This window comes from Carettochelys insculpta, chromosome 23 (assembly GCF_033958435.1).
Source record: "Carettochelys insculpta isolate YL-2023 chromosome 23, ASM3395843v1, whole genome shotgun sequence".
Classification (NCBI taxonomy): domain Eukaryota; kingdom Metazoa; phylum Chordata; order Testudines; family Carettochelyidae; genus Carettochelys; species Carettochelys insculpta.
This window is the reverse complement of record NC_134159.1, coordinates 2,195,562-2,461,928: the sequence shown is the minus strand read 5'-3', so window position 1 is coordinate 2,461,928 and position 266,367 is coordinate 2,195,562. Positions and strand designations below refer to the sequence as shown.

Genomic DNA, 266,367 nt, shown 5'->3' with positions numbered 1-266,367 from the left:
AGGTGAGCAGGTGCAGGTGAGCCCTCTGGCATACGGATGTGAGCAGATTGCTAATGAGTGTTTGCAGGAGCGTTAAACATTTCCAGCCCCAGGGACCGTGCAGGAAGAGCTCCCAGCCAGGGGAGGGTCATGCCAGCCATGGGGCATGCACTGCATGGAGAGGGGCTCTCAGCTCCTTCTCTCCTCTTTTGGGCCAGGACTGAGTCAGCCCAAGCCCCACAATGCTGTTGGGTTCCCTTCTGGAAGCCCCTCCCTCCCTGCTGCCTCTCTGGCTATGTCTGTGATCCCTTCGGCCCAGCCGTTCCCAGGGACAAACGGTGGCTGAAGTGCAAGTCAAATGACCCGTGCCTGGCTGAAAGGCCAGCAGGAGCCTGGTGCTTGATGGAACCAGTCACCCTGACACCTTCTCCAGCTCACTGCACTTGCTGCTGTGGGAACATGGTTGCTCTTTCACTGACTTTTTCCATATGGCCTTGAAGCTCAGCCCTGGCAGGAGACCTTGGCCAGCTGTGGGACCTGCTGGGAGAATGCCTGTTCCAGCTGCTGAGGAAGCACCCAATGGAGATTGCTCCCAAGAGTGGCAGTGTTACTGCGAGGAAAGCCTGGGTGGGACCTCCTCTAATTGCTGGGGTCTCCTGGCTGGTTCCTCCCAGTTTATGCCGGGCCATGTCCCCCCCCTTCCCTCCTCCCTCTTGTTCTGATGTGTTTGTTTCCTAGGCCATTGTGAAGATGGTGCAAGGCCCCTGGATGAGGGGGTCCTTAGGGCAGGGGCATAGACAGTGTGTGACTGGGGGATGAGAGACCAGCTGGGCGTGCTACATGAGTCACAGTGATTAAATGTGTCCCATTTAATTAACATGAGAAAAATTACATTCTGCTCCACAAGCCGTGCTTCCTTTAAGTATTCATGCAATTCCCGCAATTTGGGGTGCCAACCCTGCCACTGCCCAGCTGTCTACACCCACGCAGGGCCTGGAGCATGTTAACTCCAGCCTGAGGGCTCCCCTGGCAGTGCTGCTGGCACAGCAGTGACATCAGCTGATGATGAACTAGGCCCTCAGGTGCAGGTTTCTCCTGGGGGTCTCAGCTGTTCCGTATCCCTAATCTTTTGAGTTGTCTGTCTCCTTATCCTCTCCCAGCCATTAAATCTTTTCTGACAAGGGATGAGCTGCACACACTATTCAGGGTGTGGGCATATTGTAGATTTATAGAGAGGCAATCTGGAATTCTGTGTCTTATTCGCTAGCCCTTTCTCAATGAGTCCCACCATTCTGGTTGCTTTTTTGACAGCTGCTGTACCTTGAGTGGCTGTTTTCAGAGAACTGTCCACAAGGACTCCAATTTCTCTTTCTGGACTAGTGACAGCTAATGTAGACCCCCGTCATTTTATACAAGGACCTGAGGTTGTTTTCTAACGCGTTACTTTGCATTTACCAGCCTTGAATTTCATCTGCCCTTGTATTACCCGATTCACCTCATTTTGTGAGAGCCTTTGGAAGTTCTTCGCAGTCTGCTTTGGACTTAACTAGCTTGAGTCGTTTTGCATCACCTGCAAGTTTTGCCACCTCACGTTTTAGCCCTTTCTCCACATCAATTATGAATATGTTGAATCAGACTGGTCCCAGTGCAGACCTCTGGGTGAAAGACCAATTTCTCTTTCCATGCTGAAAACCGACCCCTTCTTGCTGCCCTTTGTTTCCTATTTTAACCAGTTACCGATTCATGAGAGCGCCTTCCCTCTTGTGCTATGACCCGCCCCCACCATTGGGGACCAGCCAGCAAATCCACAGATGAGCTCGGTTTTGGCCGCATCTTGGATATGAAGGCCACCAGACCGGGGGTGGGAGAGGGGGGGTCCGTCTTCTGAACAGCACCAACCCACAGCCAGCAAGGAGTGAATGTTTGCAGAGCGGCAGCTCCACAGGCACAGCTCACCTTTCTGCTACATGAGTTAGTGTTCTTGGCCTCAGCACCCACTGTGCAATCCTCCTCCCGGCCACTTCCTCCAGCTGCATTCTGGCACAAAAGCCTCCAGCTCCCAAGGTGTGCACTCACAACCCCTCTCCTGGGCCTGTCCTTTCCCAGCAGCCCTGATGGGCAGAAGCAGGAAGCCAGCAGGAAATGTGTGGTGAGCGCCAGTTTCTGCTGGGCAAACAGAGTGATGGTAACTTGTCCAGACACCTCCTGCCTCAGTCTTGCTGCGTGCTCCAAAGTCTTTAATCTCCTGTAATGGCCTGGAAGCCAGCCTGCCAGCTCCCCAGCAGGGGCCCTGTAAGCTTGGGCAGTACAAGTGGCCAGCTGGCTGGCAGGCAGGCAGGGGGAGCGTAGACCAAGGTGGGGATTAGCTGCAGCTTTCTGGAGTGGAATTAGCCTAGATGGGGTCACGGGGAGGGAAAGGCCAGTGGCTGCCCCCACACTGCTGCTAGCAGTGGCCCTACAGGCAATGTATCAGACTTACACACTGGTCTCTGACAGCATCAGGTTATTACTTCAGGATGTGCGAACACCTGTAATGCAGAGAGGAGAGAGGCCCTGTGGGAGCCAGGGTTAAACTGAAACCATCCGCCCCAACCAAAACCCCACCCCCAGGCAGCACAGTGTGGGAGAGTCTAGAAATTGCCACCTCTGGGGAACACAGAGGAGGGGAAGAGCCCAAAAGTTGAAGCCTGGGGAAATGTAGGGTGTCCATGGAAGATCGCAGTGCTCCAGCCGGCACCGTTTGCAAGTCCCCAGGAGTGGAGTACATTGGCAAATGCTGCCCCTAAATGAGGGGGCATTGGCTAGAGGGATCTGCTGTCCTCTGCCCAGAGTTCAGCGCCTGCAGCTACCCTTCCGAATGCCTGACCATGCCCTGTGTGGCAGGTCTCCCTGGCTCCCTGCATACGAAGAACCCACTGCCGTGTGCTTGCTCAGTGCTCTATACTTCCTTAGCCCCAGTCTCTGGGCGTGGAGCCCAGGACCTTCTCCTGTAGTTGTTGGAAATCCACCTTCTCCCAAACACCCTGCAGCCCACCCACTCGCTGGCAGGGAGAGCCCATGGAGGCTGGATCAGAGATGGGAGCAACAAGGGCAATGGAGAATCACTGAGAGGTGCCCTCACAGTCGGAGGCAGCAGATAAGGCCAGTGAAATTCTGGGCCTCAACGCCGGCACAGGGCGGCAATAGCCTCTCTCCCTGGAGTAGAGTGACTGGACTGCCCAGTTGGAAAGGGCGCTGCCAGCTGCAGTCAGCACCACGGAGCACTCTGGTAGGGGTCTCATTGGCAGCCCAGGGGCGCTCAGGCATGCCCCCTTCCTGCCCTGGCTCCAGGCAGCTCCCCGCCTCCATCCCCACCCCAAGTACTGGCTCCCTCCTCCCACTGGCTGCAAACCACAGCAGTGGAGGTGGTGCCTGTGGGCGCAAAGGCAACATACCCAGCCTCCCAGGCCACCCATCTGCCTACAGCCGGCAGGGACCCGGCTGCCACTTGCTCGGAGATGCAGTGAGAGCCATCAGAACCCTGAACCCCAACCCCCTGGCTGAGCCCGAGCCATGTCCTGTACCCCACACCCCTCATCTCCAGCCCCACCCGAGAGATGAGTCATCACCCGCTCCCACACCCTAACCCCACCCCAGCCTGGTGAAAGTGAGTGAGAGAGATGGAGGGAGATGCAGCGAGGCCTTGGAAAGGATTGGGATGTGGGGGGCGCAGAGCAGGGGAGTGTGGTTTTGTGTGATTCATACATTGGTGACCCCACTGGAATCCCGTGTTCAGCTCTGCTCAGCGCATTGCAGAACGATACGGATAAACGGGACAGAATTCAGAAAGAACCAACAACAGCGTTCCAGGGCCTGGCCAGACAAGTGAGAGGTCTGAAAGAGTATCAATTGCCCTAAATAACAGCGAGGGGTCTCAGGACAGGCTGCACACATGTGAAGGGGTTTAACACAAGTGACAGAAAGGTGCTCTGCATTAGTTATTTGCATTTCGGTAGCACTGTGACCATGTGCCCTATGCAAATACATAACAGTCCCTACCCCAAGGTATAAGTAGGAGTAAGGCAATGGGATTAAGGATGGGTTTAGGCTGAGTGTGGAGAACTCCCCGGCACTGAGATTTCTTGCTGTCTTTGGCCTTCTATAATGATCCAGGCACCAAAGCAAAGCATTCGAGAGCAGCTGGAAAAGCCCACAGGCAGCACTGAAAAACCACCAGCTAAATAACCCAAAGAGCCAGAAGCCCACAAATTGCACCGTCTCGCCACAATTTGTTGCGTGTTTGACATTATAGCCACGACTACACTAGCCTCTTCCTTTCGAAAGGGGCATGGTAATGAGCAAGGTCGGAAGATGCTAATGAGGTGCTGCAATGAATATGCAGCACCTCATTAGCATAATGGCGGCCGTGATGATTCAAAAGCGCTGCTCTTGAATCGTGGGCAGCCTGTGTAGACGGGGGCCTTTTGAGAGGACCCCCCCAGTCTTCGAAAGCCCCTTATTCCTATTTGGTTTGAGGAACAAGGGGCTTTTGAAGCCTGGGGGGTCCTTTCGACAGGCCCCGCCTCTACACAGGCTGCGCACAATTCAAAAGCAGCCCTTTTGAATCGTCACAGCTGCCATTGTGCTAATGAGGTGCTGCATATTCATGGCAGCGTCTCATTAGCATCTTCCGACCTCGCTCAGTACCACATCCCTTCAGAAAGGAAGAGGCTCATGTAGATGTAGCCTATGTGTAGTTTCTTTTTATCTTTGTTTTTCAGACCTGGTCAGCATTAGGGGGAGACAGTTACGTTTCCTTTAAACAAATAACAGCATTTTGGTCAAAGGGCAGTGAACTGAGGAACTGTCCATTTCAGCCTCAGTTTTTTAGCTTTTTGTCCAAATCCAGAAAGTGAACACTCTTCAGTTCTCAGCAACCAACAAGTGCTGCTGCAAACTCCAAAAAGACGGCTGCAGAAAGACGGCCATGCAGATGGCACTGAAAACTTTTCCATTTTTTTACCAAATTTTTGCAGGCAGGGAAAATAATTTCCTAAGGAATAGTAGTTTTTGAGCAGTGGGAGGAAATACCCCTTCCGCTTTTTCCTGTGCTGGATTTAATTTTCAATGCCGCCGCTAAAAGGGAAGAAAGTCTGCAAGAGATTGTCTCAGACTGACTGTGATCAGCCACAGGACAGGCCTGGCCTGACTCATATTTACTTTCCCCTACAAGTTAATGGGGTAGTTTCTAAGACAATCCCCTTTTTAATTAGTCACCGCTGAGGTTCTAGCACCTTTCCAGCATGTAAGCTGGAGGGAGAGCCAGGTCACCCTTACAAAGCCAAGCTGGTACCTGTCAGCATGAAAGGGAAAGAGTGCTCTTACTTTCCAGTGTATTTCTCTGGCCTCGGCTGAAGTTCATTTGTCTAGAGAACAAAACAATCAAAAACATGGTGTGTCAATGACTGTTTTGTTTACAAATGTGGTGCACCCAGATTCCATCCCAAATGCCACACTTCACCCACAGAGCCAGCCTCAGCACAAAGCAGCTCTTGGACACAAGCAAACGAGAGGCCAAGGTTAAAGTCATTAACATTCATCTCAGGCTCTCCTGCCATTGGCTGTGTCCGTGCTTCCAAGGGAGAGGAATTCCTGGAGCACTGGGGGTTCAACCCTTTCAAATTCCTGTGAGGACTCAATGACACCAGGTCATTTCTGGAACAGAAACACTGGGGGCCTGATTTCAACCTTCAGCTGCTGTAATTCCCTGGGGCTTCCACCAGAGTTAGGAGTACTTAGAGCTACAGAAATATGGGCCTTGATTCTAACTTCTCTTACACTGCTGAGCAGAGTTCCCGCTATTTTTTTCTGTCCATGGGTGGAGTAAATGTCGTTGTGTGTTCCACCAAGGCATGTGCGCATGCGCACCGCCAGAGAAACACACGCTGCCGGCTGTGGGTGCTCGGCTAACCAGCTGGTGGCTCCTGAATCTCTGCTGGGCGGCTGCCCATGGGCTCGGCTTACAGGGAACACTCCTGATGTGATGCCCTTGATTTCAATGGAGTTCTTCCTGGTTTATGTGAGGGTGAGCTCAGAATTAAGATCCAGCCTCTCCTGGCTTATCACCACTCCTCACATCCCTTTCAGCAGGATCTTTGCCATAGGGACTTGTCACAACATAAACTGCATCCGAGGTCCATTAGTGAGAGTTGTACCCTGCTGAGGCAAGGGTTGAGTTGCTCTGGGCACATGAAGCCCCACTCCTGGGCTCCTGCAGGGCATGATCCTCGCAGAGGCAGAGCTCAGAAGAGTCTCAGCTCCATCTGTGCAGGCAAAGCGGGGGGAGATGCAGCCACCTACAGAGAAGCTGCTGAAGCTCTCCAAGGTGAGGGCCAGGTCCTACGGTCAAGTGACCACAGGCCATGCAGCCATGGGGGTCAAGAATGAAGAACCAAGAACCATCATAGACAGAGAGAGACCCTCTGGGGTGTGGCTTGAGATGAGGAACATCAGACCCTCTCTGCTCCCAGTCTGTCTTGGGATCCCCCTTGGAGAGCTCTGGTGGTGAGCTCTCCAAAGAGGACCCCAAGACAGACTGGGAACAGCAGAGGCTGTGAACCTGGGCTAGGATGTGGCCCAGGAAGCAGGAATGGGACACCCGCCTCCCGTGCTGCACATTTTGAATTATTGTTTCTTTGGGCCCTTGGTTGGAATATGGTGGAGTAGGGACAGCCTGGTTTCGCCTGGCCACCAACTTCCACCATTGGCCAGCACTACTACTGACTCCCACCCCAAGGTGAGGCACCCACTAATTCCTGCCATTAGGCAAAACAGCTGCTAAATCCCATCACTAGGCAAGATGGCCACTACCTCTCGCCACTGGATGAGTCAGTCCAGAGTGCTGCCACTAGGCAGCACTGTTTGCATTTTGTACCCAATACCAGACAGGCAGGCCACCTTCTCTGGGGGCTGTGTAAGTCTGGTCCTTACTTCCATTGACAGACAGTCTTGGTCCAGGCCCCTGCACAGTCAGCCGAGGGTGCAGGAGAAAGGCCCCGGCCACTGCACATCATCCTGGGCAAGATGGCTGACACACACCCCTGAAACCACTTCCATGGGATTGCAGTAAGATGAGGACCCATCAGGGATCTCTCTGCTGCCTTGGGACACTTTGACTGGCAGAACTTCTGGCCCCTGGCCCTCGCTGCTGGACTGCAGCAGTGACAGATGCTCCTCCAGATGTTGTTCTGGCAGATGCAGGACTTCCGGGAGCAGCCACAGGTTCTCCTGAGCCCCCTTCCTCACGGATTTCTGCAGCCAGGCCTTACTCATCCTGCAGGGCACCTGGCAGGTCAGGGGGTGGCTCTGGGCCTTTGGAGGGGCTGCAGCCAGACACCCCCCAGCCAGGCCCCGGGGCAGCTGCCCCTTTCACTCTCCCCGTTGGGCACTGCCAATGGTGGGGGAGCGCAAAGGGGGAGCCACGTTGAAGCACTGGCCTGGGAAGGTTTTAGGGAGGGTCCTTAAAGTGCTGCTGCAGCGCTTAAAGTCAGCTGTATATGAGCCAGTACCGGCAGCCGGTTCTTACCGGAACGCTGTGCCGGTCGCATGACCCACGTTCATCTCTGTCTGTAGCGAGTCTGTGTACGAGCAGCTCGACGCCAAGGCCGCGGCCATCCTGGGCCAGCTCCCCTGCCCTAGCGCTGGCCCTGCTACTGGGGGCTCAGCCTGTTTTCTCCGACAGAGGGGTTTGTAACCCAGCCCCAAGCCGGGCAGATCCCTGGGGCTCCCCGGCTCCTGGCTGTTGAGCCTCGGGGGCTCATGTCCACCTCCTTTGCTGCCGAAGTGCCCCCAGCGGTCAGGAGAGCTCCTTCCCGCCCTGTCACCGTGGGCTTCCTGGCCTCCCCACCGCCCCAGCTGCAGGGGCTCCTGCTGTCCGTTCGGGGCCCAGAGGCAGCCCTGCCCTGCAGTGGGGGGAAGGGGCAGAGCCAGGAGGGCTTGTGGGGGGGGGTCCCCCAGTGGCTGGGGTGGGAAGGAGGCTCTGCCCTGCTAGCCACTGGTACCAGGCAGCAGGGCCTGGGGAGTGCCGGTCAGCAACCCGCTGGTGGCCAGTGCCCGGGCCCCAGCCCACCTTGCCCCAGTCCCAGGGGGCGGGCACGTCGCCCGCCCGCCCCCAGGGGCGCCCCCCGCTCGGCGGCTGGCTCGGGGCGGGGCAGGGCCGGCTCCTGCCCCCGGGGCGGACCCCTGGCACCTCCGCGGCTGCCCGCAGCCTGGGGCCGGGCAGGGAGCTGCAGCCGCCCGCCATGGCCAGCGCGGGGCTGCAGCTGCTGGGCTATTTCCTGGCGCTGGGCGGCTGGGTCGGGGCCATCTGCAGCGCGGCGCTGCCGCAGTGGAAGCAGAGCTCGTACGCGGGGGACGCCATCATCACGGCCGTGGGGCTCTACGAGGGGCTGTGGATGAGCTGCGCCGCGCAGAGCACCGGCCAGGTGCAATGCAAGATGCACGACTCGCTGCTCTCGCTGGACGGTGCGTCCGCCGCGGGGGGGGCGGGATCTGGGGCACGGGGGGTCGGGAGCTGGGGGCTGCGGGGAGGATGGGGCGGGCAGCGGGATCTGGGGATGGGGCACGGGGGGCCGGGAGCTGGGGGCTGCAGGGGGGATGGGGCGGGCAGCGGGATCTGGGGATGGGGCACGCGGGGGTGGGAGCTGGGGGCTGCAGGGGGGATGGGGTGGGTGGCAGGGGCTGGGGTACGGGGGGCGGGAGCTGGGGGCTGCGGGGAGGATGGGGCAGGCAGCGGGATCTGGGGCTGGGGCACGGGGGGGCGGGAGCTGGGGGCTGCAGGGGGGATGGGGTGGGTGGCAGGGGCTGGGGTACGGGGGGCGGGAGCTGGGGGCTGCGGGGAGGATGGGGCGGGCGGCAGGGGCTGGGGTACGGGGGGCGGGAGCTGGGGGCTGCGGGGAGGAGGGCGGGAGCTGGGGGCTGCAGGGGGGATGGGGTGGGTGGCAGGAGCTGGGGTTGGGGCACCGGAGGGCGGGAGCTGGGGGCTGCGGGGAGGATGGGGCGGGCAGCGGGATCTGGGGCTGGGGCACGGGGGGCGGGAGCTGGGGGCTGCGGGGGGGATGGGGTGGGTGGCAGGAGCTGGGGGCTGCGGGGGGGTGGGGCAGGAGGCTGGGGATGGGGCACAGGGGGCAGGAGCTGGGGGCTGCGGGGAGGAGGGAGGGAGCTGGGGGCTGCAGGGGGGATGGGGTGGGTGGCAGGGGCTGGGGCATGGGGGGCAGAAGCTAGGGGCAGTGGGGAGAATGGGGCGGGCAGCGGGATCTGGGGCTGGGGGCTGCGGGGAGAAGGGCAGGAGCTGGGGGCTGCAGGGGGGATGGGGTGGGTGGCAGGAGCTGGGGCTGGGGCACGGGGGGGCAGAAGCTAGGGGCTGCGGGGAGGATGAGGCGGGCAGCGGGATCTGGGGCTGGGGGCTGTGGGGAGGAGGGCGGGAGCTGGGGGCTGCAGGGGGGATGGGGTGGGTGGCAGGAGCTGGGGCTGGGGCACGGGGGGGCAGGAGCTGGGGGGGGTGGGGCAGGCGGCAGGAGCTGGGGCTGGGGGAGGGGGGGATGGGGCGGATGGCTGGGGCACAGGGGGGTGGGGACTGCAGGGGGGTTGGGGCAGGTGGTGGGGGCTGGGGCATGGGGGGGCGGGAGCTGGGGGCTATGGGGGGGGATGGGACGGGTGGTTGGGGCTGGGGCACAGGGAGTCAGGAGCTGGGGATGGGCATAGGGGAGCAGGAGCTGGGGGCTGCGGGGGGATGGAGCTGGGGGCAGGAGCTGGGGTGTAGGCAGCGGGCTGAGGGGTGCCCTGGGCAGGCGCAGCCCAAGCTCTGCGTCTGGCCACTCCGGCTGGCCCTGGCTGTGGCCCCAGGGGGCGGGCAGCCGTGGCCGGTGGCTGAGCTTGGCCCACGCAAGGCGCCGCCTGGGGGCTCTGCAGGCGCCAGTGCGGCTGGCGGGTGGGGGTGTGGGGCCCTTCCTGGGCTGGGACCAGGGCCCTCCCGCTCCTGCCCGGGGGAGCAGCCTGCAAACAGGGGAAGGAGGATGGGCCCGGCCAGATAACAGGGGGCAGGGCTGTTACCCCAGCGCGCACATGGGCCACGGAGGCGCCAGCCGAAAGGTATTTAGGTACCTCTGGTGGGAGTTAGGCGCCTAAGCACCTCTGAGGGCCTGACGCTCCCGGACTCACTGAAGAGCCAGCCGGGCGCCTGTGGCACAGCCAGGAGCAGAGCCTGAGCCCCAGCGGGAGCCTTTACCGCCAGACCAGCCTCCCTGCCTTGGTGCTGCTGGGGTCCACGCTGGCATTTGAAGGCAGGTGCTGTGTGCGCACTGGGCTCTCTTGTTGGGGTGAGGAGAAGGAGACGGGGGTGCTGGCCAGGAGAGGGGGAAAGGTCCCGTGCCAGCTCGGATGGAGGCGATGCACCAAAAAGCCCATCTGGCCACTTTCGAAGGGTGTTTGTTGCTCTGTCTCGCACAACTGTGTCAATAGTCTCCCCGGTCCCCAAGCCCCACCACACCCCAAATCTTTGCCCTTGGCACACGGGCCCCACTGAGCTTGGGAGCCAGACCTTCCCTTTAACTTGCACTCCCAGGAAAAATCTTGGGGCAAATGGACGGAAACTCCAAATATGGCCCAGATCAGCCCAAAGACCTGGGATCCCCATGCCCAGCCTCACTGTGGAGGCTGTTCTGTCTTACCCCTTCCTTTTTCTTCTCTACACTGTACCTCCGGCACAGGCTGCATTGAGAGCTCAGTCCTCAGCCTCCTGCGGCTGGTCTGCGCTAGGAACTGACTGGCCTAGGGCTAACTCGTGTCTATGCCGAAGTGCTCTCAGCACAGCTGTGCCACTGCTGCTCTAAGTGTATGCAAGTCCCCAGAGTGCCAGGAAGGCGGTGATATGCCTGGAGCTATTTTTGCTCTGGGGGGAGTTAATTACATGGTTACAGCCCTGCAAACAATTACCCTTTACTCTTTTCAAAGCATCTTTTGATTCATTCAAAACGTCCCTGCCTTGTTAATGCCACTGAGCTCTCATAAACAGGAGCATCCCTCACAGCGCCTTGGCCCCCGTCCGACACAGGCATCTCTTGCACTGAACGCTCCAGGTGTCCTCAAACTCTGCTCACATATTCCTTGGCGCACAGGGCTCCATCCCCCTCTGCCCTTCTCCATTTCCGCACTGAGAGTTCCTTTGATGGTCCCAAAGAGCAGCTACTGGGGAGGAGCCTGGGAAGTCCAGCTCCCTGGTCCCCTCCCTTCTGGTCACTGTCAGCCACTCTTTTGCCTTAGCAAGATAGGGTACGTCTCTGATCCCCCCAGGCTCTTAGCAGAGCGACAGCACTGCAGGAATCTGCTGCAGAGAGAGACGCTTCAGAAGAATGGACAGCTCCATATGGGCCACAGCAGTCACTTACGAGGGGATGGTCTGACCCATCACAGAAGCCAGCAGGAACGGAAACAAGCTAGTTGTTTAAAGGAGAAGAGTTGAAACTAATTGTTCCTGAGTCCCTAACACAAGCCTGGCTCAAAACTCCACAGCAAATCTTGCCTGTGGTAGCTGCTGGAGAGCTGAAGCCAGCTAGGAAAGGAGATTAGTTCAGATTGCTAGGAAGGGGGCTCCAAGGTCTTTCCATGTCCAGATAACACACATCCTGTTCCTGGGAGCTCATTCCTTCCTCTGCAGAATGCTTGTGTGAGATTCAGCATCCAAGCCTGTTACCAGGCCCCAGCAGAAGGGAAAGGCATGAGAAGAGGCCGTCTGCTGTTGGGAGCCACCTGAGTGCTCAGCCATCTGTAGGTCCAGGGAAGGTGGAGTTCACTGTGCAACTGAACAAGGCCATCGCTTCATAAGGTGGGAAACCAAAGCCCCCAAGTGCTGGGGTTTCTCCGCTCGTACAGAGGTTCTCTGATCTTTCACTTTTGCCCTGGTGAGGGATTTGTCCACCTTGCTTTTGAGCTGTGTGATAGGAGGCCACACGCCTTGTTTTTCACAGGCACCCAGTAACGTTATAAAGGCTGATGTCAGTACAGTCCCTCACTGAGCTCTGGCAAATGGGGCAGAGAAAAGAGGAAGCGGCTGCTCTAAGAATTGCCCTCGAGCAGCTCCACTCACACCAGCCCTCTCAGAAGAGCAGAGTTCTAGAAGAACTTCTAGGCTTAGTGCAGCAGCAACCAAGACTTTGGGTCCCCACCTTGCATGCCCATGTTCAGCACTGTGTCAGGTGTCCAACACAGCATCCAAGTTCCAAATCCCGCAGAGGGAGCCCTGGGCTCGCAGCTCTGTGCTGATCTGCTCGGTGCTGCCGTTCTTTGTATATGTTACATTAAAGGCTTATGCTTGCCCCTTTCCCCTCCCCTACACATAGAAAATGAGCCTGCAACCAACAAGCAAGCAAGCAGCAGATGGGAGTCATTCATGCCTAGGACAGAGCTCAGTCAATGCCCTGGTGTTTTTGCTAGTGCTTTGGTGACCTGGATGTAGATGTGAACCTCGGGGATGGGTTACCTAAGGAGGTGGTGGGGTCTCCATCCCTAGAGGTTTTGGAGTCCCAGCTTGACAAAGTCCTGGCCGGGATGACTTAGTTGGGGTTGGTCCTGCTTTAGGCAGGGGGCTGGACTCAATGATCTCCTGTGGTCCCTTCCAGCCGTAGGAGTCTGTGATTCTAGAGCGGAGTTTTCCTGGAGTCAAAGATGTTGTCCTCTAACAAAATCCTTGTGTTTCTCAATCACAAAATGTGAGCAGCAATTTTCTTGCGAACTTGGCCAGTTACGACCATTCTCCATGCCCCAAACGGCTGCCCTTCTTTTTGTCTTAAGCCATTTCGTGTCCGTCTTTCCTGAAGTCACATGTGGGTATAACATAGTTGGAAGAATTTTCACCTTCCTGTTTTAGCCTTAACGAACGCAGCCCAGCAGTTCCTTTCACACATCCATTGGTTCTTGGTTTTATCTCCTGTTTCGCGTGACACGTGGGCAGCTTGTGATGACCCTTTATCCCCTTCTGTCCATCTGACTCAGGTTTTAAAATCCCACTCAGGTGTTAAAACCACAGGGACTTGGGTGAGACTCTGGGTATGGAACAAAGCCAGACCTAGAGCTGTGAGGGCCATTGTCCCAGTGCTCTTGCTGCACCCTGCAGGGCTGCAGCGTTTTCTGCTCCTGAAGACTTCGGCAGCTCTTTGCTCCCTGCACCTAAAGCCCTTGGGAATGAGGCGGGCAAGAGAGAGGCTGGCGATGGCAGGGCTATGGTCACACAGCACCATGGTTGCAGCCTGAGGCTTCATTCTGCCCCAGTTGAGCTTTGCAGAGCGCTTGGGCTTCAGCCTCGTAAACCAGGTTAAAGTGACTAGGAAATGGGGTCCCGATCCTGTAATTAGTGCAGACAGTCTCACTCTGTTGGTGGGTGTGTTGGGTCACTGCAAGCTCCTAGTCAAAGGCGACAGGTGGAGGGGTCCAAGGGGTGCATCAGTCACCTGCCCCCCACCCAGCCCAGAGAAATGCTGGAACAAGTCCCCTCCTGGCCCCTGCTCTGCCCCCTTACCGCCCTTGCGCCACCCCTGCCCCGCCCCTGCTCTGCCCCACCTCTCCCCTGGGCCGAGGCAGCCCACGAGCTAGCAAAGCCGAGGGCCAGCGTTGGCAGCAGGAGTGGTCAGCAGGCATCAGTGCCCTGCCCGCACGCTCTCCAGCAGCAGGGAGGAGGAAGCACAGCAGGGCGGCCCCAGCTCCAGTCATCCTGCTCCACTTCCAGCGCTGACCTTCCGCCTCCTCTGGAGCAGCACGGCAGGAGAGCAGGATGGGCTGAGGCTGCTTTCCCCTCCCCACTGCTGGGGGGTGAGGGGGCACTGCAGACCCCTGCTGCCTTGTCCTCCCGCCTGCTGCTGGCCAGCCTCTCCTGCTTTGGGGGTGCACATGACCCTTGTGGCCTCCCACGCGTCACCCCTAATCTAGTAACCAACTCACACTCCAGACATCCCATCTACCTGGGGCAGGAGGAACTCGCTGGCCACACTGACTTCCTGCTGCCTGGAGCAGGGCAGCGCAAGCAACGGGCTGCCCAGGAAATGGAAGGAGATCATTCGTTGGGCAAGTTGTCCTCCTCCTCCCCCAGGAGGACTCCAAGAGGGCCACCCAAGATATGTCCATATGAGAAAACAGAATGGGAACCCCCTCCGAAAACCCTCTGGAGACACAGGGCTGGGAGGGTCAGGCGGAGCAGAATGTAACCAGTGAACATTGCACTGAAAACAACACCAGCTGTGAATGAAGTCAGCTAACGTGTCCTTAGAAGGGTGGGGGATTTGATCAGCATATTAGGAGAAACAAGTCAGCCCATGCCCCATGGGACAGCCAGGTCGGGAGGCTGTGCACCCTCCATGACTCCTGCTTGGACGCGTAGCCAGAACTGTGCTGTGGTGAATGATGGGGGTGTCTCTGCAAGAGCATAACTGGGGGCTGTGCTCCATCTCTAGGCCAGGAGAGAGAGAGCTGCATCTGGTCGCAATGCTGGCGGCTAACTCCCACCGCCCAGAGCCTCCAAAGGCTCCATCTTGGGTGGGAACTGGTGAGTCAGGGGCTGGGTTCTGGGCACCAAGAGCAGCATGGCCGGTAAGGAAGAGGATCCTGGTGTTTGTGGAGTGACCTAGTTGATGAAAACATCTCCAGGATGGGCCACTGTGTCATCACTGACGCAGCAAGGCTCTCAGTGACCAATCAGGAACCAACAAGTGCTGAGAGGGTGTCTCTTTAGACACCACAAGGCAATGTTGTGGCCATGGGGAGCAACTGCTTGGCACCTGCTACATTGCACACAAAACACTACAAGGACATGGGTGGTAAAGAACTGGGGTCACTGTCATTCCCTGGTGCCCTGGTCTTGTTGACCGGTGATGCCCCTTCTTTTCTCTGGCTCTGGTTCTTTGCATGGTTAATCTGCTCTACAACACCAGTGACTTCACTTTATTTGTTTTTGCAGTTCACCTCCAGACCTCCCGGGCGCTCATGGTGGTTTCTCTCCTCCTGGGCTTTGTAGGGGTCATTGTCAGTGTGGTGGGGATGAAATGTACCAGAGTGGGGGATGAGCACCCTGTTATCAAAAGCCGGATTGCTGTGGCTGGTGGCATCCTCTTCCTCGTAGCAGGTAAGCCAAGTCTGGGGCACCCTATGCCCACAACCTTCCACCATCTGAGGAGAGTCTGAACTTGTCTGCTGTGATATGGATTAGCACAAACACAGAGCAGTGCATGGAGCATGCCTCATGGATGGACAGATAGTCCCAAAGCCAATGTGAGTTACTTCTCTAAGGAGAGAAAATCAGTCCTGTTGCACCTTAAAGACTAATGCGTTCATTTGTTAGGTGATGAGTTTTTTGGATAAGACCCACTTTTTCAGGTCAGAGAGTACAAGCTCATCCAGAGGTTAATAAACTGTTTTCATCTGCTCTTAGCAGGTGTTCTGCAGGTAGACCTGCCCTGGGCAGAGTTGGATATATCTGCATGGCCTCAGTGCTCTGAAACCTGCTTAGCCACCCCACCCAAGTGGCACTTGGGCTTCCCCAGGGCTGTTCCCCCCGTTCCCCCGTCTCTGTAAGGATACAGAATGGGAGTGGTGGACGAAATAGCCTGTCCCCTCTTTATTTTGGCCACTGATTGGCTCTTGTGTCTAATACATTGATTTTGGTTCATTGTTCCAGATGTTCTTCTCTGCACAGTGCTTGGGTTATATCTGGAGGCCCTTTTTGTTTGGACTAATTTGGTCTCTGTATGGTTTTCCTTCACCTGTTTATAACATTCTTTATTGAACACAACTTCTTAATTTTTTCCCAGCAACATTTGTTATCACCGGTTGTGGTAACATCTGAGGAACCTACATAGACTTCTTACAGCTGAACTCACAATTTGGGTAAATGTGTAGGCCCATTTATCAGAATAGAATATCGGAACTGGACAGATCCCTCTCCTGCCCTATCTGATGGTAGCCGCTCCCCCTCATGGTTTATATATCCATGGGTCATGTTACCCGCTTAGTGCCACTGCTTCCCAGGACACAAACCCCCAGCTGTATAAGAGTGACCTACATTCTTGTTTCCTAGAGGTGCACATTTTGCCTTTGGCTGTGTCAGATGATGTTGTTTAACTGTACCCAGTTTACAATCAGCTTGGTCTGTCTCAATGACCCTCTTGGTCATTATTAACCGACCCACCAAGCTTACTGTCATCAATAAATCTCATTTTTAATTCCACATCATTGATAACGACAGTGGGTAACCTTGGGCCAAGATCAGGCCCTGGTGGAATCTCCCAAGATGATTCCTCATTAACAATATCAGCGAAGGTCTAGGTGTTCTCTGCATAACTATTCTGCCATGCCTCGAGAGTCCAAATCTGCGTTCAGCCCTTCTCTGAACCCAGTCTGGAAAAGAGTCACTGTTCTTCCCACATCATAAAGCCCAAAAGTCTCCTTTTTCTGGTCTGGGAGCTACTTTGTTTGTAGCCATTTCACAACAGGAAAGAGACCTAATTTGACTGATTTGCACCTTTTATTTATTCCTGCTTCAAAGGGATCCTCTCTTTAACGTAGTGGCCCAAATTCAGGTCCCAGTTCCACATAGAGTAACTCAGCTGATTTCAATTCAGAAAGAACTAGGTGCTGTCATGGAGGATGGGTCCATCAATGGTAGGTGACCCCACAGCCTGGCGGAGCAAGGCTCCCCCACATCCACACCCTTCCACCTGGGGCCCTGCCCTGCCTGCCTACACTCCCCCCCGATCCTCCACACAATGGAGCTTCTGGCCCCCAGCCCATGGAGCTCTGGGGAGCCAACGGCACAGCTGCAGACATCCCCAGAGTTCCAAGGAGCCGGCAAGTGGTGTGGCTGCCTGGCCCCCAGCCTGCTTTCCCCAGCCACCCACAAGAGCAGGATGGGGGAAGGAGCCTGGGGGCCTGTCATACAGCATGGGCAGCACCAGGCAAGGCAGTCTGGGAAGGGATTGCCTTCGCCCACCTACAATACCCGCAGCCCATGTGGGCAGGGATGACGTCCCTAGTCTCTGTTGGCCAGAAGCTCGGAATGGGCGACAGGGGACCGATCACTTGATAATTGCCTGGTCTGTTTACTCCCTCTGGGGCACCTGGTATTGGCCACTGTTGGAAGACAGGATCCTGGGCTAGATGGACCTTTGGTCTGACCCCTGTGGCTGTTCGTGTGTTCTTAGTCATGTTTGCAAACAGAAACTGTGCTTGGCCATGTCACCTGAACTAGCTGTCACTACTGTCTGGCCAGCTGCCTCTTCCAATCTTCTTCCTTGGTTGTAAGCAACCTGGTGACCTCTTAGCCCTCCATAGGAAAGTTTCATCCTTCCTCATATTACGTGTCTAATGGTGGGGCTGCAAATCAGCTCTCACTGCAATACCAAAGGCGTGAAGGAAACCACTGTGGTCGTTCTGTGTCGTGTTCGTCCATAGACGAGCCCCAGGAGTGCGGTTCGCTGTTGCCAGTGGAGCTCGTTAGCTACAGAGGACTCGACTACGAAAGGGCTCAAAGAGCTTGTGAAAGCAAATGATTTGTTAAGTGATTATTTTCAGTTGGGGGGAAACATCTCTGCAAGGCCCCCAGGAGCTGATTCTTTGGTTGTTGTGTGTTCCTAGGTCTGTGCACCTTGACGGCTGTTTCGTGGTATGCAACACAGGTGACCTTTGAATTCTTCAACCCCAGCACTCCTGTTAATGCCCGGTAAGAACCTCTTAATAACGGGGTTGCTTAAGGGGTAGCTGTTTCCTTGTGTTTTAGCTCATTAGTGCATTGTGACAAAGGCACCAGCTGTGGGCATGGTATCCCTGCACTCGGTGCAACCACTCCTCCCTAGCCTTCGTAAAGAAACGGTGCACACAGCCTTACCCCTGCATTGCCCTGTCCCCTCCTGCCAGGGCCAACATGTGGGTCACAGAACTCTATTCTCTCCTGTGGGGCTATTGCCCTTTGGCTCATGCCCCAGCAGTACCCCTATGTCCCTGTACGTTGTCCAGGAGACTCCATCACTCCATCACTAGCCTGCCAGCAGCAACCTCCTGCCACTGCCAACCAATGTTCCCTCTCGCTTTTCCATCCATGTGCAGAATAAATTTTGTCACATGCACCACCAGCAGAAACACCGGCTGCCAGCTGTGGGCGCTCTGCTAATCAGCTGGATGGCATTTGAATCTCTCCTGCGTGGCCACCCAAGCCCTCAGCTTACAGGGAACACTGGTGCTAATGCCTCAGTTCTCTCTTGAGCAGCCCCCACATCCCTCTCTCCATCACCTGCAGGATCCGTGTTCTGCTGCTGTTTCCCTGGAGGGGTTAACTGCAGTTCCCCAGACAGGATCTTTGTTGCTGGTTTCTGCAGCATCTCCATCTATGCCCTCACTGGGCTTCGTGGCTCTCCCAGATCTATTCTCAGCTGCGAGTTTCCTTACTTTGCCACCTGGGTCCCTGTCTGTGCTCTCAACACACCTCCCTCCTGGGTAGCCATACAGCCAGGGCCCAGGCAGGTCCCTTCTTCCTCAAACTGCTCAGCATTGACAACATACCTCGATGTTGAATAAGCCCAGTTCCCTCCCCCGACCTCCCGACATTATTGAACTCAGTCCAGCCGAGACCCGCTGCGTTCCAGCCGAGCGCTGTCTCTGGCCTTTCTTCCTCTCCTCAGTGCCCAGCACTCCCTTGGGCTCCAGGGATGGAATTGTTTCTCCCCACGGAGACAGAGAGCCGTGTTGCATGCGTGTGCCTGTGTGGGACATGGATGTCACAAATGTGTTGGTGTCTGGGCTTGGGGCCCCGTTCCCTCACGGCCCCCAGCGGAGGGGTGGAGCACCCATCTCTCCACGTCCTCCTGTGTTTCTACCAGCTCTTCTCTCTCTTGCTGTAGGTACGAATTTGGTTCTGCCCTGTTTGTGGGCTGGGCGTCTGCCAGCCTGATGATGTTGGGAGGGTCCTTCCTGTGCTGCTCCTGCCCCACCGAGGAGAAGAGAGAACAGCAGTACTACAGGCAGTCACAGCCTTCAACAGCTAGGGAGTATGTCTGAACCCCACTCCCCACCCACCGCCCAACGCTTGCCTTCCTTCACCAGCCTGAGCTAGAGACCGGGGTGTTCCCGAGAGACACTGGCCTTGGGTGGGCCTTCCCGTGGAACTCAGACTCCTGTGAGACACACACTTCTCCCCGGGCGGCTCAATAGCCTGAGGGCAGCTCCGTTTGCAGTGCCAGCCTCCAAAACGTTCTTCTCGGCAGAGCTCTTGCTTCAGCCATCGCCAGGTTCTTCCCCTGCTAGTTTAGTCTGTGCTCACCTCCCAGCCAGGCTTGTCACCAAGCCATCATTGCATGGCCTCAGCTGCATTGGCCAGCCAAACAGGTGGAACACTGACAGGTAGAAGCGGCCAGACTGGGGACCAGCCTCCTGGCTGTGACTGAGGCCAGAGCCTGACACTTCAGAGGAATGTCCAAACCCCATCCTTCCTCCTGGGGAAAGTGTTTTCCCAGTTCCTAGCAGATACAGGTTGATTTTTCCCAGACACACTTTTACCGTAACTGGTGTAAATGCAGCTGTTAGCTACATGAGTGTCTGTGTTTAAAAATCCAAAAAAGTTCTCATTCTCCTCAAACCCTTGTACCATTGAGCTCCACCGGTTGGTTTTGCTTTGTGGGAAATCAAGTCTAACGTCTTAGTTTTAATGTTATTGTATTTCAATTTCCCTGCATCTCCCCTGGCTCTTGTGTTTCGGAGAGGGCAGATAGGGAGGTCTGGCTGCTGTTCTCTGGGCCAGTTATCACTCAAGATACTTTTACCAGATCATCTCTCTTTTACCGCCTCATCCTTCCAGGCCTCTGAAGGGCTTGTTGCTCTTCTTTTCTTTCTCATCTCTGTTCTTGAGATGACCTGGCTGATCCTGGGTACACTGTTGCAGGAGATCCCACCACTGGTGGTTATACTGGCATAATTATAGTATAGCAGTAGTGTCTCCTAACCTAAGGTTGTGCCTTCATACAACCCTGTTCACTGGCACCTGCATTTCTGAAACTTTTACCTTGTCCACCAGAAATTTAGCAATTGGAGCACCCAGAGAGTTAGGAATAATCCACTGGCAATTACAGCCAAATCGTTGTGGTTTAAGTCTAAGACAATGTCTAGTTAACAACGATTTGTTGACAGAAGTTTCTGTTGCAAAATATCATCTGACAAAACTTCTGTCAACAGATTGCCAAGTGGATCACAAGAGCAATCCGCTCTGTTGACAGTGTGTGGCCAGACTGCCCAGCTGCTCTCGACAAAACGCCCAACTGGGAGCACAGCAGACAGGGCTGCCCAGTGTTCCGGAAACCCTGTTTGTTGACAGAGGACCCCCCAGAATATCCAGGCTGCCTTTCTGTCGACTGAATCTGCTGACAGAGGTGTTATGCCTCGTGGAGAGCTGGGTACGGCTGTCAACAAAAATGCTGCATTCTGTTGATTTACTGTTGACAAAACGCCTTGGGAATCTGAATGCTCCCTGGGTTTTGTCGACAAAACCCTCTAGTGTAGACAAGGCCTTAGAGCTGAGCTGCCTGAGGTTTAACAATGGAAATTTGGCCTGGGATTAGCCCTCAGGGAGAAGGAGTATCTGGCCTTGTCAGGCAGTAAAACAGGTTTTGATTTGGCTAAGTGAGCAAATGAAAACCAGGTTCTGAGCATATGCAATCCTTTGTTTACAAAGTGCGTAGCCCACGAATGGTGTAACCAACTGAGCTACATGCTCCAGATCAGACTTTCCAAAGGGGTTTACAGTCAACAACTCCCCATGAACAATGGAGGAGCCTGTCCCTCCAAAGGAGGATGCTGGAATGGTTCTGAAATCTTAGTCCAGTGACTACTCCAGGACAACATTTCACACTGTTCCAGAGACTTGGAGCCTGGCAAAACTAGCTGAGGAGGAGGAGGGTGAGTTCTGGAAGCCTGAGGTGCTCCTAAAATTTATGTGAGCACAGCTGCATGACAGAGCTTAGGGACTTGAAAAGCAAAGTGGCTGCAAAGTCTCCTGCATATTCTGAAATGTATCATTGGTAGTTGGCTTTGGAGTCACAATTGGAAAAGGAGTTGGAGGAGTTGTGGATACAACGGCAGGGGCTCTGCTCCAGCATATGTGAGGAGCACAGCTGAGCATGCCCCCTCCTCCTGCAAAACACCCCAGTTCTCCCTGTAGACCTGCAGGCAGGGCCCTCTTCCCACCATCATGGCACACGCAGGGTTCACAAGGACCAGCAGAAAGAATATGGAAGAAGTATTCTCAGCAGCTGGCAAGAGAAGACCCTGATCAAGCCAGCTAGAGTCTGGTAGTTTCAGAGAAGAATGTCAGTTTTCAGAGGGCCCCCAGCCAAACAGCTCAGGGTTATAGGACAAACACAAGTTTTTCACAGGTGTTTGGGGAGTGCAACTTTAAAGTCCTGGGGTTGGACACATGTCAGGAAAATGTCATGAAGGTTGCACAATTAAGTGAGCAAGTGCCAACTGCCTGTGTGACCTTAACTCTGCCCCCTCATGCATATACATTCATACATGTGTTAGCCATGTCTTTTCTGCATCCCTCAATATGCATCTAGCCCCTTATACTACTACGTACTAGTCTCTGCGTATGTGACACCCTCTATTTTAGCTGTAGTAAGTTGTGTAACAAAAGAGTAATATTGAAATTGTCCTAAAGCTGATAAATATTTAGGGTTAGACTGCATCACTGACTGTTTCAGTGGCTGTCCGTGGTATTAATACCTGAAATAGTTAATACAGTAATATGTTTAGCTCCTGGAAACACACACATATTTATGAGAACAACAAGAAGTTCTGTGGCACCTTACAGACTAACAAATGTTTTGGAGCATAAGCTTTCGTGGGCAAAGACCCGCTTCGTCAGATGCTGCCTAGTGAGAACTATATTGACAAGTTTCGAGTTGGTCAGCTACAGGTGTCCCTTCTGCACTGATTCTCACTCCCTACAGAAACAACATAACAATCTTTTTTAAAAAGTGCATCTAATGCTCTGGGAAAGTAACACTTGATCTTTCAGGATGGGTCACATGAAAAATACAACATTTACTTTGTTAAATAGACAGACAGGAAATCTTTTTGAAAATGCTGTGAAGGCACCTCAGGATGTCCATTCACCTGAGAAACAGCTTGTGAGATCCTGACCTAGGGCCCTATTCTGGAAGCCTTAGTCCCACTGGGTAGAATGTGCCTTGAGATAGTGCCATAGAGAGCAATGGGAGTTAAGTGACTAGTGGAATTTTCCAAGGTGCCTACCAGCATCTTTATGTACCTAAATACTTTTAAAAAGCTGGCCCTAAGTTAAAGAGGGCCAGTGCCTCCCTGTGCTGGGGCAGTCAACCAGCTCCCATGGAATTTTTTTACCCTTCGGGTGCCTACTTTGCAGTTTGAATGTGGTGTTTGTGACAGGATTTTGGGGAGCAGCCTGGGACTGTGGGAGCACTCTGCCCCCATAAGTCTCCAGCCTAAGCTGTCTGTCACACTGCTTTGCTATTGTGACAAGCAGCAAACCCCTCCAGATGCTGTGATCACTCAGCACAATGGCATGTGAAGCCCCACACCCAGCTGGATTAATGAGCGACTCAGGAAGCATTCGTGCAATTATGCAGAAAGGCGCGAGGCAAATCCCCCTAGCTCCTAGCTGTATGTCTCAGGGATGTACTGGCTTGCACTGCTCAAGCTGAGCAGTGCAAATGTATTCACTGGTTTGCCACTTCATCAATGGAAAGTGAACATACACCCACCTCTGTAAAACCTGAACAAATACCAAACACATCAGGCAAACTCACTGATAAAGATAATCCATAAAATGAAGTTAATTGACTACAAAAGATGGATTTTAAGTGACTATAAGCAACAGGCAAAAAGTCAGTTAGTTACCAAAAGAAAAGAAAATACAAACACGCCGTCTAAACCCTCAACCCCATTCAATGAAGCAACAATTAAATTAAGCAGTTTTTATCCCTCTACTGCATATTGCAGTCCTTAAAATTCGGGTTTATTCCTTAAACCTTGCTCAGCCTCCTTTGCTGGAGTCTTCAGTCTTCTCAGTGTCTTTGTTGCTTCAGCACAGGTGGGGGCAGGAGAAAGGTGACACATGGGGCCCCAGTGTTCCACTTTATACCCCCAGTCCCATGTGCTTAGAGAAGTCCAGGCATGTCTGGTGGGCACTCCTGAGGCTCCAGCAAGATTGAGCAATTCCCCAAGGATCAGCTTATATAGATAAGTCATTGAATTGTAGCTCCCTTGGTGGACAAGGGCTGTTGATGGTTGTTTGACAACCTGCTGGGACATTGGCTAGTTTCCTTACTGTTGTTTCTGAGAAGATAATATCTGGCTGATCCTGCAACTTACAGCATGTTTTAGTGACAACCCCATGCAGAACTTCCTAGGCACTAAAGATATTCAGATTTAGATAGAACTGTGGGTATCAGCCATTCAGAACCTTTCCCCTGATACCACATGCGGCCTGCTTCATAGTTCTATACAGATGAGGAATGTGGGGCTTACAGGGGTTCCCCCGAAGTATAGAGTGTCACAGTGTTCTCCACTGTCACTTCCTGCCCACCACTTTGCTAACCTCTGTAGTCCTTTGGGGTTATTTCTGCTTACATGGTTGTGTCTTCCGAGTTTAGTAGCATCTGCAAATAAAATTAATGTTCACACTCTTCTCCAGATCATGTTTGAAGTGACTATAGCCTCTAGATGCAGCCCTTCATATCATTCAATTCTCATTCTCCCTGGGTTGCAGCCTGTTCTTAGTTCACAGGAATGATTTTCTAAAATCTATGCAAAAGTCAAAGAAATTTTTTCTGGCTGAATTTTGTCAAACTACCAGGTGTTTTACTGACACCTGGCTGGTTCGGTGCACAGAAGATCAGTAGAGAAGACAGCGGGATGATCTTTCTGCCGTATTTGCTGTTTGTTTATTTTTTCCTACATAACTCTGCACTAACAGCCCTCTCTCTCTTTTGAATTTCAGACCCAATGTAAAAATGTCTTCTTCACCCATCAGGGGAGAGCAGTGTTTATAGTCTGTCTTCACCCATCAGGGGCGAGCAGTGGTTGTTTGTTTGAACCAAGCTTATTGTGTTGCCTTTTGCCTTAAAAAAATTCAGTGACACTACTACAGTAAAGATTTGAAAAGAAACCTGGGATACATTTTCAGAAAGATCTTTTTATACAAAGCGCACAGCTCCATGTGTAAGAATGTTTTTATTCTTTTAATTTAGAATTGTATTAACTTTTCTATGGTCCAACGTGTACTCAAGGGGAATTCCCCTCTTTGAATTTCAAATGTCTTTTGATTGTTTATACTAAAAATCCCAACTCTGAAGTTATTAAACTATTTTGGTTCTTTGCCGTCTTTCTAAACCCTCGTCTCTCTTTTCCTCTTAAACGTCTGCAGCTCCTTTTATGCGAAGGCCCAGAAAATGTTTGTAGCTAGGTTCTGTACCTCTCCGGTGATTTGCAAACCCGCCTGTGGCGTGATTTAAGGGAAAGGATTGCAGCCTAACCGTTCTTCTCGATTAGTTCCCTGCTCTGGGCTCTTCCAAGGCAGGCAGCTTGAGATTTTTAAAGGTCTTGTTAAGGCCTAAGTCCCATTTGCAGAAGTGACTCACCCACTCCGAAGCCTTAGGGACGAGCTGCTTTAAAATGAGTGGGTCAGTGCGCACTTTACCGCACAGTCGCAGGCTCCACTTGAACAGCACACAGCAAGCAAGCGACTGTGGACTCGCCTCCCAGCTACATGCTAACCTACCGTACATGCTCGCTACATGCTAACCTACCGTATAGGCAAGAGCTGAGCCTCACAGAAAGTCGCTGGGAGGTCCAAGCCTCAGTGATGTCACTTGTGCCTCAGAAATCCAATCCAGGACGCTGGCTTGTTATTAGCTGGTTATCAGAAGTGGAGGGAAAGCACAAAGCGAGACCGAAAATAAACACAGCAGGACACGTATTGTGGAAACGGCTGCAGCCAGCGCAGAGTTTGGTTGCAGAATACTGAGGTAATGCTGCACCTCAGCACAGCTCCCAGGCTGTCTCGGGCCCATGAGCTCAAGTCTCACTTAGCTAAGTGGTTGGTGGTAATTGGTCACAGCCCAAGGATTAGGGAATCTTACCCCCACCCACTCCTCCTTTACAGCAGAGGTACCAGGACCTGAGATCCTGCACGTTAACCCGACTGGAGCAGTTCATGCTAGAGCCCAGGGCTCTACCACACAGGAGACATCCCCCTTCCTGAGCCACGCTGCTGTCCAGAAAAGGGAAGTCTCCTTCATTTGGTCTCCTGTCGGTAAGAGCGGGCCTGGTGAACCACACAGCTGAATGGACCAGGCTCCGGTGACATGACCAGCTGGGTTTGTTTTACAGGACTGCCTGGTGGATATGACACCCGAGCTGCCCACTAGTTTCTATGCCTTTGGGACAGGGTACAAGAGCACCTTGCACTTCTTCAAAAGAAAAGCTTCCGCTGTATCCCAGGTCAGACACCAATTAGCCATGAGAACACGTGGTAAAATGGGCTCCCTGTGCTTTCCAGGCTCTGGCTATTTAATGCCACCCACACACTTTTACTGAGGGCCTTTTACATAAGAAGGGCCACACTGATTCAGGCCAATGCTCCACCCAGCCTCCCATCTCCTGACAATGGCCAATGCCAGGTGCCCCAGAGGGGATGAAGAGAACAGGCAATCAGCAAGTGATCCCACCCCTGTTTCCTACTCCCAGCTTCTGACAAACAGAGACCAGACTAGGGACACCATCCCTGCCCAGCCTGGCTAATAGCCAATGATGGGCTTGTCCTCCATGAACTTATCTAGTTCCTGTTTGAACCCTGTTAGAGCCTTGGCCTTCATACCACCCTTGGGCAAAGCATTCCACAGGTTGACTGTAGATTGTATGAAGAAATAAGTCCTTGTGTTTGCTTTAAACCAACTGCCTGTTAATCTCATTCGGTGGCCCCTAGTTCTTGTGTTCTGACAAAGAGTAAACAGCACTTTCTTATTTACTTTCTCCACACCAGTCATGATTCTGTAGACTTCCTTTATATTCCCACTTAGTCATCTCTTTTCTAGGGATGTAAAATCCCCATTAATTGGTTAACTGGCCAGGCTGGAGTGCCCTAAGTTGAAATGCACCGGGGTCCCGGCTGCTCCAGCCCAGCTGCAGCTATCCATGCCCACAGCACTGTCCTGGGCGGAGGGGCAGCAGCCCTGGTCCCTAGCACACATGGGCGGAGACACTGCAGCATGCAGAGCAGCTCCAGTTCCCAGCGTGCCATGGGGAGGAGTGCTCCAGCTCTGCCGAGCAGCACCTGTCCACAGCAGGGGAGCCACTTCAGTCAGACTAGAGCAGGAGGGAGGGACAGCTCAGTGGTTTGCACATTGGCCTGCAAAACTCAGGGTTGGAGTTCATGGCAGGGCCATTTAGGCATCTAGGGCAAGTCAATGTGACCAAAAAAAATATCTGGCAGGGAGGATGTTTGGAGTGCAGGGGACTGGACTCAATCCCTTCTAGATCTGTGAGATAGGAGTGGCCTGTTCAGTCACAGGCACCCTTGGCTGATGAAGAGAGGGACTGCTCTGGCCAGGCTGGAGTGACCCTGTTTAGCATCCCTTTAGGGTGAGGTTACCCATCAACATCCCCACTCTTTTCCAAGCTGACCAGCCCCAGTTTTACTGATCTCTCCTCCCACCAAAGCCATTCCATAATCCTAATAATTTTCGTTGTCCTTCTCTGTGTATTTTCCAACGCCAATATATCTTTTTTGCACTGGGGCTAGGTTGTGATAGCACGCTACCTGTGAGAAGTGGGTTACTTTCCACCCCGGTTATGGATGAACACAAAGGCTTGGCAGGTGGTTCCAATCCTCATGTTTCTCTAAGGATTTGAGAGTACAAACATACATGATGTTCCCTAACGGGACTCAAGTGTGAAAGACTCGGCTCCCCTCTGAAATATTTAAAAGTAAACAGGAGCTAAGAGTCCTTCCCCATGGGAGGAGAAGGACGGTACAGGTGACACACAGCTATAAAAAGGCCGGATGCTCAGGGCAAGGATTTGCTGTTTCTGCACCGTAACCAGGAGCAACAATGTTCTGGGAAAAAGTCCTTAGAATTCAAAAGAGCATTTGCTCCCCTGCTAAGGCATCGACATTTGTGTGTCACAGTCTGGGCCCGACCGGGTAATGCGACCCAGCCCCCTGTAAAGGAAAGTCTCACAGTCAAGTACAAAGTGGAATTACATGGGAGACTGGATGCCCCACGCTGGGGCACTGTCATTCTCCCCAGAATTGGAGTGTTGGAAAAATAGGAAGGTTTTAAGTGTAATTTAATCAATGAGTGTGGTGTGTGACGGCATGTCTGTTTCTTGACAGCAGGAAGATACCCCCACATGTGGTCATTCTTTAGCTCTGCTGCTCTTACAGTGACACACCCCTATGTGATAGAGCAAAGAATAGCCATCCCAGGGAGCGGGGTGGGAGGAGAGAGAAGAGTGAGCTAGCTTTTCAATCAGTGTGGCTGGGGCAGGTGTTGGTGGGGGGAGCCTCAGCGAAACAGTAGAGCCTGAGATGCATAAATGAAGTAAGTGCCCTACACCCATCACACACCTGCGTAGAAGGGAGACAAGAGCCAATGTCCTGCGGTGGCAGGGTTCTTGGTGGGGGGGCTGCCACCCCTTGCCCCCCACAAATGAGGTCTCTGTTCTAGGATACAGTGCTGTAGTGGGAGATCATGAGGCGGAGGAGTTTGGGATGATTACCTAGGACCAGTGTCGGGGGAGTAGGTTTAGGGAAAGATCTCACAAGAACGAGCAGGGTCAGGGGACCAATGTAGGGTTTATTTAGTTTGCAGAAGAGAAGGGTGATTTGGCATGAACATGGAGGCTAGGGCAGTTCGGGGTGATCTGTCCCCATGGGAACCATTTGGGGCAAAGGGAGATGGACCGCATGGGAAGACCTCTGGGCTAATAGCGGGAGGGCACAGAGAGGTGGCGGTGGTGTCAGGGGAGGGGCAGAGGATGGGGGACAGACACCACCAGGGAGAGCAGGAAGAGGTGCTGGAATCTGGATTTGTGCAGGCAGGAGAGACGGTGCGAGAGGTCAGTGGGAAGAGTGGGGCCAGCAGGAGCTGTCTGGGGGAGAAGGGAAAGCGAGCTGGCACTAGTGGGAGCGAGGAAGGCAGCACAGATCTGGGGTGGGAGCTGTAGACGGCTGCAGCTAGCCAGGTCCTGGCTTCAGGCTACTTCTACTGTGTTTAATTCTCATTGCCGCTCACTGACTTGGCACCGACCCTCAACTCAGCCCAACCCCTTTGTTCCTGGGACTCGCTCTTTTCCTAACTCCCTTAATTGGCCTGCCCACGCCAGAATGCTCACACCCTGTTTACTTACATTTTTCAGCCGGGTGGCTAAACAAGCCCTTAATAAGCCCAGGCTGCCTGCACAGAGTCGCTTCACATGCTGCGCATAGAACAAATCTCTTTTCAGTTGACTCAGAGTTTGGCTTGTGCCTGATTGGGTGTGATGGTTTGTGCTTTGCTAATTTAAACTGACTTTTGCTTCAAGATGGACCATAGGTTCAGCAGCCTGGCAAACACAACCCTAGCAGGCGACAGTACAGGTGCCTGCAATAGGAGGCAGTTTTGCTTTCCCTGATGGCTGCTAGTCACAAGTTTTTGACCAATCATCTGCCATCTCCAGGGGTGAGGTACATGTGCCTCTGGGCCATGCATCATTTGGCAGTTCCATTTGCAAAGTCAATCAGAGCCCCGAGAGCTCAGAGGCGCTAGAGACCAGATCCACTGGAGTTATTCAGTATTCAGTGAGCTCGGCCTCAGACGCTGGTTTGTGCAGGACAATAGGGTCAGTTTTAAAAGGGCTTCGCTCCCTTTGCCAGCTATGGACAGAATGTGGTGCAATCCAGTGTCATGCAGTGGTTCATGACTGTAGGTGCCAACGGTGGGCCAGACAGCCCAAGTGGGTGGCATGTTTTATGAGCAGATTTTAACAACCTAGTAACAAATGTGAACTCCCAAAGTACTTCAGCAATCTTCGTGGTAGCACGGGCACCTGAATGTCTTGCCACTCAGGCAAGCTGCATAAGGGATAAATGCTCAGTTACACCAAAGATCACAAAATATTCTGGTTGTGACCAGTCACTTACCCGAGATGAATTTGTATCTTAGACCACACACCAGAGACCATGCTGGTAGGCAAGCCTGCAGTAAACTAACTAAGGATTTATAAACTAGGAAAAAATGAGAATGTTATTTACAGGCTAAAGCAGGCACAATATTAGCGTAAGTGAGTTACAGTCTGTGGCTCCAAAAGGTGACAGGGATGCAGTGATCTGTCAGCCCTGAATGTTTTCAGGTCTCACCCAGATGGTTTTGTCTCTTAGCTCCAGTCCTTCTGAGAGTTGACACAGCAAACTCTTTCCTCTTGTGAGCGTCTTTCTATGACATTCCTCCAGAGTTCAAACCAATGAGCCAAGCATATCTGCACACAACTTCTTCATAAGTGGATGGGCCAATCAACAGAGCTTTTGTCTTACAAAGGCCCACCTTCTGAGGAAGTGGGTCTTACCCACAAAAGCTCATTACCTAATAAATGCATCAGTCTTTAAGGTGCTACAGGACTGCTTATCTGTGAAGCTACAGACTAACACAGCTATCCCTCTAAAACTAGTTTTGGCAGTCCTCTTAGGGACCGGAGGGTACCTGCTTCCTGACAGATATCACACGTTCAGAGCAGGCATTTTTACAATTATAAAGCAAAATTTCATATTAACTTATAGTGCAGGATACAGACACTACAAGTCAGAGTTATGCAGAAAGCAACTAACAAGCATTTTAGCATCAAGCCGCTAAACACATCCTTACGAGTCTAACACCTAGCTCCTGTAGGACTAACACACAGCAGAGCTGGGCTGATTTCCAGTTATGCATTTGTTAGTGTTCAGCTGATGCCTATAGCCTTGGCAAAAACTGGCTCCTTGTCCACCAGCATCACACTCTCCACTGCAAATCTGGTGTGGGAAGTGGTGTCACTAATGCCCTAGAGTCTTCCAAGTCTTGCTAAGGCATCAGCCACTACATTTTCTTTCCTCTTGTTATGGACTATTTCCACATCAAATTCCTGTTGAGCTAGTAGACTCTACCATAACGATAACACAAGAGCAGCTACACTTGGTCAGACCAAAGGTCCTTCTAGCCCAGTGGCCAATGCCAGGTGCCCCAGAACAGGTAATCAGCAGGTGATCTATGCCCTGTTGCATGTTCCAAGCATTGATTAATCCAAAAGGCCTAATCTTCAATTCATACAGGCAAGATTTTACCATAAAAGTGGATTTTTCTTGGTCACCAAAGTCTGAGGGAATTCGCCAATACCCGCCAATTAAGTCCAGAGTTCTTGTGAACTTTTCACCTTCCCAAGGGCAGAGGATATGGGTCAGGTCTGGGTAGGATTAAACCCCATAACCCCTTGCTTTTTTTCCTTTTTAGATACCACCACAACAGGAGACTCTCTGATGTAGTTATCACCCCTCTTTCCAGCATGCTTTCTACCGCCTGCTGAATTTGCTTTTGCACGTCTCCTTTAGCACAAGGTGCTCTGCTAGCAGGAAGGGACAAGGTGGCCCTGGAGTTTGAATGGTACGTGCAGTTCTGCCAGGAAAGCCTGGCCAATTGGAAAATATCCACAAGCAGGTGGTGTCAGCCCTCTTAAAGCAATGCAGATGGGTGAGATCGAGACCCACCTCATCTCATTGGTCTCCAGAGGTAGTTCTGCCTCACTCTCCGTGGGCACATCAATTAAAGAGGCAGTAGATGTTTGCTCATCAGCACAATGAAGCAGACTCGTTGTCATCTCCCGTGCCTGGCAAGCTTTCAACCACTGACATGTACAGACCTGGCCATCGGGCCTCTGTGCACTATAAGCAGCTTGGTTCATGTTTTCTGTCACCTCCAAAGCCCCTTCCCAATAATCCAGCCTTGTGTTTTGCCTCCCTGGAATCAGCTCTAGTACCAGATCACCAGTGCCAAACTGTCTTCCTTCAGCATGCCTCTTGTGGCCAGCCTTCCACCATTCTGGATTTTTTTCATAGTTCTGTTCCACCCTTCAGAGCTTACAAAATTGCCATAAAACAAGTGACACCCTCACCTACAAGCTGTTCTATCTCCTCAGTGCTAGCCACCTAAGGATCTTGTATTCTATCTAGGGGTCCCCTTATCTGCCTTCCATACAGGAGCTCAAAGGGGTGAAAGCCAGTTGATTCCTGAGGTACATTTCTGTATGTAAATCACTGCTAAGGGAATAACACACCTGGTCATTGTCTCGCTTGGCGACAAATTTACCCCACGGCTTCCAATATTCCATCATCTCTCTCCACTGGACTGGTTGTTTCTGGGTGATATAAGGCAGCTGTACCTTTGTGTACTGGGCCACAGTGACCATCTACTGGCCCTGGGGCTAGCCAAGAGACCAAGGCCTCAGGCATTGCTTATGTGTTCTACTCTGTCCAAGGCAAAAGCTAACATCCACAGGGTGAATGGGAACATGACGATGGATGCCTGGAAATCCACAGCCAAGCAAAAGAGAAAAACATCCCCATATGGCTCCTACGTCAGCTGTAGTGAATCAGTGGTGAAGTTCCCACAGAGCCCATAACCCTGGGAATACAGATTCCTGGATAAGGGATGGGACTGCTGGGAAGTCCTGAGAAAAGGGCCTCTCTCTTAGTGGATGAACTGCCACAAAAGTCTTTGCCCCTACATCAATGGGTTCTATGCAACTCTGCTGACCTGGCCCCGGAGCATGGAACTGATGGGCTGAGGGCCATCCTAAGAAGCTCAAAGCCGAAAACAGAGGCCTGGTTCAAGTCGTGGCTCAGCAAACAAGATATCTGACAGTGCCATCTAGCAGCAGCTCTGGCGTCTGGAACCTTTCCAAGAGTGCAAAATGGTGTGACTGTTAAAGGAATGATAATAATAGACTTAGCACTAGACAGAACATGGACATTTTAGTGCCATTCAGACAGCTCTGCTGGGAGCTTGTGCAGGACAAGACCAGCTGACAGATGAGCCACTCGTTAGTGGCTTCCCAGAGGCCAGCACTGGAACAGGCCTGCCTTTGATAAGGGCACCTCACCTTCTTCAATTTCCTAGACAGCAGCTCCCATTGGACTGGCTTAATAGGGGGTTCTTCAGCTTCTGGGCAATTCCAGAATATCAAAGACAAAGTTTCATTTTACATCAAACCATAAACTGACGAGTTTGAAATTTTTGGCTCATTGAAAAGTTTAAAAAGTCGAGTCAGGTTGCAATGAAACTCTTTGGTTTTCCCTAACCTGATTTTTTTCCATGGAGCTGCTAAACCTTTAGTTTTAGAGGCTAAGGACTGGCTGGCAGTGCGGTATTTTGGATGAGATCCAAACTGATTCTGACCTCATGAAGTGGCTGGCTCTTTGGGGACAGAAGAACATTTTGTGTACAGGAGCAGAGATTTTTAAACTCCTCACAGTACACCCAGACAGGTGGCTCTCTGACCTCTTTTTGAAAATCTCCAGTGAAGGCAGTTCCACACCCTCTCTGGGCACCTGTTCCATTGTCTAACTGTGCGTGCAGTCAGAAAGATTTCCTGAGATTTAAGATGTTTATGAGGCAGTTGTCTTTTCTGAGACCCTTTGCCTTGTTCAGAAATACCTGGCTTTTATCCTGGAGAGAGGAGGGATGCTCCTGGTTGCATGGGGTACTAGTCTAGGACTTGGAAGCCCAGCTGTCCACAGCTTGCTCTGTCTTGTGCAGGCTTAGCTGCCTGGTACCCCAACTGTAAATGGGGTAACAACATTTCCCAACCTTGCCGGGGGCTGTGAGGAAGATGCCCCAGCCACTCGGTTCATACAGTGAGGGGGCCAGACTAGCAGTGCAGAGAGAGAAGCATGGTCTTGTCTCCTTGTAGCCTGGACTGGTGCTTTAAGACACATGTTTTGGTTGTGAATCCATAGGGGAGCTTACAGCACTTCTCTGAGTCCCATGCTTCTTGACTGGGGATACTGGCACCTAATGACTTGGAGAAAGAGTCCCTGGATGATTCAGATCCTGGCTCTGGTCTCTCCTGGTGCAGGTCCTCCCTCAGGCTCACGTCCTTGTCTGATTCTCATAATGTGATGGCTGCAATAATACACCTAACATCTGCCAGGGATCCCCAAGAGGGAATATGCCTTTGCCGCATGGCCTGGGCTAGGCATGAAGTCAGACTGGCTGGTCATGATGGTGCCTCTGGTCTTAAAATCTCTGGCTTTGCAATGGAGAGGCCATTAACTCATACTGTTATAATCTTCATCCTTCCTCCACTCACATTGGCTCCTCTGACACTGGACGGGAATTCCCTCGGGGCTGCAGCCTTGTCTTTCTTCCTCTAGCACCAGATCTCACCAGCAAACACACATTGGGACACCAACAACTATTCAGTTACAGTTTTGGTGAAATGAAGAACTCCCTGATTTTAGCTCAGGGCTGAGAATCCCCCAGCAAGTAGGGTGGCTCCCCACCAGCCCCAGCTGGGCTCCTGCACACCTGGCACGGGGCACTGCACTTGATTCCTGCCCCGTTACCATTTTAATCACGAGGCTGCACATCACATCATACAACGCAAGGCACATCTGACACGACTTGGACAAAGTGAAAGTAGTCTCGCCTGGATGTTGGCTGTCAGCGCTGCCAGTCCCGGGGCAGGGCGGGGCGCTGCTTTCTCCAGACTCAGTCAGCTGATTCCAGGCCCCCCACTGACTTTTCTGGCTCAAACTCCTTTTACTTCTACAGCCTTGTGAAACAAACTCACATGCCCCAGCCCGAGAGGTCTCGCCAACCCTCCCCCCAGGGAACTACAGCGCTGAGCCTGGCTTGCACTCAGTAAAGGTAACCCTCTTAATTCCTCTTCACAACAAGGGGGAGCATTACCGCCAGTGGGTCTAGTCTGGACTAGCACTTCAGCTTCTTCCCTGACCCCTGCTTTGTCAGTTACTCTACGGCAATCCTGCCATTAGCCTAAGGTCTTTGCATTGCTTTCCATCACATTTGTGGGCTTGGGGCACGGGGCACAGTAGCTTTAAACTTGTGTTAAAGCTGGGAGTTAAAAGTGTGAATTAACTCCCAGCTTTCATAGTCAACCACAAAGCAAGCCAGCTCAGTCATAAGGGAGCCTGCTGAATTAACCTGATCTGCATGCAGTTTGTCTCCAGTGACAGTGAGTTGTTACATATTGGCTACGTCTACACGTGAAGCCTACATCGAAATAGCTTATTTCGATGTAGCAACATCGAAATAGGCTATTTCGATGAATAACGTCTACACGTCCTCCAGGGCTGGCAACGTCGATGTTCAACTTCGACGTTGCACGGCACCACATCGAAATAGGCGCTGCGAGGGAATGTCTACACGCCAAAGTAGCACACATCGAAATAAGGGTGCCAGGCACAGCTGCAGACAGGGTCACAGGGCGGACTCAACAGCAAGCCGCTCCCTTAAAGGGCCCCTCCCAGACACAGTTGCACTAAACAACACAAAATACACAGAGCTGACAGCTGGTTGCAGACCCTGTGCCTGCAGCATAGATCCCCAGCTGCTGCAGCAGCAGCCAGAAGCCCTGGGCTAAGGGCTGCTGCCCACGGTGACCATAGAGCCCCGCAGGGGCTGGAGAGAGAGCGTCTCTCAACCCCTCAGCTGATGGTCGCCATGGCGGACCCCGCTATTTCGAAGTTGCGGGACGCGCAACAACTACACGGTCCCTACTTCGACGTTGAACGTCGAAGTAGGGCTCTATTCCTATCCCCTCATGGGGTTAGAGACTTCGACTTCTCGCTGCCTAATGTCGAAGTTAACTTCGAAATAGCGCCCGGCACTTGTAGCCGTGACAGGCACTATTTCGAAGTTAGTGCCGCTACTTCGAAGTAGCGTGCACGTGTAGACACGGCTATTGTGTTATATACGCTGTAGTGGATGCTCTGGGAGAGAGATGACCCCATTGCAGATTACATTGTTATATCGATGTGTGAAAATTTTCTGCTCTTTGCTTGCTTCTGGAGTGAAGTGAGTCTGGAATTATCACCAGGGGATCAGATGAAGACATGCAATGAGCAGCCCCACTGGTTCTCAGGGGTACCACACTGACTTTGTGTCCAACAGTGTGCCCTTGCAGCCAAGAAGGCTAGTGACATATTGGGGTGCATTAGGAGGAGCATTTCCATCAGATCTAGAGAAGTTATTATTCCCCTCTATTCAACACTGGTTGGACCACATCTGGAGCATTGTGTCCAGTTCTGGGACTTCCAGTATAGAAAGGGTGTGGACACATTAGAGCGGGTCCAGAGGAGGACAACCAAAGTGATTACAGGGCTCAATCACATGACCCACAAGGAGATGCTGAGGGACGTGGCCATATTTAGTTTGCACAAGAGAAGAGTAAGGGGCGATTTGATAGCAGACTTCAACTTCCTGAAGGGAGGCTCCAAAGAACATGGAGAGAAACAGTTCTCACTAGTGACAGATGGTGGAACAAGGAGCAATAGTCTCAAGTTGCAGTGCGGGGAGGTCTATCTTGGATATCAGGAAAAACCTTTTCACTAGGAGGGTGGTAAAGCAGTGGAATGGGTTACCTAGAGAGAGGGTAGAATCTCCATCCCTAGAGGATTTTAAGGCCTGGCTTGACAAAGACCTGGCTGGGGTGATTTAGCTGAGGTTGGTCCTGCTTTGGGCCGGGGGCTGGACCTGATGACCTTCTGAGGTCTCTTCCAGCCCTAGGAGTCTATGATTTTATGAGTTATGCATTTTCATATTCATAAGCCAACTTTCGTAAAGCATGGTGTGGGTGGCGGAGGGAAATCACACACCATTCCTGGACTTTTTCTTTAAGGACCAGGCGATGCGGCAGTTAGTAAGGCAAATAGGATGTTAGGAATTATTAAAAAAGGGATCGATAATAAGACAAAAGATATCATACTTCCCCTATATAAAACTATGGTACGCCCACATCTCGAGTACTGCGTGCAGATGTGGTCTCCTCACCTCAAAAAAGATATATTGGCATTAGAAAAGGTTCAGAAAAGGGCGACTAAGATGATTAGGGGCTTGGAAAGGGTCCCATATGGGGAGAGGCTAGAGAGACTGGGACTTTTTAGTTTGGAAAAGAGGCGATTGAGGGGCGATATGATAGAGGTATATAAAATCATGAATGGTGTGGAGAAAGTGAATATAGAAAAATTATTTACCTTTTCCCATAATACAAGAACTAGGGGACACCAAATGAAATTGATGGGTAGTAGGTTCAAAACTAATAAAAGGAAATTTTTCTTCACACAGCGCACAGTCAACCTGTGGAACTCCTTGCCCGAGGAGGCTGTGAAGGCCAGGACTCTATTAGGGTTTAAAAAAGAGCTTGATAAATTTTTGCAGGTCAGGTCCATAAATGGCTATTAGCCAGGGATAAAGTATGGTGCCCTAGCCTTCATAACAAGGGCAGGAGATGGATGGCAGGAGATAAATCACTTGTCTTCTGTTCTCCTTCTCTGGGGCACCTGGCATTGGCCACCGTCGGCAGATGGGATGCTGGGCTTGATGGACCTTTGGTCTGACCCAGTATGGCCATTCTTATGTTCTTATGTTCTTATGTTCTTCCAGGTCCACTTTGACTGCTCCCCATGCACAGCGAGTGCTGCGCAGGGATCTCACAGTGACACCCTCATCCCCCTCCCTTTCCTGGTGCTAGTGGCCAAGGGCATGCTGGGAAATGTAATACTTTCCCTAATCCAAGACCAGCTCTCTAGGCAGGGAGCTGTCCAAGGAACTACAGCTCCCAGAGTGCCTTGCGTTCTCTCATCATACCCTGCAGGCTCCCCCTGCACAGCGCAGCAGGAAGGAAGGGCGAGAAACCGGACATGGATGGCATGCATTTGCTTCCTTCGCACTCCCCTGCACCTGGGCCTGAGAGGTCCCTTGCAGTACAGCTCTGGAAATAATGGGCCAATTGCTGGTCCTGTGGAAATCAAGAAGAATTTTGCTATTGATTATAGTTGAGCTAGGACATCATTCTCCATCTCTTGAGCTCATCACCATTTCTAAACAGAGTTAGCATCACTTGTGGGCAACTCAAATGGTGCCTGTTTGATTGGTGGGGAAAATAGTGCTGCCTGCTTTGGGGGAGACGGGGAATCAGGCTGTATAAAGAGTGCCAGGTTAGGGTGGGGATGTCCGCTGCTCCTCAGGGCAGATGTGCCAATATCAATCCACTGTGCTTTGGGGTCCTGCAGTGTTCCAGATGATAGAGATCTTCCAACTGATGGCTTTCTGCCTGGGTCTCTTCTTCACCCTCTTCCTGGTCATAGCCACCTGCACCGATTGCTGGATGGGTAATGCTGATGACAGCGTGGAGGTGAGCAGAAAAGCACAGCCGTTGGTTCAGCATTCGGTGCTGTGACTAAGGCAATGCTTCGGTTTAGGAAGTATCACCCAAGAGCATTTTGCTTTTTAGGCAGCATAGCCTGAACAGGGCCACACAATACCTGCAGGTTTTTATAGCCGTGTCTTACATGGCTATTGATCTAAACTTGTAAGCAGGAGCTGAAGGATCATGCCTAAGAGTCATGCAGTCTTATGCTGTGCTCCAGCTGGAGTGCTTTGTATCGTGATGATGCGATACACTTAGTGCACAAACTCATGGAAGCTGTAGTGGGTTTTCTCAGACTGCTTGGGTGGATTTATATCGGTGGTATAACCTGGAGCATGATTTGCTGGGATGACAGGTCTCAGCTGCGGGGAGGATGTAAGCAGAATATGAAGGAATGAGTCTCTCCCAGCGAGCTGGGATAGGGAGAGAGACTGGTGTGTCTAGGTAAGTACAGTTTGCTCCTGCTTTGCTTAGAGGCATTAGATGTACCACAGATGTGTTATTTTTCTCATTTTAATTAACTTAATTTGTACCCCAGCACCAGCTCCGTGTGCAGGAAAGGCAGGGAGAGCTGAAATATGGGTACCAGGGTTTGTAATTTTGTGGGACTACAGAAAAGTAGAACTGTGCTCAGGGCCGGTCCTACCTATTTGGTGCCTGCCGGGCGAAGGGGGATGTGCACTGGCCTGGGGGGTGGCGGGTGTGCCCTCTCAGCTGCTGCACCCACCCACTGGGCCCTGTGCACCCCTGGCCAACCGCGGTGTGCCCCAGACACTAGGTTGCTTGGCTGCAGTCCTGCCCCTCCCCCATCCCTGCATTGCAATCACCCACTGGGTCCATTTTGTCAGCCCCTTAAAATTGGTGGCCCCTGGCAACTGCCCAGCTCACCTGCCCCTAGAACTGGCTCTGACTACGCTAAATTCTTCCCAAGGGAAGGGCTACAATTAGCAGCAAGAACCTTGCTAAGCAGGTGCTCGGCTGTCACAGCTCTGTGAGAGAGAGGGGGTGAGGAAAGGTGATTGTGGTCAGGAGGTGATATGTCCTCCCCCACCTGGACTGGTTTGACCCATCCTCCCCCTTTCAAAGAACAGCACTAAATAGACATCACGAAGAGCCTCTTTCTTACGGTAATTGTGCAGGAGCCGTGTTTCTTACACCCAGTTTGCTGAGTGCAATCACTGGGAGCCAAACCCTCTTGAGACTGATGGGTAGCAGTCAGAGCAAGGAAGTGGATGGGAGCAGATGGTGACTGACAGCCGGCACGTGGTGGCCGAGATGCTTGATGAGCACCCAGCAGGGTGGCGAGGGAGGGTAGCGAGCAGATAGGGGGCAAGTGACCAGGGGAGTCAGATGCCCCTTTACCTCCCCATTCCCCAGGATGGGAGGTGAACTCTGCAGCTGCACCTCCGACTCTGGGTCTGCTCTGACTGTGAGCAGCAACCATGAGGGGAGCACAGAGAAGGGCTGGGCATGTGAAGGGAATATTCATATTCCTGGGCTTAAGAACCTAAGAGGAAAAGTACCTTGCCCAACCTACATGGGGTGGGACTTTTACTCCTAGTTGCTGTCACGAACCCTGTGTGTGGTGTCTTCTCAAATTAATGCCAAGTTACTTCCCTCCCTTTTATTAAAAGTTACTCTTCTGGGCTCAGACTCTGTGCTGGTGAGTAGGGAAGAGACCATTAGATAAAACTCTGACCTTCTGCCAAGCATAAGCCAGGGAATTTCACCCAATTTCCCAATGCTGACCCCAGGAATTTGTGTTGGCTAACGTGCGTCTCCCAGAAAAGCAGCCTGTCTTGATCTGAACACATCAAGCCATAGAAAAATCTACCACTTCCCTTGGTAGTGTGTGCCAGAAGCTAACCACCCTTGCTGCTAAACATTTGTGCCTTGCTTCTAACTTAAATTTGCCTGACTTTAACTTAGAATCACAGAATGATAGAATTGGAAGAGACCTTGAGAGGTCTTCAAGTCTAGTCTCCTGCCCTCAAAGCAGGACCAAGCACCATCTAGATCATCCCTGATAGACATTTATCTATCCTGCTCTTAAATATCTCCAAAGAAGGAGATTCTACAACCTCCCTAGGTAAGTTATTCCAGGGTTTAACCACCCTGATAGTTAGAAAGTTTTTCAGCCACTGAGTTCTGGAACATCTGTCTCTGCTAGATGTGGTAAGGACCCTCTTACCCAGGCCACTGCTTGGGTCAGTCTCTCACCCTTTCCCCCAGGAGCTGGAGCTTGCAGTGGGTCTCTGTGGTAGGGACCCCAGACACTACTCCTGGGACTCCCCCCTGCTGTTTCTGTGCTGCAGCTGGTATGACTTCTACTCTCTTGCTCTGTCTATCCCACACCTCTTCTCCCAATCTTTCCACACTGTCCAACTGTGGAGGTTTTTAAAGGCCTTCATCAAGCCAGCAGTGGAGCCAGCTGGTCCCAATCAGCCTGAGCCAGCTCCCTCCCAGCTGCTTCTAATCGCCCTCTGCTTCTATTTAGCAGGTCTTTCGCCCTTTGGGGCTGCCTTTCTCCCAGTCTGCAGGAGTCTTTTGGCTTGACTCTGCTGTCTAGAGCTCTTTTTCAGTCTGCATCAGAATCAGTTCCCTTTAATTTTGCTTAGACAGAACTCTCAGCCTAACAGTCAGATATTTCTTCAGGTATTTCAAATAATCATTGTCATGGCTCTGTTCTGCTCTATCTCCAGTTCTGTGCCTGGGAACTGCAGCAGGTTTACAGACTACTGCAGGTGGCTGGTGGCTCGTGTTTTGCTTTCTTGGTTCAGCCTTGCTACAAAAGATCATGGGATGCTATTTGCTTCAGTACCTCTGTCTCTCATTTCCTTCTTCCCTGCGAGGGCAGCCTGAAATGCCGGGGGCTCTGGAGGGAGTGTGTCACCAATGTGCAGGACAGCATCAGGACTTGTGACCAGTATGATTCCATTCTGGCAGCCCACCCATGTGAGTCCAGTTGGTACGCTGAGGGTGGGTGTCCAGGACAGGGGGACTTACAAAGGCAGGTGTTGCAATGCTAAGTAATAGAGAGGTGGCCGTGTTAGTCTGTATCTTTGAGAACAACAACAAGTCCTGTGGCACCTTATAGACTAACAGATATTTTGAAGCAGAAGCTTTCATGGGCAAAGACCCGCTTCAAAATAATTCACTGTGATTTGGAGTTTGCATCAAGCTACGTGGTTTGCTTCTTCCCACTGTCAGAACCAACACAACACAATTTTCCTTTTTTGTTCTTTAGAATCCTCTAGACTGGCCAGTCCTCTGCTCAGCAGTCACCTTTCGATGGTATGAAAAGCTTTGATTGTGTGTTACTCATGCTGGGCAATAAGAGGGTAAGGGATTATTTTGGGCTCCTTCAGTCTGGCCCTGCCGCAAATGCTCTATCTGCTGGAGGATTTAAATGACAGGGAATTAGCTCACTGGGGCAGCAGAGCTGGAGGTGAGCAGACCCCTCAGCTTCAGCAGCCTTGTGGGAAGCCTAAAAGCTCTGACACAGCTCCCCAAAGGGACCCTCCCTGAGGGAAGGAAGGACACATCCCAGAGACAATCAGCGTGGGAAATTGCCCCTTCTCCTCCATCAGTGGAGCCCCTCTTAACTCATTTTGGTTTGGATGTCCCCAAAACGGGAAAACCTTGGACTAAGCTCATCTGAGGGGAGGACAATAGGAAGTGGCCAGGGAGGACAGTTTTAAACCCAACTTCTGGTAGCTCAAAGGCCCTTGGATCAGAGCTCGGTGAAGGCCCAGGCTCCCCTCCCCACAAGCCCCTTGGCAGTTAGGCAGTGTAGCTGTAGCCATTAGGCCATGCTCCCCGGTCACACTAAGTGAAGACCATTACAGAGTAAGGTCAACACATATGAGCCGATCTCAGCCGGTGTCCATTGCCTTGCCCCCAGCAATACCATGCGGTGCTGACATCGGCAGAGCTTTGACAATTTATCCAGTGGAGGATCTGCCAAGGTAAGTTTCAGTAGATCTCAGCTGTTGTTATTATCCCATTTGCTGCAAGACAAAGGCTATCTCTAAACATGCAAGTGGTGCCAGTGGATACATCCGTGTCAACAGTGTGTGTTCTCCCTCGATTGCCACACACGCTGCATTGTAGGTATTTGCCTGCTGGATGCCCCATAGTTATAAGTGTGGTGGAAAGCAGAAGTAAAACTTCTGGCATTCTGACAGCTGTATCTTGTACAGACTCAGAGAATCACAGGGTTGGAAGAGACATCAGGAAGTCATCAGGGCCAACACCCTATGAAAAGCAAGCCCTATCCTAACTAAATCATCCCCTTCAGGACCTTGTAAAGCTGGGACATAAAAACCTGTAGGGATGGAGATTCCACCACTTCCCTAGGTAACACATTCTAGTGCTTCACCACCCGCCTGGTGAAATAGAAATCTAGACCTCTCACGCTGCAACTTGAGAGCACTGCTCCTCATTCTGTCATCTGTCACAACTGAAAACCTCTCTCCATCCTCTTTAAAACCCCGCTTCAGGTATCACAACAAGAAAGCAGTCCAGTAGCACTTTAAAGACGAACAAAATAATAGATTAGGTGATGAGCTTTCGTGGGACAGACCCACTTCTTCTGAAGAGCTGAAGAAGTGGATCTGTCCCACGAAAGCTCATCAACCTAACCAATTATTTTGTTTGTCTTTAAAGTGCTACTGGACTGCTTTTTTGTTTTGCTACTATATAGACTAGCACGGCTCCCTCTCTGTTACTATTCCCCTTCAGGTATTTGAGAGCTACTATCAAATCTCTCCCTCGCTCTTCTCTTCTGCAAACTAAATAGGCCTAAATCCCTCAACCTCTCCTCATTAGTCATAGCCACAGAGAGGGAGCTGTGCTAGTCTATCTTCACAAAACAACAAAGCAGCCAGGTAGCACTTTAAAGACCAACAAATTAATTTCACTTTCAGTATGATTTCCAGGTCTGAAGCAGTGGGTCTGCCCCATGAATGCTCATCACCTAATCAATTATTTTATTAAAATGCTACATGACGACTTTTTTGTCTCATAAGCCAGGTGCACCAGCCCACAGATCATTTTTGTTGCAACATGGTGAAGTCCCTGAAGCCATGAGATGGCGGATACTAGTAACACAACAGCACCCAGACGTGGCTCGTGCTGTAACATATATTTATTATTATTAATAGTACTGAATAGGAGCCTGAGTCATGGCCCAGCATCTCACAGTGGTAGACACTGTACAAATGACTAGAAAGACAGCCCCAGAGCTCACAGTCTAGGTGTAAGACAACAGAGGGACACAACACGGACATGATGAGACAGTTTTGGACAGCATGATGGCAATGATCTTCCCGTGTGTGACAACCCCCTCAGACAACGCACTGGGGACCTCCATGGCTAAGCTAAACAATTGCTGCTTGAGCTAAAGAGCTAAGATCCTGCTCCTGGGGGGTTTAACAGACTTGTTTCCTCTTTGGATTGGACCCACAGACAACCTCTAACAAACACTCATGGGGGGGGTTACAGTAGCACACGTTACCCATGCAATGCCCAACTGAGCGCGACAGAGAGTGCTGGGAGTCCGATCCATGCTGTCATGACTGTCATCTGCCCAGTTTTTGCTTTGTTCACTCTTTCCAGTGAAGATTGTGGTGACGCGAGCCCTGCTGATCCCAGCTGACCTTCTGGCGGGCTTGGCTCTGATTATGCTGCTCCTGCGTCTGGACTGTGTCAAGTTTCTCAAGGGAGTGCCCCATATCAAACTGAAGCTATGCTATGCGGCTGGCTTCACGCTGGGCCTTGGAAGTAAGTGTGTCAAAGCATCACTACCAAAACCGTGCGGTGAAATGGTGTTTGAGTGCCCTGCACCTCAGACGTGGTGCTGAGTGACCCTGCAACTGCGCAGCTGGAAGAATGCTGAGTGGGATAGGGTCAGGTCTTGGCGGGTGCTGTGGTGTGCCCTGGGCATGGACAGTGGGTGAAGCTGCTGCTTGGGGAGGCAAGCTCCCTGGCCTGTGGCCCTGCCCCTTCTAGGCTCTGCCCCTGCCCCACTGTCTCCCTCTTCTCTCCACTCGCCCCTTCCAGGCAAATCCTTGAAGCCAAATGTGGCAGATGACATTTGTGAGGAAAAAAATGCTCTTCTGAAATTTCTTTCTAAAGAAAATGGGTTTCACCTGTTTTTCACTAGTGAAATGACTTGGATTCATATGAATCAGATTGCAATCAGCTCCGCGTAGTTCTGCCAAACATTCCAATTACCATCCGGCTGGCTGAGCCCATTGGATTCTTTTTATTTCCTGTCTCGCCCTTATGGCTTTGGGGCTCACCTGAGAAGAGGTGACACATGCACCCTCCCACACACCTCTCTCCCACAGGGCAGGTTAGTGACTGCCCCAAGCCTCCCTGCTCAGCGCATTCTGCTTCTCCCACCCCCATGGCTGGCTGGCTCCCTGGGATGGACTCCTCTCTCTTGGTACCTGGTGCCAGAGCTTCCTGAGGCAACAAGGCGGCGGGGGGGTGACCCTGCAGGGTCACATGCCCCACTTCCAAGACTTCTGCCAGGGCACACACCAGAAGGGGGCCGGTTGCGGCCTTTTGGTGCTGTGTGGGAGGGATGGGCCACAGAGGAGGAGAGGGAAGGGATGGCCTAGTCTGCGGCTATGCAGAACACTTTTCTCCCTCTCCCTCCCCATCATGGCTCAAGCCAGCTCACCCCTTCCTGTTTGCACTACACTGAAAGGTACCAAACACCACCAGGCTGCTTTTCGCCGCTGACGTAACCAGCCCCCCTCCTGTCCCCTGGCTATAGCATGCACAGGAAGGGGTCAGCCCTTGTGCATCTGGGCCCTGGGAACTGGACTGCAGAAAGATCACTCAGCAAGGGAAGGTGCCTAGGGGACAGAGCAGGGAAAGAGGGTGCAGCCTGCAGGGTTGGGGCACAAACAGGCTGCAAATCTTTCCCACCCACACCCCTGCCACTCCAGAGCTGTACAGGGCTTTGCCAGATGCGAGGCTCAGCTCCTCCTGGCCAGCCTCTCAGGCCAAGACTCTTGAGCTGTCCCAGGGCACTGGCCCAGCCAGAGGCAGTGGGGGAGGAAGGGATCTGCACAGCACTCAGTGGGCTGTGCCCTGCTGTGGGGATACAGAGGAGCAGCAGGGCTGGGTTAGGTAAGGGGTGAAGCAGAGAGAGGCCAATGAGTGGGGCATGGTGTGAAGGGCCCATGGGTGATGTGTAAGCAGCCATTGCCTGGCAGTTTCCTGTGTTCACCACCCACTGCAGCTCACAGAGTGCAGCAGGTGCTGGCCAGACCTGGGCCAGGGGTTGAGGATGGACCAGCAGAGGAAATGTCTGGCCCTGCACACAGCAGCTTCGCCACTCCACCAGCCTTGACTCACCCACCCCTGTTGTCAGCCACTGCAGCCCCAGTGGGGGTGGCATCTGGTGAGCAGGATCCAACCAGCAGGACCTGCCAGGACCAGAGCTGGGCTGAGACATAAAATACAGGACAATTTGCCCCTTTTTAAGAAAAAGTGGGGACATCTGCAGGAGGCCTTAAATGCAGGCCTGTCCCTTTAGGAACAGGACAGCTGGTCACCCCGCCCAAGGAGCGTGGCAGGCGTGGTGCCATCAGGGGCATTCTGGGCTGGTGTTTCTGAGGTGATGCTGTGCTTCTGTGAGGTGTGCTTGGCATGCTCGGCTCCGTGTGGTATGTGGTGGACGTCTACACGGAGAGAGCCACTCTCATGTTGCACAACATGTTCCTGGGAATCCGCTACGACTTTGGCTGGTCATGCTGGCTGGGGATGGCCGGTTCGGCGGGCTGCTTCATGGTATCTGTTATGCTAACCTGCTGCCTTTATATCATCACAGGTCAGTAAACTACCGGGCTGCTTGGGACGAGCGGGCCTGTTGACATGGGCCAGAGGGGAGGCAACAGGGGTTTCATCCAGCCCTAATCTTCCATGAGTCTAAGACTAGACCTAGAGAAGGGATGTCTCCTCAAGTTGGTATTTATGCTCCAGGTTGGAAGTGTCAACACACATCCCTGAACGTCAGCCCTGAGGTCTTCAGGAAGTGTATCCTGCTCTGTCTCTATACAGCACTTGGGCCCTGAGGAGAGAATGGAGTGTAAATAATAATGAATCACTTGATTTCACTTCTTCTCTAAATAATCTTCCTCAGTTAAATTATTTGAAATCTTTTCTCTTTGTCAGATGTTGGACCCAGCAGAAGAGCTCCGAGGTCCGTCTACGCCTCTGGGAGAACTGACACTGGGAGGACGTATGTGATAAATTCCCGAGTGTAATTCAACAGCTCTGCCTGCAAGGGTATCAGCCTCCAGTCCCTCTCTGTGACTGCTGCTTCCCCTCCTCTTCGCAGCATGCATTCCTTTTCTCCTTTTGCTTTTGAAGTGAAGGCATCACGTTAGAGTCCAGCTTGTGACAGTAATGTAGACTAGGTGGGGCTGATGGGCAGAGGGCTGGATTAGGTGTGCTCCTGAGGTCTTCTTCCAACCCTAACCTATGATTCTGGAGGCTCTTTGACCTTGAGCAATCTCACTCAGTCTTCTTGAACCTTGGTGTGTTTTTAGGATAATTAATGAAAGTTGCTGTAGTGTTCTGCAAGTGTAGCGTAGCTATAAGGAGCTTTTAAGATACTACACACCAGAGGTTGGCATCATGTATGCAAGTTATAGACATGAATTGAAAATGGTGTCATGCTGGCATGATTAAAGACAGGCCAGACTGAGCATCTGCTTAATAAAGTCCCATCTTGAGCAGCATCAGTTCTGATTTGCTCTCACTGTGACACAAATATGCCATGGCATTGGCAGGAGAAACAGATTGGTCCCCTCCTGAGACAGGGCTGCCCTGATGCTGTGCTCACAAGCCACCAGAGACCTGCACAACTGTCAGTGGAGTATCTTCAGAATCAGGTCCCAAGTCTTCAGATTGCTGCTGGCAGAGCCAGGCCCCTTGTGCAAACTTAAAAGGGGAGGCTGGGTTATAAATTGCTTTGAATTCCACAAACAGCAGGTGCAGCTGAAGTCCTGACTGATACTGGCAGGGAGAAAACCAACCACAAATGGACAAGGAAGAGAAAAGGGACCTGCTCATTTCTGAAGCCACAAAGAACCCCGAGTGTTGACAGGGATGGTGCTGAAAGGGCCCCCTCACACCAGCATAGTTCCCATCCTTTGCCTCCTGCACATCTCCAGCCTTTGGCTGAACCATGAGCCATTCAGCTCTGCATGCTCCAGCCCTTTGCCCTCACCAAAGCCATGGGCTCAGTGGCTGGAATCTCCTCTGGTGGCCATGCATCCTTATCTGCCGGAAGTGACATAGCCCTTCAGCTTCCATCCTGCTCAGCCCTTTTCCTTCTTCCAGACAAATGCCAACCTGGCCTCTCGCTGAAGAGGCATCACTCACCATGCCCCGAGAGTCTTCCACCTTCTTGTTCTGATGCCTACCTGCCTCTCTTTCACCCTCCTTGATCTCCTCTCTTTGTCCTCAGTCACCCCACCCTCCCCATCACTGGTTCCCACAACCTCTCCATTCCTCGCCCTCACTTCTGCCCTCTCCTCCCAGAACATCTGCATCCTGGGCTCCAGGACAGCCAGCTGGATTTAAAAGGAAGAGGCAGCAGCGCAGAGACAAGATGGAGCTCATGCCTCTGAGCTATCCATGCCCATAATCTCTGAGTGGGTTCTTAATTTAGCAAAATTAATTCTCCCCTCCTGACCTTGCAGCTAATGAACAATTAGGACGACTCCTCTTCTGTTGGAATTTTAGCAATGAACGTGGAGATAAGGTCATGCCTAAAGGCCCAGACACCTGTCTTTTTCTTAAGGACCCAGAATCTCAGCATGGCTCTGTAAGATCATACCTGTAGGCTGGGATTTTCCATGTAGTCTAAAGGAGTTAGATGCATAAGCCCAGATCCTCAACACCTAAATATCTTTGATAATCTGGATACTGGCTGCCATTGAAAATTTTCTGTGATTGAAAATCCACCACAACTGTTCCAAGGTTAATAACCCTCACTGTTAAAAATAACAAGCTGCCCTTTAGCACTTTAATGACTAACAAGTAAGACTTTAACGTCCCTCAACATTCAATAAAGGACTTAAAAGGATTTTACAAGAAGATTCCAGAGAGAGATATCAGAATTGGAATTCATTTGCAAATTTGACACTTTTAAATTAGGCCTTAACAGGGATCTCAAGCAACCAAGGATAGGGTAGGTCCATTGATCAGTGAGGAGGGAGAAACAGTAACAGGAAACTTGGCAATGGCAGAGACACTTAATGACTTCTTTGTTTCAGTCTTCACCAAGAAGTCTGAAGATGGAATGCCTAACATAATGAATGCTAGTGGGAAAGTGGTAGGTTTAGAAAATAAAATAAAAAAAGAACAAGCTAAAAACCACTTAGAAAAGTTAGATGTCTGCATGTCACCAGGGCCTGATGAAATGCATTCTAGAACACTCAAGGAGCTGATAGAGGAGGTATCTGAGCCATTAGCTATTATCTTTGGAAAATCATGGGAGACAGGAGAGATTCCAGAAGACTGGAAAAAGGCAAATATACTGCCCATCTGTTAAAAGGGTTTAACTTCTCTGCCAGGAAAGATAATGGAACAAGTAAGTGAGGAAATCATCTGCAAACACTTGGAAGGTGGTAAGGTGATAGGGAACAGCCAGCATGAATTTCTGAAGAACAAGTCACGTCAAACCAATCTGATAGCTTTCTTTGATGGGATGATGAGCCTTGTGGATGAGGAAGAAGCAGTAGATGTAGTGTACCTAGGCTTTATCAAACCACTCTGATAGCTTTCTTTGATGGGATAACAAGCCTTGTGGATAAGGGAGAAGCACTAGATGTGGTGTACCTAGGCTTTAGTAAGGCATTTGATATGGTCTCGCAGAATATTCTTATCAATAAACAAGGCAAATACAACTTAGATGGGGCAAAGGTGGGTGCAAAACTGGCTGGATAACTGTACTCAGAGAGGAGTTATTAATGGTTCTCAATCCTGCTGGCAAGGTATAACAAGTGCAGTTCCGCAGTGGTCTGTTTTGGGACCAGTTCTGTTCAATATCTTCATCAACAATTTATCAACCTTGTTATCCCCACCCTTGCTCTGGCTTATTTATACCTGGCCCTGCAGATTTCCAAGACCAGCATCTGATGAAGTGAGTCTGTGCTCACGAAAGCTCATGCTCAAAACTTTTCTGTTAGTCTATAAGGTGCCACAGGACCCTTCGTTGCTATCAACGATTTAGATACTGGCATAGAAAGTACACTTAAGTCTGCAGCTGATACCAAGCTGGGAGGGGTTGCAACTGCTTTGGAGGATAGGGTCAAAATTCAAAATGGTCTGAGGTAAACTGGATGAAGTTTCATAAAGACAAATGCAAAGTGCTCCATTTAGGAAGGAACAATCAGTTTCACACATACAGAATGGGAAGTGACTGTCTAGGAAGGAGTATGGCAGAAAGGGATCTAGGGGTTATAGTGGACCACAAGTTAAATATGAGTCAACAGTGTGATGCTGTTGCGAAAAAAGCAAACATGATTCTGGGATGCATTAACAGGTGTGTTGTGAGCAAGACACGAGAAATCATTCTTCCGCTCTACTCTGCACTGGTTAGACCTCAGTTGGAGTATTGTGTCCAGTTCTGGGTGCCGCATATCAAGAAAGATGTGGAGAAATTGGAAAGGCTCCAGAAAAGAGCAACAAGAATGATCAAAGGTCTAGAGAACATGACTTATGAAGAAAGGCTGAAAGAACTGGGCTTGTTTAGTTTGTTAAAAAGAAGACTGAGGGGATACTTGGTTTTCAGGTATCTAAAAGGGTGTCATAAGGAGGAGGGAGAAATCTTGTTCTTCTTGGCCTCTGGGGATAGAACAAGAGGCAATGGGCTTAAACTGCAGCAAGAGAGGTTTAGGTTGGACATTAGGAAAAAGTTCCTAACTGTCAGGGTGATCAAACACTGGAATAAATTGCCTAAGGAGGCTGTGGAATCTCCATCTCTGGAGATATTTAAGAACAGGTTAGATAAATATTTATCAGGGATGGTCTAGACAGTACTTGGTCCTGCCATGAGGGCAGGGGGCTGGACTTGATGACCTCTCAAGGTCCCTTCCAATCCTAGCATTCTATGATCTTATGCATTACAAGGGCTTTTTCTCCATCTTTGATATTCACAGGAAAGACACACCTCCTACTTAACTTAGGCTACATTGACACTACGAGATAAATTCAAATTTATGGCAGTTAGCTCAATATTACCATGTGATCGTGTCCACTGTAAATACCATTAGCTCGATTTAGGGAGCACTAATATTGATATTACAGTATCGTCGGAACCTGCTGGGTGCAGCGTCAAGCCTGAATTCAAAAGTTCGATTAAAGGCTAGTGCGGAAGCACCACGTCTTAAAATCAAATTTATTAGCCTCCAGAGGTATCCACATAGCCCCTTCAGTGCTCTGCTCTGGCCGCTGCTCTCCAGGTGCGCTGGAATTAGATAACAGGACGACCGTGAATTTCAAATTGGGACCAGGAAGCCCAGGAAGCTATTAACGCTGTGAGTGCATCTACCCATTACAAATAGCTCCTGCATGGAGTCTGTGGTTCCGTCTCTACACTTGGTATTTTTTTCTGCGCTGCCTGACGCCAGCCGCTGCCCCACCACACCATGGGGCAGTGAGGCTGTTGAGAGGGTCATGATTGCATAAGAGGCTGAGAAACTTCACAGTGGTTTCCATTTGTGTGCGAACTCTCCTCCCTCCCCCATAGGCACCACGCAGTTGGGCTCTTTCCCACACTCAACCACATCACGTGGGTAGCCCCCAGCCCAATGAAATGACGTGCCTGCTGTTCGGTGCTGACCATGCTGCCAGGCAGCACCGTGTCATGGCTTGCACGTGGTTAGGGCTGCAAGGGCGGGAAAGAATTTCGGGGGCTTGCAGCTGCCGGGGAGAAGTATCCCCCAGTAGCTAAGATTTTCAGGGCCTTTCTGCTGCATGAGGGGACTATTCTACTGGCTCCTCACTGAAACCCCCGCAAGCCTCCTGCCCCAACAAGGAACTGGGGGGCTAGCTGCCCCTGGGGTGAAGTCTCCCCTGGCACCTAAGATTTTTGGGGTGTTGCTGCCATCCCCCATGTTGACAATTTCTGCGTAGTGAAGAGGGAAGACAAATTTTTTTCCTACCCTTTTCTATCCCCTTTCTTCTAACTTTGCACCCCTTCACCCAGGGAAGAGCGAGTGAGTGGAGGGCCAGGTGAGAATACAGATGAGGCACAGAAGCTGTATAAATGAACTGGGAACCCAAAACACTTATCCTCAGCAACTCTCTTTTTTCAAAAACTTCACTATCTACTCTTGCTTCATGCTTTTCACAGTCCCTGTGATATTTGCAGGGATCAGATGCACATAAGGGAGGCGAGACAGTCAGCGGATGGCCAGTTGGGAAGACACACACTTCCTGATTTTTATAAAATCCTTGATAATTCAGTTACAGAAGAAAGAGATTTCTGTTAACTTTGCCACCTTTATTGATGCCCTACTTTTCCTTCCTTCCGACCGGAAAAATGGACATTTGCTTACCACGGGAGGGGAATGAGGTCAATGCAATGTGGGAAAATGATGGCAAATACTAGTGAGCCTACCCAGAATGCTACAGGGATGAGAGAACTGTGGGAGACATTCCCACAATGCACTGCTGCAACAGTCAATGTTTGCCGACCGAGTGTGGCAGCAATAAGTCGACTTTTTGAGGAGCACATGGGGAGGTGAGGATGGTCAAATCAAATTTATAAACTCCAGCATTACAAAATCGATATTAATAATTTTGAATTTATCTCAAAGTGTAGACCTTGCCTTAATTTGCTTTTTTCTACTGGTCCTGTTTGTGACAGGTAACTCTTTATTTTCCATCCTTCCTTTGCCACCTCTCACTCCCTGCTGTATAAAACTTGAATTCTACTTGTCTGTTCCAATCTGAGGAAGTGGTTCTTACCCATGGAAGCTCATTACCTAATAAATAAATTTCTTACTCTTTAAAGTGCTACAGGACTGTCTGTTAGTTGTGAAGCTACAGAATGACACAGCTACCCTCTGAGACTGTTAAAAATATACACCTTATTTGCAGTCTGAATTTTGTCTAGCTTTAACGTCAAGCCATTGGGTTACGCTAGAATGTTCTCTGTTGCGGCACATGCTGAAGAATTCCAGCCTCAGGGCAGACTGTTCAAAAGCAGGGCAGAGCCCCCAGACTGGTGGTATGCTTTTGAATTAGATTTCACCAACCCAGTAACAAATGTAAATGGCTAAAGTATTACAATAATCTTATTGTAAAGTCACACACACTCCAGTCTATCTAGACACCCAGTATGTTCTCTTACACCACAGATGGCAAAATAGTCAGGTTGCATTCAGTCCCAAGAGACCAGTCCCTTACCTCAGATCCATTTGTACCTTAGATCTCCTACCAAAGATAACACCAGTAGCCACTCCTGCAAAACACTAAAAGTTTAATAACTAAGAAGAAATATGTTAGTTGCAGGTTACAAAAGGTCTCTCTCTCTCTCTCTCTCGCACACACACACACACACACACACACAGGGAAGAAAGATGGCAGAAAGCCTTTGAAAATAAAGTGTTAAGTTTTTTAGCCAGTAAGAGAAAGAAGAAGATGATCATCTACCAGGAAACCATGGGAGGTTTATGGAGAATCAAGTATAGTAAATGTGGCAAAATCCCAGCACCATCAGCGGGCAAGGCATGTAGTTAGGATGCTAGAAGACAGAGCACCCATGGTCTCATGGAAAGACAACCTTATGGTGTATGACTCCAAGGCTGACCATTAAGAAATGGGACAAAACTAAGCAAGACCTAAGTGATCTTGGTGTGAATGGCCATCCATGTGAAAAATACACCCTTGACAGAAAGAGCTGAGGTTAAATTCTGAGCACAGCCAAGGACCACTCTGGTTATAGAGCCAGGCTGCAGCAGCGCAATGCCTAGAAAAGACAGCTACGTGCTGTGCCCATGCTGACTGGCACCATGGATAGCCGTGTGGGATTCCATACATCCCTCAAGCTTTAGTTTTCTTTAGATGTGAATAAATTCCTTGTAGCCCAGATTTCTTTGCTGTGCCAGTCACATGACTCCAATATCACATCCCTGAGCCAGCAGGATTTACTCAAGTAATGTCTCCTAGTGCCTCTCCCTTCCTGGGCTCTGCTTGTCCTTCAGTGACGGTGCTTTGTCTGAGGCCCAAAGCACAGTCTTGGCTTGGGCTCTGGCAGCCTAAAAGGTGCAGTGAAGTCACATGAATTGCCATGATCGTTTTTTATTTGTGTGGCAGCAGCACCTGCAGGAGGGGGTAGGGGCAACAGAATTGCCAGACCCATGCGCAAGGTGTGGGAGGACGGCTCTGTGCTCCCAGAAGGGGTGGGGCCTGAGGCAGAAGGGGCAGGGCTCTGAGTGCTCCAGCAGCAATTTAAAAGGCCTGGGGCTCTGACTGCCACATTGCCACCATAGCAGTGGTTGCAGGTGGGAGCCCCATGCTCCTTTGACTCACTGGGCCCTGGGGCAGTTGGCCCCTTTGCACAGCCTCCTTCCTCCATCTGTGGTTCTGAGCACCCCCAGTGTGCTTGGCCTTGTCACAACACACAAAGCCTGATCCAAACCCATGGAAGCGAAGGGAAGTTGTTCCCATAGTTCAGTCCTTGCTGACCTGCGTGTAAATGATGCTATTAGTCATAGCGCTCCATGGTACATAGCTGGGAAGAGCTGCTGGGCCCCATGCGGTGAGAAACAGGACAGCAGTCAGCCTGAGCTGGATAATCCAAAGGACCTAAGGGAATTAAACACTCATTCCTTCAAGGGTCCATTGAAATTCCCGTCCTTTTTCAACACTTCATAGATGTCAAGGACAGAGGGATCATGCTGACTATCCGGCCTCACTTCCTGCATAGCACAGGCCAGGTAGCCTCAGCAGGGGAGCCTGCATCCAGCCCAACAACTTGTGCTCCAGCTAGGCTGTATCTTTAGGAGAGAAATCCGTTTTTTAATGTAAAGACTCCAAGTGAGAGAGACTTGACTATGTCCCTCAGGAATGGGAAACAGAACTCGAGTGTACAGAGCTTAGTGTCCTGGTTTCTGCAGTAAGGCTCCCCCCACCGCCCCCTGACCCAGAGGGGGAAGACCTACTCATCTGGCTTGCATGGGCTGAGTTAGGCAGGACTCGGTCCTCCTGCCAGATGTTGCAGTGCAGGGCAGGAAGCGTAAAAGGCAGAGCAGAGCCAGAGAAGGGCACTGATATGCCCGGCCTAGGACAAGGAGGCGCTGGTGGGCCGGGCAGTTGAGTACATGAATGAGGTTGGGGAGCTGGAGACCCCAGAGCCTGATCCAGAACTTGGGCAGGAAGTAGCCCAGGGACACCAGACTTTGGTTTCATGGTGTTGCGACTTAACGGCTGGTCAGCATGTTGCAGGAGGCTCTCCACCGGCCCAGTGGTGGGACAGGCTGCCACTGTAAGGACTCTGGCCTGGAACACAGTTGGAACAGTTTGGAACAAGGAAGATGAATGAAAACTGACAGTGCCTCCTTGAACTCTGCTCCCAACATGACCTCTGTGTAACCAATACCTTCTTCAACGTCAAACCCCAGCACAAAATTTCATGGCAACACCCAAGATGCCAACGCTCAGACCAGGCAAAGCTTGCCACAGCTTACGCACTGCCTATCACCTGTCCTCCAGGTTTAGACGTTAGTGGTGCTCAGGTATCAAAACCAGACCTGCAGTGAGGGTGTAAGTTAATCCTATCCTACCCCATAGAACTGGCAGGGACCTTCATTGACCATTGAGCCCAGACCCCTGCCCTCACAGCAGGGCCTATTGCCATCCCTGACAGATTTTTTTCTTTTTTTAAATCTATTTGCCCCAGATCCCTAAACAGCCCCCTCAAGGGCTGGGCTCACAACCCTAGGTTTAGCAGGCCCGTGCTCAAACCACAAAGCTATCTTTCCCTCCCCCTGTAGCTGAATTACTGCGCAGGTGGGTTTTTCCGGACATTTTCTTCTTCTTCTTCTTTTTGAGCCCCCCACCCTCTCTACAGGAGGGTTTTTAAAATAAGAGGCAGTGTCTGGGTTTCTTTGTGGAGTTGACATTGCGGCTTAAAAAGAGTTGTCTCCCCGCATCAGATCCCACCTCCCCAGCCCAGCCCTGCCCAGCCCAGCCCAGCAGGTAAGCAGAGCTGCCACGCACCTCTCAGCCAAGCCACCTGAAGAGCTCAGTAGATCTGTTATGGTCCCATAACTCCCAGTGTAGACAACCTCTAAGCACCTATCCCGTACAAACCAGCCACAGCTACACTGTGGCACTAGGGTTTAGTACAGCAATGCTGCCCCCAGAGCGTGGGAAGAAATGTGAAGAACAAATTAGCACCACCTGAGAACTGAAAACACTCCCGAGACTGCACAGCCCATAGAGGGCTTGAATGATGCCTCTTAAGACACTGAGATGGGCTCACGTGGAGCCAAGAGTTATAGGGCCAAAGTCAGAGATGACAAAAAACAGTGGTGAAAGTTCTGAGCTGGAGAGTGGTGGAAAGTAGCCAGCAAGAGAGTGTCAGAGGGTATACGATCAAATATGAGGGGCCTTATGACGTGTCAGTTGGCTGCGCTCCTGCGATCGTCCCACTTCCTGGCATGCTAGCTGCACCACTTGAAGCCGTCTAAGTGACATGGACTTACACGATCTCTTACCCCACTGCTGAGTTTGGCCCACAGCTGGGGAAACCCCGGGCTTGGTTCACTTCAATGCTTGTTTTGCCCTGGTTTCACGAGGGCTGGGATTTCACCATTGTCACGAAGCACTGTCAAAGTGCAGCCTTAGGACACAGCAGCACGCTGCCTGCAAGCAATGGGTGAGCTTTTCAAAAGCCTCCCTCACTGGCTCAGTGCTGCTTGGAGCGCCATCAATTTAATAACTCCCATTGATCCCTGCTGGGGCAGGGTGAAGCTTGAGCTTAGTGCTTTCAAATCCCACCCCAGGGCCCTGAGCCAATCAGGAGCAAACCTCAGACAGTGCCTGGATGCAGCCCTAAGAGTTACCAGCCTGAAGCCCTTTTGATGGGGGCAGACTTAGGACTATTTATACCAGGCTTGCTCTGAATAAAAGCATTGGTTTTACCTCCCAGGAGGAAAAGGGTCCTAGCAGCGAGGGAGAGTCGATACTTCTGATGGACCTGGTCACTGATCAGCTTGGTGCATTCCATTCCTGCGATTAAACAGGGCACCGCACCAAGGCACAGCATGCCAGTCACAATCACCAAAGCACGAGTAACCGCGAGGGCATCTGGAGAGACAAGAGAGACACAGTGTCTGAACCCTACAAACACCTCTTATGGCTGCTAGACAAATGCCATCATTATACCACTTTACGCCTATGCAGCACAAACATAGAGAATGCTGGGAGATCCAAGACAGCCCCATAACCAGGGCAGGGCATGCAGGGAACTCACCCTGGGCACAGCACAACAGGGGCACAGTTCCAGTGAGTTACAAGGCCCCATCCCTCTCTCTCCAGAGTATCTGTGCTGGCCTCTGCCCCAGACTGGGAGAGCAGCAGCAGTGTGAGACCAGGAAACCCAGCCCTGGACGTGAGGTGTAACCCCTCCTGGGGCAGGGGGCAGAGCCTTGCAGAGTGGGAGAGAGGGTTAACTCCTTTGCTCCCAGAAGCTGCCCATCCAGGCAGGGCCAGGGCAGGGGCTGGCTCATTATTTTATGATGAGTTTGCCAGGCTAAAAGCATATAAAGTAACTTTATAATAAGTAATTAGAATTATGTGTCATTTATTATATGTTCCTTTCTTCATATTATTGTTTGTTAAAAATCACATTTTATTTATGGATTGTTTATAATTATCTATGTAAAATATGTTCCTAATATTATCGAAAATATATTTTGGCTCCATTACTATACTAATTAATACTTTTGTGGCTTTTTCTTGACACACAGCTAAATAAATATTAGTAAACTAGAGACTTCTTTAATTTGGAGGAGAGCGGGCACATAGATATTTCTCCCTGCGCACAAAACTACCTAGTTACAGCTCTAATCTGAGTTATGCACTTCAGCCAAGCAGGAGCCAATGTGGCCAAAAAGCTTAGCCCAACCTTACCTTGAGGTTTTGGATATGGCCAGCAGTACCTCAGAGAACCTAAAATTGTGAGAGTGCAGGAATTCCTGCTGGTCTTGTGCAGATCCCAAGCCTGGGAATCCTGTGAGGCTGCACCCCTTAGAACAGGGGTCAGAAAGCTTTCCAAGGCAGAGTGCTGAAATTTGACCGTTAGACCTCTGGAGTGCCAGTGATACTTCTTAAAGTCACTAACAGTCCTACTTACAACAGCTTCATTAATAAATGAAGATGCAGAGCCTCACCATTTAAGTGGTGGCTGGTAGCATTAGTAGGTCTTTTGTTAATCCACAGGCGGCATGGTTTTGAGCAAGCTCCCCGCTGCATGGAGAAGACGGGCAGGGCTGAGCTCCCACCTTATGTGCCAATAAAAATTGGCTTGTGTGCCACTCTTGGCACCTGTACCGTGGATTGCTGGCCCCTGCCTTAGAGAAAAGCACTCACATGCTGACCTGGGTACGTCTTTAGTTCTAAATTAAGATGCTGGAGAAAAATTGGCTGACTTGCCCTGATTCACATGGTAACAACGCACCAAAGCGACCCCTTTACTCACCACAGTGCTCACTGAGGTAGGAGATGGGAATGTCGCAGGTCCAGATGTTGGCCATATTATCAAACACACACTTACTCCACAGCCCCCAGCACCTGGAGCTCAGCCCCACAGAAGGGGGGGAGTGCTTTGGCATCTTGCTGCAGGAAAAAAAAAGATTTATCCAAGGGTTAGGTGCCCTTTCTGCCCTACCCATTCATACCCATGAGAGGGAGGCGGTCTGACTGCTTTCCTGCTCCAGCATGGTGCTGCTGGTAAATATCTCAGGGGATATGGGGCTGCAATAGATGAGCAGTGGGTGAAGGGTGTGGAAAGAAACCACTTCTCAGAATGTATTCATCCTATACCTCCCAGGTGTTACTGCAACACACACAAACAATAAACAATCACTTGTAACATTAATGCCAAGGTAGGAAATTATGGCACCAAGCAGTGGGAGAGAAGTAAAGAGTCAAAGCCTCCTGTATAAAGGGGGCTGAAAACAGAGACTGAGGGATTCATGTACAGGCAGAGACTGAACGAACTCTCCCCTGCCGATGAAATGTGTGTAAAGACCTCAGGAGCAGATAGTATTTGCATAGACACACCTACTTTGTCTAGGGGGTCAGAAGGTGGATTTGCTTCACCAAAGGGATTAATTTTGTTGGTTGGGGTCTAAAATTAATTTTAAACTTGAATGCAAGGCTAGTAAAACATTGTCGTGTGTGACTAAAGGGTAGGAGAGCTGTACTTATGGCCTGAGTGGGAATCACGCCTTTACTAAGCAGGGAGCAATGATGTCAAACTCAAAAGGAAGACAGAGCACATGGGGAGGGGTGTAAGTGGTTGCTATGCTGGTGGATGGATTCATTTAAGAGGTAGGTATTGTTGGAATTTACTCATTTGGCGTTTAAAGACAGCGCTTGATCAGCGTTAGTGGAGGGTGTCTCTGCTCAGTGACTGCTAATGCTGAAATCACTTAAGAGCTGGTACACACGGTGACTTGTAGGCCTAGTATGGGAGCAGCGCTGGGGAAAGCTAATACAGAGGAAGCAACACTGTCCTATGGCCAGGAGAGGGGAGAATTACTGGGGCGGGGTGGGGCGAGGCGGGGCAGGGCAGTGGGCGGCAGCAGCTCAGGGAGTGGTCTCCCCTCACCCCCTGCACTCAGCATGTGGGTGGTGTGAGCAACAACCTGCTCTGTCTGACCGGCCGTGCCATGGCTGCCTGAGCCCTGCTTCTTATGGCAGTGGGAAGCTGCCTCCACTCCCTGCCACAGGTAATCCCCAGCCCCATTGGATGAGGAGGGGACAAGGGGGCAGGGTGGGGTATAAAGGGGTTCGGGGTCCCCGGGCACTGCGCCCTAACCACAGCCAGGAGTGACTCTCACTCAGCAGTAGAACAGGGCGATTATTAGTCAACAGAGGCACAGCGCAGTGCAGAGACCGTCATTCCCGCAGGCAGAGACCGTCATTCCCGCAGGCAGAGACCGTCATTCCCATCCGTCCTGGGGTGCGGAGGCCCAAGGGAAGCCCCCATCCGGGGTCTAGCCCCCTCCACACAGGCTAGCTGCCTTCCCACTCTCCCCCCCAGCTTCCAACCGCCACCTCAGATTCAAACCCAGCTGGGCTCCTCCCCACTCTTCCTTCAGGGACAGAGGTGTTACCTGCCAGCTCGGGTTACAGGCAGCAGGGGGTCATCCCCAGCTGGTGTGAGCTGGTTGACCAATTTCTCTCTCTCTCTCACACACACACGTGCACGCGCACACGCAGAGTGGGAAAGTGCAGGGCCTGCAGTGTGGGCGTGGGTTGCCCTGGGTCCCACACGTGGGGCACTGGCCAGGGGTTTGCTCCAGGCTGCTCCCTCATGGCGATGGCCAGGCTGATACCCACCACCAACACTGGAAATCAGGCTGGGCTCCCAGCTCTGGTCTCCCTGTTTGCTGCTGGGACTGGAGAAGCAGGCGCAGACAGCTGGTAGGCAGCTGCCTGCAGGGAGCCCTGTACTCTAAAGTAGCCCCACAAAAGCCTGTATTCCCCACTGTGTATTTCCTCCTGCAGCACCCGTAGGAAAGGGACTCGAGGGGCTGTAGATTGCAGGGAGCAGCAAGGCCAGAAGTGAGGCCATGGCACGGGGCTTGGACTGGGGAGGAGCTGGAAGCTGATGAACAGGGTGATTAGCTCTGAGAACAAGGAAGAGCATCACAGCAGAGGCCAAACGGTGGATGCTGGGGAGCTAAGTCCTGTTGCCTTGAGCTCAGCGGCAGCAGCATCATGAGCTCTGTGCCTTTGTTCTTGCACTGGCTCTGGGGAGTTGGACTAGACAAGCTAGTGGGTCATTGCCACCTCTGGCCGTTCTGAGGAGAGTCAGGCTGCCCTGAGGAGAACAGCAGGGCCCTGTGCAGAGGCCTTTGGCCAGACAGGGCCTGGCCTCATTAAAGTCAGCATGAGCTTTGCCATTTTTGAAGTCAATGGGAGATTCTGTGGGGGAAGTCCTGGTGACAGCTGGAGACACCCTCCTGGGGCAGCCTCCGGTGGTTACAGGGCTCAGGAATGTTGATTTTCTCAGAGAGTTTCCCTCAGAAGGGACAGACCAGCCTGTGACATTTCCCACCTCTAAAACTCCCTCAACAGTTTAACAAGCGTGAATGTCTCCAGCCACCTGCAGCTGCTTGCTTTCATCATGGTGGAAAGTTGTCATGGCAACTCTTCTTATTTTACAACCCGGCAAAGTGAGCCACCTCACGGCATTTCCTCAGCTAGTCAACAGCCTCCTCCATTTCCTCCAGCTGGCTCATCTGGGATCCAGCACATCACAGGGAGAATAAGTAGGAGGAGCTACAAGACAGTCCAGTTCCCATTTGGTTTCAATAGAAAAAACAAACAAGCAGTAAAGTAGCACTTTAAAGACTAACAAAATAATTTATTAGGTGATGAACTTTCGGGGGATAGACCCACTTCTTCAGATCAGAGCCAGACCAGAACAGACTCAATATTTAAGGCACAGAGAATCAAAAATAGTAATCAAGGTTGACAAATCAGAAAAATATTATCAAGGTGAGCAAATCAGAGAGCAGAAGGGTGCGGGTGGGGGGGGAAATCAAGAATTAAATTAAGCCAAGTTTCTAATTCTTGACTCCCCATCCCCACCCCTCTACTCTCTGATTTGCTCACCTTGACAATATTTTTCTGATTTGTCAACCTGAATTACTATTTTTGATTCTCTACACCTTATATATTGAGCCTATTCTGGTATGGCTCTGGTCTGAAGAAGTGGGTCTGTCCCACGAAAACTCATCTAATAAATTATTTGGTTAGTCTTTAAAGTGCTACTTTACTGCTTTTTTGTTTTGATAGAATACAGACTAGCATGGCTTTTCCTTGGTTTCAATAGGTGTCGGGTTCCTAATCTGTGCTGGTGCATTTGTAAATCCCTTAAGTGCCTAGCTGAGATTTGGGCACATTTCAAAAGTATTTCAGGGTCCTGAGTGTATTAAAGTCTCACTTTAAACAATGGCTGTCAGGTCAAGCTAGTCACAAACCAGAGAAGGCTAGTTGCACACAGGCCCCAATCTGCCAGGCATGCTCAGAGGGCAATTCCCAGGTCAGGAGGTGTGGGAAGAGACTTCCCTCATAGCTATTAGTGCAGTGCTTAGCATATTCACATGGGCTGGGGGAGATGCCAGCTAAGGTCCTCACCTTCCTGAAGGGGAGAAGGGATTTGAACAGGACTGGACCATCTCTCAGATGAGTGCTGGGATATTCCTGTGTCTCCCCTATTATCACTCCAGATACAGTCTTCCCCCACCTTACACGGGTAATTCGTTCCTGAAAAAACCCTCTTAGGGCAAATTCTCGTAAGTCGAAAACACAATTACCATTAATTTCAATGTGAAAAAATTTATGCATAACTGAGCCCCAAAATTTACACCCATTTATGCTAAAGCACCACCAAATCCCATTAAAATGAACACAATTATGTCAACAGTTAACATTAGTTATCATAACACAACCTAACAAGGCATTTTCCCTTCATTAATAACTCTGTAATATGGCTGTTTACCTGCTTTCAGGGGGGCTGTCCCAGGTGCAGAGACAGGGCTGTGACGGGAACGGAAATCGAAGACTGCCTGAGAGGGGGGCGCAAAGCTGGGTAGCTGTCCACAAGCTGCAGAAGTGGGGCCAGTGCAAGGGGGTGGGTAGGGCAGAGCAGGGCATGGGGAGGCAGCCTAGCCTGAGTGCAGCTTAGGTTAAGTGGGGAGGGGGCAGTGCCAGGGGCTGGCCATGCGGGGAGTTAGGCAGGCACAGGGGAACCCCGGCTGGTGAGAGGCGATGCCTCACTCATATGGGGCTCCGCAGCAGAGTGGCCCCGCTGGCGGCGGCTGAGGCGGCAGCAGCAGGCAAGCCAGGCACTAAATGGGACAGAACACCATAGAGGGCAAGCAGTGCCCGAGGCACAGCTGCTGAGGGTGGGCAGTGGCAGCCCCCTAGCGGCAGCAGCGGGGCTGGGATGGGCTGTGCACCCAGCATCCACGTCTCGCAGAGCGGTATGATCTACTGCCGGGACTCGGATGAGTCTACCTCCCCACACCGCACCACCGTCCCCCTGCATGGCCTCTTTGTCAAGACCGATGAGGCCAACTCCATCCCCTCGGTCCTCGCCTACCAGAGCCGCCAGCCTCCGCCCAGCCCCAGCCCTGGCCCGCGCTGCTAGGAGCGCAGGGAGCCCATGGCCGCCAGCTGGGCCGGGCCACGCTGCTGCTGCAGCGCCGAGGAGGAGACCCCGACCAGCCACAGCAGTATCAAGGTAAAGATGGGGGTGGGCTGAGGTGCCCGGTGGGGCGGCTCCACGGATGGGCGCTGTCCCCTCCTCTCCCGGCTCTGGAGGTGGGTGCCTGCTGTGGCTGGCCGGGAGCTCTGGGAAACCGCTGCCGGGTGCTGCGGAGAGATGTGCCAGGTGGGCAGCAGCTGCAGGCAGCCGTTGGCTGGAGCCATGGCCTTGCTCCAGCTGCAGGGTGGCCGTATCCCACTGAGGTGTGCGAAATCCAAATCAGTCCTTGTAAATGCAAAGAAATGTCTCATAAGCCGAAGTAGGGGTATTAAATGAAACTCCTTGTAAAGTTGAATTCTCGTAACCCGGACAGGCGTATCTCAGGGTATGACTAAATACTGAAAACGTGAATCCTGGCTCTCCTGGGTGAGTGCTCTAACCACAGGGCTACAGAGCCATTCTCATGCCCATGCTGCCTCTCATGTGTTCTCATTCTCTCTCTGTACCAACCGACTCCCCGTGAGACAGAGAGCAACTATGATGATGACCCTGTATGCCCAAAGGTTAGAGACTTTTCTCCTTCACCCTAGATCAATACAACTCCAGTCCAGGACACTAGAGTACCTTTACCACTAGTGTCATAGATGCATAAGGCCAGAGTAGAGCTGATACAAAGAAAATGGGGATTTGAAAATGTCCTCCTTTTTCTCCATAGAAAAAATGTAAATCTGGATCTGGTTATGTGACTCGTCTAACCTTCTGCAAAGCCCAGCCCAGAGAGCCTCACTCCTGTATCCTGCACTGCCTAGAACGAGCACCTAAGTGAGCGCAGCTCTTTAAGAAAAAAGAAAAAAAAACATAAATCTCAATTTAAAACTTGTATCAGCCGTTAAAAAAAGCATTTCCCAAAGCAGGTAACACTGATCCAAGCCCCTTCCCTCGGAGGGCAGCTGTTGCTGCCTTTCTCTGTTTGACAAAATACCTGCCCCAGAGCTCAAACCAAAGTGCCTTTGGCCATAGCCTGTCCAGGGAGAACAAACTTTTCTGAATGCCCCTGCTCCACTGTGGCTTCAGCCAATGTACCTTCTCTGGGCCAAACGCCAGGCTTCAGCACCACCCTTGGCCAGGGCCAGCACCAAACTTCTAAGACTGGGAGTGCTGTCACCAGTACTTTTTGCTCCTCCAGAATTAACTTGAACTTTTGTCACTTCTGACCCCTAACAAATCCTGCTCCTAGTTAGAAGCCCAAGACTTAGAACTCTTCCGAGCTGGTTCTTACCCACCAGCAATCTGTTCCAGCACACAGGCTGAAAAACAGAAGACCCAGCCCTCCTGTTGCCATCCCCAATAGACCCACTGCCATTTCTGGGGGGACAGTTTCCATCCTTGCTCTGCAGAAGCTATGCCTTAACAAATACCCACGCGTTTAGCCAGCTAAGGAGAAAGCTGAGCTGCAGTCCAGAGTGAGTGGTCTCTTGCTTGTCCTTACAGGCAGCTCACTAAAGTCCTTCCAAGTGGATACCAGAGCTCATGCAAATGTTATACCTGTCAGAGGCCCAAGGACTTACCTCCCTTCAATGTGCTTCAAAAGGGAGGCTGTGTTTGCAGTACTCACTAGTTAACATGCATTTATGCCCTGCTTTAAGAGTCCCTTGTTAGGGGCTTAGCCCTTTACCCTCCTCCTTCTCTGGTCCTTCTCACTTGAACAGAGACCAGCGGTATGCAATTCCAGAGATACAAACAATGTGATGATTACTGGGGTTAGATTCCAGCAAGAAGGAATCCAGCTTCCTTTCCTTTTTCCCACTTCCTTCCTGTTTGCCCCAATATATATACTACTAGTCTCAGGTACATCTTACCCAATCATACTACTGAAGTTAACTAACCAATCCTAACATATTATAATGTGATTCTCTAACCACTTATGTCCCACCATATTAACTGGTTTACTCTCAGAAAAATTAGTTATACAAGTGACAGAAACAATCATAGAACTCGACAGATAAACAATAGAGATGGGGAGTGGGTCCTTTCCAGGCAGAAGGCTATCAAACTAAGTTTCAGTGAGTGGTAGGGACTTTATCTTCCTTACGGCCTTAGACTACTGTAGTGCTGTGGTTATATTTGCCTAACATGCAAAAGGTTCCTGGTTCAAAATCAGCTAGAAACAGTGCTGCTACTAGATTGGAACTTACCTTAGGAGGTCTCAGATAGATAAACTGTGTTATACATTTCTGCTGCTTTGTTTTGTTGGAGTACAGATTAACATGGCTAGTTCTCTTTTATTATTGATCCTGTGTTAATATACCTACATTCTTAAAAGTACAGGCTTATACAGGGGGCCTGTATATCTATATCTTAATATCCTTCTTAAAAAGCAGACAAATACCATGATCTTCATTTTCCAGGGGACACAGCAAAGTTGATACAAGTACATCCACGGCGTCACACCACTCTCCCAATTCTCATTCTCTATAATTGAAACCTCAGCTCTGCTCAGGATTATCATTTTCAAACAAAAAGACCTAGAGTTACCATATTTGAATCGTCAAAACAGAGGACACCCGAGGGGGATTGTATCTGTATCAGTATCTACCAACTCACTATACAGTAAACCCTCAAAATGCACAATTTCGAGTTGCGCTTAACTCACTTTAATGCCTTAATTCAAAATCCTACTCCCCCTCAGGCCCATGCGGCCCCAGCTCAGCCCCCCAGCCCCACTCACCACCCATGCATGGCTCTGGCTGACCCCCCATCCCTGCACACGACTCTGGCTCCAGCTCACCACCCTCCCACCCCAGTTCAACCCCCCCACTTGCGGCTCTGGCTCAACCCCCCTGCCCCCCATCCACCCTGGTTCATCTCTCCCCCGCGCACAACCCCGGTTCCATCCTCCTGCCCTGGTTCAAACCCCACCGGTCCCGGTTCAAACCCTCTGTGTATGGTTACGATTTAAACTCCCTGCCCTGGTTCAAACCCCCACGCGCAATCCCAGTTCCATCCTCCCACCCTGGTTCAATCACCGTCCTGCGGCCCAGCTCACCACCTGAGCAGGGCTCTGGCTCACCACCCCGGTGCACGGCTCCAGCTCAACTCCATCTCCCCAACCCCTGCAGCCTTAGCCCACCCCAGGCTTAGCCTCCCTGCCCCCCCACCATGGCCTCAACCCACTGCCAGGCTTAACCCTCCCCAACTGCCCTCCCCAGCCCCAGGACTTACTCTCCAAAAGGAGCTCCAGGTGCTCCTGCTGCTCCCCAGCTGCAGAATGTGCATTCCACTGGGAAAAAAGCTGCACCCCTACTTACACGACATTCGAGTTACATGAGGGTGCGTGGGAAAGGAACCCTCATGTAAATCGAGGGTCTACAGCATATACTAAATCAGCAAAGTTCAAAACTGAAGTAAGTCATTGAGTGGAATGCAGGACTTGTTGGGCTATGCAAGCAGTCTATCGAGATAGTCATGATGGTCCCTCACTGGCCTTAAAATTTCTGCATCCACCAGAAGAGACACAGGACGCTACCCCTGGGGTGTGATGGGGCGATGGGTGGCACGGAACAGTCAAATAACAATCCTCACGATAGGGAACTGGGAGCAATTGCAGATGAGCCCGCGAGCTGGTGGGCTGGAGGAGGGCTGCAGCAACTAAGACTCTTTCAACCTTCAGCCAAGGTGAAAATAAGCGGGTGAGCCCTGGAGTGCAGCTCTGTCAAGACCTGGCTGAGCTGTGGCACAAGCCAGGAGGGAGCCAGTTAAAGAGCTGGCAGGGAGCTGGGTTGCAATAGGACAGGACCTGTAAGAAATGTTAAGTTGCTTTCACATCTGCCCATCACAAAGAAAACAAAGAGCGAGCGACAGTGTGCACAGGGGCACGTTCCCTTCAGAGTTAAAAAGTCAGAGAACAGACCCAAAAACAAAGGCATTTTTAATCTCATAGTTTTAAGCCAATCTCCTGGTTTTCTGCCACTGGCATTTAGAACACCTTGGGTGTTTGGTTCTACTGCTGCGCAGAGAGGCCCTGCAGCTGCCTCCCGCCAACCTTTACAGGTTAACATTTGTTTGAGCCGCACTGCAAGACTCTGGCTGCACTCTGCATGCTCCAAGCTGAAGAACAGATGAGGGTCTGCATTACGTAGCCCAGAACATGATGCAGCTTCATCTGGAGATTCGCCAGTAGACTGATGGGGCCCAACTGCAGGGCCCCCAAAAATCCACCACCTCAAGTCCCCACATCCTGACCTTGCTCCTCAGCAGAATCACTGGGGCATGCCCCAGCAACCCAATTGCAGCTGCGGCCCCAGGACTGGGGTAGCGTTCACTCCCCACAGCAGGCTCAGGGCTAGGAAAGCTCTCGCTCCCTGCTCAGGCCCCAGAGATATGGTGGACGGACAGAGTTTCTCCAGTCTTGAGGGTGGGGGTAGGAAAGAGCAAATGACCACAGTGAAGGGGTGGAACAGGTTGGGGCCATGGGGGATGGAGCTGCAGACATGAGGGATGGAATGAGGGTGCAGCTGCAGGTGGAAGGGGTGGACCAGGGCAAGGCCACCGGCAAGAGTGGATGGGCTTTAGCATAGGCAGAAGGGGTGGGGAGGGGCTCCCCATTTGCTGTAACCCAGGGCTCCACAAAACCCCAAGTGGCCTTGGATCATGGCAGCCATTCCCCCAGGGAGTGCCACTCAGAGATGTCAGGAGAGGAAGGATGAGCGTACTGGTCAATTTTCAGCTGAGCAGTGACTGAATACACAGCTAATGCAGGTGCTGACACTAGGGATGTTTGGGAGCAGAAGGGAGGAAGAACTCTTTCCCCATGAAAATTTCCATTTTGCCAGGTTCAAAACCAACCCTGTTTTGTAAAATATTCTGTGACATTTGCACTATTTTAAAAGAAAATATTTATGGAAGACTTGGGGCTCAATAAATAAAACTCATGTTTGAAATTGTTATTGAACTCTTTCACTTACAGAAACCTCAAAATGCTCAGTTCTGATTTCAATTAAAAGTGTCAATACAAATGTTGCAGAATCTTCTGCAAAAATGGGAAAATTTTAAAGATGTTATTTTTAAAGGGGCCATTGTTCATTGAACAGCCTTCTCATGCCAAAAATTTCTGCTCTCTGTAGCCACCATCCCTCCTCTTGTGAAAACTGACACGTAACTTGAAAGGTGTCATTTCTGACAGTACATTACTGTTGGATTAATTTATTAATTGGAAAAAAGGGAAAACATTTTTAACGGAAAAAGTAATTAACCATTTGAACAATTTATCTATGGTCATGGTGGATTCTCCAGCATTTATAATTTTAAAATCAGATTTGGCTATTTTTATAAAATATCTGCTCTAGAAATTATATTGTGGGTGTTCTCTGGCCTGTGCTGTACAGGAGGTCAAGGCAGATAATGACCATGGCATCTTCTGCCCTTGGAATCTGTGAATAATATAGCTAGAAAAAATGGTTCCAGAGTCAAAGGTCTGACTGTGACTCTGTAATCGTCCAACCTGAAGCAGTTGAATAGTAACAGAGAGGTATCTGAGTTTGCTGTTTTGTTTTGTTAGAGTACAGACTGTCATGTAGCACTTTAAAGACTAACAAAATAATTTAGTAGGTGATGAGCTTTCATGGGATGGACCCACCTCTTCAGATCTGAAGAAGTGAGTTTATCCCACAGAAGCTCATCACCTAGTAAATCATTTTGTTAGTCTTTAAAGTGCTCCATGACTGCTAACCTGAAGCAGTGTTAGCCAAAGGTCAGGGTTTGGTATGCAGAGACCTCACTGTTTAACTCATGGCAAATGCACAATTAAAAATCCTCAGCTCTTTATTAAAGATACAGGGGAAAAAGTAAAGCCAGTGAAAGCCCCTGAAATAGAAATTCATTATAACAATGTCCCTTGTCACTGTTCCCTTTAGTGAAGAGTTTTTAGAAAGAAACCCCTCCTGTTTGACGGTCTGCCAGATGGTCTGAAAGTCAGTAATGACTGTCCTTTTGGGAAGAGAGAAGTGAGTTGAGAGAGGCTGAAGTGAGCATTTGTTGCTGTCATCATTAAAGTCAAATCCCACTAGCTCGAAGACAAAACAAGATGAATCCATACAAAAGGGGAAAGGCGAGAACAGCAATGACAGAAAATGCAACTTCTGTCTCTGCTGTTCACTCTGCTTGTAAACTTGCTGCTGGAAAAAGAGTCTTAGCAACCATGCTGAGACCTGACAAATCTGTACCAGCACTGGTCTGTTCAGCGGGCTTTCTGGCCACAGTCGTACAGCAGTTTTGCAAAATCACAATCTTGGCCAGCTAAGCTGGTCTCTTACTAGACGGAAGAGGACAAGAAAGAAGAGGATACATTGAAGTAGGTGGGGATGGACACCTCACATTCTAGGTGGTATTTGGTATTTATATAGAGCTGACAGTCCTGGTTTCCTCTGTGTCCCTCTCTGTTGGCCAGGTCAAGACATGTCTTTCAATTATGGTGATTAAAGACCACAGCCCCAGGAAATGGTAAGAGTGATGTCTTCCACTTCTGTCATCTTTGCCAGTGGTTACATTTGTCTACCCTTGTCTTTTAAGGACCCCACAAGAGAGAGCTGGGCAGCCCAGCCCATCCTGTCAGTATTTTGTCCATCAGTTAGGTCTAATTTCTGACACAAATTTTGCTTCACTGATGTCTACTGAGCAGGATAAGGGAAGAAGTTTCATATGGGGGCAGATAATTCCATAACTACCCATTTTGGGGTCCTTTCACCTTCCTTTGAGGCAGCCTGAACTGGCCACAGTGGGTAGCAGGATACTGGACAGGCTGCGTCGCTGGTCTGATCTGATTCAGAGATTCTTACGTAAAATCAAGCCAGCAAAGCACCATGCCTCAGGAAATGAAGTCAGTGAATCCAGCAGCCAATAAAGAGCTTGTAGAGCCAAACTCTCCTCTGATTAAAGGTTCATCTGTAAAGAACAACACTGACTCCAAGTGGCTGCTCACTCTGGAAAATTTCAGAATCATAGAATCCTACGGCTGGACAAAACGCCAGGATATCGAACCCAGACCTCTGCCCAAAGCAGGAACAACCCCAACTAAATCATCCCAGCCAGGACTTTGTCAAGCCAGGACTTAAAGATCGCTAGGAAGGAAGATCCCACCACCTCTCTAGGCAACGCATTCCAATGCTTCACCACTTTCCTGGTGAAGTAGTTTTTCCCAATATCCAACCTACACATCTCCGTCTGTAACTTCAGACCATTACTCCTTGTTCTGCCATCAGTCACCACTAAGAACAGCCTCTCTCCATCCTCTTTGGAACACGCCTCCCCCAAAACTTCCCTCCTATGTTGTGCTTGACAGAGTGAGGTGTTCTCTCCAGTCTTGGTAATATGGCTACCTCTCTGATACTTGTCTCCAGTCTTGGCAATTGTTAAGCACAGTTTTACATTTTTAAAGCTAAGCAAAAATAATTCACCACAAGCACATATACTAGATAACATTTAGCAGACTTGGGAAGCTGGTAAGTAACAGCCCTTGGGATGCAAGTCTAAGGGAAAAAACAGTTCAGGAAAGCTGGCAGTTTTTCCAAAAGACATTATGAAGGGCACAAAAGCAAAGTATCCCATTGCGTAGGAAAGATAAGCAGTACAGTAAGAAAATACCCAGGCTTGATCAAGCATGCCTGTACAAATGCTGCTCCCCTTCCACCCTCTGCCCCCACTTGACCCCTAGCTTCCTCCCTGACCCAGCCAGGGATTACTGGGACAGGGGGCAGGGAGGAGGTGGCAGCAGTGTCCCAGTGGATCGCCTCCCCACTGCCTCCCTCACACGCCTCCAGCACTTACCATGGGGCTCTGCAGTTCATCCTCTGACTCTGCCGAGCCCTGCTGGGTAGCTGGCAGTCTCCCAGCTGCTCAGAAGGCCGGGAGACCAAGGCATTACTCCACGTGGCGAATGTTGTGGGTGGGAGGGAGGACGGGGGAGATGATCGGCTGCTGCTGCTGCCGCCGCCACCGCTGCTGTGTGCCCCTTGCCCCAGGGGATGGGGGTGTCCTTGGGCTGAGCGGGGGTTGGGGGCCTTTGGGCTGAGGGATTGTTGGGGCATCACCGGGGAAAGCTGTCTGAGCAGGGGCTCAATGAGCTCATAGAGGAGGTAGCTGAACCATTAGCTATCATCTGTGAGAAGTCACAGGTGTCTGGAGAGATTCCAAAGACCAGAAAAGGGCAAGTATAGCATCCATCCGTAGAAAGAGAAATAAGAACTACCCAGGAAACTACAGACCAGTCAGCTTAACTTCAGTGCCAGGAAAGATAATGGAGCAAATAATCAAGGAATTCACCTGTAATCATCTGGAACATAATATGGTGATAGGTAACAGCCAGCAGGGATTTGTAAAGAGTAAATCACGTCAAACCAACCTGACAGCTTTGATAGGATAACAAGGGAAGGATAAGGGGACAGGATAAGGCAGAAGTGATACACATGATATACCTAGAGTTTAGTGACCATCTTATCAATAAACTAGGAAAATGCAACCTAGATGGGGCTACTATAAGGTGGGTGCATAACTGGCTGATAACCGTTCCCAGCGGGTGGTTATTAATAATTCACCATCAAGCTGGAAGGGCATAACAAGTGGTGTTCCGCAGGGGTGTTTTGGGGCCAGTTCTATTCAATATCTTCATCAGCGAGTTAGATAATGGCATAGAGAGAACGTTTATCAAGTTGGCAGACGATGCCGAGCTGGGAGGGGTGGCGAGTGCCTTGGAGGACAGGAACAGAATTCAAAATGGTCTGCACAAACTGGAGAAACGGTCTGAGGTGAACAGGATGAAATTCAATAAGGACAAATGCAAAGTACTGCACTAGGGAAGGAACAATCAGTTTCACGTACACAAAGGGGGAAGTGACTGCCTAGGAAGGAGTCCAGCAGATAAGGATCTCGGGGTCATAGTGGACCACAAGCTAAATAAGACCCAACAATGTAATGCTGTTGCAAAAAAAAAGCAAGCATGATTCTGAAATGCATTAACAGGATCCCTCTTTGCCCTCCTCCCCAGGAAACTTATCTGAGCTACAGGTTGCCTTCTCAGGCCAGGCAGGGCCTGGGAAGGGGTGGGGAGGGGTGCACGATGGCAGCTGGATGTCCAGACAGCTCCACTGGGAGGAGGCTGGAGGCGGGAGCGAAGTGGGCAGCAAGCTGGTGCAGATGCACAGCCCAGGTGTGTGCATTGCCATTGGCCAGCTCACAGGCAGGGCTCTCCTGTCCCTCTTTGCTCCTGCTCTGCATGGGGAGAGGAGGCAGGGCTGAACACCTGCCGTGTGCCGCTGAAAAGTGGCTCCCCTGCCAAGAGCGGCACGCATGCCAGGGGTTGGCGAGTCCTGGTCGAGTTTGATCTACCTTTGTAAAGCCATGGTGTATTTTGTATCAAGTCCCATTTATCCCACTGTCCTCAACTATTTTCTTTCAAATGCATGTCAAGAACTTGCATGCAAGTCAGGTCAAACTTAAAGGCCTGTAGTTTCTCAGGTCACATTTTACCCCTTTCTTCAAAACAGGAACTTGAGACAAAGCCAAAAAGTGGGGTTAACAGCTTACAGCCAACTGACCAGCTTCAAGCTTTAGAGCTGCAGGGAGCAACTTCTGATCAATCAAGGGAATCAGCTTATGGGCTCCGAGGCATTTTGCTGCCATTGACCCTATGCAGGCATCGCCCTCTGCAGCTCCCAATGGCTGTGGAATACAAGCTTCAGAAACAACAGTTACCAGTTCTGTAACTGGTGTTCTTCGAGATGTGATGCTCATATCCATTCCAAAGGGGGTGTGCACTGGCACATGCCCAGTTGTTGGAAAGCTTTTGCCCTAGCCAGTAACCATCAGGTCAGAGCAGCACTCCCTGGAGCGGTGCCAATATAATGACCAATATATGCCCCGCCTGCCCTGCCCCCTACTCCATTCCTTCTTGCCAGCTACTTTGACAGTGGAGAAGGTGAGTGGGTTTTTAAAATGGACATAGCAACACATCTCAAAGAACACCAGTTACAGAACAGGTAACTGTTTTTTCTTCGAGTGAGTGCTCATGAGCATTCTTAACTGGGTGAATACAAGCAAAATGTCTAGAAGATGGGGTCAGAGCCCTGGAAGGAACGTAAGACAGCCATGCCCACTACAGTGTCCTCCCTAGCGTGCTGCATCACTGCAAAATGGGCCCTAAACATGTGAATTGAGGACCAAGCAGCCGCCCTGCAGATATCCTGGATAGGAACATGGGCTAAATACCTCGCAGAATATTCATGCGCTTTAGTAAAGTGAGCCCTGATCAGGGGAGAGGGAACCCCCACTAGCTTGTAGCATTCTCACCAACCAGGAGATCTGCTGGGAGGAGACTGGGAGGCCCTTCATTCTGTCCGCCACCACCACAAACAGCTGCTGTGTCTTCCTAAAGGGCTTGGTCCTGTCCATACAGAAGGCTAAAGCCCTTCAAACATCCAAGTTATGTGAGCTCTGTTCCCTAGGAGAGGTATGAGGTGTCAGGTGAAAAACTGGCAGAGAAATATCCTGGTTGACATGGAAAGCAGAGACCACCTTCGTAAGAACACTGCATGGAGTCTCCATCTGACCTTGCCCTTGTGGAACACTGGATAGAGTGGGTCTACTATCAGTGCCCTCAACTCAGATACTCACCTGGCCAAAGTAATGCTGTTTTGTAACTTAGAATCAGCAGGGAACAAGAAAAGAGTTCCCTGTTCTGTAACTGGTATTCAAGGGATGTTGCTCATGTCCATTCCAAATTGGGTGTGCACGGGCACACACCCAGTCACTGGAAGCTTTTTGCCCTAGTTGACAGCCATAGGGTTGGTGCAGCGTCCCCTGCAGTGGCACCAATATGGCAACCAATACATGCACCGCCTGACCCTCCCCCTGCTCAGTTCCTGCTTGCCAGCTACTCCAACAGAGGGGAAGGTGGGAGGGTTTTGGAATGCACAGGAACAACACATCTCAAAGAACACCAGTTACAGAACAGGTAACTGTCTTTTCTCCTTCAAGTGATTGCTCATGTCCATTCCAAGTTGGGTGAATACAAGCAGATGCCTAGGAGGTGGGGTCAGAGCCCCCAAACAGAATGCAGGACAGACCCACCCACTGTAGCATCTTCCCATGTGTGCTCCGTCAAAGCATAGTGTGCTGTAAATGGATGAACTGAGGACCAGGTGGCCGCCCTACAGATGTCCTGGATAGGCACCTGCACTCTCATGGAGTGTGCCCTAACCGGCAGGAACCCCTGCAAGCTTGTAACACTCCTTGATGCATGTCACTGTCCAGGAGGAAATCAGCTGGGAGGAGACTGGAAGGCCCTTCATCCTACAAGCAACTGCAACAAAGAGTTGCTGTGTTCTTCTAAAGGGCCTAGTCCTATCCATATAGGAGGCCAGTGCCCTTTTAACATCCAAGGTATGTAAAACATTGCTCCGTTGGGGAGGCATAGGGCTTTGGGGGAAAAAAATACTGGTGGGGAAATGTCTTGGTTAAGATGAAACGTGGAGACCACCTTAGGCAAAAACACAGGTGACATCTCAGTCTAACCTCATCCTCGTGAAACACTGTGTATGAGGGGTCCACTGAAAGTGCCCTCAACTCAGATGCCCTTCTGGCTGAGGTGATTGCCACGAGAAACACTGTTTTGTAACTCAAACAGCAGGGAGCAGGTAGCCAGTGGTTCAAAGGGGACCCCCATAACCTTGGCTAACACCAAATTGAGATCCCACTGGGGAAGTGGCACCTGAACCTGGGGTTTGATTCTTTATAAACCTTTCAGAAACCTTTTGATTACAGGGTCTGAGAACACAGATGTTCCATGACCCAGGTGAAAGGCTGAGATAGCATCTAAGTGCACCCTAACTGAGGAGAGGGACAAGCTCTCCTGTACCAGATCCCACAGGTAATCTAAAAATCAACAGAATGGGGGCGTGCGAGGGAGATAGCCCTCTGTGAGACACCCACACTGAAAACCTTTTTCACCTAGCCAAATAAGTCACCTTCGTGGAGGGTTTTCTACGATTCAACAATATTTCCTTTATGGGATCCGAACATGCCAGCTCCCAGTCCATCAGCCACCAGGCATCCATGTTGCGAGGTGCAGCGAGTGGAGATTGGGATGTTGCAGTCTTCCCTCTTGCTGCATCAGCAAGTCCAGCCAGATTGGCAATGTCATTGGCTTGTGGATTGACAGGCGCAGGAAGGTCGAGTAGCAGTGCTGACTGGCCCGTGCTGGTGTCACCAAGATGATCAGTGCCCTTTCTGATGGAATCTTGAGGAAGACCCTATGAACTAGCGTGATCGGAGGGAACACATACATCAGCCTGCCTGACCAGGTGACACTGAAGTTGTTTGCCCAGGACCCCAGGTTCTGACTGCAGTAGGAGCAAAACATCCCACATTTCACACTGAGATGGGAGGCAAACAGGTCCTCCTGTGATACCACACCTCTGGAAAATAAAATGAAGCACCTGTGGGTGAAGAAGCCACTCATGATCTGTAAAGGACCTGCTGATTTGGACTGCCAGTGAATTGTGCACACCAGGCAGGTAAAGGGCCTGCAGCACAATGCTGTGCTGTACACTGAAATCCCAGAGCATCATGGCCTCATGACACAGTGGAGAGGAGCGTGCACCTGTTTGTTTATATAGTACATTGCTGTCGTGTGGTCTGTACTGAGTGACACGCAACGTCCCACCAGATTGGCCTTGAAAGTCACACGTGCTACTCTGATGGCCCTGAGCTCCCTCACATACATGTGCAACTGAAGATCTGACACTCCAAAGAACCTGGGTTCATAGCTGACCCAGGTGCACTCCCCACCCCCGCTCTGAAGTGTCCATTACTAGGAAATGTGAGGGCTGCTGAGGGGAAAAGGGGACTCCTGTGAGGACAACCCTTCGGCCTACCACCAGTGCAGGGTCGACAAAGTCCACGTCAGCACCATAACCACCAAGTCTAAACTGTCTGTCTCTTAAAAGGCAATACGCCGATGACAGCCATTGGTGTAGAGGATGCATCATCAACCAGGCGTGCTGTACCACAAAGGTGCATGCTGCCATGCGACCCAACAAATGCCGGCAGCACCTGGCCATCGTGGTGGGAACTGCCAGGATGTTTCGGATGATGGCCCCCATGGACGTAAACCTGTCGTCCAGCCATGCCCCTACAAACTCTATTGACTGAGATGGGATCAACATCAACTTTGCCTCGTTCATCAAGAGACCGAGGCTTACAAAGGTTTGATGGATCAACTGTACATGTTGAATCACCTGCTCCCTGGAATGACCCTTGACTATCAAGTCATCCAGGTACGGAAACAGTTGTATCCCTTGCCTGCACAGGTGCACTGCTACTACGTAGGGGAGTGTGTTATAGCCCCCCACCCCTGGGGCATTGTGGGGGTGGTATCTTGCCCTGGGCACCCCTCAGAATGGCACTGGATGGTGGGGGGGGGGGGGGGGGGAGAAAGAGGAGGCTACAGTCCCAACTCCCCTGTAGCAATAAGAACTTTAAATACCTGGTCAGATTTCTCATGGCTTGTTATATAAGGACCATGAATAGGACACACAGCAGTACCAAGCAAAGACAAAAGAGCTGAAGCAGTCATATCAGAAGGCAATGGAGGCAAACTGCTGCTCTTATAACGAATAAGTCACCATCCTTGGAAGTGATCCCACCTACATCCTCAAGAGCCCAGTGGACACTTAGTGGGATGAGAGGCAGCAGATAGACTCAACCCGAAGGACAAAGTTTGGATGGGGAGGTGGGTTTGGAAGAAGAGAAGGAGCACACAGCAAGGTCTTCTGGTGGCACAGCATGTCTTTTCACTCCAGCGATGTCAAACCAGTTCCAGCAGTTCTCTGGCACACGAGAAACAATAGAGGGCCCTGGTAGTGATCTTTTTGAGTTGATGATGTTTGTAAGAGGTAGAGCTGTAATTTGATCTGCATTTTCTAGAAGCAGGTGAATGGATTGGAACATACAAGACTAGCATGTTTGTGTGCTCCACATTCCGCTGTACAGAAAACAGTGTGGTGCCATAAGATCTCTAGGCAACTTTCCTGGGGGCACTCTCAAATTCCCTGACAAATGTTCCTTGACAGAGTGGACATGGTCCTTCTCCCACTGTAGGAAACTTCCCCACACCAATCAGCAGTTCCTTGTGCAGGGGGAAAAGCAGCACACAGCCTGGGTCAGAAACAGTATGTGTGCAGGAGATGCACTCTTGCAGCCTTGCTTACCCTCAGGAGCGAGATATCTGTCTTGGTAATCCCTACATATGAAAAATGGTGGGAGAGTATATTGCCCCTTGTTTCCTGCACTGATACCATTAAAAAAGGCACACACTTCTCCCAACCCACTCCCATCTCCCAGAGCAAAAAAAAAAAAAACAAAACAAAAAAACAAAAAACTCACCCTATTCACGATGTTCACCACGATGTGTGCTTGCCAAAGGACAGTAAGAAAGGGACTCGTATACCAAGGGGATCGAGACCATGCTTGGAGAGGTGCTCCAATTCTCAGAGGCCAGAAGAAGAAAACACAGGCACTAGAAGGACACCCTAACAATTATATAAACAGGCAAGGCAGAAAGAGAGAGGAGTGCATTGTAAAGCACCAGAAGTGGATGAAGTAAACAAAGAAAGTTACTAATCATGCTCTAGGCAGAACAGATACTTTCCCCCTTCCTCCCCACATAGCACAGAACTTTTATATGCCCTCCCTAAACACCTCCCATTCAATATATACAATTTCTCACAGCATCTTGGTACACTGTTCACTCTGCCCCTTGGACAGCTTCCAAAATAACTGGAGTTGCACACAACTGAGAGCCAGCACTGCTCTAACCTCTTATCTCCCTTCCCATCAACATTAGTTGGTATTTAATTTAAAAAAAAAAAAAAACTGAAAGAAACCAATTTGCCTCCTACACAAGCCCTGGCTACACTAGCCCCCCATTTCAAAAGGGGGATGGTAATGAGTCACTTGGGCAGATGCTAATGAGGTGCTATGAATATGCAGCACCTCATTAGAACAGCTACCCTTATGCACGTTTCAAAAGTGCCACTTTCAAAACACACGCCACTGGTATAGACAGAGGCCTTTTGAAAAGATCCCCCTCAGATTTCAAAAGCCCCTTCTTCCCAAAACCAAATGGGAAGGGGCTTCTGAAATCAGGGGGTCCTTTTGAAGGCCCCTGTCAACACTGGCAGCGTGCTCTTCGAAAGCTGCACTTTCAAAACACGCATGGCCTCAGTTATGCTAATGAGGTGCTGCATATACATAGTAGCGCCTCATTAGCATCTGCCAAAGTAGCTCATTAGCATCCCCCTTTCGAAAGCGGGGGGCCTACTGTAGCCACAGCCATGGTGTCTGTTACTACTAGTAATACATAGTGGCAGCCTGGTCATTTGCTGACTGCCAATCCAAGTTAGGAATCCTTACAATTTTCAGGCAAGGAAGCAAGTTAAAGCAGGACAGAATGCCACTGGAAAGACATTACAGAGGCTCATTATCAAAATGTTATCTCAAAGCCTCCCAGGATTTGTATAGCTCCCTGGTGTACCCCTCTAATAGCCCTGGTATTTAACTGGTCAGCCTCAACAGCCCAGTGGTCCACTTCCACATTCTACCCCAGGGGAAACTTTTTACTCAAACTCACAAATACTATGGCAAGCACAGGAAACTGCTATGACCTTCCTCATTTAAGTCTAACCTGACATAAAACAGCACTAGCATGCATTTAATCTGCTAAAGACACATTCCATGACCATTCTTCACCTGCTCAGTATATTCTTGAAGCACTCATTGCTGCTGTGCTGTCTGTGTGGGGTTTCATGAGCCATGGGAGTAAGGGGTATATTGGGTCACTCTGGATCAGTGCAGGAACCTCACATCTCCCACTAGAATATTCCCGTCTGGAAAGAAAGCATGTGCTCGGAACTCTCTCTACTGGCCAGTACTCTTTAAGATGAATGCATCATTCACCCTTACAGATCACCCCAAACATTAATCTGCGTAAAATGCAGACGATAATCCACAAGAACCTGAAACAACAGAGCAGTACCCCCTTCTATTGATATACTTTGCCACAAAACGATCCACAACCAAAACTGGACCATGCATGCCATCTATTACCCTTTTGCAGCTAGGACATCCTATTGCTGCAAAATCATTTGCTATTTCATGCGCATTGCCAAGAGTCAGTCCTTCATAGCAGAATGTGGTAATTGGCTCTGCTCATTTGCATTAATGCAGCCCCAAAAGTTGATTGCTCAACTCCAAACTGCTTTGTGACTAACCATTAGCAGTCTGGAGTCACCAGTTTGCACACAGCAATAGCCATGTGCTTCTCCACCAAGGGGTCAGCTTCATTTGATGTCCTGGCTTCACAATTCCAGTACAGCCACTTGAACCATCTCTCCCTGCAGTGCAGTCACTGCTGGATCTGGGAAGGGTAGTGAATGGCTTTCCCCTACTCTTGGCCTGCTTGATTCAAGTTCTTGGAATGTGGTTTTCCACAACCAAGTGTTCTGTAGTCACTGCTCTTCATCCCAGACCTGCATGATAAATCTCATCACTCTGCTTGTTTCCCCAACCATAAAGCAAACAGTCTGTTGAAGTCAAATGCTCCATGAATGCCCAAAGTGAACTGTTTTCTTCCATGGCACACAGCAGGTCACACAATTCAGATTCCTGTTCAAATTCAGAGTTTGAGAAATGCCACATGACCACCTGCAATTTGTTCATAATGGTGACAGTAGTGAGCAGTGCAAGATCTATCCTTTCTGACAGATGGCAGGTGAATGGGAAACAGGACATACATATCGAAAATGCAGTCAGAAGTCCGTGGAATGTTGGGATGGAAAGAACATCATGGGATGTTGAGCCCACACCCATGATGCACTGCAATCCACTCTGCATTCCACAAGCTCCTAGCTGCAGGTGGTAAACAGATAACTGCCAGCAGTACACTGCCCTCTGTTGATGCTAGAGCTCCAAGAGTACATGCACTTTTACAGGAATGTAGTATAAACACGCACAAGTGATATAATTATATAGGTTTGATTGTTGATTTAACTTGCATTGACTAAGTAACAGAGAAGGCTGAAGTAATTTTTCATTTGTTCTTTCCTATTTTAGAGTCTGATTCTATCATTTTTGGTAGCATTCATTAAATTAAATGTTCAATTGCTATAAAAGTTGCTGGTGAAACACAAAAAGGGACATTTTGCACAGTAGGCTACTGGATACAATCAGGACTCCATATACTTCAGGATACAATGAACCCAAATCCTACAGCAGGAAACTAAACTTCTAAAAAAAATGTAAACTGTTATATTCTGAAACTAATACACATTCTAGTCTTGCCCAAGATAGCTTCCCCTCTACCCCTTTATACTGCTGCTAGCAACACTGGCTCAATTTCTTCCTCGCTACACACCATTCATGGAAACTACCTACTGAGAAGTATCTTTTGGAATAAGGGCAGGTCTAAGGTAACTTGGATGTTTACAGCAGCTGTGTTCCTCTACAGATGCAGAATATGAGGTGGTCCATCAGGCTTCAGTGGTTCAAGGCTGTACCCTGGTTTGCACTCTTGACAGAGAAGATGGATACAGACTACATGGAGTCACTAAAGGCTGGGAAATACTGAATGAACTATTCCAAGGATCTTTACTTGCCTGAACCTCACCTGCAACTTCACAGATTTAAAGAAGTACTTTCCAATCAATATGCTCAAGCAGCACACCCACCATTCCATATGCCAGAAAGCAGGAAGCTTTCACAACTCCCTGCCATGGCTGCTACGAACTTCTGAACGCAGAAACCTACACTGGTAATCAAGTTAACTTCACTTATGGAAAAACTGGAGAAATGATAGTGGTAGATAGACTGCAGTGGGGCAGGTTGCAGCTGGGTAGACAGAAGGGAAGAAAAACAGTCAAGTGGTTGGCTACAGAATGCCTAAAATACTTGTTTAGACTTTGGATGCAAAGATGTACTCACCTGGACAAGAGTTGAAGGTGCTTTTGAACAGACCTGACCACCTAGTAATCCAAAATGACAACAGTTGACTAACACCCTAAATACTATCTTGTACATCCAAAGCCCTTTTTAAGTATTTTAAAAGAAGCAGATACAAGCAGCTTACATTAACATTACAGGTTCCACCTTAAACTTTCAGTATGGGAAAAACAGAGCTTAAGACAAGCAAAGGCACAGCAATTCTTTAAGACCTTTATTAACAGATGCTTGCAATTTGACTTGAAAAAATCAGGTGTACATTTCATACAAATTAAAAATGAGGTTCTTAAAAATCTCAACTTGACCAGATATGAAACAATTTAAAAACCTTTAAAGGTGTATTGAGAAAAAACAGGCCTTTAAAAAACGTGTTTGTCGTTCCCAAAAGGAGACTTCTTAGGTAAAAATAATAAAAATCCCATGCTGCATAGATAATGCAGATAGTCTAGTTATCTGGTCAACAGCAAAAAGCAAGCACTTAAGGTCTTCAGTTCCAATTCTTTTGTTCATTTCTTATTGCTGGAATTTCATATTCTTCTCTTTATATTTCATATTCTTTTCTTCTTTGATGACTAAACTGGAAAAAAGGAAAAAATGTCAGATGTGTTGCAGGCTTGTGTTTCTGGTGCTAAAACCATTTACAGTATTAATTTAGCATGGATTCCTGGAACACTTATGAAAAGTGCACAAATGTGTTCACTTAACAATTTTCCCCAATCTTGATATTACAATATTGATAACATGAACACCAGACTCTCAGTCTTGCCTCTGTGAATCACAGGACCTCAAACAGTAACCCATGCACAAACTCCTGCACTTCCTGTTATCTCTTCTGGAGCATTAATACTTTACAGACTAATGACTAACTAGTGCCTATATCAATGGTCCCCAAACTGGGGGAGTGCTCCCTAAAGGGAACAAAGAAGCATTCAGATAGGGCATAGTGTGGCTCACAGGGTCACTCCAGAGGTGACAGGCAGGGAGGGAACCCCAATCAGACCTATCCACCCCAGATGCAGCTCTATCCAAACCCTGAGCACAGCCCCACTTCCACCCCCAGCATCCAAGCACAGTTCCCAGGGGAGTGCAATTAAATTACATTATGGGGGCAACGGGGAACGTGATTTTAAAAACCTGGGGACCACTGGTCTACACTATTTCACTGTAATTTTTGTCAACAGAATGATGAATGGAAGTTCACAGGATGGCAACTAAAGGTTGGTGCAGCAGAGGAAACAGTGGAAAGAACAGATGACAGACAAACACAGAAAAGCAGGTGTTGGGAGTCAGGAAAACAAAAGTCAGGAACAGTGACTGTCCTAGATATGAGCCTATTCCCATAACTTTTAGTTACTAAATAACAGCTATATTCCAATGTTCATTTTTAACTTCTCATGGTCAGTAAAAACATTCTTCTGACAAAACAAAAGCCTAAAGTGAATGCATTACTACAAGGACAGCAACACCAAACAATACTTGTTGCCTCCCTGCTTTTTGATGTGGTGCTTCTGCACACGCTGCCAAACAAGACATTGGCTTTTTGTTGGCATACCACGTTGCAAGACTTTGTTTCATTCGCTAGCAGTAGTCCTTTATCCAAAGTGAATCTTAAATCTGTCCACATCTCCCTAGCACCCTGGGTTATGCCTCGATCCTAGTTGCTTTTAGGAACTCCTCCATCTGGTGTTATATATAAGCTTAATGTACTGCTATTCTCTCCTCCAGTTGAGGACTAATACACATGCAATATCCCATTAAAAACATCTTCCTCAAGTCAGTACATTAATACTTAATGTGACCTTGTGGGAAACATTTCAGCCAGACCATCTGAAAGTGACTATATCAAGCCAGGTGAAATTAATTTTTCAGTTGAGCACCTAAAACACAAAATAAGCCCAACTTCATTCCATTCATCTATGTGTACATAAGTCTACCAAAAGTCAATCAAAAATGGGGCTCGGCTGAGGAAAAGTGGCCGGAGCCAAAATTGTCTTTCATAGGATTTGCAAACAATGCTGCTTTTCTGTGTAGATGTTATTTCAATATTTGTTTCATATAGTTATAAGGTAGGTGTATCTAAGATCTTGTTCACACTACAACCACTCCAGCAGCGATTCCTATTTGCAGCATAGACAAGCTCAACATCCATCACCAGACTAAAGCACTGAACATATCCAAGAACTGGCCTGTTCAGTACAAGACTAAAGTCCCATCTAGAAACCTTCTGCAGCTAAGGCCCCAACTAATTTATAGGTGTACTGTTCACAGAACTTGACCCTGCAAGCTACTCAAATCATACTGCCCAATGTGTCCATTTTCATTACATCCAATTTAATAACAAGAAATGTGCAAAAAAAGACATTATTACAGTATAATATCCTTAAAAGAAAATCAAAATACCCACCCGGATGATGGTAGAGATGGTAAGCCGGCATTTACTCAGCCCCGCCCTGCTCAGCCTCGGGAGCGGACGTGTTCTCAGCTGGTGGTTCGGCTGCCTTTGTCTCTTTGCCATCTTGTGGTTTAGGGTTCTCTGGGCGTCTGCGTCGGTAGTTGAAGTTACGACGGTACCGACGTTGAGGTGGCTGCTGACCTTGGGTCTCATCCCCTTGGTTCTCTTTATCTTCTTCATTTCCTTCCTCCCTAGGCTGTCTTTGACGAGGAGGACCCCTGAAAATCAAGCTAGGCTTTAAGGATGCAACATCTGACCATTGTGTTCTAGCACAGTCACAAAATTTCACAACACGACAAGCTGAACTGCAGCATACCTGCGAAATCGTGGTCTGTACCCCCGATACATATTCTGTCTGACTGGTCTGCCTTGTTCTCCTGCACCCTGGTTGTCAGCACCCTGAAATAATGTACATCAAGACAATTTAGCCAGCTACAAGTGCAACCCAAAACCAAGAGACCTCATGCTGGACTGTAAGAAGGCTTCAGGGGGATCCTCCAACTACGGCCAGAGTAAAGACTTGCTGGGGGCCAAAGACAGAAAGATGAAGCCCCAGTCATGTGGAGCTGAAGCCTGGAGATCTGAGCCCAGATATGCAGGGCTAAAACCAAAGCCTGAGCAACTTAGCTTTGAGGGAACCTCTGTGGCATGGGCCAGAGGCAACTGCCCTGCTTGTTACTTTCCAGCCCTGGCTACTGTATGCAGAAAGCCAGCTATGGCACAGGGAAGCAGGTGGAGGGGCAAAAAGTGAGCTGAGAACCCCTGAACTAAGTGACTTAAACCAATCAACCAGAAGTCAGGCACACAATCTTTGCTGGGTAAGAGCAAACTATCTGGTAAGCTCCAAAGAAGTCACAGAATCATAGAACAATAGAGCCGGAAGAGACCTAAAAAAGCCATTGAGTCCTGTCCCCTGCTCTAAGCAGGGCCAAACCCATCAGATCAGCCCAGCCAGTGCTTTGTCGAGCTGAGACTTAAACGCCTCCAGGGATGGAGGCTCCACTACTTCCTTGGGTAGACCATTCCAATGCTTCACCACCCTCCTAGTGAAAAAGTTTTTCCTAATGTTCAACCTGGACCTTTCCAACTGCAACTTGAGACCACTGTTCCATGTTCTGCCATCCTGACCACTGCGAACAGCCTCTCTCCAATAAGCTGAAGGCTGTTATCAAGTCCCCCCTCAGTCTTCTCTTCTGCAGACTAAACACTCCCAATTCCCTCAACCTTTCCTCATAAGTTATATGCTTATCCTGGGGCACACATTGTTTCGATAGTTACCTTTAATTTAAAAACCTGAAAAATAACTGACTCACATTTCATATGTAAATTACAGCATTTTTGAACTGCGTCTAACAAACAAGACTTCTATGTTTAGCTCATTGTATTGCTAAAGCTAAAGAAAGGAAACTTAACACTCTATATGTAGGCAGCGGGAACTCCCTACCTCCCCCAATCATTGTAAGTAAAACAGTACAATATTAAATGCTAGGCAAAAATTACCTCTACTATCTCTCCCTGCACAGGAGGGTTGGAATATTGTGGTCGACGCCCATAGGGTCGACGCATATAGTAAGGTGGGTACCGCCGCCTGCGGTAGGGACGGCGCTGTTGGCCTTGTCCGTCTGGCATGCTGTCTGATCCCTCATTCTTTTCCCCACTCTCGCTGTTCTGGTAATTTTGCTGGTAGTTGCGTGGAGGACCCCTACGACGTGGATACCGTCTATAATGGTTACGGTCTGCTGCGTATTTACTGCCTTGTACTGGAACGCCACCAGGACCTGTAACATTAGCTGCCTCTGCACCCTTAAAAACAGTGTAACAACATTAAATAATGATCACAAGCAAAAAAATGTCAGTTATGTCATGAGACTACAAATGTCAGTAAATCAGAATTCACTGAGCAGAGATGCACTGTAAAGCAAGAAAAAATATAAACTCCTTGGTATGTCACAATACCCATCTACTAGAAGAAGCGACCAAACATCAGCCCAAACTGCAAATCAGTTTCTCTCAGACTTACCATTAGAGAATATGCTCACCTTTTCACCTTCTACCACATCAAACTCCACAGTCTCTCCATCACCTACACTGCGAAGGTACTTCCTGGGGTTATTCTTCTTTATGGCGGTCTTGTAATAGAATATTCCAGAATGAGATTTAGAATTGCATCATACAGAGATTGCTTACAATTTATCAAAAGACTTCTTAGATTATGGATATACCTGAACATTCTGTTTTCCTTGGGAGAATGCATTTTCTTGAACTAAAAATGCAGCAATATGAGCACATAAACGAAGTTTCAACAGACATATGCTACACATTTTCCCCTATGAAATTTAATAAAAAGTGCTAGCCCAAAACTGCCACAAGTAGCATGTAAATTCACACACAGTGGCAACAAACCAGTGTACCTTCAAATGATGCAATGAGTACTTAAATTACTTGGAGGCTGATCTACAAGACAAACACCACAAGTCATTGACACTAGCTTATGAGGATTCCTGTACATTCTTTTAAGTATGCAAATTTAAGTACAGTAGAGATAATCAGTCTGCAGCTTGCAAGCCACATGCAGCTCTGAGGCATCACCTGCAGCTCTTTAAGGCTCCCTGCCAGCATACTGCAAACGGTAGGTTTGCAGTGCTCTACGAGTGAGGGAGTCTCCTGTTCCCCCACCTTCCGTAACAGCTCAGGAAAGACGGGCTATACTTAGTGCTTAATCTGCCTACTAAGACCAACAGAAAATATCATGAGCATGGTAATTTATAAAAAACCTCAGCAACTGGTAGCACTTTGTTGCATCTCCATGGGTTGGGTTGCATTCTAACCCCTCGACGAAGCACCCGAGGGAAGGGAAGGGATTTGCTCCAAATGTGTGTCGGAGCTCTTTGCTGAATCCATCTGGCTGCTAGTCTTATGTGAAATGCTTGGTTAGCAGCAACAAAGCATGGCAAACCACGGCATCTTCACAAAGAGTGCTTTTTCTCCTGAGCTGTTGGTTGTGCATCAAAACTAAGGTGTTAATAGAAGACATGAGCCTCATGCTTCATCTGCAGCATGCAATAAATGAGTTAAGGTTGTCATGAATGAGTATGGAAGGGGTTAATTGCTTCCTGAGGTAACTTGAGCCCAGGTGAGCCAATGGGAGTGAAGTGACTTTTCTTAACTGAGAACAATTGTATCATACAGGGCTTCTGTCTGCAGAGAAAAGATGTCTCCCAGGCAAATGAAATAAATATCAAATATTCTGGCCATCTCAAGATCAGCCACAGAAATGTAAGTAAGAGGGAAATGTATAGTTAGATGTGATCAGGTTATGGTTATTTTGAATTTGGTTGAACTGGCTACTGCTGTTTGCTTGCCACTCTTTTGTTCTTTGCTGTTTTTTGTTTGTTTTGTTCGACTTGAGATTGACTTCCCCCTGTAACTTTTAAACTGGCTCCCAGGGAAATATTTTGATCTCTGTGTGCAACCCATGATCTCTTTTCTCTTGTTTGGTGAATAAATCACTGTTTTTAATCAACTGATCTAATCCTGTGTCCTGAGAGTTTGTCTTAGACCAAAAGGTCATCTATTAAATTAGTTTTTTGTGTCTGAGCTCTCTCTGGAGGGAGGGTTAAGAGCTTATGGTGCTCCTGTGAAGATAATCCCAGATGGATCTTCCTGGGTTAAGTGGACTTTTGTTTTACCTGGGTGGTGGCAGCCTATCTGTGACCTTGGGAAATTTTCAAGTAAAGCCTGTGTATAGGCAAGAGGGATTTTAAGTTTTGCAGACCCCCACTTTCTGCACTCTGAGTGCCAGTGGGGAAGGAGCATTGACATAGGTAAATTTAGTTTTCAGTGTGTTGAAAATTTGAAAGTACTAGATTCTATTTATAGCTACATTAAATAATATTCTGCGTGTTTGGAGAAATGCTGCACAGGGCATACAGTAGTCATGTGGCTCTTTTGATTAACGATGGTTGCAAATGTGGTTCCCGAGTCACAATGTGATTACAACTGGTGCAGCAAATAGCTTGTTTATCCCCAGTACAATCAAAACAGGAAGCAGGATTTCCAGCAAGCTTTGTTACACTTAAAGGCCATACCCTGAAGAACTTAAAACAAAATGTAATGCAATCAAAAACTGAAAACCAAATCATAGCCAGGAATATTCTCAATAACTGCACATTCCTGTGATGCTTCTTGATCTATGTAAGAAAAAAAGTTTGCTTTACCCTTGGAATGTGTATTTAGGATTCCATAGTACTGCACTGTTCCCCACAAAACAGACTATTTACAAAAAAAGCATATTTAGATCAGTGGCCTATTGTCCCCACAAGAGGCACCGTGCACATGAAACTCCCCCTGAAGTCACTGGAACTAGAACTCATCACTTTTAAGGTCAGGCCAGTTATTTGCACAGCTATTTAAGTGTCCATCAGTTTGAAAATAGTTGTTGGAATATGAATTCTAAACACTTTATTGCAGCTGAGAATTCGCAATAGACAGTGAAGTTTCCACAGCAGAGTTTATTCTACTACAAACTAGATAAGAAGGTTTAAATAAGCGAATATAAAACCACATGGTGAATGCTACAAACAAAAGGACAACTACATGAGAAAAACTTAATTGCCTGATCCAATTTCAGTGCCAACTTTAAGGTACCCTAAAGATGAAGCAGTATTTGCCTCTTAAGTCACTTGTAGGCACAACAATATTGCAATCGTGCTTAAAAAGTTTAGTTTACACCCTGGCTAAAGAAGGGCTCAATCCTGTATTTCCGAGTAATATTTTAAAATAAAGATTAGGCTGCCTAAACTTGCAACACTACAGAAATAATCCTACAGCTTTTCAACAGACCATGCACCTACATACCGAAATGCCTCAAATTTTCTGGTGTTGACTTTTTTTTTAAATCTGAACTGGGGTCACCAAATGAAATGGGTAGAAAGTTTAAAGCTAACAAAAATGTTTTTCTTCACACAGCATGTAGTAGGCCCGTAGAAATCCTTGCCAGAGGAGGTTGTGAAGAACTAGATAAAATCATGGAGGTAAAATCCAGCTAAAAGTGCCTCATGATCTTTAACATATCTATGTTTCATATCTCTGCAAGGTAAGGAAATATGAACCCCATTTTTTCTCTACTATCTAGTTAGAAGTAATTAGAGATTGACATTGATTAAGGTTTATTTTTGGTTTATTTTGCCCATTTCCTTGCAATTTGCTTAAGTTTTACTATTTTCTTGAGTACTAGCAGTCTAGTATTGTTGCCCTTGGGCCTTCCCACTTGCCCTTGCTGGAGATGGTTGCAAAAAGAATACTAATATTCATTTGGAAGATTTCAGGCCATACTCAAACTGACCAAAACTTACTAGTTAATTTAAAAAAATAGAAGCATCACAATACACTTTCTGAAATTACAGGTTGAACCTCTCTATCTGGCACCCATCAGGTCCTGAAGGTGCCAGATGAGAATCTGCTCGACAATGGGAGCAGCTCTATTGTTCTATGAATCTTGTCTAGCAACATTACCAGCACTTCCACTGCTTATTGGACATTTAGAGGTAAATTACAGCTAAACACAGAACACAGAGCCAGGCCTGGTGGCTGTAAACAAACTTCATGGGACTGCACGAAACTTGGCCATTCCTATAAATGGCTGTTCCACAAATTAAACTCATGCCAGATTAGACATTGCCAGATAAAAGTTCCAGATTAGAGAGGTGCAATCTATACTTAAACAGGATGGATACTTCTGATGCCTATAATATTCACAAGCATCACTGCATTTTATTCTGGCTAACTGGCCACACAAAATAGCAAATAAACTCTAAATTGCATAAGTAAACTGAAGTGTTCTTGCGTGCATAAAGTATCATAATGCACCAGACCGCCCATCCCTTTTGTATAGATTCTTCTGATGACCTACCACCACATTCATAGAAAGGTGTGAACTCGCATGCTTGTTCATTATAGAACACCTCGCCCTTTGGGTAAGTTAATATTTAAACAGGTATGAATTGCTTATGCCGTGAGGGATTAAAGTCCATATTTGACTAAAACTTTTGAGATGGAAGTGCAAGCACTCATTCCTGAAAGTAGTCTTTAAATCCCACTAAGCTTTCACTCATACCTTGCAGCAGCAAGTTCCAAAGTTAAACATGACAGCTAAATTTGATGGTGTGTTCTGTTCATATTCTACCAACTATTTTCTTCTTTCCATGCTATGGATTTGCCTTTTATTACCTCATAGCCATGATGTCCAACATGCTAGCCACATGTGGCTATTTAGCAGGCTGAGTGGGGCTATTTGACTTGAACAATAAATATAGATTCAGAATAATGTAGCGATAGTGGCTAATGTTTCAGACCTGGTTGGACCCTTAGTTTCTAACCTATCACAGAATTTTACTTCTTATCCCATGGTTACTTAATGCCTATTCTGAAAATTCTCAGAAAAAAAGTTAGATTAAACTACACATTGTCATACAATGTAATTTTCAAGTTAAGTATAACATGTAAACATGAAACTGTCACAGCATGAAAAATATAAGTAACAATGGAAACTGTTTTGGAACTTCAACTATACGAATGTACTGCTTGGTACTAATGTAATAAAAATCCACAGCGTTATAGCAGAAGACTTTGGAGAACCAAGATATCTTCAAGAGAACACAGCATCTAATATGCTCCACCTTCCTTAAGCGAACGCTCAACTAGTACACTGTGGCAAGTTAGCATAGTAAGTTTTAGTTCTAACAGAGGTATTTTTGTGCAGGTGGTACTGCAGATAGCTCACCTGGTGTACGAACACATCTTCCTTGGTGTCATTCCTACAACACAAAATAAAATTCAGAGATTCAGAAAGGTGTGTAACAAAATGAACACACATTTTAGATTCACTAACATTTGGCTAGGAGCCAAAATGCTAATTCTGAAGTATTGCCAAGGACCACACTGGCTATCAGCATCAGTATGTGATACTCCTCCCTCTCCAACTGCTCCGCTAACTGCATTCTAGCATTCAAACTAAAAAGATATCAACCCAAGTGTCATATTTTAAACACCCACCCCACTTCAATATTCAGTAACAAAACAGTTGACAAGGAATATGTGGTTTGAGTGTTTGACAGCAGTAATTCATCAGGTTAGGCAGGGAGAAGCAGATTAACTGATAAAAGTCCCCTTAAAGATTTTTGAAAAAATGAAGTATTATAGAAGACATAGTAAGAGGGTGCTTTAAAATACCTGATAGTATAGCCTCAGAGTCAAAATATTACTTCTCTTCCCTTTACACTGGGAGTGTACACATTGCTCCCTATACCTCATGGCCTTTCACACAAAGCTTATCTCCCCTACCATTCCGTCATATGTAAGCGCTCACAATTTTTCCCTGTACTTCCTTTCTCGCCACCTCATAGTTCACTAGAGGTCTAACAGCTACATTTTTCTCCTCTCTCAGGTCCACAGGGGATGCAGGAGAAGTGGAGGGGAATTTTAAGTATGATAATGGTTCAAATCAGTTATTTCTAGTAGTACTTCCAATGTCCAGTGACTTTCTGAAGATTTTCGTGCTCTTTCCAACAAGCTCACAAGCCTCAAAAAATAGTGGAAAGAAGATGGTGACTGATCTTGTCACCTTAATAGAGGTTTACCTTTTAAAAAAATAAAAAGTAATTGAATTTATCAGTATTCCCAATCTTTCATGATTTTCACTGTCCACTAGCTCTCTCACAGGTTACATCAATACTGTCTTTCAAGGAGACCTGAATATACAGCATGCTGTGGACATATGTCGCACAGAAAAATCCATAAGCCATTTGGTATGGTGCAAAATGAATAGGTAGTATTAATGTAGAAAAGGCTCACTAGGCATTCAACTTAGTTTAGTTTTGCATATGCCACTCCACCCTCCATTGATTTCATTAGTTTTTATTAACAGTGAATTATAGTTCTAGTCTAGTGTTTCCCATTTATTGGGTCTTAAACCCTTTTAAGAATTTTGCAGTACCCCATTTCCAGGTTCTACCCACCTCAACCCCCAAACTGCCCCACATTTTCAGGCTCTACTACCCCATCCCACAAACCCATTCCCCAGCTCCAGGCTTAACTCCTCTAAGCCCAAAACCCATCCCCACACCTTAGCCCCTCTCAGCCGCCCCCCCCAACCCTTTTGAGTCCCAAACCCACCCCCTTACCCCCAAGCTTTACCCTCCCCATTCCAGAAACCTACTCCCCCACCCCCAGGCCTAACCCTTCAAAGCCCCCAACCCACGCCACCACCCCCAGGCTTAATCCCTCTCAGGCCCAAACCCTCACCCCTTCCCCAGGCTTAAGCTGCCTCAGCCACAAACCAGCCCTGTGGCACTGGCTGGAAAGCCTACATCAGGTGGCCACATGCACCCAACGGAAGGAAGGCTGCTGTGGAGGGGTTCCACTGGCGGGGTGAAAGAGGGGCTTTCTGTACCCCTCCCCCCACCCTGCTGCAGCTGAAATAATGTAATTAAATTCAGTTGGTTTAACACCTGGAACCTCTGCTGCCCTGCCAGCTGTTAAACCAATTAAATTTAGTTCCATTGTTTCAGCAGCAGCAGGGCAAGGCACTGCAAAGCAATTTTCTCACTGTACCCTTATTTTCACTTTGCGGAACTCCAAGGTTCTGCAGAATACCATTTGGGAAACACCACTCTAGTCAAAGCCTCTCCCTACACAGGGGCGTACGGCACTTCAGAAAACTTGGGAGGAGTTTCAGACGGAATCTAAAGTGGTTCAAAATAAGGGGAAGAGCTGATCAGTACAATTAAGTCAATATATCTGCAAAAACCTGTCAAACCAATATTCTGTGGGAAGGAGTTGCTTCATTTAGAGCTGAACAAATACTGCAATAAAGCCAGTTCATAGGCTGTTCTAAAAGCAAAGTCACTGGAAGAAGGGCTAGTCTTAATACATCTCATGTGACTTCATCTAGAACTGAAAATAAATGCGCTGGAAGGAATATAACAAGGTGTACGCTAATGTATCAATATTATGCAGCACCTCCATTAAGTCAAACACAGAATATACCATGTAAGGCCTCAGAAAAATTTGATTTGCTAAATGTAACCCTGTTTATATGCATGGATCATCTTTGTAGCTAAAGTTAGGAATTTTAGCTATCAAAACAAAAAAGCAGTCCAGTAGCACTTTAAAGACTAACAAAATAATTTATTATGCGATGAGCTTTCGTGGGACAGACCCACTTCTTCGGATCACAGCCATACCAGAACACACTCAATATATAAAGGCACAAAGAAACAAAAATAGTAATCGTAATAGTAACTTAGCTATGTGTTTGTACTGAGCATGTTGTGTACCAGGGTACCTTCCCCCCACCTCACTTCCCTCAGTAAGTGTACATTAGGGCAAGGGCATCAACTCTCACTATGGGCCATTAAAAAAAATTCACCCTGTTCAATACTCTCTTTCCCAACGGCTGCCTCCTATAATTCAGCAAACAACGTAAGTACATGTGAAAGATGTGGGATCTTTTACCAGTAACTTCTCATGCTCATGTGACCCTGAGCATCATATTGGACAAGTAATTTTCCATGCACCTGGGCCATTAGTTGCAAGCTAGAACATCACTGCTTTGCCTTCATTACTTTCTTCATATATCTGGACTGGATTTCTAACAAGAAAGCTTAAAAGAAAGAACTGAATGATCCATAATCTGTTTGTAAGAAGCCGGAGACTATTTTCAAGCTAGCGGAGCTACACCATGGCTATAACAGATGCTACTTCCTCCAGTCCCTTGGCATTCTCACTCACTGCCCCAGCTCTGCCACCCCATCTCATCCCACCCATCTCCACTGCCTCTCTTGAGCATGCCCGACCCCTGCTAATCCCTTTCCTTCCACAGCCTTCTGCATGCCACAGAACAGCTGACTGCAGTGGGAGGCAAGCACTGTGGGGAAAGCAAGAAGCCATCAGCACATGGGAGGCACTAGGGGAGAACTGGAAAGAAAACTGGCTGCCATTCAGTGCTCAGCACCATTTTTCCCCCCACATGGATGCTCCAGCCTTAAGGAACTCACGGAGTTAGGTGCTTGTGACTGATTCTGATCTGCAATCTATGAAAATCAGTTATAAGTGTATTTCCTTAGCTATTTACACCTGTTTTTTATTACCTGTAGTCATTAGTTACTAAAGGATTGGTTCTAAGTGATTTTTGAGTAAGATCTGAGTTATATATTGAAATGGTGAAATGTCTGATCCTCTGGGATTGGTACCTCCCACCCCACAATATATATGATGAATCTGGTTTTCAATAATCTCTCAGTTCTTTGTATAGTGGTGAGCCAACGGCTGGAATGTGCACCTATACTGATACACAAGCACAATTTGTCACTGGCTTGGAGAAATCTAATTCTAGACCACTATCAGTTTCTAGTGTATCTTTCCTGTGACGGGCATTGTCAGCTCTGACCTATCTTTGGCACTGTGGTATTAAACAAACACTCAGTATTTTCAGAGCACCTAATAAATTTAACTCTGATGACCACTCATTGTCATAATGTAAAAAAATATCTATATCACACTGACCTCCAATGTCATACTGACACTACCTATGGGCACAGAACTATATGGCACCTGTGGGGGGAAAACCACATGCTGTGGACATATGACAGTTTCATGCTGCTACTGCTTAGCAAGTCTCAGCTTCGGGGTTAATGGAAGAAGACAGCAGAATATGCAGCGGGCGGGCACACTGCATTGTAACACTACTTTCTCAGGAGGGAGAGAACTTGAAAGTCATAGCACACCAGACTCCAACAGGAAGGAGAAAAGCACAAGCACGTTCACCTTACTAAATTTAAAGTGGGTCTTACCCCACAAAAAGTACATTAACTTAATAAATCTGTTAGTCCTGTAGCACCTTTAAGACTGCTTGTTATTTACAAAGCCACAGATTAAACACAGCTACTACCCCTCTGAAACCTTACAAACATGAAGCATCTCTAACTGTTAAGATGTCTATTGGCAAGAAAATATGAGTGATGAAAACTTTGTGCAGGGTCCCAGGACCAGATCTTTCTAGAAATCCCAGAAGCTCATCTCTCCCCAGCTGCTACGATAACAGGCTTCTCAAAGCATTGCCTCTGGGGGATCATAGTGCTGAAATCCCATAGCCACCCGCCAAAGTCATTGGTACTTACTTCAGGAAGGATTAACATGCCAATTAACTTTAAAATATTTCAACAGTTACTTATTCAGCTTGAGATGATCTAGAACTCATCCTGTTAGACCAAAGTGAACTGAAAGTCAACTGACTAAGGACAAAACAGGACCACAATCCTCAGGCATGCACAGAAGTGTTTGCAAACCAGGGTCAAAAAAAACACTATAAAGGAGGAACTTAAAATAAGATTTCTAAAGTTCAAAGTGCAGTACCACTCTGGATTACCATTCCTCAAACCATGTAATCCAATACCCTGTCAGTGCCATTTCATTATTGGTCACTGATGCAATGGGGACAAATCTGTCACTGAAGACCTATTTTTTTATTAACATTAAAATATTTCACAGGATTCACAGACCCCACACCGACACTTCAAAGTAAAATGAGACTAAACAGGTAGCCATACTGCCAATAACGAAGTATTTGCACCAAAATGTGATGATTGGTTATAAAAACCACAAATCTGCAATCAAGTATAAGCAACAGGCTTCCTCAAAACTCTTTTATGAAACTTTTTCCTACAGTATATGAGACACCGCAAAAATCACAACCTTGCCCTAATGGTTGGGGAATATCATGACATTTCTGCAGCTTTCATCTTCCTGTCCTGGAAACATGTGATCATGCACTAGTTGCTCATTAAACTATCAGCCTCCAGACTGAAAAACTGATCATTAGTTAATACTTTGAACACTGAGCACATAAGAAAATTCATTCCACACATGGGACAATCGTTGGTTGGGGTGGAGGAGTTCAGAGTGGAGGAGGGCATGAATGAGGGTCCTGTCTAGAGTGTGCAGGCCCTGGGGTAGAGCTGGGGCATTTGAGGTGAAGGAGGGGGCCTCTCCAAGCTGTCATCAAGGGGTGTGGAGTGCACTTAGAGTAGAAGGCTGGTGAGGTGGTCTGGGCAGGAGTTATGGTTGAGAAGGGGGCTCATAGTTGGAGTATGGGGTTGAGGAACGCGCTAGGGTGATGCTACAGGTTCAGGGCTAGGGCTCTGTTTTGGGTACATGGTCTGTGAGAAAATTAGGGTGCAAGACTAGGCTCAATGCTGGAACATGTGGTGGAGGGGGAGCAAGGTGCTTATCTGGAGCAAACACCATTTGGTGTGGAGAACAAGTGGCTAAGTGTGACCTGCACTCACTTGTAGGCCCCACTTCCCATAGCTCCTCTTGGTTGGGATTCCCAGAGCAAAGACTTTAATGCAAAAGTAGCGTGGGGACAGAACTTTGCAGCGGTCTCATCTCTAGAGTAGGGCAGGGAAAACAGCAGTGCATGGAGCCACCTCCTTTCCACCTCACCCAAAACATAAGGGGTTTAGGGACTCTAGCCCTGCTGTTGGGTCCACATGAGCAGCTCCCTGCATCAGCCAGAGGTACATCTACTCAGCTCACAGCAGGCACCTTTCCCCCAGCCATGGTATCTACCAGTGCCTGAGCAGGGCTTATTGGGCAGCTGCACAGCCACACAGCTTAGAGGGAACCCTGAATTATACATGTTCAAAAATAATTCAATATAGTCTTGTAGACCTTCCACATAATCCAGACAACTTTATGAATGAGCACATCAGAGTCTATACTTGCATCCTCCTGGATAAATAAGGAATTCAAAGTAGTTTGCTTCGTGAATACTCAGGCTGTGTCTACACTAGCAGTTCTTTTAGAACAGCAGGCTCTTTTTCAAAAGGGCACATGGAGTGTCCCCACACAGAATGTGCTCTTTTGATCTGAAATTGGAAGAATGCAGCATTTTTTCCCCCAACAGCCCTCCTCCTCTCCCAGATGAAGAAGAGTGCCTTTTTCTGAATGATTCATTTACAAAAAAAAAAACAAAAAAACCACACACACACACAGACATTACAGGGGACTCTTTTAAAAAAAAAAAAAAGTAGTCCTCATGGCACAGGTTTTCTGACCCCTCACCCGTTCTTTCAAAAGAGTGAGAACTGTGTGGCCGCAATCTATCCAAAGAAGGGATCAAAAAGGTTTTTTTTTTTGTTTTTTGTTTTGGAAGAGAGCTTCCAGAAGAACTTTTCAAAATATTGCTGTAGTGTAGACACGATCTCAGAAGGATAACCATGTTAGTTTGTATCCATAGAAACAAGAAGTCCTGTAGCACCTTACAGACTAACAGATTTTTGGAGCATCAGCTTTTGTAGGCAAAGACCCACTTCATCAGATGCACGTAGTAAAGATTGCAGAGGAAAGTGTCCACAAAAGCTTATGCTCCTTAAAAAAAAAAACTTTATAAGGTGCCACAGGACTTCTCGTTTTTGTCGATACTAGTTCCTACATCTCCTATTATAAAAAAAATAGTGCAAAAATTGGGAGTGTGCACGCTTTAGTTCACTAGAATAAAAAAAGCATCTTGTTTGTACAAGAAAGCCAGCTGCTTTAATTAGTAATTGCTTATTGTGTTATTTCACATTAACCCACTTGGGTAAGGGGTTCAGATATTCTCATCTGTGCAAATAATTTAGATTCTACTATACCCCTTTTTGGAACAATGAACAGATGGAGAAAAAGGAAAATAAGGACACTGCAAAACACCCACTGACTTCAGTGAAGTGTTACATGCAGCAAACTTCCAGAATTGAGCTGTAAGGGAACTTTACATCTTATTAAAATGCAACCAGCACTTAAGCACCTCTGCTGAGTCACAGCTAGAGATTCCATCACAAGGATTAACAAACATTGCTGTATTAATATATTCCAAAATTTAAGAGACACTTTAAATTTTTGAAAAACTCTAAGTAGTTCATTTTCTGACAGAATACTTTAGAAAACAGCCCGTCCTTTTAAAATTCATTCAGAAAACTACTTAAGCAATTTTTTTCATTTAATGCAGTATTTTGTTTGTAAGGGAATTCTCAGTCGCCCTTGCTGACAGCACAAACACTGAAAATGGAGTTTAAATGAAGTGTTGTAAATTACACAAAGTTAAATTACAAAACAGAAAAAATTTCTAACTTCTTGCAACATTTACCAGGTTTAGAAGTTATTTAAATTAAAAATGATCTAACTTTGTACATTCAATTTGAACTTTTGAATTTAAAACTATTGACCAGGCCAATCAGTAAGTGTGGCCTTTGCAATTCAGTTAGCATTGACCAGAGTATATTCGGTAAGTGATATTTCTGAGCACAGTAATTAAAAATGAAACAATTCAGTATTAAATTATTATTGCTTGTAGTCAAATAACTTTTGAAAATACTAATGGAAATATGAATACATAACCCAAGGCTGCTACTAAGGCTTATCACTTCTGTGCATTTAAACACAGCTTAGACTCAAAACAAATATTAACAGATGTCATGAACCAGTGCAGTTGGCTATACATTTAAACGCTTTATGAAAAATCAACCTACCTCTAACACTGAGTAAACCAGTAAAGACTGAGTAAATCAGTTTATTGATCTGAAAAAGTGGGTCTATCCCAAGAGAATATTCATCACCTAATAAACTAATTAATTAGTTAGTCCTTAAGTGCTACATGATTGTTGGTTTGTTTTGACTGAGTAAACCAGTTTATTATTAAACAGTGCAAAAATGAATCTGGAACACAAACCGGCTATGTCTACATTAGCAACCATTACTACTTCCGTAAAAAGCTCAATAGGACAGAGTGCTCAGGTCACATTTCAGCCACACACCTCACAATCCCCAAACACCTGTAAAGGTGCTACTGATGCGATAACATTGAGTCCAAGGGTTACTTGAAAATACCATTGTGATTGTCAGACAAGGCTCTGGCAACACGAGGAAGGAAGAAAAGCTATAAGGACAGCCTACTGTTCTGGGGAGAAGTAAGGAGGGCACAAGGTTAGTTACTAGGAGTGAACTCATCTAGTCTGGTTGAAAACTCAGGCAAGAACGATTTGAAAGAAACAACCTAGTGTGAGTAGTGCCGGGTGGGAAAGATTTTCTGGGGAAATCCTGCAGCAGCTATTAAATCCACCAACCCGTCCTCAGTCTGTTCCCCAGGCTAGTGACCTCCGCACCAAGCCACTCATCCGAAAGCCGCTACGAGACGTCAGATGAGGCCTGCTCAGCTAGGCAGGATCCGTCACGCGTTGCCGGAGTCACCGCCCCGCCCCCGGGCAGCGAGCACATGGCCCGGCACCTCCCTCCTCACCTGTTGATGAAACCGTAGCCGTTCCTTACGTTGAACCATTTTACTGTTCCCAAAACCTTCGTTGCTGAAAAAAAAACCGTGACAGCCACGTGACGCTTCGCCCCGCCGAGCCCCGGCTCTCCCGCTGCCCCCGAAATAGGCTCGGCACGGCCGCGCCCAGCAGACAGGCCGCGCCGCGCGCGGGGGTCCCGGGAAGGCACGTGGCTAAGCGGGCTCCACACAAAGGCCCCGCGTGGCGGACATTTTGAGTGTCTCCGCGCCAGCCCCGCCCCCATCCGTCACACGCGGGGGCCAACGGCTGAAGCGGCGCGCGGGGCCTAACGGCCACTGCGCGCGCACCAGGAAGGGGTCTCGCGCCTTCTTGCGGGGGAGGAGGGATGACGCCCACAGACCCCTCCCTTTCTCCCTCAGCCCCAGCCCGCCTCACCGATGACCTTCTTGTCCCCGCCGGCGGGGGGCGCCGCCGAGGTCAGGCCGCTGCCACCGTTGCCTGTGCCGCCGTTGGGTTTGGACTCGGCGGGGGCGGTGGGGGCCGCCGCGGGGAGAGGGGCGGCGGGCGGCTGGGTCTCGGCCTCGCTGCTCATGGCGGCGGCTGTTCGGTGCGGACGGTGGTGGTGACTAGCTGTTGCGCCGCCTCCCGCGGTGTGATGGTGACTGGGGCCGGCCGTGGGGGGGCTGCTCCCTGCTCCGGGCTCGCTGGGCTCCGCTCTCCGCTCCCGATACCGATCGAACTGACCACAATGGCGGCCCGCACCGGCTAGCCACCCAGCACGCACCGCCCACTCGCTCATTCACTGGCTAAGGAGGTTGCCCTTCAAGCAATATGCAAGCCCATTGGCTTTGAGAAATCCGCCCTCATGATCTCTTTCACACCCATTGGCCGAGGCGCCTGTCCCTCGTAGAATGCTCTTAGATATTAGGAGTACTTACCCTGACACGCACTTGCTAACGCTTATTAGTCGCCGAATCTATCCATCATATGACGCGCTCACCCATTGGCTGAATGAACCACGGCTGCCGGGTGTTTTTTTTTGCTCGTTTCGTTACTCCTCCCTTTTGGAGCATGATTGGTGCAGCACACTGCTTGATCCCGCCTCCGGGAGGACGGGGCGGTACGTTCCTCACTAGCGTAGCATGGGCGGAGCGGTAAGGCTCGGGCTGTAGCACGTGGCCTCGGTTGAACTTGTGCGGTTACCTCGGGCACGTGCTCAGCTCAGACTGCGGCTGCCCGGCCCTCACCCTCCGGGGCCCTGCAGAGACAACGCTGGGGGCGCCTCCTCTCTTTGCTTCCCCGCACCCGAGCCAGTCGTTGGAGAGGGGCCTGGCTTCTAGCTAGCAGATGGAGTTGCCAACTTCCTGTTGGCACCAACCCCACCGTCCTGGCCTCGCCCCTTCTGCCGGCCGTATCCCTGCACGCCTCTCTGCGAGGTTCACTCTCTTCCATCCTAACTCACTGTCACTGGGCCGGGTCTGGAGAGGCTCTAAATGGATGTGCAGGCTCTGTGGTGGCACCGAGGCTGAGGGGCTCGGGGGCAGGTTGGGTGTGGGCAGGAGAAAGGCCTCTGGCCAGGGTGCAGGCTGAAGTGTTCAGGATTTTAGGGAGTTAGGTTGCAGGAGGGAGCTACAGGCTGTGGGGTGGGACAAAAGAATTTAGAATGGAGGAGGGGACTGCAGTTTGAGGCAGGTTGTTAGAGCATGGGAGGTGAGCAGGCTCTGGCATACAGGAGGAGGCTCTGGGTTGGGGAGCTAGAGGGCAGAGGATTGTGGTGCACAGGGCTCTGGAATGGGTGTAGGCTCTGTGGGACAGTTGGGGGGTGAGGTGTTTGGGGTGGGAGGGGAGGTGCAGTTTGTTTCAGCCAGAAGATTGAGCCTTGGCCTTACCTTGGACAGCTCCCAGTCAGTGACACTGAGGCAGCTTGCCAGCCTGTTCTGGTTCTGTGCTGTGCCCTGAAATCAGCCAGCAGGTCCAACTCCTAGATGGAAGGGGAGGTGGACAGGAGACTCCAAGCAGGCACACACTGCTCTTCGCTATCTTACTTATCAATGCCTATCAGCTCCTATTGGCTGGAACCAGCCAATGGGAGTGTGGAGCCAGTGCTCAAAGCAAGGGTATCGGGGCCCCCACACTTAGGAGCCAGATCTGATGGCTGCTTCTGATGCACAGCGTGGTGTCCCAGGACAGGTGGGGACTAGCCTGCCTTGGCTCTGCAGCACTGACAGCCTGACATTTAACAATGTTGAAAAACATACATGTGGTCACCCTAAAGGGAGAACATTGGGTCTCTGTCTGCGCTGGGCCTCTAGCTGGGATATGGCAAGAGGTATGTACCTAACTATCCCCTACAAATATATCTCTGACCATACGGTGCCTTCCAACTCAGCACCAAGAAACACCCCCCGCCCAGACACACACACATACTGTAGGATAACATACATCTAACTAGGAGATGGAAGTTGCTTTGTACCTTGTATTTTGACCCCCATAACCCACTTAATGAAAATTGGCTTATGAATATGGATCACTCAAAGATGCTTTAAGTCATGGGTGTCCAACCTTTTGGCTTGCCTGGGCCACATTGAGTGAAGAGGAATTGTCTTGGGCTGCATATAAAATATATAATATAGTTAATGTATATAAATCACATAATGATGTTAAAAGTTTATGATCTTGTGGGGCTGCATTACTAGCTGGCCAGGGCCGCATGCGGCCCGTGGGCCGCGGGTTGGACACGCCTGCTTTAAGTGAAGTACATCCTATCAGATATTATTTTCAGTGTTGTAATCCACTGACACTGTATATCCTGTTTGTGTGCTTGAATCTCTCTTGTATTTGAAGTTAGAAATATAAAGTGGAAACCTGTTTTATTAGTCCAGTAATTCTAGTAAAAGCCTTTAATGATACTTTAGGAACTTAATGTCTGAGTGATCAAGTCAATGACCAGTGAATGGTTTAGTTTTTCCTGGAAGCCCAAACTGTGATTGTCCTACAAAAACATGTAGCCAGGCCACCTAATCCTGGAACTCATTTTGGAACTGGTACTTTTCCACTCAAAGTGAGGAAAAGTTTGAACTGAACACAAAGAATTTCCACCTGGAGCAAAAAGAATATAAAGTGGGGAAATCAAATGATAGAGAAGTGGCCAGATGTCAAAAGACACCTCCCTACCCCCTGCCATAACTTACTATCCAAGATGCTTCCTGGAAATATCTAAGATTGAACAGGGGGAAGGTTGGGCCCAGGATAGCAACCCAGCAAGCTTCTGAAAAAGATAAGTAGAATAACTGTTAGGATAAAAATGTGCATATTTCTTAGCAGATTAGGATTAGCTGGCATGGTTTGTTTATTTTCTTTTAGTAATTTAATTAAACCTGTCTGCTTTCACATTCAATCACTTAAATCCTACTTTTTATTCTCAATAAAAGAGTTTGTTTATTATCAAGCCCAGCATAAATAATTGTTATGGGACGTAGGGGAAAGGTGAGCAACCTCTGTGCATATCTCTCTTTGGCCGTGTCTACATGTGCCGCAAACTTCAAAATGGCCACGCAAATGGCCATTTCGAAATTTACTAATGAAGCGCTGAAATGCATATTCAGCGCTTCATTAGCATGCAGGCGGCCGCGACACTTCGAAATTGATGTGCCTTGCCGCCGCGCGTCTCGTCCAGACAGGGCTCCTTTTCGAAAGGACCCTGCCTACTTCGAAGTCCCCTTATTTCCATCAACTCATAGGAATAAGGGGACTTCAAAGTAGGCGCGGTCCTTTCGAAAAGGAGCCCCGTCTGGACGAGCCGTGCGGCGGCGAGGCGCGTCAATTTCGAAGTGCTGTGGCCGCCCGCATGCTAATGAAGTGCTGAATATGCATTTCAGCGCTTCATTAGTAAACTTCGAAATGGCCATTTGTGTGGCCATTTTGAAGTCTGGGGCATGTGTAGACGTAGCCTTTCAGTGATAAAAGAGGTTGATTTTATAACCTATCTCTGTGTAAAAATTTTTATACAGAGGAGATTCATTTATTTGGGGTTTTAAATCCTCTTTGGGGGCTGCATTCCTAGGTGCTGTTAACATCCTTATAGCTGAGCCTTCCCTGAACTGAGCTACGTCAGTATCAGTGTTTCTCTGCTGAGGGAGACCAGAGTTTCTGGCCCAGGGGACTAAGTGGTGGGGTGCCCCAGAGGGCAGTCAGGCAGGCTCAGCTGCATGACTAGCACAACCAACCAACAACCATGGGCTCAGCGATGCCTCCCTCAATATTTCCTTCCATCTTTCCCTGTCCAGTGTGGAGTGGCTTAGTTTCTGCAGACTAGCTCTGCACCAATCTACTATATCATCTACCCATTCTCTGTGGGCTCTGCCTCTCCTATTTGAACCATTCATTATACCGAATACCAGGGTCTTGATTTTTCATTTGTTGTTTATTCTGCAGATATGCCTGAATAGCTGTAACTTCTGACGTATAATCTTCTGCAGTAGGTTCTTTTTCAGCTGTATCTACCTATATAATTCCTCATTGGTGATCTTCTGCATCCATCCTATTTTCAGGATCTTTCTATAACAACTCCTCTTGAATGCCAATATCCTTCTCTTCGAATTTTTTGTAGTCACCCATGTCTTACATTCATACAACATACTGCTGAATACACACGTTTTCAAGATGCTCAGCTTTGTTCCTAAGCGAATCACTTTGCTTTTTCAGATCTTATCCACCACCTTCAAACTCGCTCTTGCTTTTGCTATTCTAGTCACTATTTCTTTCTTACAGTCTAGATCATATGTTGTGTTGCTTCCCAGATATGTGAACTTCTCTGCGTTCTCTGGTTTGATCCCATCTACACTGATCTTCCTTCTTATTCCAGATACCACTGTTTTTGTTTATCGATGTTCCTAATCAGTCCATACCACTTCCCTTCCTTGTTTAGCACCTCCACCATTCTCGCTAGCTTCTCTTCGTCTTCTGCAATTATAACTATATAATGTGCAAACCCCTAGTTGTTGATTCTCATCCCATGCACAGATATCCCTTGTACCACTTCCTGAATATTGTCCATCTCTCTCTCTAGGTGTGTGAGGAAGATACTCAGTGATATCAGATCTCCTGGTCTCGTACCTCTACTCATTTCAAACCAACTTCCCATCTCTCCACACATTCTCACTTCTGCCTCAGCACAGTCGTTGATATCCTGCAACAACTGTATCAGTCTGCTATCCACGCCATGTGACTCCAACACTGACCAAGTCACTTTCTGATCTATACTGTCAAATGCCTTCTGAAAATTGACAAAGCAATTGTAGACATTCTTGTTCTTTCGTTGAGCTTTCTCTGCTATCAATCTTAGTACCAATATCTGCTGTATGGTACTTCTATTTTCCTGAATCCCACTTGCTCATCCACTAGATGTTCTTCTATCTGTGATCTCAGCCTCTCCGTCAGTATCATCATCAGCACCTTGCCTAGATGACTCGTTAGGGCAATCGTTCTGTAGCTCTTGCATTCCAATGCACTGCCTTCTTTTGTATTGTTATGAGCAAGGATCTTGTCCATTCCTTAAGGTGCCTTCCCTTCTTTCCATGCTATATTACATAGTCAGTGTATTTCCTGAATCATATTTTCTCTGCCATATTTGATCATCTCTCCAGTGATTTTATCATTTCCAGGGCTTTTATTGTTCCTTAGTTGTTTCACTGCTCTTTCTACTTCCTCCTTTGAAATATTGGTCTTGCTCTCGATGCTCAGCGGAGGTATCTCTTTCAGTTCTTCAGTCAATCCCTCTGAGAAACTTGGGTCCAACTGTGCTTTGTACAGATCAGTGCATAATCTCCTTGTTCATGAGCACCTCATCAATCTTGTCTTTGATCACTATCTGCTTTGGGTGACACTCCTTATTAATATTCCTGATCATCCTATACACCTCCCTTGTCTTACACTCACCTTAATACCTCTATATCTTCACACTGGTCCTCTAACCATTTCATCTGATCAGTTCTAGCCATTTTCCTTTCCTCATTACATTTCATTTTATATTGCTGCTCCGCCCTCTCAGAAACATCCCCTTTGATTTTCAATGCTCTTTTCTCTTGGACCAACTTCAGCGTCTCCTACATAATCCACTTCTTGTTGATCTTATTCCAGAACAGTCTGCTCAGTTACCTCTTTTATCACCGTGGCTATCCCTTTGACTCTCTTTTCTAGGTCTTTGTCTGTGCTTGCATTCCTAATGTTCTCTTTGAGTGCCATGCTGTGTGCATTCCCTATTTCTTCCTCGCCTACGCTTGCCATGTCTCTTCTTTTCTTAAACTTTCTCTTGAGTTTTATGCTGATGTTTGAGATCACTAAACTGTGGTCTGAACCTGTATCCGCTCCTGGGAAAGCTCATCTCTGCTGTACTGATGGTACCCATCTTCTTATCGAGATCATGTCAATCATGTTCTTGGACTTCTCATCATTCAATTGCCATGTCCACTTTGTACAGTCCTTTTGTTGGAATCTCATGTTGGAGATCACCCTCTTGTTCTCCATAGTAAACTCTAGTAATTTCTCGCTTCGTTCACTTCTTTCTCCATATCCAAACCTTCTCATGACTATCTCCCAGTCTTCATTATCTGTTCTGACCATTGCATTCCAATCTCCTCCGATGATGAACACATTTCTCCAGTGTCTTTGACAAGTCTTTATAGAATAGCTCGATCTCTTCCTCCGTGCTGTCTGATGTGCGTGCATACACCTGCATGTCTGAGATGTTGACTGGTTTTGCTTCAGATCTCACTACCATCATTCTTGCACTCACCAGTTTGTATCCTAACAATACTCCTCTAGCTCTTTTGCCGAGAAAGAAGCTGACTCCTGCCTCATGTTTCATGTCGTTCCCTGACCAAATGACTTCGTAACCACACATCTCTCCTGATGCTGTCCAGTGCATCTCCACTAGTCCAGGTAAGTCGCATTGGTATCTTTCCATCTCCTTTTGAAGCAGCTCTAACTTTCCACTTGCCCACAGGTTTCAGATGTTCAATGTTCCAATAGCTGCTGGAGGTTCCATGCCAGTCCCAAGCCTGGACAAAGGAGGAGGATTGGTCAGATGAGTGTTAACGTGCTGATTGTGAAACAAACAATACAAATGAAATCTGATGCCAGTATGACTAATTGATAGAAGATGCTGGCTGGGACGTTGCCTGGATAAACAAGGTCCACTGCACCAACTGAGCGACTGGGGTCGTGTTGATAAATAGACTACCAAAAAAAAATTACAACTAACACATGAGTAGCACACCTGGTGATAATCCCAGGCACACCCGTGTGATCTAACCCATTATACCTTGCTTTTGCTTTTTGGCAAATACAATAAACTCTTCGTATCTGGCAGTTGCTGGACATTCCAATATTCTGGTAAATAGAGAGGTGTACCTAGCAATGCATAACACTAAAGAAAAGCAAGATTAGATATTTAAAAACAAATAAAAATGTATGCAGAGTACTTTGCAGTAGGTTGCAACATTCCCGAGGGTTTGTTTTTGAGAACTCTCGCAAATGTTGAATTTCACAAATATAATTTTATCCCATTAACCCCGGCTGGAGAGCAGAACTCTGTGGGCTCCCAGGCAGCTCTGGGGAAGGAGGAGGCTGGCAGTGAGTCTGTGGGGAGTCAGTCAGTGGCCAGGCCATGCCCTTGGCTGGAGGCAGGTTCGGGAGCCCCACTCTATAAAGGCTGGACTGGGGCTGGCAGCCACTGCTGTGGTGTGGTGTTGGCACCACCGGAGCTGCCACGGCTGCTGTAGAGGGACCCCCACCTGGAGTGACAGTCAGCAGGGGGCTTTGGCAGGCAGACGGTGGAGAGGCTGAGTGAGACACCTTCCTCTGCTGGTACCACACAGGGAAGTCTGTGAATAATTGAATTTGTGAATAAAAACAAAAAGCAGTCAAGTAGCACTTTAAAGACTAGCAAAATAGTTTATTAGGTGAGCTTTTGAGGGACAGACTCACTTCTTCAGACCATAGCCAGACCAGAACAGACTCGATATTTAAGACACAGAGAACCAAAACAGTAAGCAAGGAGGACAAATCAGAAAAAGATAATCAAGGTGAGCAAAACAGAGAGTGGAGGGGTGGGGGGGAAGATCAAGAATTAGATTGAGCCAAGTATGCAGACGAGCCCCTATAGTGACTCAGAAAGTTCCCATCACGTTTTAAACCATGTGTTAATGTGCCGAATTTGAATATAAATGTCGCACTTGTGAATGTTGCGACCTTACTGTATTTACCAACAAGAGTAGTATTGAGCACTGTAAACTTATACTGTATTTGCTGTATTTATTTGTATTTACTTTCACTTATGGAAACTGTAACTAAAATTGACATGGTTGAAATGCCGGTCATTTGAGTGTTCTGGGTGATAGAATGCCGGATATGAAAGAGCTTACAGTAAATCGTCAATGCACGATGTCAGCCTCTGAGCTGTACCTTCTGCACTCCACCAGTGTGATCTGAAGGATCTGCTGCTGAAGAATTGCACAGAGGGCATGATTGAGACCCATGCTATCCATTTCCCCACTGGTATGGATTCCATACCGTATGTGCAGCCTCTAATGCCTCAGTGGAGGACCCTTTATTCTAGCTTGGAGCTTAGACCTGCTTGAAATCAATTGACAGCTGCTTCATAGAACTGAGAACAGGTGTATTTCTGACTGTTTACAGCAATGCCTACCACCTACCCTTTTTCCTGTGAGAGGGAAGGGCTGTCACAGAACCAAGTCCCATGTGCTGAGTTCTGGCCTTTGTTTGCATCACCAATAATCTCCTAAAGTTCTGAGGACACTTTCTCCTATGCCTATTTGTTTTGTTTTTCTTACTTCATTGGAGGCCCCATTAAGTCCAGGGGCTGCCTCATGAACTTCTTGCACTAGCCAGAGAGAGAATGCTTTTTCAGGAGAAGGCTGTCTGTGACTGTGAAGCAGGTCCCTTGCCCCCAGTCAGGAATGCATATCCAGCAGAACTCTTTGGAGCACCATCTTCTGATTCTCTGTTGACTTCTTGAAGTAGTGGATATTGAGTGGGGTTCTCTGCTTGGTGCTCCCCAGTTGGCCTGTGTCTGTGTTCCCATCCAAGTCCTCTCCTTGGAATCACTTGAGCTTGGAATGTTTTGTTTATTTTGCCCCCTTTCTTCTTCTAAGGAACATTAGTTGTTATCCTGTGGGAGAAGCCATTTGGGAACCTTTCTTTCCTTCATCAAAGACCAGATAAACCAACTCCTTTCACCACCATTAAATACACACACATACACAGAGCCCCACCCTGAAACACACTAGCCCACTGGTCAGAACACTCATCTAGGGTGAGGCATTCTGCCTGATTTGGAGCAGGGACTTGAATCCATGTCTTCCACCTCAGAGAGGTCCCAAAGCACCGGGCTCTGATGAATTCTGGTGTGGAGCTCTCTCCATCTTCACTGTTCCACTGTTTTTTTATGCAGTGCTTGCTCATGGGCTGAGACATGCCTACTGGTAGGGTCTTGCTAGAAAGATAGGTCGGGGGATGCCTAGTTTGAGCATCCCATCAGGGCTTAGGCAAGAGTTCCTGAGCAGCTCATTAAACACGTCGGCCACATAAAGATTTAGACAGTTTTGTGCAATGTCATTGAAACTCCAGGGGAATTTACGGTCCTACAATTTAGCCAATAGCTGAACAGTGAGCTTGAGAAGGTCACTGGCTGCTACATATGGGACTTGGGTGCCTAAAGAGGCAGTTAGGTGTCTATAGCCCTTTGCAGATCTAGCCCTAAGTACCAGAGTCATTTCTGAAAATTGAATTTATATGTCTGAATCACTTAAGCACTTTTGAAAATTTTAGCCTATGTGACATGAATTCTCAATTGGACTGGTGCCCCTAAGTCATCTAGGTGCTTTTGAAAGTCCCATTATTCTGGGATTTTATACTTGAAAGAGAATCTCAGACTATATCAGCTATAAGGGCTTTTCAGCACACATTCTTTCGTTAGCCACTCTGGTCTCTGAGATCAACAGACAAATCTGTCATCATGCAAATGTCAGGAGTCATTTGAGGGCAAGTGCAGCAAAGGTCATTTTGGAGTTCTGTACCTCAAACCAGCACCCTGGAACCCTCATATTCATCACTGTCGTAATTCTGAGTTTTTGTACAAAGTATGCCATGCGAGGTACTTCGGAAGTCTCAAGCTGTTGAACATCGACATCCTGTAACTGTACATGCTGTCATATGTGGACTTATGAAGTTTTCCTATGTGTGTGCTACTGAATTATGTCGTGTGGTTGGGAACAACCACAACTAGCCCCTTTTAAGTACAAGAGTGGAGTAGCCAGACAGGCTGACAGCCAATTAATGTTTACTTCTCAGGCAGAACATGGAGACAGTGGAGAATGCTTAATTGACAGGGGGAGATAACACTCTTAATAATCACTTACAATCTATCTTTTTGTAGGTAATACATCTCTTTTCTATTTTTCCTAAAACTGTTTTAGTTGAAGGGTTTAGGAAATCTCAGCTCAATTACAAAGGCTAGTGTGAGGGAGGATGGATTGGTTAATGAACCAGGTTCATTGGTTTATGAACTTACAGTGGTCAGGCTTCTGACCAGGACAACCTGGTACAACTCTGGGGCACCCGGTTAAGGAACAAGGGCAATTAGCTGCAGCCTCTCTATAGTTGATTCCAGAGTGGCTGGAAAAATCATTCATATAGGTCAGCTGGGTGTATCCCTGCCTGTGACTGCATAAGTATAGTACTTGCCAGAGGTTTGTAGCATGCTAGCAGCTTCACCATGTGAAGGATTGCCCATGGTGGTGGGTCACCTAGCCTTGTGTTTGCCAGAATAGGTGATGGGATGGACCACTTGATGATTACCTGTTCTACTGATTGCCTCTGAAGCACTTGGTATTGCCTACTGTTGGAAGACAGGACACTGGGCTGGCTAGTCTTATGGTCTGACCCTTTGAGTTCAGCAATTGCATCATGCTCATCTTGAGACAGTTGATCCAAAAGAATGTTGTGTAACCAATTCACAGAGTGAGATGTATGTGAGAATTCCTTTAGTCTTCAAGAGAAACTACGCTGGTCCAAGACAACACTGTTACTGGGGCTGGCTGATTAGTGCAGACTTAGCCCTTTCAGTCTGTTGCAGTACAAGGGGATAATTAATTGAACATTAGTTTCCCATGCAGTTGACACTCCCTCCTTACAGCATATAGGGTTTTTAAAGACCAGGCTTGGACTTGGTTATCTTCATTGAGATTTGATGGGGGAGCATTTTTTTAATCACCCAAAAGCACCGTTGTATTCACACCTACTTAGCCATCTTTGTTCAAAATATGCCTTGTAAAGTATCATTTAAAAACTAATAACTCACTGCTCAATAATATAGTGAAAAGTTTGTAGCAACATATGTAATATTATGAAATCCCCATATGATCTTATTTGCACATATCCAAAACCACACAACCCTGGTTAGGCAAGCATGTCCATCCTAAACAAAAGAATGTTTTAAACAAAAAAAAAAAAAGCAGTCCTGTAGTACCTTAAAAACTAACAATGTAATTTATTAGGTGATGAGCTGAATTTTCCTGGACACCGCAGTACAAATCACAGATGGTCAAATGAATACCACTCTCTACTGGAAAAGTTTTGGGAGTGATAGCACTTCAAAGTTACGTGGATACTTCAACAAGCCTGCGGCTACACGGCTTGCTGGTGCTTCAAAGTTCACAACCTGAAGTTTGTGCGGTGGCAGCAGTTAGGCTAATGAGGCGCTGCATACCCAGCACAGCACCTCACTGCTATTCCCTGCTCGGGCTTGTTTACATGCCCCCTTCAAAGGAGGGGGCTAGTATAGACAAGCCCTCTATGATAGATCTTAATATCTGAATTGGCCAGGAGAGGGCTGGACTGTGTAGAGCTCATTTTCAGATAAACTCAGGACTGGGAGCATGTTGGTGTCACCTGCCAACAGTAACCAATGCTGCCTGAAGCTAGAGTGGGACTAGAACATTGCTGACAGGCCTCTGGTGTCTAAGCTGATGGATCAGGACTGCAGCTATACCCAGACACTCTGGGCCTGACCTGCATGCAATCTGGAGGAGTGTGAGGGGCTAGGATGGGAACTGCAAAAGCAAAGATTTGTGAGGCACCCCAGTTTGCAAGGCAGGTTGTGACAACCATTTGCTGGTTTGGAGCACATCCCAGAATGACACCAGCATCCAGTTTTGTCTGGGTCAGCATGGCTGTGTCTACACGGGCACAAATCTTCGAAATAGCTGTATTTCGAAGATTACTAATGAGGTGCTGAATTGAATATTCAACGCCTCATTAGTATTAGGACACTTTGAGCCGCAGTGCTTCAAAAGCGCTGCTCTCGAAAGCGTGCGGCTCGGCGCGGCTACATGGGCTCCTTTTCGAAAGGACCCCGCACCTTTCAAAATCCCCTTATCCCGATCACTGATAGGAATAAGGGGATTTTGAAAGGTGTGGGATCCTTTCGAAAAGGAGCCCCGTGTAGCCACACCACACCGCACGCTTTTGAAAGCGGTGCTTTCGAAGCACTGTGGCCAGAAGTGTCCTAATGCTAATAAGGCGCTGAATATTCGATTCAGTGCCTCATTAGTAATCTTCGAAATAGAGCTATTTCGAAGATTTGTGCCCGTGTAGACACAGCCCATCTGGTTTTCTCCTGTGGTTGTGGACAGAGATTTCAGGCAACAGCTTTTCAATGGCTCAGGTGCAATATGTATCATCATAGTGAAAAAAATAGGTCATTGAATCCAAGCTCTCTTCCACTGACTGCTTTTATTCCTGTGAACTTTCCAACCCTTATTAATGAGCAGAGTCCCATAGTTCCACCGTGCATGTAAACAACTATTAATTGTTTCCATTCTACAGGTAAAGGGAAACAATTGATTTCGGTCATCGCTGTTAGCATTAGGAACAGAACCCAGATCTCACCCACAGTGCCTTTTGTACTGAGTGTGCTAAAGCTGTCTGCATAGCTAGCCTGTGTATAATCATTTCTCTAGCCCCAAAAACATTTCCATTCCAGAACCTCTTAGTACAATGGGCTGTACAGAGGGTGCAGAAGGCCTGTGTTTAATCCTTGATATTGAGTTATGTGGAGAGGAAGTGCACATCAATGTTCCACATAATGAAATTTCTGTATACCAATTTAGTTGAAGCTGCAGCTATATGTTGGTTTCCAACTAGTAATCCACCCAGCAGCAGGACCTGCCAGTACTGATCACAGGCAGACAGAAAATATGGTACCATTTGTCCATTTTTAAGGAAAAAAAGGTGGATATTTGCAGGAGGGCTTAAATATGGGACTGTTCCTTTATGAACATGAGGTATGATCACCCTATGCTTATAAGGTGGCCATAGCTGGTCATTTGAGGATATTGAAATACAAGCTGTAACCAAACATCAAATAGTTTTACATTTATTACCAAATGACCCCTTGGTAATCCTCCTGGCATTTCCTAGTGGAAAGGGTCACACAAAAGGAAATGAACTAATATCTCCTTTGCTAATAATTCTTTGCAATCATTAGCTTTTCATTAAAAAAAGAAAAGTAACCCAACCATGGAGACCTTGTTAAAAAATAGGAGACTGTGCTTATGGAAAAATTAATGTGCAAATTTCCCAGCAAAATAATTGGAAAAGAAATGGATAATTATATATTTGGTTATCTTTTATTCAAAACAAAGTACATTCACTTGCAAAAAAACTAAAAAAATGCCTATCCAAGAATCCAGCTTGAAATTTTCTAGCTGGACACCATTGTATAGATATTTAAAAATGATTTACACAGAAAAAAAATGGTTTTAAAGAAAATATATATCCTGAATATCAGAAACTTCTGTAGAAGTGCCAGTAGCAGAGATGGCCTGGAGGCAGCTGCAGTGATGAATGAGGGACCAGTGACCACCTGGAAGTGGGAGGAGAGAGAAGATCAGCAATAGTAGCAGGCACAACAGAGTACAGGGAATCTGGGCATGGTTCACCTCTGATCCCCAAGAACAGCTGAAGGGGATGCAATAGAACAGCTAAGAAACTCACTCCTGTTAGCCACATCTCACACTCTGGGTTACATTGCTGTGCACAGATACCCAGCTGAGCCACAGGGTCTGTAACTGACTCTTACTTAGTCCCTGTCAGGCACACTGGGAATGCCACAATTTGGTGGCCCTGGAATCTGCAGCAGAATCTCAGGTTTCATTTAAAAATAATTATGCTCCCAGTTACCACAGCTGATTAAAAAGCTTTGAAAACTGTGAGCAGAGTGTGAATGCCTGCCCAACCCTGTAGCAAGATAATGCTCTGCTCTGAGTAAAGGTGCTTCATTCATCAGCGGGGGAGGGAGAGAAAAAGAGAAAAAACCTGAAGATAGTGATTTCAAGTTAACATTATAAACAATTCCACTGTTTATCATCTTAGAACTACCCACTTAACAGGCACTGTGAACTGGAGAAGGAGGAAGTAACACACACCAGTGACCTTACTTACCTGTCACAGCTGGGAGCTTAATTTATTAAGTGCCCAATCCTGAAAAGAACTGAATACCTTCTCTTCGGCCGTGGCTACACTAGCCCCCACCTTTTGAAAGGGGGATGCTAATGAGCCACTTTGCCAAATGCTAAGGAGTCGCTGCCATGAATATGCAGCATCTCATTAGCGTAATGGTGGCCACGCACACTTCAAACGTGCCGCTTTCGAAATGCACGCTGCTCATGTAGACGGGGCCTTTCGAAAGGACCCCCTGGATTTTGAAAGCCCCTTCTTCCCACTTGGTTTTGGGAAGAAGGGGCTTTCGAAATCTGGGGTGTCCTTTCTAAAGGTCCCTGTCTACACTGGTGGCATGCATTTCAAAAGTGGCATTTTTGAAACGCGTGCAGCTGCCATTATGCTAATGAGGCACCGCACATTCATGACAGCATCTCATTAGCATCGAAAAGCAGGGCCTAGTGTAGCCATGGCCTAAGAGATTAAGGACATTCAGCCACTTCCAGGAGCAGTACCTTAATGTCTGCCAAGCACTGTGGATCTAAACCCTCGGTGGAGGGAGGGTTGTGTCTAAGTAGATGTTTTAGGAATGATTTGGGCTTCTCTTGTTTTCAGAGAGCAGCTCAGTTCATCTTGCAGAGGATGAGTGGAAAGAAATGGAATGCAATGCCTCCAGGCTACAATGGGCTTGTTAAAATCTGAAAGTTGGTGGCTAAAAGGCTAACAAAAATGGATGTCTAGCAAATTCATTTTAAAACCTGGTTGCAGACTGACATTTCTGAGCACACATTGAAATGTTTTGTCTGGGATGAAGTACCTGGATGAGTCAGGAGGATAGCACCATATTTTCCAATACAAGGTCCCTGGCACTGTCCAGGACCCCAAGCAACAACAGCTATGTGAGCAAGCCAGGTGGCTAGGAGCACAGAAATGCTAGGCACACCTGATGAAGCATCAGGAGAATGGTACTTTCCGTAGTCAGAAGAGAGGATGTGCCATGTGTTAATCTCTCCGACTTTCAGGGGCTTACAAAACCCCTCCCCATCCTGACAGCAACTGCAACTTCACATCACATAAGGCCCCAGGGAAGACAGTGCCAAAGCTGCCCTGATATGGAAATACAGAATCCTCTATTCTTCCAACAATTTCTTTCTTGGCTATTTCAGGTTACTTTCATCTCCAAGAGAATATGAAACTCTTCAGAAGCAGTCACAACTGCAAACTGCAAACAGAGCTTCCAGGCAGCGACGAGTAGGTTTTGATCAAAATCACCTCACATCAAGTAGTTTCTCAGCCACACTGATGAAGATTGACAGACCTACCAAGATTTCTGTGTGCATTCCTCTACATTTCACCACACTGTGAGATGACCACTGGTAGCTTGGGTTTGTTATTTGGACCGGTAGGTACATTCTGGGGGGACAAAAAACCCAGAGTTACAAAGTATAAGTAGGCAGCAAGTTAGTGGGAGTCAGAAACAGTACACAGTTATCCTCATTTTGTTTATAAAACTACCCATTTCCCTTTTGGATTCTCTATTCCTATTGTCACACTATTCCTGTCTCTGCCCTGAGGTCCACTATTTGCACTCAAGCATCCAGTCAGAAAGCAGAATGTCACGGCATGCTCTTATCTATTCAGCCATCCATCACAGCAGTACCCCAACGCGTTACAGGAGTATAAAAGGCCCGGGTGTTTTGTCTGCCACATGCCTTTCTAAAGATGGAATTCACAAGTCAACACACAGGTGTGTATCTGCAGCATCCAGAATCACTTTGGAAATCTTGATGAATACTGATTATTAGAAGGCATTTATTAGATTTCAACGGAACAACTCAAGAGAATTTATCCTCTACTTCACATTACCTTGCAGTATCACAGATCGAGTCTCCTCATCAGTCAAAGAGGTTTCCAGAAAGGGCTCTATGCACAGCATCCCAATCCAATCCGTCCAAACAAGCTTCTCCAGTCACTGACCAGCTACTCTAACTCCACAACCCAAAACTCCCTGTGTCTTGCTAAGGTAAATCTGCATGATGCACTGCCTCACTGCAGACAGCACAGTCCTTCTAGTCTGATACATCCTTAAACTGCACGTAGACAGGGAGGAACCATGAAGCCTGGACTAATACTGCAGGAGACTATTGGGTATGTGCATTCATGAACAAGATGAGGAACTAAACTTACTTCAATTTTTCTCATGACAAGGAGCCCATCGATGATTTTACCTGTCAGGGAAAGAATATTTATTAGCAGCACTTCCATACTGAACTTGTTCACCTTTTCTGTAGTCTGTGATTGTCAAGTACTGGTGATACTTTAACATCTCAGATCCCTGGGACTCCTCTGCCTTGGACTTGGCTACTGCTCCAGCCCACATTCTCTGACCCTATGATGTCTCACACCCATTTATAACTACTGGAAGACAGGACATTGGGGTAGATAAATGTTTGGTCTAAGCCAGTGTGGCTGCTCTTATGTACTGGACACCTGGGGGTTTGTTACAGGTCAGATAAAAGGTTCATAAATAATACTTCAACCTTCCCAGACAAAGGGTTGGTGTCTGTATCTTCAGGACATGCAGTGTGAATCTTCCCAACAAGCAGAGTGTGCCTGGAACTACAGAATGAGCCACAGCCCTCTCAGGTGTATTAGAAATAATCCCACTGATGGAGATGCACTTTAATGTTATGTTTGTGAACAGCAAAAATGGCTATTATCAAATATTTACATTGCATAGTGCCTGGAGGACTCAGTAAGAAACAGGGCCTCATCACACCAATATTATGCGTTAGTTCAGTAATAAGATAACAAACCTGCCCTTAAGATTTTACAGTCTATGATACAAGTACCCGTGCTTTTGTAAATTACACTGTGCAAACTCTGGTGTCCCTGTCTTTTCATCACAACAGAAAAAATAAGCATCCGTTTTCCCCATATTTCCCTCAACCAAGTCATCTTTAACTGGCTGATTAATTAATGCTTTCTCAATAATAGTAGGTTTCAAGGCACATTTCCACAGATGCTCTTACTCCACTTGGGTAAGATTAATGGGAGATGACACCAACTACCACGTGACTGACACAGAATTGGGAAGTGACCAGATTATCACTCTGTGCTGCAGCTACTCACCAAACACAACGTGCTTCCCATCCAGCCAGTCACATTTGGAGCACGTGATGAAGAACTGACACCCATTCGTACTTGGGCCACTGTTTGCCTTATTGAAAATGCAAAAACAAAACACATACATAAGTTATAGAATTGAGCATCTCAAGCCACAGGCAACCAGAAGACAGAGACGCCTGAAAGAGGAGAGAGCTGTCGCTCCTGGACAGCGTTCCCGGTAAGATGAGCAGCTGGGCAGCCATGTAGGAAAGACTCGGGCACTGCCTAGCTGATTAGTGGAACATCCAGTCACTCACAGTGGGTACCAGGTGTTTCTATTGGTGGTACACATCTGCATATGTCTGGGTGCACATAAAATTTATTCTGCCCATGGATGAAAAAAATTAGAGGAAACACTGCTCCTGGAGTACAGTCGAAAGTTAATATTCGTTACACAATATGCAGACAAAATAAAATGCAAGAAATGCCACTCGCTACAATCAGAACTGTGGCCTCAGGTACCCTGTTGAGTAACAACAAGTCATCTGAATCTGAACTGTCAGCATGCGCTGTCAGCTCCATCACAGAGATCTTTGGGGCCAGTATATCCCTAGCAACACAATGTGCTCCCGAGGGAAGGGCACATTCTTTTATTGATGACATTTACTGTATAGCAGACATTGTCACAGGAGAAGCTGAAAATTTAGGGAACAGTGTGGGGAAAGTTATGGATTTCTGCAGTTAGGAAAGCTGTTCAAGATTATAGGATAAATATGTCAGCTGGTGTTTTTGCTAAAATGATCAGCAGTGAAACAGTTAATGATGTAGCCCTCTACAAGTTAACACTCCCAACAAGGTGTGGTGCAGTTCACACCTCTCCAAGCTGTCATTTTAGGCTGTCTCAGGAATACACCACTGCATCAATTATAACTTGGTTCATGTTTTCAAGGCTCTCTCTCTGCAGCCAGGAGGTGGCCCAGAAACAAGTCATTTAAATTAACACTGGGAAAGGAGAATTCTGCAACTTAATCACACACTATCTGGGGTTCTGCTCGGTCATGTTCCAGCACAACTGTGTTAGGACGGTACCATCCTCCAAATAGCTGGTTACTGACAATGCACTGCACTAGACAGACCATTTGTTTGGTACAGCGTGCCATTTTGTACGGTCCAACCTACATACGTTATGATGGGGACTATGTTTCTACAAAACGAAGCACGGAGCACATATTGCACACTTGAACCTCTAATCTGGCAACCCTGGGTAACAAAATATACTGGATTAAAGAATTTTCCAGGCCAGTGAAGGTACTGTGGGATCTGGACATGATGGAGATGGGGGTGGGGTGCATGTAGCTCCATGCCCCCTTCTGCTCGGAGGCACAACACCCCACCCCATGGGAGAAGTGAGGCAAAGTCTCAGGAGAAACGCAATTCTAATAGATAAGGGTAAATTAAGGACCAGACTACTACACTGAGTCATATTCATTAGCACCATATGCCATTAGTGATTCGACTGAAGTTAATAGGAGGTACTCAGAGTAAATGCTGCTCAGTGTGACTGAAAGCAGCAGAATCTGGCCCTACATGAGGATTTTTCAGACATTCTATGCAAGTAGGAGACTTCTGCAAGCCAAGAGATCATCTGAAAATCTCCACAAGGAAGCACAAAGCCATTCTAGTTCTATGAAAAACAACATGAAGTCCTGTGGCACCTTATAGACCAACAGATATTTTGGAGCATAAGCTTTTGTGGGCAAAGACCCGCTTCATCAGATGCATGAGCAAGGGGGTCTGATGAAGAAAAAGGACTGTAAGCTGTCCAGATTCCTACCTGCCACACAGAGCCACAGCAGCGGTACCACTGACTCACCCAGCAATACCCTCAATCTATCCAAATACACACTCAGCTCAGCAGAAGAGTCTGTCCTATCTCGGGGACTTTCTTTTTGCCCCACCACCCCCACAAACATGATACAATTCTGCAGTGATCTAGAAGCCTACTTTCGATGTCTCCGACTCAAAGAATACTTTCAACACAACACCGAACAGCACACCGGTACACAGACACTCTCCCAGCAGCAACACAAGAACAACAACTCCACACGGACTCCTCGTGAAGGTCGAAATGACAGTCTGGACCTGTACATAGAATGCTTCCGCCGATGCGCACAGGCAGAAATCGTGGAAAGACAGCATCACTTGCCTCATAACCTCAGTCGTGCGGAACGCAATGCCATCCACAGCCTCAGAAACAACTCCGATATTATAATCAAAGAGGCAGAAAAAGGAGAAGCTGTTGTCATCATGAACAGGTCTGACTATCAGAAGGAGGCTGCCAGACAACTCTCCAACACCGAATTCTACAGGCTACTTTCTTCGGATCCCACAAGGAATACACTAAGAAACTGCACCATCTGCTCAGGACACTCCCTACACAAGCACAGGAACAGATCTACACAAACACACCATTAGAGCCCCGTCCAGGGCTATTCTATCTACTACCCAAGATCCACAAACCTGGAAATCCTGGACAACCCATGATCTCGGGCATTGGCACTCTCACTGCAGGACTGTCTGGTTATGTGGACTCTCTCCTGAGACCCTATGCTACCAGCACTCCCAGCTATCTCCAGAACACCCCTGATTTCCTGAGAAAACTGCAAAACATTGGTGATCTTCCAGAAAACACCATCCTAGCCACCATGGATGTAGAGGCTCTCTACGCCAACATCCCACACAAAGATGGAACAAATGCTGTCTGGAACAGTATCCCCGATGATGCCACAGCACAACTGGTGGCAGAGCTCCGTAAATTTATCCTCACACACAACTATTTCAGTTTTAGTGATAATATATACCTCCAAATCAGTGGCACAGCAATGGGCACCCGCATGGCCCTTCAGTATGCCAACATTTTTATGGCTGACCTGGAACAGCGCTTCCTCAACTCTTGTCCACTCACACCCCGTCTCTACGTACACTACATCGATGACATCTTCATCATCTGGACCCATGGGAAGGAGACTCTGGAGGAATTCCATCAGGATTTTAACAACTTCCACCCCACCATCAACCTCAGCCTGAACCAGTCTACACAGGAGATCCACTTCCTGGACATCACAGTGCAAATACGCGATGGCCGCGTAAACACCACCCTATACTATAAACCCACTGACCGCTACGCCTACCTTCATGCCTCCAGCTTCCATCCCAGACACACCACACGATCCATTGTCTACAGCCAAGCATTAAGATACAACCGCATTTGCTCCAACCCCTCTGACAGAGACAAACACCTACAGGATCTTTACCAAGCATTCTTGAAACTATAGTACTCGTCCAAGGAAGTAAGGAAACAGATCAACAGAGCCCGACGTACCCAGAAGACTCCTACTACAGGACAAGCCCAAGAAAGAAACCAACAGAACACCACTGGCCATCACCTACAGTCCTCAGCTAAAACCCCTCCAGTGCATAATCAGTGATTTACAACCCATCCTGGACAATGATCCCCAACTTTCACAGGCCTTGGGAGGCAGGCCAGTCCTTGCCCACAGACAACCTGCCAACCTGAAGCAAATTCTCACCAGCAACTATACACCACACCACAGGAACGCTAACTCAGGAACCTACCCATGCAACAAACCTCGATGCCAGCTCTGCCCACATATCTACACCAGCAGCACCATCACAGGTTCATTCAGCTGCACATCTACCAACATAATATATGCCATCATGTGCCAACAGTGCCCCTCTGCTATATACATTGGACAAACTGGACAGTCCCTATGGAAAAGAATAAATGCACATAAGTCGGATATCAGAAATGGCAATGTAAAAAAGCCTGTAGGAGAGCACTTCAATCTCCCAGGACACACAGTAACAGATTTAAAAGTAGCTATCCTACAGCAAAAAAATTTTAAAACCAGACTCCAAAGAGAAACTGCTAAGCTACATTTCATCTGCAAATTTGACACCCTCAGCTCAGGATTAAACAAAGACTGTGATTAGCAAGCTAAATACAAAAGCAGTTTCTCCTCTCTTGGTGTTCACACCTCCAGATCAACTGCTGGTAGTAGGCCTCACCCTCTCTGACTGAGTTAACCTTGTTATTGACAGCCTTGCTCTGGCCTGCCTATTTATACCTGCCTCTGCAAACTTCCACTACCTGCATCTGATGAAGTGGGTCTTTGCCCACAAAAGCTTATGCTCATATATTTTTGTTAGTCTATAAGGTGCCACAGGACCCCTCGTTGCTTTTGCAGATGCAGACTAACACGGCTACACCTCTGATACAGGACTTCTTGTTGTTTTTGAAGATACAGACTAACTTGGCTACCCCCCTGACACTAGTCCTATGACTTTGTATTCTTTACTTACCATAGACAACAGCCCAGGAGCAGAATGTCTGAGTTTGAAGTTTTCATCTGCAAAGGGACCCCGGTATATACTAGCTACTCCAGTGCCATCTCCCTATATAAAGACGAGGAAAGCAGGTGTTCAGTCCCCCCTCAATACAAGTGTGCACTCGGTAGCATGCATTTAAAATTTCCAGAGCCCAAAAAAAATCAGAGTTCCGATTCAGAACATACTTCCATTTGACAACCAATTTCCAATTCTAACATTCTTCTAAACATGTCTGTACATTTTAGAGTCAGGAAACAAGAAATCTGTATTCTAACAGCAACTAGGATTCAGTGTCACCACACTAGCCAGAAACATGCTCCCAGTCACGTGAAATCACAAGACAGCAATGACACAGATGATATCAAGTGGGGGATGGATTCTAGACCTCAGAGTCTGTAGACAAGAGGTCAGGGATGGTAGTGAGTGAAGAATTCTGGACACAGCAGACCTTCCAGAGGAAACAGAAGGGAAGACAGAAGGGAAAGTGTGGGGTAAACAGTTTAAAAAGTGTAGGGGAGACAAATGAGTCAGAGATGGTGAGGATGAAATGTAGCATATGGAAAGGTTTCAGGAGGAGGAAAGATCAGGGTTGAGGGCTAGCCACAACTATTTTAAAAGACTGTGAACAAGGAAGTGATCCCCTTTGTTGGCTTTTCTAGTCTGTCTGAGGCATCAGATGAGACACTTACACGGAGTGGAGTTTATAACTGCTGAAATTCCAGACATGCTGAGGCAGCACGTACTTCCCCTAGCCACCAACATTCAGACTTCAAAACAGTTTACACATTATACCAGCACAACATGTCACTTCTGCAAATCAGAAGCTTGGGCTGTTGTGAAGACATTAACAACTTCCATGGTATATAACAACTTTCAGGAGTTTTGACTGGACACTCTTCTTCTGTGCTGACTAGTGTGCACCCCAACCTCTTCCTCTCTCCCTTTGTCTTTGTTCTGATTGGACCAGATGTGAGCCACCTGCAGCCCATGGACCCCATTTACCCTCTGTCCCCCACGCACCTCTCATGCACTGGGACCCTGCACTTTTGGAGCACCACAAATAAGCACCATGCTCACTCTTCCCCCAGGACTGGAGCATTGCAAATCAGGAGTTCGCAGCTGTTCAAGCTCTGGGAAGGAGTGGGAACAGAGTGTGAATCAGTGGATTCCTGGTGCTCTGAAAATGCTGGGAAGTAGAGGAAGGAGTAAGGTGTGTGTGGCTCCAGTGCCCCAGTGCGCAGAAGGTGCATGGGAGTGACAGGCAGACAGGGGGTCTGCAGGCAGAACCCCAGCGGGAAGGAGGGCTGCTCATGAGGTCCACTCACTGTCTGTAGTTGCCCACTGCTGGATTAGACCCTTCCTCACTAAATCATATCAAACACTTTAAAAAAAGCACAGCAGCAAACATCATGTTAGTGCCTTTATCAAATTGTTTATTCTGCTCTCTATGTTCTACCCCTCACTGTTTATCTTGTCTGGTGAGACTGCAAAATCCTCAAGGGAGCGGCCACCTACTGCTCTAAGTCTAACGTCCAGCCGTACTGCTCTGGGTTGGTCCCTGACAGTACTGTAATATACATTTTTTTCCTCTTATAATTAATAGTAGTAACAAGTCAGAGGTAATTTTTGTTAAACTTCTGTTAGAAGTTGTCAGATGTCCTTGTGGGGCGTGGAAGAGCATTCAAAAGTAACCAGCTTGACTTTATAGAAACATACATAGCTACACCAAGCTTGTGAGAGCTCTCAGGAATTAAAACTGTAATAATTTTATCTGATTCTTTTTGAACAGGCAGTGGTTTTTATTTTGCCAACTCATAATTCAAAGTGAAATAAAGAAATGGAAATTTTCCCAACTCCCAAATAGCAAAATGAGCTTCAAATTTCAAAAAATGTTTTCCTCTGTCCAGAGACTGACACCAACAAATTTCAAGCCACAAAGACCTTTTAATTCTGAGAGAGTTCATTAGGGGAAAAAACTATGAAACATAGTCACCCTCAGCAGGAGCATTGTTTCCTGTAAACACAGATGCTCTCTCCACATAGCCAATTACCATTTTTCTCTCTCAATCATTGTAAGAAACATTGGTTCATATAGTAGTAGAAAAACCCCACACTTTCTTTTGACAGGAATGTCAAATCCAAACTTCAACTGGCAGATCACATACTCTCCAGAAAAAGATGATGGAGAACGTTAGTGTTGTAGAATGATCTGTCTCATGGTCACAGGCACAACCAGCAGGCCAGAGAAACCCCAATTTGCAGAAGGGTGGTAATTTGCAGCAGAAAAGCCTGGCTTTTCTCACCGAAAGAAAAAGGATTTTTGCAACTTAGAAATACATGAGGATTTAGCTAACTCAGTTCCAGTTGCTGCAGGGGAAAGATTCTGCCCAGCCCCCAATGTTTTGTAGAACATTCCAAATAATTCCAGTGCAGAAAGCAATAACACACCAGTGAAACTTTTCAAGTACAGTCAACTCTTTCATACCTGGCATTCAATTATCCAGAACACTCAAATTACCGGCATTTTTAACCATAAGTAAATTTTAGGTACATTTTCCATAAGTGAAAGTGAATACAAATAAATGCAACAAATACAGTATAAGTTTACAGTATACAGTACTACAGTTGTTGGTAAATAAAGTACTCTGCATACATGTTTGTTTGTTTCTTTATATCTCATCTTGTTTTTCTTTAGTGTTATGTATTGCTGTGTATAGCTCTCTATTATCCAGAATATTTGAATACCTGGCAACATCCTAGTCCTGAGGATGCCAGATATGAAAGAGTTTACTGTAATATCGTCTCATAAGAGAAACACACCACATCCTTTAGTAAAGAAAAATAACACAGAATACCTACATTTACAAAGTCACCTCCCTGGATCATGAAATCCTTAATTACTCTAAAAAAGGAATACAAAAAGTTACTTCCTGCTGCTAAAACTTCCTGAGAACTCTTATAAACATTAGTGAAAAACAGAGATATTCCTTACAAGAGTTAAAATTCATTAGTATTTGCAAATACATACATTCTGTAATAAGTCAATAAATAATTGCCACTGTTCAAACTGAAATGAATTAGGACCCTTGGGTGTTCAATCTAGTGATATACTCAAAGGAAACTGAACCCTGATTTCAAGCGAGGCAGAGAAAGATGAAAGTACTGGGTTGGGTTGAAGGCACCTAAAAGGCTATAGTTTATTGCTGTAAGCATAACAGAGGGTTAGAAAGGGTTAAAGTCACCCAAACTACAGGCACAAGACAGCAATTGGAGGAGGGATAGCTCAGTGGTTTGAGCATTGGCTTGCTAAACCCAGGGTTGTGAGCTCAGTCCTTGAGGAAGCCATGCAGGGATTGGGGCAAATAGATTTAAGGGATTTTTTTTTTTTTTTTTTTTTTAAAAATGGGGGGCGGAATTGTGCTTGGTCCTGCCAAGGGCAGGGGACTGGACCTGATGACCTCCTGAGGTCCCTTCCAGTTCTACGGCATGTGTAGCTCCATATATTATTATTAGCAGTTACAGGAAAAAAAAATGCAAATTCACAGCTACAATGTTTTGATGTGTACAGAATGCCTCTTAGTTTAAGAACACTGTTAAAACAAGACCATAGAATGCTTGCAGTTCACCAAGCTGTTTTAAGCATTACAAGGAAAAATATTTACCTGTGGAAAGTGCTCCCTTTGTAACCTATTGGAACACCATCTTTCCTTCGAGGAAACAAAAGGAAAGGGCATTGGAGTTAATGCACCTCACAACACAAAATCCTGTAGGAGTCTCTAGTCCAGTGGTTCTTAACCTTTACTGCAGCCTGCACCCCCATGGTTCTCAAAATATGTTCTCACCCACCTTAACAAAAATAAAAAATGAAGACCGGGGGGGGGGGGGGGGGGCCCAATACACTTTTAATTGCATATTAAATACACGTAAAATAGTTTTATGTTATTACTTACCAAAAATATAGTAGGCACACAAAAATATGCAAGTAAAATATGCAACTACTACCCAGAGATGTTGTGGAGTTTTATTGTGGATGTAAACTATAACTGATGCACTAACAGGTAGCAGCTAACTGAATTCAAACAAAGCCGCTGTGCTGCCCCATCATCATCTGCGCATATATCAAGAAATACCCAGCACTGTGGTAGTACACTGTATTTTGTAGTGAGATCATTTCACTACAATTAGCTTAAAACCTCGAAAATAATTTTTTTGTTTCTATATTACAGTAATCATTAAAGAATATATAATGTCGGTAAATACATAGGTCTGATGAAACAAAGTCGTTGTACTTATGTGCCAGTGCTTAATTTGTTTTCGATTATTTACCTTCTAAAAAAATCTGACATGTCTCATTGACCCAGAAAGGGCATCACGCACCCCAGGTTAAGAACCACTGTTCTAGTGCCAAGCTGAGATAGACTCCTGTGTGCTGCCCTGTCAGGTTTTCCTCTTACACTACTTGGGAGGACAGCTTGCTTGACAATATTGCAGTTTGTAGTGAATTTGGATAAACAGCAAAAATACTTTTGATGTCAACTGAGTGGTTTTCCAAGAATCTTCATTTTGCACTTGTATAAGTAACAAGAACATTGTTGGTAGAAGGTTAGAAACAAGTTCATCTACTCCCTATGCTCTTTCCATAACTCTCCCTGCTTCCATGAACATACTGCTTTAGAGGAGAGAGAAAATGACCCTACATACCTGAATTCACCTGTACAAAATTGCCTGGTGGGGGGAAAAGAAACACAGTGGTAAGTGAGACACTTTGAAAATCTATCTGAAAATCAAGGACACAAATTATTACCCATGCTGAGTATTTCACAGATGAGGAATAATGGGGAAGCCAATTACTAGATGGGATAAATGACACTGTCTCTCTAAGCAGTTGCTATAAACTACTTTTAGTAACTTTCACTTTCCCAGGTTTGTTTCTGCAGCTGGGAAAGGGATAGAACCAAATGGATACTACAGTTTCTAAGAGCCAAAACAAATGAAATTGGGCAGCACTTTGTGGAGGTCTGTGACAGATGAAGTTACACGCTCCTTTTTAGGGACTGTGCCATCTAGTGTACTGTCAGAAGTAAGCAAGTCAGTAAGTTGCCATCTCTCATGAGCACTGTGTGCAGAGATGCTACTGGAAAAATGAACAAACATGAACAGAGGGGGCTGCTGAGATCCTGAGTTGAACACACACATCTCTGAGGCAGGAATGAAATACAGCTGAATTTTGCTCACTCTGTGGACCAAATCTCACAATGGGACAGCATAGAATTTGGTACCTGAGTGGTGATGTGTAGGTCTGACAGTAAAGCAGGAGTCATTTCCCTGAGCCTTGGGAAAGCAGGGGAGCATGGGTTGCTGCAATGTCCCTGCCGCTTCCCCAGGGCTCCTGGTGGCTGTTGCTTTCCGGGGACTCCTGGGGAGCCTTGCTAGGTAACATCTGCTAGGTTATTTCTAATACTGCAGATGTGATGTGGCATACAAATCTTAGCCCTGTCCCTCACTTTTAGTTGGTCCCCTAAGGATAAAAGTTAACACAAAATTATGAATGTTTGAAAAGCGTTTAGACAAACCCATGGCCATTCCCGCTCTAGCATGTGACAACACAGGAACAGCAGGTGGGTAGGAAAACAAGGATGCTCAGACCAGGATTTCCTAGATGCAAAAAAATGGCCAAGGCTAACTTTGTTCTGGCTTCTGGCAGCCCAGCAAGCAGGTCCTTTTAGTTCAGAAAGTACATCCTGTGCTTCAGCTTTTACGATTTAATTTAATTTAAATTTAAACCACTAGACTGGAGCATAACTAGCTTAGTTTGCAGAAAGGCTGGAAATAAGCAGAGAGATGTGTGAACACCCCCGTCACCTCAACAGGATGGTGACCCCGAAATTCAGTGATGACAGTTTAAGTGTCAAGACTCTTCATTTCATTGCTGATCAAAACACGCTACAGATAGGGGCTTATGAGGGCCACGTGTGCAACGTGCGGGGTTGCAGCTCACCCCCGTGTCTCAATGGGGGAGATACTCAGCGCACAACCGCCGCTAAAACCTCTTCCCAACTGGACCCGTAGGGCAGGACAGGGCAGGGCTGCCCCATTACAGGGAGGCGGGGGGGGGCAGGTACGGGGTTCTCCTACCACGAGCTGTTTCGTGACACCCCCCCCACGCGGCTGCCTCGCTGGGAGCGAAGTGCTACAGGCTACCTGAAATTCTCCGCCGTTTTGGGCACAACGTCCGCGAACAGCTCCACCTTCATGCGGCCGACCTCCTGCGGGACAGCGACGGTCAGTGCCGGGCCGCGCGCCCAGGGCTGGGGCTCTGCGTCCCCCGCGCCCAGCCCCCGCCCCCGCCCCCCCAGTCCCGCGGCCCAGGCGCCGCAGTAGCCCCGCCCCCACCTGACCGCCGATGCTGACATCGAAGAAGACCACGGGGTTGTTGGGGTTGGAGGCCAGCACCGACATGGCGACCCGCCCTCACCCGGAACCGGAAACCAGACCCCGGCCTCCCGCCGGCAAGATCGGGCGGGGGCGAGCTGAGCAAGCCGCGCACGCGCAGTAGTCGCTGCTGAGGCGCCAGCGCAGAAATGGGCTCCCGGAGCGGGCTGCCCCTCCGTGCAGCCCCGACCGCAGGGTAGGAGCGAGGCCCAGTGGCGCCGAGCCCACAAAGGGTTAACCCAGCCTTGGCCGCACCCCCCAGCGAGGCGAGTCGGCAATTCCCCGGGGCGGGCTGAGCGCCCAATGCCCAGTCACTGCAGTGCGCAGGCGCAGCAGGGAGGTGGGCGGTGCAAGGCGTGCTGGGAGTTGTAGTTCGCGCGCCGGTGCGGGTCCGGCGCCTGCGCGGCCGGCTGCACTTCTAGCCCCGGCGTGGGGCCACGGGGAGCGGCACAGCGACCTCTCGAGATAGGCGTCGAGTGGCGCCTGTCCCGGGTTAACGCGCCCGCGGCCCCTGGAGTGGCGTGTCTCAGGGTTTGCTGCCCGGAGCAGTCGGGCTGGAACTTACCGTTACCTTCTGTGCGGCTGTGGGCGCGCAGCGAGCGGGTCAGCGCTCTCCACCCCGGGCCTGGCTGAGTCCCTGGTTCGTGCGGAGGCAGCGCAGGGAGGAGGGCACACGGGCCACCCCCACGCTTCTGCCCTGGCTCACGCAGGCTGTGGCCAGCAGCAGCCTCAGTGCAGTGCTGAAGGGAAGGGCTGGGAGCCGCTTGCAGCTGCAGGGAGAGGGCGGGGGATGGATGATGTGGAGGGGGCTCAGGGCTGTTCTTGTCCCTGCAAGGCAGAGCAATCCCCTAGTGTGCCTCGTGCAAATGAGATCAGGAGTCGAAGCTCCCCTGTGGACAGGGGCCATGGGTCGCTGTGTGCCACTCTGCCTGGGTGCTGGCCCCTGTCCCTGATGTGATCTCAGGGCAGCTAATGTCCAGCTGATGCCCAAACCTACAGCATGCTTTAGTGACAGCCACACATTTCTCATGACTTCGTAGGCATTAATGATCCAGGTTTTGTTGGAGAATTGACTTCCAGCAGCTCCATTACTTTCCCCCATACTGCCTGTGGCCTGTGTTAGGTATAATACTGTAGTTATATACAGATGAGGTGTATGGGGGTCAGAGAGACTTATCCTAAGGTATGGAATGTTACACCACTTGGATGGGGGAGCTGGTGGTGTCTCCATTGGAGAGGTAGGATGTGGGGGGAGGTTGCATGTGAAGGGGGCAGAGGGAGGAAGAGAGAGTTTGGATTGAAGGTGGGGGCTGGTTGGGGGGCAGTAGGAGAGAGGGAGGTGACAGCCCCAAGGTGAAGGTGGGGGGTGGGCAGTAACAAGGATGCTGAGGTGAGCCTTTTATGAAGGCTTTGGTTACTTGGGGATGAAGGGGAACACAGTGGAAAGCTTAGATGTGAAGGTAGGGGCTGGATTGTGGTAGTGTGTGTGTCTTTCTCAGGGGCCCTTGTTCTCTGCTAAAGGTGGGAACCAGTTTTCCTCATCCCAGTAACTTATGTTTTGTAAAGGTGGTTGTACCAAAGTAGAAACACCGGCTTTCAGAACAGTAACAGAGAGGAAGCTGTGCTAGTCTATACACTATCAAAACAAAAAGCAGTCAAGTAGCACTTTAAAGACTAGCAAAATAGTTTATTAGGTGAGCTTTCGTGGGACAGAACCACTTCTTCAGACCGTAGCCAGACCAGAATAGACTCAATATTTAAGGCACAGAGAACCAAAAACAGTAAGCAAGAAGGACAAATCAGAAAAAGATAATCAAGGTGAGCAAATCAGAGAGTGGAGGGGTGTGGGGGAAGGTCAAGAATTAGATTGAGCCAAGTATGCAGACAAGCCCCTATAGTGACTCAAAGTTCCCATCACGATTTAAACCATGTGTTAATGTGCCAAATTTGAATATAAAAGCCAGCTCGGCTGTTTCTCTTTCCAAAACGGTACGGTAATTCCTTTTCAGTAACACACATACCTTGAGGTCATTGACAGAATGCCCCATTCCATTAAAATGTTGACTAACTGGTTTGTGGATCTGGAGTGTTTTGATGTCTGTTTTGTGCCCATTGACCCTTTGTCTAAGGGAGTTAGAAGTCTGTCCAATATACAAAGCATCTGGGCATTGTTGGCACGTAATGGCATATATGATGATAGTAGAGGAGCATGAGAAAGTGCCCGTGATTCTGTGAGTAACCTGGTTAGGTCCAGTGATGGTATTTCCAGAGAAGATATGTGGACAAAGCTGGCGGTGGGCTTTCTTGCAGGGAAAGGTTCCAGGACTGGTGTTCCTGGGGTATAGACTGTGGCTGTTAGTGAGGATCCTCATGAGGTTGGGAGGTTGTCTGCAGGAGAGAACAGGCCTGTCACCCAGGGCCTTCTGGAGTGTGGCATCCTGATTAAGGATAGGTTGTAGGTCTTTAATAATTCGTTGCAGTGGTCTGAGTTGGGGGCTGTAGGTGATGACCAGTGGTGTTCTGTTTTTGGCTTTTTGGAACTCCCTGCTGCTACTCGGGACCTCGTTAACTCAGACACACCATCTGAGCTGCAGCCTGGATTATTCTATTTACTTCCCAAAATCCACAAACCTGGAAACCCTGGACACCCTATCATTTCAGGTATTGGCACCCTTACCACCAGACTATCCAGTTACGTGAACTCCCTCCTCAAACCCTATGCCACCAACGCTCCCAGCTATATCCGAGATACCACCAACTTCCTGAGGAAATTACAAAACATCAGAAAGGTTCCTGATAACGCCATCCTTGCCACAATGGATGTAGAGGCTCTGTACACTAATATTCCACATAAAGATGGATTACAAGCAATCAGGAATACCAGCCCTGATGCCACCACAGCCAATCTGGTGTCTGACCTCTGTAACTTTGTTCTCACACACAATTATTTCCGTTTTGGGGACAGTTTATACCTCCAGATTAGTGGAACTGCTATGGGCACCCGCATGGCCCCACAATATGCTAATATATTTATGGCTGACCGGGAACGATTCCTCAGCTCTCGTCCCCTATTGCCACTCCTCTACTTAAGATACATTGATGACATCTTTATGATTTGGACCCATGGTACAGAGGCTCTAGAGGAATTCCACAGAGACTTTAACAATTTACACCCCACCATCAACTTATGCCTCGATTACAACATGCAAGAGAGACATTTCCTGGACACTACAGTACTAATCAAGGATGGCCTGATCAGTACCACACTGTACCAAAAACCTACTGATCGCTATACTTATCTACACCCTTCTAGCTTCCATCCTGCACATGTGACTAGATCCATTGTGTACAGTCAAGCTCTTAGGTACAATCGCATTTGCTCTGATCCAACAGACAGAGACCAAAAACTACAAGAACTTTACCAAATATTCATAAACCTGAATTACCCACCAGGAGAAGTAAAAAAACAAATCGACAGGGCCAGACGAATACCCAGAGACCAGCTACTCCAATATCGGCCCAAAAAAGCCAAGAACAGAACACCACTAGTCATCACCTACAGCCCCCAACTCAGACCACTGCAACAAATTATTAAAGACCTACAACCTATCCTTAATCAGGATGCCACACTCCAGAAGGCCCTGGGTGACAGGCCTGTTCTCTCCTGCAGACAACCTCCCAACCTCATGAGGATCCTCACTAACAGCCACAGTCTATACCCCAGGAATACCAGTCCTGGAACCTTTCCCTGCAACAAAGCCCACCGCCAGCTTTGTCCACATATCTTCTCTGAAAATACCATCACTGGACCTAACCAGGTTACTCACAGAATCACGGGCACTTTCTCATGCTCCTCAACTAACATCATATATGCCATCATGTGCCAACAATGCCCAGATGCTTTGTATATTGGACAGACTTCTAACTCCCTTAGACAAAGGGTCAATGGGCACAAAACAGACATCAAAACACTCCAGATCCACAAACCAGTTAGTTAACGTTTTAATGGAATGGGGCATTCTGTCAATGACCTAAAGGTATGTGTGTTACTGAAAAGGAGTTATCGCATCCTTTTGGAAAGAGAAACAGCCAAGCTGGCTTTTATATTCAAATTTGGCACATTAACACATGGTTTAAATCGTGATGGGAACTTTCTGAGTCACTATAGGGGCTTGTCTGCATACTTGGCTCAATCTAATTCTTGACCTTCCCCCACATCCCTCCACTCTCTGATTTGCTCACCTTGATTATCTTTTTCTGATTTGTCCTCCTTGCTTACTGTTTTTGGTTCTCTGTGCCTTAAATATTGAGTCTGTTCTGGTCTGGCTCTGGTCTGAAGAAGTGGGTCTGTCCCACGAAAGGTCACCTAATAAACTATTCTGCCAGTCTTTAAAGTGCTACTTGGCTGCTTTTTGTTTTGACAGCTTTCAGAACGATATTTAAGAGACAAAACTTTGGGTGGTGGTAATGAGGGACGAGCTACAGGTGCAGCTCTACTGAGTGGTACATCTGGGCTTAATATGGCTCTTCAATGGTTGCGTTAGGCTCTCTTTCCAGCACCTGAAGCAGACCTGGCATGTTTTAACAAAAAAGTCAAACCCAGCCAAGACCCTGCACCCAGCCAAACAATGTTGCCAGGGGGACCAGTGGGGAGCCTGGTGCCAGCAGCAGAGGTTGGGTGACCCCCATACTCACCAGCAGTGGCAGGAAGTGGAGTATTGTGTCCAGTTCTGGGCGCCGCATTTCAAGAAAGATGTTCTTTTCTGGACCCTCTCCAATTTCTCCACAAAAAGAATGATCAAAGGACTAGAGAACGTGACCTATGAAGAAAGGCTGAAAGAATTGAGCTTGTTTAATTTGGATAAAAGAAGATTGAGGCGGGACATGATAGTGATTTTCAGGTATCTAAAAGGGTGTCATAAGGAGGAGGGAGAAAACTTGTTCTTCTTGGCCTCTGAGGATAGAACAAGAAGCAATGGGCTCAAACTGCAGCAAGGGAGGTTTAGGTTGGACATTAGGAAAAAGTTCCTGACTGTCAGGGTGGTCAAACACTGGAATAAATTGCCTAGGAAGGTTGTGGAATCTCCATCTCTGGAGATATTTAATAACAGCTTAGATAAATGTCTGTCAGGGATGGTCTAGACAGTACTTGGTCCTGCCATGAGGGCCGGGGGCTGGACTCAATGACCTGTCAAGGTCCCTTCCAGTCCTAGCATTCTATGATTCTATGACCTGGCCTCAGCTTGCTCCACTTTCCCAGCTCCCAGCTGCATTGCTCTGCTTCCCACCACTTGTGTGTGTGTGTGGTGGGGAGAAGGTTCCATCCCTTCCCCCCAGGTCCCTCCTCTGAGAAATGTGGCTGAGAACCAGGGGAGAGGAATGGGCTGGGTTGCTTGGCTTCCCTCCACCACTAGAGTGTGGTAGCGGGATAATCCCTGCTGCTGGCACCAGGTCCTCTGTTATTCCACTGGGCCCTGTGGGGCCGCCTAAAGTGTGTGGCCCAGGGCAGTTGCCCCAAACCGTCCAAAGGATGGACCGACTCTACCAAAACGTGTCCATGTCACCTCAGGGTGGGACCCATCTTGGATGGTGCACTTCCACTGAAAATGAGAATATTTTTAAACCGGACACACAAGATTCCTGCCTGAAGCAAAATCAATATAAAGGTGTGAAGCCAAACAATAGGTGTGGGTCTGCCAGATGTCAGGATGCCTCTGCTTGTCATCCAAGATGACTCCTGGAAACATCTGAAAGGGGGAATGATCAGACTGGGCAGCTTTTCAGTCTCTGAAAGAAGCTTATCAGAACTCTGGATGAGAGATGAAACCAGTTTATTAGTGTATTAAACATAAGAACATAAAGACGGCCATACTGGGTCAGACCAAAGGTCCATCTAGCCCAGTATCCTGTCTGCCGACAGTAGCCAATGCCTGGTGCCCCAGAGGAGGTGAACCAAAGACAATGATCAAGCGATTTGTCTCCTGCCATCCATCTCCCGACTTCGACAAAAGGCTAGGCACCATACCTTACACCTTGCTAATAGCCATCTATGGACCTGACCTCCAAATATTTATTGAGCTCTTTTTTAAACTCTGTTAGAGTCCTGGCCTTCACAGCGTCCTCTGGCAAGGAGTTCCACAGGTTGACTGTGCGCTGTGTGAAGAAAAACTTAGCTTGTGTGTTTTATTTTGTTTACTAACCTACATTACTCTGTCTGCTACCTCTTACCATCACTTCAATCCTTCATACTTAAAAAAATCAGTTTTATTAAGAAACCCACTGTAAGTAATTGTTACTGGGCTGGTGGGAGAGAGGGGCAGGATTCTGTCTCTCTCTCTCTTTTTACATAAGAAATAGGGTCAATATCAATTTGCCTTTTACAAAAATTTAAACAGAGTCACACGGGTTCAGCTGGGGCTCAGGTCACATGAGCGCTACGCATTTGGGTGCTGAGCCAAGTCCCTTTAGCTGAGCCTTTCCAGAGCTGAGCTCTCTGTATTACACTGCAGAGCGGTGTGATCCTACCTCTGCGTCAGTGCTGGAGGGGCCAGAGGGCCAGATTGTGTGCTCAGTGGGATTTCAGCACATCGAGCGTCAGTCTCGCAGGGGGTCTCTGATTGAGCCCATCACATCTATTGGTTCTCTACGGGCTGAGTGGAGGTCTCCATCAAGTGTGGCTTCAGACATCTTATTTTGTTTTTGGATAAAAGTCTTCATCCCCATCTGAGCAGTAACAGGGTTACTATTGTGCCATCATGCTGGGCTTTCACTCAGAAGGGTCCATAATGACTGCATGAAGGCTTGCAAATACGTTTGGTGTTCAGCCCACAAGAGGTTAATCTGGACCTGCCTGGGATCGGGCCCCCGCCCTGCTGCGAGTGTAGGCAGGCTCACATGCAGGTAGAATTGGGGCCCTGGCCCAGCTTGAGTGCAGGCAGGCCTATGCAGAGGCAGGATCAGGGCCCTGGCCCATGAACACATTTGGCTCACACAAGGAGTTGGCACTGGATGACAAACACCCATTTAAAAAAAACCAAAACAAAAAACTTTTAATGAATTAAATCTGAATGTAAAAATTCCAGGGAGAGCTGGGATGAGACGCTAGAGCCGGGCAAGTGACTGCCACGGAAGCCATCGAGTTCCAGCTTACGAACCAAACACTGATGTGGCTGCATGCACGGCCTGCTGCAGCAGGAAGCCAATAGCCACAGGCCAAGCGAAGAGGAGCTCCTTAGAGTCCCCCTCAGACGCTGTCACCACCCAAGCTCGGACTCTGGGGCTGTGTGGGGAAGGTGGTCGTGTCTCCAGGCGAAGCCACGTTTAAGTAACCAATCTCAGAAGGCTGAGAAGGTGATACGGAAAACAGAGACCTTGGGCTCTCAGGTCCTTCTTCCGGCTTCACGTCTTGAATGGCTCTCAGTATGCCAAGGGAGGATGGCAGCCCCTGCACTGAGAAGCTGAAAAAGAATTTCCATTACTAATTTGCATTGAAAACATCAGCCTCTGGCAGTCACCTGGCTGCCCCTCCTGCAGAGTCTGAAAACCTCTCAGTCTTTAATTTGTTTGTCCTCACACCCCCATGGATAGGGCAACCATATCTCCCTGTCCAGTACAGGACCATCCTGCCAAAAATGGGACAGATGGTCATCCTTCCTATGGACTGGGCAGAGCTGATATTCCCCCAATTACAGAACCTCAATTGTAGGCTAGGGCCCTACTGACCAGACTGCCCTTTCTAACAGGGTCTCTGCAGCAAAGCCACACTTTAAAGGAACATGGCAATTGGTGTCACAAAGTCGGTCTTTGCCCATGAAAGCTCATGCTCCATAATATCTGTTGGTCTGTAAGGTGCCACAGGACTTCTTGTTGTTTTTGAAGACACAGACTAACTCGACTATCTGTCTGATACAAACAGGTGGTTCTTTTTAATTTAAAAGTTTTGGAAAACTTAAATTGGGAGAAATGTCTGTAAAATCTGGTTAAACTTGTGTTCAGAAACATCCATTCCTGTTGCATCTCTACAGAACAGCACTGATAGTATTTGTCAAGTTGCTTTATTCTTATATGTCTTGCACAGAACATTTGCTAGTTTTTATGGCAAAACCCCTTGTAGCCTAAGTCACAGCGAAGGTGTCATGGGACACAAGAGTAACAGTGAAATAACTACACTACTGTGGAAGCTAGTGACATAAATTTGCATTGTGTATGCCTGAACTTGTTGAAGAAAATGAACACCCAAGGAATGTTATCCATTAGTAGTAACATTAGTGATCTGAATGTAAGCTGAGGTGGCACACACCAGCTGTCTTCTAGTTTCATTCAAATTATTATCTATTACAGTGTCCCTTAAAAAGAACAGTGCATGTGTGGGGCTAAGGGATAAAGATTTTGAAACTCTGTACGTGGCTGACAGTGCATCTTCTAGTCGTCTACAATTAAGTTATTACTTAAACTCCCACTGTATGTCATGGAGGTGGAAAATACATTTGTGGAATTTCACTTGTTCTGTATCGTGCTTTTTATAATGGTTTTGTTAGTCTCCCCTCCCACACCCAGCATGACTAAAACACATCTGTGAGAAAGAGAAAGATTGGAGCATTTGTTTGGAAACCAAGAAGTCACAGCTTCCCTCTCCCCAGACACTGAAAGTCTCCCAGTTAATAAGTAGATACACCTCCTGTAGGTTTTACTTATAATACCTTGTGTTTGGACATGGCACTATCTTGCTCAGTAGCTGGCATTCAGAGAAGCCAAGGCTCCTGAAGTCCTAGAAAGAGAACAGAAAAATAAACAACAGATCCAGGGCAGGAGGAATGTTGTAGGCCAGTGATACTCAGAGTGAGGCTCAAGAGCTGCAAATGGCTCTTCAGAGAGTTTCCTGTGTGATTTAATTATTAATCAATTTAAATTATTAACTGTTCAGAATGCTTGTACTGTGTTATTAATAAATATATATAATGATATATAAAATGAAATAATGACCCGATTGTGGCTCTTTGGGGTAACGTTGATTACTAATTTGGCTCCTGAACCTCTGAGGTGCTAGCATCACTGCTCTAGGCAATTAGTGATTGCAAGTGTCATTCACAAACTGAAGAGAAGAAAGATAAGGTTTTCATGTAACATTTACAGACCAAAGACATGGAACCACAGATGTGGGGAGAGAGCATTCCAGAGAGACCAAACACGCCAAGGGACCCGTGTTTTGTGTGTGTTGGTGGCATGTGGGAGATGCACTTTTTAGATGATAGGTTTATTTCCTAATAACAATTCAAAGTAGCAGTGACCAAGAAGGGCTGGCTGGGGAAGTCTGCTTTCCAGCCCCAGACCATGTGCCTAAGGCCCCAGCCCTTCCAGGGGCCAGAGGGACCGCTCCCTATATTGCCAAGGACCCCAGTATACTCTCAAGTCCTGGCAATTAACCCTTGGGAGTAAGGAAAAATCAATCACTCCCCTCCCTGATGTGCACACGCGCACACACACCCCCCCTGGTGTAGACACTGCTATGTGCATCTTTTAGATTGGCTAACCCTTTGGGGAGGAGGGGATTTAAATTAGAACTCCTTGGTTGGCCTATGCTGCGTCTACCTTAAGTGGCTATGCTGGTACAGGCTCTGTATGGTATATATGGCTTCAGACATATTTGGGCCCTTAGGCTGTGATTTTCAGAGGTGTCTCAGGGACTTACGTCCTCAAGTAGTATTTAATTTAAACTTGGAAGACCCAATCAAATTAATGGCTTGATTCTTAGAGGTCCTGGCTCTGTGCAATGGGAGTGCTCAAATCAGGAACCTCATCAGGTGCTGAAGTAGGGATTTAGGCTCCCATTGACATTTTGGGCTCATTTGTGTAAAATAGCTAAAATTACCCACTTAATTTCCAGGTTCTCGACCTTACCCGTCATTGGGATATTTTTAATGACTGAAAAACAAAAAAAGAACAACGGTAAGAAAAAATGATGATTTTGTCAGTGACAAGTGGCCTAATAACAATAGACGAGGGCACTGGCTGGCTTAAGAAGGGAATGTGCTCCACAGCCTGCCCGCCTAGGCCGCTGACTCCAATTCAGCTAATCGAGTGACATCATCAGCCAACCTCTGAGGGTGCCCTTTGTGAAATGAGTTGGTGGGGCTCTGCCCACTGCCTAGGGGACTGGGGCTCTAAGAACATGCCATGGTACTACACATTCTTGAAAATCTGGTCCTGTATGGACATATATACAAAAATACTCGTGGTCTTTGGAGGAGGTCCTTCCAGGTTAAAGCTGAAGTACTTTGGCAGGGACCGTGGGGAGAAATTCTTCCTGTGTGCCCATTTTACAGAGGAAAGCAGGCAGCACATCTCACCTCTGAGCTGTGGCTCTGGATGTTCTTCAAAGTACGCTCCAGAACGCCAACCTGACTGGACAGCTGCAGGGTGCTTTCCTGGAGTCGCTTGTTTTCTTCATCCAGGAATTGCACTCTGAGGAGGACACGCAAAAGGGGACTGTTGTTTTCTGCATCCTCACCATTTCCTGTTTTCAAAGGGGCTTTTCCTCCCAGCCTTGCTGCTGGGACACTCAAAGAACGCTTTAAACCCCTCAAACATACGGCCACTGCGGTTCCAAACAGAGTCATGCCGCCCCACAGCCAGGGCCATTTCAAAGGAGCTTTTCCAGTGAAGTGGCCACAGTACATCTTGTAGGGCTGAGGAGCAGTTGTCTGTCTCCCCACAGGCCTACCCTGGTTTCTCTCCATGCCCAGAATGAGGATTTTTTCAGGGTGCTGTTGGCACAGACTTGGAGAGTGCAGTGTGGCCAAAAGGGCTAATCTGAACTCTGTCCCTGCAGCCCTCTCTGGAAGACCATTAATTACCTGCTCTGGATTGTGGAAATGATGCATCTGTTGTTCCGTCCAACTTCTTCCTGCTCACTCAGGTGCTGTAAGAGTTCTCTCTTCTCTTGGAGCAAATTCTCATTCTCTGCAGTGATCTGTCTGACCAAGGCATGTTCCTGTGGGTAAGACATACACTCTGCTAGCACAACTGGTCAGCCACAGTGCAACCAAGTGACCACGCAGGGGCTATGAAATCTTTGTCTTGGATGCTCTGTGCCCTGGAAGGAGCCTTGTGGTGACACCCGTCCTTCCAATGGCATTTCAGATGCATGGGTGGAAATTACGTTTGACACCATCAGAAGCAGACGTGAGACGATGCCACTCGTTTCCCAATCACAGCGCTTGCCCCAAGGATCCTGTTTTCACACATAAGGGCAAATCTCAGTCTCAGTAACGCCGAGTATCCCAGGTGCTTCTACTGTGAGCCACTCAGCAGCATGTGTCACTGTAAAATTGCCCCCGCCCTCCTCTAGCATGGAAGGGTTCTCTGCACTTGGACAGTCTGGGCTTTTTAAATAATAGGGAATTTTATTTCTAATACCCAAAACGCATCAGTTAAGGCAAGGCCAAACCCATTGCTGGTGTAACTGCAGCATGCTCAGAGAAAGTGGGGAAGCCAGAAACTAGGGTGACCCTACATGTTACAGCACTTGTAAATGGAACCTCATGGGGGGGTCTGTTTCCTAAGATGAGAGCCTCAGGCTAACGGAAGCACAACAGGCACCCTGGAGGTGCAGAGGGAAAGCTGCACCTACTTCACTGCACCCCGCCTCACTGAAACAACCCTTAGAAATCCCTGGCTATACTCCTGCAGCAGCCCCTTGGGCTCAGCCGCGTGTGGGCTGCTCACTTTGGCTGTTACTCTGCTCTTTTAGTGGTAAGCTCAACAGCACAATCACATGCAGCCCCGCCCAACGGAGCTCTCACAAGTGGCCCTGGGCCGCCTGAGGAAATGCAACGGGGAAGGGTGCTAAAGCACAAAAGAATCGAGGGAGAATAGGGACCGAAACGATGGAGGAACAGTCAAAAGCGAGATGATGGCACCAGTGCATAGTGTGGCACAACACGACGGGGAGTTGCTAACCTGCCAATCCACTGATATGGGGCTCCTCCAAAAGCAGACAGGGAACCACTGATCTGCGGTGCTCAGGAAGCCTGTACACCCTGATACGTTTGTCTCTCTCCAGGGTTCAGGCTTACACACGTGTGGCTTGACTAGCCTGATTTCCCCTCCCAGACTTTACCACCCTGGACCTATCTGACACCTCCTGCTGGACTGGTGCCAGGGGAGGCTTTTTGAGAAAGTCTGAGGCAAATCCATGGCGAAGGGCTTGTGAGGTGAGATGGGTGCTTAATGCGTGTCAGGGCTTGGTTGGCAGCTCAGAGCCCCGGCACCTCTGGGGCTGTTGCACCAGTTATGAACATAAACCAAGTGCTTGAGCCCCGGCACCTCTTCCATTACAAGTTAAGCACCAGGCAGGATGGTTCAAACACAAAGTGACTTCACTTCCCAAACACCCTGTGCTACATGAGCTCAGTCTCCCCCTGACCAGCTGGGCCAAGCTAAGTTCCTAAGGGTGCCTGGCAGTAACCCTGCTGGGGCAGCTCCTGTTTTGGCACCCGCCGGGAGCACTGGCTCCCCCAGAGGGAAGTTGTGCCGTCTGCTCCCTCACCTTTCCTGTCTGGCTCCTGGACAGAACAATTTCACTCTCCAGCTGTTTAATCCTCACATCTCTTTTCTTCACCTCTTGAACAAAGGTCTCCTTGGCTCTGCGAAGCTTGGCCTTGTGCCGGAGTTGCCGTTCACTGTGTTTCCTGAGAAGACAAAGAGGTGCAGCGCAGTCTATTTAAATGCCTGACACTTTTTACACGACTAATACGCTGGCTGGCTTGCACTTGCCCGTATGGCCAAACGGAATCTGTACACACCAGGGAGGGAGCATGAGTATCAGCTGGAACTGCACAGGGCTGATGTCAGCCAGCACCTCTGCTGTGGGTCAGTGTAGCCTGTCCAAGTACTTAGTGAATGTCCTAAGTGCCTGGTGCTGTCATTTCCCTGAAATGGTTCAAAGTTCACCTGCTGTGGTAAAAAAAAAAGCCAGTTTCTGAATGTGCCCCAGAAATAGTACCAACTTCTGGGCCCAGTTCAGAGCCCTCTCAGCTCTCTTAATTCAGACAGGAGCCTGCCAGCCCCAGGAACATCACCAGAGGGTGTGTAATTCCTCACAGAAGAGCCCCCAAAACTTCTATCTTCCCATTTGCCACAAATCCAAAATCCAAACCACAGGATGAGGGCTCGGGACTCCGGACCTCACATCTGAGTCTGCCTGTCTTAGGTGTTTTAAATCACGGAATCACGTAAGTAACAAATAAGCTACAATGTCAGCCAATCAGAAACCTGTTTCTGAAGCAGGCCCCGTGCTCCCCACAGCTGGCTCCTAGAAGGGTCCCAGCCAGTCCTTCCCCCAGAGACTAGGGCAAAGAGCACTCCCACCCTCTTTACTTTTAATAAACCCAGGATGAGGCTTCAATCACTTCTATCTCCCCTTTCTCAGCTTCGCTTCTGAAGAGGCCAGGTACATTGTTCCCCTGCGTGGCCATGGTCTTACTGCACTGCAGTCCCTAAAGCTATAGAGTGACACTGGCAGTACACTGGGGTAATGTGGCAGTGAATGCTGTGCTCTGCATTCACCCTTCTGTTCTCAGGATGGTCAGTCAGAGCTTCTCCTTCTCTGCTGCTTAAACGCTTCATCAATTTAGTCAAATGCTGGTGCAGCCTGAACTCCAAAAACATGCCCATGTGCAGATGGCAAGTGCCCTGACAACCAGCTCCTGGGAAATAACCACCCAGTATAATGACACAATAAAATAAATCGGCCTGGCAGCTAAGAAATCAAATTCACAGAACACCCGACACCGCTTGCTCCGCTGAATGCCCTGTCAAGCAGGTGGCCTTTTGTAAGGGCCATAAAGACAACAGATTAGGCAATTTTGGTCCAAAACATAGGCTGCCTGCTGGAGAAAGGCCCACTGGTAACTCTTTAATGCCAAGGGTGTCTCTGCTGATCACAGCTGTGGCAGGCTGGCTCACAGAGGGGTCTCTGAGAAGATGGGACACACACCAGTGTAGGTTGCATCGGTTGAAAGTAGGGTGCTCAGCTCCACTTGGAAACCAACAGTCAGAGCTGCTCTGAAAAAAGGTGGGTCCATTTCCAGAAATGGGAAAAAAGTAAAAACATGGGAGAAGTGGGTATGTTCCCACCAAAACAAACTGGCATTTTTGAAACAATTCAAAATTTTTGTATCAGAGGGTTTTTTGTTTGTTTTTTTTTAATTGAAAAATTTCAACTATAATCAAACATCTCAACTCCTGTGACTGTGTCATGAGTCTGGCTCACATCTGATTGTACAGGCATTTTCCATCCAAATCACTTAGGTGAAAAACAGCTGAGGAGCTCAACAGCCAGTGCAGGTCCTGTAGCACCAGGGCCGAGTTCTACCTGTGCCCTGCACCACTCTAAGCTCCTGAAGGGAAGAACACAGAATGAAGTAGCCGCAGAGGTGGGACCTTTTCTCCACCTGACTGTGTTTGAAGATGTCGTCTGAAAGCAGATCTCCCAGTGCTCACCGTGTTTTACGTGGGAGACCAACGTTTACACTATGACCCACTCCACTGTCACAACAGGGACACAAAGAGCATCTGTGGTGCAACCTCCTTCCTGGTGGTCTGGCTGCTGTGGTAATTACCTGACGTAAGTGTCAAGCTGCTTCAGGAGATGATCATATTCCTTGTGGAGGGTTTGCTTCTCCTGCTGCGCCAGTGCCAGCTGCTCCAACAGGTTCTGATTGGCTTTTTGACAAAGGAGATGCTGAAAAACAGATGCATGTTTTGGAATTGTTTTTTCGAAAATGTCAGCTGAAAACCTTTCAGTCCTTGTGGTCCCCAATCTGGCCTCAACAGTTTCCCTGCCATAAACCTGGGCTTGGCCCTGGTAAGGAGCAAACAGTAATCAAGGAATAATCCAATCTAGTCTAACCTGCCCTTGCCCTGCTGATGAAACTGCCACTGCCACTGCCATGGCCATGGGATGAGCCTGCCTCTTCCTAGCTAAGCGGAAGAATGTGGATCTCCCAGTTGCCTCTGGCCAGGGCACAGCTCCCAGGTGTACTTTGTCCTACCTGGACTGCTGTGCAAAAAGCCCCTGCATTGGAAGGAAAGGGACTGCCTGCTCCTGCCCCCTCCCAGGGAGTGCTGCTCACAATAAGCCATAGGACTTGGGTAGGATATGGTGGTGCAGCTGTGGTGGTGCATTGCACATGCTTCCTATACCCAGGGAAGAGGGTTTTCTTGGATGCAATTACTCCGCCTCTCCAAGAAGCAGTAGCTAGTTTAAGGGAAGCACTTTGCCATTCCACATCTACCCTGGGGGCAAGGTCAGTCAAACCACAGCGCTCAGGGCCTGATGTTTTCCAGGCAGAGCTAGGGTCTGAGTTCAGACCAGCCCTTAATAAGGCGGGTGGGTTGGTGTTGTGGAGGGGAGCACAGAGAGCTCCCTGTTTTCACATCACCCACAGTGTAATCCAGGCCTCTAAGAGGTCTTGAACACCTGGAATCCCTGTTGAAATCAGTGGGAGCTGCAGGGCTCAGAACCTCTCAGCGTTTTATCCTGTGTTGTCAGTTTGTGGGCACAGGCCCTGCAGCTCCACCACTCCAAGCCTGGGCGCTCTGGCTCTAGCGCCTGTGTTCTCCCCGTGGCTCTGCTGGGGGTTGCTGTGAGCAACGGCCTGAAGTGAGATGTCACTGGGGAGCAGGAGGAGCAGGGAAATAGAGTAAAGCAGGACCAACCAACGTTCACCAGCCATATTGAAATCACCCAAAGGCCTTTCGAGTCCAGCACTAACGGCGCCTTAGGTTAGGGTGGAAAAGTAAAACTGAGCAGAGCCCCTCCTGCCAAAGCTTCCTGGATTTCATCTCTTTGTTTCTTTCCCCTCTACCCTGGGCAGCTGCAATGTCCCCATCTGCTCATGCCTCACCCCCAAGCCCCAGCTGGGCTGTGTTCACACATCCTGCTCCCCACAGCTGTCAGCTGTTAAAAGCTATTGTCCAGTCTTGGTCCTCCAGTCCCAGCAGGTTCTTCCCTAGAGGGACAGCCCACATGCCATCAGCACCCCCATTCCTCACTCGCCTGTCCCAGAGGAGAATTAACTCTTCCAGGCCCAGTGGGCGGCAAATCAAAGTGAGTGGGGATACGCAGTCACAGCAGCGTTATCAGCTGACAGAGATGCTCTCGCTCTGAGCTCCAGGGGCTGCTCTGAACAGCACCATCATCTATGCCGACCTCTCCCCTTCCCAAACAGCCAAGCCCAACACCCACAGTGTCCAACCTACCTCATCTGATACTGATTTTTTTTCATCCTCTGCTATGTGCAGTTGTGCCTCCTGCTGCTGAAACCGGATCTGCAGCTCAGCATGACTCTTGGCCAGAAAGGTCTCGGTCTCACGGGCGTGTCTGAGCTGCTGCTGCAGCTCCTCTGCCTGCTGCTCCAGGAGCTTCCTAAAAGTAGGGCATGGCAATGAGGCAACCATGGAAGCCGCTGATAACAAGCCAAGTTGACAGGGTCAGAGTCGCTTTGGGCCTGGTCCACACAGAAATAGTTATACCAGTACAATTTGAGGGACAGGCCCAGTTATATTGGGATACAGATGCCTTATAACAGCATTGTTCATTCTCCTTTCCACATGGGAATAAGCTTACAGGCATGGGCATCTTTATATGGGTTCAACTGCATCTACATCAGGGGAGTTGTAGCCTTTAATAGTTAACAAGGTAAAATTTTGGGGTGTAGACAAGGCCAATGGCAAATGCAGAAGCCCCCTTTTAAGATCATTAGGCATTATAACTGTGCATCAGGAAATGGAATGCTAATGAGCTAAGAGCACTGTAACCTGGAACCCACTGATGCCAACTACCTGTGGGCACAGGGTATCACAAGGTTCTGCAGAGATTTTCGAGGTCAGAAATCTGCATAACTGTTCATTGAATGGTGGCATGTGAGATCTCTACCGACAGCCAGTACCTCACTGGTCCTCGTAACCGGCGTGAAAGGTATGGATGGATAATATTTAAGGAGTTATGCATCTATCCTAACAATTATGCTCTTAAGGTCTTGGAGGGAAGGCAGATCACCAGGAGGTGACACACCTTGGAAAGACTCCTTTCAGGCAGGAGGTGCCAGACACCTCTCTCACTGTCCAATGATTTGCGCCATTGTTTTAGGCAACACACTGTGTCTATTTGCATAATGAACCATAGGCAAAAGAGCTGGAGAAATCTGCAAGAGAGCAGGTCTACAAAATTAAACCAATAGTAGGGAGTGACCTGCTTATGAATAAAGACAAAGGAAGGTGGATCTTGTGGAAGAAGAAACATGAAATCCGTAACCTCAGAGACAAGCTGACAATGTGGCTGTCACATGAAAGGAGGGACATAGGCAACCTGTCTAGGAAGTGCCGCTCCGTGGGTTGCATCCCTTTGTTCTTGTAGGGATGACTCAGGCTGTAGATGTTCACAAAAATATCTCCACGTATTTCAACTGCCTTCATCCTCTGCTGATGTGACACTCGCTGCATTCTCTGTGCAGCCCAGTGTGCAGTGCCTCTGTCTGCTCTGGCCTTTGCAATCAGCGCCAAGTCCTTTCCTCCCTTCGTCCCAACGAGAGCCCAGCCACCACTTCCTTAGCTTATCCGCACCTCTCCATAACCTCAGAACACAACCCGCACACTTGATGGCGCTTGATGCTGTTTCTCATTTCACTTCACCAGCTGTTCAGACAGTCAGACTGAGAGCATTAGCTATCATCTCACTAGGTTCTTGGGTGGTGGCCATCACCGTGGTCTCTGAGTTCCTGCTCTGCTGTTCAGTCTCCTGGGGTGCCAGCTTGTCTTTCCTTCCAGCGAAGATTTAACACTGCTGAGTGTGCTTGTCTGGACCCTTCCTGTCCCATCCCATGGTTGAGAAATGAAATACACCATCAGGATCTATTCAGGGCCACATCAGGGCTACAAACAACCTCTTGTACTCTTAGACCTGATGTCGCCATATTTTCTCCTGTCCCTCATTCCCCAATCTGGTAGCTCTACTGAGTTCCAGATAAACTCCAGCCACTGTCTGCCATTCACCCATAGTCCTGGTTAGTCCTGTTGTAAAGCAGTTCATGAATCCCAGGAGACCACATACTGGGTGTGGGGTAGGGAAGAACCTAGACAGCTGGTAATGCAGAAAGTGACTGACTCTTAGCATCCAATGACACACAAAGTTGGGGGCGCTTTCTAAACAAAGGCTTAGACCAGAAAAACGCCTGATGCGTTAGTCACGTCAAGTCTGTGGGCCATGGCTTTGCCAGGTGGGACAAATCAAATCCACCGGATGGTTAAGGTGGAACTCTGTGCCCTTGTGTACTCTCCAAATGGTTCGCCACTGTGACTCTACTGGCAAAGCCTGCCAGTGAGCACACTGCTTATACCCAGCAAAGGATTCTCTCTGCTTGCATAGCTAAACCACCACCCCGAATGACACCGACTGAGCAGAGCTAGCATAGTGGGTCCTCTTGGTACGATCCACAGACTGCTGCTGTCAGGAGCAGTGTGGTTTTGTGGCCAGGGCACTGGACTGGGAGTTAGGAGAGTCAGGCTTTATTCTCTAGGTTCTGGGATAGAACCAAGCTCTGCCACCAACTCACTGAATGACCTTGGGCAAATCACTTCCTCTCTTTGTTCCCCGTCCTAGCTTTTCTCTGCCACATTTATTTAGGCTGCATGTTCTCTGTGACAGGAGCCATCTTGTGCTTTGTATCTTTACAGCACCCAACCAGTGTGGCTGTGATGTTGGTTGGGGCCTGTAGGTACTACCATATTACACAGAGCAGTGATAATGCAAAGACCCTTTCTTGGGCAGGAAGGCTTTCTGCTGAGCTGAGGTGCTCTGACTGGGATGCTTTCCAAGCAGCGTACTGGCAGGCTGGAAATTGGCTCCACAGCTGGAGGTTTTGCTGTTTGTGATTAGGTTTTGCAGCCCTGTGGCGTTTGCTTGCAGCTCGCACCATGCTACACTCACACGCCCTAGGACTGCTCAGAGCTCCCCTTCTGGGGGCTTTCACCATGACAAGGCATTCCCCTGCCACCTCCCTCCTGCTCCCTAGGGCTGGCGACAGTGCCCACCATCACAGCCTCATGGCAGTGCAGACGCCCTTTGTTCTGGGGGGGAGGGGATCCCCAGGCACACCCCCCCTTTCCTGTTCAGGCTAAAGCAGTAGTGTAGCCCTACTCCAGTGCCAGGCAGAGCAGCCTCACACTGGGAGGCTGGCATGTTCCTAGAGCAGCTGGGGATTAGCCTCAGCTCAGCAACATGCTAATATCCCAGGTCCCGTCACCTGTTCCGCTGCTCCTCCTGGAGCTGCCGCCGCAGCTGAGCTTCCCTTTCTTGGGCCTCCTTTAGCTCCTCCTCCACTTGCTTCCTGCCCAGAGCGTGGGTTTCCAACAGGTGGAGCTGGTGGTGGGACTCCTTCAGTTTTTGCTGTAGCTCCAAAACCTTGGGGGAAATGGGTTGCGAATTAAAGGAGTTTGGGCTGGAGGCTGTTCCTAACAGCTGGCTACTGCAGCCAGCCCAGGCTGCTGGAGAGCTGCACCTGCCCCTGGCACAGTTTGCAGGGCCAGCCTCTTCCACCCCCAGCTGCATCCTCATTTGTGGCATCCCGAGGCCACTTCCGCCCTCTCAGAACCTCCGCTGGTGCAGGGAGGCTGCAGGGACAGTGGGTCCAGCTCCTTCCAAGCACACAAGCTCCACCTGCCCAGGAGAGCTGCTCCTCTTCATCTGGCTAAGAGCCCTGTCGCCTTCCCTCCCCCTCTGACCACCTGGCCAAGCTGCTCTCCCTGGGGTCGGAGGATAAAGAGATCAGAAATGGGCAGAGAGAGTGCGAGAGGGGTATGGGAATGAGAAGGTAGTGGGGTGAGATGGAAAACGCAGCCCCAGGAAGAGATCACGGGGACGAGAGAAAAAGACTGGGGACGGGGAAGGAAATGAGTAACACGAGGGGAAAATACTACAGCTCACAAAGGTGAGGCCCCAGGCTGGGCCACACAGCTCAGCCCTGCATAAGAAGCCAATAAAAGCAGGATGTCCACTGCTGACAACACGGCTCACATGACATCTGAGCACGTCTCTCTCATGCCACAGGGTTAGGGCAGGGCATGCAAGCATGACCCCCGGCCTGGATCCAGCCTGCAGTCCAGTGGGAACCTTGGACAGGCTCCCTGAATGCTGTGCAAAGCGGCCAGGTGGGGGACGTGCTCTGAGCGCTACTGCGAGTCATGGGGGCGGGGACGAGAAATTGTGTGTGGTCCCCCCTCCACCGCGCGGCTCAGAGAAACACAGGGTCCCGCAGCTGGGCTGCTTGGAGAGGCATGCAGCGGCAGGGAGAGCTCCTGAGGGAGCCGGTGGGCTGCAGGCTAGGAACTGCCTGGGCAAGCGCCTTCTGCCAAAGCCTGCTCCTGATACCCCACCCCCTCCTGCACACCTGCCTCAGGTCTCAACCCTCGCCCTTCGCTCTCCTGCTCTCGCACCCGTAGCCCCTCCCAAACCCTGCACCCCAATCCCTTGACCCAGGTCACAATTCTTTCCTTCACCCAAACTCCCTCCCAGACCCGACACACCATCCTGCACGCCAGTCCCTAACCCTGAGATCCCTTCAGCAAAACCAGTTTATTTTTGTATGTGGAAAGTACACTAACCCTCTTTCTCCATTACAAACAACAACCTGTGATGTTTTTCAGAACTTGCTCAACCTGTGATTTGGCAGCTCCTTTCCCTCACCAAGGGCAAGCGAGTGTGAGTGCTAACTGATTTGTATGTGACCAAGTCAGGAGCCTACGAAAATGTCACCCAGATTCTGTGCAGCAAGACTGGAAAGAGATTTTCTAGCTGAGGTTGTACAGCAAAGTGGAGCTGCACAGGGCATGCCTAATTTGGTTTCACATTGAAAAATTCAATGCATGAAGGCAATGAACAAGGCAGGGCTTCCCAGGCTGGAAACAAAATACTAGGTGAAATTCATAAATATGCTTTGCATGCTTCCAGCCATCCAAATCTGAGATAACACCAGATTAACGGATTGCTCCAGTGAATCAGTGTCAGATATGATACTGCATTTTTGAGAATAGCCCTGATTTTGCTAGCCTTTACATTGGTGTAAGACATAAAAGTGACGTAACCACACAGTGCGGAATGAGGCTTGTGCCATACACACTTGGGGGAAGAGTTAAGGTGATCTGCGCAACTAACTTCATTATTTTCTGCTACCGAGTGCTCCCAGACTAGGTTCTGCAAATAAATCCCCCCTGGACAGAACTCACCCTCACATACAGCCCCACTGGTTTCTATAGGACTCTGGGTGGGCACATGGCTGCATGTGGATATCATGAGCAGCCACATCTGCACAGTTTTGTGACAGACTGTTTATAGAATAATGGTACTCAAATCAAAGGAGGGGTGGGTAGGAGAGGTTTGCTGGCCTCTGGGTTTATTCCCATCTCTGCATGGGTCTGATCCAAAGCTAGCTAAACCCAAGAGGAGCCTCTCCATTGAACTGAGTGAGCTTGGGATCAGGCCCTTAAGTGATAACCCAACACCGCGGAACGCAGCCATGGACTAGTGACCCACTCTGCTGATGCTGTAAAAACACATAACAGAAAGACAGTCCCTGCCCAAAACAGTCCATGATCTAAATATGAGAGAAGAGCTGTCAGGTGGGGACAGGCAGACAGTGAAGCAGTACAAAGAAACAATGGGTCAATATGTCAAATTTCAGAAATAAGATTTCAAAGATGGTGTTCAGATTTGCATATTAATATTTTCATTGTTTTCCTTACAATAACTGAGGTACACTTCAAGCTCTGCAGAAAGTGATCAACAACTAGCAGTGTCTGAGCACTAAGACATCCATTACCAGGGCCAACTTTTCAGCCTCAACTTCTGCAGATTGCAGCTGATGACTCCAGTTCTGATACTAATGCAATCCAAGTGGTATATTTACCTTTGTCTCTGCATCGGTGGCCCTGGATTTCTCCTGTGCAAGTTTTTCCTGCAGGCTGCTCTGCAGTTTACTCATTTGGGAGTGCTTCAGCAGCTCTAGCTCAAGTTCTTTGACCTTCTGCTGACTGTTCTCCCACTGCAGGGTGAGGGAAGAACACGTTTTGGTCGAGTCGGTTAACTTTAGTTGGGCTTGTCTCAGTTCGGCTTTGACCTGAGTTTGACAAGGAAAGAAAAGTACAGAATTCAGCACTGACTTCCACGTACCTCAAGTGAAATGGACTGATGGGGAAAGGGGAGGCAGGGTTACTAAACAATCCAAAAGCTAAACAAACGCATAATGTTTTGTGCTGAGTCAGCACCAATGCCACCTGCTCCCAAGATCCTCAGGAGAGCTGGGTTTTTGCATGTTTTAAAAATGTCCTTGAAAAATCAATAAAGAAATACTGGACTCATCAAGATATTTCAATTAATGCAACAGTTATTAGACATAACAGCCAAGTGGAGGAATGCAAATGTGCAAGTCTTGGGTGAAATTTTCAAAAGCATCCCAGTCACTGAGCTTCATGTGTTTTCAGGACTCCTGCTCTGAGACACTGGGTTCCTATGCATGTGACTTTAAGAGGGCAAGTCTCAAAGAAGACATCCTGATTTTTAGACCCAGGGCTGACCTCCCCTCCGGCCATGGCCTGGGACTCAAACTCTCTGCCTCAGGTTCCTTATCCAACAAGTGGAGATAACAGCCACAGAACTTCCTTCCAGGGGAATTGGCAGGATGAACCAGTGAGCCTTTGTAAAGACCTTGGAAGATGTAAAGCGCTGTATGTGGGATAAATAATACATTTATTACAGATCTCAATCTGGTGCAGACCAGCTACCCATCTCATTCTCCCGCACAGGGGTAATTACTGAGCACCTGCCAGTCCTCTTCTGGGGCTTCTGCAGACAGCACGGACTGGACACTAACTGGGATGCCACCAACGTTAGGCTAAATTCTGTCCCTGTTATGTTAAGGCAGCTTGATAACACCCTGGCTGTGGAAAAGTGGCCTTTATCACTGACCACCATTTTAAGTCACCATCAGTGCAAGATAAGGGGGCCTTTGAATCCATGAGAAGCTGAAGCATGAGAAACTGCAAAGCTTGTGTGTCACCCTTTGGCTCTGAACGAGCTGGGAAATGAACCCCCGCAGCAGTGGTCCCGCTGACTGCTCCCACCCCTGAGCAGAGGGTATTTTCTTATGGGCACCAATGCAGAGGTGATGTGCGACACGGAGGTGATGTGCAACACGTAACCTTCCTATTGGTGCACATACCACAGTGCATGTGGTGGGGATGGTGCCAAGGGGTTCTGCGTGTGGAAGGGGACTCAGGACCTGGGCAGAGAATTGGGGTGCAGAAGTGCAAGGGCTCCGACTGGGAGTGCAGGCTCTACGTGGGGCTGGGTTTCAGGGCTCAGGGCAGGGACAGAGGATTGGGGCACAGCTGAGGGGGAACTTAGTTCCACATGCTGCTGTGCGTAGGCCCCGGGATGAATGCGTGTGATAGCACACAAGGGCTATGTCTACACGTGAAGCCAACATCGAAATAGGCTATTTCGATGAATAACGTCTACACGTCCTCCAGGGCTGGCAACGTCGACGTTCAACTTCGACGTTGCGCGGCACGACATCAAAATAGGCGCTGCGAGGGAACGTCTACACGCCAAAGTAGCACACATCGAAATAAGGGTGCCAGGCACAGCTGCAGACAGGGTCACAGGGCGGACTCAACAGCCAGCCACTCCCTTAAAGGGCCCCTCCCAGACACAGTTGCACTAAACAACACAAGATACACAGAGCCGACAACTGGTTGCAGACCCTGTGCCTGCAGCATGGATCCCCAGCTGCCGCAGCAGCAACCAGAAGCCCTGGGCTACGGTGACCATAGAGCCCCGCAGGGGCTGGAGAGAGAGCATCTCTCAACCCCCCAGCTGATGGCCGCCATGGAGGACCCAGCAATTTCGATGTTGCGGGACGCAGATCGTCTACACGGTCCCTACTTCGACGTTGAACATCGAAGTAGGGCGCTATTCCGATCCCCTCATGAGGTTAGCGACTTCGACGTCTCACTGCCTAACGTCGAAGTTAACCTCGAAATAGCGCCCGACGCGTGTAGCCGCGACGGGCGCTATTTCGAAGTTAGTGCCGCTACTTCGAAGTAGCGTGCACGTGTAGACACAGCTAAGGTGTGTGTACTCTGGTGGCTCTTTTAGTGCTGTGGTGCACACTGCGCACATACCTTATTGCTTTCTTCCTGGAGCAAGATATTATGCTTCTTTAAGTCCAAGTTCTTCTCCCTTTCGTATCTCAATTCTTTCTCAGCCGAGCTGCACAAATTCTGAACTCTATGGAAATCCTGTCGCAGTTGCTGCATTTCCTCCTGATGCTGCTGCAGGAGTCTGTCTCCAGCTAGATACTGCATTAATAAGAAAACAAAGGCATGTATGGAGGGGAAAAACTATGAAGGAAAATTCTTGGTTGAAAAACAATCTCATTAAAAAGGGGAGAGGAAGGCACCAATAACAATTTAAAAAATAGTGCATACCAAATGTAAAAACAGAGAAGCTGATAATAATCAGTACTAATCAACAGTTACGACGTGCAGACAATTGATAAGGGAAGCAAAAGGTATCCATGAAAATTCTGTGGCCAGTTGGGTAAGGAAAATAGGAAGGGATTCTTTAAATATGTCAAGGATATGCAAAATCCTTGCAAAGGTATAGGTCTGGTACCAGCCAAAAATGGTAAAATTATTAAGCATTATTGAATGCCAAAGTATTCAAGAAATATTTCTGTTCAGAGATTTCAAGGTCAGAAGGGACAACTGCAATACTCTGGTTTGATTTCTGGTTCTGTATTCAGAAAGAAGCAGGATCATGGATTTACATCTTCCAGTGATAATGCAATATTTACTATCCCATCCGTAACAAAAGAGGATGTTAAACAGCAACTATTAAATATTTTTAAAATTTGCAGGACTGGCTATTAAAGGAATTCAGTAAGGAGTTCTACGAACCATTAGTGTTGATTTTTAACAAATCTAGGGCATGGCAAAAGCTCAAGAAACTGAAAAAACTCATACAATCATAGAACAATAGAGCTGGAAGAGACCTAAAAAAGCCATTGAGTCCAGCCCCCTGCTCTAAGCAGGACCAAACCCATCAGATCAGCCCCACCAGGGCTTTGTCGAGGTGAGACTTAAACACCTCCAGGGATGGAGACTCCACTACTTCCCTGGGAAGACCATTCCAATGCTTCACCACCCGCCTAGTGAAAAAGTTTTTCCTAATGTTCAACCTGGACCTTTCCGACCGCAACTTGAGACCATTGTTCCATGTTCTGCCATCTGTGACCACTGTGAACAGCGTCTCTCCAGCCTCTTCGCAACCTCCCTTCAGTAAGTTGAAGGCTGTTATCAAGTCCCACCTCAGTCTTCTCTTCTGCAGACTAAACACTCCCAATTCCCTCAACCTTTCTTCATAAGTCATATGCTCCAGCCCCCTAATTATTTTGGTCACCCTCTGCTGGACCCTCTCCAGTGTATCCATATCCTTCCTATAATTGGGGGCCCAGAACTGGACACAGTACTCCAGATGCGGCCTCACCAAAGCCGAATAAAGAGGAAGAATCACTTCTCTGGATCTACTGGCAACACCCCTCTTGATGCAACCTAATATGCCATTAGCTTTCTTGGCTACAATGGCAGACTGTTGTCTCATGTCCAGCTTCTCGTCCACTACAACTCCCTGGTCCTTTTCTGCAAAACTACTACTGAGCCAGTCGGACCCCAGCCTGTAACAATGCTTGGGATTCTTCTGGCCCAAGTGCAGGACTCTGCACTTGTCCTTATTGAACCTCACTAGATCTCTTGCAGTCCAGTCTCCCAATTTGTCTAAGTCAGTCTGGACCCTGTCCCTACCCTCCACCATATCTACCTCTCCCCCTAGCTTAGTGTCATTCGCAAACTTGCTGAAGGTGCAATCCAACTCCTCATCCAGGTCATTGATAAATATGTTGAACAGAACAGGACCCAGAACCGAACCTTGAGGAACTCCACTAGAAACTGGCCGCCATCCCGACATTGAGCCGTTGATCACTACCTGCTGGGCCTGACCTTCTAGCCAGCTTTCTATCCATCTTACCGTCCATTTATCCACTCCACATTCCTTGAACTTGCTGACAAGAATATTGTGGGAGACCGTATCAAAAGTTTTGCTACAGTCAAGATAAATCACATCCATTGATTTTCCTCTATCCACAGAGCCAGTTATCTCATCGTAGAAACTAATCAGATTGGTCAGGCATGACTTGCCCTTCATGAATCCATGCTCACTATTCCTGATCACTTTCCCCTCCTCCAAGTGCCTCAAAATGACTTCCTTGAGGAGCCCCTCCATGATTTTTCCAGGGACTGATGCAAAACTGACCGGCCTATAGTTCCCTGGATTGTCCTTCTTCCCTTTTTCAAAGATGGGCACTACATTTGCCTTTTTCCAGTCATCCGGGATCTCTCCCGATCTCCACGACTTTTCAAAGATAACAGCCAAGGGTTCGTCAACAACATATGCCAACTCCCTCAGAACCCTAGGATGAATTAGGTCCGGGCCTATGGATTTATGTACATTTAGCTTTTTTAGATAGCTCCTAACCTGTTCTTTCCCCACCAAAGGCTGTCCACCTTCATCCCACAATGCATCACTTATCTCATTAGTCTGGGAGCTGTCTTTGTCCATGAAGACAAAGGCAAAGAAAGCATAAAGTACTTCAGCTTTCCTTACATCATCTGTCACTGGGTTACCTCCCTCATCCAGTAGGGGCCCCATGCCCCCTCTGATCACCTTCTTCCTGGTACCATGCCTGAAGAAACTTTTCTTGTTATCCTTCACGTTCCTCGCAAGTCGCAATTCCAGTTGTGCTTTCACCTTCCTGATAACTGCTCTACATTCTCGAGCTATACGTTTATACCCCTCCCTAGACATCTGTCCAAGTTTACACTTTTTGTAAGCTCCCTTTTTGTGCCTAAGTTTTCCAAGGATTTCCCCATTAACCCAGTCTGGTCTCCTACCATATTTACTTCTCTTGCTGCGCATTGGGACAGTTTCTTTCTGTGCCTTCAATAGGGCTTCCTTAAAAACTGACAGTTTTTCGGGACTCTTTTTCCCTTCATGGTAGCATCCCAGGGGATTCTGCCCATCAGGTTCATGAAGGAGTACCAAAGTCTGCTTTTCTGAAGTCCAAGGTGTGTAATTTGCTGCTCTCTTTCCTTCCTTTGATCAGGATCCTGAAGTCTAAAATCTTGTGATCACTGCTTCACAGGTTGTCCCCTACCTCTACCTTCCCTATTAGTTCCTCCCTGTTTGAAAGCAGCAGGTTGAGCTGCACACAACCTCTGGTCAGGTCCTTCAGCACTTGTAACAAGAAGTGATCCCCAACATTCTCCAAAAATTTCCTGGACTGCTTGTGTACCGCCATATTGGTCTCCCAAGAGATGTCAGGGTAACTGAAGTCCCCCACAATAACGAGAACCCGCGATCTGGAAACTTCTCTCAGTTGTCCAAAAAAAGCCTCATCTACCTCATCATCCTGATTTGGCGGCCTGTAGCAGACACCAACCACCACATCTCCAGTGCTGCCTACACCACTAAGCTTGACCCATAGATTCTCAACAGGCTTTTCTCCCTCTATGTACTGGAGTTCCAAGCAATCATAGTGCTCTCTTACATACAGTGCAACTCCTCCTCCTTTTCTCCCTTGCCTGTTCTTCCTGAACAGTTTATACCCTTTCATGGCAGCGCTCCAGTCATGCGAGTCATCCCACAAAGTCTCTGTTATCCCAATCAAGTCATAGTTCTTGGAATGAGCCAGGGCTTCTGATTCCTCCTGCTTGCTACCCAGGCTTCTGGCATTGGTGTACAAACACCTTAGATAACCAGTCAATCTCCCTGCTCTCACTACTCGAACCAAGGGTCCACTTTTGTTGTACATTCCTCTTTGCATTTCTTCCCGGCCTCCAAGTTCCCTTCTACCCACAGGGTTTCGGTCACCTTCCCCCAGCAATCCTAGTTTAAAGCTCTCCTCACTAAGTTTTCAAGCCTACTTGCGAAAATGCTCCTTCCTCTCTTGGTTAGGTAGACCCCATCTCTTCCCAATAATCCTTGTGCCTGGAACAGCGTCCCATGATCGAAGAATCCAAAGCCCTCTCTCCGATGCCATCTGCGTAACCATGCATTTACCTCCTCAGTTCGACGGTCCCTACCTAGCCCTTTCTCTTCGACAGGAAGGATGGACGAGAACACCACTTGCGCTCCAAATTCTTTGACCCTTCTCCCCAGCTCCACATAATCCGCAGTAATCCGCTCAAGGTCATTCTTGGCCGTATCGTTAGTTCCTACGTGCAGAAGTAGGAAGGGGCAGTATTCTGAAGGCTTGAGCAGTTTTGTAAGGCTCTCACAGTCACATCCTGAATTCAAGCTCCTGGTAAACAGCACACCTCACGAGATTGCTGGTCCGGTCGGCAGATGGATAGTTCAGTCCCTCTTAGGAGGGATTCCCTTACCACCACCACCCCTCTTTTTCTTCTGGGGGTGGTGGTCATTAAACCTCCACCCCTAGGACTACACATCCCATGTCCTGCAGTAGAAGCAGTTCCCCTGCGATTTTTTCCCTGTGAGGCTCCTTCCAAAGCATTCACCACCACAGAACCAGTGGAGAGAGCCTGAAAGCGATTACTTATCTCTATATCAATGGGGGACTTACGTACCAGCCTTCTTTTTCTTCTAGAAGTTACCTGCTGCCAGTTCTCCACTTCATCCCTTACTGCCCTCCCCGGTTCTTCCGCTTGCCATGCTTGCAAGACTAAACGCTCCCTTCTGTCAAGGAAATCTTCATCCTCCCTGATTGAGCGTAGGGTCAACACTTGAGCCTCCAATCCTCTAATGTCTTCTTCTAAAATGAAGACCAGCTTGCACTTAGTGCAGACGAAATCCCTTCTTTCCTCAAGGAGGAAGACAAACATGGCGCATCCCAAGCAGGTAACAGCAGCAGACCTGTCACTATCCATGCCTGCCATCCTAGAACAGGGATTTAAAAGAAAGGTGAGGGTCCCTGGCCCCTTCCAAACTCCCTCTCTAAACTCCCTGTTTGCAGTCCCCTGTTCGCAGGCTCACCTGTTCACTTGGACACTGTTTTATAAAGCCCTGAATTGCCTCAAAGTCCCTCCCCTTACTGAGGCTCAGCCAATCAACAAGCTTATTTAGAAGCCAACAGATTCCAACTGCCAGTCCCAGTCCACCCTCTGTGTGGGGCGGGCGGGGGCAGGAGGGGAAAAAAATACCCCAACAACCACGCACCACACAGCAGAAAAACACCACAGCCACAGCCAGAAAGCCCCAAACACAACACACACCCAGACAGCCTCTTACTTAAGAATCCTGTATTTGCTTCTCCGTTACCTGCCTGGAGAACTCCCTCTCTAACTCCCTGTTCACAAGCTCACCTGCCTGGACACTGCTTTATAAAGCCCTGAATATTTGTGTCAATATTGAAAATGTGTAAATGGATGACATGGGTAACGAAATGCTAGTTAGCCTGACATCAGTCCTGGGCAAAATCACGAAAAGGCTGATACGGGATGCAATCAGAAAAGAATTAAATGATGGTGGCATAATTAATGCCAATCAGCATGGTCTCATGGAAAACAGGTTTTGTTAAAAATGATACCCTTTTTGATGAGATCATACATCAGAATGATAAAGGTAAATTATGATATAATAGACTTCTGCCAGGAATCATAGAATCATAGGGCTGGAAGGGACCTCAGGAGGTCATCCAGTCCAACTCCTTGCTTCAGGCAGGATCAACCCCAACTAAGTCATCCCAACCAGGACCGTGTCAAGCTGGGACTTAAAAATCTCTGGGGATGGAGAATCCACCACCTCTCTAGGCAACTTATTCCAGTGATTCACCACCCTCCTGGTGAAGTAGTTTTTCCTAATATCCAACCTACTCCTCTCCTTCTGTAACTTCAGACCATTACTCCTTGTTTTGCCATCTGTCACCACTGAGAACAGTTTCTCTCCATCCTCTTTAGAGCTCCCCTTCAGGAAGTTGAAGGCTGCTATTAAATCACTCCTCAGTCTTCTCTTCTGTAAACTAAATAGGCCCAAATCCCTAAGTCCTGCATAATATGCAACACCCCGCCCCTACCCCCCCCCCCCCACAATATACCCCTGCAACCCTTAGCTTTGTAAAACAGACTGATTTGAACAACATGCATATGACCTTGCCTTAGGCTTAGGCAATATTCAAATATGAAACAACAAAAGAATCTCGGCTGCACTTATAAGACTGTAGACTGGAAAGCAGTGACTCTGAAAATTACTCTGGCATCATAGCAAAAACCAACTGAAAATGAGCTCCCACTGTGTGATGCTGCAGCTAAAGCTATGAATGTAGTCCTCAGCTGCATGAGATGGGGGTGTAAAGTAGAAGGGTATTATTTCTGAGTAATACACTAGTGAGGCTACTATTGGCTATTGTGTCCCCACTTCAAAAAGACTTCTGTAAGTTTGAAAAGAGTTCAGAGAAGAGGTACAAGAATAATCTGAGGTCTGAAAACCCACCTTAATAGTGAGAAACTAAAGAAGTTTGCTCTTGATTTAGTGAATTTATCCAAGAGAAGGTTAAGCAATGACTTGATCACCATCTACAAGCACCTACATGTGGACTTGATTTCTGATAGCAAATAGCTCTTTAATGTACCATAAAAATGCAAAACAAGATCTACTGTCTGGAAGCTGAAACTAGACAAATTTAAACTAAAGAAAAGACACAGACTTTTAACCAGAATGGTTATTCACTACTGGAAAATGCACATAGGGATGCAGCAGATTCACCCCCAGCTGAACTGATTAAAGCATGACTAGCTTTCTTTCTGACATGCTAGTTAAGGCTTGATGTAGAAATTACTGTGTATGGTCTAGATTAAGTGGGAGGCTGGCCCAGATGAGCATAATTGATTAATCTATGACACTTCATATCAGAAGATGGGAAAATGAAATTGATCCATCAGTTGGTGTATATATAAAACCCAGGTAAATTAATCAGTTCCCCACAGCATGCAGTGATGTCAGAGTGGCTTATTGGCTGATAAAGACTATTTCGGTGTTCAGATTTACTGCTTATCCAGCTCGTGTCCTTACACTGGACTGGCACTTAGAGTAGAAGAGACCCATACCTGCTTAATGCTCATGCTTAAGGCTGTATTACATTCGGAGCTCTGGGGCTGGAGAGGTTGGTTTGTCTGGCTCATCTCTGATTTAATGATTACAGCCTCTTTTATCTTGCTGTGAAATTGCTCCCTGGTAGCCAGGATGTCTTGTTTTAGCTGGGCATTTTCTTCAAGTAACAGCTGTTTTTCTTCATTGCTCCCTTTCACCTGCTTTTCTAACTCCTCTGTTTTCTTCTTGCTCTCTAATAGTTTGGTACTTGAGACAAAAACAATGAAAAAACCCTCAGTCAGTTATTCATAATGGCTACGTCTACACGTGCAGCCAACATCGAAATAGCTTATTTCGATGTTGCGACATCGAAATAGTCTATTTCGATGAATAACGTCTACACGTCCGCCAGGGCCGGCAACGTCGATGTTCAACTTCGACGTTGCTCAGCCCAACATCGAAATAGGCGCAGCGAGGGAACGTCTACACGCCAAAGTAGCACACATCGAAATAAGGGAGCCAGGCACAGCTGCAGACAGGGTCACGGGGCGGACTCAACAGCAAGTCGCTCCCTTAAAGGGCCCCTCCCAGACACACTTTCATTAAACAGTGCAAGATACACAGAGCCAACAACTAGTTGCAGACCCTGTATATGCAGCACGGACCCCCAGCTGCAGCAGCAGCAGCCAGAAGCCCTGGGCTAAGGGCTGCTGCCCACGGTGACCACAGAGCCCCGCAAGGGCTGGAGAGAGAGTATCTCTCAACCCCCCAGCTGATGGCCGCCATGGAGGACCCTGCTATTTCGATGTTGCGGGACGCGGATCGTCTACACGTCCCTACTTCGATGTTGAACGTCGAAGTAGGGTGCTATTCCCATCCCCTCATGGGGTTAGCGACTTCGACGTCTCGCCGCCTAACGTCGATTTCAACTTCGAAATAGCGCCCAACACGTGTAGACGTGACGGGCGCTATTTCGAAGTTACTGCCGCTACTTCGAAGTAGCGTGCACGTGTAGACGCAGCTTACGAGTGAAATCCACCACTGTAAAGGATGAGCAATATGCGTAGGCACCATGGAACCTCTTTTAATGGCTGACAGGCCTTGTGCTATTAGTTCTATGCAGGGTGAGTTTCACCCAGAGACGGGGAAAAACTAAATCAGCTGCAAATCACTCCATTTGTTATGCTGGTGCAAGTCTGTGTGTGGAGACTTTTATTTCTGTTTCAGAGGGTCCACATGCAGAACTTGTACTTACTATCCAAAGGTGTAAATGACAACCAATTTGGAAGCAAGCTTGTGTAAGTTGAGAAGGGAACTAAAATGAAAGTGTTCCCAAAGGACCAGAGCAATGTCTCATTTACACAGGTGTGACTCTGGAGTGACTACATTGAAATCAATCAGTAACTCCAAACTTACACTCTGACAACAGAGAAGGCTCAGAAAAGCCTGCAGTGTGAAACAGCTGAATATCTGAGCTGGAATAGGAGAAAAAAGGATCTACTCATCTACTCATTTATAAGAACAAACATTAAGATTTTCAAACCATTGAATATTTCTAGGTAAGTCAATGAAGGTAAAATGCAGAAAACACAGAGGTTGCTATTAAGATTTACCATAATTGCTCTCTCTCCCATCCCAGGCTTTGGATCTCTTCTTCTAATATTCTTGCTTTAGTCATACGCTCTTTACATGCATGTTCACCTGTAGTGAAGTTTTCATCTGTTCTCTGTTTCTCTAGAAGCTGGTTTAACTGTTCACATTCCCGTGAGAGCTCCGAGACCTGTAAAGTCAGAATGGCAAACGGCATGCGTCATGAGACTGATATTCCATGGGGCATAACAAAGTCTAGTGACTCCAGCGAAAGAAACCTTGTAAATCGGCAATGTAAATTCTAAGTTACCCTAATGCCCCTTATTTCTTCAGTACTTGCAATATGCAAGAGAAGCTGTGCCATAAAAATCCCATTTGCCTATTTGGGTTTGTCTTCTTGCTGCTTATCTAGCATCCTCGCTTTGTTACCAATTAAAAAAAATAAATTACAAAATAAACTCATAAAACCTCTGCTACCTAACAGACTGTAACACACAAGAGAATCATACCAAGCCAATCCTCTGAGCATGACTGCCACATCTTTCCCAGCTACCAGTCACTCCACATGCCCCTGGAAAACAGACAAACATCCCAGCATTCCTAGAGCATGAACAAATTCAGGCTCTGGACACACTGGTGCTCAGGGGAGACCTCTTATGACCCTAGAGCATCCTAGGAGTTGTAGTCTAGGCAGGGAACCTGATCCATAGAGGAGAATGAGGGATTGAGGTACGAAAACTACAGCTCCCATGAGGCACTGCAGCAGCACAAGTGGACACAGATCAGTGCTGAACCAACTCAAAATGAAACATTTGGCTTCAGTTTGACAAATGGAAATGTTTCAAAACTGGGTCAATTGGTCTTCCCCAAGGGAAAACTCGACAAATTATGGTATCACTCTGAACTTTAGTTCACTGGGAAGGTCTCTCACAGAGAGGAGCTGTGCAATTTCACTGTGAATTAATGAAATTACACTCCAGGCAATGACAGACCTAGAACTTGAAACCGTGAGTTGTAGAGAACACACGGAGTGCTTAGGAACATAGGAACCACTGCACTGGGTCAAACCCAGGGTCCATCTAGCCCAGCATTCTGTATTTCACAGGGTCCAGACTCAGATGTTTCAGAGGAAAGTGTAAAACACCTGCTAATCCCTAGTAGATAGAGACTGTCCTAAATTCTGAAGCATGAAATACAATATCTTTTCCTAGATTTGTTGGAATTAGCTACTATAACAACATATTTTTGTTATCCGTGTAATGTCCTGTCCCTTTTTGAGAAGTGCAAAATGCCAGATTTTTATCTATGTCAACGCTGGAAGACTGCTGATCTCACTCAAAATTTCACCTTTGTTTCCAATAAAGTATTTTCTTCTTGCAGTTTCTCATGGGTTGTTTGAAGGAAATCTCTTTCTTCTGCCACATCTCGGAGATTCTGGAGCTCATTATAAAGACTCATGAGCTCTGACTTTGAATTATGTAACTCCTAGTTAAAAGAAAAAGAAATTAGTCAAAGAAACAGATCCCTAACTGTGAGCACAGACCGAATTAGAGTAATTTCTCTGTTTAGATATTTAATAATCTCTAGTGCTTAAGGAAAAAGAAAATCCCAAAGATTGTGAACAGGGCTTTGTAGGTTGTCAGTTAATAACCAAAGCAGAATTTATTTAGTTTTTTCTCTGATTTACAGAAAAAAGTTATTGCTCCAACTATCAGTTCCTCCTCCTGTGATCTGACAAAGATATACATGAATAATCTCAATGCATGCCCCCAAATGCAGGGTATACTCAGAATCAACTGCTCATTCCATCTCTTATGTTCTGACAGGCTTGTGCAGTCAGAGGCTTTTATTTTCCCCCATAATGAAGCGGGTTCTGTTGGGTCTTTGGGTGGCCTCTTCCACAATGCAATCTACTTTTTAGGGGAAGTGTCCTTGTATGTGGGAGGTGAGTACAGTGCATATCCCAGACTTTCTCTTCAGAGCATATTCTGCAGTATCTCAGTGCATGGTTGTGGACAACATATTTCTTAGGCTGTCTACACGTGCACTCATGGTGACAAAACTTCAATATTTTTTTTAGTCTTTAAAGTGCCACATGATTGCTGGTTTGTTTTCCTCACAGCTGGTTTAGGACCTACTTATTTTGAGTAGTTTTGTGTCATCTGCACATTGTGCCACTTCACAATTTTTCCTTCTCCAAATCACGCATGAATATGTTAATATGCTGAACAGCACTCGGCTCAGCAGAGATCCCTGGGGGGCACTGATGTTTACCTCTCTGGTAAAAACTGACCATTGTAGCAACCCTAAATAGCTAGGTATATTTTAATAGAACTTTGTATTCCTATGTATCTTGGTATCACCCTGTATTACCCTGTATCTTTTTAATAAGCCACAGATTTTTGTATTACCCTTTAGATTTGTTATTTTATATACTACTTTCTACCTTCGTATTATCCTTTATATTGGTTATTTTATATTCATAAGACACTTTATACTGGATTCCATATTGTACCTAATATTCCATTTTACTCTTGTATGAGCCTGTAACATTTGTGCTGTCTGTGACAATGGGTGTGTGTGAGAGCCACCTGTAAGTGTGAATGTGGCTGCTTAAAGAGTTACTCTCTGGAACCAGACTGTCTGGACAACAGAGACTTGGAGGCTGAAGAACAATGAGAACTGGACTGTGCAACAGTGAACCACTCAGAGAAGAAGATTAAGTCCCATCTGTAGGTGATGAGTCACACAGAAACCTGGGCAGTGGGGAAGGATCAAACCCATCTGCCATTGACTGGTGACTCACCGTGCCTGGGACCATGGGACAGAACCAGAACTGTGGACTAAAAGCTACAAAAGACATGTGCACCACTACAGAGCTGGGCTCCCCTTCTCGTCTTGTCAACGTTGGAGCACTGATCTGGATCAACAGAACCTGGCTGCGCACTCACCTCTAATCCATCTGGCCAATGGATTAGAGTGAGCAACCTTTGGTAACTATAAGCAACCACAAGATGGGTGTGTGTATGTGTATGTCTCTGAGTAAACTATATTTATTATATGCATAGAATATAATGGTAGTGTAGTCTCAGTAAACGCAGAGTTCTTGCCTTGCCCGTCTAAAAAGATCCCATGTGCTTCTTATGAGCATAACACCATTTACTCCTCCCTTTGTTTCCTATCTTTTAACCAGTTACTGATCCATGAGATGATGTTCCCTCTTATCCTACGACTACCTACTTTTGTGTCAGAGCCTTTGGTGCAGGACCCTGCCAAAGGTTTTCTGAAAGTCTAAATACACTGAATTGACTGGTTCCCCCATGTCCATATGTTTGTTGCTTGAGGGCAGAGCAGGAGTGGCGCAAGCTGGAAGCTTCACAGATGCTCCTGCAGCCTGGCTCCAAAGGGTTGGCAGGCCAGATGTAGCCCATGGGCCATATTTTGCCCACCCGTGCAATATAATGTCAGGAGAGAGCTCTCCCACTGACATAGCACCCTGTATGTTGCTGAAAGGTGGCTTATTCACGCCCCACAGCAACATGAGTTATGCCAACATAGCCTGACATGGAGGCATAGTCTGCATCACGGTGTGTAGGTACTGAGGTGGGGAGAAGAGATAGTATAGGGCTTTTCAATTTAGCAAAGACAGAGCAAGATCTAGTGGTTGGAAATTGTAGTCAGAGTCAAATTGGAGGTAGGACAGTTTTTAAGAAGGAAGGTAACTATTGAAGCAGCTTCCCAAGGGCTGTCTAAACTCATCTCTTGGAATCTTTACGCTGAGATTGTGTCATTCTAAAAGATCTGCCCCAGCTTAAACTCCAGGGTAGCTTACAGTAGGGCAGGTCTACACTTAAAACACAGCATCGCCACAGCTGCAGTGTTTCAGTGAAGCAGGCTCCTACACCAAGGGAAGCCCTTTACATACCCACCATGAAACTAATATGCATGAGGTATTTTGATGACATTTTCATCCTCTGAGCAGACAATATGCATGCCCTCATAGATTCCCACCACAACTTCAATAATCCCCACTTGTCAATCAAATTCCCTTAGAACACTCCCAAACCAGCACCAACACCTGGAACACCACAAACAGCTTCAGGAATGAAACCTTGCAGACAAGATCTACAGGAGATCCACAGATCACCACACTTACAGTCACCTCTCCAGTAACTGTCCCGAGCACACTAAGTCCATGTGTACAGTTACAAATTTATGGTGGCAGAGCTGTGACAATACAGCTGTGCAGCCATAAGATCACTCATATAGCTGTATTAAGTCAGCCAGAGAGAGCTCTTCCATCAACATCATAAAACCAGCTCAACTAGCAACAGTAGCTATGTCAGCGGAAGAGCATCTCCTGTCACCAGAGCCCTGCGTGCATGGCCTCTTACGTCGGCAAAACTCATGTCATTTAGGGGCTGTTTTAGTCATACCCTTGAGTGACAAGTTTTGTCACCATCAATGCAAGTGTTGACATGACCTAAGAAATTTCCAGATCTGAAGAAGTGGGTGTGTCCCACGAAAGCTCATCACCTAATCAATTATTTTGTTAGTCTTTAAAGTGCTACATAACTGCCAGTTTGTTTTGTGAAGATACAGACTAACACAGCTACCTCTCTGTGACTGTGAAGAGTTACACTAACCTGGGTGACTGGGCAACAAAATTGCAGATGAAATTCAATGCTGATATATCCAAAGTGATGCACATTGGAAAACATAGTTTCAGCTATGCCTACCGAGTGATGGGGTCTAAATTAGCTGTTACCACTCAAGAAAGAAATTTTGGCGTCATTGTGGACATTTCTCTGAAAACAGCTGCTCAATGTACAGCTAACAGAATGTTAGTAACCGTTAGGAAAGGGATAACTAATAAAACAGAAAATACCATAATGTCATTATATAAATCCAGGCTATGCCCACAGCTCAAATACTGCATGGAGTCCCAGCTACCCCATCTCAGAACAAATGTATTAGAACTGGAAAAAGCACAGAGAAAGGCTACCAGTATGGGGCAGCTTCCATCTGAGGATACTGCTCAGCTTACGAAAGAAATATCAAAGGGGAGAAAGAAGGGAGGTTTATAAAATCAGGACTGTTGCAGAGAAAGTGAAAAAAGTGTTACTTAGCTCTTTCATGGTCTTACCCACAAAAGTTCATTACCTAATAAATAAATGTGTTAGTCTTTACGGTGCTTCAGGACTACTTGTTATTTGTGAAGCTACAGACTAAGACGGCCACACCTCTGTGTCTACAAGAACCAGGAATCACCCAACAAAATTAATAGGCAATAGGTTTAAAACAAGTTGTGTTGCAGCTGTTTCTACCAATGATTGAATGGAAAAAGATGTGCAGTGGAACAGGAATAAATTATGGAGGAAATAGTCAGAGGCGTGGACTGGAAAGCCACATAAACAATTGTTTTCAAAGCAACCCAAAGAGTGCTTCAGAAATGGCTGTTTGATAGAGATGGGTACCTAACTAAGGTTAAGCAAAATTATATGTATGGCACCGTGGACACTTAAGGGTTTATTATGAAAGATGGAGGTTGCCATCTAGTTTAAGAATACAGGAGAATTTGTAAGCCTTCCCCAGGAGCAGAGCTTCACGCTACAATACGTCTGGCCATTCAATACCGTTTTTTCAGCCTTCAGAGCTTTCTGTGTCTTTTCAAGGTCAGATGCCAGTTGCTTTCTCCAGTCTCTCTCCTCTGATAATTTACTTTCAAGTACTTCAACCTTCTCCTGGTGGCTCTTCAGCATCTGCAATTGTACAGCAACAGCGTTTGTTATGAGTCACATCTGCAGTCTTTCATACACCAGAAAAAAAAGGGCTGGGATTCTCCAAGCTGCTGCCAGAATTTGGAATTTCCAATTCCCCTGGCAATCCAGACACCCAAATCCTCCAGGCAGATGTGGAAATACCAGCACAGAACCCTACATTACCTTGTCCAATACTAGTGCTGCATGTCAGAATCACTGCAGGAGATATACAGACCATGCAAAAACCACCAGAGATGCAAAAAGTGGGGTTTTAACTCAGTAAAGATGGCAGCATCTCGGTGAGAGAAGTCAGAGGAGAAAGTAATCCTTTCCCCGTGCCCATAAACCCATCTACAGCTGCAGTAACAACACTCCATGGGTCACTGAGGCAGCCTGAAGAAGTGGCCAAAGGCGGAGCAAAGGCCAAGGGGATTATGGGAGATGAGATGTGTAGAGAGTGGAATTGTGCAAGTAATTGATTGTGATCAGGTCCTGGCAGAACCAAGAAAAAAATGAGCTTCAGACCAACTTAAAATTAAAAATATATTTGAATTTTTTTGGCAAACCAAAGAAGTTGGACAATTTTTTTTCAGATCAAAAACACACTTCAATTTTGAAGGTTTTTAAAATCTAATTTAATGAAGTTGAAACAAAAGTCAGAACAGGAAGTTGTTTGAAACTGAAAACCTGAAATGGTTTAATTTCGTAGTCTTTTAAAATGTGACAATTTGGTGAATTTGACACAAATGTGTTTTGGCTGACCCCAATATGCATTTTGGGCAAAATTTTTTGTCCCGCTGGGCTGGCTGGCCATTGATCGGGGGATGGGAAGGAGGCAGAATCTAAGTGTGACATGCTAGATGGGGGCAGATCAGTGTTGTGCTTCAGAAGGAAGGACAGGGCGCTTAAGCTTCTGGGGGCCTGAGAAGGGATTAATGGGGTGGAGGACAGAGTGCAAGGGATGCCAGATTCGTAGTGCTGCAGCATACTGGACAAACTGCAGGAGGAAGCCATGCCAGAGATGCCCTTTCCTTTGGCATGAACCACTGAAGGGCTGATTTCTCTTATAAAAGAGGAACACTTGCATGGGAGTAGCAGATACCCTCACCAGAATTTTTAACCAATACAGTTTGTACCTCAGCAAAGTTCTCTTACCTCTTGGAAATCTTGAACTTGATCTTTCATGCTGGCTTCAGTTTTATTCATCTGTTCCTTGAGTAACTCCGTCTGTAAATTTGTGATCTTGACACAAATAAATTCCAAGTTTAAAATCACACATTTCCCATTTGAATCACGAAAACATATGTTAGAGAAACATCAACATTAGCAGAAGAGAGGCTGAGAGAAAATACGGAGAGCTGCATGAACCACTTATGGTCCACCTATTGAGGAAGGGGAAGAGAGTATTTGGACACAGTGAGGAGGGCTTTAAACTATGTTCGATGGGGGCAGGTGACCAAAGCCCACAGGTAAGTTGTAAGCATGGAGACTTGGGAGACAGGTGAGAAAGTGTGGGGAAGAGCAGCGTTGTAATAGCAGGGATAAAGGAGACACAAGACAGAACTGGGGGGCAAAATCAAATCAATATCTTTGTTGTCTATAGACGTGAGAAATATGGAGGATAAGCAAGAAGAACTTGAAATACTCATAAATAGACACAACTATGACACAACTGGTTTTGCAGAACTCGGTGGGATAATACACAAGACTGGAATATTGATATAGAAGGGTACGGCTTGCTCGGTAAGGACAGGCAGGGAAAGAAGTAAGGAGGTGTTGCCTTATATTATATTAAAATGTGCACATTTGGACTGAGGTTGAGATGGACGTAGGAAAAACACTTTTTGGGAGTCTCCGCATTAGGATAAAAGGGATAAAAAACAAGCATGATTTCATGGTAAGAGTCCACCATGAAGGAAAAAGGTGGATGAGGATTTTTTCAACAATTAAAAAAAATCATCCAAAGCACAGGACTTGGTGGGGGGCGGGGTGGGGGGGGGGACAGACTTCAAATACCCAAACATTTGTTGGGAAACTAACACATCAGGACCCGGATTATCCAACACGTTCTTGGAATGTACTGGAGACAATTTTTGATTTCAGAAGGTTGAGAAAGCTCCTGAGGGGAAGCTGTTCTTGATTAGATTTTAACAAATAGGGAGGAACTGGTTGAGAATTTGAAAGTGGAAGGCAGCTTGGGTGAAAATGATCATGCAACGACAGACTTCAGGATTTTAAGGAATGGTAGGAGGGCGAACAGCAAAACATAGCTTTCAATAAGGCAGACTTTTGCAGACTCAGAGAGTTGGTGGGTAAGGTCAACTGGGAAGCAAGACTAAGAGGAAAAACAACAGGAGAGAGTTGACAGTTTTTCAAAGAGACATTAAGGGTGCAAGAGCAAGCTCGCTGATGGGGGGATGGGCAAAGGGGGAAGTTGCTCTGGGGCCTGATGTTTCAGAGATACCTGGAGCCCCAGCAGCCACCGCTACTTTGGTACTGATCCATGTGGCTGTGGGGTGGGGATAGGGCCCAGTACCATGGTCTGGACGGTGCTAAGGGCTGACTGACCTAGGCCCTTGCCCCGTCCATGCTTGGTCCTACCCCTTCCAGGGTTGTGGAGCTGAATGATCGAAAATCAATAAACCAGATGGTGCTTCGTCCTGCCATGACGGCAGGGGACTGGACTTGGTGACCTCTCGAGGTTCTTTCTAGTTTTAGTATTTTATGATTCTATAGTTCTATGCAAGCTCCAGCAGACTATGGGTATTGTTCAGAAGGCTGGAGTGACTGCTCAGGACCAAACTGTAAAAGGAAGAACCCAGCTCCACAACAAGAGTCTCTGGAAGGACTTGGGAAAGAGATCCAGACATCTTTTGAACCTTACATTCCCCCCCAGAGACTGTGCTTTGCTAGTATTAGTCTTCGTCCTGCTGGTCCCCCAAAAGAAGCAGCTAAGGAGCCCATGTGAGACCCCATCATTGCAGTACAGTGGCCTCTCTACACTATAACACTCAGAAAGGTTCTTTCTCTAACTGACATTAGCCTGTGGTCCTCTCCTGACGCAGCAGAGCTTCCGCTGTCATCCAATTGGTGCTGGGTCAGATTCATAGCTCCTTCCAGCCTCTAACACCAAGGAGCCACAATACTAGCTTAGAGATCAGTCCTGCAAGGCATCACATACTTTGGACTTAGGGTTGCCGGTTTTGGCTGGATGTATTCCAGATGATTTCATCGCATGATATAATCTTTAATTACAGATTAGTCTTTAATTCCTGCAGACTCCAGGCCAGCCCAGGAGGACTGGCAACCCTATTGAGATCTGACGGAGCAAAGCATTTAAGCAAGAGCACATCTTTAAGTATGCGAGTAGTTCCACTGATTTCATCAGGACTGCTTACATGCTGAATTACGAGAGAATGATGAAGTGCTCTGCTGGACTAGGGCCTTAAACATCCTCCAGAGATCCCCCTGGGGGAGGGCAAAATCATGGGGACAAGAATCAGCTTGTGACGTACGTCACCTACCCTTCATGTTCTTCTGCACCGGTGTTTCCTGGCAGATGCCCATTTACAGAGTTACATGTCTGGTCTTGTGAGTACCTAGAATGTTCCACAACAGTTTGGTCGCTAAGGAGCACTTTCCCTTTAAGTCTGGGCCCAGCATTCTGTCTCAAATGCCTAACAGCACACAACTGATATTCCACTTTCACTTGTAGCACCCGAGGTCCTGGGACGTGCATCTCTTCCTTTCCCGGTGCTGACACCAGAGTCTGTGTCTAGGGTGGTGGCCATGTAGCAAAAAAAAGCAATTTGTCAGTCAATTTCCAAAGCACTGGTGGCTTATTATCAGAAGGATGTTGATGAAGCTTCCAAGAAGGAAATCAAGGACATCTTAATCCAGGATTACAGAACCTTGCTGGTTCCACATCCACACAGTTGAGAGTCTAAGAAATTTGGTGAACCTGAACCTGGTGAACCTGCTGATGCTGAACCTGGTTCTGGTGCACGCTACCAGAAATTTTACTGTTAAAATTATTCTCTACCCTTGTGTCTTGCAATAAATGAGGACCAGTTAAAAAAACATCCATTAATTCCTACTTGGCTGGGGGGCTGCCATTGTCATTCATCAATCAGCAGCTGGAGTATCCTCCCCAGTTCCTTAATCAGAATGGCTGGGAAAAGACTGAGAGGAGCAGAGGAAGGTGTAGAGGACAGAAGGATTTATACCAACAAGGACACAAGTTAACAGTAGGGAACCTCTCTTCTTGGAATATTATCTTTCTGCACAAATCCACATTAATGGAAGGTTAGCAGGTGCCTCTGATGTGAGAACAGGATGGTCACATGGGTATCTAATTAATGTGCCCTGTTAGCATCTTGGTACCAGAAACCATTATCTTACATTCTATGAAGCATCAGCAGTTCCCAGAGGATGGCAATGGGCAGGTGCTCTTCTCCTGCATGGTGCCATGTGGGTCTGCTCTGAAGCTCTTATTCAACATGCATACAGGGCAACTGGGGGGCAAGCAAGGAAATATGACTCCTGATAACAATAGGCCAGAGCCATGTGTGTTTCTATCTCTTTGCCCCTGGCCAGAGCAGAGGGCTGATTTACCCAGTGTCTCAATGGAGCCTGAATGACGGTTAGGCTAGCTGACAGTTCATTTCAAACTGAGATAATGCCCACAGACTGGAAGACGAGTCAGACGAAAGAACAGAAGCGATTCCAGCATCTCCAAGGGGCTGGGTGCTCCCAGTAATTCTAATTTCTGCAAGATGGGGGTCTTGTAGAAATCTATTTGCTGAGGTCACCAAGAATATTTCTCACCACCTGCCCTTGGCAAGGAGGCTGTATCTGCTTCTTTCACAAGTGGAAGCTCACCATGGTCCTGCCATTCCTCAAAGCACGATGGCAAGTGTGTGCTCTAAATGGGACTACAGCTTCAGACCGTGGAGATATTGCTTGCTGAGCACACTGGGGCAGCCTGTGTACTAAGCAGTGTTTCACCCAGAGCACAGATTTGGGAATGAGGCTTCAAGAGTTCTCCTGGGCTTAGAAGTCTCTCAGTTATTCATGTCCTCTTGACTTGAGCAAGCACCTTCCTACTGATGAGACACCACAGCAGTTGTAGGCTCAGTCAGTCAGGGCCCTGTGCCAGGCCTGTGTTCTCACTGAGGGACCCCGACCTCTGGAACTCACATCTCTACATGGCTTGAGCCGTCACAGTTTGGTGGCTTGTAAGACACCCTATAAAACTCACTGGGCTTGTCTACAGTAGCTCCCTGCTTCGAAGGGAGGATGCTAAGTAGGGTATTGGGAGTTTATTAATGAAGTGATGCGGTGCATACGCAGCACTTCATTAAGCAAATCCCCCCACATGGCGACTTCGGACTGTTAAACTCCGCCTAGCCGCGGCTCACCCACCGGCACTTCCAAGTGCCTTTACGCCTCAGAATTTTGGGTGAACCACAGCTAGATGCGAGCCGGCACTGCGAAGTTGCCGCGGGGAGGTGGGGCGGGGATTTGCTTCATGAAGTGCTGCATATGCACCGCAGCACTTATCAATAAACTCCCAACACCCTACTTACCACGCGCCCTTCGAAGCAGGGAGGTAGTGTAGACACAGACACATTCTCAAACCCTTGTCTTGTGGCAGAGCCATGTGATGGGGCCTTGCTGTAACAGAGGCTATGACCCTGTCATGGGACAAACTCACCAGCATGGCACCTCCTGACAGTTGCTGAGGGAATTAACTTGTTCCTCAGCAGGACACCCCCTTTTGACTGCTGTGTCCCTCCTCCCCGCTCTGGTCTTGGGACCCACGTCGCTCCTGGATTGTGGCAGCCTCTTCAGGACGCTGCCCTCCAGCACTGCCCGCTCTCCTCTCTCTGGGGGACTCAGCAGTCCTGCCTCAGGGCACCCAGCACTGTGCCCAGCTGCAGCCTCTGTCTAGCCCCTCACCTCAAGGGGCCCACTGTTAAGTGTGACTCAATGCAGTACAAATGGGAAGGGGAGGGACTCATGCCCACCCATGACTCTGAGTCCCAGCCCAGGGACCCTCTGGCAGCAGCCTTGTCCTGCCCCCCTCCTTTCTCCCTCGGCTGCCTCTCACTCCCTGGGCCACTTCCCTTCTGACCCCTTGCACCTTTCTGGCCCTTGTATCAGGCCCAGAAGGCTGGCAGGTGTTGGGCTGAAGCCTCCCTCCTGCTCCTCTGAGCCTGCCCAGCACTGCTCTCCCCAGGTGCCTCCTCTCTTGTTGGGAGCAGGTCCTGCACCTTCCCTAGCCAGGACTCAAGTGACTCAGCTCTGCTGAGCACCTCCTTATACTGAGGGCTGCTCCATCAATCTGCTGCTTCCAAGCCCTTTTCCAAATGGCTGTGGTGCTGCACAGGCTCCCGCCAGCCTGTGTTAGCCCTTTCCCCGTAGAGTTCCAGAGAGGCGCACACAGCATCAAAATAAAATCAAGAATTGCCAGAATCACAGGAACACGTTCCAGAGCAGGGGTCCCTGTAAGCTGAGCACTTGGACGGCCACCCAGGAGAGATTCAAATGCCGCCCAGCTGATCAGCAGAGCACCTGCAGTGCCCACAGATGGCAGCACGTGTTTCTGTTGGCAGTGCACACTCACATGTGCCTCAGGGCACATAGCAAACTGTATTCTGCACAGGGAAAAATTGCAGGGGACATTGCTCCAGAGGTGTTGGGGTCTTAGGATCCAAGGACATCCAGAGTGACCTCGCATGGCAGTGAACGTGAGTCTAAATCCCCTTGGATCCAAGACACAGAACCAAGAGATGCTGCTCAGACGCTTCAGGAGGGTCACAGGCTACCTGTGCAAACCAACGGAAGAAGAAAAAGGAGGAGAAAGCCAGTCAGACGTGGAACCTGCGTCCCTCGACTCCAAGGACCAAGTGACTCTAAGGAACAAGCCCCTCGACTCCAAGGACCTAACCATGCCAAGCAAGCCAGAGCCAGGCCTCACTGAAGCCTTAGTAACACAAGTGATTAGACTATTACTGCTGCTCTTTTCCATGGCACAATTCTCCATCCCAAAAGGCCAAGGTTTCCTGTGACTTCTTCGGCTGCTTGTGGGACTCTTCTTGGATCTGACCTGGGGACCATTCTTTGACTTGTGGCCAAGGTAGCAGGAAAGTCTTTAGAGGATAACTGTGTCAGATTCAACCAATGGAGCTTTAAGAGCTTGTTCTAAAAGGAACAGCTGGAGACAGATCCCCTGGCTTTGCAGACCTGATGAATGAAGGCTGCACAAACCAAACACAACCTCAGAGAATGCCTTTCACAGAGAGTGAAAAGGTGAAACATGCTGATTTGATAGACACCCTGGGGCCACATAAAGGACAGCATTGAAAGCCAGTCCTCTGACTGACTCTAGCCATTGGAGAATATCAACATCACAGTGATGAGTCTGAACACACATACAGAAATGGAGGAAAATCCCTACAATGAAGTGCAGTGACTGACCCTAACCATGCCTCAGAAGGTTCCAGGGCTGCACACTGCAGCAGGCTGGATCTATACAGGAGAATAAGATGACGACCTCTGAGGAAGGGTGTGTAATATCTCCCTTATCTGGGCAGCCACCGACCTCTCTTAGAGGTAACAGCTCTGAGCTCTGGTGATCCCCTGCAGGGCTCTGTAGTAGTAACCTGGGTTCACAGTGAGGATCTGCTGCAGCATTTGGGGCGGTATTTTTTTAAAGACATTCACAAAATTTAGAAACAGCTGGGTGGGCCGAGACAAATCATGACGAATTTCAGAGCCAAAGAACCACTGTCGAGAAAGTAATAAACATCTGAGTGAAAGGCAGCTTCATAGGATGACAGCCACCTCAGCCGTGATTACCACTCCCAGCTCATTGGATAAGTCCCTTGGACATTATGTTCATCCTCTCTATAGTACCTGTTTCCAGCAGATACATTGCCTGTGACCATGAGCACCCGCTTGCTAACACGTAGGATGGATTCCACTATTTGGACATCTCTAACTAAATTGGTACAGGAAGAACAATGGCTGGGCCCACTCTGGGCATCTAGCCCTGCTAAAACCTGAGCGCCGCCCTTCCGTACTCGTTACCCTGATGTCTGAAACATCTCTAACGTGGGACATCTCAGAGTCAGAGGGCTGCAACACTTGCATTGCACTGCAGCTGCTGTGTTCCTCACACAATGGCTCTCCTGCCCCAATTCTGCAGCATCCCACCTAGCCCACCTTCTGTTCTCACCCCAGCTGCCTCTCCTCTGTCCACCCATACAACCAAGTGGCAGCTCCTCCTTGAGACAGGTCAGCACAGCTGCTTCTACTGAGCACCTGACCGATGTCCAGTTACACACTTCAGGATCTCCACAGCCACATGATTCTCCTCACTGGCTTTCCACAAGACAACTACCAAACCCAACGCATTCCAGGCTCAGGCCATCCGAGCAGCAACACAGCCGCAGAAGGACACAGTTATAAAAGGAACCCCTGCCTGATTCCTAGTGGCTCAGAAGCCAACGTCTTTGCCAGTTATTCTGTCTTTTTCTAGTATTACTGGAAGCCACTTTAACTGGCTGCTGCTGGCTGTGAGAAAGATGACCCCACGAGTGTCATTCGTTCTTTGATTTTTCCATTTCTTCTCTCAGATTTCTGGGTTTGGTGGAAGTTGCTAGTTGTATACCTACGGGCCACACAACACAGCAACACGCTGCACGTAATAGCATGTTGTTTTATTGTTTCATTATGCAGAGCCAAAAGAAGAAAAAAGTGGAAAGAAATATTGGATGCTCTAATTTCTGACTTACTTTCCTGTGAAGTCCTTCGATCTCACCCTCAAGACGTTCCCTCTCTTCTCTGGTTTGGTTCTGAGTCTCTCCCAGAATCGATTCTAACTCTTCATTACGCTCAACCAAATCCTCGTGCTCCCGCTGCAGCTTCTGTAACTTGTGCAGGAGCTGAAAATTACTGCCCTCGATGTCTTGTGTTACCTTTTGGCCCCTAGACACCAATGACAATGGATCACTGGTGCTGTAATTGTTAAATTAACATAACAACAAGAAGTCCTGTGGCATCTTAGAGACTAACAGAGTTTTTTAGAGCACAAGCTTCCGCGGGCGAAGACCGGCTTTGTTAGGTGCAGCTGATGAAGTGGGTCTTCACCCGCGGAAGCTTATGCTCTAAAAAAAATCTGTTAGTCTCTAAGATGCCACAGGACTTCTCGTTGGTTTTGTAGATACAGACTGACGCGGCTCCCCCTCTGATAAATTAACATATAACCACACAACCAAAGCCATTAAAATCCTTCATGTGCCTGGCAAAGACCCATCACTCAATGGGGGCTTGAGGAGAGGATGCAGGAAAACTCACAGACTACAAACTCCAGAGATGAGCCACGTCTGTCCCAGGTGATTGCAGGTCTGGACTCAGGCAGCCTGGGAACCCATCACATCACTCTCCTTAGCCAGACCCTGCTGCACCATAGCTCCAAACTCTGCTTGGGGTGAAGGTGGAAGGGCTGATTCAGAGTCCTCCACGCTGACAGGGATGGTGAGGACCCTCTGGACAGGCGGGGGCACCACATGACAAGCAGCAGGGGCAGCAATAGAACATTCAGCTCCCCAAAGAGGCCTCAACCCTTCCTTCCCTGGTGCATCCAAAGAGGAGAGAGTAGTAGCAGGCCCCCCTCCTCTCTTGGCCTGGTAGCAGCTGCAGTTCCAGCATGGGAAGAAGTGAAACTTTGACCCTCTAGCAGAGCCCAGTTTGGAGGTTTAACTTGAAAAACAAAGGCTTTGATAAGGGTTTACAACACAGTATGGTAACAAAAACAGAAACAGCAACCTCAAAAGCATCATGACTTTGGGACACAGAAGGATATGTAGCCTGGAGATCAGGGGAAATACACCTGACAGTGAAATGTACTGGATGAGATTCATGTTCCAAAGGATGTGCTGGAAACCCTATTGCTTTAGAATTGTAACATGCAGCTGGAGAAAGCCTAGAAGAACATGCTAGCGGGAAATCTCCTGCCCTGACCCCAGGGCTTGGGGGCCAGCTGAGGGCTTTTCTACTGCCAGTGTTCACGATCTGCAAATAAATGAGCCAAACTAATATTGAAAGGTCTTTTACAGAAGCCAATGAATGCTCCCACCCCAGCGACATTAACACTCCTACAGGGAAACCTGCCCTGGGAGCTATTGAACTGGGCTATGTGGTGGCAACCAAGGGAGAACAATAGGTGGTGATAACTGAAAGAAAAATTCGCATTGTCAACATGGAGATTCTGGACGCAAACATGAGTCAGATTGACTTGTGTTTTTTGTTTGAATCTGGTTAAAGCTGCAGCACCTGAGCTGCTCCTCTGGGCTTTTCACATCATTCACCTTTGATGAGCAGTCTCATTATTCTGATAGCTTCTGTCCTGCCCTGAGTCAGCTTTGTCCATAATACACTCTTCTTCAAACCTCGCTTGATCCTTTTCACCCTGCATCTACAGAATACATTTAAAGTCAGCAGAGATTCACAAAAACATCAAAGAGAAATCTTGGCATAGGCTGAATCCACAACCCCCCTAATGTATCTAAGTTACAGTATAAACAGAGAGCGAGCAGAATCTTCTACATCCTTCCCATTAGGAAGACGACAGGACCAATGAGGACAACAAGAAGTCCTGTGGCACCTTATAGACTAACAGATATTTTGGAGCATAAGCTTTTGAGGGTAAAGACCTGCTTCGTCAGTTGCATCTGACGAAGTGGGTCTTTACCCATGAAAGCTTATGCTCCAAAATATCTGTTAGTCTATAAGGTGCCACGGGACTCCTTGTTGTTCTCAAAAATACAGACTAACATGGCTACCCCTCTGATACTTACAACCAATGAGGCTTCACCAATTTGCACCAGCTGAGATTTGCTCATAACTTTAAATGCATTCTGTAGTCCCGTAGGCCCTGAAGTCTTGCATCTCCATATCACTGAGACACACTCAGATTCTAGAATGGAAATATTCTAACTTTGTCTAATTAGAACAGAAGCACAGTTGTGCTACATTCTTATTCATGGTATATGACCTAAGAGACATATAAAGCCCCTTCATTTAAAACAATTTCTCAAACAACAACCTGACAGTCAGGTGTTAAAAATACCTGCAGTGAACAACATGCCTTTTCTTCTTTTCCACCCACTCCAGGGAATAAAAGTCCTGGTTTCTCGTTCTTTTGGTACTCACAAATCTCTTCCTTGAGCTTTTCAACCTTTAAAGGCAAAAACAGTCCCTCGTATTTCCATTACATCTTCACCGGGCCATCTGAAGCCACTTTACAACTCAGAGAAAATAAGGAACAGAACAGCCCAAGCTATTATCCATAATTAAGTTCTAAAAGCATATTATGCAAAATTAAGAATGTGGTTTATAATCAAAAATGTTGTGAGATAATACCACACCTATCAGAACAAACCGTCCAGAATCTTCAATACGCAAGAAAAATGTTTTATGAAATTCCCAGGAAACCAACAGGTAAACTCTTGCTAAATTTACTTGAAAATTAACTGCTAGATAAAATGCTAGAAGGCTAAAACAATTTGAGCATTAACATTCAGAATTCAAACACACAATAGTCTGAAAAATCAAAAGCTGGTTCTCATATCAACACATGCAATTCCAAAAGAATACTACTGTGACTGCTGTATTCATATTCACCGACAAAGCTCCAAGGTGACATACATATATTTGCATAGAAGTGCTACTTGTTTATCCTTTAGATTAGAACATGTCCGAAATCCAGGCCAACGTATTTGAAGAGGAGGGATTTCAGGTGTTATCTGCTCTAGTATAAGAGAAAAACAGATGGGGAGTTATGGTCATCCTAGATCTCTGGCATCCTATTCTGTGACTCATGACAGCAACTTTCACCGCAGCAGGCTGAAGATTAAATCACAATAGCGGCTAAGAGATGGGACAAGGCTGGCCACCGTGGGGCTGGCACACTGAGGGCTTGTCTCCACTCTGCGGTAGATCGGCACTGCTGCAATCAATCCACTGGCAGTCGATTTGTCACAGACACAATAACACAATCTCCCAGTGCTCTCCTTTCAACGCCGGTGCTTCTCCAGGAGAAGAAGAGCAGGGGAGTCGACGGGAGAGCAGCCCCACACTGACCTGACCGTGCGGAAGAGACTGTGGTGAGTATGTCAACTTCAGCTCCACTGTTTGGCTTTTAGCTAGTGACTGGCCGTGCCCTACTCTGGTGGCTGGACACCCTGACAGACATCAGCCAGAGGATTATGCTGTGGTACCTCTCCTTGCCACCACAGAGATTTAAAATCCTTCACCGAGAAGGGATGGATCACAAAAATGCCAACTTTCTCTCCAGAATCTTTCTCCTCTACTCCCACCCCTCAAGAACCACAGAATCACACTCCAGCACCAATTCTGAGTGGGGTGATATATGAGAGAGGTATAAACACCTCAGTGGACAGGAGGGGGTTAAGGAGCCACTCCAGTCTTAGGAGGCTTTGCCCCTCTGCCGGTGGTGGGCATGCTCTGGTTCTGGGTGGGGTCTGAATGGTAGCCAGACATATCAGTCACAGCTGGCAGGCCAGGGAGGAGGACATGCTCTTGAAACTCCAGCAGAGACATGGCTGGACTCCACACCAAGCCAAGGAACAAGAAGGCTGCTGCACAGGAGACTGAAACCAAGTGGGGTGAACCTGGAAGGGGTGATCTGCAGGGATCGCTGGTATCCAGAGGGGATGAAAAGGAGGTAGGAAGTAATGCAGGGAAGGAGTCTGACATTGATGCAAGACACCATGGAGTGAACGAAGCCAAATCAAGCTTGCAGGGCTCTGGGTCAGAAGCTGGTGGAGTGAGACAGCCCACGTTCCTCTACCCCATGGAGGACTAAGTCCACTAGGTGAGACAGCTGCCTGGGAAATGAACCTCTTGGCTGAGCTGGTACCCAAGACTTGCAGCTGCTAGGCAGGGTCACTGCGGAGAAGTGTACCCACTGGGCAGAGCTGCCCCGGAGATTGCTGCCAGGGATGAACCATTGGCAGTAACCACAGCTTTGGAATCTAAGCGCTAGGCAGGAGATAACTGCCTCCTGCCGACAGGCTCTCACAGACACACTCCCAACACTATTTGATATTTTTATTAATGACCCCAAAGGAAACATAAAATCACTGCTGCCAACATCTGCCCATAATTCAGGGGCAAATAATGCTGAGGACAGGCAGAAGAGATTGCAGTCTGGCTCACATGGCAAGCAGGGCACAATAACACGAGGCATTTGAAGGCCCCACTTCAGTAAAGCATTTAAGCACACGCTTAACCTTAAGCACAAGAGCAATGCCATCTCTACTCTGCAAAGCACGCAGGCACGGCCTTGAAGCTGAGTTCAGGTGTAGCTCCCGTTGCAGTCAATAGGAGAGGGATGGGATTCAGAGCTTTGGTTTGGGTGCCTATGTCACTCTGAGCACTCACAGATCCCCCCAGTTTCACCTGGAGCTCTGGGAGTGCAATGTTTCCAGTCGCCCTGACACTCATAGTCACAGGCATTAGCAATGTATTTACCTACCAGGAGAGGCTGAGGGATTTGGGCTTGTTTAGTTTGCAGAAGAGAAGAGTGATGGGGGGAATTTGATAGCAGCCTTCAACTTCCTGAAGGGGGATCTCCAAGGAGGCCTAGAGAGAGGCTGTTCTCAGCAGTGAGGGATGGCAGAACAAGGAGCAATGTTCTCAAGTTACAGAGTGGGAGGTGTAGGTTGGACCAGGAGGAAGGTGAAGCACTGGAATGCGTTACCGAGAGAGGTGGTGGAATCTCCATCTCTAGAGGTTTTTAAGTCCTGGCTTGACAAAGCCTTGACTGGGATGGTTGTGTTGGGGTTGGTCCTGCTCTGAGCAGGGGGCTGGACTCGATGACCTCCTGAGGTCCCTTCCAGCTCTAGGATTCCACGATACAGGAACACTCGGTGTCCAAATCTTTTGGCTTGTTCGGATTTCCTCAGTGGATGCAACCAAGGAAAACGCAGAACTTGAGAAGTGACTGACAAGAGGGAAAAGGAAGGCCAGGGCGAAGCAGCTCAAAAGGTGAGATGTGCTGGTGTGATTGAATAAACCACCCAGGCGCAGGCTCCGTGCTACAGCAGACCTGGAGGGCAAGTCACATACCAAACAGCATGGACAGAGAGAGACTTACCAGTTCTAGGAACACTTTTCTTTCAGAGTCAAGCGATCGGACCCGACTGCGCAATGCCAGAATTTCCTTGTCCAGTCGCTTATTGTGTTCCATGGCTCTCTGCAGCTCAGTCCCGTCTAAACACCAGCAAATGAAAGGGAAGCTCTTAGATAACACCTGGACGGGTGGCAATGGATTCACTGCTCCCTATTCCTGGCCCTTGCTGTGCATCTGAAATCAGGGTTTGGCATGGGAGACCATCATGAATTTTGCGTGTGTGCGGCTGCCCTCTAGTGGCTAGTTCAAAAAGCCTTCAAGGGGACCTTCAGCCAGTTGAAGGAGCTTTATCAAATGGCAGAGAATTGTGATTTTGGAGCTAGAAGACAAGAGTTCTTCTAGTTCCCAGATCTGCTACTGTGTAATTTATTACAGAAGCATGGCAGCCTTGCCTTCGTTAGGGCTAAGCTCGAGCTTGCTTGTAGTGCAACAAAAAGCCTAATGCTTTCACATATTTAAGGACAGGTCTCAGAGACAACTAGCACACGCTCTGCACATACTGAATAAACTGAGCAACAATGTTTTCAGATTTAAAATGACTCCTTTCAGTAGTAGTCACAGAGAGGGAGCTGTGTTAGTCTGTGTCTTCACAAAACAAAAAGGCAGACCTGTAGCACTTCAAAGACTAACACAATGATTTATTAGTAACAGAGAGGAAGCCGTGCTAGTTTATATATTATCAAAACAAAAAAGCCGTCCAGTAGCACTTTAAAGACTAACAAAATAATTTATTAGGTGATGAGCTTTCGTGGGACAGACCCACCTCTTCAGATCATTACCAGAACAGACTCAATATTTAACGCGCAGAGAACCAAAAATAGTAATCAAGTTTGACAAATCAGATTTGTCAGATTTTCTGATTTGTCAACCTTGATTACTATTTTTGGTTCTCTGTGCCTTAAATATGGAGTCTGTTTTGGTATGGCTCTGATCTGAAGAAGTGGGTCTGTCCCACGAAAGCTCATCACCTAATAAATTGTGTTAGTCTTTAATGTGCGACAAGACTGCTTTTTCCCTTTCAGTAATATCTACCAAGTGTCTAATAGCCATCTGCACAAACCACAATGCCACTTTACACCCACCAGTTCAACATCAAGGTAGATTTGGAGATTGGTGTATGCAAGAGGCCATTTGAAAGGCAAGAACAGTAAAACCTGCAGGAAATCACCATTGTTTGGCAGGCTCTGAGGGTGGCCATGTTAATTCGCAGCTTCACAAAACCCAAGCAGTCCTGTCGCACCTTAAAGACTAACACATTTATTTATTAGGTAATGAGCTTTTGTGGGTAAGACCAATTCTTCAGAGGAAGTGAGTCTTACTCACAAAAGCTCACTGTTATCCACAGTGAAGCTGTCATCCATGGCAAGGGAGAATATTTCATTTCAAACTGGACCTGATATGTATGGGTGGAAGAGTTTTTAAACCCAGAAAGAAATGCAAAGCTGAATGAAGTAGAGTTGCCCTGGAAGTGAGGAGCAGCATGGTGTATTTTGCAGGGATAGGCTGGGAAAAGGGTTCTGGTGAGCTGGCATCGTTCTGGGGATGTGGCTGTTTAGCCTAATCTAATAACTGCTGTGTCAATCAGCCGTTCACAGAGCAGGCATCTTTCTGCCAAAGGAGATGTGTCCCTTGCAAGCCTCACAACAGCCTACGTACTCTGACAGAAGTAAGCACAGAAGAGGCTCTGAGTCATGAGCGCTTGATAAAAGTGGTGCAGTATGTGAGCCTCAGCCCCGGTTCAGATTAGAGGAGCAACAGGGGCAGGGCAGGGACCAGTGCACCCCTGACAAGTTCCTTACACTGAGCAGGGCTGACAGTCCAGCAGCTGGCTCTGCTGATGAATAGCTCCTGCACACCAGGCTAATTCTCACTGGCCAGATCTGCCTGCTTTCCGGCCCATCCAGGATGCCTAAGTGACATACAGGAACCAGAACACTGGAGAGGATCTGGACCCACTTCTAAGGTCCCTTAGGCAGCCTGCCCTCCGCTTCTCAGCACAATTCGTTCTGCAGCAGAGCACATTGGTAATTAGCAATAGCGAGGTCGAGGACGGCATAAGAAGAGGAGCTAGTTCAGTGCAAGCAGAAAGGACACTTCGCTCTTGGGAAACATACAGAAAATTAACACCTTTGGGACATGCCCTTATGCAACAAACAGCTGCTGAAATTCATCACAAAACCCACAACGCTGCATTTTACTGTGAGCAGAAACCATCTTAACTGACTAGCGCAGCAGCACAGGCAGATCACGGTAACACTCAAAGAATACATTGTACAGCGTTAATACAGTCCTTGTTCCTTGTTCTTACAGTGTGTCAAAAAGTCACAGTTCCTGATGGCCACTCTGGGGCATAGGGATAGCAATGAATTTAGACTGTACGTTAACATCAGTGGTTCAACAGTTTGTGATAGCAGCACAATAAAAATCTTTCTGGATCTGAATTTATATTCCTACTGCATTTCTAAGTAGCACTTGTGAGAAAAAAACAAAAAAAGAAAAAAACTATTTTTTCATTTTCATCTAACCCTCCAGAGGGAAATTTCAATTTTTTTATTATAAACTGAAACTGTTTTGCCTTTGGATTTTCAGTTTTCCAATTAATTATAATTTTTCAAGGAAAGCATATACTTTATGCAAAAATGTTTAGTCAGCTGAAAACTCAGTTTTCTATTTAAAAAGTTTTGACAAACCAATCAGGTTTTTTCCAACCAAACCAGACTTGGAAGTAACATTGGCAGGTGCCTTACCTAAATTATGCCTTACCACTGTCTTTCAGCTTGTTCATCTCTTCTCTCTGGCTTTCAGATGTCTGTGGGGTCAGCTGCAAAGCAGGATCTAAGAGAACAATAGAGAAACAATCTCACCTAATGGTAACTTTACTAGACCATTTTTATGAGCAGAGAATTCTAGAATTCTCTTCTATTGTTTTTCATTCAAAAATTCCACCTTAAAATTGAGCTCAAAGGAGTCCCAAGAGCACAAAACTAGACCATAGCATATGATTTCACACACTTACCAGACATCAACAATAGAAAATTATGTACTGGACTGAAATTGTTTAATAAGGATTATACACTTTTTATTAAACTTGAACAGGCTGCAAGACTAAACTCTGAGTCTAGACAGAATTTCCTTCAAATAAATCAGGGATCCTGCTTGATTTTCTATGAGTAAATCTAGTTACATTGCAATTAGCTTTTAAAACCTACAGGGAGGATTAAACATGCAGAAATACAATTATTACTAGTTTTAAGAGCTTGCCTTAAAAAAGTTTTAATCCAATTTGAACACCAACATTTTAAGCATAACAAAGCACATCAAACATGAAACGCTTGACCACAGCATAGAAACACAACTGAACATGCTCATCATAAACACATTTCTCACTGGTTCAGCACACACGAGGTTCCACTGGGAAAGAAAGTCAAATACAGCAGCTCTGTCCATGATCCTGAGAAATAGCATGTGGAGGCTGTGACACATTGCCGAGTTTGTGCCCTTTGATGCGTGCACATCAATCGACCAACATGGGAGGTCTGAAAAACCTCTGTGTAGGGTGCTCACTCCTAAGACTTGGAATACAACGCAGCCTGGGACTGACTGCTTGGGCTGCTGGTTGGAACTGTTTAGTGACTTGCAGAGATGGCCTTTGTGAGCAGAAGTAGGCTGACGTAGTCAGTCACATGACAAGTCTGTGCAGGTGGATTCCATCTGGAGTCCCAGTGAAGTAGATGGTGCTCAGCCCCTCAGAGACCATACCGTGGGACAGGGAACTCCAGCTGCTGTTAAAACTTCAACTGATCAATTTCTGATGCTTCTTATATAAATTCTCAGCTGGGAAGAAGAATTTAACGAGAAAAACGTGTACAACAGATAGGAATAATATGAGAACACCTTACTAGATGCCCCAAAAGCCTAATCCCACAGTCAGGAAGAAGGCTGTGCTGTTTAAAAAAATTGATCAGGTTTAGAGAGGAAGCAAAGGCAGCTCTAAAAATAAAATAATATACAACAAATAGAAGAAGAGGAAAAATATTAATAATGAACGTAAATTAGAAGTTTGGAATTCTAGAAAATTGGAAGCTGAGGGATCCAGGCGGAAATCTATGGCCAAGAGATAAGTACAATATGGAGTTTTTTAAATATATTAAGAAAAAGAATCCTGGCAATGGGACAGGTCAGTTACTAGACAGAAACTGTAGGATTAGCAATACTACTTCAGAAAAAGCTGAAATGTTTTATACATATTTCTGTTTTGTATTTAGGGGAAAAACAGACAATATAGTCTTATTATATAGTGATGATGAATACTCTTTCAATTCCATTAGCATTTCTGGAGGATGTTAAACAGAAGTTACTAAAATGAGACATTTTTAAATTAGCAGGTCCAGCAACTTGCATCCAGGAGTTTTAAAAGTGACAGCTAGGGAGCTCTCTGGACCATTAACAATGGTTTTTAATCCATCTCAGAACATGGGAGAAGGTCCAGAAACTGGAAGAAAGCTAATGTGCCAATTTTTTAAAAAGAGTAAACAGGATGACCCAGCTAATTATAGGCCTGTCAGCCCGACATCAGTCCTAGGTAAGAAAATGGAACAGCAGATATGAGACTTGATTAATAAAGAACTGAAGGAGAGTAAAGTAATTAATGCAAAGCCACATGGATTTATAATCCTGTCAAACTACCGGGTTATCTTTTCTGATGAGATGACAATGATTGAAAAAGGTAACAGTAATGACATAATAGTTGTGTGTAAAGCATTGGACTTGAGGCCACTCAGCATTTTGACTAAAAACTGGCAGTTTAACCTTGCCCCTCCTCCATTAGTATCATGGAAGAGTGCAGCCCTTGACCACTTTCCAAATTCTTGGAATGCGCCCCCTCATCAGAAATTATTGCCCACCACTGGGCTGCACCTCCAGAGTGATGCTGTCAGACTGCTGGTGTGTTAGGAGGAGGAGGCAGGACTAAAAGTGCCCTGGCCGGAGGGCCACATCAAAGGACGAGGAAGCGACTGCGGAGCCAGAGTGGCTGTGGGCAGCAGAGCCAAAGGCAGAGGAGAGCTTCTCACCCTGGCACAAGGGGGCGTCCTTCCACCTGAGGGTCCATGTAGGAATGGGTTATAAAGAGTCAGTAAATGATTAACAGGTGTTTTGTTGCAGAGGAAATCAACTGTTATCCACTGTTACAGACCCCAGTCGGTCAAGAGGTTCCTTATGGTTCATTACCATTTGTAACAACTTCTAAAGATGTGCTGATAAGATAAGAACCACTTGTAATAGGTGCTCCTCATGCCTGCAATGTGTTCGTAACCTGTGAGCTGGTTAATAACTCCCCATTCACTATTTATAAGTGGAACCTTCCCATGAATGCAATCTTTTTTCTTCATAACCCTGATTTCCCAGACACGTTTCTCAAGTTACTTTCTAGGAGGTTCCAAGTCCCCTCCAGTCTGGCCTGGGCAGCCACAGACATTGGGGTGCTGCAGCTTTGCTCCCCAGGAAAAACAGACACACAATAAAGTGCTCAGTGTCTCATCTACTAACCGACAGCAATAAATGTATTATCACTAGGGCAGCCTGTGCCTGTGACAAATGCTCGTAACACTCACCTCTCCTGCAGCTATGCAAAGCCTCCCAGTCCCACATCCCGCTCGGGTGGGCTCTGGTGGTAGGCAAGTGCCGGGGTCTGGCTGCAGGTACCATCCACGTGACAGCAAAGTGCAAGATCGGAGCTGTCAGTTTGGTGGGAATGTGGGCAGGATGTGACAGCTGGAGGACGTGAGGGGAAGCAGAGCTGTGCAGCGGGCCTAGGGGCCAGGGCAGGATTTGAAATGGATCCTCTGGGGTGTGCATGGGGAGGGGCTCCGTGAGACACACTTCAGATAGCACGAGAGGACAGGGGATCTGTCATAAGAGACAGGCAGCAGGTGGCCAGTAGGCTTCTGGGCTGAATGGGGAGCGGTGCCTCTCTGCTCCATCTCCCTCCACCATGCCCAGGAGAGGAAGCCAGTGCTGTGCTGCCACAGTGTCATGGCAAATCAGCCAACGTGGGTTTTTCTCCGACACGTCACTGCCTGTCAGCTACTGAATCCTGGTGAAAGACGCCACGCTGAATTCCATGGCAGCAAGCTCACATTTGACACAGACCGAGTTATCCATGCAAGGGAATATGGGGCAGCAGGGCTGATGGCCTGCTCTGCGCTCCTGGAAGGGGCAGGGCCTCGGGTGGAAGGGGTGGAGGCAGGGGCTGCTGCCCAGAACTTGCAGCATGGCGCTCCAGCAGAGATTTAAAGGGCTGGGGCTCCAGTCACCGCCATTGTTGGAGTAGCAGTGGCCAGGATCCCCAGGCCCTTTTGCATTGCTGGACCCCAGGAGGATTGCCCCTTTGTCTCTCTGTCAGCGGGCCTGGGGCTGGGAGATGCTTTCTGTGACCATCCTCAGAGTGACAGGCAAGGGATACACAGAACACGACCTGCTTTGCAGAGATGTGGAGTACCTGATGCAAACCATCAGCACCTCTGAAAGCCAAACCAAACACAGGCTAATAACTGTGATGCCCATGGCTCAAATTTACCCTGTTTGCTTTGCTCCTTTTTCTGCACGTCCAGCTCATCTGTCAGCCGGCGGATCTCTTCGTGCGCCATCTGCAGCCTTCGCGCAGCCTCATCCAGGTCTCGCTCCACCCGCCTTCGTAAGACTTTCTCTCTTTCCAGCTCCTCATCATGCGACTGAAATAAAAGCAATGCTCACAGGACAAAGGAAACTGAATGCCCTGGCTGCGCTACCAAGAAGCTTGCACTATGGCTCAGGAAGTGGGGACACAAGACATATGCAGGAAGCAGGCGTGTGGGAGCTGCTGCTGGGAACATACATGTACATATTGTGGCAACCCCATAACTGAAGCACACGGATAGCTGTATGTTACGCTGCCACCCTGCATCCAATTTTAGGCAATGGGGTTGTCCCAGGGGATCCCTGTGAGATAAAAAGAACAGAAACACTTTTTCCCTTGAAAAACACTGGGAGTCAAGTTGTATTTTCACTCATGGGTTCATGAGGGGCCCATTAGATCTAGCCTGGCTTCCAGTCTTGATATGAAGACCTCAAGGAATGGAGAATCCACCAGTCCCCTTGCTCGTTTGTTCCAACGGCTGCTGAGTTTTGCATTCTGTTTAGCGTCTTTGGGTTGGTTGGAGTGGGGACACTGGGCAGAATGCAGAGCAGCCAAGCCATGAGTGAGAACAGCCAAGCCTCAACTGAGTGCTGCAAGGCTGATTAACACAAGGCTCACTGTAGTGATCCTTCACCTTCCAGTCTGGAGGGAAGCCACTCCTCCTCATGATACACTCTTTAATGTTTACAAGGCCCATTTTTCTCCCCCTTGCCTCGCCCCTTCCTTCTTTCTACTGTTTCTCTTGTGCCTTTTCCCAGTCTCCTCCCAGATCTTCCTTCTCCACCATACTTCTTCACTTTTCCCTTGGTCTTTCCAGGTGTCTTTAGCTGGCAGCAGCCTCTCCCTTCTAAAGCATGGGTCCAGGACCACAGGTCTGCCACTATTGTGAGGGGCGTGGATGTGCTTGTGTGTGTTGTATTTCCCCATCATCTGGACGTGAAAAGGCTGTTCCTGGGGTGACCTCACACACTGTCCATGGAAACATGCTGAGTGGTCATTAGGGTATCATTAAAAAGGTGTCCCCTAATTTAACATTTCCTTGCTTTTAAAAGTTTGCAGTGTGGGGGAGGACATTTCACATACCCAGCCTTAATACCTCTTAACCCAAATTTCACCAGATTATATTTTACTAGTTTTATGATTAGATATTTTTAACATGGAAATCAGAATGTGATAACTTTTAATATTTTGCAGCAGAAATTAACAATTTTCACCCTGTTATCACAATCTGGGAAATGAATGATTGTATTCATACTGTTAATTTTTTTGGCTGTACAAAACGTGCAGCAAAATTACCACTTCTCTCAATGGGAGACATATCAATTAAAATATGTATATGTTAATCGTTTTCAACCCAAACTGATGATCAGAAGTTCATCATACCCAGTTGCCCAGAGTCAAGCAATTCCCATCAGAGATCACATATAATGAGCATGGATGAGAAGTGTGGAAAACTGGACTAGAATTAGCCAGGGAGAATCTATTCATGTGTCAGACTCAGGCCTGCCAATGTGGGGTAGAGGGGAAAGGAAGCAAATGCCCCCAGGCCCAGCCTTGGAAAGGCTGCAGCAGCGCTGTTCCAGCTGACTGCATCTGTAATGGAGTGTTGTGCATTCCTGGTGGAACTTTTAGCCATTAGCTACGGTAGTTCTTGTTCACAAGACATTGTTTCATTTGGCCAAATAATTGACTAGTGATTATTTTCCGGGATCTAGGGCCCCTCAGCCTTTGCTCACCTGCTGGACACCAACACTGCAGAAGCCTGAGTGAATCATGGGAAACTTTGCACAGATATGTGTACACAAACCCTTCTCTAAAATGCTTTTCTCTCCATTCGTCTTCCCTTTGGTTAAGTTGCTTTTTCAGTGCTGCCTCCTCAGTTAGTGCTGTCCTCTCTGCAGAGATTATCTGATTACACCTGGTAATTGACCAAGAACAAGCTGTAATTAAACTAGGTTTTTTAGCAGAAGGTTAGAGCTCCGTTGGCTCTTTTTTAAATACCTTGGGGTTTCTCATCAAGTTTTAAATTGGGAATAATTGATCTCTTTGTAGTGACTATTTGTATCAGATAAAGTGGCTAGCATCAGCTGGCAGAGCACTGACTGGGTAATGGTTCATGACGGACAACTTTTGTATATATGAGGCTTCTGTCACTAGGCTAATGGAAGAGACCTTGTTTTGTAACACCAGCCATCGCCTGGCTATGCTGTGTGAATGCAATTTGGTATTTATCTGATAAAATTAATGACTATTCATTTATAATACTTCTAAGCTAGAGGGGTGGATATTTGTATTTGGGGCCTCAGAGCCTTTTGCGACTTAAAGGTCAAGGTTCTAACCCTGCAGACTTAGGCTACGTCTATACAAGATAGATTAGAATTCAAGGCAGTTAGCTCGATATTAAAATGCCCCTGTCTTCACTGTAAATATCATTAGCTCAAATTATGAAGCACTAACGCAGCTATCATAATATCGTCGGAACCGTCCGGGTGTAGCATCAAGTTTGAATTTAAAATTTCAAATAAAGTCCACAGCGGAAGCACCACGTGTTAAAATCAAATTTATTAGCCTCCAGAAGCATCCTGTATGTTTCCCACAAAGCTACGTCGTTACCTGCCAGGTACAGCCGCTTCCTTCTCTGCTGCTCTCCAGGTGCGCAGGAAGGAGGTCATCAGAAGGCTGCAAATTTGAATTCGAATTCATCAGCACCCAGGCCTGGAAATATAGAGGGTGCCCACAACGAAAAATTTCTTTAACCCATCGCATCGCATTGCATCAATAGCTAGCACACTGCATCAGTAGCCATCTTCTGCAATCATGAGCACTCAGGGTAGTGACCTGCCTAGCAGTTCTCAGGCTCGCAAGAGAGCTCCAGCGTGGAGCCATCAGGAGGTTCTGGATCTTCTTGCAGTTTGGGGAGAGGAATCAGTGGCAAGCAGACTTTGGGTGTCCAAGAGAAACATGAACATACATGATAAGATCTCACAGTTGATGACTGCCAGAGGTTACTCCCAGGACTCTACACAATGTCAGGTGAAGGTGAAAGAACTCTGGCAAGCCTATCACAGAGTCTGGGAAGCCAACTGGCATTCCAAGTCATCTCCAAAGACCTACCACTATTACGAACAGCTGCACGTGCTTCTTGTGCAGGGGACCCCACCATGTTGCCCACTCTTTATTATGACAGTTATGGAGGCCCTGTTCTGGAGTCTGGTGTGAGCCAAGAGGAGCTGAAGGGCCACGAGAAAGAGGCCAATGGAGAAGAGAACAGGGGCAACCAGCAGGGGCCTGAGGAAGTTATTTCCAACAGCCCAGATCTCTTTGCCCTAGAGCTGGAACTGATCCCCCCTATGCCAGTCCCCAAACCCCCAGGACCAAGCTGTTCCGGGGAGTATTTTTTTCTGAATGCTAGAAGTGGGTTGTAGGTAGGTATAGGTATGGGTAGGACTACACGTTTTCTATGGATCTGTGCTCTTCAGAACAGCTTGTTAATATTTCTGGGGATGGAGCCTTTTCCTTTTTGGAGATCTCCTCAAAGCTCTCATCCAGGCACTCTTGTGTTTTTTGCACCAGGTTTTCAGGCAAGCCTGACTTATTGCGGTTTCCACAGTAGCACACCGTGCCACGCCAGGCAACCAGATAGCGATCTGACGTCATGGCACCACTCAGCACTTTGGCGAACTTTTCAGGCTTGTGGTCACACATGATGAGCAGCTCTTCTTTGTTAGTTTTAGGAAAGTGATGTTTTCTTTGGCAACCTAAAGCAGCATGGGAATTTGGATTGGATTTTTTTGCAATGCTTCCTGCCCTTTTACATTTCCGTGGAGCGCATTGCTGCACTACATGGCTGGCGCGCGCTCCCTTCCCCCATCACTGTGAAGCTGGCAGGCTCTCCAGGCCTTCTCCCCACCCACTTCCCCCCGCATTTTTTTTTTCAATTTACAGGGATTCCTCTGCATCCAGCCATCCCTGCAGCTGGAATCGAACCCTTCCCCACCTTTCCCCCTTGCCACATGGCTGCTGGGCTCTACCGGCCTTGCTCCTTGTGGAGTATTGTTCCAGAAATGGCTGAAAAAAACTTTTCCCCTGCTCCAGGACACTGGAAGGCTTACCCTTCTTTGCAGCACCTTGCCTCAGAGGGCAGACAAGCTTACCACATCTACAACAAAAAGTTCCGGATAAATGATGGTAAATGATGGTTTGTGCAACGCACACTTTGAATCCCATCCTTAATAAGACTTAAGCAGCCTTGCAAAAAGAAGCTTTCCCTGACAGTAGAGACAAAGACCCATTCATTCCATTGGTAAGGGCTTAGTGTGAATTGTATCTCAATTTTCACCTTTACTTTCCAGCTGTCACACCCAGCATGGGAGAGAGGGCGAGGAAGCACAAGAGGTTCAAGCAGCATCTGATCCTGCAGCACATGGAGCTGTCTGAAGCAGAAACCAGTGATGTGAAAAGGGAGACAGCACAGTGGCGGCAAAGTATGCTTGACTTCCAGAAACAGCAAGCAGCAAATAAGAGGGAGGGTGCAGGAAAGCTTACAATGGCAGTGAGTGACCAAAAGGAGGTCCTGTATTCCATGCTGGAGCTGCAGAGGGGCTCCCAACGCAGCAATTGGGAGTCCCCTGAAGACAGGTCACTCATCCTCCCATCATCAGGGTCCCTGAACGTGGAGAGGGAGGGCAAGAACAGCCTGCCACTCTAGCCCCAAGGGCCACTGCAAGAGGCTACTCCACCACCCTTGACCACACTTCTTTTCCCTGCCACTTAAACTTCTCCTTCCCCTCAAATAAACTTATTTTTTTGAGCTCAGTGTGATTTTTTGGCATGCACGAGTGGTAGTGTGCACAAATCATTGACGGGAACCGGGCGGGGATGGAGAGGGCTGACAGCACAGCTGCTTGCTGCTACACCAAGGTCCGCAGAGGACTCATGGCAGAGACACCTGAGAGGGGGGTGGGGAGGGCCAATAGCACAGGCGCTCGCTGCTATGCCAAGGTCCACAGAGGACTCGCAGCAGGGGCACCCGGAAGCGACAGGGGAGAGGTGACAGGGAAAATAACCCTCCCTCCACAACCATTCTTTTGCCTGCAACTTAACCCTCTCCCACCAAGTAAAATCATTTGTGTAAGACACAATCTGATTTATTGGTTCATATTTAGTGGGGAGCACAAATCAGTCTGGTGAGTGCGGGTTGGCTGTTATTACAACAGAGAGATACATTGCTATCATGCACATGGCAGATCACTCATGAAGCAATTTTTTAAAGCATCCTGGGTTGCTGCTGCCTCCACAAGGTTATTGGTGAATGGCTGTGTGGGCGGCTAAGGATAAGCCCTGCCTATGGCCTCAGCCTTGGTATTCCAGGCGTTCAAGAAATTCTCCTTCCTGGATTCACAAATATTATGAAAAATAATGCACGCTGTAATCATGGTGGGGACATTAGTTTCATTGAGGTCCAAACAAGTGAATAGACATCTAAACCTCACTTTTAAACAGCCAAAGGCACATTCAACCACCACTCTGCACTTGCTGAGTCTTTGACTGAAGTTTTCCTTGCTGTGGTCCAAGGCTCCTGTGTAGTTTCATAAGGCCAGGGAGCAGAGGGTAAGTAGGGTCACCCACTATGACAATAGGCATATCCACATTGCCAATCTTGATTTTCCGGTCTGGGAAAAAAATCCCATCCACGAGCTTTCTGTACAGTCCACAATTTCTGAAGATGGGTGAGTCATGAGTCTTCCCCGACAATCCCACACTGATGTCAGTGAAATGACCTTTGTGATCTACCAACGCCTGCAAAACCATGGAGAAGTACCCCTTTCTGTTTATATACTCAGAGGCCAGGTGAGCCGGGCCACGATGGGGATGTGCATGTCATCTGTTGCCCCACTGCAGTTAGGAAACTCCTGGCCAACACAGCCATCCACTGTGACCTGTACATCTCCCAGGGTCACAGTCTTCCTGAGGAGATGCCAACAGATTTCATTGTCTACCTCTATCACCATGACCCCCACTGTAGATCTACCTAGCCCAACTGATTTGCCACTGACTGACTGTCGAACGTTGCAAACTTCCACAGAGCGATTGCCACTCACTTCTGAACTGTTAAATCCGGCCTCATTCTTGTCTTGCTGCACTTCAGGGTGGGGGTCAACACATGACAAAGTTCCATAAAAGTGAACTTGCACTTGCGGAAGTTCTGCACCCACTGCTGGTCATACCAGGGCTCCAAAACGATGTGGTCCCACAACTCCAAAACCACCGCTTCACTGTCAGCGATGTTTTCAGTGCCATCAGCACTTGTGAGTTCTTGGATTGCAGTAGAAAGATTTTCTCTTCAAAAACATTATCATCATCATCATACTCAATCATCATCGTCCTTTTTAATCTAAATAAAAATTGCATGACAGTCTGTGACGATGCCATAATGGTGTGTGCAATGACTTGAAGCATTTGAGGATCCATGATTGCACTAGCGCTATGATGGCAAAAATGACACGATCTCCCATTCACTTTTGCACAGTTATTGGGTGTTCTGAATTCTGGGACAGTGCTTTGCATGCTGGGATAGTGACATCAAACACCCACAAGCAACTGGGGCTAAGGCAGTGTGGGATGGGTACCCTCAATGCACTGCTCAAGCAGTCAAACTTGGATAAGGCAATGGGGATGTGGCAACTCGACATTAAAAAAATGGAGGGTCAAATTTACAGAAGGTCTGTGGACACAAATTCAAATTCTTAAGAATAAGGTTAAAAAAATCAAATTTATTAAAAGCTGAATTTATCTCATAATGTAGACGTAGCTGTAGAGACTTAATGATGAGCTCTCTTGAATCTCCCCTTGTATGCAGGGGAGTAAGTCATCTCAGGACTGGGGCAATATTTATGAAATTGCTTAATGACCATTTTGGATTCTGTATGGGCTTGTCTATACTAGCTCCCTACTTCGAAGGGAGCACGGTAAGTAAGGGGTGAGAGATTATTAATGAAGTGCTGTGCTGCATATGCAGCACTTCATTAAGCTAATTCTCTCCCGCAGCAACTCAAAATTTTGAGGAGTAAAGGGACTTTGAAGTTGCCCGGGCACTTGGAAGTACCGGCGGGTGAGCCACGCCTACACGTGAGCCAGCACTTCAAAGTTTAACACTTCAGAGTTGATGCGTGGGAGAAATAGCTGAATGAAGTGCTGCATATGCAGCGCTGCACTTCATTAATAATCTCCTGACACCCTACTTACCATGCTTCCTTCGAAATAGGGAACTAGTGTAGACACAGCCTATGTGTTTGATGTATTTTGTGGCTTTTATGGTTTAGTATTTACAGACTGAAAATATGAATGTATTATGGCACTACAGTAAAAGCCGTGGTATCTGGAATTTGAATAACTGGAACTCTCTATTAATTGGCATCTACTTTGCTGGCGGTCGCCCACCTGGGGCTGGTAGAGCAGGGCTGTTGGCTGGGTCCATCAGCCGTGGGGCCAGAGGCTCAACCAGCGACAGTGGGGTAGGGGACCAGGAGCCTGCTGCCCAGTCATTGGCAGTGACTGCAGATCTGGAGACTGGCTGCCCGGCTAGGGCAGGCAGCAACAGGGCCAATGGAGCAGGGTCAGCAGCCCCACTCCAATAACCAGCAAATTCGATTATCCAGCACCTGGTGTTCCCCAGGGGTGCGAGATAACAAAGCTTATACTGTATTTAATAACAGCCCAGTTATTGAAACAACACAGCCTGTGACAGGACACTCAGGATCCAAAAGGGGCCCTCACAGGGTAGCCCAGAGGCCATGTGACCATGAGGCAGAGTGAAGTCTTTCATAGCTCAGGGCCACCTGGCTTCTAGCTCACACAGTCCAGGCTCTTGGCTGTAGCCCCTAAGGTTCCACATGCCTCTGGGTTACAACAGTGATGGCTGTTCCATATCTCAGGCTCCTTAACGGCAGCTGGCAACATCTTCCCAGACACTGGGAAGACCTCACCAGAGCTTGAAGGCAAAGGGCAGGAGAGCAGCACCCACTTACCAGAAGCACAGCTGAGGCCAGACTTGGAAGGAGCTGCTCAAAGGGAACAACTTGTTGCATACAAGAAGAAATGTCACTGACACTACAAAATACAGGAACCATGCTATGCATTCTTGAGTACTGTCTACCATTTCCTATTTACCTGTCTATAGAGCTCAAGACCTCTTGTACCCAAGTCTCCCTGAAACGGCGGTTGTGACTGAAATGGTACAACTAACAATCTTCTTCTTTTGCTGGTTTTGTTATGAACCGTGCTTTGGAATAAAACGTCTAAATAGATGAGGGCCTATGAAGCTAAAATTCATAGCCAGGCAACTGTTTCAGGAGAGTTTTTCCTCTAAAACATCTGTTTCTTTGAAAGACTTGGAAATGAGCTTCATCATGTAGTTTTAGTCTTGCCATTCCAAGACTCTTATGGACTGAGTCCTGAAGTCCATCGGTTTATCAGATCTTCTAGTCATATTACAAGTCTCATGATACAGAGTGTGAACCTGAGGCCTCAGCTGCCAGAGTCATGTGATTGGAAGCCACTTAGCTATCTTTTATTTTAAGTTAAGTTTCTATCCTTCTTGGTTGCGAAGAATTCCTCAGAGTAGAAGCAGTTAAAGAGAACACACTCTAAAAAGAATAAAGCCTCCTGATGTTTAAGCTCATCTCACAATTTTGAGTGAGGCATGACTCATGAAATCCGGCTCATGAAGTCATCAAAAATACTGGGGCCAGTGGGAGCCATTATTACTCAAATAAGACTTTTGAACTGGGCCTTATAGGTTTTTCATAACAATGCCCTCAGAATTCTATTAAAAATAATAATAATGTCATTTATTCAATTCCAGAACTGTGGAGCAAAGCGTGTGCAAACACGGATAGGTAAAAAATGAGTATGGAAACAGACTTCAGTTTTAAGAATCCAGAGGCTTGTTGTAAATGATAAAACTGTTTTTAAATTTTAAAAAACAAGCCTGAAAATATCCTTAACTGTCCCTTCAGAGGGGCTAATGTGACAGTCACCAACTGCTGAGTTTGATACCTGAAGTTGTGCTCCACACAGTCCATCCACGCAGGTGTGTGCATCCGGCTTTTGGTCTGCAATCTCTACTTTCTCCAGCAGCGTAGTTCTTTCTACCAGTAAATACGCAATCTGTTCACTGGGACTGCTGTGAGCTATCTCAGACAAGCCTTCCTGTTCCAGCATTTCCTCCACCTCCTTCAGCTGGGCTTCTAAAAGAAGCAAAGCAGGGCAAGAAACAATCATTACTGTATGAACAGGGGGTTGGGTTTGCAGAAGTGCCTGACACCCACTGCCTCTGACCTCCAATGAGCACCTAACCTCTTGCGGTACTTTCAGAACCCCCACCCTGATGACATGCAGAGCTGGGAATGTTCAGCACTAGCACGGGTTAGATTTTCAGGAGGACTTTGCTCCTAGCAGCTCCCATTATTTTCAAGGGCACTGAATGAGGCAAGGATCCTATGGAAAAATAGTATGTGATCATGTAATCGATAAGCAAATTCAAGTTGCAAGGACAATCTTAATTGTGGTTCATCCTCATTTTTGAGATCTTGATTCTGCAACCTTTACAAAGTTCTTAGACTGCAGAAAGACTAAGTGCAGGAGGAAATACCTTTCATTGGACCAGCTGCATTTGGTGAGCAAGACAAACTTTCACATGGAGCTCTTCTGCTGGTCTACCTTTAACATAGGCCTTACGTCAGTTCCCAATTTTTTAAAAAATTACAGACTGAAAACATTGTATTATGGCACTACAGTAAAAGCCATGGTACTGGAATTCGGATAACCAGCACTCTCTATTAACTGGCATCTGCTTTGCCAGAAGCTGCCCAGCTGGGTCCTGTAAGACTAAAATTAATAGCCAGGCAACTCTTTCAGGAAAGTGTTTTTCTTGATAAAAAGAGTGTTTCTTAATATCTAATCTTCTTTTTCTCTAGTGTTACACACTGCTAGGTGTACCTCTCTATTAGCCAGATTATTTGAATGTCCAGCAACCTCCCAGTCCCAGGGCTGCTGGATACGAAAGCGTATTGCTGTAGCTGTATTAATTTTCAACATGGGTAGACACTGTATTTTCCCTAACCTCGCTGTCAGAAACAGCCACTTTTAGCTGAAACCTTCTTAAAAAGCCTCCGCCCAAGGCTGACGCCCGGCATGGAAAACTGCAGCCATGGTAGATTGTTTGGCCAAGTTATCAGCAATTGAAAATATGTCTCCTAATGGGAAGTGTCAGGCACCCTCAGTAGACAGGAGTCAGACTAGGCCACGGTTTCCCAAACTGGGGGGTGCCCCCATGGGGGACTGTGAAGCAACCCAGCCCCCCACCACAGCTGAAGAAAAAGCCGGCCTTTGCTTCCAGCTCCCAGCCCCTGCCATTTTACATGGGCGACATGGTACAGCCGCTATAAAAAGCGGGTGGCCGACGAAGATGAGTGTGTATTGGGGCCTGGGGGAGGAGAAGAATGGGGTTAGATGGGGGGCTGGGGGTGCCTAGCTTGAGGGAGGGGGGTGGGGTGAGATTGTGGGTGCTGGGTGCCTGGCTTTGGGGAGCAGGGGCTCAGGCAGGGAGGTTCATGGGGCACGGGTGGCCCTGGCAGCGTGGGGCCCAGGCGGCTGGCAGAGCAGGGTTCGGTTGGCTCAGACGGGCGGCTCTGGCAGCACAGAATTCAGGCGGCTGGCCAGCTGGCGCAGACAGCTCTGGTGGCTCACACAGCATTCAGGCGGATGGCCAGCTGGGGCTGCATCAAGCACCCGCAAGGGGCTCAGAAAAACTATTTGTACTTTTTTAAATTTTAAATAACATTTTTATATCAAGTTGTGTCTATCTTAAAATAGGAATTGAATGTTTTGTTAAAAGAGGGGGTTGGATGATGGTAAAGAAGAGGCGGGGGTGGGAGGATCTCTCAAAACTCAAAAGGGGGGCGTGATGCTGAAAAGTTTGGGAGCCCCTGGACTAGATGATTGCAGCAGAAGGGGTGTGCGGGGTGAGAATAATTGCAGGTTGTCATCTCGCAGTAGACGGAGTAATGATAAAGAAGCTGAAGAAGACCGTGACCATAACAGACAGCTACACTCTTCTCTGCGGCAATCCAGGGACGGGACCGCAGAGCTCAAACAGCGCGGGGTGATGTACAATGGACTTCGCTCACAGCGGAGGCACCAAATACAAATCCCACCAGAGCAAGGCAGAGCCAGGCCTCCTCTAGTGGTGTGATGGGGACACCGCTTGTCACGGGCTTTCTGTCCAGGGTCTGTCCTCACCTGGCTGTGGTGGCAGAATGGACACACACAGCAGGACGGTGAGGGCTGGGAGTGGGGCCCCCTCCCAACAGCAAACATGTCACTCACTGAAACAAAGGGGAATGGCTGCCCCCAAGTAAAGTGCTGGCAGTCAGCAGAGCATCTGATTCTCCCTGGGAGGCATCAGAGAACGTGGTCATCTTTCACCTTAGGAAGCGGGTTTTACCCACGCAAGTTCATCGCCTGCTAAGCTTGTTAGTCTCTAAGCTGCCGGCGGACAGCTTGCTGCTTGCTTTCAGTGCGATTGTGCACTGTGCCTCGATTTGACAACAAACACAAAACCCATTGAGAGGAATTCCCAGACAGGGGTTTGCTTTGGATTATCACAGCAGAGGGGAAAATATTCACACATTTAGTGCCTAGCCAGACCACTACGAGCTAGTCTCACCATCAGCTAGCACAGGCCAGAGAATTCCACCCAGGGATTCTCGCACTGGCCCAGTAATGTGTGAGTGGGCCACGCATGCAGCTCCACAGGTCACACCTCTCTAAATCAGCATGGGGAATCTTTTGGGGCTTGGGGCCATGGACCCACAAAAAATCAGCCGAGGGCCTCACAAAAGTGAGAGCTCTTACCGATGCGGCCCCTGCCTGAGATGTCTCACTCCCTCACGCTTCAGCCCCACCAGGGGAGTCAGGAGAGGAAGGACCAAGGTTTAGGGCTTCCCCCAGGCCAGATTAACCCTTCTGAGGTACCAGTAGATGTTGTGGGCCACCCCTAAGTTCTGGGGTGGGGCTAAAAATGAGGGGTTCCAGGTGTGGGCAGAGGCTGCTGGAGAGTGGGATGGGGGTTCTGCATGGGAGGTAGGGTGCAGGAGGGGGTCAGGGTGGGGGATCTCAGCAGGAGATAGGGGGCTGGGGTGTGGGAGCTGGGCAGAAGGGAAGGTGCAGGAGGAGGCTAGGAGGTAGGGTGCATAAGTGGCTGAGGGTAGGAAGGTCTGAGCAGGAGGAAGAGTGATGAAGTAGGCTGTGCGCGGGGAGCCTGGAAAGGAGGGAGGATGCAAGGGCTGGCTGAGGGTAGGGGAGTCTTAGTGGAAGGAAGGGTGTAGGCTGGGGGTGGAGGTGCAGGGTCCAGGCAGGAGGTGGATGCAGGGGTTGGGGTCTGGGTAGCGAGGGGGTGCACGAGGACGAGGGGGAGAGCTTACCTGGGGCTGGAGCAGTTCCCTGGGGGCACACGTGGCTGCATGCCACCTTCAATCCCAGGCACACACCCCCCACTGGCCATGATTGCTGCTCCCGTTGGCTGGGAGGGAAAAAAGCCCCCGGGCCAGCCCTTCCCTGCACTGCCATTCCTCCAGGCAGGGGTAGGAAAGGGAATGGCAAGGAACAGTCGCCTCCTCCTGCCACCAAGCAGAGCTCGCAGGCTGGACCCAGCCTGGTCTTGCCTAGCTTAGGCCCGCAAAGCTTGGGACTCTGCTCCCCCATGCAGCAAGGAACTGGCACTCACATTGCAGCCCTGGTGGAGAGGACTGCAGGGCTGGAGCACCAGGGTGGGCTCCCTGATGTGTGCGGTGGGTGGGAAGCCCTGAGCCTCACAGGCTGTATCCACGCAAGCTGTGGGCTGGATTTGGCCTGCCAACCACAGGTTCCCCACCCCTGTTCTAAATGGCCCTGGTCTCACTCCAGGCAGGTAGACAACTCTCCACGGCAAGTGGCTTTGTGTTAAGAAAGAGGAAACATTGAGGTACCCTGTTAACAGAATCATAGAATCCTAGGGCTGGAAGGGACCTTAGGAGGTCTTCAAGTCCAGACCTCTGCCTGAAGCAGGACCAACCCCAACTAAATCATCCCTGCCAGGACTTTGGCAAGCCGGGACTTAGGAACCTGTTTGTTTCTTTTTCTGTTTGTAAGCAGCATTTGCCACACAGCTCCATTATCTCCACTAGCTACAATCCAGCTAACAAGCTCATCCTAAGCCTGAAGGCCAAATCAATGGCATGTTTCCACTCCATGCTGCTGACTCCATCTGCCCCAGGGATGGAAAACAGCCTGCGGTTTCCTGTTTGCCTCCTCCCTTGACTTTGAACTGCAGCTCGTATAATGAATATACGAAGGTCAAACAGAGCTGCCTTGCAGTTTTTCTGCACAACATGTAGCAAAATGCTGTTTTATTCATTTTGCTCTTTAAAATACACACTGGGCCACTTCTTCTAGATGCATATCAAGGCAATCCTGACACGGCTAACACTAATTCCCCCAGGAAACTATATACTCTTCCTTCCCCATAGCCATTTCTGTAATTAGATTGATCACATCCTCATCCCATCCAAAAACCCCATACACCCAACTGCAAGACTGAGCTTCAAAGAACCCATAGTTCACCTAGAACGGGAAAGAGTCTTGAGAAAGGAGTTGAGAGGGAGCTAGTTCTTTTTGACTTTCTGCAAAACTTTTATACTAAACACTATATCCCAAACTACCACATTGAGTTTGCCTGACTGTTTAAATGTTGAATTCAGATTGCAAGTAATTTTAGTTTCAGTTATTGTGGCAGTTGGGATTGTGTGGCTGGGAGGGCTGGAACCTCTTCTGATCCCTTGTTCCCCTGATTGCCTTTGATCAGCCTCAGGATCAGCCTTCCCCTGTGTGACTGATGAGGAGGGAGGCCTGACCGAGGTTTGCAGGCTTTATAAAGCCAGACTCAGAGCGACTAGGGAGCAAAGTGGACAGGGAGCTGCAGGCAGGGAAGTTTTAAGAGGAAGTTTGACAGTGTGGTTCTACTATGGTTAGGAAAACCCACAACACCTGTGCCAGCACTGCTCCTGTCTCCTCCACCTGCACCAGACAGACCTCCTGACCATGGATGCTTCTACCCACACCCCGGTGTGGTTTTGCAGGGACTGTGACTTGCAATTCTCACCTACTAAAATCCAGGCTGTGGAGACCATCTAACGTGGAAGGTGTCTTCTGGTAGAAGCTCTCAGGAAGCAGGTGGTGGAGCTACAGGAAGAGGTAACTAGGCTTTGGAGTATTCGACCTCACAAGCAATTCCTGGACAGTATTCATGTGGAGACAGCTGAGGTTAAGACAGCTGTCCCACCACACAAGAGTACTGACACACCATCAGTGGAGGTGGAGGTGGCTCAAGGGGGACACTGGCAGCTGGTCACTTCCGGCAGCAGGCAGCGCTCCACTCCTGCTCCCAATCCTCCCACTGTGGTACTGGGAAACCGTTACACTGTTCTGGATAAGGGAGATAAGGAATCATGCCCTACAGCAGAATCAGAGAAGCCTTGTACCCGCAAGGCTGGGAGTCTGCTGCTGCCACTATGAGGAAGAAACGTAGGGTAGTGGTGGTCAGAGACTCCCTTCCGAAGGGGACGGAGGCACCCATCTGTTGCCCTGACATGGCATCCCTGGAGGTATGATGCCTGTCAGGAGCCCATATCTGAGACATTACAGAGGTGTTGTCGAGGATTTACTGGCCTACTGACTACTACCCCATGCTACTCATCCATGTGGGCATGAATGGTACTGCCAGGTGTAACCCTGAGCAGATCAAGTATAACTACGGGGCTCTGGGAATACAGGTGAAAGAGTTGGGAGTGCAGGTAGGGTTCTTCTCAATCTCTCCTGCCAAAGGTAGAGGCCCAGACAAAGAGAGGTTCATTCTGGAGGTGAATGCCTGGCTGCAAGGATGGTGTTGCCAGGAGCGCTTTGGCATCTTTGATCATGGGATGCTGTCCCCTGAAGGACTGCTAAGCAGGGACGGAATTCATCTTTTGAGGAATGGGAATGACGTATTTGGATTGAGACTGGCTAACCTAGTGAGGAAGGCTTTAAACTAGGCTCGACAGGGACAGGTGACCAAAGCCCATTGGTTAGTAAAAAACATAGGTTGGAAATTGGGGATCATTGGCTATAATAGCAATACAAAAAGAGGGACTAGCCAGAACTGGGAGGCAAAAGCAACTCGGTATCTTACATACCTACATACAAATGTAAGAAGTAGGGGTAATAAGCAGGAAGGGTGATGTCATGATGTGTGTCTACTACAGGCCACCTGGCCAAGTAGAAGAAGTGGATGATACTCTCTCTAAACAACTAACAAAATTATACAAAACATAGGACTTGGTGGTGAGGGGGACTTCAACTATCCAGACATATGTTGGGAAGCTAATACAGGGAGGCACAGAATATCCAGAAAGTTCTTGGACTGCAAGTATGACATTTTTTTTTTTATTTCAGAAGGTGGAAAAAGCTACTGGTGGGAAGCCGTTCTAGATTTGATTTAACAAATAGGGAGGAACTCCTTGAGAATTTGAAAGTGGAAGGTAGCTTGGGAGAAAGTGACCATGAAATCAGAGAGTTCATCACTCTAAGAAATAGTGAAAGGGAGAACAGCAAAATAGAGACAATGGATTTCAAGAAATCAAATTTTGGTAAACTCAGAGAGCTGGGAGGTAAGATCCCAGGGGAAGGAAGATTAAGAGAAAAAACAACTGAAGAGAGTTAGCAGTTTTTCCAAAGGGACATTATTAAGAACCCAAAAGCAAGCTATACTGGTGCTTAAGAAAGATACACAGTACAGTAAAAGACCACCTCATCTTAGCCAGGAGATCTTGCATGATCTCAAAATCAAATAGGAGTCATACAAAAAGTGGAAATTAGGAGAAATTACAGAAGATGTATATTAGCAAACAATACATGTATGCAGGGGGAAGATTAGAAAGGCCAAGGCACAGAATGAGCTCAAACTAGCTGGAGACAAAAGGGTAACAAGAAGTAATTCTATAAATATATTAGAAGCAAGAAGATGACCAAGGACAGGGTAGCCCCACTACTCAGTGAGGAGGGAGAAACAATATCAGGAAATTTGAAATGGCAGAGGTGCTTAATGACTTCTTTGTTTCAGTCTTCACCAAGAAGGCTGATGCAGAAATGTCTAACATAATGCATGCTAGTGGGAAGGGGGTAGGTTTAGAGGATAAAATACATAAAGAACAATTTAAAAATTACTTAGAAAAGGTAGATGTCTTCAAGTCACCAGGGCCTGGTGAAATGCATCCTAGAATACTTAAAGAGATGATACAGGAGGTTTCTGAGCCTTTAGCTATCATCTCTGAAAAGACCTGGAAGTTGGGAGTGATTCCAGAAGGTTGGAAAAGGGCAAACAGAGTGCCCATCTATAAAAAGGGAAAAAAGAACAACCCAGGAAACTACAGACCACTCAGTTTAACTTCTATGCAGGGAAAGATAATGGAGCAAATAATTAAGGAATTTGTCTGCAAACATCTGGAAGCAAATAAGGTGATAGGTAACAGTCAGCATGGATTTGTGAAGAACAAATCATGCCAGGCCAATGTGACAGCTTTTTTTGGACAGGATAACAAGCTTTGTGCATAAGGGAGAGGTGGTGGATGTGGTATACGTAGACTTTAAAAAGGCATTTGACACAGTCTCTCGTAATCTTCTTATCAATAAACCAAGCAAATACAACGTAGATGAGACCCCTACAAGTGGGTGCATAACTGGCTGGATAACCATTCTCAGGGAATAGTTATTAATGGTTCACAGTCAAGCTGGAAGGGCATAACAAGTGGGGTGCTGGAGGGATCTGTTTTGGAACCGGTTCTATTCAATATCTTCATCAATGATTTAGAATTTGGCATAAAGAGTATGCTTTTTAAGTTTGCAGATGATACCAAACTGGGAGGGGTTGTAACTACTTTAAATAATAGGCTCATAATTCAAAATGATCTGGACAAACTGGAGAAATCGTCCGAGATAAACAGGATAAAGTTTAATAAGGACAAATGCAAAGTACTCCACTTAGGAAGAAACAATCAGCTTCATATATATAGAATGGGTAGCGACTGTCTAGGAAGGAGTACTGTGCAAAGGGATCTAGGGGTTACAGCGGACCACAAGCTAAATATGAGTTTGTTGCGAAAAAAGCAAACATGATTCTGGGATGCATTAACAAGAGTGTTGAGAGCAAGACATGAGCAGTCATTTTTCCGCTCTACTCTGCGCTCATTAGGCCTCAACTGGAGTATGGTGTCTGGTTTTGGGCACCACATTTCAAGAAAGATGTGGAGAAATTGGAGAATGGCCAGAGAAGAGCAACAAGAATGATTAAAGGTCTAGAAAACATGAGCTATGAAGGAAGACTGAAAGAACCGGACTTGTTTAGTTCAGACAAGAAAAGACAGAGGGGACATGATAGCTGTTTTCAAGTATCTCAAAGAGGGTTACAAGGAGGAGGGAGAAAAATTGTTCTCCTTGGCCTGTGAGGATATGACAAGAAGCAATGGGCTTAAACTGCAGCAAGAGAGGTTTAGATTAGACATTAAGAAAACTTCCTAACTGTCAGCGTGGTCAAATAGTGGAATAAGTTACCTAGGGAGGTTGTGGAATCTCCATTGCTGGAGATATTTAAGAGCAGGTTAGATAGACACCTATCAGGGATGGTGTTTGATCCTGCCAAGAGGGCAGGGAACTGGACTTGATGACCTCAAGGTTCCTTACAGTTCTAGTGTTCTATGATTCTAGAATAGAAATGACCGTTCAGAGGGAAATAGTGGAAAATATGAGGGTGGGGTGATCAGTTACAATAGGAGCAAAAGAGCTGACAGCAGCCAGGAAAGGACAAATTCATTCCATACAAGACCTTCACACTGCTGTCTGGGACAAGGGCTTGCCATGCTCATCCCAGACTGAGCAAAGGAATTCCATAGCTCAGCTTTAATAAGACACAAGGCTGTCTCTAGGCTAGGCCTTCAGCTGAAATATTTTACCCTGGCACTGACCCAGGTACAGCTCTGCTGCTGACGACAACAATGGTGGTGCTCCAGATGGCCCACAGTGCTATCAGCTCCGGATTATCTAATCCTGCTTGGGTAAGAATGCCTACAACTTGAAGCACTAATGCACCCGCTGCTGCTACCACTGCCAGAACTGCTCTTGTTTTAGTATGAGGAAAGCACTTTTCAGACTAAAGCCCAATGTATACCAAGCTCCTCAGGTCAAGGAAACTACCGAAACCAAGCTTGTTTGTCTAGGAGATGAATCCACATCCCCAAAGGAATGACCTGTGACTGCCAGAGCCAGCACTTTGGAATACTCTAGGGTAGCTCACACCCTGCGGAGATGGCCACTGTGCTGGACTGACAGAGCACAGTGTGGCCAGGTCTACACTGCCAGAGAAATTTGACTTAAGAGCTGCAACTCCAGCTTAGAGAACACAGCATCCGCACTGTGGGAGGTGGATGGGAGAAACTCTCACATCACCTTCCCTTACTCCTCACAACCTGGTGGAGTCCTGGGACCAAGAGGGGTGCCATCAGCTGTCAATTCAGCAGGTTCTTACAAGACCCACTAAATCAAACCCTGTGAGATGGCTCTGCAGAGCATTGAGCTCTGCATAAGTGAAGACAAGCCCTAAGTCTGCCTCAACCCAGAGAGGATTCTGGGGCTCATGGAAGAGAAATGCTATTGACAGAACGAAGGCGCAGAGATAACAAGGTGTTGGGGTTTCTGTGCCCCTCGCTTTCCTTTTCGCAGACTCTTCCATCCCCCATGGTGTCTGCTGCCCTCCTTTCCCTCTCGCCCTCCCTGGCCTCACAGCGTCCCCTTCCCTTTCCTTAGTCCTCGCATGCAGTCTCTAGGCCACCAACATGATCTCCCCTTTCACTGAACCCCTCCATACCCTTCCCCTTTGGCGTGCAATCGCCCTCCCTCCCTTCTTCCCACTAAACCCCTCCTTGTTCTCTTGTACCTTCCAGTCAATAGCTGGGACTAGTCACTGACAAGACAGTGGCTTAGAGAGACCAACGGTGGGAACCTGGCAGCTGTGTCTATGTTCTGACAGGATTTGTATATCAGACAGGCATTTCTCTAATAGGCCAGCTGCAGGTTAGCCCCAGCCCAAAGCCAATGACTCGTAAACAGCACCCTCAAAGCCTGGGGAGGGAAAAGTGGCTGCTCCTCCTTTATAGGATCAACACACTTTACAGTTGATTTACTGGCACCCAGTTACTATTTTCAGACTTTAAAATCTTTGGGGCAGGGCCTGTGTTTTCTTTACCTTTGTCCTGCACCTAGTGCAACAACAGAACACACAACACAGTAATCAGCAACATGGCTGGCATTTCACAGTTACAATTATTCTGTATGTTTCTGAAATACAAATATAAGGCAACTGCTATTCATTACAGGGGATGAGCTTGTGGAACACGCTGTAACAGCTTGAAATACTACATCATGAATGCTGCTCTCGGTGTGGGGTGCAGGGATGCCTTTCAAACATGCACAGTTGAAATGCACTCGCCCCTCTCCAAGAGAGAGGGCAATTAGGCAATGGAACAATCTGCCTTGGCAGGTGGCTGAGGCAGTCCTTGTAGGAGCCTGCAAGGGGAGAGTGACAGAAAACTTGAGAGGCAAAGGGAACTTCTGCTCCTGAGGGGAAGCCTCTTGTAGCCCATCAGCTGTTACAGAAAGAAGCGCATATTAAATATTAGCCACATAACACAAAGCAGGCTCCTGTGGAAACCAGGAAGTCTGACTTGTGACAAAAAAACCCACCCAGACACACACTTATGTTCTGAGAAAATGAGCCTTTTTAATTGGGAGCACGAGTTTTTCCTGCTATTGCTATATGGGTATAAGCCCTAGTGTAGACAGATTATAGTGGTCCATTTCCCTCCCCAAACGGCACTAAGCTAGGCACTTTGGTTCCAGTATAACTGAGTCCAGCATGGTTCAATTGTTCAAGTGGTACGCGCCAGCAGGCTCTCGGGTGAGACCTCGCCATATCTTCTGGTATGTCCCGGTTTAGACAAGCTGAGATGTCCTCTAATGAGAGGGGTGGGAACACGATGCCGTACTTGTCTCTCTAAAAGCTCCTGGCACCTCAGCGCACAAGCAATTCATCTACCCTACAGAAACACAGCCTGCTAGGAGAGAGCTGTGGAAACAGACTGAAAACTGCCCCAAGGGCAGGAAACTGGCCACTGTGGAGAGAGGCACTGTATGTGGTGCCCTCTGGGAGTAATAACTGAGCAGAAAGTCGGCAGCAGCTGGATGCGGAGGATAGCGGAAGCTATACCACAGATTCGTCCCTGGGGCTACAACGGCAGCTTTAATAGACCACTAACTAAATCACTCTCTTTTACCCCATCACTTTAGAACTTTGACTGATTTTTTGTACCTGCCTTCGTCTCTGAGCCAGTCATTTTTATATACTTCAGTTTTCTTGTGTCTTCTCCTCTGTGCACCTCCTTCCCTCACATGAGAGTCCAAAGTCATAGAATGCCCCTGCTACCAGCAACTTTTGCAAGACTGGGATGAAGAGGCGTTGTGCTAGTCAAAGAGACCCCTGTGCTAGTTATATTCGGATGGTGGTGTGGGGTGATCCTTGTGGCTCTTTTGTGGCCATCCATGAAGGGAGACCATTGTTCTAGCTAATGGGAATATCCATGCTGATTCAGGCACATCAACTCACAATTTCAAGACTTGTCTACTTAGTGGTGCACTGCCAGTGATTGCTGGCCCAGTGTGCCTAGGTGGGGTTACTCTGGGTCATATTTTAGACTAGGATTGGATCTCGTTGTGGTCAGAACATCACCTCCTTTGTGCACGGATCCATTCCTACCCAACGCCTTTCAAAGCCGATGGGATTGCCTCGCTGTGCTTCATACTGTCTGTGGTGCTCTGATTTCAGAATTCTCTGCAGGAAAATACAGCAGCTGGTGAAGCTTGCCATTGGGGTCCTCATTTTGTCACTGGCCATCATAGGTGTCATGCTCACAGATAGATCAGCACCCCTCAGGAGCATTGCTGAGTCTTGCAGTCTGTGGCAAAACCTTTTTGCAGTGCATATACCAGGGGTGAGCGACCACCAGCATATGTGCCACTCTTGGCATGAGATGCCCATTTCCATGGGCACGTGAGGCAGGAGCTCAGCCCTGCCCCTCCTCTCCTATGAAGTCGGGACCTTGCTCAAAGCCAGGCTGCCTGTAGGTTAACAAAAGATGGGCTAATGCTACCAACCACCACCTAAAGTGGTAAAGCTCTGCATCTTCATTTATTTATTAATGAAGCTGTTGTAAGTAGGACTATTAGTGACTTTTAAAAGTATCACTGGCACTCGGACTGTGCATAGAGGTCAAAAGGTCAAATTTCGGCACTCCACATCAGAAAGGTTGCTGACCCCGTGGTGAAGATGAAGGCCAAGCTGTCTTCTTAGGCTGTGTCTACAATACAGTCTACGTCAGCAAAACATATACTGGTCAGGGGTGTGAATAGTCCACCCCCCGAGTAATTTAGGCATTTGATTGCACAGTGTTACGTCAACAGCAGGGTGTCTCCAGCCAACACACTTACGCAGCCCACAGAGGTGCTTTTTCATACTGGTGAAAGAGCTCTCTCATTCTGGTCACGTCTGCTTTCTCACTCCGCACCGAGAATCTTCACCAGCTGCACCACTGTACCTATGGACATGTCCTTTGTTGGAATATCTACACAGTGCAGACTAGTGGAGCTGTCTCATTCTCACTAACCACTGCCTGGTCGCAGGCCTCCCGTTTTGGCGGAGAAGGGAGAGTGACAGTTGTGCCGAAGGAGCTCTGCTGCTCTCTAGAAGGCTCTTAACACCCTGGCCCTCAAGTCTGTGGGAGCCAGACATACTCAGGGAGAGGGCTGCTGGAGCTTGGAATTCTCGTTGGGGCTCCAGGGAACGGAGTCAGGATCATCCATTTGCTCAGGCTGATGCTGGAGGAAGCCAGGTGGTAACAAAGAGTTCAAAGGAACAGGATGAGAATGGTGGTTGCCACAAGCTGACATTGCTTTGTGGACTGGTCTAGATAGTGACAGTTCCCGGCAATATGTGGACATTGCTTTTAATTAGGTTTTACTGATGTTAATGCAGGCTCAGGCAGCGAGTGCATGTTATCCGTGGAGCTGCTGCAACTACATTAGCTAAGACTACACTAGGAATGCTAAATGGTTAACCAGCCCTTCCTTGTGAACTCGGGTGGTGACCGGCTGGGCTGGACTGGAGCAGCTCTGGCCCTAGAGGGGCCAGTGAGTTAGCCAACAGGATCTGATGGCCACAGCTCGACCCCACAGACCCAGCAGGCCAGGCGGCAGACTCTTACGTTAACCAGTTAAGCACTAGTATTCTAACATTCCTAGATCATATAACAGTTTCCATGCATCATAATTATTTATATAACAGTAACATCCGAGCCCAGGCCTCTGATAGCACTTTCCCATACCACAATATGTAGGAACTACGTAAAACTGAAGTTAGCTGAACACGCACAGATCCCTAAGGAATCCTGCACTTAAACCAGCAAGCCCCTCCACTCACAAATTAACCCGCAACAGAAGCTTGGCTTACTCTGTCCGTAGCTCAAATGACTTCCTACTCCCAACCCAACACTAACTCCCTGGGAAACCTTAAAACTCAAGAAAGCCACCAGTACAGATAATGGAAGCAAAGCCACAATGGCTGTGTGTACATATGCCACTTCTTCCAGGAGCAGAATGGTAATGAACTATCCAGAAAACGCTAATGAGGCACGGATGTAAATTTCCCATGCCTCATTAGCATATGAGCACGATTTGGAATCTGGAAAAAGCTCTTCTGGACTCCAAAATACATGTGCGTGACCTACGGGGATCTTCCAGAAGGAAACTCTCCTTCTGGAAGCCCCTTCTCCCCAAAATTTTGAGGAAGAAGGGTCTTCTGGGAGGAGGGTTTCCTTCCAGAAGATCCCCGCGGGCCGTGTGTCTGTACATGTATTTGGGAGTCTGGAAGAGCTTCTTCCACACTTCAAATCAAGTGCCCACATGCTAATGGGGGCAGGAAATTTACACCCATGCCTCATTAGCATCTTCCGGACGGCTCATTACCATGTTGCTTCCGGAAGAAGTGGCACGTGTGGACGCAGCCTATGAGAAGAGAGATCTGTTATCGTCTACTAGACTGACGTTCCTTGCCTGCCATCTAGTGGAGAAAAGACAAGGGAGGGAATGTCTTGCCTTCCATTTCCAGCTTCTGGCAACTTTGCACAGATCTGAGCACAGTAGTGGGAGTGCATTTAAAAATCCCTCAGGCCAGCTCTCTCCTCCTTGGCTGGGTCCTGATGACAGCTTAATAGCTGAATTCACGAGGTCCCAGAGATGCTGCCAGTCTCACCCAAACACCATCATCCTGGGTAAGGGTCTCAAGATTCCTACCAGAATCTCCTCTTCACAGCTCCCCATTCACCTCAGTACTGCAGGACTGAGATACGACTTTGCATCTCCACAACAAATGACATAACAGATATATTTGAAGCAAGTGGTCTGCTAGTATCAGGTCCCCACAGAGTAGTGTCCGCTGTGCCAGAGGGGGTTTTCCCCTTCAATTTGGATAGTCAGAAGAAATCCTTCCAGTGCCATACCTAATACATATACCACAAAGGTACAAATCTGCTTCTGTCCTGAAAAATCTCACTTCATTAGGAGTCAGAATTTCTTTATCTATCCAAGCTACTGCATCCAAAGCATCTCCTGAAACCCTCAAGCTGCCTAAAGCAGGGCAGAGAATCAGGCTCCTGACGCCTCTCCACTCTCTGCCTCACTCTGCTTGAACAGGATGCAGCACAGAAACCGCACCAGTGAGTATGTATCATTCCCCTTTTAGTTACCAACCTAACACATGCCTGTCACAAAGAGAAAACCAGGGAAAACCGCAGTGGCTACAAAAGGTTTTAAACACAGTATTCAACAGATTTACACAAAAAAGCAGTCACAAAGAAAGCATAAAATTGTCCCGTTCAAAATGATTGCAGGGGGTTAGAAAACAGGAAGTTTACTTACAGCAGCTGAAATATGAACACAGTAAGTATCTCAACCACAATTAAGAAGCTAACAAAACTGACTTTGTGGTGAATTGGTTCATTGATCGGGACTGTCACTACCATGGCCACTATGAGAAAGATACCAGGTCTATCAAAGTTGTTTTGTGCCTGATCCCAATCTGAGTGAAGTCAATGACAAGGCTCAGTGGCTTCAGCAGGAGCAGGACCTGGCCCTTTTTGGTAAAATAAATGAATACATTGATTTATAACACCATCCAATGACTGTTCTGCAGCTCCTTCTAGTGGTGCAGCTAATTCTGGTCTGTTCTGCAAACTGGCTGCCTCTTGGGAATATAATCAAAATTGCAGCCACACTGAGAGAGGCAGCAACCCCATTCACTGAATGGAGACAACAAAACAAGACCAGTATTTCTAAACTGATTTAAAATTTAATTTTAATGGAATACAATAATTTATACATACCTTCCGTCTGCCTAGATAAACAGTACGTTGTACAGACTTATCTAGTAACAGTTTGTTCTCTAAAATACATAAAATACATGAACCCGTTCTTTTTCCTGTAAGGCAGCACTCAGTCAGCTTCCCTGACATTTGTTACAGCGCAAACACCCAACTGCTTTCAGAGAAAGGAGAGAGGGGTTACCCTGCTGAAGCTGTAGTTGCATAAATTCAATTCTGAGTTGTTCATTTTCTTTTTCAAATTCACGGGTGAAAGCATCTCGCTCTGCTGTGAGGCTACGGATGTGGCCCACATAATTCTCCACCTATAAACAAAGAGAGCAGATTTCAAAAACTCTGGATGCGTGCCTTTCATTTACGCACAAGTCGTTAGTATCATGAGTTCCTGCCATACCTTCACAGGTTAGGATAGGAACCTCAATGCACTTTTGCCAGGAAGAAATGAAACATTCACAGAGCAACGTTTCTTTGTGTTCTTTTAACTATTAAGCATTTTGTGACTACAAAGGCACTATTCATTTCTTTCTCTCGATGGTTTACTAAGATTGACTGAAAGGCCCAACATTACAGAAAGGGAAATAGACCAGTGAGGTACACAATGGCATAGACACCAAAAAATGCAGGTGTACGCGTACATGCACACGCGTGTGCACATGCCTTTGTGTGTTTGTATCTGTGCGCACGTTTTACACATACAAAGCCTAAATGTGCACACAGCAGCCAAAGGGCTAACTGTGCAAAACAGCAGCCAAAGGGCAACCTGATGGAGCGAATACTGAGGACACAGAATGATGCACCAAACAGACTGCAGCTTTGGCTACCAAGCACTGATGAGGGTTTAGAGCCACCTCCAAACCCCACACAAAGGGAGGCTTCCTCCCCCCATCACCCGGCAGAGCCCATGCTCTAGATCTAGCCTCAGCTCGACTGATCCAGCCTGCAAGGCTTGGGGTGCTCCATCTCCCACCCCACTGCAGGCTGGGAGCTGGGGAGAAACTCCAAGCCTTGGGTTTCGGATCCATGCAAGCTGATCCGGAGATTCCCCACCTCTGGTGTAGGGTGTCCCAGGATATCTCCTCCACTTTCTTCCCATGCCTTCCCCCAGGAATGGTCAGCAGGTGGGGTGCGAAAGTAGTCCATAGGTTAATAATGGGTACAGGAAAGTACAGGTGAATGAAGAGCTGAATTTCACAAGTGTGGTATTCTGTCAGGAGAGCTGACTAAGCATATGAGTGCAAGGAAGGCACACATAGCTCTTTTCCTCCACAGTGAAAAGACAGACATGGACATGTGTGGTGTGGACCACTGCTCAAAAAAGGCCGAGTTAAGGTAAGGTAGGTGCGTACCTTAATGTTGTAGTTTTCTGATTTTCAGTGATGCTTTCCTTCGTCTCTTGGCTATTCAGGAAAGTGGTGACATCACAGAAATATTGCCCACTGTTGTCTCCACCAAAACGTCAGGTGTCTTTGAACACCCGAGTGGAGGTGCCACACAGTGTACGACAGCCAAAACTGATCATCAATTAACTAAACTCCTCCTGCTTAAATCCAGGGTTTGCTGGATTTTGTAATCTTGCAATACAATTGGGCATTATGGATCACATTCGTAAAAACCCACTGTTATCTCTAATTTAGAATAATGCATATGCAATCCATTGCTAACAGGCACTGAGTGATGCAATAATTAAAATGAATCCATTTTTAATTTTATCCCAGTAACAAACCATGTTCAGAAAGGCAAAACATCAGACTTTAAAAACTGGAAGTCAAATTCTACTGAGGAAAATAGAAGCATAAACTCTGGAAAGTCAAGTGTAAAAGTGTAACTGGGCTGGCCGAAAAAGAATGTGAAGAGCAAGTAGCAAAGGATACAAAAGCAACAAAAATACCTTAGAAGCAAGAAGCCTGCCAAATAATCTGCTGGGCCGCTGGATAGCTGAGTGCTGAGGGGTAACTGAAAGAACCCAGGACCATTTTGCAAAGAAGCTAAATGAACTCTTTGAATATCTTCACTGCAGAGGATGTGAAGGAGAGTCCCACACCTGAGCCTTTCTTTTTAGGCGACAAATCTGAGGAATCTATCCCACACTGATGTGTTCATAGGGGAGATTTTGGAATGAATTGATAAACAGTAATAAGTTACCAGGACCAGATGGTATTCACCCAAGAGTCCTGAAGGAAAGCAAATATGAAATTACAGAACTACTAAGTGTGGTACATAACCTGTTGTTTAAATCAGCCCCCATGCTAGCGGATAGCTAATGGAACATCAATTTTTTAAGTAAGCCTAACTTCAGTACCAGGCAAATTGGCTGAATTACTAGATTAACAAGACTCATAGGGGGAAGAGTCAGCCAGGCTTTTGTAAGGCCAGTCACACCTCACCAATCTATTAGAATTCTTTGCGTGCCAACAAACTTGTGGACAAGGGTGAGCCAGTGGAAACAGTGTACATGGCCTTTCAGAAAACCTTTCCTGAGGCCCCTCATCAAGAGCTCTTCAGCAAAGTAAAGCCGCCTGGGATAAGAGGGACGGTCTTCTCCTGGGTCAGTAACTGGGTTACAAGGGGAAGCATAATTAAGGCTAAGATTCTGTCATGGTTATTTTTAGTAAAAATCATGGGAAATAAACAAAAGTTCACAGAGCTCATGACCTGTCCATGACTTTATTAAAAATACATGGGATCAGGACTACAGAATGGAATCTCTTGGGAAATGGAGTTGGCATGCCAAGCTCCAAGGCCATTGTGGGGGCACAGCCCCAACACCAGCAGCTGCAGTAAGGGTGCAGCCACAGGCCATGCAGCCCCTGTCCTGTAGCTGACTGCAGCTGCAACACAGGGATGTGCAACCCCTGGCCACAGCCCTTGGAAGCCCCGAGGGAGTCATACAGCCCTGGTTGCAGCTGCTAGGCAAGGTTGCACGGTCCCAGCAGAAGACACAGGTGGAAGTCATGGGGCTGTAATGCACAAACTTGGATTCAGAATGGTCCCACTGCAGCTCCTGGTGGAAGATGTGGGGCTGGGATGCAGTGGGGGAGCACAACCCCCACACTGGAACTCACCACAGCAGCTGGATAGAGGCATGCAATCTGGCTGCAACCTCCCCCAACCTACCCCAAGCCACAGAGCAGGGGCTGCCAGATCCAGGCTCCAGATATCCAGCCCCAGTTGCAGGGCAGTTGAGGACAGGTCTGCTTCAAGTTCTGGTTTCAGCTGCAGCATGGCGGTCCGATAAAGTCACAAAGTCCAGGCCTGCTGTAACTTCTGTGGCTAAACAGCAGTCTCAGTCATAATAGAAAGCACAAATACACGTGAAAATGACTAATGTCATTTCGCTCTTACCTCTCTCATTTCCTCTGCCTGCTGTTTTTTAAGGTTCTCTAAGTCCTGACTAGCAGACCATAACTTGCCTTCAGTGCGCAGGAGTAACTGCCAAACATAACAAAGTTGTTCATCTACAGAAGCTGAAGGGTCGATTCCTTCTTCCTTGAGCCTCTCAAGTATGTCTCCCACCTGTACTTTTTCCTGTTAGAATAAATCAACAAAATGTAACTTACTCAAGCATCTAAAACATTTCCTCCTGGGAAGAATTTGTGTGGTCATAATACTTCTGAACCAGTAAAAGTTAAGTTACAATGAATGCGAATTTAATGGCAGTGCGAAAACAAAACAAAAATGTGATGGAAGAATGTGACTTCCAAAGGTATTTAATCATATCAAATTTGACGACTCTCATTTGATGAGAGGAATTTGGGATGTGGGGAGTTTTATCTCATATCTCATTATGGAAAGCAATGCAAAAATATACCATGGAGATTACCGGGTTTGCATGGTGAGGGAACACGATGCGTACAGCAGAACAGCAGGGACACTCAGCTCCCGGTCTGGGCAACGCCAATGGGCAGCACCAGCACAGGGCTGGACCACCAGACGACAGTTATCTGAGAAACAAGGTGGCTGCAGAAATACCTTACCGGACTAACTTCTACTGGTCAGAGACACATGCTTTGAACCAATATGGAGTTTGGCTAGCCAGTAAGACTGTGATCGCCTGGGAGGGGGGGCTTCCCACCAACCCCAACAGGAACTGGAAGGTTCCACAGCTCTGGAAACCCAAGATCTGGCAGGGAGTGAGGGCAAAGGGCAGCATGATGCCGTGGACTGGAGGCCCTGGGAAGGGCGTACAGCATGGCACTGTGGCAGTGGTTCCTGGGGTGGAGCGCAGGGGCAGGTGGTGCCAGGAAGCAGGGTACAGTACAATGTCACAGACATGGGTCCCAGGTGGGCAGGGTGCATCACAATGTCAGGGGAAGGGAGGCTGGGAGGGAGGTGTGGGTGTGTGAGGGGTAGGCGTGGTGACATGAAATGAAGAGTCCAAGGTGGTTGGGGATGTGTGTGTAGGTGCTGATAGGGTGGGGGGTCCGAGAGAGGGGTGCATGTAAGCCAGAGGGAATTGGGGAGTGCAGCCAATGCTTGGGTGGGGTCTCGGCAGTGCAGCTGATGTCGGGGGGAGTGCGGATGATGCCTGGGGCGGGATCCTGAGATGAAGCTGAGGCCAAGGGGGTGTGGATGATGCCTGGGGCAGGGTCCCTGGGGTGAAGCTGAGGTCGGGGGTGGGGGATGATGCCGGGGGCAGGGTCCCCGGGGTGAAGCCGAGGCCGGGGGGGTGTGCGGACAACGCCTGGGACAGGGTCCCGGGGGTGCAGACAATGCCTGGGGCAGGGTCCCGGGTGTGCAGCCGAGGCCGGGGGGGGAAATGATGCCTCGGGCAGGGTCCCGGGGGTGCAGCCGAGGCCGGGGGGTGCAGACAATGCCTGGGACGGGGTCCCGGGGGTGCAACGATGCCTGGGGTGGGGTCCCGGGGGTGCAGCCGAGGCCGGGGGGGTGCAGACAATGCCTGGGGCGGGGTCCCGGGGGTGCAGTGATGCCTGGGGTGGGATCCCGGGGGTGCAGCCGAGGCCGGGGGGGTGCGGACAACGCCTGGGGCGGGGTCCCAGGCGTGCAGCCGAGGCCGGGGGGTGGGGAATGATGCCTGGGGCGGGGTCCCGGGGGTGCAGCCGAGGCCGGGGGAGGGTGCGGACAACGCCTGGGGCGGGGTCCCGGGGGTGCAGCCGAGGCCGGGGGAGGGTGCGGACAACGCCTGGGGGCCGGGGGGTGGGGAATGATGCCTGGGGCGGGGTCCCGGGGGTGCAGCCGAGGCCGGGGGAAGGTGCGGACAACGCCTGGGGCGGGGTCCCGAGGGTGCAGCCGAGGCCGGGGGGTGGGGAATGATGTCTGGGGCGGGGTCCCGGGGGTGCAGCCGAGGCCGGGGGAAGGTGCGGACAACGCCTGGGGCGGGGTCCCGGGGGTGCAGCCGAGGCCTGGGGGTGGGGAATGATGCCTGGGGCGGGGTCCCGGGGGTGCAGCCGAGGCCGGGGGGTGGGGAATGATGTCTGGGGCGGGGTCCCGGGGGTGCAGCCGAGGCCGGGGGAAGGTGCGGACAACGCCTGGGGCGGGGTCCCGGGGGTGCAGCCGAGGCCTGGGGGTGGGGAATGATGCCTGGGGCGGGGTCCCGGGGGTGCAGCCGAGGCCGGGGGGTGGGGAATGATGCCTGGGGCGGGGTCCCGGGGGTGCAGCCGAGGCCGGGGGGTGGGGAATGATGTCTGGGGCGGGGTCCCGGGGGTGCAGCCGAGGCCGGGGGAAGGTGCGGACAACCCCTGGGGCGGGGTCCCGGGGGTTCAGCCGAGGCCTGGGGGTGGGGAATGATGCCTGGGGCGGGGTCCCGGGGGTGCAGCCGAGGCCTGGGGGTGGGGAATGATGCCTGGGGCGGGGTCCCGGGGGTGCAGCCGAGGCCGGGGGGGGTGCAGACAATGCCTGGGGCAGGGTCCCGGGGGTGCAGTGATGCCTGGGGTGGGATCCCGGGGGTGCAGCCGAGGCCGGGGGAGGGTGCGGACAACGCCTGGGGCGGGGTCTCGGGGGTGCAGCCGAGGCCGGGGGGTGGGGAATGATGCCTGGGGCGGGGTCCCGGGGGTGCAGCCGAGGCCGGGGGGGTGCGGACAACGCCTGGGGCGGGGTCCCAGGGGTGCAGCCGAGGCCGGGGGGTGGGGAATGATGCCTGGGGCGGGGTCCCGGGGGTGCAGCCGAGGCCTGGCATTGGGGCTCCCGCCGGGCCAGTCGCGGTCACTCACCCGAGCAGGCTCCTCCATGCGGCGGCAGGCGGGTCCGCTGGGGCCCCCGGCGCAGCACTCAGGACGGCGGGGGGCGGGGCTACGGGAGCCATGGCAACGGGGGCCTTCTAGCTCGCTGCGTAGCTGGCGCTTTGTTTCCGAGCGGCGGGAGTCATGACAACGGAGCGAACCATTCTCGCTCTGCGGGTGAGCTCCGCGCTGCCCCAGCCGTCACGCAGCGACGCTCCCCCCCGACAGCTCGGCTCGGCAGCGAGCACCCAAAGGCGCAGCCGGGCCGGGCCGGGCCGCACACTCACTGCGCGCCCGGCTTGCCATGGCTCGAGCCCTGGGGCTGCGCAGCCGTCCAGCCCGGCGCCCCCTCGCCCTTGCCCCGGGCTGCAGCGGGGTTCAAGGCGGGCAGCCAGTCCGGCGTGGGCTCCGCTGCCACCTGCCCCGCCCCGCCCCGCCCCGCCCGGCCCGGGAGCTGTTGCTGCAGCCGCGGAAGCGGACGGGCGCTTTGCAGAGCCCCAGGAGCGGCGCGCGGGCGAAGGCGCTGGGCTGTGCCTGCCTGTGGCGAGTCCACCCTCGGCGGCTGAGGAGCAGAGCCCCCGCGGCCAGGGGCGCGCAGCAGTGGTCGCACAGCGGGCAGGCGACGGGCGAAGAGCAGCGGGAGCGCGGGCTCGGGGCACCCAGCGGGAGCAGCTTTCCTCAGCAGCAGCTTCGGCTGTGAGGGTTACACAGTAGTCACAGAGAACTGCGCCCTGCGCCACAGGGCCAAGTCGCCCACTGACACCTGCTCCTCGTCATTCCTCTTCCTGTCATGCTTGTGCTTCACCTCCAGGCTCCTAACCTGCCTTCTTTGCGGCTTCATCTCCAACTCCCGTCCCCATCCGAGTCTCATTTCTCACTCCTCCCCTCCGCGCTCACCAGCTGTCACGTACTCGCTTCCTCCCCAGCCTCTTGTGCCCCCCTCCCTTCCTACAGGCCTATCCCCACCTTCTCAGTCACTTCGCTCCCTTTTGGTCAGCCTCCTTTGATGTTTCCTCCACCCCAGGTTCTCCTTTTATCTCACTCCCCCTCCCTTCTTCCACCACTAGGCAAGATCCCTTGATTGTTCCTTGTGCTCCCATTGCAACCTGTATTTCCTCTGCTGTCACCACCTGCACTGCTGCTTTATTCTTCAGTGGCCTCTTTCTCTTGCACTTCCCCACCTCCATCATCTTCAACCCCTCTTCAGTCCTGTTGCTTTCCACACCCATCCCTTCTCTCCCTCTTCTGTTCCCTCAAGAGACACTGCCTGCTTCTATCCCTTTCTGTTATGTACTACCCCCTTCTCAAATCTTCCCTATCCTATTTCCTCTTCAATTCCAACTCCACTCTTCTCCTCTCATTACAATTTCCCTCTTTTGGCAGCTTGTCCTCTTCCAACCCCACAGCCGCGGACTAACAATGTTGAGCCACTGATCAACAGCTACTCCTCAAAACAGTCACTCATTCAGCCTAACCTTCTCTCTCTGCTCTCTCCATCAAGTTCCTCCTGTCCAATGTCTAATTCATCTTCTTTAACAATACTTATGTCTCCTTCACCCCATCCTGCCATTTGCTCCCTCTGAATTCCAATACACTGACACTCAAGATTTCTCAAGCCCTCTTCTCAACTCAGCTGACAACTCCCTCTGCTCAGCACTCTCCCACCGTACGGTCCATCCCTCCAACCCCAATCCCGGCTGGACCCCAACAGCTGCTTCCTCCACCCATAGAATTCTAGGGCTGGAAGGGGCCTCCCGTGCTGCTGTTTGTGGTGTAAGTCCCAAGATCCTGTTAAGAAGCTCCACTCCACTATTTGATTCTGCCAACTTGGTGGCCAGGCAGTACTACTTCCAGTAGAGTAGGATCTCAACGTTCGTGAGGGTTCCATGTTTGAAACCCTTGCAAATGCTGACTTTTCATGAATATGGGGTGTGCCGGGGGAAGCAGGAGCTGCCAGCACGCCTGCCCAGGGCCCTGGGGGAAGCAGCCATTCAGCTGCTCATGAATAATTGAATTTGCAAACATTAAGTTCATGACTTGTGAGACTCTACTGTACATCTCCGATTCCCAAGCCCACACCAAAAAACATTTATCATTTAGACTCCCACCTTAAACTCCTCTAAATCCCTCTTGACTTTTCTGAAGCCTGACAAGATACAATAGAGCCCTCACCAAATCACTGAAACCGAGGCACTCATCTACTTTCATTTACTCTTTCTACCAATCCCATGCTACCTTTCATATTGGTTTCCCTTCTCCTGTTCTCATCACCACCTGAATCTCAGTCTCTTCAGGTTCATTCTCTCCAGATATAAGCACTCCTGGCTGCCAGCTGACTATGACATGCAAAAGCCACTGCTTCTAGGAATCTTTGGTGATCTTAGAATAAGCAAAGGCCACCCTGAAGAATTTCAAATGTCTCTGTTAGTGGTTGACTCTTGACCTCAGGGTCACATTCAATTTCCCTTTTTTTTTTTTTCTTTCTCAAAAGTCAGTGAGTCTGTTACAGATCATTTAAATTAGCCTCCATGTTGCCCAAAAAAGTAGACCTAACTGCAGTTACCAGCTCTGATCACACTACCACAGAACAGTAAATTAAGAAATGTGTTTCAGTACAAACAGCAACATGAAAACAGAATTTAAAGTAAGGAATTAGTGAGTCCCATCAGCAGGTAGGATACCTGTGGTCTGGCTCTGATTGGTGGCAATCTCCACATGCTCCACACCATGTATTTCTTTACCCTTATGTCCTATCTTGGCACTAGGTGCCAGAAGATGATGCCACTTAACAAGGATGAGGCACCTACTAGCCAGCTTTTATTCCACCTGGATCCCTCTGCCCACCAACCATATAGCTGGCAGCTATGAGCACGGACACGGTTCATGGACATCCCAGTGCTTGCCCCTTCTACAGAAAGGGAGACCCAGCCACACAACTACCTTTTCTGTGCCAAGTAACAATCCCTGCCACGTGCTCCAGAACCTTCTGCTGAGTTATAGCTGCACTTTCCTCCACATCTAATGGTCCATGGCTCTATAAAGTCACAAGACCTCCTCATCAACCTCCTCTCCCTATTGGCCAAAATGGTCATTTACCAAACCATGAAGAAACATCTTAACTGGGAGATTCACTGTGATTGCAGGGACTATTTCTATCCCATCAGTCTCACAACCAAAAAGAGTTCCTCTGACTTCACCTCCTTCATGGTGCTGTCCAGGATTCTCTGCTCTCAGTGTCCCCATATGGCTCCCATTTTACATCTTTGATCCACTCCTCCACTTTCCTATTCAACCATTTGTTGTCCCTGGTCTCTGCGACTCCTCTCCAAGTTAATGGGGCAAAGGGAGGGATTTTTGATTTGCTGGGCTCTGCTCACCCTTCTGAGACTTCAAAATATGCTGCTGCATAAGATTTTTGAAGACACAGATACTAGGAAACTGTATCATGCATGTATCTGTTTCTTACTTCCCCGCTCCTGCACAAGGAGAGGATCAGGAAAACACATTCCTCTCCATTCTACAAACTCACACAGTACTATCTTTTGGGGAATGTTTTCATTTCAGTGTATTTTTTTTTTACATAAGGAACAAAGAACTCATGAATTTGTGCATGAGCCAAACCACACTAAATGTTCTCTCTCTCTATCTCAGATAGTTTTTCCTCTGTTTACCTGTTACAGAGATTTCCTCCATCTCCAGTCCCACCCTCCTAAAGTTCACTTTGTTTTTGAGAATTCAGAGCTAGAACAAGCTGGTCCTTTCTTTTCAGAGTTATGTTTATCTATGAATGCCGTGTGTCGAGACTGAAGATTGCTCACTATCTTCTCTTCTATTTCCATTCCTTGTGCTATTTCTTCATCCGAAAGGGATAATTTCATTTCTGAGTCTTTGGTTACAAGAAGAACAGACGTCCTCCGTGAATCAAGGACATTTGCTATCACCACCTGATGACGATACGTCTCCAGAGCCTTCCGTGATTTATCAATTAAGATGGAGGGGTCAGTTTCCAACTTAAAGGAAATAACAAATGCTTCAGGGGCCCATTCTTTGACTAGAGGAGACAGCATTTTTGGCACCATCTTCATTGTGATCTGCATTGGAGGAAAAATTCAGTAGAAACTAGAAGTCTAAGTACAAGTTAGTATGGCATTTAAATGTGAAAGACAAAGACAATGAATCAGCTTTAGGGTTCCCCTTAATCTTTCCCACCCCTGAGCAGATGAATTTTGTTTTGTGCGACATCACTTTCATATTGGTGCACATAACAAAATTTATGTGGTGGGGGTGAGATCAAGACGTTCTGAGTGTGGGAGGGGGCTCAGTACTGGGGCAGAGGCTTGAGGTGCAAAAGTGTGAGGACTCTGGGGCAGGGCTGGAATGAGGGGCTTAGGTCTGGGGCAGGAGTTTGGGGAACAAGAGGCTCTGGCTAGGAATGCAAGCTCTGGGGTGTGGCCAGTGATGAGGGGCTCAGGATTGGGAGAGAGGATGTGAGGGCTCCAGCTGGGGGTGAAGGCTATAGGGTGGGGCTGGATTGAGGGGTCTAGGGGAAGGAGGGCACTCTGGAAAGGAGAGAGGACTCCGTGAATCTCTCTCTCCTCACCGCAACACTGTGGGCTAGGGGGAAAGCAACTCTCTCTCCACCTCCCTTGGTAGCTCCAGGGCTGGGGTAGCAGGATAGGTACCCCTCTCCTGCCCCAGCAGGTTTGAGCTCTGGCTGAGTTGATGCTGGGGAAGGGACACCCAAGCCACTGCTGGGTTTGGGCTTCCCTGGAAATTGGGCAGGGGGAAAGGCTCTCCCCTAATAGCAACAGGTCTCTCCTTGAGCATGGCATTAAATAGGATAACAGTGTTACACGTAGGAGTTATTTCAAAATGTCATCCTGCTAAACCTTAAAAAGGGAGGATCAACAGTGCCATTAAGTGCCTTCACAACAACACTCATTTTGGGTACCAGTTTGGATAAAATGAGGATGTACTTAATAGACGAAGTAGCACAAAGTCATAGTGGTAACATGCAGGTTTCTATTATCCAGAAACTAAATTCATCCCTAGTCTAGTACTGAGGAGAAGTAATCATAACATTTATAACCGTAACCCTATTGGAAACTGAATTTTCAAACCTGTAAAATATGCATAATCAGATGCACTAAAAATAGGCATTGCAGATTAGAAAGTGAGCTGTTATGTATAGTGCAAATCTGGGGTCTTTGTCGAAGGAGTTCCCAAGATACAGTCCTCCAAAAATTCAGGAGAGCTGCAGAAGGGCTGAGCTGAACTACAAACGACATTCCACAGCCACATCCTGTTTAATTTCTTGTTAGTATGGATTTATGTTTTGATACTTCACAGGTACAGTGCTCTCCATGCCCAAAGGCTACACATCAGAGTCAGTACCTCTGCAGACGGCTACTATAAATCCAACTCTCAGAGATTAGGGCATCAGACTAGGAATTATAAGGGACTTTGTTTTATTCCCAGCTATCACTAACCTGCTGTGTGATGTTAAGCAAACTACTCCTCTTCTCTGCACCTTAGTTTTCCTGTTTAAACTTTGTCTAATTTGTCCAGCTAGACCAGTAACTCCCAAACTTTTCACTAGTGCAGACCCCAAATCACTCCGCAAACCATTTGCAGATACTCAGTCACCCCAGGTTAGGAACTACTGAGCTAGACTGTAAGCTGTTTAGGATGGGGGCTGTCTTTTCCCACAATTTTTTAAAGAGCATGTCACAACTCAGACCCAAATTCAGCTGGTGCTTCCAAGTGCTACCAGAATACAAATAGCTAATAATGGAGAGTGAGTTCTTGCCATAGAAGAATTATCTGAGAAAAAAAGGATTAAAAAAGGAAATTGGAGATCCCAGTATAGAATAGCTACCTATCAAAAAAGAACCCTTTCATAATGAGAAAAGTAAAGAACAAGCCCAGGGCAGAAAAACAGAGTTAGGCTTTCAATAACTGCCAATCTAATGAACATGGGTGGCTGGTTTGTAGACAGTACCAGAGAGACAGCAGTGGTGGTCTGTAATCTATCAGAACACAAAAGCAGTCATGTAGCACTTTAAAGACTAACAAAATAATTTATTAAGTGATGACCTCTTCGTGGGACAGACTCACTTCTTCAGATCTACCAGATCTGTCCCATGAAAGCTCATCATCTAATAAACTATTTTGCTAGTCTTTAAAGTGCTACATGGCTGCTTTTTTGTTTTGTTTTGGTAGATGTTATAATAGTGGCACAGTACACAATGTTTTCAAAGTTCTGAGCCTTAGTAAGGTCTCGCAGTCCCTGCAATATGAGCATTAACACCCCAGATTTGGATATGAACATTTAGACATGCAGGGTAAGTGACTTGCCCAAGGTAACTTAACAAGGCAGTGTCAGACCACAAAATATGACCCAGAAGTCCTGCCTCCACAGAGCCCACTAAATCAGAGCAACAGTTACCACTAATCAGAAAACAAGATTTTGCCCCCTCCCACGCTTTTGGCAAGCAGAATTCAACAGGGGCACAGAGCAAGAATAAGCAGCATCACCTGCAGGGGGCCCTCAGAGGACTGGATCTTGTGCTCAGGCATTTCTGATGCTGGGATGTAAAAATCTGACACAGCTGCTGCCAGGTAGAACATCACGCTGGAGCCTTTGCGGGGAAAGGAGCTGGGGTCACTAATGGCACCAGGCAGTGCTGAGCCCACCCCACCAATGCCACGGCCTCCCTCCAATAGGGCTGGCCGCTCCCAGAAGAGGGCTGTCCCCCCCCACTCCTCACCACTGCCATCACCCCCCCCGTCTGACCCCACCCCCCCGACTGCCATAACTCCCCCAGGTCTGACCCCTCGCCCCCCCCCCACCACTGCCATCGCCCCCCAACCCGGCTCAGGGCAAACTCCGCCTCGGCCGCCCCGATTCAGCCCACGGGCTCATATTTCCTCTTCCCAATGGCCAATGAGAGCGCCTGTGACGGGGTTGACCACGCCCCCAGCCCCCCGTACCGAAGGGCGCCAGGGCCCGGGCCGCGGCCCGCAACAGGGCCAGGTACTCGCTGAGGCTGGTGAACTCGAGAGGCAGGAGCGCGCCCGCCTCCTTGGCGCGCTGGTAGCCGAGCAGCGCGGGCACGAGCCCCGGCAGCGCGGCCGCGTCGGCCGTCACGCTCGGCCCCGGGTGCACGCGCAGCACGTCCAAGAGGGCGGGGCCCGGCGGCGGGAGAGCGCGCGCCCAGGGGAAAGCGGAGCGCGCGCGGTGCAGGAAGCAGACGCCGTATCCGGCGCGCACGAGGCGCTCGGCGGAGGCGGCCCCGCGCCGCCCGCTGCTGAAGTTCTCCAAGAAGCGCACGGCGCGCGTCTCCAGCGGCACCTGCGTCCCGCCCGACGTCACCAGCGCCACGCGCCGCCCGTGCGCTCTCTGCGCTTCTGCCCAGGCCCGCACACTCTGCTCCGCCTCCAGCACGGCCGGCCCGGGGCTGTCCGCCGCCGCCGCCATGCCGGCTGGCCTGTCCGCTTCCGCACCGGAAGTGGTAACCCCCCCTGCCCGGAAGCGTGCGGCGGTCGCTGACGCCCACGCCGGAAGCGCCTGGTTGCTCAGCAACGCGCCGCTTCCCGGGAGCATGAACGTGCAAGCGCTGGTGCCGCTGGCTCTGCCCCGCGCGCGGGCGCTGCGCTGCGAGCTGTGCGGGGGGCCTGCCCAGCTGCGCTGCGGGGCGTGCGGCGTCACCCACTACTGGTGAGCGTCGGGCGCTGCTCTCCGGGGCGCCTCCCCCCGCCATGCCCTGGGCCGGGGGTTGGCCGCACCCCCGGCTGGAAGCGCTGGTCACGATACTTGGGGCTTAGCGTTAGGTTCCATGGCCCCCAGCCCCCTCTCCCCCTCAGCAGCGTTATCCCGGCGGCCCCGCCCCAGGCCGGGTGTAGCAGTCCTGACTGGACACCAGATCTCTGGTTACAGCAGGCGGGCGCCACGCTAGCTCCTGCACAGCTGGGTCTGCCTGCACCTTATCCCAGCCCCAGTGCACAGGGAGCCCCGCTGGGAAGCGAGGAGAGGGCGGTCGGGAGGACTGAGTGGCCATGGGGTGGGGAGCAAGCAGCGGTGGGGGCCCATAGAGAACTGCTGGGGAGGTATGCAAGGGAAACGCTGGCCCCGTGACCTCCCACCACACCATCTCTAACTCGGAGGAGGACTGTCGCGGGAGGGTATGTGGAGGGTCAGGACCTGCAATAACCCTTCTCCACCCCAGGCCCTGCCTCTTCCCACTGTCATGCCATCCCAGCTGGGGTGTATGCCTTCATCCACATGTTGGCCCTGCATCGGGCCTTGGGGGAAGAGATGATCTGGGAGGGTGGAATCTTGGGGGACAAAGCAATGGAAGGGTCCTATGGTCCTGTAGTGTCCAAGTTCAAGATGTTACACAGTTGGCAATAGCCTCCAAACTGCCTCTGTCCTCATTCCCCCTCTTTTCAGTGCCCTGTGCCAGCCCATTGAACTGCCTGCCTTTCCTCTAACCCCCATGCCTTCATCAGACCCCCCAGCCACTTCCCTTCCCTGTCCCCACCTCAGCATTTTTCCCCACCCCTTTTCTCCACCAACACCCAAACCCTGGGCTGTCCTTAACACACACCCTGCCCTGGCCACCTCCATCTTTGTTTTCCCCTCTTCCAATGTTCTGACCTTAGCTCCATTTTGATTCCCTTCTCTTCACACCCAGCAATGCCCAGTGATAGCTCCTAGGCCATCTCTGTCCTCATTCTCCTTTCCCTCAATGCCATACTGCCTCTGTCGCTTCTCCCCTGTCCAAATACCCTGCCCCAACCCCCAGGCCCCTTAACCTTCAATGACTTTCCTCCCTCACTCCTAGGTCACCTCCATCCTCATTCCTCTGTGACTTTTCCCAGGCTCACAACCATCCTGCCTTCCTCTGCCCCTCAGGAGCGTCCTCTTTCTTCGTGGCCTCTTTCACACCTGAATCCTCATCCCATTATCCAGGAACCCCTGTCCAATGCCTGACTCATCAGGTACCCTGATCTCATCCCTTAGAACAGTGGTTCCCAAACTTTTTGGCATCACACCCCCCTTTTGACATTTGAGAAAGCCTCATGCCCCCCACCTCTTCTTTACCATCATCCAACCTCCTTTTAACAAAAAATTCAATTCATTATTTAAAATAAACACAAAAACTTGGTATAAAAATGCTATTTGGAATTTAAAATAAGTACAAATAGTTTTTCTTGGCCCCTTGCAGGGGCCTGGTGCAACCCCATCTGGCCAGCTGCCTGAGCCCTGTGCCAGCCACCACAGCTGCCTGCGCCAGCTGCCCATCCACCTGAGCCTTGTGCTGCCAGAGCCGCCTGTCCAAGCTGACTGAGCCCCACACTGCCCGGGACAGCTACCCGCCTGCCCACCCGCCCAAGCCCCACAAGCCCTGCAAGCTGGCCGCCCAAGCCCCTCCCCTCCCCCAAAGCCAGGCACCCCCAGTCTCCCATTCACTCCATCCCTCTCCCACAAGCCAGGCACCCCCAGCCCCCATCTAACCCTATCCTTCTGCACCTCTTCCCTTCCCTCCCCAACCCACACTTGCTCCCCATAGCAAGAGCTGCTAGCTCCTTGTGGTTGTTCACTGGCTGTATTATGAAAATTAAACGAAAATTTACTTATAGTTAAAATGCTGGTTATTTGAGAGTTCTGGATGATCGAATGCTGGATGTGAAAGAGTTTACTGCACACTATTGTAACGTTTTTAAATAAAAACAGCTGATTTCTGTTACAAATCACAACTAAAATCAATGTTAAATCAATCCACTCTGCTCTGTACAGAGGTGTGTGAATTTAAATTCATTTTGATAGAGTACCATACCCGTAGTCTTGCCACTATAAGTGCTCTGCCCACCCAGCCTGTGTCTAAACTAGTGATCTCCAAGTGGTAAGGGGCCACAGCAGGACCTGACTGACCCCCATGGGGGAGTAGGAAGGGAGCGCCAGCAAGCCCTGCTCTGCTTCTGGCCTCAACACTGATCTGAGCCCCTGGCTGTCTCTCCTGGCACTAGCTCCACTAGCTGCAGCCCCCTTACCACTTCCCCATTCACCAGCTGCAGCCCTGCTCTCTGCCCCAGTTCCCAGGAAGAGTGTGGAGCATGGGAGGGCATGACATGAAAAATCTGGGGACTCGTTTTTTCAGTGGACATGTCTCCTGCTGAACTGCTCCTGTATAGTACAGCCTTCTTGAAAAGTCATAGAAGAGATGGTTGTGGAAGCAACCAAAGTCCAGTGTGTTAAGGAGTTTGTAGGTCTAGCTAAGGGTTTTATGTTATTTTTACTCAAAATATAAGGCTAGATTAGAAAGAATAATTATGCTTAACTAATGTCTGACCTCTTATTTGAAGCAGCACATATGTTTTGGAAAAACATTAATTTTGGTTAAAACATTCCCAGCGATGAAGAATCCATTGCAACTCATGGTAAATTGTTCCAATAGTTAATTACATTCATGGCTAAAAATTTACGTCACAGTCTGAATTTGTGTAACTTCAGCTTCCTGCCCCTGGATATTGTCATGTTTCCATTAAGCAAATGGAGTCAGCAAATAAATACAGCGAACACAGTATGGCTGCATCTACACTAGCAAGTTCTTCTGAAAGATTTTTCGAAAGAAGGGGGGCTCTTTCAAAAGATCCCGCAGAGCATCTGCACACAAAAAACGTTCTTTTGAAAGTAAATTGAAAGAATGTGGTGCTTCTTTTGGAGTTGCTCTTCCTTTCGTGTTTCAGGAAGAGCACCCCTTTTCAAAAGCTTTTGAAAGAAAACATGTGCAAATGCTCTGCAGGCCCTTTTTTTTCCAAAGAGCAGTTATCATGGGGCCTGATTTTTCGATCCCCGGCCCATTCTTTTGGAAGAGCGAGGGCTGCGTGAAAGGTATGTTTCGAAAGAACAGACCACTCTTTTGATTGGCTTTTTTGTGTGTGCATGCACACTTTTGGAAGAAGTTCCTTCAGAAGAGATCTTCCAGAAGGACTTCTTTTGAAAGATCTCTGTAGTGTAGACGTAGTTTGTACATTTACAGTGTACAATGCTACTGTTGGTACATAAAGTACTCTGCGTACATTTTTGTTTCTCAGTATCTAATCTTGTTTTTCTTCAGCGTTATGCATTGCTAGGTATACCTCTCTATTATCCAGAATATTTGCATATGCAGCAACCTCCTGATCCCAGGGCTGCTGGATATGATAGAGTGTATTGTACTTCCTTTTTATCTTTTAGTTATTTTTCTAAAGAAATTTTAATTCTCATTAATTGGTTGGTGGTACTTAAAAAAGGTTGCTTTTCAATTAAATATAACCAATGCATTAAATCTGTTGCTTTTTTGTTAATCTGGAATACACACTGTATCTATGTTTATTTATTCTTTATTTAAATATTCAGATTGTTTTTTACATTTTTGTTGTGTTAGCAAATGGTGAATCTCTGATTTATTAGATTATTAATTTTTACTTGTGGTTCATCTAAAGCTCTAATTGAATAGAAATTCAGTTAAATGCACAATGTTTTTATCAAATAAAACAACTTAAAAGTGTTAGAAACATGAAAAATGTTCACAGCATTTTTTGTCTTTAAAGCTGATTTCAGAAAGGTACAATGTGTAGATAACTAATTGACTTTGTTTCTGGTCACCATATCCTACAAGAGTTTTGACTTAGGAGATTCTCTTACACCTAAATTTATTTTTAGGTTGAAAGAAGAAATGTTTCTGCTTTTTCTGCTCTCAATCAGTGTTTCAACTTTGAATTAGTAATTAAATAGAGTGAAACAAAGCAGATTTTTTCTTTGCACCTGCAGAAGAGGCTACTGCTATTGAAAGCCGGTTTAGCATTTCTGCAAACTCTGGTTGCAGATGCATAGTCACTGACTCCTACCAGTTCAGTTATTTGACTTTCTTTAAAACTATTACTGTTTGTATTTAAATAGTTTTCATTGATTATAGTACATTTAGGCCTATAAAATGTCAATTTCACATTTAATTTTAAAATTAGTCTTTTTAGTAATAATAATATATGGAGATACACGGCTCATAGAACTGGCAGGGAGGGTTGGGGAGGTCAGTGAGTCCAGTCCCCTGCCCTCTTGGCAGAACTAAGCACCATCCTTTTTTTCCCCCAGATCCCTAAATGGCCCTCTCAAGGATTGAGCTCACAATCCTGGGTTTAACAGGCCAATGCTCAAACTATGAGCTATCCCTCCCCCACCCACCTCATATAACAAATGTGTTTCTGTTAAATTAAAAAATGTGATTTGAATAAAAACTGGTTTTTGATATTTTTAAATGGCCATTTTTTTACCCACCCTGGTATTGTGAGAAAATACTATCTTTGTGTAGCTATGATACTTTAGAAAAAAATGTCACTACCAAGATCCTGATGCTGTACATATTTAAGTGTAGTCTTGACTTCAAGCATCTGAAGTTCCACTGACTTAAATAAAACACAAGTTAAAGGAAATCATATGAATAAGAATTTGCAGTCTTCTTGCCTTAATATAATACAGTAACTGCTCACTTAACACCCCAGATGACATTATTATGTTGCTTATCTATTAGAGCACACGGTAAGTTCTGCAGTTTTCCCTTACAACATTGTTTGACCACCTGCTTTGTCCACTATTTGCAGAATTTTCTGGAAAAACAGTCTGTCCTTACAGGGGTTTGGAAGAGGGTGGCTGGCAGCCCCATCAGATATGTGTCTGGCAGCTGCGGGTCACATGCTTCTCCCCCTACTGCCCTGCTAGTCCTGCCCTCTGGCTTGGATCTGCTCCCCAAACCTCCAGCTAGTTGTGCAGGGAGGGGCAGAGGGGAAGACAGGGTACAGATGTCAGGATTTCTGCCCCATTCGAGTTCCCCAGTCTGTACCGCATCTCCACAAACAGGCTATCCTAGTGACAGAGTCTTGTGTCTGGATTTCCTGTTCTGCTTACCAGGGCAGTGTGCCCATAATTATTAATGGTGCAATGCACACCTCTGTTTGCCTCTCTCTCTCAACACACACATATACAGTGTATGTACCTCTGTCTCTCTCTCATACACCCCCTGGCACCATGCTGCTGTGTATGCGTGTGGGGAAAAGAGTCAATTCATCATCATGTTCAGTTTCTGCAGAAAAGTGTTTGCAGCCATTGCCCTGTGTCTGTTATATTCCCTTCCTCCTGCCTCAGTCCCTGCTGCATCTATGGGTGTGAGGCTACATTAATAACGTTATCCATTAACAGCAAGGAAGGGTCCATGTTATCCATTAAGGACTCACCAGTTAGTGGAAAGCTATTCCCTGGGGAACATTTTACCCTCTTTCTCCACCACCTCAACCAAGAGTCACAGTTGTCATTGCTGTGTACAGGACTGCATTTTTAAAAACTTATACTGCATATGTATATACTGCCTTTTGTTGTGTGCTGAAAAAAAATTCTCTGGAACCTACCCTCCCCCCCCATTAAGTCTTGTGAGGAAATTGGATTCACTTTACATCATTTAGCTTAAAGTAGCCCTTTTCAGGAACATAACTATGACATTAAACAAGGAGTTATTGTAGAAATATATAAAAGAGGAGTAACAGTTATAGCCATTTATTGGGTGGGGTAATGTTCCTCACAAGAAGTTGAAGCAATTTCAGGGCACTGCAACTTAATGAATAAGCCATGAGCTTGTAAAAAATTATACAACATAATATGAAGACTCACCCTTTCTACCCACCATGGTTAACAACTAAAAATTGGTCCTTCAAATCCGTATCTTCCTTAATCCTCTAAACCCTATCCATTAGCCCAAGCTTAACAGTGTGCCCTCAACAGGTAGGTGTTATCTTAGACCAAGGAGGGAGATGAATTCTGGAGGCTAACTCACCTCTCTGAGAATGCCCTGTTAGAATACCCCTCCATGTTAAATGAGGTGACTACTCTCTCCAGTGTCTTGGATTATGATGTGGTTTCACTTGAAAGACAAATGGAATCTCTGAAGTACCCGTTCTTAAACCACCTAGAATTTTTGAAGTTCAACCAGCACCATAGGCAACAAATTAAAATTAATTGTAATCTGGTTTCGCCCACTCAGCATTTTGGCAAGGAACGTCTAAGCAATTGGGATCCCACATTCTGTACGAGGTGAAGCTTCTAAATAGGTTATATTGGTGGGATGTTGGGTGCAGTTCTCTAGAAAGCGTATCACAATGATATAAACTGAAGTTGTGAAAGGCATAGATCACTGTTGGTCTCTAGATTAAAGAAAAGATGAGAAGATAATAGCCAAGTGCACATATCAGGCAATGTTCTTGGTCAGTTAGGCTAATTGGGTGTCCAGCAGCAACTAGAGTTTGAACAGAATTCATAGTTAATGAAGCTACATTACAAATGACAGAGGATCTGAAGTAGCTGATGCCAATTCTTAATGCTTCCTCCAATCAATAAATATCCTCTCGTTCTAGTCTGGAGTGGGGTAAACTTCAATCCAGGCCTCTCCCTTAGAGGCTGAATACGTAATTCTGCTTCACCAACTAACTTGTATGAGACTGAAATCTGTGGATGGGTGTCATGACAAACTGGAAACATCAAAGCCCCTATTTTTCCACTAATCCTAATGGAAGATTTTTCTAAAATTTAATCTAAATCTGTTGTGCTGTAGTTTGAGCATCTTATCCTATCCTCTTTGGTGAAAGAGAACAATTTGTAACCATTCTTTTGTGTGGCAGCCTTTCAAATTTCTGAAGACTGCTATCCTATCTTGTCTTTTCCAAACTAAACATATCCGGTTCCATCAGCCTTTGCTGATATGATTTGAAATTGATTCCTTTGATCGTCTTTGTCACTTGCCTCTGGACATTTCTACATCCTTTCTGTTCATTGGTGACCAAAATTGGATACAATACTCAAGCTGAGCCCTACCAGAGTCAGCTAGAGTGAAACTAAAACTTCCTGTCACTTGCATGCTGTACCTTAATGCAACCTAAAATTGAACTTGCTTTTTTCACAACAGCATAGACCAGTGAAGAATACTGGCGTTCGAAAGGAGTTGTTATAGAAAGATTTTGAGAATAGGATGGATGCAGAAGGTCACCAATGAGGAATTTTATAGAAAGATATGGCCAAAAGAGAACCTGCTGCAGAAGGTTATAAAATGAAAGCTACAACTCTTTGAGCATATTTGCAGAATGAACGACGAACGAAAAATCAAGACCCTGGTAGTTGGCGTAATGAAGGGTTCAAATAGGAGAGGCAGACCCCACAGAGAATGGGTAGATGATATAGTAGATTGGTGTGAAGCTGGTCTGCAGAAACTAAGCCACTCCACACTGGACAGGGAAAGATGGAAGGAAATAGTGAGAGAGGTATCAGACACCAACAGGCGCTGAGCCCATGGTTATTGATGATGATGATGATGATGATGATGATAGACCAGTGCTCAGCAACCTTCATCACCTCGTGGCACACTTCAGCACTTGTTATAATTTCACAGCACACCCAATATGTATGACCTAATCCACTCCCCTTCCCCCAGAGCCAGGCACCCCAGCCACATGCGTTAACCCAATCCTCCTCCCTGCCTCTAGAGTCAGGCAACCCCAGGCCTTCCTCCCACCCCCACTCCCACCTTGATACTGGCAACTCACCAGAGCTACTGCCACCACTGCTGCTGTCCCTGGGCCACCACCGCTGCTGCTGCCACCATATGCTTCTCCCATCAAGCGGTGTGGTGCGTGTGCAGAGTGGCGGACGGCATTCCTGGCGCACAGCTATGAGGCACACAAAGCACTGCTTCACAGCACACCAGTTGCAGAGCACTGGCGTAGACTCATGTTGAGATTGTGATCCATCACAACTCCCAGATCCTTCTCAGCAGTGCTGCTGCCAAATTAGTTTTCTCCCATTTTGTATGTGGCCATTTGGTTTTTCTTCCCTAAATGTTGCACCTTACATTTGTCTTTGTTAAATTTTATTTCATGCTATATCTTCCAAAATATTGGAATCATTTCTAGCTTTGTGTCATCAGCAAACTTGACCATATTGTGCTTTGCATTCCTACATCCAAGTCATCAATAAAAATGTTAAAAACCAATGGACCATGGATCCCCACTTGAGACTTCCCTCCAATCTGATATCAGTCCATTCGTAGTTATTCTTTGTTTGCACTTGTTTAACCAATTATTTATCCACTTAATAGTAGGTCTGTTGAGTCTGCATTTCTCCTGGTTCTGCTTCATACACAATATAACCTTTTTCTGCTCCTATCGGGATGATGATAGGTACTAGGAACATCACAATATGTTACTTAATAAGAAATTACATTCTTGAGGCATTCTTTCTATATCCATGAGCACTCAAGATCAGGACTCTTATTCATGCATCGCAACAGGATTATCAGTGTGACAGCTATAATAGTACTGTTATGGGAATGATCATGTACTGAGCTGGTTCCTGGTTGTATAATCACCATTAAGCATTCTAACGATGTAGTGAGTGGATTGGTTGCAGGTTTGATGAATATTTTCCAATCACTTTAGAAGATGTTCATATGGAAAGCAGAGTTGAAACTGTCTGCCATTGTGAATCAGCACATTAATAATGTTTTTCTTTTTTCATATGTAGGCAGGCAGGGATTCCTCCCTCACACTAATATTTTCTTTGATGTTATACAGGGAGACTTTAACTTAGTAGTGCCCAGTTTTCTAACATTTGAGGTAGGGGTTATGAAATTCTACTACATTGCAGAAAGGAACATAGATCCTGAGCCCCTGCTGCACAGCAGCAGCTTTAAATCCACCTTCACAAATGTTTTGTGATTTCTATGGAGAGTTCTAACAGCTTATGTTAAGTTGACTTGACAGAAGAGCTCTACCTTCCTATTTTGGAATCCTGTTGAGGAACTAGATCTGCTCGCTGTTAACTATTTGTTATGAGTAAGTATTCATTATTGGTAAAAATCCAGTAGTAATATCAACAGGAATCGACGACATGGAATAAAGAAAAACAGCTTTTAAAAAACCATTTTTCCTCTTTATTTTACCAGTGATGTAGGTCACCAAAAAGCAGACTGGGTTAGCATCCATGAGAAAATATGCCAGTTGTTGATTCCAATACGTACATCATTACCATTTTTCAATTCTGAAAAAGAAAGAAAGCATGGCATGGAACAGCTTCTGTACAGGCAGGTATGTAAAAGATATAGAAAATAAGCAAAATCTCTGAAAATAATTAGAATTTTTCTCCTATCTACGTGTGTATTAAGGTATGGAAAACATCTTCCTGAAGTTTAGTTAGGTGGTGGGGTGTTGTTTAATTTTGTTATAACTGAGGTATTTGGATGCTTTCAGAAAATTTAGTAACAAAAATTATAATATAATATAAATATAACATAAAGTGACCAATTAGATCAAAAGAAAAGAGGCCTCCACCTGCCTTTCAATCAAACCACAAAATATTAAGATTATAGAAGAACTCAAAAATAATATAAAAACAATAAAACAATGCCATCACAATAAATGTCAGTGTGCTGGATACTGTAACTCAATATTTATTATTGTGAATGTTGCCTCATCTTATCGCATCCTATCTCAATATTTATTATTCTGAATGTGCCAGTTACTAGCATCTAGGTTATTAACCATAGCCCTTTATAGTGTCCAGAGAGGACTGTTCTAAAGAGTATGGGTCCTCAGTAGGAAAAAGTACTTCCTTTTCAAAATTATGATTGACTGATATTTTCAAAGCCTCTTAAAATAGTTAAGTGCCTAACTACTATTGATTTTAATGAGAATTGGGCACCTGAAAATCCCCACCTGTATCTCAGAATGGTCAACAGTTCCGGTTTTCCTGACCTGTGTTAGCATAAGAAGACAGAACAGTTAGATACTCTGATAGGTATTGTGAACTAAACCCACACAATGTAAAAACAAAAAAGCAGTAAAGTAGCACTTTAACAAAATAATTTATTAGGTGAGCTTTCATGGGACAGACCCACTTCTTCAGACCAGAGCCATAGAAGAAGAAGTGGGTCTGTCCCAAGAAAGCTCACCTAATAAATTACTTTGTTAGTCTTTAAAGTGCTACTTTACTGCTGTTTTGTTTTGATAATATATAGACTAGCAGGGCTTTTTCTCTGTTACCACACAATGTAGCTTTTCTGTGATTGAAGTGATTACTTAAAGTGCACTTACTGATATGGTGTACAGAAGGTAGCTTCAAACGTGTTTTTGTGTTCCCCTCAAGCTGCTAGCTGCCTGTGGTTTTGAAAGATAACACCAGATAAAATGCATTACAATAGAACATCCTAGAGGTCATATGAGGGCAGGGGTCACTGTGATAAAATATGTGTCTAAAAGACAGTAATTTTATATATATATACTTTTTTTAGGGAAAAGGTAGTCCTGACTTTTATCTAAATGTGAGTTTTCAAGTTTAGTTTATGACTAAAAACTAACCTCTAGGTTGTGTGTTGTGTACTTAATGCCATCAAAGCATTGAAATGTCATGGAGAAGACAGGCATGGTGAATGAAGTAATAACAAGATTCTCTACACAGTTAATCTGCTTGTCCAGTAATCCATGGCTGTGTCTGGAATGAACTTAACCAGACTTTTTATAAAATATGCAGTACAGCAAAGATATAATTCATATTATTGGATGCAATGATCACATGAATTTGCATATTCATCATAACTTAGTCCTAGCTTTTTTCTAAATTGACTTCACATCCCCATTACGCAACCTTTGAAAGAATTTATTGTTTATTGCTCTTATAGCAATCAGAATTGTGCTGGATGCTTTACAAAAAGCTTAGACACATTCTCTGACACCTTCCTTGTCTGGCTGGCCTACAGTGAGGTTCTGCTATTTTCAAGAAAGAAGAGACAGATCAGATCTGACTTGGAGCCAGGGTTTGGACTTCACCATAGGAAGAACCTATACAGGAGTTATAGTTTTTAAATTACATTTCTCTAATTTTCATCTTGGTCTTTGAGGCTTGTTACAAAACTAAAGTATTTTTTTTTTCCAGGAGTGATACCATTTCCTATCCTCATTCTTAAGAAATGACAAGCAAAATAGAGAAGGACAAGTAAAAATTCTGCTTGCTCTTGACTTCCCTCCTGGGAAAAATTTGAAACTGCTTGAAAGCACTTAGGCAAGGGCTTAAGTTTTGGGAGTAAGGGAACTTCAAAGTTGGGCAGGTATTTCAAAGTGCCCGCAACTAGACTGCTTGCCGGCGCTTCAAAGTTAGCATCTTCAAAGTTCGCTTGGTGAGAATTATGCTAATGAGGTGCTGCATATGCAGTGCAGCACCTCATTGCTATTCACTGATTGGGCTTGTTTACATGCCCCTTAGAAGGAGGGGGCTAGTGTACATGAGCCCTCCATATATTATAGGTGTAGACCCTCTGACCCCAGAAAAAATAAAGAACAAATGGAGCACAGCTGGTTGCCCCAAACCTCTGTAACCAGACACAAAAATGTGCTCTCTAGCTTTTCTGAGATTCACTGTCTACAGGCTCATGCTTGGCTTTCTTGCCTCTCCCATTTGTCAGTTCTCAGTTTGTGTGTGATCTCGCTTTTCATGCATGTACACATTCCAAAACAATGCTCAGACAGAAACTCCTGAGCAGGTCCACACACACCTTTTGTCTAAGAGGGGGGTGTTATATTTCACTAATGATAATTGAATGGTGAGTTCACACCTGTCAGTTTCATTGGGTTTAACTCAACACACAACAGGGTTTCCCAATGGTAACAGTTAATGTAGCAATTAGTTGTAAATGTAGATGATGTTTCTAATTGTATACATTGCTACAGTAGTTTCATTTTAGAAATGAGCATTCATCCTTTGCTCAGTTCCATTCCATTGTTAATTTTTTGCCTGCAGAAACATTTAGTTGACCTTACTCACAAGGTAGCCCAGAGGTTTGTGTTTGAAGGAAAACATGAAGAAGCAATTCCAGCAGCTTTACATTCTCTGCGTTTCGGCATTAATATCTATGGCCCAGATTCTATGGAATTAGTTCCTGCTTATCTCATTTTAGCTGAGGCTAGCATCGGTAAGTTCTGCTGAAGCAAATATCATCACTGGTACATCTAAAACCATAGTGTTGGTATGTCACAGATCCCCAGTTTCAGTGCTACATCCCCAGGTTTGGAACAGTCACCCCTTCAAGTATGCCAGACCCCTTAAGGGTAGGCCATGTGGACGCACAGTCTCCTAATACTGAACCTCTGAGGCCCAGCACTCCTGCTTCACACTGTGAGCTCTGTTCAGTGAGTCCGGCTGAGATAGACTCCTGAGAAAGACTTGTATAATCTTTAGGTATCAATGCATTTCAGTGAGCTTCCTGCAGAGAGGTGGGGAAATCCATCTCCCTTTCTGTCACTCTTTGGTAAGTGTCACTATTCTGGTAATTGTCTTCTTCCATACTCCTCTGATACGGTGTTGGCCTCAGTCAATCCTTTTTAATGACTTATTCAGATGATATTTCATGCCTATGTCTGAAGAGCCAACAGTTTTCCTCCTGCTGCCAGGTACTATGCAAAATATATGAGAAACTGAGGCACACATAAAAGTGATATTATGGAAACTTCCCAGTGCATCAGATAATTAAAAAATGAGAGGTTGGAAGACTTCCTGATAGGCTGATCTACTGCCCTTTGGACATTATGGTCTTCAGTTCTCACACATATTGAGAACCCATATTGTTCTCATTAGGCTCATTTAGAGTACTGGGTACTTGTCACTTGTGAAAATCAAACCCTTAATTCTTAATCAAAGGCAGGTATGGGCAAAATACAGCCCACAATTGGATACAGCCTGTCAGACCTTTTAATCAGGCCCATGGACCACCCCAGTGGCTGCAGGGGGGGTAGAATTTGGGTGCTGCCCCTCACCCCAGCAAAATCAGCTCCCATTGGCCAGTTTCCTGCAAATAGGAGCTGAGATTTTTTTTCCTGGGGTGCAGAGGCAGTTCATGAAACCAGCCAATGGGAACTGAGAGATTTTGCTGGGGGCAGATTAGAGGCAGTGCAGTATGGCTCTTCAGCTTCCGTTGGCTGGTTTCCAGCCAATAGGCACTCAGATACTTTGCTGGGCTTGAGGACAGTGCACAAAGGCCTCACCCCCAGCACAGAGCAGCTGGTGGGCTGGGTCTGCTAGCAGGCAGAGAATCCTGCCTGAGCGTGCTGCTGCTCAGGTGCTGCTTTGGTAAAGGTTCCAGCCAGAGCCTCCATCCCAGACTCTGCACCTGCTCCTCCACCACTACCCCAGGCCAGAATTCTTTCCTGCAACAATACCCCCTTCTGAATACTGTAGCCCAATATCCTACCTTCGATCACAACCCGCTCCTTCACCCAAAGTCCCTATCTTGCACCCAGGCTTTTACCTCTAGCTCCCTTCTGTACCAAAGTTCTGTCCCAGAGCCTGTACTAACTTCATAGAAAAGTGCCACCTTTGACCACTTAGCAAAATCTTGGTGTGCCCTACCCCCTCATCAAAAATTATTGCCCACCCCTGGTGTAAGGAGAGTCCAGTCAGGAGACAGGAGTGTGAAGTCAGGCCCATTTGGAAAGTGACATTCTTGCAAACTACATTTCCTAGCCCAACTGTTGGAATGACACAAAGAGATATATTCTTGAAACTTTACAAAAAATTGCCGACGTTTGTTCTCTTTTTTTTCTCAAAATATCATTTCAGGTCTTGGCCGTCTTACCCAAGCAGAGGAATACCTCTCACAAACTCAGTGGATTGTCCTCAAAACTTCTGATTGCAATAATGGCATTCAGTCTAAATTGCATCGTAACCTGGGTCTCCTCTATGCTGCAAAAGGAAATTTTGAAGAATCTTTATACCACCTGGCTAATGATGTAGGTAGAGTGAAATACAGAATTAGAAAAAAATTCCAAGTAACTGTTTTCAGTTAATGCTGAAATTGTTAGGAAACCCTAACAGACACACAGATTCTAGTACAGCTTTTAGACACTATGCTAAGAATCACCTTCAAAAATGTTCTAGACAGATACAGACATGTCAGTTCTTATCCAAAGTGCTGTTCTGTATTTACCTTTATTTCTGTGCACAGCGTATTCCCTATGGTTTTTATAGTATTATTAAATAATACTTATCAGCCATTCTGTTTCGTTGAGATACACATTTCTGTTGCAGTCCTGTATAGTTGCTTATCATTAAGCAAATAATAGTCCATTTTATACTTTCTGCTATCTTATTTTTGATTGTTTTTGTTAGATAAGTGTTATACTATTTATTGCACCTATTTAAATAACTGCTTACGTAATAGTCAGTGGTGGTGACTCACGGTCATACAGGGTCCTGGGGCAGAGGCACAGGACAAGAGCTATGGACTGAAACATAAAAAGATGGATACAAAGCTAGAAGGAGGATTCTTCTTGACATTACCGTTCTACATGAGTTAGTCTTGGCTGGTGGGGGAGGCAGAAGGAGGCCCAGGGATGGATGGTCCTGACTGCTCCTGAGTATTACACTGACAAGAGAGCAGGCAGACAAAGGAGTCATACAATCAGCTCATCGCCCCAGATTCATGACTGCAGCCAGACAAACTGGACCTGTTATGCTTTGGCTTCCTCTGCTGTCCCTATGCAACTCTTCACATGTAAGAGTTCACCTGTGTAAGGGTGAGAGTGCAGGAGGGTGTGTGTGTGTAGGTGTGTGCTTGAAAGCTAGTTCCCCTTTTTGCTTTTAATCCAATAGTGGCATTTAATAAAATACATATGAGTGTAAGGGTGAAGGATAGCTCAGTGGTTTGAGCATTACCCTTGTAAACCCAGGGTTGTGAGTAGTAGCAGAGAGGTAGCCATGTAAGTCTCTACTCCAACAAAACAAAACAGCAGAAATGTAGCACTTTAAAGACTAACAGAACGATTTCCTTCACAGAATCTCAGAATCACAGGACTAGAAGGGACCTAAGGAGGTCATCTAGTCCAGCCCCCTGCTTTTCAAGCAGGATCAACCCCCACTAAGTCATCCCAGCCAGGACCCTCTCCAGCCGGGCCTTAAAAACCTCAAGGGATGGAGAATCCACCACCTCTCTCGGCAACGCATTCCAATGCTTCATCACCTGCCTGGTGAAGTAGTTTTTCCTAATATCTAACCTACACCTTTCCCTCTTCAACTTCAGACCATCATTCCTTGTCCTGCCATCTGACACCACTGAGAACAGTTTCTCACCCTCCTTTTTAGAGCTCCCCTTCAGGAAGTTGAAGGCTGCTATTAAATCACCTTTAAGTCTTCTCTTCTGTAAACTGAACAAGCCCAAATCCCTCAGCCTATCCTCATAGGTATTGTGCTCCAGACCCTTAATCATTTTTATTGCCCTTCGCTGAACCTGCTCCAGCAAATCTACATCCTTTTTATACTGGGAGGCCCAAAACTGGACACAATATTCCAGATGTGGCCTCACCAGTGCCGAATAAAGAGGAATAACTACTTCTCAAGATCTCCTTGAAATGCTCCTCCTAATGCACCCCAGTATGCCATTAGCCTTCTTGGCTATAAGGGCACACTGTTTATTCATATCCAGCCTTTCATCCACCATAACCCCTAGGTCCGTTTCCATCGTACTGCTGCTGAGCCAGTCGGTCCCCAGCCTGTAACAATGTTTGGGATTCTTCCGCCTCAGGTGCAGGACTCTACACTTCTCCTTATTGAACCGCATCAGATTTCTTTTGGCCCAGTCCTCCAATTTATCCAGGTCCCTCTGGATTCTCTCTCTACCCTCCAACAAATCTACCTTTCCCCCTAGTTTTGTGTCATCCGCAAACTTGCTGAGGGTGCAACCCAGTCCCTCATCCAGGTCATTAATAAAGATGTTGAATAACACCAGCCGCAGAACTGAGCCTTGCGGCACTCCGCTTGAAACAGACCACCATCCAGATATTGAGCCATTGACCACTACCCGTTGGGCCCAAGGTGAGGAGCTTTGTGAGACAGACCGACTTCATCAGATCAATCTCATTTCCAATACAGACTGACATTTATAAGTACAGAGCACTAAAATGTACTTATTAATGTCAGTCTGTACTGGAAATGAGATTGATCTGATGAAGTGGGTCTGTCCCACGAAAGCTCATCACTGAATAAATCGTTTTGTTAGTGTTTAAAGTGCTACACTTCTGCTGTTTTGTTTTGCCAGGGTTGTGAATTAAGTCCTTGAGGAGGCTGTTTAGGGGCCTGGGGCAAATAGTTTAAGGGAAAAAAAATCTGCCAGGGATGGTACTTGGTCTTCCAAGAGGGCAGGGGACTGGACTCAATGAGGGACCTTCCAGTGCTATGAGGTATGTGGTCTTTAATGGAAATAAGGTAACAGTCCAAACATTCGGTACTGCATGGGAAAATGCACATGACCCTAATGGCCACTGCTCTGCCTGGGTTATCATTAGTAACTATAGTTACTAAAGAACCTTTCTTTCCATCCAACAGTTGCATTCTTATTAATTTCAAGGATATTGATTCAGATTTAACACTGTATCACATTGTGTGTATGCAGCGTTGTCTTTTATACTGGTCCATTACCATCCTGATTTGATAGCATTTCACACCCACTTTGCACAGATGTAAATGAAGGTGTGAGGTGACTATAATCAGATCCTGGCAATTATAAACTGTAGCCATGTATATTTGATCTGTAAGCGTAATGAGAAAAAGTCTGCTTTATACAGTTTCCATTAGGCCTCCCAGCCTGAGGCCTGGAAAGAGTAGGTCTAGTCCATGGTGCACACTCAGGCTGCCTGTGGGCTGGTCTAATCCTTGTCATCCAGTTAGAGTTCCTTGAGAGCCAAACAGCAGATAGCTAGAGTGCAGCATGCTGTGGTAATGTCTCATTCAGCCCCTGTTCAGGGATGCTCAGGAACCAACTTTGCCATCTCTCTGTGCCGCTGCACTAAGAGTAGTCATAGCTATGGATATAAGCAAGGTTTCCAGTCCTTTGTGGGGAGGAAGAAAAAAGAGAGAGAGAAAAAGTCTTGTGGTACCTTAGAGACTAGCAGATATTTTAGAGAATAAGCTTTCGTGGGCAAAGACCAGCTTCATCAGTTTGCCCACGAAAGCTTACGCTCCAAAATATCTGTCTATAAGGTGCCGCAAGACTTTGTTGTTGTTCTCGAAGCTACAGACTAGCACGGCCTCCTCTCTGAGATAGAGAAAGAATCTGCTGGTTTGGGGGCAACATTTTGAACTTGGAATTAAATATAATTAATTTTGCAGCTAATGTAAGCTTGGAATTAGAATAAATACGTAAGATATTGCTAATTTTTAAATAACTAAATCTATTCCCCAAATTCATTTTGATGAGATTATAAAGTTTATAGGGTTGCATTTTTATACACATTTCAGATTTACTTTGCTAGTTGTGCATTTGGAACGCATGACATCAGCACATCTGGAGGTTATTTCCACATGGCTAATGTGTTCTTTCGGCAGAACAAAATGGACATTGCAGACTCATTATACACCGAGGTTAGTAGCGTCAGTAAATGGATCTGATATTTACAAGTTCTTTCAAGGTTATTCTCAGTGTTTGCATGTAATTGATCTCCTTTAATGTTATAATACCCCTGGGCCATGTGTGAAAGTGCCACTTTAGACCCTGATCCCACAGACACTTAAATATGCATTTAACTTTGCCTGTGTTATGTTGTCATACTGCATGTAAAGGGGTTGCTCAATTGCTAAAGATATATACATGCTCCAGTGCTCTGTGGGGTCAGGGTGTAAAATTTAAAAGAGAATAGAGCTGTGTCTACACGTGCACGCTACTTCGAAGTAGCGGCACGAACTTCGAAATAGCGCCCGTCACGGCTACACGTGTTGGGCGCTATTTCGATGTTAACATTGACGTTAGGCGGCGAGACGTCGAAGCCGCTAACCCCATGAGGGGATGGGAATAGCGCCCTACTTCGACGTTCAACGTCGAAGTAGGGACCGTGTAGTCGTTGCGCGTCCCGCAGCATCGAAATTGTGGGGTCCTCCATGGCGGCCATCAGCTGGGGGGTTGAGAGACGCTGCCTCTCCAGCCCATGCAGGGCTCTATGGTCACCGTGTGCAGCAGCCCTTAGCCCAGGGCTTCTGGCTGCTGCTGCTGCAGCAGGGGATTCATGCTGCATGCACAGGGTCTGCAACTCGTTGTCGGCTCTGTGTATCTTGTGCTGTTTAGTGCAACTGTGTCTGGGAGGAGCCCTTTAAGGGAGCGGCTTGCTGTTGAGTCCGCCCTGTGACCCTGTCTGCAGCTGTGCGTGGCACCCTTATTTCGATGTGTGCTACTGTGGCGTGTAGACGTTCCCTCGCTGCGCCTATTTCGATGTGGTGCTGTGCAGCGTCGATGTTGAACATCGACGTTGCCAGCCCTGGAGGATGTGTAGACGTTATTCATCGAAATAGCCTATTTCGATGTCTCCACATCGAAATAGGCTACTTCGAAGTAGGCTTCACGTGTAGACGTAGCCTATTAGTTTAGCATGAAAGTAAAGCTGCTACATCAAATACTTCTCTGAGTTATAACCAGGATAGAGAAAGATCCATTTTTATAAAGCGTGTTAAAAATATGTAAATATTGGCCTTTAAATTTTTATATTGGAATTTGCTGTCATTTTTTGTAAGGAGTAAAGTTATTCACTCTTATAATAATTTAAATACATTTGAAAGATACAGTTTAATGTGTTTAGTCAGTATATCTTACATTGAAACACTGTGCTGTTGTGATCCCTGAATCCTATCCAGCACTACTGGGAGCTGCCACGGGCCCCAGAGCAAGATGGGAGCGGGGTCCCGGTTCCATGCCCCAGAAAAGATGGGACATAGGGTATTTGGCCCTTGATTCTGCCCGGATTGCGGAACTGGGTGCCCCCTCCACCACTCCCTCCCAGCCACTTGCAGCTGGAATTGCACTGCTACAGCAGCTCAAAAGGCCCAGAGCTCCAGCCACTGCTGCTGCTACTTTGGCAGCAGTGGCAACTTTAGCTCCTGGCTTCTGTGAAAGGTCAGGCCCCGGGGCAACTGTCCCCTTTGCTCCCCCAACCCACCTCATTGGCAGGCCTGATCACATCCCACATGTTGTTCCATACGATAACCTACTTTATTAAACAACAAAAATGAAACTTAGTGGAGACATTTTATAGTGTGAGCTTTAGAGCAGCACGGAGGGTTGTACTGGTAACTTGGGTGACAGATGCTGTCTATGACTGGACCTTCCAGGAATGCAGCTGCAGTGCTAACTAACCCCCAGCTGATTAGGAAATGATGACGGCTTCTTAGTGAATTTTTGAGAGCTGTATAATAAACATCAAGGACGAGGATAATTAGGGTGCTCCAGTCTTCACTGACTTTAGAACGGTCTTTAAAAATGGCTTTCAATATGGTACAGATAGTAAAAGCAAAGATGATTGCTAACAATGCGACCTGTTTATAAGGCTAAATAATGTTAATCCTGTTTTTAAAATATATTCTTGAGATAACCTAACCTCAAATATTTTTTAAACATGGAGTTAACACTGTTCCAGGGATGTAAAATCCTCTTTAAATCTCAATTAAAGGAGGGGAGCAGCCAGGGGGGCCATTCCTGTCAGCAGTAATTCAGGGGCTGCTACGGACCAGGACTGCTCCAGCTGGGCTGGAGAGCCTCTGTCCGCAGTTCTCTCAGGCCCACCTCAGATGAGGGCTGCTCCAACTGCGCTAGAGCATCCCTGCGCACAGCAGGCCCCATGGGGCTGGAGCAGCCCCCTGCCCAGAGCAAAGGGGGGCGCTGCTCTAATCTCCACCAGTTAACCATAACTGGTAAGCCACATCTGTTTAGAGTGAGACATACCAATTACTCACTAAAACCCTTAGCTTGTTCCCCACTTGTCTGTAGAGTTTAGCCAAACCCTACTATAAAACCCATTTTGTTACAAATAAATTTTCATTGTAGTTAAACAGTCCCACAGCAGGGAATATGGGCCTAATGAGCATTTGGCCAGAGAGGATGGGCTGAGGAGTAACAGAGTGGAACTGCGCAAATTTTTGGCTGAACCTTGGGGAAAAAAGTTCATAATTGTGAGAAGTAGTAGGCCATGGAATAATCACATCAGAAGGAAGATGATTGCTCAGTCATTTGAATCATTTAAGACTGCATTGGGCAATGAAATGGAAAATGAGCAAAAAGAAAGGACAAAACACGCACTATTTAAGAAGAGTATAATAATTTTGTACGTTAATTCTCTTTCTTTCTCAACAGGTAACTGATATCTGGCATACACATTTCAGTAGACTGATTCAAGTTCAATCACAAACTCTCACGTCTCCAGCAGAGATTAATGTATTGGCTGAAGAAGCGGAAATCAGTGAAGAACCTCTGAGTAAGTCTAATTTTCATACTGTCATTATTCATATAACACAGAATAGTTTGACAGGAAGGATCTATAGAATATTTTGTAGTCCTTTCCATTGTTTATTTTTGTATGATTCTTAGGAGTCTGACATTTCCATAGACCAACAAACTGGGGTCTCTTGAGGCTTGTCTAAACTTTCCCCCAACTTCGGAGGGGGCATAGTAATCAGGGCCATGGGAGATTACTAATGAAGTGCTGCGGTGAATATGCAGCACTTCATTAGGATAATTTTCCCCTGCGGCAACTTTGAAACATCAAACTTGGTGTAGATCAGGGCTCTTTGAGCTTGTGCTGACGTCCCGTACTCCACGCAGTAGCATGGAGTTTCAGGGTCGGTGGCCAAGTCCGGAAAGATCGATTTTGCCATATCTTCGCTGACACAGCAAAAATTGAAATCCAGCTGATCAATTGTGGCACATCGAAGCTGCAGTAAGTATAGACATACCCTGAGTTTTCAGTCACTGCAGATGCTGTTGTATTCCAGCTAGTTGCTGGAAAGGTTCCAGGCCTGGATTATAATTTATATCCATATCAAGTTCCTACTTCACCCAGGTTCGAAAGCCAAAAGTTAGCTGCTTTAGTTCTTCAACTGATGCTTTCCAGAACAACTGCACCCCAAATGTCTGTCCCAGAGCAAAGGTCATGGTCATTCTGAAATGAAGAAAAGCACTCAAAGATCTTTAGTCCTATTGACCCTCTCTTTCCTCTGTGTTAGATACAAGCTTGGAAAGAGACTGATTCTGATACACATCAGCAAGATTCTCAAACCACAATTACCCTTTGTTCAGGTTAGTTTCAGACCAGGATGATGTACCCAAAATCAAGTCATTTGCCTTACAAGATGTCAAAGGTGCTTTCAGAAAAGTTGGTGTGATTATAATCGATCTGTCAGCTGCATGTGACAATCTCTGGCATGTGGGACTGCTACGTTGCAGACTGTTCCCTGTAAGTCATGGTGTGGTTCATTGTGGACATAACAGACTGGAGCTTCATCTTGCAAGCTGGAAACATTCAGTTGTCTAAGGCATCTCTGTAACAGATTCCCAGAAGGATCCATTTTACCTCCCCTCCTTTTCAGCCTTTATAGTTACGACTTATCAATAGCTAAGACCAAAAAGTATGTACAGTAAACCCCCAAACTGTGCAAGTTCAAGTTGCACTTAACTTGCATGAGCACGATTTAAGTGCAGCTCGAAGACGCTCTGTGGCTGTCTGCCCACCTGGCTCCCTCAGCAGTCTCAGTGACGTGGCTTCTCCCTGGCTCTCCCAGTGATGTGCTGGTCAGTTTCCCAGCTCCCCACCTCACTGTGGGAGCCAGGAAACTGACCAGACTGGTATTGGTCAGTTCTCCAGTTCCCATAAGTTGAGGGGAGCCAGAAGCCAGGCTGCTCTCAAATCTGGAGACTTTCATAAAAAGACAACCTTCCACACAAACCACCACATGGCTGGACTTTACTAAAACAAGACAGGAGATTTACAATGCACATTTCTCTTCTCTACAGAAGAAAAAGGACTGTAAACTATCTGAATTCCTACTTGCCACATGGGGCCACAATAGTGGTACCCCTAACGCACCCAGCAATATTGTCAGTCTATCCAACTACACAGAAAGAGCTGACTCTTGTGCCAGGTTATCTCGGGGACTTTCTTTTTGGCCCACCACCTTCACAAACTTGATACACTTCTGTGGGGATCTGGAAGCCTGCTTTTGCCATCTCCAACTCAAGGAATACTTCCAATATGACACTGAACAGCGCACTGACCCACAGATACCCTCCCACCTACAGTACAAGAAGGAGAATTCTTCATGGACTGCCCCCGAAGGTTGAAATGACAGACTGGACCTATAGGCCGTGTCTACACTAGCCAAAAACTTCGAAATGGCCATGCAAATGGCCATTTCGCAGTTTACTAATGAAGCGCTGAAATACATATTCAGCGCCTCATTAGCATGCGGGCGGCCGCAGCACTTCGAAATTGATGCGGCTCACCGCCGTGCGGCCCCTCCAGACGGGGCTCCTTTTCGAAAGGACCCCAGCTACTTCGAAGTCCTCTTATTCCTATGAGCAGATGGAAATAAGGGGACTTCGAAGTAGCCAGGGTCCTTTCGAAAAGGAGCCCCGACTGGATGAGCTGCGCGGCAGCGAGCCGCCTCAATTTCGAAGTGCCGTGGCTGCCCGCATGCTAATGAGGTGCTGAATATGTATTTCAGCGCTTCATAAGTAAACTTCGAAATGGCCATTTGCATGGCCATTTCGAAGTTTTTGTCTAGTGTAGACGTAGCCATAGAGTGCTTCTGCTGATGTGCACAGGAAGAAATTGTGGAAAAGCGGCATTGCTTACCCCATCACCTCAGCCGTGCAGAAGGCAACGCCATCGACAGCCTCAGAAACAACTCTGATGTTATCATCCAAGAGGCTGACAAAGGAGGTGCTGTTGTCATCATGAATAGGACAGACTACGAAAAGGAGGTTGCCAGACAACTCTCCAATACCACATTCTACAAGCCACTATCCTATGATCCCACTGAGGAGTACACAAAGAAACTACATCATCTGCTCAAGACCCTCCCTACAGAAACACAGAAACAAATCTACGTGGACCCACCACTAGAACCTCAACCAGGTTTATTCTGTCTACTACCCAAGATCCATAAACCTGGAAATCCTGGACACCCCACCATCTTAGGCATTGGCACTCTCACTACAGGATTGTCTGAATATGCGCACTCCCAGCTTTCTTTGAGATACCACCGACTTCCTTAGGAGACTACAATTCATTGGTGACTTTCCTGAAAACACCATTCTGGCTACCATGGATGTAGAGGCCCTTTACGCAAATATCCCACATGACTTCAGGCTGTAAGGAACATTATCCTGGATGAGTCCAAGGCACAAATGGTGGCAGAGTTTTGTGACTTTGTCCTCACCCACAATTATTTCAGATTTGAGGACAATCTACACCTTCAAATCAGTGGAACCACTATGGGCACCTGCATGGCCCCACAATACGCCAACATTTTTATGGCTGACCTGGAACAACACTTCCTTAGCTCTCATTCCCTAGTGCCTCTCCTCTATTTGCGCTACATTGATGACATCTTCACCACCTGGACCTATGGGAAGGAGGCTCTTGATGAGTTCCACCATGATTTCAACCATTTCCACTCCACTATCAACCTCAGCCTGGACCAGTCCCACAACAGATCCACTTCCTGGACACTACTGTGCAAATAAGTGACGGTCACATAAACACCACCCTATACCAGAAACCCACAGGCTGCTGTGCTTACCTACATGCGTCCAGCTTCCATCCAGGGCATACCACACAATCCATTGTATACAAGCACTAAGGTACAACCACATTTGCTCCAGTCCCTCAGAGAGAGACAAACAACTACAAGAGCTTTACCAAGCTTTCCTGAAACCATAATAACCGCCTAAGGAAGTGAAGAAACAGATTGACAGACCCAGACATGTACCCAGAAGCCACCTGCTACAAGACAGGCCCAAGGAAAACAACAGAACACCACTGGCCATCACATACAGTCCCCAGCTAAAACCTCTCCAGCCCCTCATCAGTGACCTACAACCCATCCTGGACAATGATCCCTCACTCTCATAGACTTTGGGAGGCAGGCCAGTCCTTGCCTACAGACAGCCTGCCAACTTGAAACAAATTCTCACCAGCAACTATAGATCACACAACAGAAACTCTAAACCAGGAACCAATCCCTGCAACAAACCTCGGTGCCAACTCTGCTCACATACCAACATCATAGGACCTAACCACATCAACTACGCCATCAGGGGCTCATTCCACTGTACATATATGATATAATATATGCTATCATGTGCCAGCAATGCCCGTCTGCAATATACATTGGCCAAACTGGACAGTCTGTACATAAAAGAATAAATGGACACAAATCAGATATCAGGAATGGTAACATACAAAAACCTGTAGGACAGTGGTTCCCAAACTTTTTGGCATCACGCCCTCTTCTGATTTTTGAGAAACATTCATGCCCCCGCCACCTCTTCTTTACCATCATCCAACTCCCCCTTTAACAAAAAATTAAATTTGTAATTTAAAATAAGCACAAAAACTTGATATAAAAATGTTATTTAAAATTAAAAATAAGCACAGATAGTTTTCCTTGGCCCCTTGCGGGTGCCTGGTGCAGCCCCAGCTGGCCAGCTGCCTGAGCCCTGTGCCAGCTGCCCAAGCTGCCCCACCAGCTGCCCACCTCAGCTGCAGGACAGCTACCCAAGCCGCCCACCCAAACCCCACACTGCCTGGGCCAGTCACTCACCTGCCAGCCTGAGCTCTGCACTACCAGAGCCACCCACCCACCCACCAGCCCAAGCCGCCTGAGCCCTACGATGCCGGGGCCAGCTGCCCAAGCCCCATGAATCCTGCAAGTTGGCCAGCCACCCAAGCCCTGCAAGCCACCTGCCCAAGGCCCTACCCTCCCACAGAGCCAGGCACCACTAGCTTCCCACTCTTACCCCCTTCCCCATCCCCCTTGCCCAAACCAAGCACCCCTTGCCCCCCATCTAACCCCATCCTCCCCCACAACCCACACTCACAGACCTTTGCACGTGGGCCTTCGCCAGCTCTCTGGGTCATCCACGTAAAATGGCAGGGGCTGAGAGCCAGAAGCACAAGCCAGATCTTTCTTTGGGTGGGAGGAATGATGGTGGGAGCTGGGTCGCTTTGCACCCCTCCCTGGAATTTCTTCACACCCCTCCCCTCAGGGGGCACCCCCCCCGCCGGTTTGGGAAACCGTGCTGTAGGAGAACTCTTCAGTCTCCCTGGACATTCAGGAACAGATTTAAAAGTAGACATCCTGCAACAAAAAAAAACAACAAACCTTCAAAAACAGACTCCAAAGAGAAACTGCAGAGCTGCAATTCATTTGCAAATTTGACACCATCAACCAAGGATTGAACAGAGACTGGGAGTGGTTGGCCAATTACAAAAGCAGTTTCTCCTCTCGTGATGTTCACACCTCCACGTTAGGCATTGTTTTAGTGTTCCGTCTTGTGTTCTATCCATCTTAAATGTTTTGTTCTCATTGTAGATGAAGCCCAGCAAGCTGAAGCAAGTCAAGTACTGAATGCAATATTAGATATCAGAGAACAGGCACCAAAGCAACAACCTGCTAAAACTGCCAGTGTTGCACATGCTCTGGCGATGCTTCATTACTTGATCTTGGATTTACCAAAGGCAAGTTTGACCTAGGGATAATTGGGTTTGTTTTTAGTTAAACCACTATATTTTTGATTCATAAAAAAACATAAATGCAGGAGCCTATGCCTTGGTGAATGCCTCATTCATGGAAAACAGTATTCTACTGCTTTCCAGCAAATACAGCCACATGCCGCTGTTTATTTTTTTAAAAACACATAAGGAATAAAATTGTCAAATACTATGTTAATGTTAAAGTTACAAAGCAAAGTCAGGCAACAGCAAGTTAATATTCCTTATACAGCTTAGAATCGGTGCCTTTGTGCATGTGCATTACAATAGAGTCCTAATTGCATGATTGCATGCCACCTTTCATTATTCAGCATACATATGACAGCTTGATTTGGGTCCCCCACCACACTTTTTTGCAGTTATCAAGGTGTAAATGTGAACTCAGTCTGCTGAAGTCAGTCAGTCTCATTTTGAATTTGTATTAGTGTTTTTAAGAGCATGGGGCTCATATTTTGAAATGTGTCTAGTGTTGATTGGGGTTCCTCTATTTTGGGAGATCCATATTTTGAAGGGGATGTATTTTTGGAAAGTACCAAACACTGCTCACCTGAAAATCCAACCCCTTTAATTTGGCTGAAGTTGGGCTTTCAAAATTAGCAATCACTTGTGATAATCTTGGCCTTTGTGGGAGGCTGAAGTATATTACTGAGAAGTACCAGGTAGCCAAGTTAGTCTGTATCTTCAAAAACAACAAGAAGTCCTGTGGCACCTGATAGACTAACAGATATTTTGGAGCATAAGCTTTCATTGGCAAAGACCTGCTTTGTCAGCTTCATCAGTCTTTGCCCACGAAAGCTTATACTCCAAAATATCTGTTAATCTATCAGGTGCCACAGGACTTCTTGTTATTACTAAGAAGGTTTGTGTGTTGGATGAGGTCCTGTTGCGGTAGTAGTATATAATCCTCTTATTCAGGAACTATATCAGAATGTTAACAAACAAGAGGTCAGAGTTCAGATAGCACACTTTGAAAAAGATCAGAGATGAATAAGCCTCTCTTATGAACCAAGACAGAAACAACTGGGAATGTTCAGTTCGAGAGGATACCAATCAGATGGTAGAGTTATGCAAAATAACAAATAGAGAATGTAAATTGTGTACTCCTGTTTGCCTTTTCTTGGGATACAAGAACAGAGACTTTTCAGATGTTTGACATAGCACTGCCCAACATTATGGTTAAAAAAGTAGCGTGTTACGGTCAATATATACTTGGATCTTACCCAAGCAACATGCTCACCAATTCTTTAGATCTAATACCTAAAGATTTATTAATAAAAAAGAAAGAACGGGGTTAGAGAGAAGAATTGTTAAAGCAAAACTTTACATACATCAGCCATAACTACTGGTGCAGGCCAGTGATGTTATTTGCTGATTCTTAAAAGCCTCTGAAAGTTCATTTCAGGCCACATAGATTCACTTATCAAGGCATTGAAGGTCCAGCCCACTGGGGTCCACATGCTGGCATATGGACCCGTGGAGACCAAAAGACAAAGGATCCAAGATGGACACTGCTAAGTCCATAGCATGGCTCCCTTCCTGTTGTTGTCTCTTGTGTTGTCCCTTTTTCTTCTCTTAGTCCTTTGAGGGTGCTCCCCTACCTGACTCAGGACGGCTGTTGTGGCAAATTGCCATTGGATGACTCTCAGAAGACAGTCTCAAATTTCTGAGATGGACCTTTTCCTTTATTTCAGCCCAGGTCACTTGACCCTTGGGCTTCATCCACTGACGTGTCCCAAGCATCTGGAATGTGGATTCAGTGTCTGAGCACCTGGCTTCCACCCTATTGTTCAACCCAATGCCCTGCCTGGGGCTGAGTTCACATCTCCTGTTGTGAAGCTTAGTACAGAAACATTTTCTAACACAGCTACATAGCTAAAATCTATAACTTTACCTACATACATGATACAGACATATAAGTGGCGTACATAGATTCAGGGCATCGTTTACTTTTCTTGGACACCTCACATGGCCCACCTACCACAATATTTGGGGCCAATAGCCACACTGGACTTTAAAAGTGATTCCAGACCCAGTATAAAGATCTGTTCATGTGACAACACATATGGTGCCACAATAAGCAAGTTCCTCCACAACCATCTTCATTACTCACAATACTGGATAGTAAAATAGAGGTAGCCATGTTAGTTGACAGGCCTGTTCTCTCCTATAGACAACCTCCTAACCTATGAAGGATTCTCACTAGCAATCCCAGGCTACACCACAGTAATACTAATCCTGGAACTTTTCCTTACAACAAACCCCATTGCCAACTTTGTCCACATATTTATTCTGGGGATACCATCACTGGACCTAACCATGTTAAGTACAAGATTGGGGCACATTCTCCTGTATTTTGACAAATATTATATATGCCATCATGTGCCAGCAATGCCTTTCTACAATGTACATTGAACAAACTGGGCAAACACTTTGCCAAAGAATGAATGGACATAGAGCAGACATTAGGAATCTCAATACACATAAGCTGCTCTGTGACCATTTCAGTGGAGTGGGCCATTCTGTTAAAGGCCCAAGAATATGCATCCTATAACAAAGAGACTTTAACAGCAGATTACATCAGGAGGTTTCTGAACTGGGGTTCATACTCAAATTTAACACATTAACACTTGGTATGAACAACGACAGCAATTATCCCACGCATTACAAAGACTGCTTCCCTTCCTTTGATGTTCCTAAGTATCTCAGGCAAGACACTTAACTTCCCCCATCTCTCACCCCGCTCCTTTAGTTCTATGTATTTGGTTTGTCAGCTTTTATTGCAATTTTTTTGGACCTCTGTGCTACGTAACCGTGTCTGGACTGGAAATTCTATAGAACTGAAGAAGTGGGTCTGTTCCACGAAAGCTCATCAACTAATAAATCATTTTGTTCATCTTTAAAGTGCTACATGACTGCTGTTTTGTTTTGTCACAACACTGGAGTACGTGCTGGTGCTGATGAAATCAAGCCTCTCCTTGAGCTCACTCTGAGAGCATTTATTTGCCATTGCCATTTTCCACTCCATTGTAGATGGGTTTTCTGTATTTGCCCATCACCTCACTAAATGCTTTCTTAAGAACATACAGAACACTTAGCCTATGATCAGAGACCCTTTGCCAACCTAAACCTAATCCTCTGTACCCACATGAGCAAACCCTTTGAACCAGTAGCTACCTGCTCTCTCTCATGCTTTTCTAAGAAAGTTACCTTTTTAGTGAAGATCATGTCAGCAAGAAGGGTAGGAGAACTGGGTGCCTTGAAGGTAAACCCACCTTAACACCACAATCCTCAAGGACTAAGTAATTGTTCACCCACACAAAATTCATACCCAAGCTGGTCTCATTCTTCTTCCTCAGTCAGCCAATTTACTTACCTGTATTCTTCTCTAAGCCAAACGCTAGCAAGAGGGAAGTCCCTTCATATATTGGATGTTCATAGAGCCCTTGCATTATTCTATGTAGACAGAATGAGACCATTCAGTACATCCTCCAGACTCTTCATCTCCATCATGGGAGCAAACCATTTCCAAACGACAACTTCCCAAATGGATTTCTGGTTGTGTCCAAGTTACCAGAAAAGTGATTGGCAACCTTCTGCAGCTCTGCGCCTGCTCTTTATCATAGGTATGTCCACATCAGTGGCCTTTCTTAAGGATACTTTATCCAGGGGGCTGGACTAGATGACCTCATAAGGTCCCTTCCAGCCATAGGATTCTATGATTCAATGTCCATAGCCTTAACTTTTGTAAAGCAGCTACCTGGGCATCAGGCCATACCTTCACAAAACACTACACACTGGAGACACAGTCAGCTGCTGATACTCAGTTCAGCCAACTGGTGTTATCCATTGTGCACTAAGCAACTCTGAAGCCCCTCCCCTCTTTAGTCACCTAAAGGGGAGCACCCACACGGACACTCCTGGAGGAAGAGACGGTTACTCACCTGTGTAGTAGCTGAGGCCAGGCCTACACTAGACGATTGCATCGCTGGAATTGATGTATCCTCGATTGATTTTTCTGGCCATCCACACAGAGGGAGGTTGATGGGATAAACTCTCCAATTGACCTCCCTTACCCCTAGCAAGAATAAGGAGTGTCAGGGCCAAGTGTAGAGCCCTGATGGTTTGATTTAGCACATCCCCTCCCTTCTGTGTGGCCCCCAACTGACTTTTCTGAGGGTCCGTGACCCCTTCACCCAAAAGAAGTTCCCTCCCTCTGGCATAAGCCATCCATTAACTGACAGGAGTCAGAAGAAACTTGTATGGGCATAGTAACAGAGAGATAGCCATGCTAGTCTACATACTACCAAAACAAAAAAGCAGTCCAGTAGCACTTTAAAGAACATAAGAACATAAGAATGGCCATACCGGGTCAGACCAAAGGTCCATCCAGCCCAGCATCCCATCTGCCGACGGTGGCCAATGCCAGGTGCCCCAGAGAAGGAGAACAGAAGACAATGATCAAGTGATTTATCTCTTGCCATCCATCTCCTGCCCTTGTTCTGAAGGCTAGGGCACCATACTTTACCCCTGGCTAATAGCCATTTATGGACCTAACCTGCAAAAATTTATCAAGCTCTTTTTTAAACCCTAATAGAGTCCTGGCCTTCACAGCCTCCTCGGGCAAGGAGTTCCACAGGTTGACTGTGCGCTGTGTGAAGAAAAATTTCCTTTTATTAGTTTTGAACCTACTACGCATCAATTTCATTTGGTGTCCCCTAGTTCTTGTATTATGGGAAAAGGTAAATAATTTTTCTATATTCACTTTCTCCACACCATTCATGATTTTATATACCTCTATCATATCGCCCCTCAATCGCCTCTTTTCCAAACTGAAAAGTCCCAGTCTCTGTAGCCTCTCCCCATATGGGACCCGTTCCAAGCCCCTAATCATCTTAGTCGCCTTTTCTGAACCTTTTCTAATGCCAATATATCTTTTTTGAGGTGAGGAGACCACATCTGCACGCAGTACTCAAGATGTGGGCATACCGTAGTTTTATATAGGGGAAGTATGATATCTTTTGTCTTATTATCGATCCCTTTTTTAATAATTCTTAACATCCTATTTGCTTTACTAACTGCCGCTGCACACTGCGTGGATGTCTTCAGAGAACTATCCACTATAACTCCAAGATCCCTTTCCTGATCTGTCGTAGCTAAATTTGACCCCATCATGTAGTACGTGTGATTTGGGTTATTTTTTCCAACATGCATTACCTTACACTTACCCACATTAAATTTCATTTGCCATTTTGCTGCCCAGTCACTCAGTTTGCTGAGATCTTTTTGTAGTTCTTCACAATCTGTTTTGGTTTTGACTGTCCTGAACAACTTGGTGTCATCTGCAAACTTTGCCACCTCACTGCTTACCTCATTTTCTAGATCATTGATGAACAAGTTGAACAGGATCGGTCCCAGGACTGACCCCTGGGGATCACCACTAGTTACCCTCCTCCATTGTGAAAATTTACCATTTATTCCAACCCTTTGTTTTCTGTCTTTTAACCAATTCCCGATCCATGAAAGGATCTTTCCTCCTATCCCATGACCGCCTAATTTACATAAAAGCCTTTGGTGTGGGACCGTGTCAAAGGCTTTCTGGAAATCTAGGTATATTATGTCCACTGGGTGCCCCTTGTCCGCATGTTTATTAACCCCTTCAAAGAATTCTAGTAGATTAGTTAGACACGACTTCCCTCTGCAGAAGCCATGCTGACTTTTGCCCAACAATTCGTGCTCTTCTACGTGCCTTGCAATTTTATTCTTTACTAGTGTTTCTACTAATTTGCCTGGTACTGATGTTAAACTTATCGGTCTATAATTGCCAGGGTCTCCTCTAGAGCCTTTTTTAAATATTGGCGTTATATTGGCCGTCTTCCAGTCATTTGGTACCAAAGTGGATTTAAAGGATAGGTTACAAACCACTGTTAATAACTCCGCAATTTCACATTTGAATTCTTTCAGAACCCTTGGGTGAATACCGTCTGGTCCTGGAGACTTGTTACTATTCAGCTTATCAATTAACTCCAAAACCTCCTCTAATGTCACTTCAATCTGAGAGAGTTCCTCAGATTTGTCACCTAAAAAGGCTGGCTCAGATTTAGGAACCTCTGTAACATCCTCAGCCGTGAAGACTGAAGCAAAGAAATCATTTAATCGCTCCGCAATGGCACTGTCTTCCTTGATCGCTCCTTTTATATCTTTATCGTCCAAGGGCCCCACTGCTTTTTTAGCGGGCTTCCTGCTTCTAATGTATTTAAAAAACATTTTACTATCGTTTTTTGAATTTTTGGCTAGCTGTTCCTCAAAATCTTTTTTGGCTTTTCTTACTACATTATAGCCGTGTCTACACGTGCACGCTACTTCGAAGTAGCGGCACTAACTTTGAAATAGCGCCCGTCACGGCTACACACGCTCTTTCGAAGTTAACTTCGACATTAGGCGGCGAGACGTCGAAGTCGCTATCCTCATCAGGAGATGGGGATAGTGCCCTACTTCGACGTTCAACGTCGAAGTAGGGACCGTGTAGTCATTGCGCGTCCCGCAACTTCGAAATAGCGGGGTCCGCCATGGAAGCCATCAGCTGAGGGGTTGAGAGACGCTCTCTCTCCAGCCCCTGCGGGGCTCTATGGTCACCGTGGGCAGCAGCCCTTAGCCCAGGGCTTCTGGCTGCTGCTGCTGCTGCAGCTGGGGATCCATGCTGCAGGCACAGGGTCTGCAACCAGTTGTCGGCTCTGTGGATCTTGTGTTGTTTAGTGCAACTATGTCTGGGAGGGGCCCTTTAAGGGAGCGGCTTGCTGTTGAGTCCGCCCTGTGACTGTGTCTGCAGCTGTGCCTGGCACCCTTATTTCGATGTGTGCTACTTTGGCGTGTAGATGTTTCCTCGCAGCACCTATTTCGATGTGGTGCTGTGCAACGTCGAAGTTGAACATCGACGTTGCCAGCCCTGGAGGACGTGTAGACGTTATTCATCGAAATAGCCTATTTCGATGTTGCTACATCGAAATAAGCTACTTCGATGTAGGCTTCACGTGTAGACGTAGCCTATGACACTTAATTTGGGAGTGTTTATGTTCCTTTCTATTTTCCTCACTAGGATTTGACTTCCACTTTTTAAAAGCTGCCCTTTTCTCTCTCACTGCCTTTTTAACATGGCTGTTTCGCCATGGTGGTTCTTTGTTAGGTCTCTTACTGTGTTTTTTTATTTGGGGTATACATTTAAGTTGGGCCTCTAGTATCAGATCATTTGAGTCTCTTCTGGTCTGGCTCTGATCTGAAGAAGTGGGTCTGTCCCACGAAAGCTCATCACCTAATAAATTATTTTGTTAGTCTTTAAAGTGCTACTGGACGGCTTTTTTGTTATGATTGTAGGGGCATGTTATGCAGTAGTCGCCCACTAGGGCCATTTCTTACACTTTTCTCCAAAGAAACTTGTGCTGGCTGCTCTCTGAACTGGGTAAGGGACCAGAAGAGCCAGTATGGCAAGTCTTGTGATCCTGTTTGTCTATTTGTTATACCCTGGTGAGAAGAGACTGTAACTGTTTCATGGCAATTATTTTGTTTTAATGTTGTTTCAGGCACATGAACTTGGGCTGAAAGCTTTTCTAATAACCCAACAATTGTCAAACCAAGAGGCATCAGAAGCTATTCTTCGTCTATTAAAATTGATTAAATCCAAATCTCCCTACACAAAATAGGGTCCAGTTTTTTCACCTCTTTATCTTTTCAACCCAATTGCATGGTGAGTTTCATACTTTGCCTGCTATCTCCTGAATGGAAACATTCTCTGTATGTTTGTTTGCTTTTATTAAAATTGCACGGTCTGTTTCAATTTATTGCTATATTGTGCCTGATTTAATTTTACAGTGATGGTGATAAAGTCTCTGTCTCTCCCCCTCCTCCCCCCGCCGCCACCACCACCAGGTGAGCTAACCGGAGTGAAATAATCCTGTTTAAACTGTGAACAATTGCAGTTCCCAGGGCTTTTGTCTCTGGGGACCCAAAGAGAAAGACCTGGAGAGGGAGATGGCTCCCAGGTAATTGAAAGACAGTACCCTGACTGTCACAGAATCAGCCATAGAAGTGTGAAGTACCAGGGAAATATATAGTTAGATGCATTCAGGTTTTCTGGTTACTTTAAATTTGGATGGACTTTCAGCTAGTTACCTTGTTTTCGTTATTGACCGTTGTTTTTCTCTTTTGTGTTACTGTTTTTAACTTGATGTTTTTCCCCTTTAACTTTTAAGCTGATTCCCAGGGAAATACTTTCTCTGAGTGCAACCCATGATTTCTTTTTCTCTCGTTTTGTGAATAAATCACTGTTTTTTGCAATTGCCTGTGAAGGGCTCGTCTGTGAAAAGGCCTGTGTGTGTGTGTCTTCGGCCAGAAGCTAACTACCAAATTACAGCTCTTTGGCTAAGCTCTCTCTCCTGAGGAAGAGTGAAGATCTTGGGGTGCCCCCACAGGAGGACGTCCGAGTTTGCCTTCTTGGGGAAGTCAGGGGGTTGTTTTCTGACTCAGTGGTGGCAGCCTACCTGCCCAGAGCCCAGGAATCTGTGACCTTGGGAAGTTTCAAAGTGAAGTCTGGTTACAGGCCAGGTGTTTTTCTTTAAATCTCTGTGGGGGCCTCACTTTCTGCACTCGGAGTGTAGGGTGGGGAGGACCCCGACAGGGCTCCAGGCTGAGCCTGGAGCAGGAGGTTATAGGGCAGGAGTGGGTGATGGATCCAAGCTCCAGGAGAGAGTTTTGGTGCAGGAGGGGGCTCTGGGTTGGGGCTGAGTATTGGGGTAGGAGAGGGCAGGGAGTGCTGACTCTGGGAGGGGTCAGACTGGGGCAGGGGGTTGGGGTACAGGAGGAAGATGGGGGCTGAGATGTGCCCATGGGTGGCTCCCTTTGGCAGCACAGGGAGGTGAGGCAGGCTTTCTGCCAGCACTACCCAGGGAGCTCCCATTTCCCAGCCAGTGGGCAATGGGTATGCCCAAACACCAGGGCAATGTTTGCAGGCAGGTGCGGTGCACCAGAACTTTTGGTCCCTCCAGCCTCCCCCTGTGACACTCAGGGCCACAAGGCCACGCTGGCTGCACCTGGGGCTGGGCTGGTGGCGTGGGGCCACAGAAAGCCAGGCACTTGCCTTAGCAGCAGCTCCGCTCACCAGCGCCTCCCCCACCCCTCCCCTCCTCCGGGGCAAGTCCCACGGCAAAGCAGCAGCGCCTCCACTTCTGGCAGTGCTTTCCCTTGCCTGGCCTGGGCTCGCTGGCTGTGGCGCAGTGAGATGCCTGTAGTCACTTGTTCCCATGGCACAGATAGTCAGCGAATTCTTTCCTGCTCCCATTAGATGCCTCCTCCGCCTCCAGTCCCCTGCCATAGCTTGGCTGTGGGCTACCATGGCCCCCTGGGTATCTAGATCCACTCTTGCCCACATGCCCTTGGCTTTCTCGACCTCATCCCCAACCTGCTGCCCGCTGTCTGCCCACCAGTGCTGGAGGCTATGGCACGGCAGCCTCAGAAGCCAAGGGTGTTCGGACACAAGACCTGCAGCAGTGCTCGCTGGGAAGGGGTACAAGGCCTTGCTCACGGTGGCAGGGAATGATTGCTGATCCAGGACACGGAAGAAACGGCATGCGCTCACACGCACGTAATAGCCCAGCGGCATTTGGGGAGTGTGGCAGGCTGGGAATTGGCGCAGATGGGCCATAGATTTGCCCCAGAGACCAAGGAGAAGGTGCCAGCCGACTAACCAAGCCATTGGCTCCAGAGGGACAATTTCTATCCTCAAGAGAGGGGCTGCGAACACAGGGACGTTGGTACAAAGGCTGCGTGCAGAATTTCAGCATCCAGCAGGTGGCAGCAAGGCCTAACCCTGTCCCAGTGTGGCTGCAGGGAGAGGAGGGATTTGTTAATCATTAGGTTGTTTTTCTGAGCCCTGGAGCTCGGCAAGGGAAGCGATTTGTTGCTTAGATGGAGGACTGGCTAATCCAACCTTTTGCTGAGAGGATCATGTTAAAATAGGGTTAGAAATCTCCTTAGCTAAAATCCTTAATTGGCACCTGTGTTGATTTCCTTCTTTGTGGGGCAAGGCACAAGCTGGCCCAACATGGCTGGAAAAGTTGAGCTGCCTGGGATAAGGGGGAAGCTTTCCTAGGTGGAAGCCAGCAACTTCTGCAGACGAGAATCTCAGATGAAGAACAAGTTTCTGCCTCTGTGGTTGCAGAGAAAGCACTTCTAAATGTGAAATGAATATATCCAGTTCCCCTGGTTTGCCTGGGTCTGCAGACAGGCACATCAGCAGCTGCTCAGAGCTTTGCCCAACTACAGCAAAATAAAAACTGACCCAGCCCTTTGGCAGTTTTGCTGCTGCTCTTCAAACTCCTGTAGACTAAAGAAAGATAAATTACTCACTTGAATAGTAATGATGGTTCTTCGAGATGTGTCCCCGTGGGCGTTCCACATCAGGTGTAAGGAGCACACTGGGCCCTTCACACACTTTCAGTCACGTGCACGATCCATTCTGAGCCAGTTCCTCAAAGCCACCTCGGGAGCATCAGAAAAACAGAACTCCAAAGTGGGGAGGAATGGGTGGGTAGTGGAGCACCCATGGGGACACAGTTCTAAGAACCATTGTTACTACCCACGTGAGTAACTTCTCTTTCTTCTTCGAGTGGTCCCCGTGGGTGCTCCACATCGGGTGACTAGACAGCAGTGACCCCAAGACATGGAGGAGGGTACTGGAGTTAGGTGCTGTTTGCCATGGAAAGCACAGCTGCTGGGAGGCACATGTCCTCAGCCATCTGGCGATGTATCGCGTAGTGCTTAGCAAATGTGTCATAGAAGGACCATGTTGCTGCTTGGCAAATGTCCTTCAGAGAAACGCCTTTGAAAAAGGCTGTCGAAGCTGCCATTGCTCTGGTAGAAAGTACTTTGGACAGAGCTGATAACGTGGCTTGACACCATGAGTAGCACATCTTAATACAAGATGTTAGAATATTTGAGATCCTCTGTGACGATAACCCTTCACCCTTCAATCTCTGGGTGAGGGATACTAACAATCTGTCTGTTTTACGGAAGGATTTCCTTCTCTATATATAAAAGGCCAAGGCCCTTCGTACATCCAACAAATGGAGTCTTACCCCACTATTTGAAGCATGTGGCTTAGGAGAGAAAGATGGTAATATTATCAGCTTGTTTATATGAAATTCCAAGGAGACTTTGTGAACAGGATGTAGACGAAGTATCGCCACTTCCTTAGTGGAAGTTGTATAAGGTGGAATCTCCATCATCATCGCCAACTCAGTGACCCTCCGAGCTGAGGCGATAGCTAAGAGGAACCTCAGCTTTAAGGTAAGTAGACAAGTGAGATAATAGCTAGTGTTTCGAAGGGTGGTCTGGACAGCGTGTCCAGCACAAGTCAAGGCTCCATGGAGGTGAAATCAGTTTATGAGGAGGTTATAAGTTCATGAGGCCTTTCAGAAACCCTTTCAGAGGGTTGTAATAGGATGCGCAGAAACCATTGACCCTTCTATGGCATGTCTAAAAGCTGATGTAGCTGTGAGGTGGACCCTTAGGGATGGTAGGGTAAGCCCTCCTTGTTTCAGGTCAAGCAGGTAGTCCAGAATTGTGGGTATGGGTGCCTCCAGTGGATATAGTTGTTTGGAGGAACACCAGGAGGTAAACCATTTCCATTTATGGATGTAAGTCTTTCGTGTGGAAGCTCATCTACTGCATATCAATACTTCTTTGACCTGCTTGGAAGACAGGTTTTCTGAGGCAATGAACCAAAAATCAATCGAGCCATAAGGCGTAACGTTTGTGGTTGAGGATCAGTCAGGGCCCCTCAATTCTGTGTGGGCAGGTCTGGAACGATGGGGAGGGGGTGTGGAGAGCAGAACATCTCTTGTAGAACTGGGAACCAGTGCTGATGGGCCCATGCAGGGGCTGTGAGGATCAGATTGGCCCTCTCCAGACTTGTTTTTTCCAGGACCTTGTGAATGAGTACTGTCAGGGGAAAGGCATAAAGGACGGATCCTTTCCAGGGTATGAGAAAAGCCTTGCAGAGCAAACTGTGACCAAGTCCCACCCTGGAACAAAAACAAGTTATTTTCTGTTGTCACAGGTTGCGAAGAGATCTATTTGAGGGGAGCCCCAACTTTGGAAGATGCGGTGAAGGACATCAGAACAGATCTCCCTCTCGTGGTCTGGTGCAAATTGCCTGCTCAGCATGTCGGCCATGACGTTGCGGGTGCCCAGTAAGTATGAGGCTCTTAGAGTTATGTCGTTTGTAATGCACCAATTCCACAGTTGAACAGCTTCCACACATGGAGCACGAGATCTGGCTCTGCCTTGTCAATTGACGTAATACATTGTAGTAACGTTATCGGTGCAGATTCCAACCACTGTACTCTGTATATATGGTAGAAAGTGTTTGCTTGCATTGAACATCGCTCTGAGCTCCAGCATGTTTATGTGTAGGGCCATCTCTTGTTGCAACCAGTGTCCTTACGCTGATTTGTCACCCATGTGCCCCCCAACCTACGCTGGACGCGGCTGTCGTCATAGGGGCAGAAGCCCGGAGTTGGTGGAAGGGAACCCCAAAGAGCAGATTTTTGGGATTTGGCCACACTACAAGGATTGTCGGCCCTGTGCAATTGGTGACACTCGCTTGTGAATGATGTGTTTCATTGGTGTATATACTGTCGCTAGCCAATGTTGGAGACATCAGAAATGCAGTCTGGCATTTTGCACTACAAATGTAGTAGTAGCCATGTGGGCCAGAAGCTGGAGGCAGGTTATCACCTGTACTGTGGGACTGATCTGTATTAGTGACTGAATGGTGTGAAAATGAGGAGTAGGTAGGTACACCCTTGCTGTGATAGAATCGAGAAAGGCTCCTATGAATTCTATGTCCTGTGTGGGTTCAGTTGTCGATTTCTGAAAATTGATAATACGGCCCAGCAAATGGAACGTCTTCATGGCAACGTTTGTCATACGAAGGACACATCCACATGTGAGTGCCCTTTCAATAGACGATCATCTGGGTAAGGAAAAATGGTGACATCTAGATGATGTAAGTACACCAACACCACTGAAAGCGTCTTTGAGAAAACTCTGGGCACCGAAGAAAGGCCAAAGGGCAGGACTTTGTATTGAAAATGTCCTATGCCTAGTGTGAACTGTAGGAAGCACCTGTGCACAGGGTAAATAGTTATGTGGAAGTGTGCATCCTGTAGGTCAAGGGCTGTGAGCCAATCCCCATTGTTCAGTGCCATACTTGTAGAAGTAATGGTGACCATCTTGAAACGTTGTTTGCGAAGATTGCGGTTCAGGGCTCTTAAGTCCAGAATCGGTCTCCATCCCCCTGTTTTCTGGGAGGAGGTACCGAGAGTAGAATCCTTTGCCTCTGAATTCATCTGGTGCCCTTTCCATGGCTCCTATGGAGGGGAGGTGATCTACTTCTTGCTTCTGTGAGTTCTTGTGAGAGGGGTCCCTGAAGAGGGACTGGGTGGGAGGAGTGGTGGGTGGGAGGGCGTGGAATGGGATGGCATATCCTGCAGAAATGATGTCCAGCACCCACTTGTCTGTGGCGATGTTCAACCACTGTTGGTAGAATGGTTTGAGGCGGTGATGAAATAGGTGTTGAGGTTGCCATTTGCACTGGACAGTGGTCACACTGTCCTCAACACAGAAATCAAACTTGCTGTCTTGTAGCTTGTGGCGCAGGATTACAGCCTTGTTGGTTATGCCATCTTGGTGGCCTTTGTTGTTGTCGTCCTAGGTCATATCCATGTTGATGATACTGCTGTTGCTGAGAAGGTAATTATAACATCTTTGATATGGGTAGTACCTCTTTCTCCGATAAGGTGGGGTATACGTACCCAGTGTTCTCAGTCATTCTAGAGTCCTTGCTAGAATGTAGGACTGTATCAGTAGACTCGGCAAACAGCTTTGCCTTATCAAAGGGAAGAGCTTCAACCTTTGTTTGCAGCTCTTTTGGAACACTTGAGGTTTGTAGCCAAGAGACCCGTCTCATTACCACAGCAGTAGCGGTGGATTGAACAGCTGTATCTGCCACATCCAGTGTGATTTGGACTCCCATACATGAGGCAGTATATCCTTCTTGGACTATAGCCTTCAGAATAGACTTCTTACCGTCTGGGAGATATTCCATCAAGTCTGTGAATTTTGTATGGTTGTCAAAGTTATGATTAGAGAGGTGCGCTGCATAACTAGTCATGCGTAGTAATGAGGTGGAAGAAGATACACCCTCTATCCAAATAAATCAAATCTTTCCGCTTCCTTGTCAGACACCGTAGATTTGTATTGTGGTGTCTTTGACCACTGTTGAGATGACTCCACCACTAGAGAGTTCGGCTGAGGGTGGTTAAAAAAAAATTCCATGCCCTTTGATGGGACAAAATATTTTTTATCCACTCTCTTATTGGTAGCTGCAATAGAGGCAGGGGTCTGCCAGATGTTATCTGCAGCCTCTGTGATGGCGTTATCCAGTGGAATGGCTATCTTAGATGATGTCGGGGCCTCAGGTTCATTAGGAGCCCATTTTGTTTTTCATGGACCTCCGTGACACAGATGTCTTGTGTCTGGGCGACCCTCTTGAAGAGCTCCTGAAAATGTCTAAGGTCATCAGGAGGGGAGATGTCACCAGGCACATCTGCCTCATCCAGGAATGATGAAAAGACATCCATCTGATAGGTCTCTGCCTGTTCCTCCAAAATTTCTTTCAATTGTTCCTCATTGGGAACTGAGGGAGCGGTCAGCACTGTCTCAGGATGTTCTCTCAAAGAGGAAAATTGGGGTCTCTTTGATGGTGGAGTTACTAAGCGTCTGTAAGAAGAACGTGAGTCTGGAGGTCTGTCCCTAAATCTATGATAATGGTGACCCCAGTAATGATCTTCACAATGATGTGAGTGTGGGTAGCAGGAAAAGCAGAATCCCAGTGAAGATGAATGGGATTGTGAATGCCTGCTGTGACTATGATGGAAGGAGAAAGGTAGATGGGATCGTCTTGATGACGGAGGAGGAGATGGAGCAATTTGATGAGAGTAGTCACAAGGATGGTGAGGCTGTTGTAAAAGTGGCGAGGAAGGTCTCAGCCAAGGAGATGGAGGCCTGTGAAAGGGTGATGGAGGTGTTAGAGGCTGTTCCAGTATGGCTGGTTCTGGGGGAGAGTTAGGAGAGAATGGTGATGTCATAATGACCAAGTCAGGAGAGGGGCTATGGGGTCATGTTTTAGTTTGAGCCTTCTGAGTTGTTGAAACAATTGACTGTCAGACGCTGAAGAATATGGTGCCAATTGACCTGGTGCCAGGAAAGCTGGTGATATACTCAGTGCCGTCGGCCTTGGTGTTGATTCCGGTGGTGCCATCAGTCTCAATACGGTTTTTGTCGGTGCCAATCGTGGTTCCAATTGCAGTTCTGATACCCTCGGTGCGGATTCTCTGAGTGCTGTGACTCGTGGTGCTGCAGGCCTGTGTTCCGAATCCTCTGGTGCCGATGTTGTTGTTCTCAGTGCCAGAGATGACTGTCTCGGCGCTATAGTCTCCGGTACCGGCCTCTTTGAGACGTGCGAGCTGCTGGGTTCCAAGGTGTGTCTGTGCACCTGGCTTGGAGCTGCTGATTTCAGCTCTTTGGGCCGTTTGTCCCCTTTAGACAAAGAGGGATCACGGCTTTCAGGCTCACTCAGCTTGCTCACAGGTATTGCTGGTAAAGATCGAACTGGAGATGATTTTTTTTCCTTGTGTCTTGGGGAAGCCAATGAGGCCTCTTTCTGCTTCTGAGGCGCTGTTGAACCCTCAGGGGGTGTAGGCTCGGAGGTAGTAGGCAGAAGAGCATTGTCGAAGAAGATCATCCTTAACCTCATCTCTCTATGCTTCCGAGTCTTGCAGCAAGTTTAGAGCAATGGGGACATTTCTGAGGCTCACGAGCCTCCCCCAGGCAGTGAATGCATTTTGTCCTGGCTATCAGGCCAGCATTGCTTCGCGGCACAACTCTCACTTTTTAAAACCTACCGCAGGCATTTTTGAATAGAATGGTAAACGGTATTTAACAGCAGGTAATGATGGTAAACAGTATTCAACAACAGATGAGGAACTTCGAGGCAGTTCTAGTACGTATTAAGTAACTTCCTTCTCTCCTTTTTTTTTTATGTTACTGTACAATATAAAGAATTAAAACATTCCGAAGATAACCAA

General features: G+C 47.7%; 6 protein-coding genes across 10 annotated transcripts; 3 read left to right on the top strand and 3 right to left on the bottom strand.

Annotated features, from left to right (window-relative positions):
* The first annotated feature begins 8,170 nt into the window (after nucleotides 1-8,170).
* On the top strand, nucleotides 8,171-24,405 carry CLDN19 (claudin 19). The gene is made up of 5 exons (XM_074975834.1): nucleotides 8,171-8,481; nucleotides 14,960-15,124; nucleotides 17,632-17,716; nucleotides 18,891-19,037; nucleotides 24,020-24,405. Exons 1-5 carry the CDS (start codon nucleotides 8,259-8,261, stop codon nucleotides 24,069-24,071), a joined length of 672 nt encoding a protein of 223 aa, XP_074831935.1. The 5' UTR covers nucleotides 8,171-8,258; the 3' UTR covers nucleotides 24,072-24,405.
* A 12,945-nt stretch (nucleotides 24,406-37,350) lies between these two features.
* LOC142025537 (claudin-16-like) lies at nucleotides 37,351-45,336 on the top strand. Its single transcript, XM_075017963.1, has 4 exons — nucleotides 37,351-37,464; nucleotides 40,332-40,434; nucleotides 43,099-43,263; nucleotides 45,137-45,336. The coding sequence occupies exons 1-4, from the start codon at nucleotides 37,351-37,353 to the stop codon at nucleotides 45,334-45,336; spliced, it is 582 nt and encodes a 193-aa protein (XP_074874064.1).
* Nucleotides 45,337-80,213: 34,877 nt separating this feature from the next.
* On the bottom strand, nucleotides 80,214-98,529 carry YBX1 (Y-box binding protein 1). Of its 3 annotated transcripts, none has more exons than XM_075018074.1 (8): nucleotides 98,228-98,529; nucleotides 97,801-97,864; nucleotides 89,248-89,281; nucleotides 84,506-84,595; nucleotides 83,967-84,269; nucleotides 82,783-82,865; nucleotides 82,419-82,684; nucleotides 80,214-80,591 (listed from the first exon to the last, which is right to left on the bottom strand). In XM_075018074.1, exons 1-7 carry the CDS (start codon nucleotides 98,382-98,384, stop codon nucleotides 82,450-82,452), a joined length of 966 nt encoding a protein of 321 aa, XP_074874175.1. In that variant the 5' UTR covers nucleotides 98,385-98,529; the 3' UTR covers nucleotides 80,214-80,591; nucleotides 82,419-82,449. The 3 variants fall into 3 exon arrangements, with proteins under 3 accessions (XP_074874175.1, XP_074874172.1, XP_074874174.1); XM_075018071.1 differs by having other exon boundaries at nucleotides 82,419-82,696; nucleotides 98,228-98,520; XM_075018073.1 differs by having other exon boundaries at nucleotides 80,214-80,586; nucleotides 82,419-82,696; nucleotides 98,228-98,520.
* A 12,953-nt stretch (nucleotides 98,530-111,482) lies between these two features.
* On the bottom strand, nucleotides 111,483-126,324 carry PPIH (peptidylprolyl isomerase H). 2 transcript variants are annotated; one of them, XM_074975745.1, is made up of 10 exons: nucleotides 126,224-126,324; nucleotides 126,032-126,096; nucleotides 124,532-124,555; nucleotides 123,493-123,537; nucleotides 122,690-122,732; nucleotides 119,804-119,896; nucleotides 115,445-115,532; nucleotides 114,500-114,540; nucleotides 113,635-113,725; nucleotides 111,483-111,737 (listed from the first exon to the last, which is right to left on the bottom strand). In XM_074975745.1, exons 1-9 carry the CDS (start codon nucleotides 126,287-126,289, stop codon nucleotides 113,657-113,659), a joined length of 534 nt encoding a protein of 177 aa, XP_074831846.1. In that variant the 5' UTR covers nucleotides 126,290-126,324; the 3' UTR covers nucleotides 111,483-111,737; nucleotides 113,635-113,656. The 2 variants fall into 2 exon arrangements, with proteins under 2 accessions (XP_074831846.1, XP_074831847.1); XM_074975746.1 differs by having other exon boundaries at nucleotides 126,242-126,304.
* A 5,770-nt stretch (nucleotides 126,325-132,094) lies between these two features.
* On the bottom strand, nucleotides 132,095-224,008 carry CCDC30 (coiled-coil domain containing 30). The gene is made up of 30 exons (XM_075017962.1): nucleotides 223,511-224,008; nucleotides 223,055-223,158; nucleotides 220,238-220,608; nucleotides 219,984-219,993; nucleotides 217,056-217,211; nucleotides 216,509-216,637; nucleotides 213,684-213,866; nucleotides 210,526-210,646; nucleotides 194,788-194,978; nucleotides 185,632-185,785; nucleotides 181,818-181,889; nucleotides 179,019-179,134; nucleotides 175,968-176,075; nucleotides 175,207-175,313; nucleotides 173,632-173,824; nucleotides 165,986-166,072; nucleotides 164,705-164,830; nucleotides 160,416-160,553; nucleotides 159,092-159,258; nucleotides 157,496-157,745; nucleotides 150,500-150,676; nucleotides 148,225-148,434; nucleotides 145,567-145,724; nucleotides 142,526-142,691; nucleotides 140,884-141,005; nucleotides 138,810-138,951; nucleotides 137,116-137,252; nucleotides 136,609-136,723; nucleotides 134,962-135,029; nucleotides 132,095-133,719 (listed from the first exon to the last, which is right to left on the bottom strand). Exons 1-30 carry the CDS (start codon nucleotides 223,995-223,997, stop codon nucleotides 133,506-133,508), a joined length of 4,779 nt encoding a protein of 1,592 aa, XP_074874063.1. The 5' UTR covers nucleotides 223,998-224,008; the 3' UTR covers nucleotides 132,095-133,505.
* A 113-nt stretch (nucleotides 224,009-224,121) lies between these two features.
* ZMYND12 (zinc finger MYND-type containing 12) lies at nucleotides 224,122-257,844 on the top strand. 2 transcript variants are annotated; one of them, XM_074975719.1, is made up of 7 exons: nucleotides 224,122-224,237; nucleotides 233,542-233,683; nucleotides 236,388-236,559; nucleotides 238,203-238,372; nucleotides 241,875-241,997; nucleotides 244,750-244,870; nucleotides 257,743-257,844. In XM_074975719.1, exons 1-7 carry the CDS (start codon nucleotides 224,122-224,124, stop codon nucleotides 257,748-257,750), a joined length of 852 nt encoding a protein of 283 aa, XP_074831820.1. In that variant the 3' UTR covers nucleotides 257,751-257,844. The 2 variants fall into 2 exon arrangements, with proteins under 2 accessions (XP_074831820.1, XP_074831819.1); XM_074975718.1 differs by lacking the exon at nucleotides 257,743-257,844 and adding an exon at nucleotides 245,619-245,686.
* Nucleotides 257,845-266,367: the final 8,523 nt, after the last annotated feature.

Excerpts from the sequence above, each read along its gene's own strand:
- LOC142025537 (XM_075017963.1), top strand. The coding sequence starts at position 37,351 with ATGATAGAGATCTTCCAACTGATGGCTTTCTGCCTGGGTCTCTTCTTC. Across the intron at positions 37,465-40,331 it reads ATGCTGATGACAGCGTGGAG|GGCAGCCTGAAATGCCGGGG; the intron begins GTGAGCAGAAAA and ends CTTCCCTGCGAG. Across the intron at positions 43,264-45,136 it reads CTTCACGCTGGGCCTTGGAA|GTGTGCTTGGCATGCTCGGC; the intron begins GTAAGTGTGTCA and ends TGCTTCTGTGAG.
- CCDC30 (XM_075017962.1), bottom strand. The coding sequence starts at position 223,997 with ATGGCGGCGGCGGCGGACAGCCCCGGGCCGGCCGTGCTGGAGGCGGAG. Across the intron at positions 141,006-142,525 it reads AAAAATCAGTATCAGATGAG|CATCTCCTTTGTCAAAAAGC; the intron begins GTAGGTTGGACA and ends TCTGTTTTTCAG. Across the intron at positions 138,952-140,883 it reads CAGCTTGACACTTACGTCAG|GAAACACAGTGAACGGCAAC; the intron begins GTAATTACCACA and ends TTGTCTTCTCAG.
- YBX1 (XM_075018071.1), bottom strand. The coding sequence starts at position 98,384 with ATGAGCAGCGAGGCCGAGACCCAGCCGCCCGCCGCCCCTCTCCCCGCG. Across the intron at positions 89,282-97,800 it reads GGCTACGGTTTCATCAACAG|GAATGACACCAAGGAAGATG; the intron begins GTGAGGAGGGAG and ends TTTGTGTTGTAG. Across the intron at positions 84,596-89,247 it reads AAGATGTGTTCGTACACCAG|ACCGCCATAAAGAAGAATAA; the intron begins GTGAGCTATCTG and ends TTCTATTACAAG.
- ZMYND12 (XM_074975718.1), top strand. The coding sequence starts at position 224,122 with ATGAACGTGCAAGCGCTGGTGCCGCTGGCTCTGCCCCGCGCGCGGGCG. Across the intron at positions 224,238-233,541 it reads TGCGGCGTCACCCACTACTG|TGATGTAGGTCACCAAAAAG; the intron begins GTGAGCGTCGGG and ends TTATTTTACCAG. Across the intron at positions 244,871-245,618 it reads AATCAGTGAAGAACCTCTGA|ATACAAGCTTGGAAAGAGAC; the intron begins GTAAGTCTAATT and ends CCTCTGTGTTAG.
- PPIH (XM_074975745.1), bottom strand. The coding sequence starts at position 126,289 with ATGTCGGTGCTGGCCTCCAACCCCAACAACCCCGTGGTCTTCTTCGAT. Across the intron at positions 122,733-123,492 it reads AAAGGGAGCACTTTCCACAG|AGTAATTAAGGATTTCATGA; the intron begins GTAAATATTTTT and ends TTCCTTTTTTAG. Across the intron at positions 119,897-122,689 it reads AGGGAGGTGACTTTGTAAAT|GGAGATGGCACTGGAGTAGC; the intron begins GTAGGTATTCTG and ends GTCTTTATATAG.
- CLDN19 (XM_074975834.1), top strand. The coding sequence starts at position 8,259 with ATGGCCAGCGCGGGGCTGCAGCTGCTGGGCTATTTCCTGGCGCTGGGC. Across the intron at positions 15,125-17,631 it reads CATCCTCTTCCTCGTAGCAG|GTCTGTGCACCTTGACGGCT; the intron begins GTAAGCCAAGTC and ends GTGTGTTCCTAG. Across the intron at positions 19,038-24,019 it reads CAGCCTTCAACAGCTAGGGA|ACCCAATGTAAAAATGTCTT; the intron begins GTATGTCTGAAC and ends TTTGAATTTCAG.